The 288,358-nt window shown below is 39.8% G+C and overlaps 1 protein-coding gene across 1 annotated transcript; it reads right to left on the bottom strand.

The window, feature by feature from the left end:
• Nucleotides 1-59,778: 59,778 nt before the first annotated feature.
• Nucleotides 59,779-221,789, bottom strand: ANKFN1 (ankyrin repeat and fibronectin type III domain containing 1). The gene is made up of 17 exons (XM_008011401.3): nt 221,588-221,789; nt 218,450-218,660; nt 199,347-199,541; nt 197,450-197,563; nt 143,334-143,431; nt 140,872-140,962; nt 134,605-134,712; nt 126,798-126,897; nt 126,368-126,500; nt 125,776-125,892; nt 117,204-117,419; nt 106,082-106,248; nt 102,814-102,964; nt 101,084-101,252; nt 84,957-85,123; nt 78,171-78,387; nt 59,779-66,899 (listed from the first exon to the last, which is right to left on the bottom strand). The coding sequence occupies exons 1-17, from the start codon at nt 221,771-221,773 to the stop codon at nt 66,103-66,105; spliced, it is 3,237 nt and encodes a 1,078-aa protein (XP_008009592.3). The 5' UTR covers nt 221,774-221,789; the 3' UTR covers nt 59,779-66,102.
• Nucleotides 221,790-288,358: the final 66,569 nt, after the last annotated feature.

Raw genomic sequence — 288,358 nt, forward strand, 5'->3', positions numbered from 1 at the left:
CAACATGCCAGCTCAGGGCAATGGAGCCCATGGAGCTGTGCACAGGGCTGAACCCAAGAGAGAAATGTAACATAATCAGAGCAGGGGGTCCGCCTGGGGAAGCTAGAGCTTTGCCCACTTCCACAGCCTCCTACCCCACCACCACTCCCAGTCCCGTGGAGGAAACAGGAACTACAGTTCCTGAGAGGATGTTCCCAAAGTCATCCTTGCTTTGTCGGACCTCAAATTTCAGTCTCCCATCCTACGTCTATAGTCCTTTTTACATGACCTCCTTCACTGTTTAGGGAAACTACCATTTCTGCCCATGCATTGAATACAAGCTGGGTCCCATTATTATGTCTATTTGATGTAAGAGGAAACTGAGGCTGACAAAGATTCAGTAACTTGCTCAGTGTCACCTAGTTCCTAAGAGGTGGTGCTGGGATTGAAACTAACTCTAAATCTCAAGGCTGTGCTCCTTAGGCTGGGCACAGTGGGATGATTTGTAATCCCAGCAATTTGGGAGGCTTGCTGGAGCCCAGGAGTTTGAGACCAGTCTGAGCAACATGGAGAGACTCTGTCCCTACCAAAAAAAAATTAGCTGGGTGTCATGGCACACGTATGTAGTCCTAGCTACTGGGGATGCTGAAGTGGGAGGGTCCCTTGAGCCCGGGAGGTCAAGGCTGCAGTGAGCCATCACGGTGCCATTGCACTCTAGCCTACACAACAAAGGGAGACTCCATCTCAAAAATAAAAAATAAAATAGTCTGTGATCCTAATCCTCACATGAATCTTCGGAAAAACCTTTTTATTATTTATTTATTTATGAGACAGTCTTGCTCTGTCACCCAGGCTGGAGTGCAATGGCGTAATCTTGGCTCACTGCAACCTCAGCTTCCCAGGTTCAAGCGATTCTCCTGCCTCAGCCTCCCAAGTAGGTGGGTATTACAGGCGCCCATCACCATGCCTAGCAAATTTTTTTTGTATTTTTAGTGGAGATGGGGTTTCACCATTCTGGCCAAGCTGAACTCCTGACCTCAGGTGATCTGCCGGCCTCAGCCTGCCAAAGTGCTGGAATTACAAGCATGAGTCACTGCACCCGACCTGTTATTTATTTATTTATCTTTATTTTTCAAGAAAAAAATTAATGTCAGATTAGGAGAAAGGAAGAAAACTGCATGTTGTGCAACTCATCAACTTGAAGGAAATAAAGAAGTATAACATAAAGAAACCAGAATCAAATGCAATAATCTTCCTTTCATTGTGTTTCTTTTTTGTCATTCTTATTACTAAACATAACTATTATACAAATGAATAATAGTAAACTTGTGGTAAGTACTAATTGCTTAATGAAGTTTGAGAGATGCATGGTTCACGATTTCAAGAAGCTTGTAGCCTAGCAAAAGTAATCCCCATAATTAAAGCTAGCACTTACTGAACATTTACTATGTAATAAATGTTCAACCCATGTTAATTAATTCAAGATGAATTAAATTCTTATTTAGTCTTCAAAACAATTCTATGTAGTAGGAACTGTTATTATTCCCATTTTACTGACAAGGAAACAGAATTACAGAGTTTTAGTAACTTACCTAGTATCATAGAGGTCTATCTCAACTCTGAGGCTACACTCTTACCCATAGACAGTAAAAGGAAATGAAGCAATATAGGATAATATATATCTTGATTATCTCAATACCAACCTAAATTCATGACTTTAGTTCAATGACAAACAGAGAAAACGCTAGCTTGGTAGGAAAACCTTTTTAATCTAGAATCAGTGCTCACTTGGAAGCTTTGAAGCTCTTAGTAAAGTGGGACTTGCTGGTCTTAGGACACTGGTGATACTTTAAAGAGAAAAGTCAACATGCCTGAAATCAGCACTTGAGAGCTGAAAGGACCTGAGAGTGATGTTTAGTGGAAAGTCTCTCCAACTGAGGATCTAGGGCTCCTGGATTTTGGAGAACCTGCTCTCAGGAGTATAATGGGATTAGATATTTGAGACATATCTGGCTCAAGCCCTGCCATTTTGACAGCTCAGGAAGGTGAGAGGCCAAAGGTCACACAGTTGGTTATGGCCGATGAAGTCTTAGCCAGGACTCTATCTTTGTCCAGGACTATTTCTGTTAACTAGCATTTTCTGACACTGGATTTATAGGTTTACTCACACAGCTTGATGGAAATCCCTTAAGGGCAGGGACTGATTCTTGGGTCTTTAATAGATATTTGGAGAGTGAATGTGTAAAAGCAATCTAGGAGTAGTTACAGGTACGTAAACACTTGATATGCTAATTACAGACCAGTGTTACTTGCACTCAGGGGTATTGATATTTGGCCACAGATCAGTCTTCTAATGTCAATTGCTTAAATCAAGTAAAATCACCTTCCTTTGTATACCCTGAGTTCTTCTCAATTCATTCTACATTCAATAATATTTTATAGAGTACCTAATATAGGCAAGGCACTATTCCAGCTTATAAACAAAATAGACTAATTCCTCACTTCCCTCCCTTATTAACTTTCTTTGTAAGATATTGACAGCCATATACACATATACTTTTAATGAGATGGGGTCTTGCTATGTTGCATAGGTTGGTCTTGAACTCCTGGGCTCAAAACTATCCTTCTGCCTGAGCATCCCAAATAGCTGGGATTACGGGTATGCACCACCAAGCGTGGCTGATATGCCACATTGCTATTAAATGGGATTTGGTTTGGTTAGAGTTTGATAGAGAGAAATCCAGTTTATTTTTTCCAACACGGAAACAATGACCCATCTGATGTATTTTGTTGGCTTGTCTTTTCGTATTTTCTCCTATTATGCCTAAATGAATGTTTCTTCCCTTTAAAAATTTTAAAAATCATAAAGTAATACACTAAAAAAGTAAAACAATGCAGGAATATAAAAGTAAAAATATGAAAGTCCCCCTCATCCCTCCCTTGAGTAACCAGTGTTAATGATGTGGTGGTGTATGTTCTTCCCCAATGGTACGTATATATGATAGTCATACAATACACAATATCTACTCATATATAAAGTGGACGGCCATCCCTAGAGGGTACAGGGCTGGGGCGATTCAGTCAGTGGGGCTGGCCAGGATAATTATGCTTGATATGGTTCTGCACTTGTAGGCATTTTTTATAAGCCTCTTAGGACATCATTAAGACCAGAAATTTCAAAATTAAATTTTAATGATATTCAGGAAAGAGTATTCAAAGGCAGCACCTTACAGTTCCTTCTCCTTGCCCCACTTTCCCCGAAAGCCTAGGCCCAGAACAGCCTGCACTTTATTTGAGGCCCAAGGGGTGGGTCCCAATTTGAGTTTTCCTTTTTTTCTTTTTCATCTTCCTTTTTTAAACAGAAATGTTTGATCCTATTATCAATGTTATTTTTTTTTCCAACTTGCTTTATTTTTAACACATTTAACCACATGAGTATTTTTCCATAGGACTGCAAGCAGAGTAGCACACTCTTTGTAACGGTTGCATGCTCTTCCATAGCATGGAGGTATCATGATTATTTATTTATTGATTGAAACGAAAGGTCTCACATATTTATTACTGAACCCAGCCAACCAATGTGTTCATAACAGATTCACAAGAGAAAAAATATATTCCCAATAAAACATGTCCAACTGTCTAGATAGTGACATTTTCAGCTTGATATGATAAGATGGTCATGACTTTGACACAGCATAAATATGTGTGATATCTCATGTGCCATTCCTTATAGACTCAGCTTTCTTCTTCTCCAATGTCTCCTTTTGTACCTGATTTTATTACCAGTTTTCATCCAAATCCACTGGAGAACGAGATGATTCTGCTTTTGTTTCTTGGCCAGGAAGTGTTTAGTCCTGAGAGTTTTGAGAGAAGATATGATGAGAAGTGGAGTCAAGCATACACCACGATGGCGGAGAAAGGAGCATGATTTTTTAAAAAACAGTTTTCCTAATAAGAAGCATTTGGCTCTTTACATTTTTTTTCTTTTTATTGTTATAATAGATAGAGCTGCAGTGGAACAGCTTTGACACATGTCTTCTGCTCACTCATGTGAGTATTTCTTTAAAATAGAGTCTTAGAAGTGAATTGTTGGATCTCAGGGTTTGCGCATTTGTAATTTTGGTACGGCCAATTTCCCTTTAAAAAGTTCCAATTTGCACACTAACCAGAAGAGTGCCCTTTACCTACCCACACTATAGTGGGCATTTTTTGCTATTCATTATGCTAACTCCAGTCGACCATATCCAGTGGAATATGATCAGTTATAGGTCCTCAAGTGAGTAAGAGTGATAAACCAAGACTGTCCTGAGAATTTACATTTGTTAAGTTTCCCTTAAACAACCCTTCCAAGCAGAAGAGGAGCTGAGATAGTAATAAACAAAATAAACAAATAAGACTTCAGAGACTCTTGGGTATTTGTCAAGTTCTGAAGCAAATGGATTACATCATCTGAACTGGTACAAAAAGACATATTCTCCTTGCTGGCCTTAATCCTGTTGAGTTCTACCTGGATTCTGTCCTTGGAGCTCTAGGAAGCCCCTGGGAGTTGGAAGGGTATGGGTCCCTTCAGTTCACAGTTCCCCAAATAGTGAGGGCTGATCCCTAAGCAAGCCTATCTTTTTGAACATAGCACATGGTGATTTTTTACCCATAAGGAGATAGTTCAAAAAAGGTGCCCTTGGCCTTTGACAGGTAGCCTACTTCAGGAGAAAGGGCGCTAGAATTAGAAGGAAGTATTAGAAGACTGGCTTCCAGCTGGTCTTTGCCATTTACTAGCTGTAGCATCTAGAGCTGTAGCACCTGTATTCACTACCTAGAATTCCAAGAACCTCAGGTCCCTAACCAGCTGAACAGGATTTTGTCATATAGTCTTCACACTCCATGGGGTTGCTATGAAGAGAGCATGCCTCAGTGTCCCAGTGTGGTATGGGAAAGTTTTATAAAAAGGTATGTCATTTTGAAAACTGCAGATTTGATGGCTCTTTGGTAGGAGGACTACTGCTTCGATACAGATACAGAGAACAGCTTGGATAGTATTTAAGTCTATGCATAGATATTAACGGACTCTGATATCTGAGTGCTTTGGGAGAAAGGGTCTTGGATTGAGTTTCTAAAACATGTTTCTTTGGGCTTCAGATAAGCTTTTGAGAAATTTGGGGAGTAGCAAGGAGCTCTTGGGAATGCTTTTTTTAAATACTGTGAGACATTTGGAGAGAGGATGACAGAATGGTTTGTAATTGCCCAAGACGGTAAGGTTAACTTTTAGCTGTTGGGCTTGGCACATGGTAGGAGCCTAAGGAATAATGGAGTGAATGCACGAATAGTGCTCATACTTACAACCCAATAGTGTGAGTATTCTCTTTGACCTTGAGTTGGAGATCACATGCCGGTCCCTCACATTTTGCTCACTGCTTTAATGACATGATGCTATGTTATAGCATAGCTATGTTATTAATAGCTGTATTAATACCTGGCATTGTGCTTGACTTATTGGAGGGGCTCAGTTAGTGTTTTCATTTGACTCCCTCTGCCTTCGTGGTCCTGCTCTCTTCATTGCACAGTTCACATAGGTTTCCCATTCCCTTCCCCACCTTTTTTTTTTTTTTTTTTTTTTTTTTTGGGGATATGGGATAATTGTGTATCATTATTGCAGCCAGACACAATGTGTTCCAGTTTCAACTTTGCCATGTGCTTGGTTTTATGACAGTGGATAAAGTACTTAACCTAGCTCTGCCTCAATTTCCCCATCTGTAGAATAGATACTAATCAATGGCTCAGGATTCTTGTGAGGTTTACATAAAATGATGGTGCAGGGTGCTACTCCCAGGTTTACAACCCAACACAGTGAGGCATTTGAGATGGTTATCCTTCACATGATTTTAGTTTTGATGACAACAACAACAACTAACATTTTGGTGTGTAATTGCTTACAAGCCCCTGTAACCACTTTAATCCCATTCTTATAAGATGTCACGAAATTATGTCTCAGAGAGGCGAGACAGCTTCTCCAATGTCCCACAACTAGAAATGGTGGAGCTATATTTCTGCACCAGGCTGAATGCCTAAGGCTAATTCAATGGTGCATTCCTGACTTGGCTCCTAGTCCAGTTTCAGAGACCCATGGGTATTTGTCAAGTTCTGAAGCAAATAGATTGCATCATCTGAGCTAGTATAGGAAGACCTATACTTCTTGCTGGCCTTACTCCTGCTGAGTTCTACCTGGATTCTGTCCTTGGAGCTCTAGGAAGCCCCAGGGGGCTGGAAGGGTATGGGTCCCTTCAGTTCACAGTTCTCAAAATAGTGAGGGCTGATCCCTGAGCAAGCCCATTTTTTTCTGAAGTCTGTGGTGGGACGTGATCTCATGGGGGAGCAGGTCCCCAGGGAAGAGTGAGGTTAAAGAAAGCCAGACTGGGAATGACCTCCGAACACTGGCCTCTCCCTCCTGACCTCCATCCATCACTGCTTCCCTCTCCCGGCGTCTCCAATCTCCTGGGGGATGGCTGTCTCCTCCTTTCTTTTCTCTTCAGCATCAGGGAGGATGACTCAAACACTGCCTAAGGGCACCAAAGGCATCCACAAATTGGTCCCAATCCCAGCTAATGAGGAAGGCAAGAGAGGAGACAGGCAGGCTGGGTCCTGTGGCTTTGGGCTGTGAGAGGAGGGGAGGTGGGGGCAGCCAGCTAGGCCCTCCTCTGACCCCACACAGCCCGGAGGCCTGAGGCCCGAGGCCCCATACCCTGGGCATGCGGATCAGGCTTCTCTGAAATATCTTCTGTTCCAAACCAGTAAATAAACAGATCTGTCTCCAACCTTCCTCCCTCTTTCCATAGTCACACTTACCCACATGAGATCAAGTGGCTGTGGTGGTATAGAGAAGTTAAAAGCACATCTTTCATTCAGAGCCCAGAAGATCTTAGTTTCCATTCCAGCTTGTGGGCCCCAGCATAAGCCACTTGACGTCTCTAAGCTTCAGTCTTCTCATCTGTGGAATGGACCCAGTATTATCTGTTTTGGAGAGCTGTGAAGTAGAGGCTAGTTCAGATACGTGCATTGCCTGGAGCCCAATCCTTCAGGAAGTGATGCCTTTTATTATTTTAAACAACCTCCTTTCCCTGATTCCACCTCTATCTCCCAACACACACATTTAGAGCAGGCAACTACAGCACTGACACAAATCCCAAGACCCATTTTTCAAATCATTGCCTTTCTTTTAAATTGATCCTAATATGACTTCTTGTAATGCTGGGACCCTGCCCTCCCAGGCCAAACTGCAACATCAGCATCACTGATTAAATGCTCTTAGTGTCAAATTGGCGCAGCCCGCTCCCTCGAATGACATGGGTGTGGGGGAAGGGAAATACTAGCCAAATAACGGTCAAGGTTGTTCTGAGGTCTTCCATGCTAACTCTTTCCTTTCCCCATCACTAAGTAATCTCTTCTAATTTAAGGTGGTCTCTTCGGTTGATAAACTCAGCTGACTTCCGTTTTTTTTCACGCCTGGCTTGAAGTCGGAAATTATATTGGTAAGTTTCACTACGGTGGATGTTATTAATGTGCTTAATGGGCACTCAAGGCAGTTTAAAGATCTTAGCCTTTGCACTGTGCCTTTATCCCACCCTGGGGGTAAATAATGGAGATGCTAACACAGTCTGTAAAGGGGAAAGAGCAGAGGTGGCCTGCCTGCTTCACAGGGGCAGGATGCTTTGATGGCCTGTCTGCAGGCGGGTGATGAAATCGGCTTCCCTCATTTTTATATCCCTTTCAAAAGGCCAATTCTCCCAACACAATGCACATTTCCAAGTCGTTTTTAATTTGGCATGAAAATGTCTTCTTTATCCCAGACTAGAGGCAGCGGAGTTAATGGGAAACACACATCTGGGCAGCTGTGCTCTCTCAAGTGAGGAGGTGAGCACTAGGGGCAGGAGTGTGGTGAAGGATTAAAGATAATGGCACTCAGCCCCCATCAACCTACAGTGTTTAATCCATCACACTGGAATTGTAAGTTTTCAGTGCTATCTGTGGCTCCTATGAGTGGCCATAGATTCCTTCCTTTTCCTTCATGGAGGTGAGGTATGGGGTGGTGGGAGTATCAGTTAACTTTTTGGTGGTCTTTAGTTCTTGATCCTAGGTAATGGGGGGCATTCTCCTTGAGTTCTCTACTAACGGAGTCCAAACTGTTTCCTAGATGGCCCCTCCTTTGCTGTAGATATTCCCCTTGCCTGACATGGAGAATGGGCATGAGTGCTAAGATGGGGGCATTTGGCAACAGGATAATGAGGTAGGCTCTGAATACATCCATGCTGGGCTTTCAAGATTCTCCATAGTCTGTTTTCATTCCTTTCTCTGATGAGATTCTTGGTGTTTGAATTTAAATTTAGTGTGCATTTGTATCCAAGACGAGCAGGCAATGGCCCTGATAGACAACTTTATGTTGATAGTGGCCTTGTCCATGAATGCCCTGAGTTCTCTGCATAAACTTGCTCCATCATTATGTTGGTCTCAAGTTTTAGGCATACTTTTACCATATTTCAGTTTGTATATTATTTTTAAAAACTGTTCTTTAAGGCTGACATGGGTAGCCTAAGGAACCTTAGGGTCTATGAATTCGTTGGAATTGTCTATAAAAAATGCGTGTGCTCATGGCTTTCATCAGATTCTTAAAGGAATCTCAAAAGCTAAAATTAGGGTATCATACATCCCCATTTGCTTGAGACAGTCCAGTTTACACCAATTGTCCTGGTGTAATTGTTAATAGCAACTCTTCACTCATAAAAGTGTCTTGGTGTGGATGATAAGTTACAGTCTATCCTCATTCTTTGCAGATTTCCTATTTATGAATTTCCCATTGCTAAAATTTATTTGCAGTCCCAGAATCAACACCCACAATGCTTTTGTGGCCATTCACTGGCCTATGTAGAGTGGCAAAAAATTGAGTTGTCTGATATGTATGTTTCAACTGAGGTCGAACTAGGTGATACTTTATGTTCTTGTTTCAGCGCTCGTATTGTAAACAAGTTTTCCTTTCATGGTCTATCTATTACCATGTTTTTTGGCATTGTCTTTTGTCGGTGATTTTGCTGTTTGAAATGGCCTTCAGACGTAGTGCTGAAGTGCTGTCTAGTGTTTCTAGGCACAGGAAGATGTGATGTGCCTTGCAAAGAAAACAAAAGTGTTAGATAAACTTCATTCAGGCATGAATTATAGTGTTTTTGTCCATGAGGTCAGTGTTAATGAGGCAACAGTATATTAAGCAAGGTGTCCGTATTGGTCAATGTTCTCCAGAGAAATGGAACCAATAGGACAGCAAGCTAACTAGCTAGCTAGCTAGATAGATAGAGGAGATTTAGTATAGGAATTTACTCATGTAGTTATGAAAGCCAAGAAGTCCCGTGATCTGCTGTCTGCAAGCTAGAAACTCAGGAAGCCAGTGGTGTAATTCAGCCTGAGACTGAAGGCCTGAGAATTCAGGGGCCAATGGTGTAAGTCTGAGTCTGCCCTAAACCTAGAGAACCAGGAGTGCTGATGACCAAGGGCAAGAGAAGATGAATGTCTCAGTTCAAGCAGAGAGAGCAAATTCACCATTTTTCAACCATTTTGTTCTATTTAGGCCCTCAATGAATTCAGTGATTCCTATTCACAGTAGCGAGGGAGGTCTTCTGTACTCAGTCTACCAATTTAAAGGCCAATCTTGATTGTGGTGATCATTTCACAATGTACAAATACATCAAAACATCTGTATCTATCTACCTATCTATCTCTCCATCCATCCATCCATCCATCCATCCATCCATCCATCCATCCATCCTTTTAATTTGTCAATTATACTTCAATAAAGCTTGAAAATATTATACACGAACAAGCAAACAAGCTCTAATCTCTTCTGGAAGCACCCTCACAGACACATCTAGATATAACAGTTTACCAGCTATCTGGACATCCCTTAGCTCAGCCAAGTTGACACATAAAGTTAATCTTCAAACGTCTACCACTCGTCAATGTGGCACCTATATGTGTCTCCTTAAACCATACTTAATCTCCAAATAAAGACAGTAACAAGGTCATAATTCCAAGATGATGTAACTGTCCTGCGTACAACTGAAGATGCACTTATCCCTTCCACAGAAGAGGAGGTAAAGTCTTTGAGTGATGTTTATGCTTTTCTCGATACCTTGTGATTTAAGTACTATGTTATAAAATTAACAAGACTTAAATACTGATATAAAGTCAATATGTCTTATGTTATATGATAAGGAAATAAGAGAGGAAAGAAAGCAAAGATGTCGGATACACACACACACACACACACACAAATGTATTCATAACAAAATAAGGTAGAAATACTCCTGGTAATTACAGTTCTTGTTTCTGTAACTGGTCATAGGACTATAGCTGGTAATTGTAACCACCTTCTTCACTACCCATTCTGTATTTTTTTGCCTTTAGCCAGCACTTCAGCTGGTCATAGTTTTGTACCTAGCAAGATGGCCCAAATCTTTATTCCTAAGGGGTCTGGATCATTAGTAGTCCCACTTGGATTGGGTTTTCATTTTCTATTGACCTTTTCACAGGACATAGTAATGCTAAGAGATACCCCGAAGGATTTCCTGTATTCCTTACATTTTCTTACTTCCATTATGGAATAATAGTCCAGTTTCTCTCAGGTAGTTCCAGCCAATCACCCAAGCCAACAGCATAACTACTTTCTTTGCCTATTGACTCAGAGGTATGAGGAGTCCAAAGTGGCCAGGTGACAGACAGTTTCAACTTCAAGTTAAATGGAATCACTGTTGTGTCTCCTGGTGAAAGCATTCCTGTTTCTGGAACTAAGGCCTCTAGGCCAGCAAGGCATAAAAGGTATGGGAACGGGAAGCAAAAATTTTGTTAGGTAGTGACTATGGGTAATAGTGAGTAGTGCTACTCCCATTTTCACCCCTTGATTCTTGGACTCATGAATCCTGGCTATCAATAACAGCACCATATATCAGACACTGATTCAAAGCACAGACAGCTTTCTGAAGAACGTTGTTCCATTCCTGCAAAGTACTACTCTCTACCTGGTTGGCACTGTAAATGAGTCTTCAAAATGTCATTCCTTTGTTCAGTCAAGCCAACTGCTTAAGAATGGTGGGAAAGATGGTAAGACCAGTGAATTCCATGAGCCTAGGCCCATTGCCACACTTCTTTCACTGTGAAGTAAATTCTTTGATCAGAAGCAATGCTGTGTGGAATACTATGACCATGTATAAGGCATTCAGTAAGCCCACGGATGGCAGAAGCATTGCATGCAGAGAAGAAAAAGTCATAACCAGAGTAAGTGTTTATTCTAGTAACGACAAAAAACTGCCTGTTCAATGATGGAAGCAGTCCAATGTAATGAACCAGATGCTGGATAGCTCGCTGATCACTCCAGGAAATAGTGCCATATCTTGGGGTTCCGTGTTAGCCTCTATTTCTGCCAGATTGAACAATCAGTGGTGGCCATAGGCAGGTCAGCCTTTATGAGTAGAAGTGTATGTTGCTGAGCCCATGCATAACATCCATCTCTACCACTATGGCCATTTTGGTCATAAGCCTATTGGGCAATGACAGAGGTGGCTAGTATCACAGAATGGGTCATCCTATCAACTTGATTATTTAAACCCTCTTTTGCTAAGCCCATCCTTTAGTGTGCATTCATGTGGGATACAAATATCCTAATGTTTTTGCTCATTCAGAGAGGTCTATCTACATACCTCTTCCCCCAATTTTTTCATCACCAATTTTTCAATCATGTTTCTTCCAAGTCCCTGACCATACAGCCAAACCAATGGCCATAGTCCATGAATTAGTATATTGTTCCATGTAAGGCCATTTCTCCTTCCAAGTAATGTGCACAAGCAGGTGCACTGGTAGAATTTCCCTTGACCACAGTCCTTGAGGGGTGTCCCAAAGATGGAATGTAGTGCTGCCATATGGCCTGCACAGTATGCAAACACTGCCCAAAAGCTGTCAACCAGCTGTAAACCAGGCCCAAGTCTTTTCTTCCCCAGTCAACTGACTGTAGGGAACTCCTCATGAGGCTGTAGGGTCAGCCTGGTAGAGAGACAGGAGTGTAGTAGGAGCAGGGATCATGAGCATTTGGGCAATTCCTTCATGTAAATTACTCATTCCTTCAAGGCTTTCTCAGGCCTGATCATGTATGTATTACCTCCATTTGATGATGGAGTAGTGCAGTGCACGCTCAACGTTATGATTTTGTGGATTAGCTAACATGCAGTTCATGATGGGCAACTCAGGTTGTATGGTAACTTGGTGGCCCACGGTCAAGTACTCAGTTTCTACTAAGGCTCAGTAGCAGGTCAAGAACTATCTCTTAAAAGGTGAGTAGTAATCTGTAAATAATGGCTGAGCTTTGCTCCAAAATCCTAGAGGCCTGCACTTCAATTCACCAATGAGGGCTTGCTAAAGGCTCCAAACAGCATTCCTCTCTGCCACTGACAGTTTTAAGCACTACTGGATCTGCTGGATCATATACCCACAAGTGTCGGAGCAGTTTGCCCAGCAGCCTGGACCTGTTGCAGGGCCTTCTCTTGTTCTGAGTTCCACTCAAAACTAGAAGCTTTTCAGGTCACTTGTAAATGGGCCAGAGTAACACATCCAAGTGAGGAATATGTTGCCTCCAACATTCAAAGAGGCCCATGAGGCATGCTCTTTCTTGGCTGTAGGAGGGGCCAGATGCAACACCTTATCCTTCACTTTAAAAGGGCTATCTTGACATGCCCCACAAACTGGGCCCCAAGAAATTTCACTGAGGTGAAAGGCCCTGAAGGTTTTTTAGATTTATTTCCTAAACTCTGCTGCAAAAATTTCTTACCAATAAACTAGAGTAGTTGCTACTTCTTGCTCACTAGGTCCAATCAACATAATGTCGTCAATAAAATGGGTCAGTGTGATATCTTGTGGAAGGGAAAGGTGATCAAGATCCCTGAGCATTAAGTTATGTCATAGGGCTGCAGAGCTGATACCCCTGAGATAGAACAGTGAAGGTGTAGTGCTGGCCTTTGCCAGCTGAAAGGAAACTGCTTTTGGTGGTCCTTATAGATAGGGATAGAGAGAAAAGCATTTGCCAGATCAATAACTGCATGCCAGGTAATAGCGGATGTGTTAATTTGCTCAAGGAATAAAACCACATCTGGCACAGCACCTGCAACTGAAGTCACCACTTGGTTAAGCTTACAGTAATCCACTATCTTTCTCCAAGATCTTCTGTCTTCTATACAGGCCAAATAAAAGGGTCAAATGGAGATGTGGGAATCACTATTCCTGCATCTGTCAAGTCCTTGATGTTAGTACTAATCTCTACAGTACTTCCAAGGATGTAGTATTACTTTTGATTTATCATTTTCCTAGGTAGAAGCAGTTTTAACGGCTTCCATTTGGTCATTCCCATCATACTAGTCCTCACTGTAGAGGTCAGGGAACCAATTTGAGGATTCTGTCAGCTGCTAAGTGTGTCTATTTCCATTAAGCATCTGAAACTGTGGATATAACAACAGGATGGATTTTGGGGCCCAATGGACCACTGGACCCACTGTAAGATGAACCTGAGCTAAAACTCCATTAATCACCTGACCTCCATAAACTCCTACTCTAACTGGAGAACCACAGTGATGTTTTGGGTTTCCTGGAATCAGTGTCAGTTCAGAGCCAGTGTCTAGTAACTCCCCAAAGATCTGATCATTTCCTTTCCCCCAATGCACAGTTACCCTGATGAAAGGCTGTGAGCCCATTGCAGGAAGGCTGGGAGTAAGATTAACAGTGTGTGTGTTCAGTGGTGAACTAGGCTTTGACGGGACTCTCCCTTCTCTTCACTCAAGAAGTTTTGTGTTTGTAAACTAGCTCAAGTCTGGGAATTGATTGAGGGGCTGTCACTCTGTTTTTATGGTTTGAGTTACACTTTGGTTCACTTGACCTAGAGCCTTTCTCCTTATATGGATCAAGTAAGAGCACAGTAGGCTTCTTATTTATTTCCCTTCTAGGAACACCATGATGAACCAGCCAACACCATGGATCTGCGTGAGTCAGACTATCCTGATTGTTGCATCTACTCTGCTATCCATGTTGGTAACTATGTCCATCTTGCCTTTGGCAGTTGAGTGCCACACTTGGATCCAATTATTCCGATTGCATTTAGATTTTCCAATTGAGCGGCTACAGTTCCTACTGTAAGGCCTGGTCTTAGAGAATAGTGATCATGAAGCTCTTAAAGGATGCTGGGGCTCCCCTCAGAAATTTATTTCTCAAAGTATTGGTGAAATTTATGTCTTCTGGACTCTCCTGGTGTGGGTAAGCACGTCTTAAATGACAAATCCACTCTAACATTCCAATCTCCCTAATTCTTTGAATCCTTTCCTCTATATTAAACCATAGGAGGCTGGATATTTCCAATTTGCTCTTGGTAGCCCATCTTTTGATCCAGATTTTAGCCAACCAACCAAACTATTAGAACTCTTTCTAACTTCTTGAGCTGCAACATTAAACGCAGAATCACTGCTTGGTGAGTTCATATCAATAAATTCAGCTTCATCTAACTTTGTTTCTGCCACCATTATCCCACACCCTTAATACCCATTCTTGCACATGTTCCCCAGATTTCTGATTGCATAAATTAGAAAACTCTAGTACGGTTATGTGTTGCTTAATGATGGGGACATGTTCTGAGAAATGCATTGTAGGAGAGTTTGTCATTGTGTGAACATCATAGAGTGTATTCACACAAAAGTCTATATAGTACAGCCTATTGCTCCTAGGCTGCACAACTGTACAACATGTTACTGTCCTGAAAACTGTAGGCAATTATCACACAATGTTAAGTACTTGTGTGTCTAAACATAGCTAAACAAAAACTACAGTAAAATATGGTAGAAAAGGCAAAAATAGGGTGCACCTGTATAGGGCCCTTACCATAAGTAGAGCTTGCAGGAGTAGACATGGCTCTGGATGAGTCTGTGAGTGAGTGGTAAATGAACGTGAAGGCCAAGGACATTTGCTATATACTACTATGGACTTTATAAACACTGTAAACTTAGGTTACACTAAATTTATATTTTTTCTTCAATAATAAATTAACTTTAGCTTATTATAACTTTTTTACTTTATAAACTTTTAGTTTTTTTTGTTTTTTAACTTTTTGACCCATTTGTAATAACTTTCTTTCTTTCTTTTTTTTTTTTTTTAGAGGGATTCTTGCCATGTCGCTCAGGCTGGAGTGCAGGGGTGCGATCCCAGCTCACTGAAACCTCTGCCTCCTGGGATCGAGTGCCTCCTACCTCAGCCTCCCCAGTAGCTGGGATTACAGGCACCTGCCACCACACCCAGCTAATTTTTGTATTTTTAGTAGAGACAGGGTTTTGCCACGTTGGCCAGGCTGGTCTTGAACTCCTGACCTTAGGTAATCTACCTGCCTCGGCTTCCCATAGTGCTGGGATTACAGGCGTGAGCCACTGCGCCCAGCCTGTATTAAAGCACAAACATTTTACAACTGTACAAAAATAGTTCTTTCTTTATCTCCTTCTTATATAAGGTCTTTTCTATTTCTAAATTTATATATATTTTTACTTTTTAAGCTTTTAAATTAAAAACTAAGACACATATACACACATTAGCCTAGGGTCAGTATCATCAATATTGCTGTCTTCCACCTCTGCATCTTGTCCCATTGGAAGGCCTTCAGAGTCAATAACACACACGGAGCTGTCATCTATGATAACAATGCCTTCTTCTGGATTACCTCCTGAAAGATCTACCTGAGGTTGTTTTACAGTTAACTATCTTTTTTTGTAAGTAGAAGGAGTACACTCTAAAATAATGATAAAATGTTTAGTATAATAAACACATAAACCAGTAACATAATTGTTTACTATCATTATCAACTATGATGTACTGTACATGATTGTTATATGCTATACTTTTATACAACTGGCAGCAGAGTAGGCTTGTTTACTCCAGCGTCACCACAGACATGTGAGCAATGCATTGCTCTCTGATGTCAAAACATTAAGATAGCAACCTTAAGGTGTCACTAGGTGATAGAAATTCTTCAGCTTTATTATAATCTTATGGGACCACCATTGTATATGTGGTCCGTGGTTGACCAAAATGGTGTGTGGGGCATGACTGTAGTTCCTTTGGAGTGTAGCATACCTCCTCATGGCTCATACTTCATACTTTGCCTTTAGGGGCCTGCTGGGACATGAGTCAGGTTATACGTCTAGAAGAAAAGAAGGGTGATGGGGAAAGGTTCTGAGGAGAGCTAGCATCATCTTGCATGGTAGCTGCCCCAGGAGAGGTTATTACCATTTCCTAAGATAATGCAGGATTAACCCCTCAGATAGAGATAGAAAGACTGTAGCTATTGGGAGTGGACAGACCACTTCCACTGGGGTTGAGGAAAACTCTTGCACTGGCAAAGAAGATTCATTTAGGGACTCAACGTTCCCACGTTCATCAAGGTCTTCCCACATATCCCCATTTCAACTTAAAGGACTCCATTTTTTCCCCCAGTCAATGCCATCAGTTTAACAGTGGACACCCTGTGATGCTGGGAGTTCAACTTGCATTGTGATTCAGCAAATTGCAAGATGAGATTCTGCATTTGATTTTTAGCAATTTCAGCCCTGTGGCTACAGGAGATAAGACTCTCTTTCAGGGCATACCCAGCACTTATGTCGTTTATGCAGTGCTTGAGTTTTGAATTCACATCCCTAAGCTCATACTTTTCTTTCACCACTTTGCCCAGTGACATTAGGAGCAACCAACCAACATCATTATATTTCTTCATTTTCCAAGAATGTTTGAAAGTATCACATATAGAGTTACTAGCACTTTACTTCTTCTTTCGTATGTTTTAAAACTTGGCACTTATTTTATTTGAATAATATATGAGGAATCACAACTGCTTCAAGCTTCAGGCCTTTCTAAATGAGGCCCTCCCTTGCATTCTTAATCTTGAGGAGATTAAAAGCCTCTGAGATCTTATTCTATTTTGTAAGCTATATTATTCTCTTGGAGATAGCAGTCTTATGATCAGAAACTTGAAAGTTTGTCAGACTCTCCTTGGGATAAAGTCTTACTCAGATTCAGATAGTCAGACCCTGATGGCAATGAATTCAATTCTGTCTTGATGGTCTGACTATATAGTAGTATTTTCTTGGAGATAGCAGTCTTATGATCAGAAACTTGAAAGTTTGTCAGACTCTCCTTGGGATAAAGTCTTACTCAGATTCAGATAGTCAGACCCTGATGGCAATGAATTCAATTCTGTCTTGATGGTCTGACTATATAGTAGGGCTGCTTTCAATTTCTCTCTTTTTTCTTGATGGCTTTGTTCCTAAAGAGTTTACTGGTTCATTATAAAGAACACTGCAAAGGATACAGATGAAGAGATGTGTAGGGCAAGGTATAGCAGAAAAGGCATGGAGCTTCCATGCCCTCCCTGGGCATGCTACCCTCCAGGAACCTCCATGTGTTCAGCTGTCTGGAAGCTCTGCACCGTGCTTCTTGTAAATAGGTGATTAGAAGTATCCCATGCAGACTTTTTTGTGTTTCTAAATAATTTACTCCATGGATTATCAGTGCTCATTTTACTATTAGAAACATAGTCATCAGTGTCTTTAAATCCAATCATATTGGAGAGTCCATTTCAGAAGCCCTAGAACCAATTCAGAAAACTTATCCTTAAAATTTTGTTCCTCTAGAACCATTCTCAGTACCAAACAAAATCTGTATTCGTCAGGGTTCTCCAAAGAAATAGAACAAATATTATGTATTGGATAATAGATATATGTTGGAATACATATATATAATATATATATATCTTGTCCTTCAGACAAATCCTATTCTTAATATATGTGTGCATGTGCTCGTGTGTATATAGACATATATATATTTATTTATTTATATTTATAATCCTATAAAGATTTATTATAGGAATTGGATCATGCAGTTATGGAGACTGAGAAGTCCCCTGATCCGCCATCTGCAAGCTGAAGAACGAGGAAACCCAGTGGTGAGTCTGATTCAGGAGGTAGAAGGCCTGAGAATTGGGAATTGGGGGTGGAGTCTTGATCTGAGTCTAAAAGTCTGAAAATCAGGAACACCGATGGCTGACAATAGGAAAAGATGGCTGTCTCAGCTAAAGCAGAGAGAGTAAATTTGCCTTTCCTCTGCCTTTTTGTTCTATTTGAGCCCTCAACCGATTGGATGATGTCCACCCACATTGGTGAGAACAATACTCTTTACTCAGTCTACCAGTTCAAATGCTAATCTCTTCCAGAAATATCCTCACAGACACACCCAGAATTAATATTTTACCAGCTATATGGGCATTTCTTAACCCAGTCAAGTTGACACATAAAATTAACCGTCATGGTGCCTTTAAACAGAAACACACATAAAACAACATTATAAATTGATGGGATGATGGAGATCTTGTGACCAGAGGCTTGCAGGAACCTAATCTTGTATTTTGCAATGATTCAGTACTTGCTAATTCAGGTGACTTTATAGAACATAAAATGTGAATTGATTGTGTTTTGTTACCCTTGTTAAAATTCTTTTTTTGTTTTATGAGACAACCAGATTGTAATCAGTCAGACTTTGTTCCAGAACACTGCTCTGCTTCATGCTAGTTGTGACACCTTGAGTGGTCACTTCCCATGGGCAGATGTCAGATTTCTTCTCAGTAGGATAAGAAGAATGCACTTGGGATTCCCTTTCTTTTTCCCTTAAGTTGTACAGCTTGTTATTGCCTTGGAGAAGTAGATTATCTTGTGTAAGCCTGCTCCAAGTGACAGGTGAAGTTTCCTTCTTGTATCTGGAAGAGACTAGCCTGTCTGTTGAGTCCTCCTGTGATTATGACTGGAGTGGCCACCTCCTAGGGCCTCTTGTTGGGAATACTGATAATTGCACATCCCATCTCTTTCATTGCCTCCCTTCTCTACCACTTCCTTCTTTCATGGACTACCCTTAAATTGAGAGAAGTTTTCAGTCCCAAGGAGCCCAACAAACGGACCTTCCACACTGGCAGCATCCTGACCTATTTTATAGGTACACATTAAAGCCTAGTAGAGAACATCTAAACGATCCAGTATAAAACAAGAAGACAAAGGAGTTGGAAGTTTCATGTACTGAGTGCCCACAAAGAGTTGGGCATTGTACTGTGTACTTTGATAAATTACTCTATTTCCCATAACAACTTTGATAGTTAGATATTATTACGTCCGTTTAAAAACAGATGTGGAAACTGAAGCTAAGAGAGTTAAGAACACTCAGTAAGTAAGTAGCCCTGTGAACAATTCAAACTCAAGTTTTTCTCACTCCAAATCCTATCATTTTCACTTCTTTGTGGTGTTTTCCAATAAAGCCTATTTTGGAGGAGTTTACGGGGGACCTTCAAAGTCACAGGATCTCTGACTCCCTGGGGAACTTTGAGAAAGAAAGCAGATCATCTTGTATTACGGAAACTCCAAGGGGTTCAGTAGTTTCATAGGAACCCTGGATTCCAGTGGCCCATCTTCAGACCTTGGTGTAGGAGCAATAGTGGATCTCCAAATTAGTTGTTTCCCAGACTGGCACCCATGGCCTGTGGGCTGCTGTTTGTGGAAGGTCATTCTCTTAGCTCTGCTTGCTTTTTGCTGCTTTCGAGCACCCTTTTTCAGAACAGGAGCTTGGTTGCAACACTCTCTTTTGCTTGGCTCCAGGACAATTTTTCCACTGTCACCGCCCTGTAGCCTCAGCTGGCACAGAAATTCCAAAATAAATGAACGTGTTGTAAATTGGGAGAAAATATTGTGTCCTTGTGGTGTTGATGTTGATTGCAGTTCAGCGGCTCAGGCAGCGATGACCACAGCTCAAACTGCATATTTCTTTACCCAAACACGCAGAGGGGCTGCCGAGGCCAGGAGGTCTGCAGACACCTCCATTCAGTATGCACTTCAGCTTCTTAGAGGTGCGTTGGGCTGACAAAGTGCCGTTGATCTGCAGCCACCAGCTAGGCCAGGGGCCCAGCCTGTCAAAGCCAGGCTGAGACAAGACGCACCAGTCTTCCCAATGTGGCATTTGGGAACAGAGGCCTGCCGATAACACCTTGGCAGGAGGTGCCCCCTGGAGCAGCGTGGCGCTGGCCTTGGGAATGGCCCTCGGGCTTGCATTTGATTGGGGCTGGCACAGCACAGCTGGTAGCTAACTGAGGCCCTGTGGTGAGAGGCTTCATGAGCCAAGGGTGGGGCCTGGGTTTGCTTGTCAGAGTCTGGCTGTAGGCTCTGAGGGGTCTTGAAAGTTTGGCCACCCAGCATCATTTTGGTAGGGACATGAATAAGAGAGAAACAAAATCTTCTTTGAAGAGGGTTGTGAGCAGGCAGAAGGAGACTGATCTGTTACATGGTATTTTCCCTCACTACTCCAAAGATTGGGACTGAATTTTCCAGGCAGCAATGGGAATTCTTGTACGGGTTACTTTCCCAGAGTGTTTTGGAGAGACATCTATTATTTTTTTTCTGTCCGGCAGCCCCCATACCCTGCTTTAAGACATTGTTCCCACTACCCAATCGTGTGACTCGGTGGTACAGCCAATCAGTCTCTCATGCTCCTGAGTGTAAGGGTGGGACATGGTCATGACCTGCCAATCACAGGACTGCCTTCTGCTGGCGGGAATGGACATTTAACTGCAGCTGGACCCATCAGAATCTTTCTCTGGAACTTTTTTTCTTTTTTTGAGATAGTATCTCTGTCGTCCTGTCTGGAGTGTAGTGGTGCAATGATAGCTCACTGCAGCCTCAAACTGTTGGGTTCAAGCCGTGCTCCTACCTCAGACTCCTGAGTAGCTGAGACTACAGGTGTGCCACCACACCTGGCTAATTTTTAAATTTTTTGTAGAGAGGGGATCGTGCTATGTTGCCCAGACTGGTCTTGAACTCCTGGCCTCAAGTAATCTGCCCATCTTGGTCTCCCAAAGTGCTATGATTACAGCTGCGAGCTACCACACCCGGCCTTTTTTTCTCTTTTTCTTAGGGACTTTGGATTTGAAAGAGAAGGTGGTGCCTTTTATGACAGAGAGCTAGGAGGATATGAATTGGGGATGGCAGGTGGCCATATTTTTTACAATTTGGCGATGACCTATTTGAGGAATAGGAGAGAATAAGGCAATATGCAGAAAAAGCATCAGTACCAAGCAATGGGGAAGAAGGTGAGAGAGGGTCTTGAGGATTGTACTTGAATTCCTGGACCAAGGCATGCCTGGAGCCAGGTTCATCCATGATTTCCCGCTTTGATGGACCCATATAGTCTCCTCATCCTTCTTCTTTAATCCTAAACTAGTCTGAGAGTTCTATCTCAAATAAAGGTCATGGCTTGTGGACCATCCTCAGGCAAATCAAAACCGTGTTTCTGAGGGGGAGAAGACAGAAACTGGGAAAGGAATTATGGACAGTCATTTTATGAAACCCATGCATGATAAATGGTCTGTGGTCCCACCTCTATCCCTTCCTATTAATTTGTTCTGCATACATACATATATTAAATGCCCACTGTGTGCTAAGCTTGTGCCAGGGATGGGGATATTAAAATGAAGAAGGTGAAATCTCTTGCCCTCAAGGATTTCACGGTCCAATTGGAAGAACAAACAAATAAACAGGCAACAATAATACATGGTGATAAAATACAGTACTAGGATTAGACTACAATGCTAGGAAGGAAGACTGGCACCTGGGGAACATGGGAAAAGACAGCTAACTCAGGAGTAAAGGGAGACCAGAGACTTCCAAAAGGAGGCAGCACCTAAGCTGAGTCCTAAGGGAAAACAGCTCCTGGAGATAGAGGTGCAGATGCAGCTGGATGTTCACCAGTAGCTCACCACCCCAAGCACCTTCTGATGGGTTATTATTTCTGCGAATAATGTGGGGATGCTAGAGAGGAGCAGATGGGGTGCCATCCTGAGTTGCACTAAGTAAGTTACAACAGATTTGGTCCCTCTTGAAGTGAAAAATATCCAACAAACTAATTTGGTGAAGAGAAAAGAGAGAAAAGACAAAGGAACATACAGCTATAGAATCAAATTTGGCAAACGTGTATCATGGTTTTTGTATCATCTCTGGTGAGTTCTGAAATCACTGAATGGCCAAACCCCAGGCAGCAAAAACCAAGGGTCACTGGGGGCGAAGGTTAGAACCATTTGCTTATATGAGAGTGGAACTAACCATACAATGAGTTTTAAAAGTAGCTTTATTGTTTATTTTAAATGTTTATTGTTAATTTTTTTTAAATCAGAAAAAACTCTTAAATCACTCAAAATACGGTTACCCAGAGATTTCTACTACTAAGATTTTGCTGAGCTTCACCTAGGTGTTTTTCTAAGGATGAATTTACATAGATTATTCATACACAGAGATATATGGCTATAATTTAATAAAAGTGGGATCATACTGAGTGTCCATTTATATAATATTTTTATTCATTGATGACATGCTGTGTTAATCTTTACATTCCAACAAATACAGAACTACACTATCATTTTTAGTGGCTGCATAATATTCCATCAAATGGAAGTATTGCACATCAAGAAACCCTACTGAACTGCTGATGGACAACCAGAGGGTTCCCAAATTTTCACTTAGTTTTGATAGCAATACTGTGATAAGCCTCTTTGTAAACAAAGGTTATGCCACATTGGGGACCAGCACAGCATTCTTCAGAAGGTCACTTTATCCTGTGTCTCTTCGAGCATTGGAACATATTGATTCTCTGCTGGGCTTGCATGTAGAGATTCTGTTATAGGTCATGTACCTTTAAGCACTAGCTTCATACGCAGCAGGAAGAGATGCTTATTCTATGAGAGGCAGTTTGGAACTGAGAGATCAAGAGATTCGTTGTCTTCCACATCAAGCTTGCCTTGGACTTAGGCTCACTGGGTAAAAGTATTTCAGAATCACACACACTACTTAAATTATTTCTCTTTTTCCCTTTTATTTATTTTTATTATTATTATTTTCAAAACTTTGAGCCTGGGTCTCACTATACTGCTCAGACTCGTCTCCAACTCCTGGGCTCAAGCGATCCTCCTGCCTCAGCCTCTTGAGTAGCTGGGATTACAGGCACATGTCACTGTGCCCAGCCTACTTAAATGATTTCTTTTCCTCTCTATGTTGCTGTCTTATATTTTTACGTTCATATTTGTTAAATGTTCATGTAATGTAATCTTCCTTATCTGCCGCACATCATTTTGCACTTATCCAATTATCTTTTTGGTGTAAATTGCTAGAAGTGAGATTACAGGACAAAGGTCTGCACAGTTTACATGCTGATACATACTGTCCAACAGCCCTCCAGAGATATCGTATCAATTTAGTGATCCCTTTTAACCACGGGGAAACAGTTTTTATGGTCATGCTTGGTTTGGGGGTTTTTCAACATTGCTTCATTGTAGAAAGCCTTCATTTAAAAGCAATCCCTTGGGGCGTTGCTAATGAGAATGACTTGAATTGGGTGGCCCCAATGGACATTTGCATCCAAGGCCTAGGTAAATGACAGAATATCTTTGTGGAAAGGGCTCTGCCATAGATGCTGATGATGTAGAGATGAGCCGTCCCTAATCCTTGGCTTGGAGCTCTTATTCTGGGACTGGGGCTGAAAAGGGTTGGGAAGGAGACCAGAAATTGTGGTAACACATGACTGGCTGGGGAGGCACTGGGGGCTATGACTTATGACCAATCAGGAGCTATGGATGTTCACAGGACATTCAAATGTTCCTACCAGGAAATGATCTTCCCAGGTCACAATGCATGTGCTCTATGCCTTCCTCACCTGCCCTTTTGGCCACTGCCTTTGCAGTCTGTCTGCTATTTCCAGCAGTGGTTTTCACATATTTTTGATCATGCCTTTCATTGGTAAAATAGTTTTGATGAGGTACCCACAATATTTGTATATTTATTGATGTATTGGTGAATAAAATATATAACTAAAAGCTACTGTGCAAATCAATTATGCAATTATGAAATATATTCAGAAGCAAGAAGTTTTAAAGAATGAGATAAAAATGAAATAGTGTTTTAAAAGTCTCCCTAATTGTACTAGCCAAATACATATAAGCAGCTATGCCTTTATAAATTGTAAATGAAAGTGGATTTGTAGCCACCCATTTTTCAAATAGTATTTTATTTTATTTTATTTTATTTTATTTTATTTTAGACAGAGTCTCTCTTTTTTGTCCAGGCTGGAGTGCAGTGGTGTGATCGTGGCTCACTGCAACCTCCGCTTCCCAGGTTCAAGCAATTCTCTTGCTTCAGCCTCTGGAGTAGGTGAGACTACAGGTGTGCATCACCATGCCTGCTAATTTTTGTATTTTTAGTGGAGACAGGTTTTTGCCATGTTGGCCAAGCTGGTCTCGAACTCCCGGTCTTAAGTGATCTGCCCATGATGGCCTCCCAAAGTTCTGATATTACAGGAGTGAGCCACCATGCCCAGCATCAAACAGTCTTAATAATTTGATTTGTTGGACAATTTTCTTATCATATCTGATAATTTAGTTGATGGAGAGCTCACTAGAAGTAGGGAAAGCAGGACTGTCATTTTCCGTATTTTGTTGTCACTTGTGCTTGTGTTATCAGTGTTATCCTTCATCCATGCTTTCTTTGCAAACATTCTTTTAAAAACCATTCGTTGGTTTTGCAATGAGTTTGGTTAAAATTAGGTAATGTAAAACATTAATCTACTTAACTGGCACATGTAAATTGCAATACACATAGAAATGCACTGAAATCAGGGAAACCAGGAAGGGCATTGCTGTCAGTCATCTGTATTTTGGGAGCCCCAGTTAACCCTCAGTACACCTTGCATGCTGTTTGTGCTATGTTTCCTCTGTCATATGGACCAAGGAAGACCACAAGTGACAACTTAGACATTAAATAACGTAAAGTTCAATTTATTTTTAAGATAAAATAAATACACATTGCAATGCTTTCTCTCAGTTCTCGGGATTGTTGTGTGCATCCTCTGGAATGTTAAAACTAACTGTGTTGACTGTTGATTGATATGGTGAAGTAGACAAAAGGTGGCTGCAAATTCTTTGTTCCTCCTCCCATTGAGCAGTGGAATCTCATTTCCTATTTTCTGAATCTGAGCTGGTCTAAGTGACTTGCTTGGCAGAAAGAACAGGGGTGGAGGTGACATTCTGGAATTTCAAAAGCTTGATCATATGAACCTTTGAAGCTTTGGATTGAACCTCTTGAGACACTCTCCGTGCGATCCCTGAGCGGCTGCATAAGAAGTTTGGTTACCCCGCCTGATACTGCAGGCTGAGCCTAGCCTTCTGGCAATCCCAGTACAGATGTTAGAAGTGAGAGTGAAGCTGTCTTCTGTCCATGTACCCAGGTGAATTCTTTGTTGACACCGTGTGTAATGGAATAACCAGCCAGCTGTGTCCTGCCCAAATTCCTGATCCACAAACACGTGAAATATAATAAAATGGTGTTGTTTAAGACACCACATTTAAAGGTGTCTATTTGAAGCTTCTATTTGAAGCAACAGACAGCCTTAACTTGTGGCTTTACCCTTCTAGCTAGATGCATATGTAGTCCCTCTTGACTTTAGTGAGAACTTCCTTTCTAGGCTTATTTTTTTAAATCTCTAAATATACTTCCCAGTAGTATATTTTATTGCCATCTCTGGTAGATGATAAACTGCCATCTCTGGGAGAGAGGGCATCACAAGAAAATGCCAGATCTTTTCAGACTCACAGGGAGGTGTGATTTTTCCTGTCTTATCCATACCTAAGGTTGGATTTGATCTGTAGCCCCTTCTCTGGATCCAACTCTGCTCAGAGATTTTCAGTGCCAGGATGACATGGTTTGGCTCTGTGTCTCCACCCAAATCTCATGTGAAACTGTAATCGCTGATGTTGGAGCAGGGACCTGGTGGAAGACGATTAAATCATGGGGTGGACTTCCCCCTTGCTGTTCTCGTGATAGAGTTCTCATGGGACCTGGTTATTTAAAATGTGTAGCACTTCCTTCATTCTCTCTCTCTCCTGCTGCCATGTGAAGACGTGCCTGCTTCCGTTTCACCTTCCACCATGATGGTAAGTTTCCTGAGGCCTTCCCAGTCATGCTTCCTGTACAGCCTGCAGACCTGTGAGTCAATTAAAACTCTTACCTTCCAGGGTAATTTATGTCTTAGCTATGTCTTTTTAGCAGTATGAGAATGGACTAATACTTCAGGGCTTTACCCCCTCCTTAGCCTACTGACCCTGTGGAAAGGTTTGTCTAAGGTCCTCAGCCAGTGGGGTAGAACCTGCATCCACTCTGGCTTTTCTTACCAGTGCCGTGTCTCATGGGTCTCGCTCTTGCATTGACAGAATTCTCAGAACCTCATTTGAAACTTGACCTTCAGTGCATCTCTGCCCAGGAGCCTAAAAGCTGTGTTCTTGTCTCCTCCCTATAGAGGCCTCCTAATACTTGAGGTAGATCTGGTTTGGGCCAAGGAAGTTTATCAGGCCCAGGTCTTTGGATTGTTTGTCCTTCTTTGAGGGAGTGGAAACTTGTCCCCTAACCTCATAAAAGAGGGACTTCTTGCCAACTCCTCCTTTACCAGGTTCCCTTTCCTCCTTACCACAAAGTCAACCTGCCTGGGCAGGCTTTACTTTCTCCCTGAAATGAAAACTAATTGAAACGTTGTATTGGTTACCTGCTGCCACAGTGATGTTGGTAGCAAGTCACTCCAAAGCTCAGTGCTTTAAAGAATACACATATCTTTACTTTTTTTTTTTTTTGACAGAGTCTCTCTCTGTTGCCCAGGCTGAAGTGTAGTCGTGTGATCTTGGCTCACTGCAACTTCTGCCTCCTGGGTTCAAGAGATTCTTGTGCCTCAGCCTCCTGACTAGCTGGGATTACAGGTGTTTGCCACCACACCCAGCTAACTTTCCTATTTTTAGTAGAGACGGGGTTTCATCATGTTGGCCAGGCGGGTCTTGAACTCCTGGCCTCAAGGGATCTACCAGCCTTGACCTCCCAAAGTGCTGGAATTACAGTCATGAGCCACCATGCCCAGAGAACAATAAATATTTCTTATCTCTCATGAAATCGAGAGTTTGCCAAATGGTCCTTGTGGTCTCAGTTGGGGTCACTTTTGTTCTGTAGTCAGCTGTGGGTCTGGTGGGCGGCTCTGCTGTTCTTGGTTGAGCATTCTCTTATGCTTGGGAGTTGGCTAGCTATAGGCTGGTACAGGAAGCCTTGGTTGGGAAAACTACTCTCCTTATAATCCTCCAGCAGGCTCTTTCAGTTGTATCGTGAGACTATCACCATCTCATGGTAGAAGTAGAAACATGTAAGTGTTTTTGTTTTTGGTTTTGGAGCTGTTTTCCCACATGGCCAAGGCAAGAGACAGAGTAGGAGAGGACTGTGAAGTTACGGGGCAAAAGAGCCATAGGGAGGCCATTAATTGACCATTAATATAATTAACCTAACAATAAGGTCAACTTTATCTTCTTTCAAGTGGTTGCTGAAATGTCACCTGGAACAATATAAAGACAATCATTTGGTGGGAGCTGTAGTCATGAGGAAATGTGAATATTGGCAGATACATAGGGCTGAAGCAAGGAAAGCTGATGAAGAAATGTCCTCACAATGTGCTCACAATCTCTCCCTGATGGTCAAGCTCCTATTAGTGCCTTCCATTGGCCAAACCCAACCTGAAGCCAGCCAGTAGAAGAGCCCAGAAGACATAGGCCAGAAAGGTCAGCCTCCCTGGTCACAGAGGATATAGATGAGGGCAGAGAAATCAAGCAGGTCATTCTTTCTTTAGCCATACCACTGGGACAGAACCAATAAAACCTTCCTCCTAACTCCAAGCTCAGGAACTTTGAGATGGGCTAGTTTCAAACAAAGCCACACTCAGCAAGCCCCCTCTTTCTCTTAATCCTTCTGTCCTTATATTGGCTAGGTACTCTGAGATGCAGATGCCAAGACAGGTTTAGACTTACTGGGAGGAATGACTGTAAGTAACAAAAGGAGAGGAAGCCAGAGGAGATTAGAAGAGCCATTAGACCATGATGCAGGTCTGACACCTTTGAAGGGAGAAGAGAGAGGGTTGGATACATAGAGTCTCAGACAACAACACACTTCTAAAAACGTTTCAGTTAGGCCAAAGGGAAGCCCTTGAACCAAAGTCCATATTAAGAGTCCCATGTTTTGCAGGAACTATATGCCCAAGTATCACTGCCATGCTTACCCTTTGACTGACAGCAGCTGTGAAATGTGTGGTCTGTACACACAGTGCTGCATTTGGAGCTCGGCAGCTGGAGCCATCAGTCAATTATGCACTTGGTAGTAGTAGATCTGAGAGGCAAATTTTCATGTCTTCCACCCTTCTTTCCTCCTTCTCTCTCTTTCTTCCTACTTTTTTTCCTTCAGTTAATATTTTTGGAGTGCTGTTTAAGTTCAGGCTTGGTGCCAAGTACTGGTGATAAATAACAAATAAAACAAACATGATCTTTACCCTTATGGAGCTTACGTTGGTTCTTCTTTATGATTTTTTTTGCTAGGGTTCTGTTGAATGATCTCAATTAAAAGCATTTTTGAGTGGAAAGAGGGAGATTTATCTAGCTCTATGCTCTTTCTCCCCATCCTTTCAACCCACAGAGCCTAGCCAACTGCTTGGTACAACATTCTGAGACCCATATTACCTAAGCCCAAAGCCAGGCCATTCTTATTTGTAAATTTACTTACAGAAAAAGTCATAAAAAAGTGTGAAAATTAAATCACATTTTTTCATAGTTTTAATGTTTGCCCTGCAAGAATTAGGACAAATTCATGGAACTGAACTGATCGTGGGAAATCCAGGGTATATGTTAAATGAAGCAAACAGGTTGACTTAATCAGACTTGTTTGGATGCAAACAGAGAGTCATCTAAGTTACTCATAGGTTTGTCATAAGTTAACATGTGCATGGGAACTCAGGGAAAGCTATTTAGCTGGCCTTGGGAAGATGAAGAAGTCCAGCAGAAACTGGGCCTTACAGAGACAGAAAGTGGAATTGAAGGTCATTTGGATCCTGCTGCTTCCAGGAATGTTGGTCTCAGGAGTGCATGGATCTTGACTCTGATGGGCCACCATTTTGATGACTCATCTCTTCCCCATGGCTTCTCTTCCTACTGACTGATTTCCTCAGCCTCTGTCCTTTATGTTCTTGACCTCATCTTTTATTTTGTAATTTTTGAGACAGAGTCTCACTCTGTTGCCCAGGCTGGAGTGCAGTGGAGTGATCAAGGCTCATTGCTGCCTCGACCTCCCAAGGCTCAGGTAATCATGCTGCCTTAGCCCCCCAAGTACCTGGGACTATGGGCACATGCTACGACACCCAGCTAATTTTTGTCTTTTTAGTAGATGTGGGGTTTTGCCATGTTGACCAGGCTGATCTCTAACTCCTGGACTCAAGTGATCTACCCACCTCTGCCTCCCAGTGTGCTGGGATTATAGGCTTGAGCTACTGTGCCTGGCCTCAACCTCATCATTTCTTTTTTTTCCTTTAGACTGAGTCTCACTCTGTCATCGGGGTTGGAGTGCAATGGTGCAATCTCCGCTCACTGCAACCTCCACATCCCAGGTTCAAGCGATTCTCCTGCCTCAGCCTCCCGAGTAATTGGGATTACAGGCACATGTCATCGTGCCCAGCTAATTTTTTGTATTTTTAGTAGAGATGGGGTTTCACCATGTTGGCCAGGATGGTCTTGATCTCCTGACCTCGTGATCCACCTGTCTTAGCCTCCCAAAGTGCTGGGATTACAGGTGTAGCCACCACACCTGGCCCATCATTTCTGACTCTTATAATTTCACTTTGTTTGTGATGCATCATGGTCCCTCTGGTTTTTTTCTGTCTCATGATCTCTAGCTATCTGTTGCTAAATGCTTTACTCTCCTGGTATTTCTATTGTTCAAATACTAGACAGAAAAAATCTGATTGGCCCAGGTCTTCTTTTATGACAGTCCACCTAATTGGTGCTGGACTGAGGAACCTTGTTCAGAAGTCCGATTGTGGTTCTGATTGAACAGATTACAAAACCGAGACCCAGAGAGGTTAAATGACTTGCCACAGGTCATAGAATTAGCAAACAGCTGGCCCAGGATTCACACCTATATTCTTGACTCCATGTCTATACCGTTTCTTCTTCAGCACCCCACTTCCCTTGTCCTTCAAGACAGACACTTATGCCTGGGTTAGAAACAACTCAAAACACTCACTTCTCTGCCTTCTTTAGCCTGACACACAGGTTTCCCCAGAATCCAGGGAATGCATGTATGTGCCTCTCTTTGTCCTTTACTTATCTCAGAATCCCAGTGACCATCTAGTCCATAAGGATGATGACTGTGTTCTGTCTGCTCCCTTCTTCATGTTATGTTGGCCTCTACCACACACTTTCTTCTGGGGTAGTAAAAATAATTTTGGATTAGAAGGTGTCAGAAGGCCTGAGTTTAAGTCTTGGCTCTGCTATTAATGAGGTGGGTAACCTTGGGCCACATTTTTCTGTTGACAAATGAGAAAGATTTTTAAGTTTCTTGGAGTCTCTATAGTCTATGCCCCAAATAAGGCTTATCTCCACGTCTGAAAGCTGATTGGCTTTGGCCTAGGATCCTGAATCTCTGGTCCTTCCAGGTGGATCAGAGTTTTTTCATAGCCTACTACTGACCACAGCCACCATGTGTAGTTGTTTGGAAAATTTGAGGAGGCTGCGTTGACCTTAAAAATGCCTTGAACTTTGAGTAAATGCTATTTTCCATCTGATTCAGGGCCTTTCACATAGGAGGAATATGATATATAGCTGAGTGGGAGAAAATAATTCTCCATAGTCTGAATTCATTTTCTTCAGCTGTTTCCCAAGACCATGCTTTTGATTCAGCAAAACCCCACAGCTTCACACGTATCATCCTAGTCTGTCTGGAGTCCCAGTCTGCGGATACAGAAGTCTAATCAATGGAGAGTTCATTGTCATCTCTTTCATTCATTAAAAATTGAGTGCCATGGCATAGTTCTTGGTTACTAGGCTTATAACAGTGAGTAAAACAAATAAGACCTTTTCTTTTGGATTTTTGGATTCCAGAGGAGAGATGGCCAATAAATAAGGGATACATATGTGATTCTGACTTCTCAGATGACTCTTCTTTAGAAATCCCATGGGAAGTAAATCAAACAGTGCTAGTATCTTCTTCTTTTTTTTTAAAACTGCCTCTTCTTGTTACGCATAACAAATAAGATCTCATTAAGAATAATTTCTCCAAATATCCCAATGGCTTTGTCATAGTAAAATTTACTTACAAAGAGACCCAGTGAATTGCAGTCCCATCTTAGGAGCTGATGCTATATTGAAGCAGACATACTCTCATGATCACCTGAGAAGCAGCAGGATACAGTCAAACATTCTTGGTTACACAGTCAGTCAGGTTTGTGTTTAAATTCCCATTTCTCCACTTATTAGCAGTGTAACTATGGGAAAGTTACTTAACCTCTCTCAGCATATATGTATCATTTATCAAATAGTTTGGGTTATCATGTGGTTTTACATGAGATAAAAAGTCAAAATACTTGGCACATAGTAGGTGTTCATTAAATGCCCATTTTCAATCTTTTCCCTAAAAGTAAATTAGTGACAAAATGGGTTCTGAACCACACAGTGGAAGAAGGAAACTGTCATAGACATTTTTGAACTAAACTTATTGCTCCATTTATTAGATAATGTTTGCATTTATTACCATTATCATTAAATAATTAATTACTGTTATGTGCCAAGGCTACTAGGCCTGCTAGGTTATGGGAATGAAGTGGCAAGCAGGACACAGTCCTTTTCCCTGTAGAGTTGTTTTAAAATTTTTCTTTGTCTTTGACTTCTTCCTCCCTCCCACCTCTCCTCCACCCACCCTTCTCCCCTCCCCACTTCCTCTCTCCCTCCCTCTCTTCCCTCCTCCCTCCCTCCCTCCCTCCCTCCCGTCCTTCCCTTCCTCTCTCCCTTCCTTTCTTCTTTCCTTGTGTCCACCAGTGGGCCTTTCATGTGGGGTTATATTTTAGAAAGCATGATTAAAATGATGTTTGAAGTTACATGGGAGCTAGTAACTATAGAGATGTAGAAAATGATAGGAAAATAATGGTGAGGAGGGGCAGTTTTGCTTTCTTCACCTTTTTTTATGTATGATGAAGAGCCCATAATCAGGATACTATTATTATAGAGAGTGACTCTTACATAGAAAAGATCCAGGGAGAGTGTTTATTGTATAGGAGCATTAATTGTAACCATGTGGGCCAACAGCCTGTCATGGAAATAATCCTTTTATTTGTGTAGCTCTTCACAGCAATGGGATGTGCCATCCTGGAAGCTGACTTGTGTTACTCTCTGCAGGGATGCAGGCCAGTGACAATTTACAAGTCTATTTTCTAAGGTTGCTCTAAACAACTGGTAACTGAGGTGATGAAGGGGTAGAGGCTTTGCATAAATAGAAAAGCAAATGTATATTTGTCGGCATTGCTCTCTTCTCCTTTGCTTTTCCCTCTTTCCAAAAATAAAGTACATTGTTCCCAGGGAGTGGAATTTGCAGTGGCAGCTGTCTGCCTGGCTGATCCTTCTCAGAGAGCAGAGCTCAAGGAAGTAACTAGGGTTAACTTGAGTTTGTTCTGTCCTCCATAGACACCGGGATTGACGCTGCCAAAATAGCTGCGTTCACAGGGTGTGCCAGACTGAGCTTGAAATGCCCATTGCTTGCACATTTACAAGTGACACACAAGCTCTGTTGGTACCTGGGTCCTTGGGTTCTACACAAGTGTTCCCCATTGGAAAGCCTGCTCCAAAATGGTGCCGTTTGTCAAGAGTGGCATAGCATTCCTTCTGTCCTTCTCCTTCTTCACTCTCTGAAAATCACCTCTCTTGCTCTGACTCAACAACTCAAATGAGGTTTGATTTTGCCTATGCTATTGTTTGTCCACCTGTTAATCTGAGAGGCTGATCAAAATTGTGAAGGAAGACATTAACTTTGTACCATGCTATAAGGCTGGCTTTAAATAAAATTTAGGATTTATAAGATAACAGCTCAGGGTTGCTGATCTAGGTTGTTTGCCCAGGAGAGGAAACAATTTATTCAGGAAAGTTCTGTGGGCAAAGTTCAGGTGCATAGTCAATGTTTCTGATTTGAATCAATTCAACCAACACTTTGTGTAGTTACTGCATCAAGACGTCTGTGTGAAACACTCTAGCCTTTCCTCAAATGGCTGCTTCGGTGTTTTACATTAGTAGAGATATTATGGAGGGATAATGTGCATGTGATCCCAGGAGTATCAATCTTAAGTGGTAGTGGGAGAAAAGATAGCATTGGCACTTGGGAAAAATTGTTCTCAGCTACATTTTGTTAGCAGGCACTAACCAAGTGTGTTAGGGGTTATGGGTAGTGACAGAACATCTGTTCACCCGTCCATCCATCCATCCATCTATCCCATTTAAAAAATTGACTCCCCAGCACTTTGGGAGGCCGAGGCGGGCGGATCACGAAGTGAGGAGATCGAGACCATCCTGGCTAACGCAGTGAAACCCCGTCTCTACTAAAAATACAAAAAATTAGCCAGGCGTGGTGGTGGGCACCTGTAGTCCCAGCTACTCGGGAGGCTGAGGCAGAAGAATGGCGTGAACCTGGGAGGCGGAGCTTGCAGTGAGCCGAGATCGCACCACTGCACTCCAACCTGGGCGACAGAGTGAGACTCTGTCTCAAAAAAAAAAAAAAAAAAAAAAAAAAAAAAAATTGACTCTATGCTTGCTGTTACGGTTAGTGAGAATAAAATATATCTTTACTATAATAAGGGCACTTATTGGATTATATGGTAAACCTCCCCCCTACCCCAAAGACATATATACATCTTAATCCCTGGAATCTGTGAATGAGTCCTTATTTGGAAACAAGACCTTTACATATGTAATTAAGTTAAAGATCTCAAGATGAGATAAGTCTGGATTATCTAGGTGGTCCTAAATCCAATGACAGGTGTTCTCATAAGAGACACACAGAGCAGAGACACACAGAAAGAGACACAGAGAAAAAAGAAAAAGACCATGTGAAGATGAAGACGGAGATTGGAGTTATGCAGCCAGATGCCAAGGATGCCTGAAGCCACCAGAAGCTGGAACAGGCAAGGAAGGATTCTCTTCCAGAGCTTTTAGCAGGTCCTGCTAATCCCTTGATTTTAGACTTCTGACCTCCAGAACTGTGTGAAAATAAATTTCTGTTGTTTTAAGCCACCAAGTTTGTGGTAATTTGTTGCATTAGCTCTAGTAAACAAATACAGGGCATTAGCAAGTAATTTTATTATGGAAATCCATAGTTGGAAGCCAGCTTTTTCCAAGCTTTCACAGGCCTTTAGAATTCATTCATTCACTCCCTCTTGAGGCACACAACTCAGGGCCACTATGTGCCGGGCTCTGTTCTTGGTGCTGAGAAAACAAAGACAGTAAGATACAGCTCAGCCCTCTAAGGAGCTCACAGAGGGAACCAAAGCCGTAACTTAGCCAACAGAGAAAGGCACTTAGAGGTGTGTGCTGTGGGAGCACAAAGTGGGGCTGGGCACTTCAGTATTTTTGCAGGGAGATGATGAATAGCTTATTAAAACAGAGACACATGCTTTATGGTATGGATGTGCTCAAAACTAGGGGAAACCTGCTTTCGCAGAAAGCACTTCTGGGTTGGGTACAGTGGCTAATGCCTATAATCCCACACTTTGGGAGGTTGAGGTAGGCAGATCATCTGAGGTCAGGAGTTCAAGACCCTTCTGGCCACCATGGTGAAACTCCATCTCTACTAAAAATATAACATTAGCCGGGCGTGGTGATGAGGTGTACCTGTAATCCTAGCTATTTGGGAGGCTGAGGCAGGAGAATCACTTGAACTCAGGAGGTGGAAGTTGCAGTGAGTTGAGATCGCACCAGTACACTCCAGCCTGGGTGACAGAGAGAGACTCTGTCTCAAAAAAAAAAAAAAAAAAAAAAAAAAAAAGAAGACATTTCTGTGGGGTGTGAGCAATGATTTCTCTACCCTAACCTTAGGCTCACTTGATAAGGAAAGGCTGTAACTCAAAATTTATGGGGGCCCATGGGGAAGAAAACAAAAGGGTCCTTTCTTGAGTAGGCTGACTATGTGTGGAGTCTATGTGTCAATCTCCCTCTGACATTGCCAGCCCTGGTTTGAAATCCTGATGAGCTGGAGATGGTAAGTGGTGGTGGAAGGGTGGGGTTCAGAGGGTGTGAGAGGGTGGAATGGAGGGAGGGAAATTTGTCTGCACAGAAAAGACATCCCCATCAGGAGCTGGGCCTCAGCTAGATGTAGACTAAAATTTCCCCAAGATGCTGTTTTGTCTTAGAGACTTGTTTAAATACAGTCACTCTTTTATTCACTAATAAAACACTCATTTACCATCATGAGATAAACAAAATGGACTGTGTTAGGGGTCAAGATGGGATGGTCCTGGAAGGCAAGAAAATCATATCAGGAATGATTAGTCATATGAGGCATAAGACAAGACCTTCAGTCTGAGGAGCAATGTAAGGCCAGGCATGTTTAGCCCCAAATGTGAGGGTATAGCCAGATGTGATGATAATGAATATCAATGGTTAGAAAAGGGAGATCAGAGAGGGCCACCATGGCCAGGAAAGGCATTCTGAGGAATGAGTGACTTCAGGTGGAGAGATGGGTAGGATTTATTTATTGTTATTATTTCTTACTTTTTTGAGACAGGATCTTGCTCTGTCACCCAGCTAGGGTGCAGTGGAATGGTCATGGCTCACTGCAGCTTCTACCTCCTGGGCTCAGATGGTCCTCCCACCTGAGTAGCTGGAACCACAAGATTGCACCACCATGTCTGGCTAATTAAAAATTTTTTTTTGTAGAGAGAGAGTCTTGCTATGTTGCCCAGGCTGGTCTTGAACTCCTGGGCTCAAGTGATCCTCCTGCCTCGGCCTCCCAAAGTTCTGGGAGTAGAGACATGAACCACTGCGCTGGTTGACATGGGTAGGATTTAGATGAGAGCAGGTGGAGGTTGATGGGTCTTCCTCCCTCCCTCCCTCCCTTCCTGGAACCCAGGGTAGGAAGAAGATAGCATGCTTAAAATGTCTACTGTCAAAAAAATTGTCATCTGGGGGAAGCAGATGAAACTTGTGTTAGCTGAAACATCAAATTCTGGTAAAAAAATCTTGGGAGACAAGAAACAATATAATATTTTTTAAAGTAGAAAATATAATTTGTTGCCAGATTGTGAAGTCCTTGACTGCCTGCTTAGATGTTCAGATATGATCCTAAAGGCAGTGGAAAGTCATTGCTGTTTCTTTTTTCTTTTTCTTTAAAAAGAATAAAATTTATTTTTTTATCCTAAAAGTAATAATCCTTATCCTGGGAAGTAGAAGGATTATGAAAAAGAAGGAAATATAAATAACCTATAATTTCGCCTTAAATAAATGATTACTGTCAGCATTGTTTCCTGTATATTACTTTTTAAATAGTTGAAGAAATCATATGTGTGTGTATATATATATATATATACTGTTTTATATCCTCTTTTTAATCTTACCATTATAACACAAGCCTTTCCTGATGTTATTTTAGTCTTTCAGCTGCATAGTTTTTAATGTCCACATCTAGGAGATGCACATTAATTTACTTAATCTTTCCCCTATGGTTGAATATTTGATTTACTAGCACTTTTTCATTATAATAAATCATGCTGGGATAATCTTCTTCCATATTTATGATTATTTCCTTTGGCTAGATCCCTAGATGGGGAATCACTGAATCAAAGGGCATGAACATCTTTAAGGTTCTTTGAACGTTCTGCCAAATTGCTTCCTTGGGGGTTGTTGAGCTTTGGAAGTACATGATGAAAGATGAGTCTCATAGCCGAGGACAGGCAGGGCCAGGCCAGAGAGAAAGAGCATTCCAAACATTCTAGCAGGAAGAGACATTCCAGAGTCACCGAAGCCGCAGTCCTGGTGGTGTGTTGTCCTGATATGAAAGCATTGCTGGTGCCCCTGCCATTTATAGAAAGCTGGCTTTGAATTCTTCCCTACAAGGACAGTAGTACTCCAGCCACGATGGTCTTCTGTTCTGCTGTTGGAGCACACCACGCTGACTTCCACCACAGGGCCTTTGCATTTGCTGTGTTCTACTGGGAATACTCAGTCCTCAGATTTTGCCATGCCTCATGCTTTTGTATCATCCTCTGCCTCCAGCCACTTCTATCAAGTTGATTTTATTCATAGCACTTATTTTTCCTGACCTATAGTCAATGTTCAGTAGATATCTATAGAATGATTGAAACCATTCACTCATTCATTTAATCTATGAGTATTTTCTGAGGGCCACTTAAAAATATTCTCATTGCTCTTCAGGTAAAGAACAAAATATTTAGCATAGCCTGTAGAAGGGTTTCCAGAATGAATTTCTACTCAAATTCTCCCGTTTTATTTTTATTTTTTATTTTTTTAGACAGAGTCTCACTTTGTCTTTCAGGATGGAGTGCAGTGGTGTGATCTCGGCTCCCTACAACCTCTGCTTCCTGGGTTCAAGTGAGTCTCCTGCCTCAGCCTCCCGAGTAGCTGGGATTACAGGCACCCACCACCATACCCAGTTGATTTTTGTAGTTTTAGTAGAGACGGGGTTTCACCCTGTTGGCCAGGCTGGTCTTGAACTCCTGACCTCAGGTGATCCGCCCACTTTGGCCTCCCAAAGTGCTGGGATTATAGGCGTGAGCCACTGTGCCCAGCCTCTCCTGTTTTATCTTGTCTCACATCCTGCCTTAGTCTCTGTTCATCAGCTCTACTCTCTTTCTTTATATTGTTGAATGTGTCCTGCTGCTCACTGCCACACGGACTTTGCACATACTGTTCCCTCTGCCTGGAACATACTTCTTGTATTTATCTCATTAACTTCAACTCAATTGTTATATCTCAGAGCAATGGCACTTTCTTGGAAACTTTCCTTGACCCCCCAAACTAGATCAATTTCCTCTATTTCAAAATTTTTGTGGGAGTTAATTTCCAAAGATGATCCCCTATTAACCATACCTTCCAGCATTCAGGCACTTTTGTGGTTCCCCTTCCTTGAATATATTGACCTTTTTTTTTTTTTTTTTGCCAGTAGAATGTGGCAGATATAACACTGTGCGGTTTCTGAGACAGTCTTGAGAAGCCTTGCATCTTCCACTTGGATCTCTTAGAATGCTTGCTCTTGGGATGCCTCCCCTTCTCAGAATCCAGCCACTGTGCTGTGAGAAGCCCACGTTACATGGAGAGGCCATGGGTAGGTGCTGTGGTCAAAAGGCTCAGCTTGAGTTCCAGCCGATAGCCAGTATCGACTGACCACGATGCTGAATTTTCATGTGCCTCCACCTCCAACTGCTATCTGACTGCAACTGCACGACAGAGGCCAAGTCAGAACCACCCAGCTGAGCCCAGTCAGTCTGTAGAACCATAAGACACAAAAACACATGTTTATCTTAAACCACTAGTTTTGAGATTGTTTATTACACAGCAACGGATACCTGAAACGCATTTGCAGCATTATATTCCTTAGGGTACATCACTCCACTCCTTTGTTGTACTCATCACAGCTGTGACTGTGTGTTTCATGCCTAATTATTTAATTAATGATTCTCTAAGGATTCTCTTCTTGCTAATCTATAAGCTGTATGAGGGCAAAGACAATGCGGACCATTTATTTTGCTTTTATTTTGGGGCTTTGTTTTGGCTCATCATTCACAATTGTCACTTCATGGCCACTTAAGAAATGTTTGGGGAGTCTTTTTTTGTGTGTAAGTTTCAGGAGAGGCAGGAATTTGCCTTCCAATAAGAAAGCTGGAAAGTCTTTATGTGTTAGAGAATATCTGACAGACAGGGCACAGCATGTGCCCAGAGCTCAGCCAGTCAGATGCTCCTACCTGGGTTTTAGAATCCGGAACCAGTGATGCAGAGAAGCAGGGAGGGCTGAGGATTCATTCCGGTGGCCCTGGTAGCAGCATCTGGTGTCCAGTAGTGTCAGTCTTGATGCCCTAACTGACACCTCTGAGGTATAACCTTGGCTGTGCTATGGCTGCCCAAATTCCTTTAGTTCCTGCCTATCCATTTTACGAGTTGGTTCTCCAACCTTGCTGGTGATCCTCTGGGCTACTTGATATCCCTTCAGAATTTCATTTATGTTTAAGTTAGCCAGAATTGCTTTCTGTTGTGTATAACTGGTGATGTTGACTAGTTACATAGTGCCCAGCATGTAAGTATTCTTAAAGGAATAAATATGAATGAGTGTCAGGGGCCAAGGTGGATATCAGAGATTCCAGGATAAATAAACCTCTAATTCAGAGATGACTTTTTTTTTTAGATGGAGTCTTGCTCTGTTGCCCAGGCTGGAGTGCAGAGGTGTGATATTGGCTCACTGCAACCTCCACCTCCTGGTTCAAGCAATTCTCGTTACTCAGCCTCCTGAGTAACTGGCATTATAGGCAAGAGCCACCAAACATGGCAAATTTTTGTAGTTTTAGCAGAGATGGGGTTTCACCACGTTGGCTAGGTTGGTCTGGAACTCCTGACCTCAAGTGATCCGCTGACCTCGGCCTCCCAAAGTGCTGGGATTATAGGCGTGAGCCACTGTGCCCACCCAGCCAGAGAAGCCTATGTTTTACTGAGTTATAGATATCCATGTGGAGTAATTAGAGGTAAGTGCTGCAAGAATGATGGGCACAAAATTATGGGGACCAACTATAACTAAGAGAGGAAGGGGGAGGGGATCGCCTTGACTTACGTCAGTGACTGCAATTAGATAAACTGTAAATATTTATTTGTTGAATAAATTGATGAATAAATAAATATGGTATTGAAGTAATTAAATGAAAAGCTTTGTCAATTGTAGAGTACTACATAAATAGAAAGTATTATCCTTAGACTAACACGTTGAATTCTGTATTAGTTATGTTGCAAATATCAGAAAACCCAAGTCAAACTAGCTTAAGTAAAAAGAGAATTGATTGGCTCATATATCAGAAAAGTCCTGGAAGTATAATAATTTCAGGTGCTTGGGTATTGTTACCAATATCTTTTCAGGTTTGATCTTGTCTGCATTGGTGTTATTCTTAGGTTCTGTCTCAGTGGTGGTTCCCAGACATTCAAGATTTCCTGTCTCAGGTCCAGGCTCAGAAGACACAAACAAACAAGAAACTACTTTTGGTTGTTCCAGCCTAAAACCTTGGGTTTGCATTGATTGGACAAGATTGGCCTACTTTGGGTAATATATAAGATGCCTGAATTGGCCAGACCTAGTTCATGAGCCTGAAGCTGTGTTGGAATTCAGCCCTACTGCAACTACTCATGGTTAGGGTCATGGGCACTGCATGCCGTCTACCTGGATTTGTAAATCTCAGTTCTGCCATTTAAGAGCAAATGACATATTTATCTGTAAGTTATCTGAGCCATCTCTCAAATGGGAATAATAATAGTACCTGTATCAAAGAGTTGGTATGAGGATTAAATGAGTTAATTATGCAAACTGCTCAGATCAGTGCCTGGCATGTGGTTAGAGCTTAATGTATGTTAGTTATCATTCTTAGCTATTACTGCATGGACTGAGAATAGTGAAGAGATGGTTTCCAAAGGAAATTCAGGGGACTGTTACCAGAAGACGGTACGAATGAATGCTCGAAAGGCAAAAACAACAAACGTCCTCTATATTTCTCCCCAAGTTCTAACAACCAACTACTGGAGGTGAACAGCCAATAAGCTCTTGCATGAAGCCAACTGGGATTCACAGCTGCCTCTTGGTGTCAGTCTTATTCCCCAAGGCGAAGTTCCAAAGCACAGTCATGCCCACCTGATCAACACCCCAGCAGGGCTGAATGTCTCTTTGGCAATCAACCCTCATTTTTCTAGGCTTCACCTTTGTGGCAGTCTTAGAAAATCCATGGCTTGGCCAGCCTGAGTGCACATTAAACCGTTTCAGAATGTTGGAAGAGGAAGTCTGCATGCTTAATGTGTAATTTAGCTGAAGGAACTGGAACAACTTTCATTTTGGTATGTTCCTCATTTTGCAAATGAACGTTATTTTCATAATGGACCATAATGGCTTGCTCAGAGTTATTCTGGTCTGTCATATTAATATGGATTATGGTGCTTTAATAAGAGTTGACTTTTGAGTCTTTGGTCTGTGCATCCCATATACCAAATCATCAGTCATTATTCTTGTGAATTGATATTTATTTCTTATTTCATTACTTCCATGGGATGAGAAAGAACATGAATAATACATCAACAAGCCCCAAGCACATCAATTGCTTGAAGTGACAAAGGACTGTTTTTTTTTTTTTTTTCATTTGTTTTGACAGGGTCTCACCCTGTCGCCCAGGCTGGAGTGCAATGATCACAGCTGATGGCAGCCTTGACCTCCTGGGCTCAAGTTATCCTCCCACTTCAGCCTCTTGAGTAGTTGGAACTACAATTATGCATCACGCACCTGGCTAAGCTTTTTAAATTTTTTATAGGAATGAATCTCACTACGTTGGCCAGGCTGGTCTTGAACTCCTGGGCTCAAGGAATACTCCCATTTCAGCCTCCTAAAATGCTGGGATTACAGGCATGAGCCACTGCACCTGACCTAGGCCTAGTTTTTAAGTCCTTCCGAAATTCCAGTTGAGGAAGAATTGTGTTCATATTGTCCAATTTTATCTGGAATCTCCGTGTCTTCATCATTCTTCTTGTCTCTGGAGATAGGCTCAAGAGATGATCCAGACTTCTAATTTTGCCTAATTCAATCTGTTTCAAGATGGGGATGCTTATACCATAAATTAACTGGGTAAGAAGGATATTCACAGTCAAGAATTCCTGGAGAGCACGTCTGGCAGAGAACTGGTTTTAAGCTAGGTTTCTGGAAAGAAAACATAAGCCCTTGAAACAATGTCTTCAACGAGTGCTGGAAAATCCACAGACTCCTCTGTGCTAAGAGTCCCACAGTATTGCTTGGAGACACCTGAGTGGCGATTGTGACAATCTACAACTACAAGGTTTCTGTGACATACTTTTTCCTTTGCCTGGCATACAGCAAGATTCAAGGCTTCCTTTGGCCTCTCGGTGTAGCATTTCTTGAGTTCTAGACTCACTGTTAGAGGGTAACCATTAGCTCCTGTCTCTCCCCAGCACCCAATCTCTCCTCTTATTCTGCACTTGGAAATGCATTCCCAAGTTCCATTCATCCCTTGCATGTCCTATTGCTTTCCACCTCAGCCTTACCCTCCTGTAGGGCAACCATTTATTTTACATATTCTAGGCAGACTCAGCATCAAATGTTACATGGCTTTGTTACAACATGTGTCCAGCTCTATATCCATTCTTAGTTTAGAACACATGATCCCATGATTTCCCCCTCATCAGCTCCGTTACTGAACAGTCCTCAAATGCTGCCCCATGGAACAGTAGACAGCACACATTCAGCAGAGCCGGAGAGACTTGGATTCTCATCTCATCTAGACAAACTTGCCAGCTATGCAATTTAGGGCAGGTTATATCACCTCTCTGATCCTCAGTGTCCTCATCTGCAAAATGGTCTTAATCACATACACTGCAGGGGGATTCAGATGAAAATAAATAAAGCTGGGTGTGGTGGTGTGAGCCTATAGTCCTGGCTACTTGGGAGGCTGAGGTGGGAGAATGGTTTGAGCCCAGGAGTTCAAGTGTAGCCTGGGCAACATAGCGAGATTTTATCTCTTTAAAAAACCCTAATTAATTAAATGAGACCATGTCAGTAACACATTTAGCATACTGTTGGGCACACAGCAGACTTGCAGTAAATATCTGCTGTTGTTATGCAGTAAATATCTGCTGTTGTTTATGAAATCATTCAGGAAGATAGGAGGAAGATTTGCTTCATCTGTGGAGGACACTGGTTTCTATCCTTCTCCTTCTTCTCTAAACTTCCTTGGACCCTTCCCTGTCTTTTTCTTTTCCTTCCATCTTCTTCATGCTCTAGTCTCTTCCACCTTTTTCAATCCCACTCACAACTTTGAGATGATGGAAAAAGATAGAGTTGTTTATTTTGAGAGTAAATTCAACATTGACCCTCAGAAAAAACGACCCCTGCAATACGCTCTATTACCACATAAGCGTCACATTTAAACAAAGCCTTTTGGCCTGTACTGAAAATTACTGTCCCACTGGGAAGTATAAACTGGAGGGGCTGCCTGCATGAAGGAGGGACGCATAGCAGCTGGCAGGCCTATGTCCTCAGGAAGGAGGAGCCGAACTCTTTGCTTTATGCATTGATTTCATTTGGAAAACTGTGTTCCCCATTTTCCCTCCAAAGACAGGGAAAACAAGAGCAATCTGTTAAAATGCTGGAAGGTGGGAAAACAACAACTACCATATAATAAAATCAGTGAAATCCCGCTGCCCACTTCAGCTAGCAGCGAGAGAATTCTGTTAGGACTACAGAAAAGGTCCAATGATACAGTCTGAAAATGGCATGTTGTTATGACTTTGCACAAAATATCAAACAAACGAAAATAGTGGAGCAGAGGAACTTCCTTTTGCCTGGATAATAATAATGTTAATGTTGGTAAAAGCAGACATTTATTGAATACTTTTCATGTACCAGGCATTGAACTAGATGGTGACTTGACATGTGTAAACTCATTTACTCTTCACAACCACCTTGTGAGAGATGTGCTGTTTTTATCTGCATTTTCACAAATGAGGAAACTGAGGCAAAGTTCAGTAATTTATCCAAAGTCACACAGTTGATGATTTGAGCCCCAGCATTCTGGTTCTAGAACCCATTCTCTTCACCCACTTCTTATACTGCCTCATTTGGTGGGAGATGCAAGTGAGTGTGCACACACTATATGTGCACACTTGCACACACTATATGTGCACACCTGCACACACCTAGCCAAGGACACTGAGAAAACATCTCTAAAACTGCATGGATCTTTCTCATAGACCTGACACTGTGTTGTCTTGGGTGAAGTATAGTCATTTGCATGCACGTCTTGTCATCCCCTTAGAGATTGCAGAATCCTTGAGGATCTTTCCATTTTAGTGTTCTCTACAGGTCTGAGTACTGCACCTGGCATAGAGCAGGGGCTCAGTAAAGAAATGCTTGTTGAGTTGAGAACAGGTAGGTGCTAAACAAGGCAATGCTGACTCCAGGTGTGAATTAGACATTTCAGAGAAGATTTAGATCCATGAGGGACAGAGAAGCTGCAGAAAGGTATGGGGAAGAGATGGACCTTTAACATTTAGGTAGATAGATGACTGAAAAAAAGGTGCTCATGGTGGGGAAGGCACATGGGAAAAGGATAGATACAGGAAAGAGAATGGCATGGCAGGAGCTAACAGGGAGATCTGGTCAACTACAGTGAGCACTTGAACTTGGTGCAGCTGGTGGTCACCTGGGCTGGCAGAGAGGTTCTTGAGCTAGGACAGTACCTTGAGGAAGGCAACGCTTTCAGGATCCTGGGGAGCCAGTATAGCCCGGTGGTTAAGTGCATGAAGCCCTTGTCCAGGGTTCTTGGGTGTGAGGGACGTTATAGGAAGATACATGTATATTTAAAAAATAAACAAATCTCTGGTTTATTTTTTTAAACATTAATATTTTCCTGGCACTGCTAGTTAGAATTACTTGTCTGGGTGTCTTCAACTCAGCCATTTTCCAGTTATGGGACCTTGAGCAAACCACAAGCCATACATCCCTTTGAGGGTGCTGAGAGGATTAAATGAGATGATATGTGGGCAGTGCGTAACGCAGTAAACAGTGCTGCCCTTATCTGTCTAAAGCCGTAAGTTGAGGGTGCTGAGAGGATTAAATGAGATGATATGTGGGGTGAGTCTGAAGCCACGGGCGAGGAGGAGGAGGAGGAGGAGAAGAAGAAGAAGAAGAAGAAGAAGAAGAAGAAGAAGAAGAAGAAGAAGAAGAAGAAGAAGAAGAAGAAGAAGAAGAAGAAGAAGAAGGAGGAGGAGGAGGAGGAGGAGGAGGAGGAGGAAGGGGAAGGGGAAGGGGAAGGGGAGAAGAAGAATCGCTAAGCAGCAGCTTTATACTCAGGCTTCTTGTTTACATAATGGGGAGGTGAGTGGTGTTACCCTACAATTTCATAGGAGTTTGTGAATTATTTGGGCTTACATGCACTCTGTCTGGCTTCCAGGCCAATGGGCTTTCTCCCACCATATCTTGCCAATGTGGTTCAGGATATGAAGGGAGAGGGAATTTTACTGGAGGAAATATCCCTAGGCTACAAGTTGGGGGACATCAGGTAAGTGCCCTAACTTTTAGGAGGCCTCTTTTAATTCCTTCTGCCTTTTGAGAAACACACAAGCCCCCCCAATCCTACCTCCCAGAGATTCTGCCAAAGGCACCTGTTCTCTTTCCTTCTAAAGAATCGCCATCATCTGTGCATCCCCAGTAACTGAGAAGCTTTGTGCGAAACTTAGTTTTCTGTAGTTTGTTTTACATTTCACTGCCATTTCCAAACAAATTTGTAATGTTGGGTTTTAAAATTTCTAGGACTAGAAGGTAACCTCCACGAAGGCAGGGCCTTTGTCCAGCTTGTTGACTGTTTTATCCTCTTCACTTAGAACAACACCTGGCACAGGGTAGAAGCACAATAAACACTTGTTGAATGAATGAACATACTTTTTCAAATGACGCATTCTCCTTGGGGATTCTGTGTATCCCTGGCACATATCCAGAAGATGACAGCTAGTATTATTAGTGTGGCAATAAACTTGCTCATTTTCCCAGCCCCAGTTCTACAGCTAGACTGTTCATTCCGTACAGGCAGTGTCCTGGGGTCTTTAGAATCTTTTATATCTTATTTCTGAATTTTGTAAGGGGCACGGCACCAGCTAAGTGCTCAGTCAATGCTGAGAGATTGATTTGTTGGTGTTGGTTAAGTGCATGTGTATATGTGCAGGTATGTGTGTGTGCAGGTGTGTGTGTGTATGTGTGTGCGCACAGGTGGATATGGGTGTGGTTTCCATACCAATCTGCCTTCCATGGGCTTGGAGGACGTTTGCTGAAGTTAGTCAGAATGGCTGGGACCCAGGACTCTTGGGTTCTCTTCCGATGATTCACGGGCATTCTGGGGAAGTCTATGAAGCCCTTAAACTGCAGTGAAAGCTGGTATTTAAAAAAAGAGCATGACTTCGTTCCTCGTTCCCTTTTGTACATTTTTCCACTAGCATACAGGCTCCTCCAGGAAATTTTGGATCTTTAGCCATCCTTAGAACAAGTCATTTCATTATTAGTATTTATTTTTGCCTTTTTTTTTTTTTTTTTTGCATTAGCTGTCTACGAATTAGGTATTTGCTTACAACATTTCATTCATTGTTTAACACTCACTTACTCTGTCCCTACTGTGTGGCAGACACTGGCTGACACTACAGAAATGAGACCCATCGCTGCCCCTGATGGGCTCCTGAGGTGGGGTGACTGATGAGGACCTGGGAGCAGGGACCCACTAGAGAGATTGGGAGGGTGGGGCAGGCTGAGGGTCAGGGTTCAGGGACGATTTCCAAAGGCGGGAGAACTCTCTGAATGAGAGCTCACAAGGTGCCAGCAATCATGCTAAGCACGTTATAGACATTATCTCATTCACTCCTCACCACTCTATGAGGTAAGTGCTATTATCCCTGTTTTCGTGTCACTTCGGATGAATTACTTCACCTCTGTAAGTCTTAGTTTCCTCATCTGTAAAATGGGATTTGTAAAACCTCAGAGAGTTATGGTTTAAAATGTACACAAGGTATTTAACATGTTAAGCTGGAGTTACTAGATGGCTCATAAATGTTACCTACTGTTATTATGATGAGTGCATGGGGCCTGTGGAAGGTGAGTGACTTGCCCAAGTTCCCCTAGAAAGTCAGGGTCAGAAGGCAGGTTTAGATTCTGTGCTCTTGGGTGCAGGCCACACCACCTTGTATGTCTGCGTGGAAGTTTAGGAAGGGTTTGGAGAGTTTGTCCTGGATGGAAAGGTGTATTAGTGAAAGATTTTCAGGAGGGGGTGGCCGCCCCACACCTGATCTACTCTACTCCATGATCCCATTCATAGAAGATGTGTTAGTTATCTGGTTAACCTCTAACATGGACATGGCACCTCCTCCCTTGGCTTCTAAACACTATAGCCCTTGAGCTGACGTTTCCTCTTTCTTTGGCATTGTCCAGGAATTATCTACAGTGGAAACCATGAAGCCAGTAGAAGACTAGGGATCCTCGCCATGGAGTTTCTGGGTGGCAAATAACAAAAAGAACTCATTTTTAATGGCGGGGGGTGGGTGGAGAGGAAAAAAATAAAATAGAAATAAAAGCAATCTATTTCTGGCACTGGAGTTGTTCATTGAAATCATTTTTTATCCTCCATACAGAGTCACGACCGAGTTCTTCTTGGAGCCACCTCCCAGGGCAGTTGTAAGGAGCCCTGATAAAGATTTATGTGGTTTGTTTTCTTTCCCCAAACTTTTGAAGATCAACAGAGGAGGTAATGTTTATGGTTGGTTGGTTAACCCTATGGCTCTCTGGGGTCTCCTTCTGCGACCCCTGGGCTGTTTCTCAAGGCAGGAGGCAGCAGGCCTTGGCTGCCACATCTGGGGAACTGGCTGTTTAAAGGCCAGGGTTGGAGAGAGTTTCAGGCCCAATAGTTCTGGAGGCTTTGCTCACCACAACGGCGTCATCCCAGCCGAACGCCCCCACCTCTTCGGAATAGAACCAATTTATCCCACAGGGGAGTGAACGCTTGAAAATCAGCGTCAAGAGGAAAAAAGAGGTTGGGGGTGACGCTTATAAGGTTCGGTTAGCGAGACACGAATATATTTGGCTCTGAACTTGTTAATCCTGCTCAGGTGAAAGCAGAATTGTCCAGGGCTCTTGGGTGTGAGGGACGTTATAGGAAGATATGTATATGTTTAAAAAATAAACAAATCTCTGCTTTATTTTTTTAAACATTAATATTTTCCTGGCACTGCTGGTTAGAATTACTTGTCTGGGTGTCCTGAACTTCATTTCTGAGACCCAGCTGAAAACCCTGGACAGCTGGAGGGAAGCAGACACCTTGGAGAACCGAAATATTTGGTATGCCTTTCAGACCTTATTAAAAAACGAATCCATTTGGTTTTTTTTCACATGTTCCTCTACATCCTAGGATAGCTACTGAGAGAACATTGGAAAAACATGTCTTTTTGGAGTTTAATTGGCCTACAGTTCAGGAAAACATAGCTCTTTGCTTCATGCAGGAAACTCTGATCTTAAAGATCCAAATCTTCTATTGCTGTTCAGGAACTCAGGAGCTAGCAGTGGGAGTCTTTAGAGTTACTCTCCTGAGTAACAGTTATAGGGGTTCCTTTGGGAACTTCCACTAAGAAGAAATGTTAGTTTACCTATCTATTGATTCATTTATTGGTACTCTTTCAGTCAACAAACTGTCCACAAGGTGCTCAGTAAATTTTCAAGTCATAGCTAAGATTTTAGCTGGCCCACAGCAGTCCTATTTAGGGTAATGGGAGCAATTTTAACCTATTATGGCCAAGGAAACTGAGGCAAGGTGAGGTTGAATAACTGGGTTGCACAGCATTTATGACTCTTTTCACTACTCCAGGCTGCTTTTTCCCAGAACCTATGGTGGAACAGTTCTAAACTTGGGAGCCAGAAAGACCTGAGCTCAAATTCCGTGCCTTCTACTTACTTCAGGTAAGGCCTTGGGCAAGTTGCTTAATTTCTTCAAGCCTCAGGCCATGCATCTGTAGAATGGGGATCAAAGCAGCAATAGCAACTTTGCCAGGGTGGTGGTGACAATGAAACCAGAGGAGGTGTTCAGAGTCCTGTATAGATAGGTTCTTCATCGGAGTATGAATATTGTCATTATTAGGTTGAAGATGTTATCTTTTGCTCTCATCCTATGGTCCCAGAGGAGTGCTGCAAGTTGACAGAAAGCCTAACTGGCTTTTCTAAGGGGTAAATCCCATCTCGGGTGCTGTGCTATCTGTGTTGGGAGTGGTGGTCTTGAGAACTGTTAGCTTTGGTTTCTCTACCAGGAGGTAGAAATACTTAACATAACACAGTGACCTAATCAGGGGCATACCAGATGCTATCATCCATAAACAGCCATTTATTCAAGTCAAGCAGGCCCCACATGCCACAGGTAAGCTGGGGAAAGAGAGATTGAATTGTTCAGTCTTGTAGGAGTGGAGGCCGAACAGAAAAGCAACACAACCCTTACTCATAACTTCCAATTGCTGAAATTTTTTTAAGCAGGTTAAACAGGCTTTCCACTGGAAAGGTGTGGAAAAGACCCAAAGCAGGACAATGACAAAATTTTATTTTTTACAGAATCATCTTCCTCCTGGCTTTCTGCAAATTCTCTCATCTCAAACCATTCTGTCCTCATCCCACATTTTAGCATTTGTCACTGCTCCTGTTTCCCACCACTGAAGAAACAGGGAAGGCACAAGTTAGCCTGATTCGACTCCATAAAGACACAGTCTTCCCAAATGAGCAAAATTATTCCCACTTAAAAATATACACAAAATGTTTATGAAATGAGAAGGTAGAGACTCAGAAGTTATAGGAGCTGGCAAAAAGTAAGTAGTGCCCAATGTATGTGAGAGCACCTCTGATGGTTTCCTTTGCAATTGCCATTTAAAATGTGTAGACATGTTCTTACTCCCTCCCTGGAAGGCCCCCCACTCCCCACCCCCAGCCCCAGCTGCACATGCACACAAGAACCCACATATATATGCATGCTTGCTCTGACTGAGGAATCCAGCAAAACATGGGACTGTTCTTTATAGGCCAGGGAGCTTGTTGTTTTAGTCTGTTGTTTTCATTTCTGTGCACCTGCACCCCTTGCCTAAGACCCCCACCACATTGCCTCTGCCTTGGCCAACAACACGGGGATGTGTGTTTCTGAATAAGTCACACATTATGCAATTTGGTTTCCTCAGGAATTTGGTAGAAAAACTCTGGATCCCGGTGAATTGGGCTTAATTGCATCCTTCAGGTCCTGGGCATGTTTCACCTGCCTTAGGTTTACTCTTTGGGATTCCCCAGTCTCCATCAGTTCCCTCCATCCCTCCCTCCCCCCAGGAGCTGCATGCATGATGAAGTTGAGGTCTTTACCTTTAGCAGGGCAATGAACTGGGTATGTGGGTGGTAAGGACAGCCTGGGATGCCCAGCATTCCAGTGGCCAAAGGGTAGGTGGAGGGTGGGCACCAGACTCCAGGTTGATGAAGAGTTATTTCCATGTATTTGACATCCAGCCACCATGGGATCCTGTTTACAAATGCTAAGTAACCCAGTCAATATGGTACAAATTATCAATAGCAGCAGGGGGAATGCTGACTGCTACAGCTTGGGCTTTGAAGAGATTACTGTGCTCTTGGTGCAATCCAGGGCCAACAAGGTCTTAAATCCAATTTCTGCTTGGTAGGTCTCTAAATCATGGCAGAGGTGCCATTGCAAAAACAAAGCAATGGCTTCTCCATGGTGGGAGCAAGCCAGTCTGGCCCCAAATAAGATCCAGAGGAAAATCATGCCAGGGTTGCTTTGCATTGCTATGAAGGTGACCTTACTTTCTTAACCAGAGAGAAGACTGAAGGTTAGGAAATCAATGGTGGCTGGTTGGAATATGAAGAATGAGATGAAAAATAAAGAATTTGGGTTCTAAGCTCATACTCATGCACCCAGTATAGATATCACTTTTACAGTATCCTGAGAATTGGTGGTCCTGTTTCTGGTTGAACACAGGGATCTCACTGCTTCAGTTGTGAGTGGTACCATTTCACTCTTAGACAAAAGTTATCATTTGCAAATATTTTTTCTGTTAAGGTTAAATTGGTTTCCTTCCCAGATGAATCTTTTGGTCATCATATTACTTATCTATTGCCGAATAACAAATTACCCTACAAATTTAGCAGCTTAAAAAAAACAAACATTTATTATCTCACACAGTTTCTGTGGTTCAGGAATTCAGGAGCAGCATAGCTGGTCAGTTTTGGCTAAGAATAGCTCATGAAGTTGAAGTCAACATGTTGGATAGGACTGTAGTCGAATGAGGCTTGATTGGAAGTTGGACAATTGCTTCCAGAATGGTTTGCTCATATGGCTGTTGGCAGGAGACCTCAGTTCCTTACCAGGTGAGCCTCTCCATAGCGCTGTTTGAGTATCCTTAGGACATGGCAGCCGGCTTCCCCCAGAGAAAGTGATCCAAGAGAAAGAGCACAGAGGAATCCACGATGCCCTTCTATGATCTAGTCTTGGAAGTCACACATAATCACTTCTGCCACATTTTAGTCAATAGAAGCGTGTCTGTCACTAAGTCTAACCCACACTCAAGGGAAGGGAAATTAGGCTCCATCTTTTGAAGGGTATCAAAGAATTTCTAAACGTGTTTTTAAACTATCACAGTCAATTCTCCTAAATGATGCTACATAAAATAAATCTATTTAACGATTGTCACAATAATCCTCCAGGTATTTCACTGCAGTTATCATACCTTAACACCTCTGGCTAGACAGCTTCAATTTCTTTGACTATTCTGTGCATGACTTGGTATATATCTCTGTATTATCCTTGTATAGTGTGACAATGAAGCTAAAACCATGGCATCCTGGATTGAACATAAAACTCAAACTATGAATTAAGAGTACTATGTAATTCCTAGAGCTCATTAACACATTCTAAACACAGTGCCTGGCATGTAGTAGGTATTCAACTAATGTTTGCTATTGAAAGAATGAACAAAAGAATGACTATATGAATGGATCTACTTCTGTTAAAATATCTAGAGATTGCACTAGTGGACTTTTAAAAAAAGCAGCTTTTTATACTGTGCTTAATTCGAGCTTGTTAACTAAAATACTTGAATTAATTTTTTTCCCCAATCCTTTGCCCAGCTAAGATTCTGTCATCTTGTTCTTAGATTACTTTAACCAAATACGGAAATTGTCTTTAATCTCTATTAAATGACATCTGCTGGTCAAGACCATTTTGAATAATAGTCTATCATCTAGCATAAGCTATATTTCTTAGATTTATATGGTCTAAAAGTGTACTCTAGGAGTTGTCTATACAAGTCATTGATCAAATATTGCTTCGTCAGGCAACCAATTTATTTCTTCTGTGCAGGTCTGCTCTGCCACCAGGGTTCCTGATTTCCTGCCCCTCTCTCTCACTGGGCTCTGTATGCAATCAGCACTCCAAAAATGACAAACCACCCATAACTAACTTGTTCTAACTGCACTTAAATCCAAGCCATCCTCAACAGATGTGACTCGCTCCCTCAGTAAAGGCCTTTAGAGAGGGAGATTCCACTGCCTCCCACAGTTATCCATTTCCAGAGTCCAACATCTGGAGGTTAGGGAGAAAAGAGTAGGGAGGATGATGTATTGGTACAATAATTGGGGTGGAGAGGATTTATTCTTGTCCTTTTTAGCAGGAACCAAAGTCTTTTTGGGGGTGAGTGGGTGGAGGGAGAAGTGGGAGCGGGAGGATGGTTCACAATCAAAATCTTAACATCCAGCGGAGGTGGCCATTTTAAAAACAATACAGAGAATAAAGAGGGGATGAGTCCCACACAGATGTCAGTGTCTGGGGCCAATTAAGAGAGTTCATTTGGATGAACCCAAAGATGTAAGGGGAGGAATCTGAGTTTTCTTTGCTCAAATTAGACATGGCAAAATTCTGGGCTTAGTTTATTTTCTTTTTGACTTACTTTATTATTGTTTTAAATTACAGAAATAATATCTGCTTTTAAAAATAAAAAGTCAAATAATTCAGGATTGTGGAAAAATGTTAATAATTTCTCCCTTCCTTTTCCTAGCCCAGACTCTGAAGTTAACAACTTATGTTTCTTTTCATATTTATTTCTATGTATGTTTATATATATACACACACATATATACACACATACATACATATATATGTATATATAACATACATATGCATATAATATAACTTAAAACAATTGCTTATAGCAGACTGGATTACAAAAATACATTTTATTCTCCCACCTTCCTTCCTTAGCTTCTTCCTCCCAATCCAGCATAGAGATCTTTCTATGTCAATGTAAATGGCCTTTAGTCATTCTGCATAACAATGCTAAAGATATAGCAGAATTTGTCAATTCTTTTGCTATTTGTGGGCACTCAGGTTGTCTCCAGTTAGTTGTGTCACAACCAGCAACTTTGCAATAAGTATGTTGTACAAATATCCGTATCTACTACTGATTTTCTCTCTATTGGATACATTTCCCAATGTATTGGTTTTACTTGGTAGCAAGTTTTACATTCTTTTATGCTAGTCAATGGTATGATTGACTAGCTACTGTCTTCTTGCCCTTCTCTTTTAATTTGCTAAGTCATTATTCTGTTTTGTTATGCAGTACTTTATTTTTCAAAGTGACTATTTGGCTGAAGTAAAATCCAGGAAAATGCATCTGTTCACTGTTTAGGTGGAGGAGTGAGGTGGGTGAGTTTATTTGGACCCAAGTTTGAGATTGGTCTGTATGTGTTGATGAGTGTATGTATATATATGTGTTTGTGTGTGTTTTAAATGACTCAGCTGAAATGCAAGGACTAACCATATTAAATATCACTCCATGTTGATGGATTTTAATATTGAGGCATGATATAGGATTTAAAGTCAGAAGAACTGCATCTGAATTTTCCGTTTTTTTTCCTACAGAAAAAACTAGATAAAAAATTTTTTTCTACGGAAAAAATATATTTGGCTATATTCTCTTAGAGTTGGTATCTTCATTAAAAAAATGGGCACAATCATACTGCCCACCTTATACATTGCGAGAATTAAGAGCAAGATTATTTTGTAAACCATACAGCCTTTCCCATGTGTTTTAAATTTATTTAATGCTAGCAAAACACTCCAGAGGAAGGTGCTGTTCTTTTCAAACAAGGCAGCCAGGAAGCAAACAAACAAACAAAAACATAAAGTTAGAAAGAGGTCACCAAGACCTTATGTTGAAGGGGTCTTCCAGAGACCCAGGAAGGCAAATTCCAGTGGCATCCAGGGACCACAGAGGGGATGGCCAGGTTGAGTGGAAGGAACCAGAGGCTAAGGAGTAAGAGTGTATTTCAAAACAGTCACACACAAAAGGCTGTTCAAACATTTTCCGCATTTGAAAGTTCTTAAATCACCTGGCTGACCAGGATTACTTTCTTTTGGAGAGCTGTCTGGTTTTGGTAATGGGGCTAAAGATGATTACTGATAGATTGAGGCTGTTTGCTGCAGTTTTGTGCTAAGGAATCCTTGTATACTTTTCAGGTGTTTTCTTCTTTCACTGAGGCAACCAGTTCATTGGTGTGGCCAGGACTGTTCTGGTTTTAAAACTGAAAGTCCAATGTCCTCAATGCTAGGCACATTGGACAGTTGGTCATCTTATGTCTTGATCTTCATATGTGAATAATTAAAATTGTTTAAAGAAAATATGTCGTGATCATGAGAGTTGTCCTCCATCCCTCACTTCCCTAGGGGCTATTCTTGATTCTTTAATTTTGCTTTTGTAGAATATTAATGTTCTGTGAGATGAAAGAAGGAACTTTTCCATTAAAATGGAATAACAGTTATTTTTTCCAATTAACAGAAAAAAATTAAAATGACAGAATTTTCTCAATTTTAAGTCCTCTTCATAATATGATTTACCGTATTATATTATAACATATACTATGATTATATGTTAAATAAGAATTTTATATATAGATATCATGGTATACTATAAAAGACTGTCGCTTTTAATGGGCTTTATGCTATCGAGTAAACTTTAGGGCCATTTTAGGAGAGATTACCTTGATGGAGTGTTAAATAGGAACTCTTTGAAAGACTATAAAGGAAGGGGATCCTGTGTGCCAGTTTTCCCAGGTAGTCCCTGGTAAGCCAGTGTCCCAGAGTTCTGTCCAGGTAGCATCCACTCTCACTGTCAAAAATTTGATTAATAAATTTTATTTTCTCTCCCTTTATAAGGGACCTGGCAGGATGGAATAATCTTTGTTTCTGGCTAACATTTGCCAGTGACACAGCAGGCATTGGTTTGATCACTTTCTATGCATTTTGCTCATTTAACCCTTAAGACCATAAGTAGGCGCTGTCAGAGCTAAAGAACCTAAGTCCCAGAAAGGTTAAGTAACATGCCCATGTTCAAAATGCTATTAAGGGACAGAGTCAGGAGTAGAACCCATGTCTGGCAAACTCCAGAGCCTGTGTGCTTAGCTGATATACTGGTCAGAGATGTTGGACTTGAGTCCTACCTAGCCACCTGAAACCCTCAAGAATTCCAAGATGTAACCTCAAGTGGCCAGCAGGGCTTCCTCCTGGGGAAGCCGTGTTCATTGCTTAGAGAAAATGAAGTGCTTGTACTCATCTGAGTATTTCAGATAATCCGAGGGACACCTTGTCCATCCCTCATGGGTAGGGCTGGCTGTTTACAGGCATGCTGAGTTTTTTTTTTTTTCTTTCGCAATTAGAGTATAACGAATCTGCTAAGACCTTGTCCCACATAGCCCTGCCAGTTGGGTGTTTCGGGGTAGATAAAATGAAGAAGTAGGAGTCCAGCGGCCTGCCCCGGGGTGAGAAAAGGGCATATCTGTCTGTGCCCTAGTAGCCGGCAGCTCTCTCTGTGCCGTGGCCTGTTCTGGGACTGCCAGCCGAAGGAGGCTTGGAATTGCTTAGACCTGCCTCTGTGCCTTTAGCCGTCCGGGTAAAAACATCACCTCTCTGGAGGCCTGTGCTGGAGCACAAACCCACGTATTGTCTGGCCCCTGGCAGGCTGGTCTGTGGAGGGGACACTCTAAGAGCTCTATTTTAATCTTTTGGAGCTGGGCCAAGGTAGGAATTCAGCTGCCAGCCCCAGGCTCCCCACCCCCCTGCTCTCACCCTGCCCCCCACCCCCTTCTCCTGGTTTCATTCGCTCTGACCTCCCATCATGAGAGGTGCTGGTGTTCTTTCTTTCTCCCTTTCTCTTTTTTCAACTACCAGGGCTCTTTCATTGATTTGACCTCCCAAAGTGAGGCAGACCAGGGCTCCTCAGTGGGCTACTCGGGGCTCAGGGCTGGCATGAGGCCAACCCTTGAATCCTGAGATTTACCTCCAGATGTGTGTGCCTCTGTGCTTGTATGGATGTGTGTATTTGTGTTGTGTGTGAGAGATCTGCGTGTATTTGTGTGTTTATGTGTGGTTTTTGTATCTCTGTGACTTTTCTTTCCATGTGAAGAAAATGTATGGATGGAAAAGTTGAGGAGAGGAGATTAGAGGCAAAGAAAAAGGGTGGCCTAAGTCCATAAACCTCCTCCTCTCCCTCTGCCATCAGTGCTTTCCCTGCCCAGAGTCGGATAATTTCAGCTGTCCCTCAACAGGGTCTTCTTATTCCCAAGTTTCTTGGGTCTGTTTTTCTGCGTAGGCCTGAGTCCTGCAGAGAGACCACGTAGTAGAATGGGCATTGGACTCCTATATTAAACTTGAATTCCAGGCTTGGCTGGTTGTGTGATGCTGGGCATGCAATTTTCCTTCCTTTGAGCCTCAGTTTCTCAGTCTGTAAAATGTGGATGATGATGCTACTGCTTTTCACAAGAAGTATAAGGTAGACGATTAAGTGGTACTCAAAAGACGACCCATAAATGTTAGCTCCTTTCCTGCTTACCTATTTCTCCCAGGATCAAGTCCTAAGGCAGCAGTTGGGCCTGGCTCCTGGTCCCAGGGAGGAAGCCCTCAGCTGGTAAGGAGGGGTCATGTTCTTCCTAAAAGGGTGGGAGGGGGAAGAGGGTGTGGTCTTTCTCTCCCACTGGGAATCTCCCATCTTCTCTCACCCCCATCCTTCTGGCTTCTGCCAATGATGTGCATTTTCCCCTCTGCACCGGCCTCCCAAACTGACTCATTACCTCGACAGGGTAGCAACTTCCAAAACAAAACTCTTTCAACCAAGGAAAATATAACTATGGAGAGGAAAACATTTCAATATCAGGCCTCCTGGGACCCAGGGAAATGTACTGAATGTTTGTCAGAGAATGATCATGTCCTGACTTCACAGACTCTGCTGAGGGCAGAGGGAGAACAATGCCTGACACTTGGATCTAGCCAAGCCAAAATGGCCCAAGCAAAGTCCAAGCTGGTGCTCAAGTTGGCCCAGACTTGGAAGAGTCAGATGTGTGTCCAACATTGGGCTGTTAAACAGACCCACTGTGGGCAGATAAACATCCTTCATAAGGTGGGGCCCAGTACCCTGTTCTATACCAGTCTCTCATCTTCCCCTTGACCCCAAAGGAGATGCCCAATTCAGGCTTGCTGTCTGGCAAAGGACCAGCTTGCTTCATGCCTGGGTTCTGGGAAGTGGCTAATAGAGCACATTCCACACTTAATAATAGTGCCCCCTGGAGTTGTGCAATGCCTTGACCCTTTCTGGGACACTCCAGGGAAGTGATCTTACAGCAGTGATCAGGCAAGATCTAAGAGAACAGCTGGTGGGCGGTGCTGGTGTCAGATTAGATGCTGGGGAAGGTCCAAGGGATATTCCAGACCATATTCACTGTGATCCCAGTGGCTGGACAGCAAGGAGAGGGGAACTGAAACAGGTGAAATTGTTTTCTGAGAGAGACGGGGGTCAGGTGAGGCAGAAGACTGACCTAAATCTTTCTGTAATGAAAGATTTCTTGTGGGGCAGGGGAATATTGGGGACACTGAGCATGGATTTCTCACAGTTACTTTCTTTCTTTATAATAGATTCAGTGTCATCTACATAGCTCCCGCAACCTATGCACACCCCAAAAAACAACAATAACACAAAACGCATCCCCAATAAGAAACATTCTGAGAATCCCTTCTTATCTCTGAAAGGTAGTCAATGTGTGTGTTTTAAATTCGTGGAATTTCAAAGCTGAAAAAGAGCTTACACATTTTATAGACATCTTTATTTGTAAGTTCAGAGAGGAAAGACACACCAACTCTCTCGCATGAGGCCCAGGTTCTAGCTCAGAGTCAGGCCCTCTGTGACTGCAAGAAAAAGTGTCTTGGTTGCAGTCACAGAGTGCCTGACTTTGCCTTGGGGGAAAGGGTTTGTGTGCTTTGTTGTCCCGTTTGGCTGCATTTGCCATTGTTATCTGTGTCTGTGTAAATGTCCCCTTGCATGTCTGGCTGTGCAGGGTGTCTTCCACAGAGACAGCTTCCAGTGGCCTTTTACATTTTTTTTCTTTTCTCAAAGGACCTAACTCAATGGCACGTGGCACTCTAGAAAGTCAGGAGTCCTGGGCCCTAGTTTTCACTCTGCTGAGCCTCACTCTTCTTATTTGTAAAGTGGAGAGATACGTTCTCGCCCTGCTAACCTCATAGGGCTACTTGTCAGGCTCAGAAAGGATGGTGCTTGTGAAAAGTATTTTCTAAACATACAGAAGATTGCAGTTATTGAAGCTTGATGAGGAAAATGGTATGTGCAAAAGCAGCCTTACTGGGCACGAGGACGAGACTTTTGCAGGTTTTCTGGGTATGCAGTGGGTGCGGCTGGGCTCAGTGATCTGCATGTCAATCCAGTGGTACCCAATCACTGGGCAAGATATCATGAGACTCAGAAAACTGCTGGCCATCTGGAGGTGCATCTTGCACCATAAGAAAGGACAGGTTTCTTCCCAGACCCTTGGCTTCCATCAGGTGGTCCAGTGCCAGATTGGACGGTACATTCCCACCCAATCAAGGTACTCTGGAGGTGATGCGTGGGGTAAGTGGTGGAAGTTTTCAGGAAATCCTAAAGAAATACTTTCAAGGTATCCTGAGGGGATAAACTGAGCTTCATCTGAGCCATTTTAGAGAGTTGCAGGCTGGTAGGCATGTGAAAAGGTCTTCATGTCCATTCTTTACAGAGGAATTATGCAAAGTGTGGGATTTAACCTGATTTTAAGTGCGCTCTCTACAATTTCTGGTGGTCATCGGTTTATCACTCATTTAACAGATATTTATGTCAGGTACTATAAAATGTGCTGGGGTGGGGTGATGGGTAACAAAGTAGCCAGTTGCTTTTCATTTAGAACATCTGGTCTAGTCTAGTATGGAACTGGTGCCTGAATTCCTGTAGTCAGTATCTAGCACTAGTACTTTCTTTGGCAAAATATCTTAATGCAATGTTTGATAGGACAGGCCATTAGAAGGGGCATCATGTAAAGATGGGAATGCCACATGCTACCTGAAGAGGAAATGCATTTGCATGGTCAAAAAATCATTGCAAAGATCTAACTTGCTTGACATTATAATATCGGTAAGATAATTTCCTTATGAATGTTTTTCTCCTGTCTAGGAGTCACTTTAAATTGATAAGAAACTCTTGGTTCAAACTTGCTTACTTCCCTAAAATGATTTCTTTTTATTGTAGAGAAGAAGGAGTGATTTCTTGTTGGCAGATAGAAACACTGCATATTGCTTGGCGTAACTTATCAAAAGGGTTAGGCATTCCCCGAAGGCATACTCCTTACTTAGCAGGTTACATTTGAAAAGCCTCCTCTTACTCTTTACCTCATTCTGTCCCTACTCCAATACCACCCCAAGAGTGCTCATAGAAGACAGGGGATATTCGAGAAGAATGTCATCTGTTTGGTTTGAAAAAGAGGGTAAACTTTTATGTAGAGAAAGAATTAGGAAAAGAAAGTAATGGTTTGCTTAGAAAGATGACGATTTACAGAGGGAAAACAGCATATTTGGCCAGGACAACAAAACAACCCTCTGAGACTGTCAAGAAAGCTGACCACAAACATGCCAATAAAGAGTTGAGTTCGTCTGTGTGTAAAAGAATTCTGTAAAACAGTGTAAGGCAAATACGTGGTCCAAAGCAGCACATTTCCCATCCTTGGGAATTCAGGGGAAACTTTGTACAGGTTCCTAGGGTGGAAGCAATCTCTTTGTAGTGTTCTCAAACACAGAAGAAATCTCAAATCTCAGCCAGCGGGAGTAGGGGTAGAAGGAGCTTCATGGGTGTGGAAATAGAAGGGTTGGAGAAATTGAGATGGGACAGCGCATGCAGCAATGCACCGAAGACATTTAAACGTGCATGCAGTGGAGGAAGAGGCGAGATTATGATGGCCGAGCTCCTGGGTGCAACTTGGTGAGAGTATTTGCTGTGACGATCTGCGGCTGTATTTTCAATACTTGGCAATAACCAATTATGAAAGAGAAATAACTTGAATGGTACTGATTAATCAAGAGCCAGCTGGTCAGACTTTGCTGATAATTGCCAAAGCAATGCCACAAATGATAATTCTTCCAAAGTTTCAGTGAGGAGATTTTAAAAGCTCAGGCTGAAAAATCTGTGTCTTTCCTGAGACAAGGAAAAGCATTAGGTAAGCCAAGTATTAAGAATTCTATTTATTATTGAATCAACATTTTTCCACACGTAAGACAAATGGGCTTGGAAACTGTCCCTTGAACAGCAAAAAATCTAACGAACAATCAAAAATATTTTTTGACTTCATGCTTGACTTAGATTTCAACAATATTAGGAAAGACATAAAGTATAATTAATGCTTATGAAATAAAATCATTCCCTCTGATAGCTTAGACTTCTTCTGTCAACAATTTTTCTTGAAAATACACTTAGGCAGGTAAGAAATTACCAAAAATACAGGCCATTAGAAAAATTACCTTAATTCTCATTAATCCCTGACCTCTTATAAATTGGTAGGTTGAGGAGGCATACATTTTACCAGTGCTGTTTTTGACTGAGGGTACTGGACATTTACAATATACATTTAGATTGTTCAAATAGTTTTCAAATGTACATACAATAAAATATTTTTGTTTCAAGAGTGGAAGTCACATTTAACACATCATACATGATCATGATTCATCTGCATATTTACAGAGGTTTAAAGCACACAAAATTGTGCAGATAGCGTACTGAAGTCTAAACTTTAACATACACTCAGTTGCATACACAGCAACAAGATACAATAAATTCTGAACAAATAACCAATAATCAGCCAGATTGCTATGTACACATTAGGAAGGAAGCAATTAAATACTGCCAAATAAGAATGTCACTTAAATTACTTTTTCTATGAAACATCTCTCTGACACCACCACACACACACGCACACACATACACGCACACACTGTTTTAAAAAATCACAAACATCAAACTGATGCTTGTGATCACATACATGGGATACCCCGAAACATCTGATTTTCACAAGGCAAGAGGCAACACAGCAACATAGAGTGACTTACAATAATTTGCCAGACTTGGCTTTTGAAAATCAGTCACTGGAGGGTGATTACTGTGAAAGTATATTCAGACTTTCATGTCATGGACTGCAGGAAGAGGAGCAAAGAGCCTTAACTAATAGCTTCATAACTTTTGCCACTAAGTTAAATATTGGCTTTTGCTAAAATAAAAAAAAAAGTATATATCTGTAGGAGAAAGACTCTATGATAATATTTAAAACAACAACAAATCTCCTACTTCCTTTATCACAATGGAATATTTTTCACAGCCCACCTATACAGTTATTAAACAAAACCAATCATCCTTTTGAATAACTGTTTTACAAGGTCATTATTAGTGGAAATAGAATAAATAATTGAAAAAAACAAATATCACTGCTGTGTGCAGATGCGGTGGAAAAAGCAGAGACCAGAAATATGGCAAAATCAGTGCTTCATAAACAGTCAATGGATTTTTCTAAAAATACTTTTTGCTAATGGCAAAGTTCAACACCTCAGAAAAAGTCTGTATTAAGATCTTAGAATAAGTTTCCAAGCGGTACAACATGGTTTCAAATACACTACCCTTGTTGTTTGTAAGGCCGCATTGAAGTTTAGCTTAACAGTCATAAGCCACGTGTTTGAACATCTTATGAGAGGTGACCAGCAAAGAAAACAGTTTTTTTCCTTGCTCACCCTATTACCTATGAAGAGATACCATTGCTTTCCAAATAGCTATTTAAAAAATTTCCTTAAAGATATGACCTTGAAGAAAAAAGTCCAGGTTTGCTTCATTAAATCATCTGGAAAAATATTTAGACTTCATAAAGTGACTATGCAACAATTTGAAATCTCAGAGAGTGTTCTTTGTTAATCTATAGCTACTTTCTCTAATTGGCATGTGATAGCTTAATAAGCACATATACCAAGAGATGCACTCTCTTTGCTGTGGCTCTGCTACATACAAAGTTGAGAGAGCTGTAGAAAAATGTTATCACCTTCCTAACATGTACATTTTCAGAAGTCAGTGAATTCTGTGTCTTGTTGACATAACTAGGCAACTTAAATGCATTGCAGACATACCTAACTTAAGCTGTTAAGTTAGTTCTCCAAGAGAAAGTAAGTACATCTTGGTTGGAGGATGAAGAACCAGAGGAGACCAAGGAGGTATTTTCTGGGATGTCTCCTTGTCTAACAGTTATCTTCAAGGGAAGAGCTCCAAACTCACCAGGGCTCACAGTTGTGTGGCAGGATAACAATGAACGAGGGGCCAGTCCTCCTTTCCACTTGTCTGGCATGATCTCCTGGCAAGGACATGGTAGGTGTTTGCCAGGTGGCTCCTGGACAAGGTTTCTTTAGGGGAGTACAACAAGGCTTCAGTCATTGCTTTTCATAAAGTGCTTTGGGATCCTTCAGGAAAGAGGACTGGCAAAATATTATTACTAACTTGCTTCAATTTTCAAACCAAATGAAACAATTTTCTCCAGTGTAATTATTGCTTCGAACATTAGTGAATGTTCTTTAAAGGGAAGGACTCTCATCTTTAAGTAACTACTTCTTAAAATACTCATTCCCTGGAGTGAATGTTTTTAATTACTGTCTCCCAGGCACCCTTTCCAATTAAGAGGATGTTTTAGCTTTGTTAAGTAGTTGCCAAACATATACATCTATGACTCGCATTTTCCAGATTGTACTCCCTCAAGAGTCTATACAGTGAGAAAAAATCAAAGATGTAGCCCAACATGCACTATGTCTGCCCGGCTGAGGAGACAGGCTCCTGCCTCTTCTAAGAGATTGTTGAGAAGATGTATGGTAAACATATGGTTACATTCTTAGATCAGATTGTGAGCTTTTTGTGGCCCAGGACTATGTTTCACACTTGATTCTTTGGATCTCAATGGGACTTAGAATCGAGATAGACATACGGGAGAACCTCAATCAAGGATTTTTGAGGATTTTCACAAATGATGAAAGCTGATCAAGCATGTTAGAAAAACCCTGGAAAAGAAGACCTGGGACAGTTTCCTTCAGAGGCTCTCATATTGGATTAAAAAACAAAACAAAACAGTGAAAGACAAAGATCCATTGTATCCGAAATTAAACAAAACAAAAACAATAAAATAAAACAAAATATCCTCAGACATTGTAAAGTCTCTGTAAGTAGGAGATCGGCCAAATGAATAAAGGACTGTGAATTAGAGAACACAGTTGACTCTCACAAGAATGTATTAATTTAAACTGGGCTCACAAAATATTGCAAAGTGGAGGTATGGGGAAACCTACCTGAATAATAGCTAATTATGGAAGCTATAAAATACCCACTTTTATTTAGGAATATTGCTAATAAAATGCATTTTCAATTGATTTAAGTATGCCCGTTAAAATGTAACATGCATTATTCTTTTTGTGGGCATGCCTTCTTTCCTCACAGAAGATGAAAAAATAACCTTATGTCACCAATATAAAATAGCAGGTTTAATGCAATTTTGGTCCAGTATGCCAGAAGTTACCGACCAAATGAGGGGTCCGACGGGTGGGTCAGTTTCTGCCTCTGCTGTTTGTTGAATGCCTCCCACCTGATTTAGTCACAAACTTCCTCCTATGCCACTGGAATGATCAGGATGAGGAAATCCCTTGGATTCTTAGTTCTTCACAATCCTAGAATATCATCTCACAAATCATTGAACAGAACAATCCATTTTATAATTAGAAATAAGTAGAAACTGAGTGCAAATGACTTTGCCATTCTTGTTATTAACTAGGCATAATTTGAAATGTTTTTCCCAAATTTACTTTTTAATTAATTAACTGAGATGTGTATTACATGAAGTTGGTATTCCCTGGCAACAAGCAGCTCTGTAATATTGGAAACTTGCTAGGTAAAGGCTGAATTTGAAATCAGAAGTAGGTAGATGATCTACAAAATAGGAGGCACCCTGTAGACAACAATCAAGAGTTAACTAGGTATGGACCAATTCCCAATGGGACGGCCTGGTATAAAGGGAATGATTCTAGTTCTGATCCTATCTCTGAGACTAAACCAGCTCCATGACCTTGAGCAAGTCACTTAACCTTTCTGGGTCTTAATTGCCCTACCTGTAAACCCACGACTTAGATGAATTTTATGGGCCCTTCTAGTTCTAACACTCTCCCTTTCCATGCACATAGAATTCACTTAGACAGAAGAAAATTGCATTTTAAAATCCTCCCAGGCATGAAAAGGGAGCTGTAGTGATTCTGATCAAGATTCTTTGGGGGTTTCATTGAGTATAAAATCTCTTAAAAAAATAAAGTCTGAGCTCTGGGCTTTAGTTTTCTAATGACCATAGGCCATGGGCCAAATCTGTACCTTTGCAGCAGGGTAATTATTTATGTTTAAATCAAATGTTTTTAAAATGGAAGGGATCAGAATAACATTGTGAACAGGGGACTTTGTATGAACTCCCCTGAGGAGGAATGGTAGAACTCTGTGGACAAGGATAGGGCCATAAAGAGCAATATTTAACTGAAATGCCTGTGAAGCAGAAAAGGATCATTTAGAACGTCAGTGAAGTGAATGGGTCTTGGCTCCAGGAGATGAGGAGACTCGTGCCTTTTCTGAATATGCAGTGTGATTTGTCTAATTTGGATTCTTGTGAGAAACTCAGATAGGAGGTAATGAGACCAAAGCAAAATTTCCAGATATTTTTTAGCACATCCTTGGAATGAACCACTGGTAAGGGCTTCTGAGCATACTTTCTCTGATGCCAATTGGGCCAGATGATTTTGGGGCAAATTTGATGTAAGGAGAGGTAGGATGAAAGGGGAAGGCAGCCACCCTAGCCCTGGACAATCTGACTCTTGATCTATGATGTAGGGTGAGTGGATATGCCTGTGGGACTGTGAGGAGCCCATTGCTGACTGGCCATATCTGCAGGGCACTTTATGGTTCAATGGCAATTTCATCACCAAAGAATCTGGAGCTGATCCACTATGATTTTCAGAGAGACAGCCCCCATGGACTTACATCGCTTAACTTAGAATCGTAAAGGAAATGTATTTCTGCCCATGTCTCTCTCCCTCCCCTGTCTTATCTGTAATTCAGGCTTTCACTTCGTTTAGCCATCTCCTTGACCCCTGTAACAATCTATGGTTCATTTTCATGCCTGGATGGGAGCTGAGTATACAGGAAGGGCTACTTTCTGTCCTATTCTGTCTTTGCAAGATAGAGCTGAAAGAGAAGAATTCTCTACTTTTGTTTCTGGTGGTCTCCACACACCACTATGTGAAGAAAAAAAGGCCTGTCAAAGCCTATTTAATCAGGTAAGTACTGATGGATAAACTGGATAAGGTGAGCCCTGAGAACTCTGTACTTTGGAATGACCTAGTTTAGCTCACAGGGAACCAAGGTCAAGCCCACTTGACCCCGGTGCCCTGGAGATACAACCTGGTGTCTTTCCCTCAAACTCTTCTGAAGGTTTGGATGGAGGGAGAAACGATGCTAATCTTATTTTCATTTATGGAACTTCTCTTCATCAATCACAAACTCATGAAAGAACCCTAAACCAGGGGTCAGATTACACAACCAGCTGAAGAACAGAGGGTCTCTCTTTGGGATGGCCAACTTCAGTCATAGGTACCACCAACAGGATGGCATGTTTGAGTCACTGCATGTTGTATTCCATGTTGACACAACTCCTCCCTCATGCCCTTTCTAGGCTGAAGTGGGAATGGCATTGGCAACTCTGGCCTCCACCCCCGACTCTATCCAAAAAAGGAGGACCCTGAACTTGTAACTTTTGGATTTATAACATTCAAAACTCTTGAAAATGAGTGGGGTCACAGTGGGGCAGGATGGGGGTAAGGGTGTAGTGATGGAGAGGTGGACAGCCAGGATAGGCCTCCCTAAAGCATGCTGCTGAGTATTTCTGACACGGGAGAGGCGGTGGGGCCCTCCTGGCTCACATCGGGGCCTGTGGGGCTGGGCAGGGTGCTGCAGCCTCCAGAAGGCGGGCTCAAGCCAGCCCATGGTTTTTCGTCCTGGGCCACCAGGGCCGCTGTGTAAGGCTCCACGTAGAGGGGGTGGACCGAAGGCCTCGCGTCCTGGAGACTGCTGTTCCGCTCCTCAGGAAGACTGGCAGCGTGGGCCAGAGTTAGGCCCCTGGGACCATCAAGGGCAGGGCCGGGCCGCTTGGCCTCCTCGGGGTCCTGGGCCAGACCACAGGCCCGGGACAGGTGCTGTGTGTAAATGCCCTCAGAGAGCGATAGCGACTGGGTCTCGCTGTGCATTCGCAACCAGCGATGATGGCGGCTGAAGCCGCCGTAGTGGGGGTGCTTGCCTGGCTTCCGTTTTCCCAGGAAGCCTAGCGGCGGCCGCGCACCTGACACAGTCTTGGCGTGGTTCTTGGGTGTGAACCCGGTGAGGGTCAGGCTATGGAGGAACTCAGCACATGAGCGATCGGCATTTGGGCCCTCGCCCTGGGGATCCTGGCCGGGCCCCAGTGGGGTTTTCACGTCGTGCACTTGTAGGACGTCAGGGGCGCTGCCGCTTAGGCCAATAAGGGTCTGCTGCGCAATGTCGTGCGATGACAGGTAGACCAGGTCCAGGTCTCGGGGGCTCAGGGCATCGCTGGAGTCATAGTCACTGTCGGTGGGGAGGAAGACTTCTGAGCAGCCTTCTTCATCAGAGCAGGGCTGTGAATCTGCGAAGCCAGAAACTGATGTTAGGAAAAACACAGTCTTAGCTGGAGCCCGCTTCACAGGCATAGGATCAGTGCATTTGACCCCGCCCCTAGAAGGGTCCTGTGCTTCGTTTAATGCCCTGCTGTCACCTCCTGAAATGCTTACACAGTTTGAACAAGGGGCCCCACAATTTTCATTTTGCACAGGGCCCCCACAAATTGTGTAGTGGGCTCTGGTCTTAGCGGGAGGAAAGGAAAGAGAGGAACTCTGACGGGTCCAGCCCAGACAGAGGTAGGGCAACCTTCCCTCATTCCCATCACACACGCTTTTATTATTAGCTGGGCAGCTGTGGAGAGGATGAAACAGGCTAGAAAGCTAAATGTTATTCATTTATTCATTCCTTATTATTTCAGAGGTGAGTTTTGCATTTGACAAAGTAGCGGGAATTTAAAAAGGTGAACGAAGAAGGGGAGATGCCAGTGGTGGCAGTTGGTAAACCTGGCTTCAAATCCTAGCTGCCGTCCACCTCCATATTCTGAAGGACTACCTTGCTCATTAAAAATACAACAGTTAATTGAAGAAAAAGCCCACATTCTAACCCGGTTACAGTTAGTCTGCTGATGGTGGAAAATCAGACATGATTATCCTCGGAATATTGCAAAATTCATGGATAAAGTTTGATTTGTTTGGGAGTCAGTATCAAGGTTTCTTCTATTTTAGGGACTAGAACTAGACGGAATGCTTTTTTTCCTTACTATAGGAGATGATGTGCATACTTGCTCTTAATTGGCAGGGTAAGATGTCAGTTTTGCCTTTTCACTCCTGGTTGTTACCCAGTATCCATTATCCAGTATCCATTATTATTTGTTTAGTTACAAAATCTTAATTTTAATTGGGACACCAATGCACTTATGTAAAAGACCACCTTTTTTCAGCTTCCCCTGCAGCTAAGCATGGCGATATAATGAAGTTCTGACCACCGAAATGGAAATGGAAGTATAGTATGAAACTTCTGGAAGGCTACATATAGGGACCTGGCTTAGCTGGGCCATTACATTCTTTCTCTTTCCTTCCAGTTTACCTGTAACTAGATGTGTTGGATGAGGTCATGGAGCAACCTTGGAGAGAGAAGCCACATGCTAGGATGGTGGGGCTGAAAAATAGAGCTTGTTGCCTGAAGACCATTAAGTCTGCATATCAACCCTGACTTGTCTCCTTTTGAGCTTCTTTCACACAAGACAAAAAGTACCTTGTGTTTTTGACATTCTTATTTGGGTCTTCGGTAATATGAATCCAAACTTTATCTTAACTGTTAGAAACCTAAATATCCACCAAGAGGAGTATGGTTAAATGAACTGTAGTGCATCTGTACTATGGAATATTATCCAGCAGCTACAAAGGATGAGATCAATTTATATGTTCTTTAAATAATGGCTACCAATAAAAGGATTCCCTCTTCTGCCTTTTTGAGTTCTACTGATCTGTTCAAGATTTTCCTCAAACAAAACCTCCATTAGGAAGCATCCCCTAACTGTTGGAGATATTTAATTACTCTTGGGGCAGAGATATTTAATTCATCCATTCATTCACAATGAAGATTCTATATTACTTGAGATCCTGCTCTAATAGAAGCACTGTACTTGGTTCTTGAGTGGAAATAAAATTAATAAGAAATTATATCTGTCTCTAGGGAGTTTACTGTTTTAATGGATGTATAAAGAAAGTATGCATCTGTGAGACTGTGGCAGAACATAGGTTTTATAAGAGAAGTTCAGCAAATAAGTGCAGGTATGTAGGAAAGAGGGATTATATTTTATTGGGACAGGATTGATGAAATACTCTATCATTTCATTTATTTTTCTCCTTTCATTCATTCATCTCTATGTCTATATTAATTTATGTCTTCATACACTTTTAAAAAATGACTGGAGGTAGCTTTTAATAGCAAATATGCAAATGATAAAAGGATTAGAAACAAGAGAGGAAGAAGAAAGAGCACAAGTAGTCCTGTTTTGATATTATATGAGTTGTATAAAATGTTAAAATTGTTGGGGGCTGAGGGAAGGGTGCATGAGACTTCCTGTACATTTCTTTGTAATCTTTGGAGTCTATAATTATTTCAAAAAACCTTTTTAAAAACAGCATTTAATTTTTAAAAAGGTAGGGTGGAACCAGAGGAGGGTACTGAATGCTTAGATAAGGAGTTTGTACCTTATTTTGTAGCCAGTGGGTAGTCATCAAAGAATTTTGAAGAATTGACAAGATGAGAACTATGATTTAGGATAGCAACTAGGATGTAAGATCAACTTGCTGAGGAAGAGATAGCAGGAGGCCAGCTGGGAAGCTGTAGTCCAAGCTATATTTTCCCTCCAAATGTTTATCTTGTTCAGGCTGTGGGGCTAAGCAAGAGCTGTGGTTGTGTGGAAGAAAATAGAAGTCCAGGAAAGTCATTCATGGAGAGATGTTTACGGAACAGTTATTTTGTGCTAGACAGACAGGGTCTCTGCTTTCAAATAGCTTGAAGAGATTGGATTAGACAGTAAGTCAGAAAACACATAAGATTAATTTTGGGTACTGTGAAGTTCTGTGAAGACAATGAAAGTGGATTTTAACTAGAGAGTGACTTAGGAGGAAGATGCTTTTGATAAGGTGGCCAGGGGAGGAAGCATCACTGTACAAAGGGGAGTCTAGGTGAGAACTCAGTGATCAAAGGAACCGGCTATGTGAAAGTTTTAGGAACAAGTGTTCCAGATAACTGGGAGAAGTGAGTATATAGGCCCCAAAGTTATTAGTAGATATCAAACTGTGATTCCTAGGAAGACAGGAAATTAAAGGAGTTAAATTTCAGCCTTGATTTGGGTTGGGTGGTAGAATGGATGGTAAGTTTAATTTGGGACAGGTTGAGCTGAGGGAAAGTCAAAACGTCAAGGAGGGGATGAACTGAGAGCATGTGGGTAGCAAAGCTGAAAGAAGGTATTTGTGAGTGTAGAGAAGAAGAAACTATTGGAGAAAGAATGGTTGAATATATCAGTGGTGAAGTTGATGAGATAATAAAGAGGGGTGATCAATTGTGAGCACCAGTGCTGGCATTGGTGCTTAGTGAGAAAGAAGGAAGGACACATTGCCCTCAGAGATAAGTGGTTAGGAAAGAAGAAACATATTTCCAGGTTAAAAGGAGAGAAATGTATAAAGGCCTGGGCTCAATAACTTTGATATTCTTTAAAAAGCCTTAGTACTTTTTCCAATCTTTAGTGGGAAAAATAGGACACTGCAAGTAACAGGATTTCAAAATTGTTGATTGTTTTTGATGATAGCAGGGGTAGGTGCCTTAGGAGTGAGGAAGAAGAGAAGATAACTGAGTATTTGAAGTTGGACTTGAAATAGGACCCATCCAAAGAATTCATAATTGACTGTAGTTGAACACCCTTCTTCGTTTATCTGATTAGTACGTTCAGCTGTGTGCATGTACGTGTGTGTATCCACAACGGTAATAAACAATACCCGACATTTACTTAGTACTTACTGTGAGCCAGCCATAATGCTAAGAGCTCTAAGTGCTTTATTTTGTTTAACACTTACAGCAATTCTCATTTTGCCGATCAGAATACTGAAGCTTAGGCTTATCAAATTTTCCAATTTGTATTCTTGATAAGTGGTAGAATAGGCAGCCAAATGTAAATCTGTCTCACTACAAAGACTTGCTATGCTGCCATCCACCTTAGCATTTCCATGACTCTGTGTGGAAACTTCCTGAGGAGTGGCACTTAGTTCATCTAATTCACTTTTTGTGGTACACAGAGTTAAATTACTTAAACTCTTAGGGCTTCTTGACATTGCTGCTACTAGAGAAACATACTAGATCTTGTATTAGTTTCCCATGGCTGCTGGAACAAATTACCACATACTGGGTGGCTTAAAACAACAGAAATTTATTCTTTTACAGCTCTGGAAGGCAGAGTTTGAAATCAAGGTGTCAGCAAGGCCACACTCCCTCTGGAGGCTCTAGGGGGAGAATACTTTCTCTTGCCTCTTTCAGTTTCTGGTGGCTGTTAGCATTTCTTGTGAACATGCCACTGCTATCTCTGCTTCTGTCTTCTCATGGCCTCTCTTCTGTGTCTGTGCCTTCTTTTCTGTCTCTCATAAGAGAACTTTTCACTGGGTGTAGGATCCACTCATATAATCCAGGATGATCTCATCACAAGATCTTTAATTACATCTGCAATGACCCTTTTTAAAATAATGTCACATTCACAGGTTATGAACGTTTAGGCATGGACATAGTTTTTGGGGGCCAGGAGAAGACTGATAGTAAAAATTACTAGAACTAGAAGTAACCACCATAGTATGTGACACTTTCAGTCCATAGTCAAGCACTTTGCAAAATCTGTCTGTATTTTGATCTCCCAGCACACGAATAGTGAGAATGTATTGTTGGGAGGAAACTAAGGAGTATATGAAATGTGCCTTAAATGAGCTGACAGTCTAATATTTTAATGGAGTATCATATTTTAAGACCCAATCTCTCAAGGAGAGCCTGTATTGTTTCCCCCAGGTGGAGTTAACTGCTCAGTTCTTTTGCCTCTTAGAGCATTTTATTTATATCTCTGTAACTGCATTTACCAAGTTTTATTATAAATTATCCATTTTCCCATTTGTCTTCCTCATTGGACCATGAACTCTAGGGAGCATGCAGTATGTATGTCTTACTCATCTCTGCTTAGTAAATATTGAGTAAGTCAGTCAACAAAGGAATGGACTAAGGAACAAATCAACCAAAGGGATGTGTAGAATCTTTTGTATTTCCCAGATCATATAGTCTGAACATGGATATATGAGTGGACTATGAGGACCTCCCAACTACACTGTGTCTTAAGCATCATTGTATTATTAACCTCTTGTGCTATAAATGATACATAGAAGACTCTCAGTAAAGCATATTGAGTGGAATTGAAACTGAAACAAATATTGAAATCTGGGAGCATAACGAATAGTGATATTTGACTGTCTCTTAGAAATAATACTAAAAGCAAAGCATCCCGAAAGGATCTAATTTACTTAATCTACCATAGATTCCTGAAAACAATCACCCAGATAATTTTGCTTTATCTTTGCTGATATTTGACGGAAGAGCCAGCCCAAATATAGCAGAAAGAACAATTGTCTTAAAATTAGACAAACCTGGACTGAAGTCCTGTCTTGCTACCTACTGCATGTATGATCTTGAGCAAATCACTTAGCTTCTGTGAACTGATACTATGAATAAGTACTATGAGGAGTCATTTAGTTTGTTAAAGATACTTTAAGCGAGCTGGGTACAGTGGCTTACACCTGTAATCCCAGCACTTTGGGATGCCGAGGCAGGTGGATCACTTGAGGTCAGGAGTTTGAGACCAGCCTGGCCAACATGGTGCAACCCTGTGGTTTACTAAAAAAAAAAAAAAAATCCAAAAATTAGCCAGGTGTGGTGGTGGGCACCTGTAATCCGAGCTACTTGGGAGGCTGAGCATGAGAATCACTTGAACCTGGGAGCCAGAGGTTGCAGTGAGCCAAATTTGTGCCACTGCACTCCAGCCTGGGCAACAGAGTAAATCTCTGACTCAAAAAAAAAAAAAAAAAAAAAAAAGATACTTTAAGTGCCTTAAAAACAGAAGATATTAATATTATTGAAATCTTCTTCACCCTAAATACAGAATAACATATTAATATCATTAAAATATAAACCAGTAATCAGATATATTTCAAGGTGAGAATGCTGTTGATAATAAAGGTGAATAATAATTTCTTGTATGGTATCTTCTGCTGGTGATGATCTAGTCCAGTAGATTTCCTAACCTACATTTTAGAGTGAATTAGTGAGTGATACAACTGATTTACTGTAGCTCCCAGAACATGAGAGATAGGAGATTTCGTTTCAGGAAAGATGGGGAGATGACATTTCAGGAAAGACTACTGACTCAAAGCTTCTCTTGATTTCAAGAGAAGACCTAGTTATAACCATAGTAACCTAGGAAGGAGATGCAAAAGAGCTTGAATATTAAGTGGTAAATATTATCTCCTTGGTTCATGGACCCACACTTGGGAAACACTGCTGTAGTGGGAATCTAAATATTTGACTTGCATGGTGATTGTATTATTTATTAGAAGACTTAGTGGAACCTATTGCTTAGGGTGGGATAACCCCTCCCAGAACAGTCTGGGAAAATCTCCAGGATGCCAGCCAGGGCACTGAGGAGAGTTTCCAAGGACTTAGGCCACTGCTGCTCCCTCCCTTCCTGGAAAAGAATGCAAAGTGCAGCTTCCATCCCCAGATTCAGGCCATATGCTCCATTAACCATTGTAGGCACCTTGCCCAGTTGTTATTTTAATAAACTTGCTTATGCTCCTCCATTTCCCTGAGAGGGCCCACTGGGCAGGCCAGGACTGGTAGAGCCTTGAATTTCCCCTCTGGTTGACCCAGGAGCTGTTTGATGAAAGTTCTGCTCATAGTATTAGTGCTGGCTTAGGAAGCTTGGCTTTCTTGCCATTGTAATGAGTGTTGTAACTCCTGGTTTCTGTGGGTCAGGCCAACAACAGCAGAATAGAGTTGATGTGGATTTTGAGGGCGTTATGGGGAGATGACATTTCAGGAAAGAATAATTGACTTAAAGCTATTGCTTTTTTCTTAAAGGCAGGGGGCATGGCAGGACAGAAAGAAAAGAATAATAATCCATATTTGCCCCAAAATCTATCTTCACAGTTTTAATGTACCACTGTCTAAATATATATATATACACACACACTTCTATATATATATATATACACATACACACTTCTATATATATATACTTCTATATATATATATATATATATATATATATATATATAAAATTTGTGCTTCAGTGAATTTATTTCCACTGTGTCTGAGTAGTCTTTAAATAATTTATAAATGAAGACTTTTACTGAATCTTTCATCAGGCCTTGGGTAGAACCTCTGGGGTTTGTTCACCTTCTGATATCCCAAGAGAAATAATACCTTCAGATTCCTGTTGATTTTTTTTGAGCTATGTATTTTCTGCCATAGTGCTCTTAACATCATCTGGAAAAAGGTTACCAAGATTTACATTTGGAAGATCGGGATAACCTTCAAATGCATCCGAAGGAAACAACACCCCCCTCCCCTCTATTGCCTCACCCATGTGTCACTAGGAGAAACAGCAGTATTGGAAAAAAAAATTGCTGCTGCCTGTGACCACTATACCCACAGAAAAGGAGTGGGAGAGAAAATACCCATGTGATGGACGAAATAATTCCACCCCCTGCCTTGAGCTGCCTTTTCTAGGAGCCAACTTTCCCCCTTGGGTCCTTGAGAGATGCTTAATTTTAATTGACTCACAAGAGTTCTACTTTGTGTTTTGAAAACCACACAGAAATGGGAAGTAAGTGAAAGAGTTCCACTCTCCATCCCCTACTCCTAACAGATATACGCAAACAAATTCAAGATACTCAACAGCCTTAAAACAGAATCTTGGGCTGGCACCAGAGGCTAGGTTTGTGATAGGCTCTATATTTCTAGCAGGCACTGTACAAGTTAGTGAATCCTATACACACAGAACGGAATTGTGCTGCAAACTTTGCCCTGTGGGTAACCCAGCAGGTATGTTCCTCTAAACTGCATTTCTGCCCTTTCATGAATGGCTTTTGAACAATTCAAAGTGGTCACACTTGTGAGAAGGACAGAGAATGCAGTGACAGATTTCATTGCTCTGAAATGCTTCTGCTTTTGTGAGGGGTAGGACACTGAATGTTTCTCCCCAGCTTTCAACAGCACTTCCCCTTCACTGGGTTCCATTTCTCATTTGCAGCTTTCCACATCTTTGTGTTTCATAGCTCATGGAATCTTGGCTTCCAAGAAGTAAATGGACCCAAGAGAGAGTTATATTTTAAGAAACAGAATGATGATCACTCACATTTTAAGTTAATAATAAAATCTGAATGTAATTGGCCAGATGCTCTTAGCAGGGAGTGGTGCAACCCGTCCTCAGGCCAACGTGAGAGTTTGGCACTTCTGTGGCATAGAGAAGGCCACCCTCATACAGCCAGGGAGGAATCCACTAAGGACCCTGTGGCCAAGAGAAGATTAAACACTGGGAAGGTTCTGTGAGCTGAGAAGGCAGACAAGGGCTGCAAAGGTGGAAATAGAAATGAAGAGTTGTTTGTAGAGTTAAACGAACTGTAGGACATCGTAGCATACATAGCTTTCCTGCCTTAAAAAAATGCCCTTTCGACCCTACACTTCTCTAGCTACTACCTTCCCTCCTTCTTCCCTTTTGCAGCCAAGATTTTAAAAGAGTGAAAATTCCTGTCCTACTTCTTTACCTCTCATTTACTCCCTGATTTGCTTCTGTTCAGTTTCTATTTCTTTCCCTTCAAAACCGGCTCTCATCTAGATCACTGATGACTTCCTTGTTGAGAAAAGCAAAACAACTGAAGCTTTTCAGTTTTTGAATTTAACCTTACTCTACACATTTTGATTCTGTGACACTACTCTCTTGTTGTTGTTTTTTTTTTTTTTTTTTTTTTTTTTTTTTTAAATCTTTCTCTGGTTGGTCCTTCTTAGTGTAATATGTCTTGATGCTTCATTCCACAGGGATCCTTCCACAGTCTCCTCTTCTTGTTCTACCTCCTCTTTCTAGGGAATCCCAAGCGTTTTCCTAGCTTCAAACGTCATTCACATGTTAACGAATTCTTAAATCTATATTATTAGCCCAGTTTTCTTTCCTGAGTTCTAGACTCTATGCAGCTTGTTTTCTCCTGAATGTTTCTTTTTGTACGGAATGTTCCAAAGCCAACGCAAATTCAACATGCCCAACCACCCAAGCTTGTTTTTCCTTCTCTCTTACCTTTTTTTGGTAAGTGCCATCATGATACCACGAGGCACCCAAGTCAGAAAACTTGGTGTCTCCTTCATTGATAACTTTCTAAGTTGCCTCCTTGCTTCGATATTTCTCCCTTATGGTCTCTTCATACAGCAACCAGATTTGATTTTAAAGAGTAATTCAGATTATATCAATCCTTGTTTAAAAGTTTCCAATGGCTTTCCATCACAAGCAGGCTACAATCCAGACTTTTTCTATGACCTACAGAACCCTGCCTACTCTGGCTTCTGGCTTCTGTCTTGCTCTCTATCCTACGTCTCACAATCCACCCTTTTGTTCACTGTCTGTCAAAGATCTCAGCCTTCTTTCTATCCCTCACCTACCTCAGGGCCTTTTGCTGTTTTATTGTCTGGAATATTCCAACTCCAGATCTCTGCATTACTAGCTGCTTCTTCTGGGGTTGGTTCAAATGTCATCTTTCCAGATAGGTCTCTGCTGAGCATCATCCCAGTGAATTCAACACACTTCCTGCCTACTCCCACCCCTACTGCTGTTTTGTATTATATGCTGGAATTTTCACGACCTGAAATTATCTTGTTTGTTTATGTTTTCATTGTTTGTCCCTCTTTCTAGAATGTAAGTAAGCTCTACAGGAGCAGATACTTTGCTTTGTTTATCATTGTATCCCTGTTACTTCGGAGAGAGCCTGGCACGTAGAGGGTGACCAGTAAATATATACATTTTTCTAAATAGAAGGAAAAGAATGAACAATGTTCTTAGATCCTGAGTTTCAGCCAAACTGCTTGCAATTCCCTAAACTACAAACAGTTGTATAATCTGCTTTCTCTGACTATAATGCTCTTCTCTTTCCTGTTTTTCTGCTCAACTCCTGCTTATCCTTCATACCAGATTCCGTCACCTCCTCCAGGAAGCTCTTTGATCATAGGAGTTTAATATTTAGTGCCTCTGATAAACTTCATAGCAGGTATGCAATTATCAGGTAATTTTTTGTTAATATATCTGTTTCTCTTATCAGCCAACTTCTGTCAGAGATATTTGATTTGTACCTCTAGGCAAGTGGCGGTCTATAAAAATGCACTCTAGAAACTCTACTTAAATATTTTGTTGAGTTATTTGGTAAGTCACAGACTCCTTTGGTAATGTAAATTAGCTGTCTCCTAAGTTCTTCCACTTGTCAAGTTTTGGCTTAACACATTGGAGTTTTTAAAATACAGGTGCAGGCACAAACTTACTCAGAGAAAAGGCTCAGATTCCCAGTAAAGTATTCTATAATAAAAATAACATTAAACATGATATTGACAATATATTGTGTATTATATACCATGCATCTTTGATATAGATTACCTTATTCACCAGTAACTCTTCAAGGTATAGGCATTATTCTCATTTTACATACATGGAAACTGAGAGTCAGATGCAGTAATCTGTTCAAGCTCATACAGCTAGTAAAACAAACCTGGGATTTGAATCCAGGTCTCTGATTTCTAAGTGCAAGCTCTTTCTGTTACACCATGCCGCCCTCTACGGGACAAGTCCACAAATCAGGCCTATTTATTAAAAATATTATTTTGAAGCTTGCAAAATTGGAGCTCTTACAAACTATAGAATCAAGAAAGATGATTTGAATTGCCATTACTTTAATTGACTAGAAAATGGCACTAGTCTTAGCATGGCTAGGCAAGAGCTTTTTATTGCCTTTACCTAGTATGCTTTCTCTCTACTTATAAGCATAGAGGTATTTTGTAGAAATTTATATTAACCCGGTCAGGTTTTTGCTGTTACACTTAATACCCAAGGGTGGAGAGGTGCCTTGCTAGCTACCTTCTCCAACTTGTTTAAAGTTCATTATATTCATGATGAGGCCAAGCTACTTACATTCACTCAGTTTCAGGATTCTAGTTTGTCCAAGGTTTCTCTCTTTCCCACCTTGCACTCTAGAACATTGTGCTATGTGGATGGGAAGTTTTTCCTGAACTCTCACCCAGGTTGGGGCCTGCTTCCCGCCTCATTCTTGTTAGATGCTGTTTAATAGAGGTTGGGCCTGTTCTCCTTCCTTAGTTTGTCTTGCTCAGATTCCCTTGGCTTGTGTGGCCCTCACCTGGCATCACAGCGGTCCCCATTCTGCATCTTTGAAGCCGTATCCCTGCTTTATATCCTTTTGCATCTTGTAAGTGTGAGCTAGAACTAGAATGACTCTTCCCTGCCCTCAAATGGCATTGATCTTAGGTTACTGCTCTAGTTTCCTATTCCTCTACTGTTCCGATTTTGTTTCCTCTATGCTGTTAGACTCTGACCCCTGAGCAGTGTTTTCAACCACTTTCTGGAACCAATACCTCAGCACGAAAGTCCTTATCAGTGGAGAGAGGACCAAAAGTCCAGGGACTAAACAACAGAACTTCAGATCTCACAGCTTACCACTCACTGCTTTTCTTCTGTGCATCTCTGGGGATGGGGGTGGGGATGGAAGACAGTCTATATGTGATGATGATGTAGAATTGATCTTCTTTAGGTTCTGCTCATCTGAGGGATCTATCAGCTTAGTGATGGGCAAGCCAGAAACTGGTTGTTTGTATCTTGCATACTGTAGAGCATCCATGATCCATCTCATTTCCCGCCAAACTTCATCTATTTGCTTTGGAATAAAATGGTAAAAGACAGTAAGTTATCAAGCAGTGATTAAAAAAGAATACCTTTCCCTGAGAGTCCAAGATGATCCGATCCATTTTCCACAATATTGGTTTTGAGCAAGAGTAAAATATTTTTAACATAGATTTGTTAAGCCAGAAAATACCTCTTTTTTTGGGTAATATTTTGTGTTTTGAATATTTTTTCCAGAGAGGCTCTGTCATTTAGTGAAAATAGTGGAAGACTTGGATGCTAGCTGGGATATATCACTTATTAGCGATATACTAACTCGCAGCAAGTCACTTGAACTTTCTGAGCCTTAGTTGCTTTATTTGTAAAATGTGGCCAAAACATTTTTCCTTTATACCTCCCATGGTTGCTGGGCTGATTAGTTGAAGTGATGAATTTGAAAGTGCTTTGTGATGCTGCAGGGTACATTGCTCACCCATATAAAGGGTTATTATCTCTCAGATTCTAATTAAATATTCCTCATTAAGATATTGTGAAGGCATATGATAAAGCCCAAATTTCAGAATATCTTAAGAAAGAAATGTAGTCATAGTTCTTATATGTGAACTAGAAAAGCAAAGCTGTACTGGAATATTTTTGCTAAGTAGAGATTTTTGGACCTATGTTAGTAGAAAATAATTGACTTTATATATTAGACTTACTACATTCTTACATATAGAGTAAGGGCTTCTAAAGTTCAAAAAGGCCTAAACAGTTTATTCTTAAATAAGTTAAACATCCTTGCATTTCTAGAGTAGTCCATTTTAAGTTGTTCCATTTTGATTTTTGGGTTATCAAAGTCATTTTAATGATATTTTCATTATAAAGTACAATAGTAGTTTCCTTGAAGCCTATTTGCATAAAATTCACTCAGATTTTTGTGTCTCTCTATACATAGATGACAAAAATTTTCCAGATCTTGATAGACATGGGCCATGAGCTTTTTTGTTATTCCATCTCAAGGAGGGGCTGTTGGTTAAACGTATTTTTTCTTATGACCCTGGAATTTGTGGTAGGCTTTCTATTTAAGTTCACTCGATGACTTGGGCAAGCCATTAACTTCTTTGGGCCCATTTACTCAACTGTAAGAAGAGGTAATTAGTCTACATGATGTCCAAGGTCCCTTTCAGCTCTGAAACTTTAGGATTTTTGAGAAACATTTGGAAATTTGGTATTAACTAACTTCCAGATAGAAGGTGTTCATTATATGAGTCATGCAAGGTTAATCTCTCTCTCTGATGGTTGAAGTTTTAAAACTAAAACACTGCCCAGTGTTATATTTTATTTTCCAAATTTCTTCATAGATCTTTAATCTGTACTTAAAACCTACTCATTAAGAATATCCACAAACCTGGTCCTCCCAACAAACACACAGTGGGTCTGAAGTTGTGACATTCAGTCCGCCAAGTTGAGTGAAAAGCTAGCTAGAGTGAACTAGTGAATGGAAGGGTATGGTCTACAGCCGTTTTCCCTTGCTTTCTAGTTCTTGTCAGTCCTGTGGTGACAAGACTCAGCAGAGTATTCAGGGCCAGTGATGAAAGCATGATACTGAGCTTCAGGCTTTTTTAGCTTGGTCAGTTGTGCAGGAAGTTCAGCAGTAGGCAGGCCCATGAGGAGGCACTAAGCCATTTTGAAGGGAGAAATCTAAAGTCTGGGGATAAAGCCAAAGTGGGAATCCCAGATGAGACTCAGATGAATTTTCCCAATGAGATTGTTGTTCTCTCAGCTGGCTTTTACTGGCCCTACCTCATGCAGCATAAACTTGTTGAAAGTTATTTTAATGGCACCGCATGACTGTGGAGAGCTTTTAGAATGCCCGACAAGGACAGGGATTGTGTTTTGGTATTTTTTGCTTTCAGCTTTTCAGAGTAGGTATGCACTCAAAAAATGACTGTTTAATGAATGAATGAATGATCTAATTCTTTAGACCTCTACCCGCAAAGAGAGTTATTATAAGGATTAAGTAAGATAATGTAGATGAGTGTACTTTATCAACTATATATTGTTATAAAATATTCAGTTTTTATAATGACAATCATGATTACTGTAGTGGGCTAAATATGGAACCCCCCCATAATACATCCACATCTTAATCTGCAGAACCTATGAATATTATTTGATATGATACAAAGTAATTACTTTATATGGCGAAAGATACGATTAAGTTAAGGATTTTGAGAGGAGGCATTTATCCTGGACTTTCTATGTGGATCCTAATTCTAACAATAAATGTCCTCATAAGGACATTTTTATAAGAGTGAGGCAGAGGGAGATTTGTCAGACATAAGAGAAGGAGGCAATGTGACTATAGAAAGAGAGATTGAAGTGATGTGGCCAGAAGTCAAAGAATGCCAACAGCCATCAGAAACTGAAGAGACAGACTAGATTCTCCTCTAGAGTCTCCAGAGGGAGTGTGGCCTTGCCAACACTTTAATTTCAAACTTCTGGCCTCCAGAGCTGTGAGGGAATACATTTCTGTTATTTTAAGCCACCCGGTTTATGGGAATTTGTTACAGCAACCCTAGGAGGCTAATATAATTATTAGTAAATAATCTACCTGCTCTATTTGGATAAGATTGTTTCAGCTTTATTGCTGAGGATGAATAGAGGGATTTAGTGTAGAATTTTTTTTAGAAGTATGTAGAAACAATATTTACTTCTTAATTTTTCTCAGTGATGTGAAGAGGTCTTAGCCGAAGGAAAACTTAAAAAACCATATGGGTATAGGGAGGCCTGTGGATTGAGTTTAATGAGACTTAGCTAATTGCTCCAAAAGGAGGCCAATTTTCACCCATTTTACCTTATACTGTTGATCTAAAAGTAACTGACAACATAATCCCCCTGATTTTAAGGTCCAAATTTACCTTCTAAAGACTTGCTGACACATTTTAAAAAAGAAAGACCATGAGTTCCCCAGGTCTGTTGATTAAAAATTCTGTGTCCATTTCTTACCCTGCCCCTTAAAAATTTCAGTTTTCATCTCGTAAATTATATTCCTTTCTCTGTACTCAGGCAAGATAATATTTTTATTAAAATGTAAAGGTGATTGGTTTTCTCACAGCACAGCTACAAGGTGCTCGAGGGGATGATAGATTGGCTATATTTAATGAGCTGTGTTTCTATTACAGCTTAGGAGCATTTGAAGCATTACAGTATATAAATTATAGCCTAATTGCCCTTTAGGCTTTAGCAGCTCAAAGTATGCCAAGCTCCAGGTCTTCACACTTTGACATTTCTGCTGCATGTGCTGTCTATAAAGCCTGTATGCCTTATCTATGATTTTCTACACCTCCCCTGGTCTAGCCCTCCCTCTTTCTGGCTGCACTCCTTGGCTTCTTTTCCTAACTGTATTTACATAGACTCCCTTGCTCTTTACAATGTTTGGTTTGTGTAGTGACTTCAACACTGTCTTAGATCTGGAATCATACAAATGCTGTCATGACTGGCGGTCGCCTCTGCAGGTTATGGTGCGTAGTGGGCTGAGCTGTGAACACCAATGGGTGAGTGGCTACAGCTGGTTTTCATTTTGACAGAGAGAGAGAGAGAGAGAGAGAGAGAGAGAGAGAGAGACCGAGACCACAAAGTCAACATAAAGGGAGAGATGATATTGAATTGTCTCCACTCAGTGAAATTATTCATGTTGGGAGAAGCAAGGTGGTTCACTGAAGGCTACGGGTATAGGGAAATGGTCTTGTTTCACCCTGACCAAGAAGTTATATTTTGAACCCTTTGAGAATTGGCTTTTATCCAAGTCTGCGTGTACCTGGCTGACTAGAAGGGAAGTATGTAGAGAGGGCTCTCAAGTTACCTGCTTTGGGAGACCAGAGCAGGCTAGAACTTTGAAGAATTCCCAGCCTGGCCTGCCTTTATCCAACCCACTTAATGGTGTGATATAAAAGAAAGAGAAAAAGGCAGTGGAGCCCTAGGCTACATGAAAAAGAAAGGAGCAGGAGTAATAGTCAGGGAGTAGGAATGAGGCCAGTGAACTCTGGGAGGAGTTTGAGAACACAATGGACTGAAGAAAGTCAGCCTTCTTGTTGGAGGAACATACTGGATTCAGGGAAGCATAAGTGGAATAAGGCAGAAACAGAACCTAAGGCATGGGTAGAGAAGTGTTCCTCTAAAAATATCTCTGGTTGTTAAGTCGAAAAACGTTAGAGCCAACTAGACCCACAGAAGTCATCTAGTCCAGTTCTTTCATTTTACATATGAGGAAATTGAGGCCCCAGAGATCAAATGAATTGTCCAATACTCCAGAGTTTGTCAGAAGATTTGGGACTAAAAATGTATCCTCCTTGATTTCTTTTTATTTTTTGTTTGTATTTAATAGAGATGGACGCTCACTGTGTTGCCCAGGCTGGTCTTGAACTTCTGGGCTCAAGAGATCCTCCCGTCTCAGCCTCCCAGCCTCCTCTGGGACCAACTTCTGATCTGTTGTTATTCTTACTATGCTCCACTATCCCTTATAGGGGTTCAAAAATAAGCCAGTCTTTCATATTCTCCTCATGCTGCGATCTTCCTTTTCCCTCCCCTTCCCCACCATCTGTGTTCCATTTTTACTGGAAATGAAATCAATGAAGTAAATGTTTTGAATGTTTAAATTCTACATTCTCAGGCCAATGGAGAAAGTAACTTCTCAAAAGTTATTTCTCTATTCTGAGAGGTCACCTAAGATATCTCATTCACAGGATGAGGAAAGTAGGATAAACCTAAAGATTTGTCTGCTCTCCACTTTGCAAGTAAATTACAATATTTTCTTCCTGAGTGTTTCAAACACCTTGAATCTCACATATTCATATTTCAAAGAATTTCTCCTTCTTGTGAATGAATGAATGAATGAATGAATGAATATACAAAGTATTACACATTTACTGTGTACCAGGCATTCTGCCGAGTGTTTTATATGTATTATCTCATTGAATTCTCTCAGTAACATTATGAGGTAGCCTATTATTATCATCCCTATTTTACAGATGAGGAGATTGGGACTGTTGGGACTACAAGAGATTTCTTTGCCCAAAGTTCACAGCATTTGTTCATCTTAAGTCCTCATTACATCTTGTCTGGATAGCTATAATAACTTCTTATTTGGTTTCCCTGCCTTTAGTCTTGTCCTTAAATCCTTATTTGGTGAGCATGACCAGAGTAAATGCTTACAATAAACAACCAGCATGGCTGTACCACTGTATACGGAAAGAGTATCCTTCCCGTATACATAGATTCAAGAGTATGCTCGAATCTACCCTAAACAGAATTGTGAGACCCTGTAACTTAACTTTCTTCAAAACTTTGGGTAGCTCCCTGTTGCCTACAGAATAAAGTACAGATTTCTTAATCATGGCTTTTAATAAAGCCCTTGGGATCTGCTGTCATTGCCATCTTTCATTCTTGCCTGATTTCTACCTCTCATCACTCGATTTATGTCCCAACCAATAGCTTGACTACTTATCATTCCCCAAATACTATTTTTCTGCTCTGTCTGCCTTATCTGTTTATACCTTCTCTTTGAATGCTCTACATTCTATTTCACCTTACTATAATCTAACCTATCCTTGTAGGCCAGGCTAGATATCAATTACATCCTTCACGGGAATGTTTCTGATACAAGGGAAAGTAAATTTTTACTTCCTTGTGTTGACACAGAGCTTATTTGTTTCTTTGTTTTGTTTTGGTATATCTTTTTTTGGCACCTAGCACATTTTACAAGTTATATTTACACACATTTCTTATCTACCTTGATGGATTTTAAACTCCTTAAGATCAGAGACCATGTCTAATTCAACTTTATATCTCGCATACAGTGCCTGACACCTGGTTGTTTAATAAAGGTTTATCAAATTGAACTGAATATGTATTATAGTGATATTTATCATGGGGCTATTGCTATTCTACTCATTTTGTGAATTGAATAACTGATGGACAGAAAGATTGACAGGTTTGGCTAAGGGATTCAGAAGCAATTTCAGGCCAGATCCAAATTCTCTTGACTACTAGTCAGTATCCCTTTTACAAGACCCTAAGGTGTTACCATAGGCTTTCCCAGACAAGACCATGGGAAGGGGAACACATTTTCTGATCTTAACAGCCACATATTAAAGTGTCAATTCTGTGAGAAAGAAGCCCAAAACATAAGGAATTTTAGTTCTAATTGGATCTGGGTTAACATAAACTGGTAGGTCATTTCATTTTCTTTTTCTCTGAGATATTGAGTTAATTAATACAATTTTTCTTTCTATTAGAATTGTCAATGGGCTACAAGGTAAGAATAATATTCTAGTTACTGCTTCTGGGGGGTGATTTTTCTCTCCTGTATGGAAAGCTACCACTATCTACCATGGTGACTGATAACAGTTCTTCGTAATATTGTGATTTATCTGTAACTTTTTCTTAAGACTCTGTTTGAAAATTTATCTCCCTGAGCTCCACATTTTAACCAACTCAATAGGCTACGTAGACATCGTGTTCTTTGAATCAGCCTGGACTGCTGTCCTTTCCCATACTTGGCTGTCGCTTTTTCCACCCTGCCTCTTCTCCCTTCCTTTTACCCCAGAAGAAACACACAATTACCTGAATGAAATCTAAAACTTGCTGGTGTCTTTGTTTGGCAGCTGCAACCTCGCTGTCTGAGATCGCTTCCCTGAGGGACTGTTGGGTATTCAGAGAATCCAGCTCCACAACAGCAGAAAGGCGGCAATACAGACTAATAAATTTCTCTCTGTAGCTGCAAAAATGAACTGGAAAATGGACAAGCAAAATAAAACATGTTAAGATCTGGTATCAAAATAGAGAAATTCATACCTCAGAGAAAACAAGTTGAATGAAAACATGATTTATTAATCCTATCAGTGGAAAATATTAAGCCATAAATAAATTATAAATGTGCTCTTAAGGGGCCAGTTGTCTGGCTTTAGTCAGACAGTATTCCCTTTTAAGGTTTACCAACTCCTAGTAAGGTATGGGGAAGTGGGGTTGGCTAAAGCTGCAGTTATGTGGACGTTTCCCTAAAGTTGGGGCTGAGTGTGTGTGTGTGTGTGCGCGCACACACACATATATACACACACATACTGGGAAAATAAGCTTGCTTATCACTTTAAAGAAAAAAAGCCAAGTAGCAATTTGAAACCTAGTTTTGGGTTTCACATCTGATTTCCAGTACATATCTTGCCTACTCCTTTCCAAGGCCAGAACCCCCAGAAGACAGAAGACATCCTTTTCTCAGTGTCTTTGGTCTGACTGCAAAACTTCCCCAAGGGCCTATTATGATAGGCTTTGATCCTCTTCTGCCTCTCCCCTTCTTGGCCCCTCTGGATGGATGATAAGAGCTGTTGCTGCCTGGACAGACCATTTTTTGCTTTCAGCAGACTTGGTTTTCTTCTCTCAACAGATAATGGGACAGAGACCACAGGAAAGAGTCCAGCCTTCATCTCCATCATTTCCTTTTTTCGGGAGGAACAGAGCAGTGTAGGATTGAGCCTAGTGTAGGCAGCTTGAGATGGTCAGATTTCCTGTACTTCTCTGACCAGCTCTGATCCTATACCGTAACTTCGGATTCTAGTAGGATGAGGAAAACACCCTGTTTCAGACTATCATAGTACTGGTTTCTTCCTGGGCATTGATGAATTTGGAGACTCATTCTTCAAGAACCTCTTTTACTCTGTTTACCTCTGACCTGTACCAGTGTGTTCCATGCTTTGGAAATAGGGCTGTTACAACTCACAAGTCTGTTGAAACATTTTTATTCTGGCTTCTTTAGCGAGGAATTCTAGGAAGAACATCTAATTACAGGTAGTAATTACAGGTAGTAATTAGATGATGATTCCTGAGACCCAGATCTGGCCATTTAGGGAAGCTAAAACCACACTACCTCAAAATGGGGCATTGGTCATCTCTGCACCTCAATGAGGAAGCCCTACTTTTCTGCATATTGAGAGACATTTCTGTGCACCCTACAATTCCCATGTTACCACTGCCTTCTACTTCCTTGCTTTCTTTTTCTCTGGGGATAAATCTTAGGTGAATGCCAGGGCAGTGTGCTCTGTCTTTCCTCCCATGGAAGTAGAAGAGAAGAATGGGGTGAGGGTGTGAGTGGTCCATCCTTACTCCAGTTATGCCTCATTTCAAGGAGGTGTTTCTCAACTTGGGAGGCCTCTGTCTTGGGCTTGATTTTTCTCTGTGGTGTCAGATCCTTCCTTCCCATCTTCTCTCCTCTGTTTAGCACTTTGTTTGCCTGACACAGATAACTGATTTCATATGCCCTCTCAGTAAATGACAAGCTATGGAGCTTCTCCCAAATGATCTAACTCTCATACTATTTCCCTGCTTAAAGACTTCTACAGAGCTCCCTCTGGACCCGAGGATAAAATCCAAACATCTCCCCATAAGGAAAGCTCCCTGCGATCTAGGATTTGAGTATATTTTCAGTCACACCTTCCCTCATGCTGCCACCTTCCAGCCCTAGTTCCTCATCAGTCCTAAGCTTTGGTCAAGCTGAACTTACTACGAGTCCCTTTATACTTCCATGCTTTTAATCATGCCTTTTCCTCCTCCTCACACACCTTTCTTTACTAATACCTCCAGGTCAACTTGTGATACGTAAATGTTTTCTCCTCAGCCAGGTTTTCACTGCCATCTCCCTGCCAGGTGGAACTAGTTTCTCCCTCTTTTGTGCTCCTAGATCACTTGTTTCTAAACATTTCATGACACTATCCTACTACATTGTACCTAGCTGTTTACTTGACTGCCTTGGCATTAGATTGGGATTTCTTTGAGGGCAGGAACTACGCCTCCTATTAATTTTTATGTCATTGAAACCTGGAACATTGTAGCTTGTCAATTAAGGTTTATTGACCAAATGAGTAAATGAAAAAATGCATGAACGGATCTTCGAGCTTTCGCCCGAAGGCTCCTCTTTTCTCCATTGTCTTTCCTTTACTGTGGGCTTGATTTTCCTGTTTGGAAAGGTGTTTCAGGTCTGTGATATTTCCTGGCAGCTCCACAGGAAGGAATCACCACGACTTTTTAGCTTACTCTTGACCCTAGTAGCTCCCTGAATGTGTCTTTATGACTTTCAAGGAGGGATTATGTCCTGTTAGCACTTGACAGATGTCCTCTCTTGGCTGGAAGTGATGAGAGTGAAGTGTCTCACACCCTGCCTTTCTAAACCAAGTGGTAAAAAAAAAACAACTGACTTTTTTCCCCTTTCCAAAATATGACTGGAAAAATAGAGAGAGGCACCGAATAACTTCTTTAAAAGAAACACTATCAGTCTGAGTGAATTCTTACAAGCTAGGGTATCCACAGCTTTCTCTTGTTGTGTCTCCGTGGTGGGAGCCTTGGATCAGTGGGTGGTCTCACAGCACCCACACCGTCCATGCCATGCACCACAAGTGAGTTATGAGGAGGTTTCAACTATAACGCTTCAGTTTCCCCGCTCCTGTGGTTTTTTTTTTTGTTTTTTTTTTTGTTTTTTTTTTTTAAAATCCAGACCCTTTAATGTTACTTTAACATAGTCTTTTGTGGTTTAGCAATGATACATTTGGTAGCCATAACCGAGGCAAGAAAGATAGACTGGAAGCTTCTAATTTTTAAAAATGTGAATCTCGTGCATTTTACGGATAAAATGGTAGAAGGCTACAATAATGTCATTAGCTGGACCACATGATTTGTTAGTAATTCACAGACCAAGACGAATTTTCTGTGGTATTTTTCTCCCTCCTTTTTCTACATAAGATAGTGGCAGACTAAAATAAGGTTGGCATCAACACTAGGAGTATAGTACAGTGGAAAGTACGTGGGCTTAGCTATCTGACAGACCTGGGTTTGAACCATACTTCTGCCACTCACCACCTGTGTGACAGTGGGCATGTGACCTCTGGGAGTCTCAGTTTTCTCATATCTAAGATAGGGATTATAATGCCTACCTAGGATTAAGTAATACAATGTATATAAAGTGCCCAGCATAGCATATGGCACATATCTGATACAAAATAAATGTTTGTCCCTCCACCACACCTTTTCACCACCCGTGAAGAATGAGGCATTTAGTGGTAGTGATTAGAATATTAAAACAGGACTGGGATTAAAATATTCTTCCTAAGGATGTCGAACTCACTAAAATCCTAATCAGTCTGGGCCATGTGGCCTAGTTTGGAAGCCAAGGAGTCAACGAGATAACCTCCTGGGGTCAGTTTAGTTCAATGAGTCTTTGCCAAGGTGTCAGAAAGAACTGAAGCACAAGGTGCACCTCTAAAGATTCCTAGTAGTGAATGAGTTGACAGGTGGAATAAATCATGTAAAATAAATCATGTAAAATGGGTATTAGGAATGAAGGTTGACACTATGCCATTTCTCGCAAGCCTGTGGCCTGAATTCCATTAGGCTCACTGCTTGGATATTCCATAGGTTCCTTGAAACTCATCATTTGTCATACTGACCTCATCATCATTCCCCTGCCCCAAACCTATTTCTCCTTCCTATGGCCCATTTCAGTAGATGGTAACATTATCCGTCTAGGCACTCTTATTCAGACTCTCTGGCTCCTTCATCTTGCTCTTCAGCCACATCAAATCAATCACAAAGTTTCATCATTTTAACTCCTAAATTCCTCATCTCTCTGCTCTCTCTTCTATACCCCCACTGAGGCTGCCTTGGTTTGGGCTCATGGACCCATGAGATATGACCAGGTGGACCCATGAGGTAGTCTCTTAATTTCTTAATTGTCTCATCGTATCCAATGTCAGCCTGATTTATTTGTTTTTTACTCTCCTGCAATCAGTCCTTCATGAGCTGTCAAAATCTAATAAGACCACATCATCCCTTTTCTTAAAATCTTTTCTTTGCTTCCTATTGCCTATGGGATAAAGTTGTACCCCCTTAGTGTTACATAAGTAGCCATGTTACATAAGTAGCCAAAAGATTTTGATCTTTTAAACTTTTAGCTTCATCTTCTGTCACTCTTCCTCAGGTGCCTTAAGCATCCATCACAGTGAGCTACTAAGAGTGTACTTAATCAAGCTGCAGGTCTCTGAGCTTTTGTACATACTGTTCCTTCTGCTCAGAATGATTTTCCTTTTCTGCCCGCCTTTTCTTTCCCATTCTGAATGTCTGTTTATCCTTCAAGATACAGCTCAAGTATTATCTCTGTAAGGAAGAATTAGATGTCTTTCCTTTGAAACTCAACAGCCTGCCTCGTATAGCACTGCTTTCGTTTTATGAAGACTATGGGTAGGGATACCTATATCCTCCAATGGATTTTGAGTTTGTGATGGGCAGATGGTGCCTAATTAATGTCTGTGTGGTTCAGTCCCAGCACAGTACCTGGCATATAGCAGAAGCTCAGTAAATGTTTGTTGAACGAAGGATGTAGCCAAGCACAAGCCGAGCATGAAATATATAATACCAGGCCTCAAACTATTATTTTTTAAAATTCCCTAGTTTTTTTTTTTTGTCTTTCTAGTCCAATTGGTGTAAATCATAAAGCCAAGGAAATCAACAAAAACCAACTTTCCTTGTTATAGGCCTGCTGTCAGTTGTGAGCACCCACAAGGTCAGGGCAGGGTGACCTCCTCTGTGCAGGCTAGGCAAGTCCTCAAGAGGCCACATCACCTGATAGAGTTTCTAACGGCTCATGATGCTGCTTTTACTTCTGTTCCTGGGAACTCTGTAAACAGTGATGCTTGTAGGCCCCCAGAGACATGCTTTATTACTGCAAAAGGGTCCTATCCTGCTCCCACACAAAGGATGGTAGAGTGTCAACCTTCAGGCTATGGAAAGAGAAGTGGGTTTTTGGTGAATCTGCTTCGTCCCAGCTCAATCTTCCTCATCCAGGTCTCACAACATCCTCCAATAGGACAATTTCTCTTGACCCTGCAAGTAATCCTACGAAGGAATAGCCTGTGGGTTTGCTGCAGTCTAGTCCTTATTCTAGGAGACAGAGAACTAAGCTCCTTTATCATTTTGTTTTTGCTAGATCTACGCAGTGCTGGAATAGGCAGAGATGCAGTTTCCATAGCTAGTTAGAAAGTTATTTATGATTCACTTAGGCCACTGGCAGGAACAAGGTCAGTTTGCCAAATCTCAAATTATTTCATGGGGACAGGGATGACTTATACAAGTCAAACTGAAATATAGTGCAACCCTTTATTCTATTATAATTTACATATTCCCATAATTCACACCTTTTTAAGTTTCATTAGAATTCTCATGTGGTTATTAAAATTTTCTGAGTTCTGACTGAATTTCCAAAAACATTTTCTCCTTTCTCAGAAATGCTTAGTATATCTCTTGACCCTTTACTGTGTAACTACCTATGAATGGAATTTCCTACTTATAGAAAAAACAATGCTTAGCATCCTTCTTAGAGAGGCTTAGGTCCACTGTAGCAGGCCCTTGGAAGTTCCCATATAAGGTGTCACTAAATGCTTAGTGGCCAGATGCCTAATGGAGGAAGTAGTTATGATAAACTTCCTCTTGGAAAGCTCTGATTGCTTGGGGATAAGATGGAGTTTGTCATGATTCTTACTGAGACCAAGACCCAGAAATGTTTTTGAAATTGTTGCTGGTGGTGCTCAAGTACAATAATTATTGTATTAGAGCATGTATTAATTTTCTGCTACTGGCAACGTTTCTTCTGGTCCCTAAAAAAAGACTAATAGAATTGTTTATGCCCATGGAACTAAGCCCAACCAAGTGGTCTTTTCTGGAAACTTACATGGTCCTCATTAATCAGTTGGATGACCAATGATATGGCAACAAGGGAGGACTAAGAAGGTGAGAAAGTATGCCTTACTCTAGGAAAAACCATCTTAAAGTCAGGCTTTGATGTATGGCCTATTTTTCATAAATGGAAGATAGTATCTGATGCTCTCATATTGCTTCTAGCAATGTGAAGAGGTAAAACAGGTAAAAAGGACAGGCACAGTTGAATTTGGCTGAATTCCTGTGTTAACCATATCTCTAGTTTTGTATTTATGTATTAATCTCTTTGTCATAGGCAATGCTACTTAAATTGTGGTCCATGGATTGGCAGCTTTAGTATTACCTGAGAACTTACTAGAAATGTAAATTTTCCAGCCTCCTGCTGGGCCTACTGACTCAGCATCTCTGGAGCTGGGCTCCAAGAATTTGTATTTTAACAAACTCTCCAAGTGATTCTTATGCAGGTTAAAATTTGAGAAGCACCGTTCTAGGGCTATCATATCCCAAAGTATATGTTCTACGGATTATTAGTAGGTGCCACGCAAAACATTGCTCTAATCATGGTCAAATGAATTTGGAAAATGCTGGTTTAAACAAAGTTGAGCTTTAAAAAATTTTTTTAAAATTTTTTATTTTTTAGGGGGATGACCACTGGATTTTACAGAGCTTTTCATATGTTATTCTGCCGCTCAAAATCCTTCATTGGATTTCCAACATACTTAAAGTAAAATCTAAATTCCTTATCATGGCCTGTGAGGCCCTGCATGGTCTAACTCCCATGACTCTCTGACCTCATCTCTTATCTTTGTTGCTTTTGCTTACTACACTCCAGATATGCTGATCTCTTAGCCAAGCACACTCTTACTCTAAGGCCTTTGCACTTACTGTTCTCATTGACGGGAAATATTAGGTCTCTGCTCAAATGTTTCTTCTTCAGAGAGGCCTTCCCAGATCACCCAGCTGTATAAAGTGACGCTTACTTCACTCCAGTCCCTTATCCAGATTTATTTTTCTTCATGACCTTCACTTCTCTGATATCTACAATATTATGGTTTATTGATTGGTTTGTTACTTGTCTCTTCCACTAGAATGTAAGCTCTATGAGAAGTTTTTTCATTGTTGATTCTTCAGTGCCTGGAATAGTGCCTGGCACATAGTAGGTTACTCAATGAATATGTATTGATGAATGAATGAAAAACTGAATGAAGAAAAGAAATGGATGCGGTGGGGGCGGAGCAAGATGGCCGAATAGGAACAGCTCCAGTCTCCAACTCCCAGCGCGAGCGACACAGAAGACCCGCGATTTCTGCATTTTCAACTGAGGTACTGGGTTCATCTCACTGGGGAGTGCCAGACGATCAGCTGCTGCAGCCCGACCAGCGAGAGCTGAAGCAGGGCGAGGCATTGCCTCACCTGGAAAGCGCAAGGGGGAAGGGAATCCCTTTTCCTAGCCAGGGGAACTGAGACACACAACACCTGGAAAATCGGGTAACTCCCACCCCAATACTGCGCTTTAAGCAGACAGGCACACCAGGAGATCATATCCCACACCTGGCCGGGAGTGTCCCACACCCACGGAGCCTCCCTCATTGCTAGCACAGCAGTCTGTGATCTACCGGCAAGGCAGCAGCGAGGCTGGGGGAGGGGCGCCCGCCATTGCTGAGGCTTAAGTAGGTAAACAAAGCTGCTGGGAAGCTCGAACTGGGTGGAGCTCACAGCAGCTCAAGGAAACCTGCCTGTCTCTGTAGACTCCACCTCTGGGGACAGGGCACAGTAAATAACAAACGCAGCAGCTCTGCAGACGCAAACGACTCTGTCTGACAGCTTTGAAGAGAGCAGTGGATCTCCCAACACGGAGGTTGAGATCTGAGAAGGGACAGACTCCCTGCTCAAGTGGGTCCCTGACCCCTGAGTAGCCTAACTGGGAGACATCCCCCACTAGGGGCAGTCTGACACCCCACACCTCACAGGGTGGAGTACACCCCTGAGAGGAAGATTCCAAAGCAAGAATCAGACAGGTACACTCGCTGTTCAGAAATATTCTATCTTCTGCAGCCTCTGCTGCTGATACCCAGGCAAACAGGGTCTGGAGTGGACCTCAAGCAATCTCCTACAGCTACAACCTACAGCTGAGGATCCTGACTGTTAGAAGGAAAGCTATCAAACAGGAAGGACACCTACACCAAAACCCCATCAGTACATCACCATCATCAAAGACCAGAGGCAGATAAAACCACAAAGATGGGGAAAAAGCAGGGCAGAAAAGCTGGAAATTCAAAAAATAAGAGCGCATCTCCCCCGGCAAAGGAGCGCAGCTCATCGCCAGCAACGGATCAAAGCTGGACGGAGAATGACTTCGACGAGATGAGAGAAGAAGGCTTCAGTCCATCAAATTTCTCAGAGCTAAAGGAGGAATTACGTACCCAGCGCAAAGAAACTAAAAATCTTGAAAAAAAAGTGGAAGAATTGATGGCTAGAGTAATTAATGCAGAGAAGCTCACAAACGAAATGAAAGAGACGAAAACCATGGCACGAGAAATACGTGACAAATGCACAAGCTTCAGTAACCGTCTCGATCAACTGGAAGAAAGAATGTCAGCGATGGAGGATCAAATGAATGAAATGAAGCGAGAAGAGAAACCAAAAGAAAAAAGAAGAAAAAGAAATGAACAAAGCCTACAAGAAGTATGGGATTATGTAAAAAGACCAAATCTACGTCTGATTGGGGTGCCTGAAAGTGACGGGGAAAATGGAACCAAGTTGGAAAACACTCTTCAGGATATCATCCAGGAGAACTTCCCCAACCTAGTAGGGCAGGCCAACATTCAAATCCAGGAAATACAGAGAACGCCACAAAGATACTCCTCGAGAAGAGCAACTCCAAGACACATAATTGCCAGATTCACCAAAGTTGAAATGAAGGAAAAAATCTTAAGGGCAGCCAGAGAGAAAGGTCGGGTTACCCACAAAGGGAAGCCCATCAGACTAACAGCAGATCTCTCGGCAGAAACTCTTCAAGCCAGAAGAGAGTGGGGGCCAATATTCAACATTCTTAAAGAAAAGAATTTTAAACCCAGAATTTTATATCCAGCCAAACTAAGTTTCATAAGTGAAGGAGAAATAAAATCCTTTACAGATAAGCAAATGCTTAGAGATTTTGTCACCACTAGGCCTGCCTTACAAGAGACCCTGAAGGAAGCACTAAACATGGAAAGGAACAACCGGTACCAGCCATTGCAAAAACATGCCAAAATGTAAAGACCATCAAGGCTAGGAAGAAACTGCATCAACTAACAAGCAAAATAACCAGTTAATATCATAATGGCAGGATCAAGTTCACACATAACAATCTTAACCTTAAATGTAAATGGACTAAATGGTCCAATTAAAAGACACAGACTGGCAAACTGGATAAAGAGTCAAGACCCATCAGTCTGCTGTATTCAGGAGACCCATCTCACACGCAGAGACATACATAGGCTCAAAATAAAGGGATGGAGGAAGATTTACCAAGCAAATGGAGAACACAAAAAAGCGGGGGTTGCAATACTAGTCTCTGATAAAACAGACTTTAAACCATCAAAGATCAAAAGAGACAAAGAAGGACATTACATAATGGTAAAGGGATCAATTCAACAGGAAGAGCTAACTATCCTAAATATATATGCACCCAATACAGGAGCACCCAGATTCATAAAGCAAGTCCTTAGAGACTTACAAAGAGACTTAGACTCCCATACAATAATAATGGGAGACTTCAACACTCCACTGTCAACATTAGACAGATCAACGAGACAGAAAGTTAACAAGGATATCCAGGAATTGAACTCATCTCTGCAGCAAGCAGACCTAATAGACATCTATAGAACTCTCCACCCCAAATCAACAGAATATACATTCTTCTCAGCACCACATCGTACTTACTCCAAAATTGACCACGTAGTCGGAAGTAAAGCACTCCTCAGCAAATGTACAAGAACAGAAATTATAACAAACTGTCTCTCAGACCACAGTGCAATCAAATTAGAACTCAGGACTAAGAAACTCAATCAAAACCGCTCAACTACATGGAAACTGAACAACCTGCTCCTGAATGACTACTGGGTACATAACGAAATGAAGGCAGAAATAAAGATGTTCTTTGAAACCAATGAGAACAAAGATACAACATACCAGAATCTCTGGGACACATTTAAAGCAGTGTGTAGAGGGAAATTTATAGCACTAAATGCCCACAAGAGAAAGCAGGAAAGATCTAAAATTGACACTCTAACATTGCAATTAAAAGAACTAGAGAAGCAAGAGCAAACACATTCGAAAGCTAGCAGAAGGCAAGAAATAACTAAGATCAGAGCAGAACTGAAGGAGATAGAGACACAAAAAACCCTCCAAAAAATCAATGAATCCAGGAGTTGGTTTTTTGAAAAGATCAACAAAATTGACAGACCACTAGCAAGACTAATAAAGAAGAAAAGAGAGAAGAATCAAATCGACGCAATTAAAAATGATAAAGGGGATATCACCACCGACCCCACAGAAATACAAACTACCATCAGAGAATACTATAAACACCTCTACGCAAATAAACTGGAAAATCTAGAAGAAATGGATAATTTCCTGGACACTTACACTCTTCCAAGACTAAACCAGGAAGAAGTTGAATCCCTGAATAGACCAATAGTAGGCTCTGAAATTGAGGCAATAATTAATAGCCTACCAACCAAAAAAAGTCCAGGACCAGATGGATTCACAGCTGAATTCTACCAGAGGTACAAGGAGGAGCTGGTACCATTCCTTCTGAAACTATTCCAATCAATAGAAAAAGAGGGAATCCTCCCTAACTCATTTTATGAGGCCAACATCATCCTGATACCAAAGCCTGGCAGAGACACAACAAAAAAAGAGAATTTTAGACCAATATCCCTGATGAACATCGATGCAAAAATCCTCAATAAAATACTGGCAAACCGGATTCAGCAGCACATCAAAAAGCTTATCCACCATGATCAAGTGGGCTTCATCCCTGGGATGCAAGGCTGGTTCAACATTCGCAAATCAATAAACATAATCCAGCATATAAACAGAACCAAAGACAAGAACCACATCATTATCTCAATAGATGCAGAAAAGGCTTTTGACAAAATTCAACAGCCCTTCATGCTAAAAACGCTCAATAAATTCGGTATTGATGGAACGTATCTCAAAATAATAAGAGCTATTTATGACAAACCCACAGCCAATATCATACTGAATGGGCAAAAACTGGAAAAATTCCCTTTGAAAACTGGCACAAGACAGGGATGCCCTCTCTCACCACTCCTATTCAACATAGTGTTGGAAGTTCTGGCTAGGGCAATCAGGCAAGAGAAAGAAATCAAGGGGATTCAGTTAGGAAAAGAAGAAGTCAAATTGTCCCTGTTTGCAGACGACATGATTGTATATTTAGAAAACCCCATTGTCTCAGCCCAAAATCTCCTTAAGCTGATCAGCAACTTCAGCAAAGTCTCAGGATACAAAATTAATGTGCAAAAATCACAAGCCTTCTTATACACCAGTGACAGTCAAACAGAGAGCCAAATCAGGAATGAACTTCCATTCACAATTGCTTCAAAGAGAATAAAATACCTAGGAATCCAACTTACAAGGGATGTAAAGGACCTCTTCAAGGAGAACTACAAACCACTGCTCAGTGAAATAAAAGAGGACACAAACAAATGGAAGAACATACCATGCTCATGGATAGGAAGAATCAATATCGTGAAAATGGCCATACTGCCCAAGGTAATTTATAGATTCAATGCCATCCCCATCAAGCTACCAATGAGCTTCTTCACAGAATTGGAAAAAACTGCTTTAAAGTTCATATGGAACCAAAAAAGAGCCCGCATCTCCAAGACAATCCTAAGTCAAAAGAACAAAGCTGGAGGCATCACGCTACCTGACTTCAAACTATACTACAAGGCTACAGTAACCAAAACAGCATGGTACTGGTACCAAAACAGAGATATAGACCAATGGAACAGAACAGAGTCCTCAGAAATAATACCACACATCTACAGCCATCTGATCTTTGACAAACCTGAGAGAAACAAGAAATGGGGAAAGGATTCCCTATTTAATAAATGGTGCTGGGAAAACTGGCTAGCCATAAGTAGAAAGCTGAAACTGGATCCTTTCCTTACTCCTTATACGAAAATTAATTCAAGATGGATTAGAGACTTAAATGTTAGACCTAATACCATAAAAATCCTAGAGGAAAACCTAGGTAGTACCATTCAGGACATAGGCATGGGCAAAGACTTCATGTCCAAAACACCAAAAGCAACGGCAGCAAAAGCCAAAATTGACAAATGGGATCTCATCAAACTAAAGAGCTTCTGCACAGCAAAAGAAACTACCATCAGAGTGAGCAGGCAACCTACAGAATGGGAGAAAATTTTTGCAATCTACTCATCTGACAAAGGGCTAATATCCAGAACCTACAAAGAACTCAAACAAATTTACAAGAAAAAAACAAACAACCCCATCCAAAAGTGGGCAAAGGATATGAACAGACATTTCTCAAAAGAAGACATTCATACAGCCAACAGACACATGAAAAAATGCTCATCATCACTGGCCATCAGAGAAATGCAAATCAAAACCACAATGAGATACCATCTCACACCAGTTAGAATGGCGATCATTAAAAATTCAGGAAACAACAGGTGCTGGAGAGGATGTGGAGAAATAGGAACACTTTTACACTGTTGGTGGGAGTGTAAACTAGTTCAACCATTATGGAAAACAGTATGGCGATTCCTCAAGGATCTAGAACTAGATGTACCATATGACCCAGCCATCCCATTACTGGGTATATACCCAAAGGATTATAAATTATGCTGCTATAAGGACACATGCACACGTATGTTTATTGCAGCACTATTCACAATAGCAAAGACTTGGAATCAACCCAAATGTCCATCAGTGACAGATTGGATTAAGAAAATGTGGCACATATACACCATGGAATACTATGCAGCCATAAAAAAGGATGAGTTTGTGTCCTTTGTAGGGACATGGATGCAGCTGGAAACCATCATTCTTAGCAAACTATCACAAGAACAGAAAACCAAACACCGCATGTTCTCACTCGTAGGTGGGAACTGAACAATGAGATCACTTGGACTCGGGAAGGGGAACATCACACACCGGGGCCTATCATGGGGAGGGGGGAGGGGGGAGGGATTGCATTGGGAGTTATACCTGATGTAAATGACGAGTTGATGGGTGCAGCACACCAACATGGCACAAGTATACATATGTAGCAAACCTGCACGTTGTGCACATGTACCCTACAACTTGAAGTTTAATAATAATAAATAAATAAAAAAAAAAACAATAATTAAAAAAAAAAAAAAAAAAAAAAAAAAAAAAAAGAAAAAAAAAAAAAAAAAAAAGAAAAGAAATGGATGCTAACAGACTTCACCAAATTATAGAATGGAGAATAACAACAGTGGGACAAAGGGTGGCTACTCAGGAAGAGTGTGTGAGCCTCACAAGAACAGACTAGAGAGGATATTTGCAAGGCTTGGACCTTCAGGGCCTTAGGAGTCACATGTACTCTAATGATTGATACCAAGTTGTAGACTGTTCCCACCAAAGCCATTGAGGCATGGGGGAATGAATTTCATGTATTTTTTGCCTGTAATCATGGAATAACAATGACTGTTTAACACAGAATGGAATCCTGGTTAGCTCTCCAATGAAATGTTTTCTTTAATTCTTTTCTCTGTCAATTATATATCCCTGGGAAATCGTTCATTTTCATGGCTTCAGCTGTTATTAATAGACACTGGACAGATTTCTGTGTTTAGTATCCAATTTCTCTCCTGCATTTCTACTGCCAGTGAAACATGTCCACTTGGATGTTGACTTCGCACCTTCAGTCTCAACATATTCAAAGCTAAAAGCATCACTTCCTTCTATTTTTCCCCTCTGATTTCCTTACTTCTGATAAAGGCAGCAATAGCCTCATAGTCACTGAAGCTGAAAACAATGAGATTATTCTCTAGACTTCTCTTCTCATTTAAATAGTTACCTACTTTTGGGCAACTTTTTCTTTTTTTTTTTTTTTTAAATATCTGTATTTCTTTCTTTCTTTTTTCTTCTGTTTTTGGTTCCTACCCTAACACTGGATGAATAAAATAATCTTTGAAGTTTTTGACCTCTGCTTCCCATCTATCATAAACAGATTCCCCAGCCTGATGCTGGAGATATTGCTTAATATGGCCCCACCTTGTCTGTACAGATTTATGTCCCACCTTTTCCTCACATTTCTCTGATCTAGCCAAACTGGACCACTTATTCTCTTCCCAATTCTTTCTGAATTCTTCTGTTTTCATGTTTTTGCTCATTCTACTCGCCCCAAAAGAAAGCTTTTCTTTTTGTTTATGTTTATTAACATCCTGTTTGTTCTTCAACATCCCATATCAGATATCCTCCCCTCCAAGAAGGTTTTCTCATATCTTCTTTGAGAAAATGTGCTATCTTCCTTTCAATATTAACACTTCCAATTTCTGGCATATTCTTCCTTGTTTTATAATAATTTGTATTCTTATTTTACTTCTGCCACCATACGAAAGCCCCTTGAGGGAAGAACGTTCATCTTACTCGCCTCTAAATCTCCACAGTGGGCACCCAATAGACACTTATGGAAATACCCTGCCCCAAACAGTGTTGTTATATTACAGACTAAAAATGCTTTTTGGCTGAGGAACTCATTAAATGGTCATATTCACATCTAGGCCTCTTGGGAGTGGTATGGCCAATGTGATTAATTGTGTGACACAGAAAAGGTGTAGAAAGGTTAAGCAATTGCCAGTGTCATACAATAGGGAAACTAGGACTCTCAAGTCCCAGTCTACAAGTCTGATTTGAGTTTCTTGTAAGAATACTCCCTCCTCTAGAAACAATAATTGCTGTTCATCAGCTTTCGGGCATCTGAAGTGCTTGGAGCAAGGGAAACTGAGAGGCTTAAGCAAATCATCCTTGAGGGATAAATTCAGACGCAGATGCCCAGGGCTCAAATGAGACATCAGGCAGCGGCCTTGTCTGCTTTTAAGTCTGGTGACTGGGGAGCAATCCAAAGAGGGTCTGCCTCCATTCCACCCACCCACTCACTCACCCTCCTGCGAATGGTACAATTCATTTGAACTGACTGAACTCTTGCTAATTGCCTCTTACTGGCCTGTTTCAAGATGAAGCATGGGAAGGCGACAAAGCCTCCCTATTCACAATCTCAGTGGGCAGCAGGGGTCTCTGCAAAAGTAGAGAAACTGGAGCCCAGGCTATTCATTTTTGAAAGTCAGGACAAGATCTTCCACCATTCAGAATCCCACATTAAAATCACAATATTGCATCCTGGAAGACCCTGTCCATTTCTCAAATGGTCTGTCAGAAATTTAGAGTCTATTTAATAAGTCAGTGCTACTTAAAATTACAGGCTTTTTTCGCCTCCAAAGTGATACACACTCTACATTTTAATTTCATTATTATTTTTTTCTCTGGTTGGGGGTGTGGGGAGGGTGAGAGAGAAAGGGAGGAAAGGAGAGAGAAAGGAAGTGGGGAGAGAGAGGGAAGGGGAAAGAGAGAGAGAGAGAGACAGAGAGAGAGAAGGGGCAGTGCTTTTCATGCTTTTCATGAAAACATCGGTTTTTATATTTATGTTTTAAGAAAGCAGAAGGGAGGCAAGAAGTCCAGCCTGATAACTGAACTTTCTGTTTAGAATTCCTTCTTCTCCACTGGGCCTTTGCTAGGTTTCAATAATTATTGCTCAGGCACATAGTCTTGGAGCTTTGCTTTTTCTCAGACTTGTACACAGTTCTAGGAAGGGTTGTTGCCAAAGCCATCATGTGATTTATTGACCCTCCACTGGGACAAGGGGGAACAGATATAACTTTGTGATTTTATTATAAGGAGGCTGGGTTAATATTTCTAGGTGAAACAAGCTACTATACCAAGTTCAAACATCTGAAGAGGGAGGTTAAGAAACCCTGAGTGTGGGGTGTAAGGATTATTCTGTCCTGGGGCTGTACAGACGTCGTCTGAGGCAGGGAGCAGGAGAAGAAAGGACACATTGTGACCCATTTCCAACACCTCCTGTGTGTAGAGGCGGAAGTTCCTTGCCTGCAGAGGGACACGCGCGGAGGAAAAATAGGAGAGTTACAACATGGCACTTACATAAACAACACCAAACTGGCATAAAACATCTAACAAAATTACACAACTTCAAGCTTGGAATTTTTATACAACATAAATATTAGGGTTCAGCCCATTTAATAATGCTATATAAAATCAAGATTTAAGGCAGTAATGTTCCACATAAACTCTGAAAACAACATTTATGCTTCTTATAAAAGCAGAAAATGATTGCATTCTGTGGGCTTTTCAAAATGATGACTATAATTACATGAAGCAACAAAAATGGATTGAATTAAAAATCCACTCGCTTCAATTTAAGTTGGTTAAGGGGGAAAAACGTAGTTTCTGGCCAAGGACTGAGAAAATTTTACAAGTATCCAAAAAAAAAAAAAAAAAAAAGTTGTATGCACTCTTAGGCAGTTAGGCAGCCTTCTCCCAACATGTATATGTAGCCCAAGAGTCACCAATGAAATACGAGCTGCTTCAAACCTGCTAAGTCCTAGAAACCCTTTAATAGTATCTACTGTCACAAGTAGAGCTCTTACTTTTTTTTTCTCCTAGTGAACACACAGCCACCCCTAGAATAATCCAGTTGCTTCCCTATTGTCTTTACGGCATCTTGTGCAATTTAGTCTTGATTAGTGTTGGCTGCTTTAGACTTAAAATCAAAAGAGCACCCCAATGGAAGGACATTCTTAGAACTCGAATTTATCCTTCTGCCTCCATGGGTTAGAGGCCAATTCATGGTTCTCTCTTGTATTTAAAAAGAGCCAGTCACTCCTATAATGGTCTCCCAGTTAACAGGCTAAACTTGGTTCACTGTGTGTGTGTGTGTGTGTGTGTGTGTGTGTGTGTGTGTGTGTTTGGGGAGGGAGGCAGGATTGATGAACATAGGCCCCCCCCCGCAAAATTTAATAATGCTACCTCATGTTAACCTATTGGGCAGAGCCTAACAAAGTTTTACTATTTTCCTTTATGCCAACAGTTTTTCTTGAAGTTGCTTATTAGTGGAGGTTAGATTTGTGTATTTTGATTTAGATATGACAATAATTTTGACAGAAAGTTCTCTGGGAAAAAATAGCATGGCATATCCTTGGGACATTGCTGTAGATTATAGCACCATCATCCTTCTATTCTTAGAGAAATCATTTGTACATGTGAGTACACCTTTATTTATTTGTATGTTCTCTTTGCTTTATGCTATCTTGAAGCTTTGAAGCTGAGTCTGGTTGGCTTTCAAGGTAGACTAGTCATTGATTTTTTTTGTTTGTTTTTTTTTGCCAACCAGACCATAGTTCAGTGGGGTCCAGAAACGTGGACGAGGTCCAACACAGAGGAGCTGGAGGAAAGGAGCAGAAGTGCAGCTTGTGTCTACCTGTGGGCATCAATTCAAAACGTGCATGGACATGCAAGGTGGTGTTTAAGTAAAGGAAAATTCACACACACACACACACACACACATACACACACACCCCCCAGACTTAATGTTACAATGCAGTTTCCATGAGCCATAAAAAAAGAAGATAAAAATGGTAAAGTCTAGTACCTGGTGTAGAGGTATATTGATCTGCTGAAGGAGAGCTTTCACTGCCATCTGGAGCTCGTAGAAGAACAATTGCATGGGGCAGTCAGAAGTATGATCCACACTTTCCATAGATTCAGAGCCAGAAAGTTTTTGGATCCATTCCCATTCCTCTCTGTATGTTGAGTCAAGTTAAAATTAGAAATACAACAAAAGTTCAGAACACAGCTCAGAACTTTCTTAGTGTATGTGTCCAGAACCTGGATAACCAATACTCGGTGGTGAAAACTCAGTGTAATTCATGAAATTTGAACGTTTTGCCACCCAAATGGAGCTTAAAATGATCTCTTGCTAATTTCAGCTTAGTTCACCTATGAAACCACATATACCTCAGAACAGCAGGCCCAATTTGTATGAATCAGTTTTCGAGATTGGGATTCTCAAATATTTTGTAATAATTTCCTGACTGTCCTCATTTTTCTTTCTCTGCAGACCCCCTGTAAATTCTAAGATCCTACATTTTACCACAGGGGCATCTGCTGGCTAATTCTGCAGTTTAGTAACCACAGGACTCTGGTCCAACTCAGGCAACAAACCACTTGGCACATTTCAACCCTGGCCTGTTGTAATCATGGAGGATATTTTGGTTTTTCTCCCCTTCCAAAAGTTTGAGGAGAATCACAAACAGGAACACCAGACAATTCCAATAAAAGGAACCAAGGGACGCATATCACTGCTTCTATCCTCCTTACGAACCAGTCATCTGTGTCTTTATTCTGCATGCTCTATAATCCTTCCTAATGAACTTTTCCAAATGTCACACAGAAGGGAAGGGAAAAGAATGGCAGTGGGAGGAAAGCACATCTGGTTTGCCCCCAAAGACTGCTCTTCAAAAGGAGCTTGGAAAGATCAAGGTAAATGCCTCTTGGGTAACATTGTTTCCACAGGTCTTTCAGCACAAGTCTCTAAACACATTCAGTTGGCCCAGTTTCTTCTTCGAACTCTGCAGGGAGCAGCAGTAGGCTCTCAGGAGCAGGCTAGAGAGGAAAGGAAAGCCCTCCTTTCAGGGGATGGAAAGAGAGGAGGTGCTGACATAGGTTCCCACCCTAGTGAAAACTCTCCGAGGCTTTCCCCAAAGGGCTCTACCAACCTGGCCTCCAATCTGTGGGTCAGAACACCAAATTGATTGTGGCATGAGCTTTTCATCAAAAACCACTCTCTTTTAACTAACTACCCTCTTAGAAAAGTTTCTGTTTTCAAGATATCTGTTTCATTTCAAGTCTCACACTGGACAAGACTATGGAAAATTTACCCTTTGTCCAAGTAAGAAAAAAAAAACCCTCAAAATTAAATCCTACTTCAATCTGGGCATACTGTTGGCTTCACAAATAATTGAAATCTTCGAGAACCTGCTTGGGAACTATTTTTTTTTTTCTCCCATCACTGATACGGAACAAAATGAGAGTTTTGTGACTAGCATATGCACTCATAAAACCTAAAGGACAACAAAGCTAAAATAGGGTTTGTAATCAAGGTGGAAAATAAATTACCGGTAGGACTATCGTGAAACACCTACCGCTAATCAGTTTCTGCTAGAAGGATAAAGGAGATGGAACTGACAGAGAAAAGGTTACTGGAATCTTTTGTACAAACGAAAACTGGATCCTTGGCAAGGGAAAATTCACTGGTATAACCACTAGGAGATGGAGTCTAAGCCTTTAAGACACAAATCTAGAAAATGGATGAGTGTAATTATTACTAAGTCAACCCACAAATGAACCATGTAACCTTTTGGGAAGGACTGAGGCCATAACGAATGTTGATTGTGGCAGTGACCACCAGATGGCAGACTTAAAATCCAGGTGTAGTTGGTAAGTGAAAGGAGAGAATATGGTAGTGAGTTCCCTCCTCCTCCTCCTCCTCCTCCTCCTCCTCCTCCTCCTCCTCCTCCTCCTCCTCCTCTTCCTCCTCCTCCTCATTTCCTCCATTGTCATCAAGCAATACTTAAGAAACCTAGTGAGACATTAGAGTTGATAAAGTCTTGCCACTTGAGGGATCACATTTTAAACGACCAAATTAGGGTCTCCTTTGGCTAAGCAAAGCCATGAGTGTAACTGGAATCTAGTTTATACTCTTTGGGAGTGTCTAGTTTATGCCCTTTGAGGTCTGAAGAATTCTGGATAATTTCTTTTTTTTTTTTCTTGTCTATTCCTTCCTTTCCTTTTTTTCTTTTCTTCTCTTTCTTTTTTTATGTTGAGCACAATTCAGTTCATTATAGCAGACTTTCAGAGGCCTGCTATGAGGGTTGTAAAGTTGAGCCAGATTACCAAGATTGGGCAACTTTCCCAAAGCTAACAGGGTAATTCACCAAATGCCAAACTGTACAGTAAGTTTCCAGAAGCTCGGGCCTTGTTACTTCTTTTCTTCCATAGAGAATTATAAGGGTTGTAGAAAACATACAAGGTCCTCAGGCCAGAAAGTTAGAGTTAGGGAGAATGAGGGTGAGGAGATATTTTAAGATAGGGGGAATCATTGGCTCTATAAAATCTATTCCTATAGGCCATATATAAAAACAGAAAACAAAAAGAACATGACTGTTTTAGATTATACAGAAAATATCCTGGAAATAGCAATGTTGAAAGAAAAGGTCAGCTGTTCAGTAACCAATTGAACATCAATGGTTGTACCATGAGTAATGCAGAGAGGAATGTGAAAGGACAGTGTCTTCTTTAATGGGCTCATGCCTTTCACCAACCATCAGGCAAGCTCTCGTAATTCTAGCGTTAAAACTAAACTCTGGCTGGGCACGGTGGCTCACGCCTGTAATCCCAGCACATTGGGAGGCTGAGGCGGGTGGATCACCTGAGGTCAGGAGTTCGAGACCAGCCTGACCAACATGGTGAAACCCCGTCTTTAACTAAAAATACAAAATTAGCTGGGCGTGGTGGCATACACCTGTAATCCCAGCTACTTGGGAAGCTGAGGCGGGAGAATCATTTGAATCAGGGAGGCAGAGGTTGCAGTGAGCTGAGATTGCGCCATTGTACTCCAGCCTGGGTAAAAAGAGTGAAATTCCATCTCAAAAAACAGGAACAACAAAACAAAACACAACAAAACCAACAAACAAAAAAACCCAAAACTAAGCTCTGCCCTGCTCCAGTGTGGCACCTGAGGACACCTCACCGTAAAAACTGCACTGGGAAGTAACACTTCAGTTTCCTTCTGGAACATCAAGTTGGTCATTTGAGCCACTGTTTCATCACAAGGAAAATCTTAACTCCTGATCACTTACCTAGAAATGTTATTGTTTTCACGGATCTTTACGTGGCAGAGAATGTTGGGCAACTTTTGGGTAACGAGAACTTTGATTTGATCCACAGAGCTACAGAGCTTTAGGTAACCCAGATATAATCCAGGAGAGAGACGCTGATGACTCCTTTTGTGATAGGAGAGAATATCCTGTAGAGTAAAAAAAAAAAAAAGAAAACAAGAAAACACCTTGAAGGGCAATCTCAAATCCTTTTCCTTTCTAAGGCAGGCTGGTCATGGATGAAAGGAGTTGTCACTAAGTAATTAGGTGAGAAACCTCAGGTATACCATGAATGCTGGGGAAGTGGTGGCACAGCTACTGTTACCTTCAGGGGAATTCTCCTCTTGGCCAGTAATCAGTTTTTAATATATTCTATATGCTTATTTGCCTAAGATTTCTGTGCCAGCGTAGATGTGTGAGTTGTGTTTGGGAATAGGTGGTGGCGGAGGCAGCTAATAAAGAAAAATAGAGTTGATAATTTCTGTCCTTGAAGATTTTAATGTTTAGCTGTGAGAAATAGATATTTGCAAGTGTAAAAGCTGACAGAACAGTTACGGAAGCTTTGTAATTTCTGGATTGTTAAAATGGAAAAGTCGTTTAAGTAAAACGATTTAAAACAGAATCCAAATTTTACAGTAAGTAGGCTCCTTATCTTGAAAATTAAAAAGGTACTGCCAAGAGGTTTATTGAATTTTATGTTAACATTTAAGTTGTAGCTATAATTATGCACTAATTCTGAGAATGAAGAAAGAGTGAATCAAGCACTGGTTCTTTTTTGGCTTAATTTTTAAAACTAAATTGTATGATAGCTAAAATGCTACTACTTATATTTGACTTTTAAAATGTAACGATGAAGAAGATAATGTTTATAAAAGTATTTGAAGTCTTCACATTTTTTTCCTGGCATCTTTTACAAAATGTTGATATTCAAGTCACACTCTTATGAAATCCTTGTTCGTGTTATGTTTTGCAATCCTTAACTGGTCTACCACTTCTAGATTCTCAGTTATCAGTGACTTTGCATGTTATTTGATTAGATCTCTACATCATCAGCTTCACTGAATTCTGTATCTTTTACAAGATTTTCAATTTTTCCCTGTAATGGATTTTCACTGAATTTGCATTCTATTGTCACATCATAATATTCCAAAAACAGCAGAGACTGAACAAAGCTGTTGATTCAATAGTAAGTGTCAACCAAGTTAAGTACAGGGATGTTTAAATGGAATCTTGTTTTTTATGTGGTCAGTTCTCCAGTGAACTATTTGGGTTGTGACTTTTGATTCTCTATACAACTGCAGGGACTCAGATAATGAATAATTACAAGATTCAGATACCATCCCCCCATATCAGTAGGTACAACTTTTTACATTTAGGCAGTGGGGAGTTGTGACACAAAGTTAGGAGTGGTGAATCAGGTAACTTATTAATATGGTTTGGATTTGTGTCCCCATCCAAATCTCATGTTGAATTGGAGGAGAGGCCTGGTGGGAGGTAATCGGATCATGGGGGTGGGTTTCCCTCTTGCTGTTCTCATGATAGTGAGTTCTCACAAGATCTGATGATTTAAAAGTGTGTGGCACTTCCTGCCTCACTCTCTTTCTCCTACTCTGCCATGGTAAGACGTGCTTGCTTCCCCTTCACCTTCTGCCATGATTGTAAGTTTCCTAAAGCCTCTCAGGCATGCTTCCTGTTAAGCCTGCAGAGCTGTGATTCAATGAAACATCTTCATAAATTATCCAGTCTCAAGTAGTTCTTTATAGCAATGTGAAAATGGACTAATACACTTATGATAGGAGAAAGTTTCCTGTAGGTTAGAGCATATCCTGGTTTTCAAAAAAACAAGGGTTAAATAACTAAGAGAGTAAAGTTCAAGTGCCTTATCACAAAAAAAGTGATAAGTGAGGTGATGGATATGTTAATTAGCTTGATTCAGTCATTCTACATTGTATACATATATCAAAACATCAGTTTGTACCCCACAAATATATTCAAATATAATTCATCAATTAAAAATAATACCAATGAAAATAAATATTTTTTTGAAAGGGTAAGGTAAAGGGAATCAACTCTACCTTTAAATTCAGGGAAGGTGAGAAAACAAACATTGAAATGTCTATAGAATTCTATATGGAATGGAAAAGTATGGGATCTTCCTTGATCATCATACTCTGAAGGAGTGATCTTTCCTCTGTTGAATTAGCCATCTGCAACATCTAACAGATGTTATTATGTATTGTTTCCTCTGTCTCATCCTTTATCAAACACATATTGAGTCCCTATAATGTGTCAGGCACCATGTGAGACATTGGGGTTTCAGGTGAATATGATGTCATCCCTACTTTTGAGGAGGTCAAAAAGGACAAGTTAACAGATAATCACAATATATTGAAATCAGTTTTATAATAGAGGCAATGTTGGCATACAGCAGAAGGAGTACTTATATTTTTCTTCTTTCGTGTTATTTTCTTGAACTGGACTGTGAAATTAATGGTAAGGCTATGTTTTTCATTGCTTTCTGTCCTTAGTACCCAGTACTTTTCTGTACTATGAAATGATGGTAAGGCTATGTTTCTCATTGCTTTGTGTCCTTAGTATGCAGTGCTTTTCTGTATAAAATAGGTATACAACATGTGGAAAATTAGGCCAGATACCTTAAACAGACCATAAGGGAATAGTAGAAGAGGGATAGAATAAGAGTGGTCACAACTGGGAGAAACATCTAATAAGCATGCACAGAAAAGCAAAATGTAAACAATTTTTTAAAAGATCACTTGGCCAAAAAAAACAAACAAACAAAAAAAAAAAACAGGCTAGAAAAAATTTGATCTCATGATCAAGAAGGAATTCTTATTAGTACCAGGACGGATAAGGCTGAACTTTTTAATGTCTTCTATCCTGTCTCTATAGCCTAGATCACAAGTAAGTAGTTGACTACAATAAATTCAGTCAAGGTGGAATTTGGGAAATGAACACTAATCAAAGGGAGAGAAATGGTTAATGAGGAAAGGAAAAATGGAAGTATTCAAATCCACTGAATTTGATGATATGCACCCTAGGGATACTTGCTACACAAGCAGATGTGGCTACAGACTCACAGGTCATTATTTTTGAGAAGTCATGGAGAATTAGAGAAGTCCCTAAAGACCAGAAAAGGACAAATATGGCTGTCTTTGAAACAGGAAGGGGAGAAACATAGAATGACCCTAGTAATTAAAGACCGCCAACTTATTGATCTTTAGGAGAAACGAGAAAGAACCATCAAACAATCAATTTGCAGTCATCCAGGAAATCTGGAGACACTAAAGAGCAGTCAGCATGGTTCTGTGAAGAGCAAACCATACAGATTACCTTAATTTATTATAGCAGTAGAACAGGATTCCAAGACCAGGGAGAAGTCTCCAGTGTAATCTGTTATACTGGATAACATGGGAAAAATAGAATCTGGACCACATTGCTTTTACCAAGCTGAATATCTGAGTGGGAGATTTGTACATAATGGAGATGGTGAATAAATAGTAGACATATTATTGAGTGATGGTCCAGTAGGGATTGGTCCTGAGGACCCGTCTGTTCAGCTTATTTACTGACATTCTGGACAAAGAAATCAAGAATGTGTGCATCAAATTTGTGGGTCCCAAATTTGGTATGGTTTTGCCTTTCTGGAAAATAGTAATAAAGTTCTAAATGACCCTATGCATTGGAAAAATAAGCCTATGATAATTAGGGTTGAAATTTAATAAGAAAATGTGCTTGTAAAGACCTACACCCAAGATTACAAATATAGGATAGGTAAGAGTATCAGAGGAAAACATGTGGGGGTCAGAACTGACCACAAATAGAATGTGAGTTAGAAGTACACTGTGGTTATATAAAAACCAACAGCATTCTGGGATAAAGTAATTCACTCTTTCATTCAATTTTTTAAAAGACTATCATTGAGCATCTACTCCGTGTTTTCTTGCCTTTATGTTGTCATTTTTCCTTCTTTAAAATGTTTTGGAGCCTGAAAAATGTGTGGGAATGGAAAGAAGCTATCTCATCCACACAATCTATGATACGTTAGAAAGGCCATCTGTTTTTTTTTTTTTTTGAGATGGAGTCTCACTCTGTCGCCTAGACTGGAGTGCAGTGGCTTGATCTTCTGTCTCCTGGGTTCAAGCGATTCTCCTGCCTCAGCTTCCCAAGTAGCTGGGATTATAGGCATGTGCCACCATGCCCACCTAATTTTGGTAGTTTTGGTAAAGATGAGGTTTCACCATGTTGCCCAGGCTGGTCTTGAACTCCTGACCTCAGGTGATCTACCCACCTCAGCCTCCCAAAATGCTGGGATTATAGGTGTGAGCCACTGCACCAAGCCTAAAAAGGCCTTCTAATACCAAATTCAATGCCTGTGGTTCTACATATTACCTGATTTGACCTCTAATCTGCTTTTATAACCTCCATTTCCACTATAGACCTTTTGTGTTCCTTATCTCTAGTCAAAATGGATTGTTTTTTTCTTTCCCCATACATGCCCTAATCTCTCTGTTCCGATTGTTTGTTTCACAAATTCACTCATTCTACCAACTTTTACTGAGCACTTACTATGTATCAGTCATTGTGGCTAGGATATTGATGATACCGAGATGAATAAAACACGATCCTTCCCTTCAAGGAACTCACATTTCAGTGTGAGAGAATCATGTAAGCAAGTTTTTCTCACCCAGCATCATAGAGGCCATAAGAAGACTGTGGAAGGTCCATTGTGGGCCTAAGGGAGGGTGAAATCCACTCTTCCAGTTTCTGCCTCATTTCTTTATCATGCTTTCAATTTAATTTAATTCTATCTATTTAATTTCTTCCTTCTTCTCTCCTTCCTTTTGTTCTTTCTCTCTCTCTCTTTTTTTTCCATCTGGTTAACTTAACTACCCTCATGGCTCAGCCAAATGCCACCTCTTCTGCAATACCTTCCCTGATATTTTCAGGCAGAATTAATAGCTGCTTTGTCTGTGTTCCCCATAGTACACCGTTTGTACTGCTATCAGGCTCTAGTTTAATTCTGTCTTGTATTACCTTGATTTGTTTACAAAACTGTCTGTCTTCCTTTGACTGAACTCCTTGAGACTAGGGACCTTGACTTATTCATTTGTTTTTTTCTGTAGCACCTAGAAGAGTGCCTGGCACCCAGTTGACACTGAAAAAAATATTCATTAAATGTGAAGTGAGAAGACCAGAGGAGGTGGGGTCTGGGGCCGGTCTTTCAGGAGAAAATATGCTGTCCTTGCACAGTGACTAGGAAGGGTATATCCACCTTCTCGTCATTGATCAGAGATCCTGAGAGCTTGTTAGAGTAACAATAGGTAGTTGCTTTTTCAATAACTACAGTACTTTTATTTTGTTGGATGGAGTATGAAAGCTCAACCATCCACGATGGTAGAGGTGACAAAATGGTGGCTAGTGGTCTTTGTAGGACCAAGATTATATGGACTGCAAATAATTTAATTTTCTGAATTATTTTCTAAATTATAAAAATAAAAAGACTTTACCGAAATTTTTGGCTTTCAACTTATCTTCAAAACACTGAAAAATTTCAAGCCTGGGACCACATTCTTCCATTGTAATTAGCTGAGGCTGAATCGGAGCTGCTCTCTTTAAAGGGGACAAGATTAATGCAGTCTTTACTTACACTTGTTTCTTTTTATTTTAATTGAGCTATAATTCATATGCCATAAAATTCACCCTGTTCAAGTGTATAATTCAGTGGTTTTAGCATATTCACATGGTTGTGCAACTATCACCAGTGTCTAATGCCAGACCATTTTCATCACTTTAGAAAGAAACCACACATTCATTGGCTGTCATTCCCCTATCTCTCCCCCTGCTGTTCCTGAAACCACTAATCTACTTTCTGTCTGTATGGTTTTGCCTATTCTGGGCATAGCATATAAGTGGAATCATACAACATTTAGCATTTTGTGTCTGGCTTCTTTCACTCGGCATTACATTTTCAAGGTTCATCCATGTCGTAGCATGGATCATATGTTATTCATTTTAATGGCTGAATAGTATTCCATTATATGGATATACCACATTTTGTTTACCCATTCGTCTGTTGTTTGGCATCTAGTTTACTTCTACTGTTTGACTATTGTGAATAATGCTTCTATGAATATTGGTGAACAAGTTTTTACATGAACCCAATTGTTTCCTAAGTCCAGCCCAATTGCCTCATTTCCAGCAATCTTTCTGATTCCTGTAGTTTTTGATCCTTGTGTTTCGAGATGCTTAGGGGTAGAAAGAGTAGGAATGTGCTGGAAAAAAAGCAGAAAAAGGAAGAAGAGGTCCTGGGCACCTAGGGTGTAAGAAGAAGAGACTGAATACCTAGAGGTGACAAGGAATGCCTAAGGGGAAGAAAAGGAAAACAGGGATGAGACGGAACAGAAGACAGACACACTTCACCACAGCTTCCCTACGATCACAAAGGATGCAGAGAAAAGGAGGGGGGAGGGGTGTATAGCAGCATGATGGAATGGGAAGGCCATCAGTCTAGGAGTCAGAAGTTGTGGGTTTGGTCCCTCTTTTGGCTGATATGACCTTGACAAGGTACTTCCTTGAAATTCATGGCTTCTTATGCAAACTGGACACAAAATGACTCACTCATCCTCATTGGGTTTGCAGGAGGATCAAATGATATCATAGAAGTGACAAATGTTAGAAAGCTGAATATATAGTACACATGTGAGAGATTAAGCTTCAGGAAAAAGCTTGCATGTGAGGCTTCCAAGGACTAAAGCGATCCCTGAAGAGAATGGTCGGAGAAACTTAGCATCTGAGAGGGGCCTTTCTGTTGGAAATACTCTCATTGCCGATTAGTTTGCTCAAAGGGACTCTTGTCCACAATAACTCTTTTCCTTCCCAGGCAAGGGTGAGGAGGATTTTTTTGCTCTTTCACAGATAAATGAGAGAGGCCTGTTGTGAAGGCCTAGGATTTGAGAGGGTCAGGAATTTGAGGGAGTTGGACACTGGAGTTTCCCTGGGGTCCTAGGGATTCGTAGATTTTAACAAAATCTGGGCCCAGATTTTGTTAAAGCCCTTATCTGTTTTGAAAACCCCATCATGGATCATTAGTTTTATACAGCTTTTCCTTAGTTGTGATGGAAAGGCAGAAAACATGATAAAATGCCCCACGAGATGATTAGGCCATTACCAGAGGTCTCCGTGGACTGGGTGTGTCTTGAGGGCAGCCTAGCATTGCTTGAAATTTTCTGAGACATGAATGGTGATTATTATTAATAAAAAGTCAAGAAACAACAGATGCTGGCAAGGCTGCAGGGAAATAGGAAAGCTTTTACAGTGTTGGTGGAAATGTAAATTAGTTCAATAATGTGGCAGATGGTGTCGCGATTCCTCAAAGACCTAGAATCAGAAATACTATTTGACCCAGCAATCCCATTACTGGGCATATACCCAAAAGAATATAAAGCATTTTATTATAAAGACACATGCACACATATGTTCACTGCAGCACTATTTACCATTACAAAGACATGGAATCAAGTCAAATGTCCATCAGTGATAGAGTGGATAAAGAAATGTGGTACATATACACCATGGAATACTATGCAGCCATAAAAAGGAACGAGATCATGTCCTTTGCAGGGACATGGATGGAGCTGGAAGCCATTATCCTCAGCAAACTAATGCAGGAACAGAAAACCAAATACTATGTGTTTTCACTTATAAGTGGGAGCTGAACAATGAGAACACATGGGCACAGGGAGGGGAACAACCCACACTGGGGCCTGTTGGTAGGGGCAAGGAGAGGGAGAGCATCACAGCATCAGGAAAAATAGCTAATGTATGCTGGGCTTAATATCTACGTGATGGATTGATAGGTGCAGCAGATCACCATGGCACACCTATGCAACAAACTAGCACATCCTGCACTTGTACCCTGGAACTTAAAATGAAATTAAAACAAAAATGAAAAAAAAATTTCTGAGACATAATAAAAATCACTAATATTTATTGAGCACTACTTTGTGCTACTCTTTTAATCATTTATATACTAACTCACTTATCTTCATTACAACCCTATGAAGTAGGTTTTTTGCAGAGGAGGAACTGTGAGGGATGAGAAGTTAAATAATGCCCTGGACACATAACAAGAAAGGGCGGAGTCGGTATCACACCCAGTCATCCTGATTTCAAAGTGGTGCACAGAATGTGATGTGATGTAGCAGAAAGCAGCCCAGGCTTCCAATGAGAAGGCCTGGTGGTCATCACTCCACTACCCCTGAGAAAAGAGAGTGGTCTGGGGCCTGTTATTTTGGGAATTGCCAGCCTGCTTTGGGTACCACCAAGACCCATCTCTCCCTTTATGTTGAATTGGTGGGGCCAACTCCTGACATAATTAAATCTTAAGTCTAGGAGGGATTGGATACCAGTCCTCGTGTTTTTATTTCCCATTTCCTCTCTAGTTTGAGACTTGTATGGGAAGGAGGGGAGAGAGAAGAAGTAGGGGGAGGAGACGGGACAGTGGGGGTGGGTGGGAATGACATCAGGTGGGAATGTGCCAGTCAGCGGGGGTAAATTTTCCACTTGGATCTATGTGGAAACCCGATCCTGCCTCTATTTTTGGTTTCCTTCTCTAACAACCTTTCACCAGATTGGAATTTTTCTGCACCTGTAACACATTTTTAATGTAATAAGTCTAGGAGAAACCAGGTATTATATCATGCTGAGGCCTGTGCTGTGTTTCTAGGAGCAAAGGTAGCCCAGACCCTAGTTTATCCCTATAGGGGATTAGTGTATTAGTCACCCTGTAAAAGCTCAATTTATTATGATTTTTTAAATGTTTCTTTTAGCACTTGCTTATAAAAGGTGAAGAGGGGAGCCTCAAATGTGTCTGTGTTCCCTGCCCCCACCTGCTTCACACAAGCCCATACTCTCTGTCAATTCCCTATGAACCCAAATTCCACAAAATTAAATCCAGAGGTATTGGCTTTGACCAATTAGCTTACCTTTGCTTCACTGGCCTCTGTCCTGGTTTGGGCCAGTGTGAGTAATGAAAAAATGAGATTATTGTACTTGCCACCCCTTGGCAGGGAATGAAAGTAACTTAAAAACTAAGTTAGCTGTTTAGGGTGACCACAAATGGCTCCTGGGACGGAAGCTCAGATTTGGGTTGTTTCTGTGCAACTGGGTCCTTCCTTCTCCCTTACTCCAGGTTGGCTATCTGTGGATATGCCACTGCTTGCATGGGGCTCAGTGTAGATGTTTCTGCCAGCTTTTCTACCTAACCAAAGCGTCCTATACAATTCATTCCTATCACTGGGTTAAAAAAAAAAAAAACAAGAAACAAAAACAAGGAAAGAAAGAAAAAAAAGAAACAGTTTGAAGCCCACGTTCACAAAAGAATGTGTGAGGCTGAGAGAGCGTGCTGGACTCAGGAGCATACATGGGTTGGTGTCCCAATTCCACCATCCAGGCCAAGGGCTGCATGTAAGCTACCTGGATTTTGAATTTTGGTGGATATCAAGTAAGTCTTTTATCCTTTATTTCATCTCCTGTCCCCCACTCACTAAAATCCTGACTTCTACCTCAGAATGTGATATAATATAGCAGAAAGAAGCCTGCTTCCAATCAGAAGATAGGAACTGAAGCCTCAGCTCTGCCATTTTCTAGCTGTGTGCCAAGGGACAAAATCAAGTTTTGTGGAGACGCAAGTGGATATAGTTTCCGGTGTCTTTTTTAAGGAAAACAACACAAAGTCATGAATGCAAAATTGCTATGGTCCCTGAGAGGACCTGGAAAGGGCTTGTACAAGTGAAGGTTGAAGGACATCAAAGCTTCATTAGCTTCACTAAATTGCCTCTGTGGGTAGCCCTATGTCATTCAACCTGTTTGAGCTCTAGTTCTGTTCTTTTCTTTTCTTTTCTTTTCTCTCTCTCTCTCAACCTCCCTCCCTCCCTCTTTCTATTCTTTTTTCTTTTCTAGATGGAGTCTCACTCTGTCACCCAGGCTGGAGTGCAGTAGTGTGATCTTGGCTCACTGCAACCTCCGCCTCCCAGGTTCAAGCAATTCTGCCTCGGCCTCCTGAGTAGCTGGGATTACAGGCAGCTGCCATCACAACTGGCTAATTACTGTATTTCTAGTAGAGATGGGGTTTCACCATGTTGGCCAGGCTAGTCTTGAACCCCTGACCTCAGGTGACCTGCCTGCCTTGGTCTCCCAAAGTGCTAGGATTACAGGTGTGAGCCACTGCACCCGGCCTCTAGTTATTTCATTCCTAAAATGGACTTAATCATGCCTGTCTGTTCCAAGAGAGTATTGTAAGGAATATGCAGGAGTAAATATGTGTGAGGGTGTTTTTGTACATACACATGCATGTACACATACACACAAATACACATGCACATATATATATACAATTTAGAAATGTATTATTATTATAGTTCGTTCAGATATTGGTTTAATGTTTTGATTACACTATCTAGAGTTTCCCTATCCCCTACGCAATTATTTGTCTCAATGTTTCTTTACTTTTTTTCTTTTCTTTTCTTTTCTTTTTTAAGATGGAGTATTACTCCGTTGCCCAGGCTAGAGGGCAGTGGCATGATCTTGGCTCACTGCAACCCACCCCCCAGGTTCACGTGATTCTCCTGCCTCAGCCTCCCAAGTAGCTGAGATTATAAGCATGCACCAACATACCCAGCTTTTTTTTTTTTTTTTTTTTTTTTGTATTTTTAGTAGAGATGGGGTTTCACCATGTTAGCCAGGCTGGTCTTGAACTACTGACCTCAGGTGATCCACCCACCTCGGTCCCAAAGTGTTGGGATTACAGGCATGAGCCACTGTGCCTGGCCTCAATGTTTCTTATTGGCTCATTGGCCAGGGTATGAAAATGCTTTATTGGGTGTCCACTATTTGTATTGCCGAATGAATTCCAGATCTAGAGAGTGATAAATAAAAAATAAGTTGCATTTGCAACAACATGTCTCTGGACCCTCTCCACTCCATCATTGCATATGTAAATGGCTCTTTCTATATTTCACTAGACCTTCAAAAATTGTGTTTGGAACCCTAAATATACCAGGGAATTAAGAAAAAAACTACGTACCTGGATGGTTATCAGTAAAATGTCTAACGCTGTTGGCTCCTCAGGTGTTGATAGAGACTTTCTCTGGCTTTGCAGCTTTGAGATCTGCATCCATTTGCCATTAAAAAATGAATAAAGCATCTCCACCTCCCTGATGGTGACTATGAGTATGTTTCCGTGTCGATCTTTAATGGGCTCATAGTAAACTCTTCCCAAGTTGTGTGTCCCAAGTAAATTCTGGAAACAAATGGATTACTGGTTGCATAGAGGGTATGATGCTAACAAAGCAGCACAACAACAACAAAAGACACCATGAATAATTATCTGATTGCTGAGAAGCTGTTTGCTCTTTTTTTTTTTTTGCACTTAAACCTAGAATATATGGCATCATAGAAATGTACTTCACAGAAGCTCAAAGAAAATGTCTTTACAAAGACATTTGTAAAGATTGCAGAGCCTGCAAAGATTACAGCAAGACGCACAAAAGTTACGTTTTTTTTAAAAAAAGCAAATTCAGTATCTGTAAATATTTCTTACCCACATAGACGCACCAGTACATAAACCTCAGTTACCAGTGCTTGAAGAGAATCCCAGATGTTTTAAAGAAAAATGTCTGATATTTAAAGTATGCTTCTGTGGAGTTCTCAAGAGATCTGCAGTAAGCTGGTATGAGGTGGGGTTGTTTAAAATGAAGAAGTGAATTGACAATGTAGCACATTGTACAGGTCCCCAAATGACTGCACATTCCCTTCAAGATACTTTCATTGGGAAATTGGCCTGGTTTGACTTATCTGTATTTCAGGGGCTTCTGTTTATTTAAAAACCTGTTAAAATTGCTTATAAACTGGGTCACCTGAGGCAGACAATACTTTTAGGAAGGTAGGAAGGGAAAGATGCCACACACTCAATGTGGAGGGGCTTAGGTTATTCCTAAAATAAACAGGAGTTTTACAAATATGCAGGCTTTGAAGATTTCTAACGTAGAACACTGGAGGAATAAGATAAAATCCCCTCTTGCTTTAAATATCTATGATTTCTAAACATTATAAATCATCTTAGAGCTCCTAGCTGTTACTTTTGTGAGCTCACATAAGTGGTGGTGAGATGCCCTGTTGGCATGAATACAGAAATAGAACTGGGATTTGTAAAACTGATGAGGATGACCTAAAAATGAATGAGCCGGGAAGTCAATATCTACATCTATGAAAACCCTGCAATTTTCCCTCACAGGTAGGGACTGCGTCTGAAACCTTATCTTCCTCACAAAGACCAGACATAGGGCAAGTAAGGAATTTCATAAGTAATTTTTGACATAAAAATTCATTTAGCAAGATGATGATTTTTTTGCAATGGCCTAATCACTCAGTCATATTTTTTCTTTCCAACATTTGACTTCTAAATCATAGAGAAGTGGATGAGGCTTTGAGTCCAGCCCTGTGGGGTACTAATAAGTAGTGTGATGTTGGTAAACTGGCTAGCCAAAAAGAAAAAAAGGAAAGAAAAGAAAAGAAAAGAAAAGAAAGGCCTGATTTGTAGCATATGCCAGTTTCAGTGGTATAAATACTCTTGCTGTAGTGGGATTTCAAACTACCCAGAGTTTGACAACACGCTTTCAAAATCCCTGAATATTTAACAGTTGGCTCTCTTGGGCCAGTACATGTTGGCTCCAGCCTACCATTGCGATTAAGCCTTTACTTATATTTGGTATTGAATTTCAGGGTTGGCTACCATTTATTAACTGTTGGACTTCCGAAAAATTATTTACCCTCTCTGGTCCTGAGTATCATCATCTAAAAGTAAGAGTCTTTACAGCTCAGACAGCTGTTATGCTAATCCTTATCTCAGTGAGTGTTTGAGGGATTAAATCAAGCAACTCACGAAAAAGTAGTTTGCAAACTCTCAAGCTTGATACAATGTAGGGTGGGGGCTTTCTTGACTGCTCTAATTGGAATCCCACCCAGGCTTACATCTACTCCTTTTCAAGACCCATCCCAGATTTCAACTCCTCTGGGAAGACTTTTCCAACTCTCTAAGGTAGACTTTACCATCCCTCTTTTGTCCCTTACTGTTTCCTGTACAAAATTCCATCTTAGCATGTCTCTGGCTTTACTGCATGTATTGGTATATGAGTTCACGTTATGAATTCATAGTTGTTTCATCTCCGTGTCTCTGTGTCCCTTGCACAGTGCCTGCAACATGGAAAGAACTCAGTCACTTTTTGTTGACTTAATTGACATTTTGTATTACCATTAAGAGGCTGGAAAATGTGATTCACTTTGGACCAAAGCTGATGGGTAGACATTGATGATGGTGGTCTTTTCACTTAAACAAAATTATTATCAGTGGTTCACTATCAGCTGTAGATAGATTTTCTAAGGGGTTGAATAAGAAAGCACTAGAAGTCTTCTTGAAATTTTTTATTAACATCAAATTAGGTTAGATAGCTAGCTTTGGGGAGAGCCCAATTTAAAAGTAGAATATTACTGTGAAAATAAATTGCAACTATCTTCCATGAGGGAGAATTCAGGGTTCTTTAGGGCCTAGAGGAAAAATAGACCATGTTAATACAGGTCATAATCAAAGTTAGGTGATCTGGGGCTCCTGATGATCCTACAAGAGCCACCTGATGGCTAATAGGAATGCATCTAGGTTATAAACAGGACAAATCACAGGGCTATCAATAAGCCCTAGGCAAAGGCACACTATTTAGAGGCCTTTATTCAGTTTGGGGTGGCGCAGACATGGGAAGGTGAAGGAAGTCCAGAGTTGGGATAAGGAGGCTTGAAAAGACCAAAATTTTGGGAAAATCTTTGTTCCCCCTTAACAAATGTAAAGAACACAGTATTCATACATTGGCACTTACCTCTTACTCACTAACACTCATTTCTAAAAGCTATGGAGAAGCAAAGTTTAGCAAAACCTGCAGTGTCAGAGTTTTACTGTCTTTGGGGGATAAGTAGTTTAGACACCTTTCAATACAAGAGCAATGTACACTTCTCCCTCTTGGGGCCCTGTGTCATTTTCCTAAGAGAAGGAAGAACAATGTGGGCTCTTGGTCACTTACAGGCTTTCTCATCTTAATTTTTGTTTCCCAAATGCTAAGATACTTATCTCTCCTCCTGCCTAGGTAATTTTAATGAAGAATAGACTTCTTTTTCTTTTTTACCATAATATGAGTAATTTTTTCTCTTTAAAATTTTGCAAATTACTACACAGTAAGATGATGAAGAACTGGAAAGAATGCAGGCTTTGGAGTTATATAAATCTGGATTTGAATCTAGAATCTGCTACTTCCTATCTGTGTAACCTTGGCACAAATGAGCCTTTCTAGGCCCTAGTGTTGTGATCTGTTAAAAGAATACCAATAATAGTACTTTCTCATTAGGTTGCGGTAAAGATTAAATGAGATTAAAGTTTGTAAAGCACTCAACACAGTGCCCGGCACCTAGTCTGTTAAATAAACGCAAGTGGTCACTTCATTATTATTATTTACTATTATATATTAAAGGAGCTCACTAGAGAGCAGAAACCCAGAAAACAAGGTGCAGATTGCACAGTGCTTGATATGCACTGTGATAAAGGTAGGTCTCCTGACTTGGACACAGTGACTAACCCAGTGACTATGAGTGCAGATGAGGGGGAGAAAGGTCATGACTGAGGCCTTTGTGCGCTGTGATAAAATGTCTGAGCCACAACTGGAGGAGTCTAAGTCAGAGAATGCCTTGGTCAGAATCTTTTAGATTGGCTACTCTGGCCAGAGTATGGAGAGTGGATTGGAGGGTGCTCAGATTGGTAGCAGAGGGATGACTTGGGAGGTTTTTGACCTAATTGGAGTATTCAGGCAGTAGTATACAAAACTGGAAAGGAGAGGAGAGTAAAATGAAATGCCCCAGAGGAAAATCAATAGAATTTATTTTTGGTTGATGCCAATCAAACTATGTATAATGCATTTTTACTTTCCTCAGAACACTGTCATTTTATTTTATTTTATTTTATTTTATTTTATTTTATTTTATTTGTGAGACAGAGTTTCGTTCTTGTTGCCCAGGCTGGAGTGCAATGGTATGATCTCAGCTCACCACAACCTCCGCCTCCCGGGTTCAAGCGATTCTCCTGCCTCAGCCTCCTGAGTAGCAGGGATTACAGGCATGCACCACCACATCCAGTTAATTTTGTATTTTTAGTAGAGATGGAGTTTCTCCGTGTTGGTCAGGCTGGTCTTGAACTCCTGACCACAGGTGATCCTCCCGCCTTGGCCTCCCAAAGTGCTGGGATTACAAGCGTGAGCCACATTGTAAAATATTTTAAATTAGTAGAGTGATCTAACTTATTAACTATATGTCAGTCCTCAAATTTCTTTTTCTTTCCCTTCAGAAAAGTTTCTCTGTACCTTACACCTCCCTTCCACCTCTCTTACCTCCCTCCCCAACAAAAGGTGCCTTCAGTATTTCCAGACATTTTCTTTGTAGAGACTAGTAAATAGTTTGGGCAATAGGTCCTACCAAAAAAAGGTGATGAACGCAACTTTTATCATTGAACTAGGCATACAGAAACTTGGAGAGAAGGGCATGCGTACAGTACTCAGGCCTTGATGGGGGCACTGTGAAGGTGACCATTTATTGAAGACTATGAGGCTCTCTGGTCACAGTGCAGGACTGGAGAGCTATCCATCCAGGTGGTAACTATGCTACAAAACATTTCTGTGATCCCTTTTCCCTTTGGCTAAAGTTTCCCTCAAGTGTGAGCACTGGGGTACATGGGTTTGGATTGACAGATATGTTTATTTATCCAACCTGTACTTACTGAGTGTCTACCACACGCCAGGCATTGGGGATATAGTGGTAGCCAAGACAGACACATTTGCTGAACTGAGGAACTCACAGTCCAAGTGGGTCACTAAACAGATAATAATACAAATAATAAACTCTGGGATTCTGATCACTTTCCTGAATGAAGAATACGAGGTGCTATGAGAGTGATTCACTTAATCAAGGGATCAGAGAAAGGCTCTTTAAGGAAGTATAAAAACTAAGCTGAAACCTGGAGGATATGTAGGAATCAGTAAGGCAAAGTGAGGAAAGAAGGGGATTCCAAGCAAAGGAAACAGCTTGAAAACTACCAAAGGATACTGAGAAAGACCAGCAAGTCGGAAGAAAATCAGGAGAATGTGAAACTGTGGAAGCCAAGGGATATGCCAGTCTACACAAGGAGTATGGAACCAAGCGTATAAAATGTTGCTTAGTGAAACTGAAGTCATTGGCAAGACTAGATCCAGGTTTTGTGGGGGCCTGAACCATACAATTTTGAGGCACTCTTTAAGACCAAGAATACAAAACTACAAAAATAAAACTAGGTATAAAAGTGACTCTTTATCTTGAATGATTAAAGAAATCTCCTTCTCTCCAGCAAATATCAGTGTGTTTGGAATTCTGGGTCCCCTTTCCCCCTGAAATTTCTTTAGGTAGTTTACAAGAAATGCTTCCTGACTGCAATCCAGCTTCCCTTCCGTAAAACACTGTGGGCTCCACACTCACAGGGGTCCCACGCTCATAGCTCATGCAAGTGAGGCATCCTGAAGCTCCATTTTGGCAGCATCATCTGCCTCTGATTTCTGGTGCCCTTAAAGACCAGTTTTGTATGCATCACGGTAGCTAAAGTCAGAGAGAGGGTTGAGAACCGATAGGAAATGAAGATGTCAGTGGAGAAAGAGGATGTTGGTAACTCTTCCAAGAAGTTTGAGTGTAAAGAAGAGAATAGTTTGGTAGCGGAAGGGGCATGTGGGGCTATGGGAGGAATTTAGGGGGAGATTTAACTGGAAAGACTTGAGTATTTTAAAATAAAAATGAGAGAGAAGAGATGGAACCCAGAGCACATGTGGAGGAATGAACTTAAGTCAGGAAATGTGAGACTTTATCTTCTGAAATAAAAAGAAAAAAAAAAGAAGGTTCGGTCTGTGCAAGGAGGTTTATAAATTTGGCAGAAAAAATCATTAATTTCCTTTTTTTTCCTTGATGAATTATACAGTGAAATCATCACCTGAAATGTGGAGAGTGTGGGGAAGGAGAAGGGATGTGGGAGAATGAAGAAGGTTTTTATTTTATTTTATTTTATTTTATTTTATTTTTTGAGGCAGGGTCTTACTCTGTCACCCAGGCTGGAGTGCAGCGGCACGATCTCAGCTCACTGCAACTTCTGCCTCCCAGGCTCAAGTAATCCTCCCACATCAGCCTCCTAAGTAGCCAGGACTGCAGACATGCATCACCACGTCCAGCTAATTTTTGTATTTTTGGTAGAGATGGGGTTTTGCCATGTTGCCCAGCTGGTCTGAAACTCCTAAGCTCAAGTGATCCACCTGCCAGCCTCCCAAAGTGCTGGGGAGAAGGTTTTAAAATAGTTGCTTTACAGTGTGAGAAAGCAAATTTAGTAGAGAAAGGAAATTGGACCACTAGGTAACATTACATGTGAGAATTGTAGTCATGAATTTAACAAAACCAGTCAGCCCTTTTTTGTGATTTTTTAATGTGGCAATGTGTAACTACTTTAGACATGTTGGATTCATCCAGGCGTGGGATTTTTCCAAATAAATAATATGAAGGGAAAAAATGGAATATTTTCAAGGAAGTGATTAAGATGGGCTAAGGAATCTAAGCTGGTCAAGGAAGGAAATGACTTCAGAAGTGGGCTGATGCATTATGAAAAGTGGTGAGGTCTATAGATTTGGAAGCTGAGGAAGTACAAAAGTATTGTAATGGGAGTAGTTGAGTAGGGTCACACTGGCCATCATTGCATCACTCAGTGTCTGACTGCACTGACTCGTAACAGCCTGATCCTTCTCATATTGCTGATATGAGATTAAAGTTCTAAGAAACCTCCAATAAACACATAATAAAGAGTCCCCCTTGAAATTCTAAGGTTTTCCAGTCTGTGATCCAGGCATGTCTGGGCTGTATGGTAGGGTGATGGGAGGGTCCACTAAGGAGTCTGAGGCTCTTGGGAATGTATTTTATCCTAAAGAAAGAGTAGCGTGAGGTGCAGTGGCATGGGCCAACTCAAATGAGTCAGTGATGAAAGGACAAGGCACTTTGAATTCAGCAGTCATCATGGTCTGCTCCAAGAACTGCTTCTTGAGTTGGAAGAGAAGATTACGCAATCAAGAGTGAGTTGAGGCCAGCCACGGTGACTCACGCCTGTATTCCCAGCACTTTGGGAGGCCGAGGCGGGTGGATCACCTGAGGTCAGGAGTTCGAGACCAGCCTGGCCCATATGGTAAAACCCTGTCTCTAGTAAAAATACAAAAATTAGCCAGGTGTGGTGGTGGGTGCCTATAATCCTAGCTACTCGGGAGGCTGAGGCAGGAGAATTGCTTCAATCCAGGAGGCAGAGGTTGCAGTGAGCCGAGATCACGCCATTGCACTCCAGCCTGGGCGACAGAGAGAGACTCCACCCCATCCCCCACCCAAAAAAACCCCGAGTGAGTTGAAATGAACAACTCTGTTTGCTAAAATCTCACCGATCATACAAAGCAGCAAGCTACCTGTGTAATAGAATATATCACAGAGGAGCAAAATTTAAATTTCGGAATTAATTGTAATAGCAACAAAATATTGCAGGAAGTTGAATTGTTATTATTGTGAGAGTTCAAGAAATGACATTCCTATAATTGCAGGTGGGGGACAAAGCCATAGAATTTTTTCTTTTGTTATTATGACCCTATTTTTATGCTGTGACCTACATGGCCTGGCCAAGCACAGCTTACATATATTCCTGTTATGCATATTTCTGGGGTTGATGTAACTGCAGATTTGTAGGTAGAAACCCATTACTGATAAAGGCTCAGTGATCTCTTAATGGCCCCAATCCCATGTAGCAGCTATTTTTTTCTGTGCTAAGATCTACAAATTCACTTAATACTAGAAAACAGTAAGACGAAAACTCAGAAAATCTTGGTTAGAATTTAATGCTACTTCTAGGAGGAGCTTTGTAACCTACAAAGATTGGGGCCTTGATCTGATGTGATTAAGAATATGGAAGGATACATAAATTCAGGCTTAAAGATAATCTTTTAAGAGTTGCTTTCTGTTTGTTTGTTTGTTTTTATAAGTAAGCAAAAATGTCTATGCTTTACCAAAATCATCACACCAAGAAACTGCTCAAAATATCTGCTCGTCTCTTTTTTCCATCTCCATATACCCATGAATGCATAGGACACCAGAGCAGCAGCAGTCCTTCAAGTGATCTCATTAAATTTCTCTTATTTTGCAGGTGATGAAACTGGGGCCCAGAGAGGAGAACTGAGTTGGCTGATTAATATCAGATCTAGAACTCAAGTCTCCTTACTCCTTGTTTAATGAGTTACTCCTATACACTGTTCAAGAGAGACTCACTTGGAGGAGATTGCTAAAGGTACAGTTCTGCTACATGAAACCTGCACACCTACAGGGATGCATCTCCAGCTGTTCAAGAAAACTTCATATTCTTAGGGGTCTGAAAGAGAAGGGAGCCCACCTTTCCCTTTCTAGGTGGGACTTGTAACTGAATTTTCCACGTTCAAAATATTTTCCTTAGGGGCCTGGGTTGAAACCTGGTCCCTTACCTGTAGCTGTGCTGTTGCTGAAAGCATCTTCTGCCGAGTTTGCAGCACTGTGGATGAGGATGAGGATATTGGTACGCTTTGTCTCAGCCACCTTATATCTTCCCACATACAAGACAGCTGCAAAAGAAGGCACACAGTCATGTCATCGTCCAAGCCAGTACATGATTTAGGTTGTGGCATCAAAGCAAAGCAGGGAGAAAGAAATCTGACCCCTGATGTTTATTCTCCAGTCCATTTTCAGACACACACGAAACAACTTTTTGATCTCTGTCCAATTGGAAAAAGATCTGAATGCTAATGAAACAGTCAGATCCACATTTTAGTCTTTGCCAAATGATCCCATAACTCAGAACAGTGGAGACACACTGTGATGGGATGCAAGCCTCTTTGCTTTGAAATTGTAGTGTACACGTTACTTTGGTGCTTTTTTTAATATGACATAGGGCATGCTAGGGCTGAAAAGGACCTTTGAGATACTTTATTTCTACCCCAAAACTTTGATCACTGGAGACCCCTCAACTAATGTTTCAGAGATTTGTGTGCAGCAACATTGGTACAAAGTAGAAAAAAATGAAATCAGAACTTAGTATACCTTCGTGAACCACAGAAAATCTGGTGTAATAGAACTGGTATGAGAGTCATCTATTTCAACAATGGGTACTTGGTCTTCATTGGTGACTAAGATATTGTCTTTATAATAAAATATAACGGCTATGTAGAGTCCCCTAAAAAGAAAAAGGAAAATAAAAGTATTGTCCTCAACCATCTTGGAAAAATATTTGTTTTGGACGTGATAAAAGATGAATTTAAAATATACCTAGGAACACACTCCTGCTAAGCATCACAAGTTCACTAGTTACAACTCAGAGAGAAAATTACTGTTTTGCACAAATTCTCAGGAGAAAAGTGAACTTTACTCTTTTGAACACAAAAAAGAAATTTCTACCGAGTTTTCACTCAGAACCAAAACCAGCGCATTCTTGAAAAGTTAAGATTTCCTGAAAAAACTACATAGAACCCACCGTTTTAAGGTCTTCACAAACTTGTTTGAGGAATGGAACAGGTGTTTCAGGCTCCTTGAGACTGACTGCTTGCGGCCTGTGGTTTGTAATTTTGTACTTTCTGGAATGTATTTTAAAAAATACAGTATAAATTCCACTGGGCAGATCAACACTCCCAATTCCGTCTTCCTACCTTCCTGCCTTCCCCTCCCCCATCCCTTTAGTGTCGCTTATCCTCAGGTTCATGTAGGGATTCTGCTCGTTCATGCCTATAAGAAAGAAGCTCTTGTGGCCGGGCGCGGTGGCTCTCACTGGTAATCCCAGCACTTTGGGAGGCCGAGGGGGGCAGATCACGAGGTCAGGAGTTCAAGACCAGCCTGACCAACATGGTGAAACCCTGTCTCTACTAAAAATACACAGATTATCTGGGCGTGGTGGCATGCGTCTGTAATCACAGCTACTCAGGAGGCTGAAGCAGGATAATCGCTTGAACCCAGGAGGCAGAGGTTGCAGTGAGCCGAGATCGCGCCAGTGCACTCCAGCCTGGGCGATAGAGTGAGACTCTGTATCAAAAAAAAAAAAAAAAAAAAAAAAAAAAAAGCTCTTGTATCTTGAGATGCCAGTGGTTAACTCAATGAACAACTCCTCAAAAATGCTGGAGATAAGTAGTATTTATAACTGCAGAGGAGACCAGCTAGGTGTTCTGTTGATACTCTTTGCTTGGAAATTTTTGATTTATTTTAAGGAAGGATAAAAAGACATGTAATCAACTCCTTTGACCTTCTCCCTACTCCCACAATTGCCTTCTAATATTCATACAATTCTCAATGTTGGTAAAGCATTCCCTGTGAGTCTGTATATTCTGTTAATTTTTTTCATTATAAAATTATTATAAGCACATTACAGAAAGTCTGGAGAATAGAAAAAAAAAAGAGCAAAACCCCACCCATATATCCATAGACTGAAATGGATATGATATAGATAGTGGTTATATCTATATAACCACTGCTAGCATTCTGGAACAGTTTTTTTCTTCATTGTGTATGTTGGTTTACAACAATGGGTGTAGGGACGGGTATGATTATCATCCTCATTATTCAGAAGAAGAAACTGAGGCTGAGAAGTGAAATGAATTGCTCAAAAAGTGAGTACCTGGGAAAACAGACATTCAATAATTGGACAAATATTTATTGGGGGCACTACTATGCATCAGACTCTGCAGCTACAGTGGTAAGCAAATAATTCATTGCCTCTGTTCAGGTCTTCTGCTTATAACATGGAGCTTGCCCTAATAAAGGTAGTAGACTTCCTATACTTCCTATAACAGCCTTTGCAAATAATATTGCACGGAGCTGGACTACATAATCACTATTGTAACTCTCATATTCTATGTAATGAAGGGAAGCTGAGGTTGTTGGCATCACCACCAGACTGCTGACAGACATGTCACTGGAGACAAGAATATGGTCCATATGACTGCTGTTAGGCATAGAAGCCTGGGCAGGTGGCCCATGACGGAGGGCCAGTGTGTCTTTGGCTATGATTATATAGGAACAGCTGACTGACACAAGCATTCATGCCAGTTTCAAGCTTGTGTTGGTAATGGTTATTCCTTGCAGAACACAGCAAAATCATTCTTTTTTTCTAACCTGAACATGAGTTTGGCTGCTTGGAAATAATGCTGCTGGGACTTCCAGTTAAATATGCAAGAGTGAACATGTTCATTACATACTGCCCTTTCCCTAAACCTCACTAAAAGCAGAGTAGAAATTAAGAAAAGAAGGAAACAACATAAATTTTAAAAGACAAAGTGATGGGAAAGGAGACAAAAGTAAGTAAATTTCAGTAGCTGGAAAGAAGATGGATAGAAAGATTTAAGACTTGAGACAGATGAAGTCGAAGGCAGCAGTGGAGAAAGTTCAGAAGTGATCTGATTCACTCCATGGTCTCCATGGACTGCTTGAAGTGAGGGGTGAGTGTGAGCTAAACACCAGGAGAATTTGTGGAAGCCTGTTAAAAAAATAGTTAGACTTCTTGATCTCCTCCCCTGTTATATGACTGGACACATACCTCTTCCCCACTCTAGAAGAAAGCTAGTGGCTTGTTCTCTGGAAGTCAACAGACAAACAAAAACCCAAAAGAACAACAACAGGCATCTCTGGAATGGGAGACATCAGGTAGTGTTGAAAATGGGGTGCTGATGATGGTGGTAGTGTACCCCAAATGGGCAGATTTATGCATAAGTTTTTATACATAACATTTCCCTATTGGGCTCTCAGAACACTGGTGTCCAAACTTCTACCTTCCAAGCAGGACACTGGAAGAAACTTCTGTGGAAAATTTGACCAGCCTAAGAGAACCTACCCAGAGATTCTGACATTGGGAATATCCCAATGGAAAGGTGGTGCCAGGTCACCTTACAACGAATCCTGTAAGTAAAGAGCCCTATGCGTGTGCTCAGAGCTTCCCAATGGCTATTGTTTCCCTTCTCTGAAATCTGAGTATTCATTGAAGGATCACCAGGCAGTTGAGAAAAGCATCTAACATGAAATACAAAGGCCAAAAATTAGTGAACAAAAGACGAACTTACACAAAAGAAAGATCATTCTGAGAAAAGAAAATATAAAATGAAACAAAGCCTGCCATTAATATTCTGAGAAGTAAGAGAAGACTTGCATCCTTATAAACAGAGTAAGAGTCTATAAAAAGAACCAGAGGACAAAAGAGAGCATTGGCAATTAAAAACATGTTGTCAAAAGCTGAGAAACCCAATAGAAGGCTTAGCAATTAAAGCTGATGAAATCTCCAAGAAAGTAAGGCAAAAGGATGTAAGGATGGAAAGCAGAAGAAAAAAAAAGAAAAGAAAATTAAAGGACGAATGTAGGAGAACCAAAATCTGAATAACAAGAGTTCTAGTAAGATGGAGGAGAGGAAAATAAGGCAAAGAAATACTTAAAGAAGTAATTTAAGAAAATGTCTCACAATTAAAGGATATAACTTTTCATGTTGAAAGGACTTTCCAGGTGCCCAGTATAACAGACAACAGATGCCTTAGTACATCACTGTGAAATTTTAGAACACTGGAGTCAAAAGAAAACTTAAAACCTTCCAGATAGGGGAAAAAAAGGTTTCATATAGAACCTCTGGAATTAGAATGACATCAGATTTAGTCCTGAAAGCTGGAAAACAACGAAACAATACCTTCAAAATATGAAAAAAAGGATTTCAACCAAGAATTCTATACTCATCCAAAACCTTGAATAAATGTTAAGTAGAATAAATACACCTTTAGATATACAATGTCTCCAAAAATTAGTTCCCAAGCCCCCTTTGAGGATGCTGCTAGGGGGAAAGCTCCACCATGTGATACAGAAAGAAGGAACCCAATACTAGAAGAGTCCTCAATACCGTGGTAAAAGGCAATCCAAGGGTGACAGTTGCACACTAGGCAACCAGTGACCAGTCTAGACTGGAGCAGGACAGAGGACACCATGAATGTTTCCTTAAGAAGAGGCAATAGAAACACCTAAAGCATCTGATTATATTGAGAGAAGACTGATCCAATTTGAGAATAGTTTGGGGATTAATTATTATAGCCATATAGAAAAACAAGCAAATGCACAATAAATGATTATTAACTCAGGGAAAACAAAAAGCTATCCAGGAAAGGAAAATAATCATATAATTTATCATTAAAATGTAAACAGCAAATACTAATCTTACTAAAATTCAATATACGTATATTTGGAGATTGAGAAGATAGGAGCTATGTATGCAAAGAAGGGAGGGGTAGGATAAAAAGAGATGCATCATTACTTTCTTTAGTGAGGTAGTGACTAAAACTGAAAAACATAATTAGAAATATAAGCATGTTATTTAGAGATATGAGGACAATACTAAAATAATTAGCTAAAGGTTAAGAGGTTATCTTTGGGGCGGAAGAAAATGGAAGAAGGAAGAAATTGCTTTTAAGAAAACAATAAAACTGTTTTAAGTGTTTTACTGAAGTCATTCAATCCTTGAACAATGAATGAAAGAGGTATATATAATTATTATCTGCATTTTAGAGATGAGAGACATGAAGCACAGAGCTGTTTAGGCAGTTTGCTCAAGGTCACACAGCCAGCAAAAGTAAAAGTACAGCCCAGATTTGAACTTAGGCAGTCTGACTTCAGAGACACATTTTAGTTATATATAGCTTACATAAAAATGAAGATTAAACTAAAAAAATCAGACTAAAGATAAAAAGAGAAAAATAAGAAATACTACTACCAGCTGGGAAAAGGGCACATGCAAGCATTAAATATTCTAGGTCTGGTCACATGGTAAAATTGTACTTTGGAGCCCTTGTGGCTGAATGGGGCCATGTGACCACCTCTGGCCAATGAGTTTTGGGTGTAATAACATGCAAAAAGTCTTGCCCATATGAGACCTTCAAGAGTTTTTTTCCTCTCTCCTATGGTTGCTGGCAAATATTTCCAGAGAGAGGATGATAACAACACAGAAGGACTCTCACTGATCAGTGGAAAATGTATAGCATGAGGGAGAGAGAAAGGTTTGGGGAATCATTTGGTTACTGTAACATAGTAGGGTTCACCTTGACTGACACATGGTCTAAACTAACTTTTCTCCTAAGAATCTTGCGGTTTCTCTACTGTTCTTCTCTGCTTGGTTTGGAGCTCTGGAGCAACAGTTCATTTTCTGTACTCTGAATGCAGTAGTTCCCTAGCTTGTAAGTGCATGGAGCATAGGAGTTTACTTCATTCATGTTGGCATGTCTAGTGCCAACTATGTGACCTATAAATCACATAGTAGGCAGGGTTTCAGTTAATATTGTTTTGCAACTTGAATAATTGGATAATAATATAAATTCATCCCTATAGGATATTGCTATGATGAACACGATTGCTGTTTTAATATTGTAATTCATTATGTACGTCAGTGTACTCCCCTTGCAAACAATGAAGTTAGCTTAACATCTCCCTTGAATTTTCATCCCAGTGCTAAGCATGCAGATCAGCTTTGGCCAGTTCTTTAGCCAAAATGTAGAAATTAATGTAGATGTCGGTACCTCTTATTTAGGAGTTTAGTAGGAGAAGTGATTTTTATTATTACTCCCATATTTGGAATATGTTGTAGAGTTAGTGAGTCATTAGAGGGTCATTACAGTTCAGTTACCAACTACACTTCAATTCTAGGGAATATCCATAAAGTGCTGAGGATGGAGAGTGGCTCCATTCTCAGTGGGAGAAAAGTAAGCCATAGTTTGCCAGGGAAAGACTGCATCAGGTGAATTTAATGTACCTAATTTACTCTTCATAGCAATCCTGCAAGATAGGTAATATTATTCTGACTTTGCTGATCAAGAGGCTGTGGATCAGAGTGGTGAAATGCTTTTCCCAGTAATGAACAGCTTGTAAGTGGTAGAATTGGAATCTGAAATAATTACTTTTTCTAATTGTAAAGTTGGTAAAAGTTTATGTCCCCAAGAAACCACTTAGTATTTCAATGTATTTGAATATTTTAAATAAAAATTTTGTAATAATAAAAAATAATAAATAATAATTTGGCAATTCTCTGTAAGCAATACATATATTATCCTTCATTTATCCTTCTGCACTTAGGGTCATGTTAAATCATCTTAGATTCATTCTTTGTGTGTGTGTGTGCGAGGCAATTTATTTTGGCATATTATATAAGTCAACATTTCCCAAAATTTGTGCTTTGGAATACCAATACTGTGAAAAAGTTTTACATGGCTAAAGAAGTTTGGAAAATGCTTGTTTAAGCAAACGTGATATATCTCTTTATTAGAGTCTTTAATATTCTAAAGTATATTTTAAATTTCTAAGAGAAGATGTAGAATTCAACATTTCCAAAACTTACGTGACAAGAGAACTTTTTTCAGCTGAGCATATTATTGGACCACTGATCTTTGGAACATACTTTGAGCACTGTTTAAGTGTCCAGAGTACATTTCATATAAAATATATTCTTCTTTGCTGGAAAGTTCTACCTCATGCCTTACTTAAATCTTTCCTGTTACTGTGTGCAGATTTACATTCCTCTGGGGGAAAAGCATGAACATGACAGAAGTTGGATGGAAACTATAGAAACGATTGGGCCATCTAGGCAATCATTTTTTGATTATTAGATAGGAATCCAGTGGTAATAGGGAGAGCATGAATCCTCAGACAATATTAAAAAAACTCTCATTCTCATGAGTAGTTTCAGCTTTTCCCCTTCTGATCAAGACCAAACACACAGTGGCTTATGATTTTCCAAGAATCATCTGTCCACTTGCTTTGTTGCCTTTGCTGTCACACAGGAACCAATGGGCAGGGATGTGATGGAGAGGCAGAAGATGAGAAAGGAGCTTTGGTAACAACTGGCCTGGTTAAATGAGCCCTCAATAACCAAAAACTAAGTAGGCTTCGGTTAGTGTGGAATATACTGAAGGTCCTGGTCTGGGTAAAGACTTCTTAGAGATCTGGGAAGGGAAATCCCACTTGGGTTTCAGAGCTACTCCATGCATATTTACATACCCTAATGAACTCGTCACTAGAAGAATATTATTTTCTTGCAAACACTTGTCCTCATTTCTAGCTAGAGCCTACATTGCTGAAGGACCCTACTGTGATAGCTATGTGGTAATTGGGAACAACCTTTTACTAACGCTCAGTATGGTTTATCTATAGCAAGCTCAAACTCAGTGAGTATCTCTTAGTTTCAATTGTGGATTTTTTTTTCTTTTAAAAAATTGTTATTTTTAGAGACAGAGTCTTGCCCTGTTGCCCAGGCTGGAGCACAGTGGCATGATCATAACTCACTGCAGCCTCGAACTCCTGGGCTCAAGAGATCCTCCACAATAGTGGATTTCTTACCCAGCTGTTCCAGCAGTGCCCTAAATCTACAGAGCACAATGCAGTTAGAGATCTGATGGGGGCATGGAAAATGAAAACTTTATGTAGGCTTTAATTCTCCAAATAAAACTAAGTACCTCTTCCACGAATCGTTACACAGATCAGAAATCTGACCCTGTCCCAATTGAGCAGCCCGAGTAGAAAAGAAGCTTTTAAAGCCTTCTCAGAGATTCTCTGGGTGTAGGTGGTAAAAGTCTAGGGAATATGTGCTCTACTTTCCTGTGAGCAGTGGTGCAGAGGAAGATTAAAATTCAGGAGGAGGTTACAGTTCAGTACCCAGTCCTGATGTAAGGGTGCGGGACAAAAATGAAGCGTATCAGGAAGACTGGACTTAGAACCAGAAAAATCCAGCTTGGAGTCCTGATTCTGTCTTTTCCTGGCACTGTGACCTTGAGGAACACCACTTAGCCTCAGTGGTAATTGCCAAAATGAGGATGAACATGAGATACTGGGTGTGAGATTGCATTGTAAACTATATTATTAATAAATATGGAGGTTTATTATTATTATTGTTATTATAATTGGTTGGGTTCCTATAGGGATACTCAGGGGATTTTCCTTGGAGGCAAAATGTTTTTGGGTGAATATCCCAAAGAGCTAGCCCCACTGAGGAGTCTTGTGAAGGGACAATTCCCAGAGAAGGGAACTCACGGCAGCTGCTGTTTTTCTTGTGCTTGTTTTCAAACCGTTCGGACAGAGGGAGAGGGAAAGGAAGGGAGGGAAGGAGAGAGAAGTCTCTTCTGAAGGGTTAAAGCAAGATAGTGCTGTAAAGTGATTCCAGATGTACAAATATTAATATCTCTCTCCCTGATGAATGAGAAGGTATGACCCAGTTAGGAAACTGCTAAAATTACCGGCGCCACCGAGACCTCAGCTGATGGCCCGGCACAGATTTTTATCCTTACCCCGGCAACTGTAATGCTGATGAAGGGCTCGGACCTGCTGCAGCAGACCTTCCAAAACTTCACTCTGTCCCTTGTGTCTGGGCTCTCTGTCGTCATAGTCTTTCCAGTCTATTGAACAAAAGAAATAAACAGAGTGAAATTTTAAAGCAGGGGAGGCCTCTTGCTTGCCCTGCCTCAGGAGCCGGAGTTTTGCTCATACTACCCACAGACTCCGCGGATGAGTATCCCGCACATGGAGAGCAAGCGGACGAAGCTAAGGATTTGGAAGCTGCCATTGTTCAGAGCTCTGTGCAAAACAGTAATTGTGGTTGGTTTCTTGTGTCGAGCAGTCTTAGGGCAAGAGAAAATGGTAATTGAAGGCCAAAAGAAAACAGGAATTTGGGAGTCCAATCTCACCTCTTCCAACCCCTTCTCCCCTTTTAGCTTTCTATATCCTAACCAGTTCCTCTGCCATCTCTCCACTGAGCACCCCAAGTCTCAACTGGATTTTCACAGTAGGAAAGAAAGGGGTGGGAATGTGCAGACTAGATGAAATCCACAGTCCCAGTGCTTTTATTGTAGGTTTCACACTTTTGGCCAAATTGACATTTCTTTCCAAGGAAAGAGCCCATGTCAGATGCCAAGAAATGGAAATCTACATTTTGCTCTAATGAATGTCTGCTTTGGTTAGCTGGCACAGCAGCCCCTGCACATACTCTGAGCCACCAACCACCCTGTCTGCTCAGTCTCTAAATATACAGTATTAGCTTACAAGGCAAATTTAAATTGCAATACCCACTGAGATTTTTCTCCCCCTTCTGTTTTCATTCCGTTTAGCTATAATGATATCAAGAGTAATAACCCATATGGGACTAATGTCAAGATTGTAATTCTGCTGTCTCCAACTCTTGATTTTTTTTTTTTTTTATTCAGCAGGTCAGTCATTTCAGAGTCCATCCCTTCTTCCTTCTATTTTCTTTCCTCCAGATTTCCTTTCTGGAGGAAAAAACAGAAAGCAGCAACTTAATGTCCTTCTTAGTGGAGATGCTTTCGGCAAAATTGCTAGTCATTCTTCCCAGAAAAGCCAGTTAGTTCATGAGTGTATCTTGGGCTTCAATTCTAGTTGAGCAAGTTTCAAACTCCTTCCCCCACAGATTTATTTTAAAATATGGGGTCTCTTTCAATCAGAAACTTAAGTATATGTCATGACAGTTAAAGTTATGTAAAAGCATTCCATAGTGGTTCATCCAAGGCCCGGGCATATAGCATAGTTAGGAGGACCATGGGTTCTGAAGTCAGGTAAACACAGGTGTGAATCCTGGCTCCTCTAATTCCTAGCTCAGTGTCTGCAGGCAAGTTACTTATACCAACAGGGCCTCTACTTCCTAACATGAAAAAATGAGGATAGTATCTACTTTGCAGGATACTTGTGAGGATTAAATGAGAGATATCTTAGGTATCTGGCACAATGCCTAGTACATGATAGGCATTCTGTAAATATAACTTAAAAGGAAAGGAATTCATGATGGAAGCACCATTTCTTACCCTATCAGATGATTACCTATGAAGAAGGGGGCCTCAGTGATTTTCTGATCCGTCTTCCTTTCCACCCTCCCCCATGTACCTGTCTTTATTTTACTTTTCAGGAGACTGGGACTGATATAACCAATCCAGTTGTATATGACTCAGCTTTTTAGTGGCACAGCCAGGGCAATAATAACATCTCCTGACCCTCAATATATTGCTCATTTCATATACCATGGACATGCTTTTTATTTTTCTATTTTCTCTTGGGAAGGAAGGTCAGAAGCTTGGTTGGTGTTTGTGTGATGTGGCTTAATTGTGGTCAATGCTGGAGACAGGGAATTGGCATAGGTACCTTTTGTAGAGTCTTTGTTCCTTGTGGTCAAGAACCATGACTTAATTTCTCTTTGCCTCAGATTTTTTCTTTGTAAAGTGAGGTTTTTCTTTTCCTTTTCTTCTGAGAAACAGTCTCTCTCTGTCACTCAGGCTGGGGTGCAGTGGCACAATCTTGGCTCACCACAACCTCTGCCTCACAGGTTCGAGTGATTCTCCTGCCTCAGTCTCCCGAGTAGCTAGGACTACAGGTGTGTACCAGCAGGCCCGGCTAATTTTTGTAGCTTTAGTAGAGACAGGGTTTCACCATGTTGGGTAGGCTGGTCGCGAACTTCTGACCTCAAGTGATCCACCTGCTTTGGCTTCCCAAAGTGCTAGGATTACAGGCATGAGCCACCGTGGGCCTGGCCTGTAAAGTGAGGTTTCTGTTTTTGTTTTTTCGTTTTGAGACGGAGTCGCATTCTATTGCCTAGGCTGGAGTGCAGTGGCGCAATCTCGACTCACTGCAACCTCCGCCTCCTGAGTTCAAGCGATTCTCCTGCCTCAGCCTCCCTAGTAGCTGGGACTACAGGCGTGTGCCACCACGCCCGGCTAATTTTTGTATTTTTAGTAGAGACGGGGTTTCACCATGTTGTCCAGACTGCTCTTGAACTCTTACCTCACGCGATCCACCCGCCTCAGCCTCCCAAAGTGCTGGGATTACAGGAGTTTTTAAGTCTCTTTTTAGTTTGTCTGAGGTTTAAGAAAGCAAAGCACCATCTGGGGCACAGAGCAGAGTCATTAAATGTTGGTGAGGTGTTGTGAATAGAAGCATGATGGTGTTCAGTTAGGATAAGATACGAAAGGATTTTTACTGGGAAGTTAAAAAATGTTTGAGGAAATAAACACTCAGTATCCTTTAGATCGTTTTTAGCACCCCCAGAATTGGGGCACAGTGAGAACAAACGTTGCTCTCATAGATTCCCACAGGCCATTAGGAGTTTGTTCTCTTAGTAGGATGAATGCATCTGACGTGCTCATGATCAGATAAGCAAGGTTGTGTGTTTGAGTAAGACTCCTAGGTGGCTGAATTACTACGCGTCCCTGAACATGCTAATGCATTCTAAGGAGTGTGAATGCTGCCATCAATGCGAGGAGAGCTGAAATAGGCCTGTCTCTTTCAGCCCTATTACATCAGAGGCGAGCTCCATCTGATGACTTTATGATACATTAGAAAATTGCTAATGCTACATTGCAGCCCGAGCGAGCACTGGACATAATGCCAAGGTTTTTGGAAAGAATGAGTTTTTCTCATAGATGTTTGGAAGGTTCTGACGACTACATAAAATAGGAGACTTTAGGGATGAGGGAGAAAATTGAAAATATATTAAGAAATCAGGAACCTGACAGGAATAAACTTAGCGTGGTAGGAAAAGAACAGATTGTACCACATAATACAGCTCACTGTTCTGGTAATGAGACACTTCAACTGCAACACAATGCCGAGCTTACATTCACTGGCGATATCGGGATTTTCCTGATCGTAACTCAGACAAGCCTGTCTGGGTCCTTTTCTCTTATTATGTACCATACCATATAACATAAGTCTATAAAAACACATTAAGGCCTTTTGTGAAAATATTAAAAAAAAGTTTTTATAGCCTACTGGAACATATTACCAAATTTCCAATTACCCTGTCATGTTAGAATACATTGTCCTCTAGTAAATATCTGAATACCGATATATGTTACATCACAATGTCATACTCTGTTTATAAATAGGAGTGTTTTTATATTGTTCCTCCCAAGCGATAGGGCATGTCTGCAACAACTATAACCACATGTTAGGATTTCAGTTCTTTGCCAGTTATCCCTACTAAGCAAATGTATCATTTTAGAAAGTGGTGGCTATTTGATATGTTAATTACCAGTTAATAAGTGACTCCTCCCAGTCCTGAACAACTATTGTGGTCATTCTGGAGACAGCACCTCAAATGGGCTGTGACAGATAGTGTCTGAATGGAACGTGCAGCTTATAGAAACTGAACCTCTGAACTTTATCAGCAAATGCATCTATATGGAGATCAGAACTTGCATTTGGAGTGGGGCTCCCCACCCACCTCCTCACTTTCAGGTCAACTGAGACTAGCATTTTTGTGCATTTTCTGTCCCTCGCATAATACACACACACTACTGGCCATCCCCAACATGAGATTGGTTCCTTTTATCTTAATCTTAGAATCCCCAGTTTGTGTTTCTGGCAAATCATTGGTAAAAAGACAACTAGAAATAAATGACTAGAAAGAAAAAGGTGACTAGTCCAAATAAGACTAGAATGAAGAAGTCATCAAATGCCAGGAGAGTCAGGGACCTTAGGGATCTCAGGCATCAGTGGTCCAAGGCCCTGTCTGACCTGGTGTAGTTATCTGAATCCGCCAGAGATGGTAGTCAGGCAGGGATGGCTGGCTCTTAGTCTGCCCGATAGCAGGGCAGTAGTTACTGTAGCCTCGGAGACATGCCAGAGCCTTGACCAATTCAGGCTGGAATCCTGGTTCAGCCATGTACCAGTGTTGTGACTTTTGGAAAGGCAACATCCCTGATCCCCAGTTCAGATGCTGGGCTCTGTGTATATATGCCTCTATGTTTATAGTTCCCTCATCAGTAAAATGAGCCTAATAATAAAAATCACCTCGAGAGGTACGTTAGGAAGATTAAATTAGTTAATTCATATGAGGTACTTAGATTAATGCCCTCCACATAATGAGTCTGATAAAAGTTCTCTCCAATGCTGATAGAGATGCAGATGATAGTGACAATGATGCTTAGTTACAAGACAGAAATAATGATGAAAGATTGCTGCAAGGATTAAGAGATACTGAATGTGAAAGCCCTTTATATACTGCCTGATTCGTGGCTGGTCTTGAGTAAATGGTTGTTATAAAAAAAAATACACAGACATATTTTAAAAAACTAAAAGAGACCATAATCTCATAACCCAAATGTCCACTGATAAATTTGGAGAGTTATTAAGACAACGGACACACCCTATCTAATTATATGCAAACCTACAGTTGAATGTCATGTGAAAAAAAATCCCACATTTTGCATTTTTTTTTTTTTAACATAAAACAAAACTTACACAGTAGGAGTTTTTTTTTTTTTTCTTTTCCCACACAACGAGTGTTTTCCTAAAAGACCATATTTAGTGGTTGTAGTTACGGATATAAAGATAGATATATCATACTTTACTACTAAATTAATATTGGATATGTGTTCTCCCTACCACACATGGTGCTTCGTTTTATGAGTGCATTGCTACACACCATTGTACAGACTGGTTTGCTTGCGTTTATTTTTACTTAGGGTAGAGTCCTAGATGTAGAATTACAGAGTGAAAAGAAACAGATTTTCTTAAGGCAGTTGGTATAACATGGCAAATCGTGTTCCATAAAGGATGTAGCAGTTTGTACTCTCACAAGAAACATATGAGATCACTTTTAACTCTCACATTAATAAAGCATTTTTAAAACATGAAAATACACTTCAGAGCACTGGGTTCATTACACAGAAAAATCTATGGTATGATATGTCTGGAGATATTTATTCTGGCGAATTAAATTTTCTGGTTAATAGAGAATGCTGAAACATACCAGACATAGATTGTTAATTTTCAAAGAATCAGAAGGCCTTTGCTGGGTTTCTCAGTCACCACTACAAATGCCATAGATAATGTTTGTGGGTTTGTAGCAGAATGCTGTTAGTAAGAAAGCTTTTTTTCTGACAGAGTGTCAGATCAGTAAGATTTGTTAGATTTCATTTTCTCATCAGGTCAATATGGATGTGTGCCCTGCGGGTGAGGAAGGGAAGAGGAGAGCTATAATGAATCGTATGTACTCTGGGCTGCCACTCCCACAGTGGCATCTGATCCATCCCCACAAAAGCCCTATGAACGGGTGTGGTTAGACCCGTTCTACAGACATGGAATTGAGTCTCAGAGACTTGGTTTTGTTTTTTTCTTTAGAGGCAGGCTTTCTGTCCGTCCCCCAGGCTGGAGTGCAGTGATGCGATCATAACTCACTATAGCCTCCAACTCTCTGACTCTTAGGCTCAAGAGATCTTCCTGCTTCAACCTCCCTAGTAACTGGGACTACAGGCATGAGCCACCATGCCTGGCTGTTAAACAACTTTTGAAGGCCACACAGTTGATAAGAGGCATAATGAGTATCAAATTCGGCTTTTCTGTTTCCAAATTCCCTCTCCTTTTACTCCATTAAGCTGCTTCCCCAGGAGCATTTCTGCAGGGGAATCATTCATTATGTGGCCCAGATGCTGCCCTGAGAAGGTCTTATTGGTTGCAAGCAGTGGGGGAAGGGAACGGCAATGGCATCCTGAGGATGGAGCTGCAGTTGGAGTCTGTTACCGTGCTGGAGAGAGTTCACAGCCAACACCTACTAGAAGGAGAGGCACATGCCGGCGTCGTGGTCTGAGCAGGTCCCCATCCTTTCATATTGTAAGCCGAGACTTGAACAAAATACTGTTGGCCCTGCAAAGTATTGAAATAATGCATCAGGCATTTTATTTGATCATTTTTACCCTAGACTCTACGGGCATAGAGTTTAATTACTATGTTCGATTAACTCCTTCATCTCTTTGAAGCTCTGTTGCCCATACTTTAGCCTTCTGGTTTTTCTTGATTATTATGTTTATATGTCACAGTAACCATATTTGAAGTTCCCTCTTAATGTCTATGCACTTTCTTCTTTTCAAAATTTAAGTATCATAATGACTTTACCTGACCCCCCTAAAACTATATATAACATTTTAAAAGTCACGTAGTTCTACAAAGTTTACCAAAAATATCAGTTCCCACTCTCACATCATTCTCCTTATTTGCCCCTTCCTATAGGCAATAGCTATCACTTCTTTTAGTGATCAACTTGCTTTAGAAAATGAGTAAGTTATAATAAATATCTTTTCAGAGTAATGCATTAAATACCTGCCTTGTTCTTTTTGTGGCTGCATACATTTCACTGGGAGCCAATATTCGGTATCATGTATTTAACCAGTCCCTGATTGGTGGACATTTAGATGGTTCCCACATTTTGTGCAGGGAAATAACTATGCTGCAATAAACATCCTTCATTCAGCTGCACACACATTTTAAAAAATTAACTCTTTGATATGATTCAATTTCAAAGCCATTGTTAAAACAATGGCTTATATTCTTTAATGGTCTTTTGTGACATTAAGAATTAAGGAATTGTTTTTGTTTGCTGATAATGTTTTAAAATCTTTTGTATAGTTTTTATATTTTATATTTTGCCTTTATATATTTTTCCAGTGAACCCAAAGGGCATTTGAGAAGCCAGCATTTGATGAAACATTGCTTGTAAAAATTGTAAAATGATGTTTGAAGTAGAAAAAAAAAAGCACATCTTTGTAGAGACTTTTCTAGGGATCTTAAAATAGTGACCTTACTATGTTAGGAAGTCCATTTTTTAATGTTGAAAATGGGTTTCTATGCCCCTCAAAGTTATAGAGATTGTGTAAAAGTGTAAATCTACTCCTAGGCTTTTATATGATTACAATAGTGTCTGCGTTTCTATCATTAGATGGTCAAGTGGAAAAACTTAATCCCTATGGAAATTAGTTCAGATATTAGAGAAACTCTTTATGGAGAGTTTTCCATTTTTATCACCATATCACTTTTTCTTTTAAGCAATGAAAATTCCCTAGGGTTCCTTCTGGCCCTCTTCCATCTTGTGAGCCATAGGGTTGGAATCAGTCTTCTGCTGATAGCATCTCTGGGGGCCACCCACTCAGGGGTTTGTTTGCTCTGGTAATCCACAGTTCTGGCCCCTGGTATAGATATGCGATTAGGACTAAACGTCAGGATTCTGTGGTGATTACCCAAGCATCAAAAATTCCATTAGAATAAGCAGGTTTGAACTTGAAGAAATGCAACCTGATGCATTTTTTTTTTTTTTTTTTTTTTAAGGCTGGGCTTTAGGATTATACTTTGTAAGTAACTGTTTTAATCAACCAACCTTTAAGAAAGCAACAACAATAAGAATAAAATTATCCCTCTACTTCCCTCATCTGAAGGTCCTAAGATATTAAATATTTGAATTGGACTGAAAAAGGTTTGATTTTACTTTTAAAATATTTTGAGAAAAAATAATTTTATCTTTTGCATTTTAATTGCTTGAAGAAATACAGGGTTTGCTCCAGTTTGAACTGATTTACAAGGTGTTTTTATTTTTTTGTATTTCATATGCTCATATATTCATAATTCTAAATAATTAACTTTTGAGTTTATATTAAACAAATAAGCGCAATTTGTTCCAGTTTTTCATTCACAATTTAAATTGGTTTAGGTTACTGAGAAACATAGCTCCACCATATATAGTTTCTTTTTTTTGAAAGCATATTTAGACAGACCTTTCTTTTTTTTTTAATCAAGGGAAAAGGATTTCTCTCAGGAAATTATGTGACTGCAATTGATGACTGATCTCAACCGAGGCTGAGGCTGTGGGCATGAGGGTGAGATGAAGCTGTTATTTTTACCATCAGACAGGGAATCAAAATTGGATCTCTTGGAGCCTTTGATCCACTCCCTGCTTCCCCCCAAAAGATTAGACTGTGATCCAGAAAGCAGCAGCTTTCAAGGCTTGTATGAGGCCAGTCTTTTTCTGATCTCCTTAGAACAGAGCAGTTTACAAAATGATTCATGCAGTCTGCTTACTCCTTGGTTAAATTCAGATTATAGATACCAGACATATCATGCTTAATGAGTGGCAGTTGTTGCCAGAGGACTGGGCGTTGGCTGTTGCTTTCAGAATAGGCATTTGCTACTAATATCCCAGCACAAATATCAGTGATAGAGAAATGGAAAGTCTACTGGGGACATTTACCATTGTAAGTCCTGTGATGGTGCATCTCAGAGTCTGCAGATTATCCATGATGATTTCTCCAGCCAAAGGAGAAAAGTCTTTGGACATACTCCATTCCACTGGAAGGAGGAGGGGGGCAGGGAGAGAGAGAAAGAGGGAGAATAAAATTCAGTCACACATCAGGAAGTACCATAGAAACTCTGGCATACAATCCCTTTCAAAAAGGGTTAAGCGTACCCTCCTTTCTTTATATTGGTGTTTCAGACAATGTTCCTTGAAATGTCAATTTAGTTTCCAAGTTCACATTTTTTTTTAAAAGAAGAGCAGAAAAGAATCATAAAACCTTATTAGTTTTTTGAGCCTTGATAAATATAACGTATATTGTGGTACATGTACACTTATGTGATGTTCTTAATGTCAGATGTAAGTTATATTAAATATATTGTTCATGAGGCCATAGCCATATAAACACATTGTGTGTGTGTGCGTTTGTGTGTGTATTTGCATGTGTATATGTAGATACACACACATACTCAGGCACAATACATATAACAGTTTGTTCTATATAGTAGATAACTTATTTACTGCATTTGAGAACCAAAGGATCCACTAGGACATGACCTTCTATTTGCTCTCCAAGTCTGACATCTGCTTCACCATTCTACTGAAAATGCTCTCTTAAGGTCTGAGTGAGATTTTCATTCCAAATAAAGAAGCCTCCTTTCATTATCTCCACATCATTTGACACCTTCTCTTTCTGAAAACATCCTCTTCCCCTAATGCCTTATATACTGCTCCTTTCTCCTTCTCTCCTTCTCCTCCTTGATACCTTCTTCCAAGCCTTTTCATTGGAAAAGGGGTTTGTGGCTAAAGTGTTTAATGTTGTTCTGTCTTGACATCCTCAAGGTGAATGTTTATTCCTGGCTAAATCATGCAAATTCTAACACCCCATTTTACTGTGATAGCATATGCTTTCATCACATTTTCTATCGGTTGACAAAGCCATGGTCAGGAAAGATAAATTGTGCATCATCAGTAAAAAGTATCTTAAGTAATTGCTTATACCTGGTGGGATTTAAGGAAAGCATAAATGAAGCAGGGACTTAAGGGACTTAAATCCCATGGGAAGCAAGGCCTCTGTTTCTAAACTTTGTGATAAGCAACAGATCTTAAGATTTCAATGACATTCTCTACATAACACTTTAATACTTCAAAATCAAACCATCTCCGAAGCCTGCTGTGCCACTCAGAGTCACACAATTCCTCTGCTCTGGATACTCCTGCATGCTCTCCTCTTCTTCAGAATGTTCCTGGGCATCTCGCTTGCTTTCCTCACACTCTTGAAACTGCTGTCCTAAAATTCCTCATGCTTTGATCATCAGCAACAGCCTCTCCTTGGGAAATCTTGCCATGTTTGGCCTTCCTCACTTTGTGCAACCTTTTTCCCCCCTGGTTTTGGTTGCACCTGCCTTTCTACTTCTCTTACCCTTTAACTGCCTCTTTCTAGACTCTTCCTGGTTTTGCCCCTTCTCCTTCTCCCTTTGATGTGATGTTCCTTGGGAGTTTGATGTCTGGCTCTCTTTTCACTCCACATGTTTGTCCTTGGTATTGACTTTATCCACTTTTATGGCTCTAACTATGAGTCTTAAAACCGTGATTCCGGCGGGCGCCTGTAGTCCCAGCTACTCGGGAGGCTGAGGCAGGAGAATGGCGTGAACCCGGAAGGCGGAGCTTGCAGTGAGCTGAGATCTGGCCACTGCACTCCCGCCTGGGCGACAGAGGGAGACTCCGTCTCAAAAAAAAAACAAACAAAACAAACAAACAAACAAAAAAACCGTGATTCTATGTCCAGCCTCCCCCTTGAGCTTGAACTTCCTTCTGTTAATCTCTACTTGAGTACCTCCCATTCCGAGGATCCCCTAAGTACTTTTTTTTTTTACCAAAATATATTTCTTCTCTTATTTCCTCAACTTTAGCTAATGGCACTGTCATGTATCCAGTCACTCAACCAAAAATCTCAGTGCATCCTTGTCTTCTCCTTCCCCTCAATTCTTCAAAATCAGTTCATCACTAAACTAAGTAGTTTCTGGTTCTAAAATGTCTCCTATAAGTTGCTCTCTTCCCCTGATACTGTGATTACCCCAAAGAATGGCTTTATGAATATGACCATCAACTCTGTAATAACTCTTTAATTGATTTTTCTGCTTGTTTCCTCATCCTTACATATAATCCTCTTAGGCTGGAGGACAGTGGCTCATGCCTATAATCCCAACAATTTGGGAGGCCAAGGCAAGAGGATCGCTTGAGTTCAGGAGCTCAAGACCAGCCTGGGCAACAAAATGAGACCCCATCTGTGCAAGAGACACACATATATATAATATATATATAAAATTGCTGAGTGTGGTGGCATGTCCCTACTGTCCCAGCTACTCAGGAGGCTCAGGTGGGAGGATTGCTTAAGCCTGGGGTTCAAGGTTGCAGTGAGTTGTGACTGTACCACTGTACTCATCCTGGGCCACAGAGTGTGATGTCTCAAGAAAAAAAAATCCTTTTACTATATCCTGAATGATAGTTGAAAAAATGAAGCTGTAATGATTCTATTCCTCCACCTAGTATCTTGTCATAGTGTCCAGTTGCTTTGAAATAAAATGAAATCTTAGGAAGGCATTCAAGGACCTTCTTATCTGGTCCCAACTATATATTATTCTTCTAAATTCCTGCCATTTTTCAGAAGAAAGTCTTTGTTCCGTAAGTCTCTGTTACCTGATTATTTTGTGCATTTTCTGCTTCTGTGGCTTTTCCCCATCTTCCAACTTCTGCTTGGTGAAACTCTGCCAATCATTGAGGACCTAGCAAAGTCATCTCTAAATTCATCAGGAATAATTAATCAAATACACCTGTTTTTCTGCTCCCTAAGTCCCTTGTTTCTGTAAAAATGAGATTTATTATAATGCATTATGTTTTATGGTATGTATCTCTTTCTCTTGATCATGAGAAACTTGAGAATACAAAAAGTGTCATAAGTGTCATTCACTTTTTTCCTTTCTAGTACGTGGGTCTGTGCTTGGTGTATTGAGGGTGCTTATTTAATACTTACAAATCAAATGCATGTACATGTACACACACACACACAGACACACACACACACACACCCCTAGAGTAGATTAGTTTTTCCAACACAAAAATAATTTTCTTTCATGTGAATCTTCTCCTTTTCTAGTTTCTTGCCCCTTGAAGCTGTCAGGTACATTATATAATCTAGTTATAATAAAATGATTAAGATTATATATTAACTCAAATCGGATCTATACCTCCTTAAAAATATGTATTCGAAAACACATATTTATGTTTAGATATATGTATATGTATTACATACATGTTTCCATTTTTCAAAATGTTTTATTCCACTTATGAGCTACTAACTCTTGAAGAAGCCAAGTCTCTGAAAGTCAAATTGGGGAAGGTTTGTAATCAGAGAATAATGTTACACCTAATTTAGCTATGGAAGAAAAACGGTATGCTTGAGTAAGTTATTACAAACAGAACAAAACAAAAATGAGTAACAAATTTGCAAAGAAATTTAGGAAGAGCAAAGAATATAGGAAAATTCTGGAAACAAAAATATCTTTGGTTGCCATTGAAACAGACATGATTAGTTGCTGTGGTAGAGCTGTAAGCTGAAGGTTGAGAATCGAGGGCTGTGACTCCAGACTAAGAACTCAAGAGAACTTGCCAAAAGAAGAGCAAGAGATTAGTGGGAATAATACCAGATTATCTGGCAAATGATTAATGAAAAGCTTTTCAGAGATACAGTTTTTAGAATTTCTAAAGAAACCTCAATTTATTTTTGAAACTGCTCATTTACTGAAACATGTTTTACAAGCAAGTTTCAGGTAGAAAAGAGCGTCAGGCTTCTTGCAGAACAAAACATAAACAGAAGCTGGTTGTAAGAAAATGTGGTTCTTCTTTGGGAATTAATAGAGGGTTTTAAACAGTTAGGTCTAATTAGATTTTATAACATATCTGAGTTTCAAATGGGAAGGGGCTAGAGAAAGAGAAGACTCATATCAAAGGCAAACAATTCTCCATATTAGAATGGCCAGTCTATTCTCGGGCAACCAACAGTCTTTTTCCCTTTGTGTATTTCCTTGGGTTGGTGGACTCCTTTTGGCATGAAGCCATAGAAAGAAGAAAGGAATTTCTGGGCATTTAAAGAATGAAGAAGGAAACAGAGTGAGCAGGAGTCACTTTGAGAGCGACTGGGAATTCTTTTTTTTTTTTTTTTTTGAGATGGAGTTTCACTCTTCTTGCCTAGGGTGGAGTGCAATGGCACGACCTCAGCTCACTGCAGCCTCCAACCTCCAACCTCCGCCTCCTGGGTAGAAGTAATTCTCCTGTCTCAGCCTCCCAAGTAGCTCGGATTACAGGCATGCACCACCACACCTGGCTAACTTTTTTGTATTTAGTAGCGACGGGGTTTCACCATGTTAGTCAGGCTGGTTGCGAACTCAAACTCGTGACCTCAGGTGATCAGCCCACCTCGGCCTCCCAAAACGTTGGGATTACAAGTGTGAGCCACTGTGCCCAGCCGCAACTGGGAATTCTAAGAAGGTTAACTCAGTATGGTCTCTTTGGAAAGTTGTATGTAGGTAGTTTACAGACTTACCATTAAACCCTGAGAAAATCACATGTAAGCTGGTTCTAAAACTATAGAAAACTTATAATATTTAAGATCAAGATGAGAGAAACTGTTTCTACTTGGGCCGGAGAAGGAAAAGCAGGGCTTAATTGCACAATGGCTCTTAGCAGTTGAAAATTAGCAAGAAAGGTACTTGATAAAACCTAGGTATTAGTATTCCCTAAAATTTGGCTCTGGCTCAAACTGTGATTCATTGTATTTATATCAAATAACAATGACTATTTTAAATGGGATTCCTTGTTATTTTAATGAAAATTTAATTTTTATCTAGGTTTCAGATATGTAGAGTCATTTGGGCAGGGAAGTTCTACCTGAACACTGCCATTATCTGATGGCAGCTATGTAAATCACAGGCTGAAAGATTAAAAAGAAAAAGAGCCCCTGAAGTCTGGCCCTGTCACCTTGAGATCTATAATGTAATGGGAAATGTCACAGAATTAGTTACAGGACTAGAAAATTCACAACTCGAAAGAGTTAGGGTACCCAAGCAGAAAACACAGTATAAAGCTCAGGGAAATTTCAAGGCTTATGATGTGGATTACATAATACACTGTGTTTTAGCTGAAAACACTCAAGTTGCAGGCCAGGTTTTGGAGAGGTGAAGACTACGCTAATGTAAAGGTATAAAGACAAAACAGTGCAGCAATGTCTAATTAATTTTTATCCAATTGATCCAAAAAAACCTCATAAAACTTGCTGTTGCGCAGATTCTCCCTAAAATCTCAAATGCCTCAAAGCTCAGAATTGTTTTACCCTGTTCACACATCGGGAGGAATATACTGTAAAATTTACATACCTTTTTCTTAATCAAACATCACCCAAATCCTCCACTTAGCCTTATTAGTCACTTGCCCTTAGACCCATCCATAGCTTATGCTGTTTTCTCCTGTGGTATGGCCTCCTCTTCCACAAAAACTTCTATTCCTTTATTCAAATAGTCCTGGTTCAAAGTCCTTTCCTTTTTCTAGTTTTCTCTGGCTTCCCAAGGGAATCACACTTGCCAATTTTCCCTTTGCAATTTTAATGTGTCTCACACATTGCACTTGCTTTATTGTTTTATGTTTTTTGTTTTTCAGTGATCCGTCTCCTCTGTAGTCTACAAGCTCCTTAGGGCAAGGACCATGTCTGATTAATACCACTTTCCAAAGCACCTATCATAGCACCCAGCAGGGTGTAGGTGGCTCAGGAAATGTTGGGTGAACACTTGATTCTTGACTTTGGAATGCTTAAAGTCTACAGTAGACAGGAATTTCATGCTGGTACAGACAGCATAAGAAAACTGTCAGAATGGAGGGAAAAAAGTCAAAAGGAGAATGGCAGTTACTTGTATTGCTCAGTTAGTGGTTGAAATGGAGATTAATTCCTGGCCTCCAGATTCCAAGCATCCTGGACTCTTCACTTGTCCATACTGCTTCTCAGAAACCAAAAAAACTAAAAGTGTATTTCCTATTCCCTATCAGCTCTTTGATGGAACCAAAACAGCATTCTTACTGGCCACATTCACCCTGGCGCCTTAGCTAATGAATGGAATTTGGCTAGACTGCCCAACCCAGCACCAGAGCATTATGAAATCTTCCCCCATCCATCTAATTGTGCAGTTTCTAACCTTTCACGCCATCCATAGCACAAGAAGAAGACAGAGGGAGAGAAGGATGTGCCGAGAAACCCAGACTGAGATCAAATACAGTCATTTCTAGAGATGAGAAGATGTGTCTTGCTGCAGCATGAACCAGCTCAACACTTGTGGGTTTTAAATTAGGAACTGACGTGAAAACTCTAGATCTGGGAATTCTGTTTAGCTCTGGCAAAATATGAGGTCGGAGCTGCTTGCATTTTTTATTTTAAATTCCCTTGGTAGTCTTAGGAACAGGGGCATGCATTACTTTCAAACAAGAATCTTTATTGTTTGCATAGCACACAGTCATCCAGTTAATTAGAAAAACATTTTTTTCCCAAATTAAATTTCCCTAGAAAAACAATGATTTAAATTAAGGGCAAAAGCCTTTTTCGTCTTCTTCTTTTTCTTCTTCTTCTTTTTTTTGACACTAGAAAAACGCAAAGTTGGAATCAGAAGGCTAGATTCATTTATTTATTGGCAGGTTCTGCCATCCACAAAAATAATATGTGTTTCTCTGCATATATCGTGTACTATCCTAGTTATGCTTATCATATGATAGCTCTACATACAGATACAGGTAGGGAGCAGAGGTGTCTAAATGTTCAGGATTTTGAAAAATTCATAAGCACTACAAGTAACCAAGTAACCACAAAAAGTCTCCTCCATAGTCTGAACCATTTGCTTGTTAATTGCTCACCTAATAGTTATTATATTATGGCTCTGGCCTAAGTTTTTTTTTTTTTTTTTAGATGGAGTCTTGCTCTGTCATGCAGGATGGAGTGCAGTGGCACAGTCTTGGCTCACTGCAACCTCTGCCTCTAGGGTTCAAGCAATTCTCCTGTCTCAGCAGAGAAATTTGCTGACCACTGGCTGAGACTTAAGAAAGTGATGGAGAAAACGTTAATAATGCAGACTAAAGATTTCTGTGACTGTTACAGTTGTAAATTGCACAAAAAATTGAGGAAATATTCTTCTAATACTCAAAAACTATTATTTATTTCAACAAAGTTGCTTATGCCATTGATGAATAAGTTCTAAAACAGGTCTTTGTTGCTCTTTGTTTTACTTCCTTAAAGTAAATGAAAATATCAACCAATGTTACATGGGAACTGCACCATTCCATTAACTGCAGCCATCATTTGGCTGCAGATTCAAAAGTTCAACAAAAATAAACAAAAGCATTTTGGTAGAATCAACAGGTGATAAATAATCTACAATACAGAGTATTGTGTATTTTATTATTATTTGTAAATCGTGTGCTACACATTCTGTCAGTAAAATTTACAATAGACATATGCATATATATGTCTGTGTGATGATATGCATATGTATGTAATTATATGCACATATAATCTATCTATCTATCTATATATTTTTCCTCCCCAGGGTATCAGTTGTAAGCATTTACCATCACATCACTTCATAAATGTTAGATGATTGCTGAGGTGGACTTTGGAAGGTGGATGTATCATGATTAGCAGGTATAATGAATGTCTGAGGCATATAGACTGCTTGGGCATAATTTAGGTAACATCCTGATATCAGGAGTCAGGAATGAGGTACTTAAGCCCCTTTAGGACACAAGAGTGGCACAGTGAGGGACTCTGGGGCAGAAGGTCAGTTACCAAGCCGTCACCACCTGGGAGGTCTGTGCAGTGGTCAGGCTCCAGGTCTTGGGCAGTACAAGAGCCCAGGTTCCCTGCATTAGCTCTTGTCTAAGCCAGGGCTGGCCCAGAAACTAGTGAAGGACATAGCCTGCAGGGTGGGCATCTGTGGACCTGACTGAGCAATAGGACAGCAGTCATGGACTGACAAACTAAATGCTGTTCGTACAGATGGCAGGACATACCAGGCCACTACTCTCGATAGCATAAAAGATTACGTGTGAACAGGACTAACCATGCTTCATTATTACTACATTTTATCACTATGTGTAGTAATATTTTATTATACATTATTACAATATTTTATTTCATGTTATCTGGACCTTATGAATAAGCACTTTTAGGACACCGAACCAAAAGTAGGCACACAGGTCATCAACTCAGACAAACTCTTCTACTTTCTCTTCTTCCTTGAAACCCTGCCATATCCTTCAATAAGATGTCCAGATAGATTGTCACTTGGTTAGACTAGTTTTTTTAGGAGAAACTGTCCTGATAATTTTTGGTCATGAAAGAGGTATGAGTTTTTAAAAAACTGTAATTGATGTAACTGAACAATAGCAAGAACTCAAAATCCAATGACAATTGGAGATCAGCAGACTTGGGCTGCTAACCCCACCACACCTCCCTTGAAAAGAGGCAGCCTCTGACAGCGCTTCCATGGGGCAAGAGCTCTCCTGGAGATGTTTCCTGGGATTCTGACATTTTTGTTTTGTTTTGTTTTCAGCAGAGCGATACCCATGTTGCTTGCATGGAGAGAGCTCCAGCAAGCTATTTTACATTCCTAAAGGAACAGAGCAAGGAGAGCACAGGATTAGCTGTCTGATTTATACACACAAAGACCAAGGTATGTAGTCAGTTTACATTCACAGCTTTCTGAGTCCTGTTGGGCCTTCCGGAAATTAAAATCATGAGCCATGGGGGCAAAAGCAAAAACAGTTCAACTTTCTTGCCAGATGCTGAGCCTTCATTTAGAAAGGGGCGCTCTGTTTGGCTTTTCTTTTATTCACCTGCCTCATCCATTGAAAAGATCCCATTTTCCTCCTTATAATGTTAAGTAATGAATTAAACTCCTTGAGGACAGGATCAATGCCAGATTGATCTTTGGACATCCACTCCCACTTTCTCTTGTGGAAGTATAGAATCGGGGCTCAGATTGAGTGGATTTGACTTATGTGTGGACATTGATAAGGGGAGGACAATCTTCATAGTTCCATTTTGCTCCCTGGGAGCTGCAAAATAGGGACATCTTTGCTGAGCATTTAACCTAATTTCTGAACCTTAGTTCACATTATTCCCTGCATTTACCCTGTGCCCAGGGAGGAAAAACCATTTAATGAAAATCCACCAGCTTGTTTTATGGAAAATTTCATCATTATTTCTCACAATAAATAATTTTAACATTTATCCTCACAATTCCTGAAAGATGGGCTAGGTCAGTAATTTAGTAATTCTACCCATTTAACAAGTGGCATAACTAGGAATTAAAGTTAGGTCTGCTTCAACCCAAAACTCCCCTACCATTTCTGGAAGTTCTCGATCTTTCCCCTGGCCTACAAGGCCTGGATGGTCTGGACCTTCTCCATCTACTAGTTTCAGTTCTATCACGCTTACTTGTTTTCTTTCTGTCTCTGGTGTTTAGATCCTCAAACATGCCAGGCTCCTTCCTGTCTCAGGAAACTCATGCATACTGTTCCTTTTGCTGGAAATGCTCTTTCTTCCGACTTCCAATTTCTATTTCATTATCTATTCCTTCCTTTTCCTTCAGCCATCAATGTAAGTGTCAGTTCTACATGGAACCTTTCTCTGATCCCCAAGACAACATTGGGTCCTGGTATATCCTCTCAGAGCACCAAATACTGTTCCTTTGTAACACAGTAATTATTGATTTGTGCAATTATCTATTTAATCCTGGTAAGCTCCATGAGGACAGTGACTATGTCAATTTTATATGGCCCTATAGACCTCAGCAGCTAGCATATGCCATAGCATGCAGAACACCACTAAATACTTTTGGAATTGATGTTAGTGTTTTTAGCAGTTGCCATTAAATTTTATTTTCCTTTACATTTTCAAGGTATACAACATGATGTTGTGATATTCATATACATAGTGAAATGATTATACAGTCAAGCTAATTAACATATTCATCTCTCACATAGTTACCTTTGTGTGTTTGTGTGTGTGTGTGTGCTAAGAGCATCAAAATCTACTCTCTTAGCAAATTTTCCAGTATACAATGCAGTATTACTAACTGAAGTCTAACTTTTTACTGTTTGCTTTACATCTCCCCATTTTCCCTCTCCCCACCCCACTGCCTCTGGTAACTGCTATTCTACCATCTTTTTCTGTTCATGACCTTTTTTAAAAAATTAAAGATTCCACATACAGGAGAAGTCATACACTACTTTTTCTGCATCTGGCTTATTTCACTTAGCATTATGCCCTCCAGGTTCATCTGTATCACAAATGACATTAGATTATTGATCAGCTAGGTTGTAGGGTTATGGAGAGGCATACGACATGATCTCTGATCTCAAGTAGCTTACAGTTTAATATCATGGTCCATTTCTTACAGATGAAAACAGGAGAACCATTATTTTCCCCCATCACAATGACTCTCCCTTCTCTTCTTGTCAAAAACCTATTCAAGTGAAAGACTTGTGGTCCATCAACTTCAGGTCATTCTCTCGGGTCCGCCAGAATAATTTCAACTGTCATTCTTTCTGGCATTAATATACTCTACTTCATATTATAATGATTTATGTGCATGCATTTTCAACTCTACTAGCACACTATATTTCAAATAGGCCTCCTATTAATTTTTTTAAAACTCCATTGCTGTAATTACCCTCATCCAAGCTGGAATTGTTTCACATCCATACTCCCACAACAGTTTTATAGCTGAGCTAGTCTATCTGCCTTTATTCATACCCCCACCAATCCACTGACACCAGAACAATCTTTTCAAAGCATAAATCCTATCACAATACTTTCTAACATAGAAAGCTTGTACGGTTCTCTAATGCACCTGGAATAAAATCTAAACTCCTCAACATAGTCTACAACAGGACCTGGCAAACTGAGATCTGTGGGCCAAATCCAGCCTGCTGCCTGTTTCTGTACAGCCTGTAAGCTAAAAGTGGTTTTTATGTTGAAGAAAAGCAAAATATTTCATAATGTGAAAATTATGCAAAATTTAAATTCAACTCATTGGCTTATGCATTGTCTCAATAGAAGGATTGAATGGTTGGCATAGAGACCATATAACCTGCAAAGCCTAAACTATTTACGATCTGATCCTTTACAGGAAAGTTTGCTAAGCTCTGGCCTACAAGGCATTGTGATCTGGGTCTTGCTTGTTTCTTTGAAAGCCCGTCTTCTACCATTCTATCCATTGTGTTTCATCTGCACTTTCTGTTTCTCCAACTTAGTAAGTGGTTTCTACCAAGTCCATTTATGCCTCTCCCCAACGCACTATCTTATTTTATTTTTTATCACTTATCAGTATCTGAAATTGTTTTGTTTCTTTATTTACTTACTTGTTAACTTAAGAAAATGTGAGATCCATGGGCTTGTCTGTTTTTATCCCACTGTATACAAGAGGATATGTACGTGGCATTTAAAAAAATTGTGTTAAAGGAATATCTTATCTTCCCTGGAACTTCTTCAGTGCAGACTCTGTGTCTAACTCACTTTTGCATCCCTCACAGTGGGCAACATTTGTAGAGTAATAGTTCCAAAAATAGCTATTTAATGAATAAAATGACAGTCACTTCACTTCTCTCTCCCCCTAAGACAAAAAGAAAAAAAAAAAAAAAAAAAAAAGGCACTTGTCAGCTGGGTCCCAAGAAACCATAATGTGTGCAGCATCTTTTTCACCTCATCTACACTCTACTGGTTGAGAGCACATTTTAAGAAGGGGCCATGGGTCAGGTGCAGTGGCTCACATCTGTAATCCCAGCACCCTGGGAGGCTGAGGCGGGCAGATCACTTAAGGTCAGGAGTTCAAGACCAGCCTGACCAATATGGTGAAACCCCATCTCTACTGAAAATACAAAAATTAGCCAGGCATGGTGGCAGACACCTGTAGTCCCAGCTGCTTGGGAGGCTGAGGTATGAGAATCGTTTGAACCTGGGAGGCGGAGGTTGCAGTGAGCGAAGATTGTGCCACTGCACTCCAGCCTAGTTGAAAGAATGAGACACACCATCAAAAACAAACAAACAAACAAAAAAACACAACGAAGAAGAGAAAAGAAAAAGAGGCCATGAATTCCAGTATAGTTCTCAGAGGACAGTTACTATGGGGACATCAAGTGTCCTAGTGAAGGGTATTTCTAGTTGGTACTGAGTTAGGTCAGGTGTCTTCTGATAATGGGAAAGAACCACTGGCAAAGTGTGGGGTTAGTAGTTTTTCCTAAGAAAATTGCTCCAATTATTTTAAAAATAATCACCTTTTAAAATATAGCATATAATTAATGTCACAAAAGGTGAACGGTAAAAAGAAAATCCTGAAACAATCAAAACCGCATTGGTTTATAGGAGTTAACAGTCATCTTTGGAGGATGCTGGGAGACCATCTATTAATATTTACTGGAGCCTTGTGCTTTAGTTATAAATATTTCTTTCTGTTTTTTATTTTTATTTTTATTTTTATTTTATTTTTTGAGATGGAGTTTCACTCTTGTTGCCCAGGCTGGAGTGCAGTGTTGCCATCTTCTCAGCTCACTGCAACCTCTGCCTCCCAGGCCCAAGCAATTCTCCTGCCTCAGCCTTCCGAGTAGCTGGGATTACAGGTGCCTGCCACCATGCGTGGCTAATTTTTTGTATTTTTAGTAGAGATGGGGTTTCATCATGTTGGTCAGGCTGGTCTTGAACTCCTGATCTCAGGTGATCTACCTGCTTTGGGCTCCCAAAGTGCTAGGATTACTAGCGTGAGCCACTGCATGTGGCCATAAATATTTCATTTAATCCGCCTAACGCTCTTATGTGGTAGGTAATATTCTCTTCATTTTATCGATGAGGAAATTGAGACTCAAAACTTTTAAATAACTAGCTCAGATCCACACAGCCCATCAACACAGAAGCTGGATTCGAACCCCTGTCTGTCTCATCTGCCTCCCAAGTCCATATGGGGAGAAAGTAATAAATGGATTAATAGCCATTTTGAGGTCTTTTTGGCTAGAGAAAGCTCCACTATGTAAAGCTCAGATAGTCTGTGAGATATTGCACTTTCACTGACTGAATCTAAGGCAGGGACTCCTGGTTGGTGCCTCTGTCCCCTTTCCCCAAGGGCTAGGGTTGTCTCTAATACTGTGATTTCCTTGTTATGCATTTCAAGAGGGAGACAGGGTTGGGGGCAGTGACCACCAAGCAGAACAAGGGGTTGTACTGAGTCTATGAGTCTCATGAAGGTGTTCTGTATGTTCATATCAGCTACATGTGGCAATGGTGGCCAAGATAAGTACTGAGTAAAAAAATAAATAAATAAACAGCAATGTAAACAGTCACAGAAGACTCATGTACATTGCTGGCCCATAACTGGAGCCTGGTTCGTGTTATGCAGCCTTACTGGTGCCAAGTCTTTCTCCTCCTCCCCGTCTAATAACCTACTCTGAGCACTCTTAGTTCTGGATAAGGTTCATATCTTTTAGTCACCTGTTTCTCTCTCCTCTGGCTAGAGACATGTAAGCCAAGGTGAGAGACAGGATGGAAGACTTGGGAACGAAACAACTCCAAAGTAGCAGCAGGTCCTCAGGACCCAAAGGAATTTGTGGGGAAATAAAGAAAAAAGAAAAAAGCAGACCCCCTTGGGAGGCCAGCCCCAGTCTTCTTCCCTCTGTGTCTCACTAAAAAGAATGTGCTATTTTGGGCTTTTTTCTTCTGTATTTGTTTTCACATTCTCCTGTAAATTACTCAACAAGGTGCCTTACTGATCCTGAAAAATCCAATCTTTAGATTTTCCCATCAAGTCAAGAAGTTTCCACAGCTTCCCAGGGAAACAAAGAGCCTTGTCCTCCATTCCCAGGCTCAGCTTCTGCTTTCGTGATGATCAGACTGGCTGATGTTGAGACATAAATCTCCATAAGGTCACATGGGAGTTATTTTTTGGGGGATTCTCAAATAGCCTTCAGCAGATCAAAGAAACCCCTTTATGTTATAAGCAAGATATATGTATTTTTTTTTTCAGATCCCTGTGAAAGGTTAAACATCTCAACATACATGGCATATCCCGGCAAGGGATATTTGAAGGACCTAGTTACTTTTCTTGGGAAAATGCTGTAGTTATCTCTATTTTGTGTGTTGCCTTTGGTTTCTGCATGTCTACTTGTATGTGATATCTCTAAATTTCACAAAACACATTTAAAATGCATTCACAAAACACAGTTAAAATAGTAGCTTTGACCTAAAATGCATAATGTGGAGTATTTTCCAGCTCATCTGTTTAACTGGTAGATTGACTCATGCATGCCTTTTATTTTGGTCCATGACAGCAGCTGGCACATAGTAGGTATCCAATAAAGATATCTTAAATGAATGAACGCAGTTGTTCAACTAGTAAAGAAGACTGTCACATTGACAGCTGAAAAGGAAGAACAAGATTGCTATTTGGAAATATTCGAAACAGGCCACTCACTGTGGGCAGGAGAATGTGGTTGAAAGAAAGGTACTCTTCAGATTTTGAAAAGTTTTATGTATTCTAAAGTAACCAAGGTGGGACAGGAAAGTCATTGACCAGGATTAAATCTTGGGAGTAAGGTACTTGGCCCATAGACAGGAAAGATAATTATGTGGACTTATGGGAGGGAAATATACATAACAGGTTCTAAATAAATATAATAGAAATTTTTGAATTTTGTATCTTTTGGACAAATACTCAATACCAAGCTAATTGCTGGTACATTCAGGATAAGAAATCAAATCCAACTTTAAATATAGTGTTAATTGGCTGACTGATTTATCAGACTCTAACTGACACCCTTCTAGGGACAAGGAAATGTCCTGGGGATGTAAATATGAATAAAGCCCAAATCTTATCCTACAGACAGTAACAGTACAATGGTGGGGAGGCAGTCAAGTCAATTTAAGATTATAATACAATCTGATGAGAGTAATGATAGAGGCAGGCTCAGATTAGGGTCACCCTAAACAGTCTGGCAGGGAGTGGTTAGGGATAACTCGCTAGACAGGCTGGCTCCTGGCAGACTTCTGAAGGATGTATAGGAAAGAGTGGCTAAAGTCATTCCAGGCAGAGGTTGCTGTGTGTGCAAAGGCATGGAGTCATGGTGTGGTCGGGGAATTTCAAGGCAATTACAAGGAACAGGAGAAGGGGTGAGGTGAGATGGGAGTGTGACTTTAGAGATAAGATGGGACCGGAGACAGGAGCTCAGGTTATGCTAAGAAGTATCAGTATTATTTGAAAGCATTTTGGAGCTCTTGAAAGATCAGGCCTTTATATGATCAGATTTGTGTTTTAGGACAATTACTCTTATATTTTGTAGGAGGAAAATTGGAGAGAGTTAATTCTGTAGTTAGAGAGACCGGAAAGACATTGGTGCTACGATCTATGTGAGATGTGGTACCAGTTCATTGTGGACATTATCTCTACCTTTGTGAGCAGGAGGAAATTTCCTGGCTTTCTGTTACCCACCAAAACCACCTTTTCCTATTCATTGAGCCATCTGTGAGCCAAATTTCTATGTAAACCCAAATATTTGGCATCACAGCATCACAAGCTCTCATAGGAATGCTGAATACTGGAGTTCCACTACTTTTTTTTTTTTTTAAACTAAGAGCTATTAGCAACAGTGTATACTTAAAAATTTCCAAATCAAATATCGTGGTCATATCAAAAACCATGCGCTCTCTCCAGGTGTATGTAACGGGTCTCAGCTTTACTCAAAGTCCAATTGCAAATAGTAATAAAAACATTGGCATCTCATTGCTCACTTAATATTTATGTAGCTGTCACCATCTCAATTCTACACATCTGAAACCTCAGAGTTGGTTGGAGTTGAGGTGAACTGAAATCCCCTTTGACAGTAGGTTTTTTGGGGGATGCTTTCATCCTTAAATGACTTTCAAAACAACACTCAGATAGTGGCAAGAGATCAAAGAAATGCTCTGTTACCACAGGGGCTGCTGAAATTGTTATTTCCCCCCCAAAAGTTTCCCCTTTGCAGAGAATAAAGTAGATCAGCCTTATTAGGGATTGGAGCAAACACTCTGTCAGGAAAAGCAGACCCAAGTCCAGACAGATGTACATTCATACTGTTTCTTCTGCAAGAAATCCAAGAGAGAGATATGGGGGAAGAAGCAACCAAGGAAGTGGAGACTGGGGCTAACTGTCTACTTCTCACTACAAGAGTAACACCTTGCAGTTCCGTAACATTTTTACTTTGAGACACCTTCTTCCACATTTTTCTCCTTTGATTTTCACAACAGCCATGTTATGTATTTTCCTCATTTTAGAGGTGAAGTTAAGGCTTTGCCAGACTGAGAGCACACACTGGGAATGAATGCCAGGGCCAGATTTCGAACCCAGGTCTGTCTGGGTTCAAAATCCAGTGCCACTTTCTCACACAGTTTAATGAAACTTTAGCATGTACTCAAAAGTGAGGAAAACAGCAGTTGTAGAGAAGGAATCATGGAGGTACACAGGTCTGTAAGTTTTCATTTTGAGTAAGTCTGAGGGGCGGTACAGTTCTATGGATCAGTGCAGGCCCATGATGAAGGGTAGAGTTTTATGTCTTTAAAAGTGTCATCCCTTGGTGCACCCACCTGCTACCCTGTAGGGCTCTGGAAAAATCTATAGCATCTATTTTTAGAAGGACTATAACACCAGTTCCTTCAAGCATAAAACTCTGAGACTAAATTCACCTTTATTTAGGTTATTTACCTTCAATTATAGCAATTACTACATTTTAATGACACTTTCCAGTTTAAAAACACTTTTATGTACTCAGGTTTCTATATATAAGCCAATCCATTCCTGAGCATCTTTAAGATTGGTGGATGACAGGGATGTAAACATAAATAAGAAATTATCTTTACCCTAGAATTATCACAGCCCAGCACACCGATGGATAAAGATACAGACAATTACAATAAAAATGTGATGCTCCCTATAACAGGCACACCAGCAAAGTGTTGCTGAAGTGCCAACGACCAACAGAGTTGAGGCAGGGAGGAGGATGGGATAAGGGAAGGTAACATTTGGTCTGGGTTTTGAAGATTGAGTAGGATTTAACTCAATCTTGGGGCATTCCAGGGAGAGAGATTGAGAGCTGAAAAATTCGGGTGCAATCAAGTGAAAAAATGGATGTTCTGCAGAAGAGGAAGAAGAGGAAGGCAAGACGTAGGGGCTGAGGGATGGGTTGATATGCGGAAAGCCTTGTATGCAATGCTGAAGGTTTATGAGCAAGGGAATGAGGTGATCAATTCCTGGTTTAGTTTGATGACCAGTGTTGGTGTAAGGAGGGTCATTGGAGACATTTAAATCTCATAAGCTCTGCTGTTCTTACTCATATTTCAAATCAGCGAGCTGCTGCTTATACTGTTTCAAGGACTTTGCCCACTACTAGCTAGTAGCGGTAGGAATCACCACAACTTAGCTGTACAATCTCTGACTTCAATTCCTATTGACACCACGTGTCTGTGTGATGCATGACTCCAGCCTACTTGCTTTCTGCAGAGTCTTTGGTCTGTAATATTTGGGGTGATCTGCTCAGCTCATTCACTGTCAACACTGCACAAATCACCTAGATTTCCCTTGAAGGATTGCCCTACATGAGAACAGTGACATTTCTACACTTTTTTTTTTAACTTCAATTTAGTTATTAAAAGGAATCTCCTCAGAATAATTGCTGGATGGTGTTGACAAAAGTTTGAATCACATCATCTGACTGCAGTTGTGCTGACAGCAGTCCCTGGAGAACTCTGCTGCTGGGACCAATGGTTGCTTTCACCCTCCTAGGGCAGCACCAGGACTTTGGGAACCCAAACAACTATAGTTACAGACCAAACACGTGGTCTAGCAAAAGCTAGAGTCCAGCCGAGTTAAAAAGAGTTATGCAGCTTTGGCCATCTTCTTTATGAAACAGATTCCTCCATTTTTTTTTTTAGTGGAAAACGCTAAAAAATTTTTAGCACTGGGTCAAGGGTGAAATCAAGAATTTCGGGGCGTCTTAATGGTCACCACAATAGTTTATTTCAAGTTATTTTGAATGGTAAGGGTTTATCAAACATTCATCATCCTCCTCTGAAGGCTTAAAATAAAAAAAAGAAATGAGGATCTTGCGCTTCAAGGTTTTGATTTTCAAAAAGCATCTGCAAACATTGGACACTGATTATTTATCTAAAAATTGTAGTAGCATATTCAGAGAAGTAGTAGTTGAAACGTGTGTGCATGTGTGTGTGTGCTTGCCTGTATGTGTGTGTACATGTGTGTGTGCGTGTGTGTGTGCGTGTGTGCGTGTGTGCACGCGCGTGTGTGTGCGTGTGTGTGTGCGCGCGTGTGTGTGCGCATGTGTGCGCGTGTGTGTGCGCGCGTGTGTGTGTGCGCGTGTGTGTGTGCGTGTGTGTGCGTGTGTGTGTGCGTGTGTGTGCGTGTGTGCACGCGCGTGTGTGTGCGTGTGTGTGTGCGCGCGTGTGTGTGCGCATGTGTGCGCGTGTGTGTGCGCGTGTGTGTGTGTGCGCGTGTGTGTGTGTGTGTGCGCGTGTGTGTGCGTGTGTGTGTGTGTGTGGTGGCAGCGGGGGTGGGGATTTGACTAAATGCTGCCAGGACTGGAGAAAGAAGAAATGAAAGTTTGTTTATTTTAGTATTTACCGTATCAAAATATCTGGTATAAAATATATAGATAACCTTGAGTTTCCCATAACATTAAAAAACAAAAGAAATAGTTTGCCAACTTTGCCACTCCAACTTTAGTATCATAACCATTATTTTAACTATTTGCCATAGACCTCATAAGTAATAATCACAAGATTGGAGTGGCCCACAAGGATGCTGAGACTATTTATTAAGATAATAGAGGTGTAATTTAACTTTTTTGAATGGGAGCTGGAATGACTCTAAGTCAGCAGGTTCTCTAGTGCTCCTTAAATTATATTATATGTATTCATTCCTTCATTCATTTTCCATCCATCTATTCATCTGTGCAGCCACTTATTTGTTCAGTCTAGATGTTGGGAAGAGGTAGAAAGGTACGTCATGCAGGGGAATAACGTGGTGCAATGGCATGAAGGCATGACTGTATATGAGATTATAAATACCAAGGTAACATGAGCTGCTCTGGGGATTGGCCATAGACTGCAGGATAAGTGGTGGGAGATGAAGCTGGAAAGATGTGGAGAACCAGGTTATTAAAAGATTGTCTGTCTATTTAGCACTATGGACCCATGCAGTCATTGCCCCCATGAAGCTGGTTATGCTTAAAGGGAATCCATATACAGAGTAAAATCGAATTATTGAATTTATATTTCTTTTCTTCTTTTTTTTTTTTCTGAGACAGGATCTCTTTCTGTTGCTCAGACTGGAGCACATAGCTCATTGTAACCTATAACTCCTGGGCTAAAGCTATCCTCCATCATGAGTAACTAGGCCTCTTGAGTAGCTAGGCTGTAGTAGTAGATACAACAGGTATGTGCCACCATGGCTGGCTAATTTTTTTTTTTTTTTTTTTTTTTTTTTTTTTTATGTTTTGTGGAGATGAGGCCTTGCTATGTTGCCTCAGGTGGTCTAGAAATCCTAGCCTCAACTGATTCTCCTGTCTTGACCTCCCAAAGTGCGGGGATTACAGGCATGAGTCATCGTATCTGACCCAAATTTATATCTTTTTTTTTTTGAGATGGAGTTTCACTCTTGTTGCCCAGGCTGGAATGCAATGGCAAGATCTCGGCTCACTGCAGCCTCCACCTCCTAGGTTCAAGCAATTCTCCTGCCTCAGCCTCCTGAGTAGCTGGGATTACAGGCGCTTGCCACCACACCCGGGTAGTTTTTTGTATTTTTAGTAGAGATGGGGTTTCGCCATGTTGGTCAGGCTAGTCTCGGACTACAGACCGCAGGTGATCTGCCCGCCTCTGCCTCCCAAAGTGCTGGGATTATAGGTGTGAGCCACTGCACCCGGCCCTAGATTTATATCTTAATATCATGGCCAGGGCCATGGAGAGGAAAGGCCCGTGGGCTGCTCCCATCCACTGACTGGGGGTTAGCCAACTGCCTGGAGATTCTGACCTAATGAGTTGGTTCCCATGGTCCACTCAGTTAAAAATGCAGAGATCTAAGGGCTGAGGTGTGAACCTCTGAAGCCATTAGAAGTAGCAAAAGCTAAGAGTTCTCAGCATGTTACTCTAATCCCTCTGAGATCAGAGTTGAACCAAGCTTCTCTTGTTGAGAATGCTTAACTTCTACAAACTCAAGAAATCTCACCTCAGTTCTACAAATTGCTCAGATCCTGGGCAAGGTGCATTAACCCTTGAAGTTCCTAGCCTAGGCTTCGGACTCTCTGTGGTTTCTTGTATTTTTTTTTTTTTTTTTTTAACTTAGAAAGTAGTATGCTATAGGGGAAATATAATGAACTGGGAGTCAGGAGTCTTGTATTTTTGTCCTGGCTCTGCCAAATAATTTTGTGACCTTGAGAAAGTTCCTTCACCTTTCTGGGTCTCAGTTTCCTCAGTTTTAAAAGAATAAATTGGGCCAAATAATCTCTGCTTTTATTTTGTTATTAAATTCCAGACTCCTGGGGTTTTCTTTTGTTATTATCACGTATATTTTAAAGGGCTTCTAGTGTTTTATTATTTTATTCTAGGTTTTTAAGATCTCATCACACTGCCATCTTAAGCAAAACTCTACGAAAATCAACTTATACATTTTCATTACTCTTTTCATCACTCTGCATTACTCTTACTGTTTTAAAACAAAGAGGCTTCTCTTAAAATCATTTTAATCCCAGTTTAAAAAAACTATTACAGGGTTTTGATTTTCAAGAATTGTATCAGGCAATATGAGCAAAAGATCCATGAGGCCAAATTTTTATCCTCTGATCTCAAAGAACATCAAACCAACACAAACACAACCTTCGCCTTTGTTAATTCCTTACCAAATAACAAAGAATTTATCACCACAGTGTCAAATAGTTTCGATTATTTAAATGTGGAAGAACAAAACATCAGGAAATAAAGGGAGGTCTTATTTACAAGGATGCCTCCAGAAACCATTGAATAATTATGATCAAATAAAATTTACTAAAAATTCCGGGGGAAATTTTGCCAAACAATTTCTATTGGAGAGTAGAAGACTTCTCAAATAAAAGTTGCAAGAAATTAGATTCCCTGCCCCTGACTAGTAAAGCAAACAAAGTATATTCTGATTCAAGAAAACACTCATGTAGAAAAGACGAAGCCTCCCAGAAGTGCTCACCCTCCTGTGTGAACAAAACTCTCTTAAGACCTAACGCCTTGAAGAAAGAAAAGAAAGTGGACTTCAGAGAGTTCTAGTAGGCTCCCAGTTATAACACAGAGCAAAAAAAAAGGAAAGTCTAGAGTGATGTCAGCAACATAATGGAATAGGAAGCTCCTGCTTATCCCTGCTCCCACAGACACAATGAATAAACACCTACATATGTATCAATTCTCTTCAGAGAAAGTGGAATCCAGTTGAAAGACTGCACACTGGGTGACTGAGCAAATATCTGTAACAAAATGGGTAGAAAAAAGGCAGTGCATTCATGCACTAACCCTACCTTGGGCACAGAGCCTTAAACTCGGGAGAAAACTCCAAATCCCAGTTTCTTCCTGAGGGGACAGGGACTTGTACCACACATATAGTATCTGACTATATAGTCCCTGCTGCAGGGCTTGACTCGTAAGTCACTCTGCTTGAGAAACAGCAGGGACAGGGCATCAACGAATTTCCAACAAACACAAAGAACAAAGGGATCTTGAATTTTTGTATTTTAAAAAACTTTTGTGGGTACATAGTACACGTATATATATTAATGGAGTACAAGAGACACCCTGCTATGGGCATGCAATGTGAAATTATCATATCACAGAAAATAGGGTCTCCATTCCCTCAAGTATTTATCCTTTGTGTTACAAATAATCCAATTATACTCTTAGTTATTTTTAAATGTGAAATTAAATTATTAATGACTATAGTCACCCTGTTTGTCTATCAAATATAAGGTCTTATTCATTCCTTCTAACTATTTTTATTTTGTACCCATTAACCACCCCCATTATCCCCTGCAACCTCCCACTACCCTTCCCAGCCTCTGGTAACAATCCTTCTATTCTCTATTTCCGTGGGTTTAATTGTTTTGATTTGTAGCTCCCACAAATAGGTCAGAACATGTGAACTTTGTCTTTCTGTGCCTGACTTATTTCATGTAACCTAATGACCTCCAGCTCCATCCATGTTGTTGCAAATGACAGGATCTCACTCTTTTTTATGGCTGCATAGTACTCCATTGTGTACATGTGCCACATTTTCTTTATCCAATCATCTGTTGAAGGACACTTAGATTGCTTCCCAATCTTGGCTATTGTGAATAGTGTTGTAACAAGCATGGGAGCGCACATACCTCTTTGATATACTGATGTTCTTTCTTTTGTGTATATATCTAGCAGTGGGATTGCTGGGCTCTATGGTAGCTCTATTTTTAGATTTTTTGAGAAATCTCCAAATTGTTCTCCATAGTGGTTGTATGAATTTGCATTCCCACCAACAGTGTACGAGGATTTCCTTTTCTCCACATCCTCACCAGCATTTGTTATTGCCTGTCTTTTGGATGAAAGCCATTTTTACTGGGGTGAGATAATATCTCATGGCAGTTTTGATTTGCATTTCTCTGACGAGCAATGATGTTGAGCGCCTTTTAATATGCCTGTTTTTCATTTGTTCTTTTGAGAAATGCTTATTCATATCTTTTGCCCATTTTAAAATCAGATTATTAGATTTTTTTTTCCTGTAGAGTTGTTTGAGTTCCTTATATATTCTGGTTATTAATCCCTTGTCAGATGGGTAGTTTGCAAACATTTTCTCCCATTCTGTGGGTTGTCTTTTCACTTTGTTGATTGTTTCCTTTGCTTTTTAACTTGATGTAATCCCTTGAGAATATTTGCTTTGGTTGCCTATGCTTGTGGGATATTACTCAAGAAATTTTTACCTAGATCATTGTCGTGGAGATTTTCCTCCAGTGTTATCTTGTAGTAATTTCATAGTTTAGGTCTTAGATTTAAGTCTTTAATCCATCTTGATTTGATTTGTATATGGTGAGAGATAGAGGTCTAGTTTTATTCTTCTGCATAGGAATATCCAGTTTTCCCAGCACCATTTATTGAGGAGACTGTGCTTTCTCCAATGTATGTTCTTGGCTTCTTTGTCGAAAATGAGTTTACTGTAGGTGTATGGATTTGTTTCTGGGTTATCTATTCTGTTCCATTGGTCTATGTGTCTGTTTTTATGCCAGTACCACTCTGTTTTGATTACTATAGCTCTGTAGTATAATTTAAAGTTAGGTAAAGTGATTCCTCCAGTTTTGTTCTTTTTGCTCAGGATAGCTTTGGCTATATGGGGTCTTTTGTGGTTCTATATAAATTTTAGAATTTTTTTTTCTATTTCTATGAAGAATGTCATTGGTATGTTGATAGGGATGGCATTGAATCTATAGATTGCTTTGGGTAGTATGGATATTTTAAGAATATTGATTTTTCCAACCCATGAACATGGGATATGTGTCCTCTTCAATATTGTGTCCTCTGCAATTTCTTTCATCAGTGTTTTATAGCTTTCATTGTAGAGATCTTTCACTTTTTTTGGTTAATCCATAGGTATTTCATTTTATGTGTGGCTATTATAAATGGGGATACATTTTAAATTTCTTTTTCAGATTAGTCACTGATGGCATATAGAAATGCTACTGATTTTTGTATGTTGATTTTTGTATCTTGCAACTTTACTGAATGTATCAGTTCTAACAGTTTTTTTTTTCTGAGTGTAAAGTCTTTAGGTTTTACCAAATATAAGATCGTATCATCTGCAAACAAGGATAGTCTGGCTTCTCCCTTTCCAATTTGATTGTCTTTTATTTCTTTCTCTTGTCTGATTGCGCTAGGTAGGACTTCCAGTACTATGCTGAATAACGGTGGGCATCCTTGTCATGTTCCAGATCTTAGAGGAAAGGCTTTCAGTTTTTCCCCATTCAGTACGATGCTAGCTGTGAGTCTGTTATATGTAGCTCTTATTATGTTGAGGTTTGTTCCTTCTATACCCAATTTTTGAGGTTTTTATTTTTCTTTTTTTGAGACAGGGTATCACTCTGTCACTGAGACCAGAGTGCAGTGGTGCGATCTTGGCTCACTGCCACCTCTGCCTCCCAAGTTCAAGTGATCCTCCCATCTCAGACCTCAGAGTAGCTGGGACCACAGGTGCACATCACCACACCTAGCTAATTTTTTTGTATATTTTGTAAAGATGGTGTGTCGCCATGTTGCCCAGGCTGGTGTCAGACTCTTGGACTCAAGCAATCTGCCCATCTCGGCCTTCCAAATGCTGGGATTAAACGCATGAGCCACCATGCCCAGCCTTTTGAGGATTTTATCACGAAAAGATGTTGAATTTTATCAATGTTTTTCAGCATCAACTGAAATGATCATATGATTTTTGTCGTTCATTTTGATTATATGATGTATTATATTAACTGATTTGCATATGTCAAATCAATTCTTTCTCTGTATTATCTCTCTGCATCCCTGGGATTAAATCCTGCTTGGTCGTGGTGAATGATCTTTTTAATGTATTGTTGAATTCGGTTTGCTAGTATTTTGCTGAGGACTTTTATACCAGTATGCATCAGAAATATTGGCCTGTAGTTTTCTCTTTTTTTGATGTGTCTTCGTCTAATTATAGTATAAGTGTAATACTAGCCTTGTAGAATGAGTTTGGAATAGTTTGAGTATGCATTGTATTTGTTCTCTACAGATTCAATGCAATCTCTTGATTACCTTGAATCTGTAATCAAAGCAAAATAACAAAACTGGATTTCAGAATATATTATAAAGCTATTGTAATCAAAATCGCATAGTATTATCATAAAAACAGACACATCAATCAATGGAACAGAATAGAAAGCCCAGAAATAAACCCATGTATTTACCATCAGTTTATTTTCGACAAAGATGCTAAGAATATACAGTCAAGAAAAGACAATCTCTTCAGTAAATCTCACTGAAGCAGAGTAGAAAGGTGGTTACCAGAGGTTCGCGGAGAGGTGGTGGTGGGGGCTGGAGGTGGACAGATGGGGAAAGGGAAATGCTGACCAAAGGACACAAAGTTTCAGTGAGACTGGAAGAAAAAATTTTAGTGATCTATTGCACTGCTTGGTGATCACAGTTAATTAGTAATACATTATATATTTCAAAATTGCTAAAAGAAAAGATTTTTAAAGTCCTCACCACAAAACAATAAGTTGGTGAGGCGATGGATATGTTAATTAGCTTTACTGACTTTTTCTACAATGTATACATAGATCAAATCATATTATACCCCATAATTATATGCAATTCTTTGTGAATTAAAAATAATAATAATAGGCCAGGCATGGTGGCTCATGCCTGTAAGCCCAGCACTTTGGGAGGCCGAGGTGGGTGGATCATGAGGTCAAGAGATCGACACCATCCTGGCCAATATGGTGAAACCTGGCCAACATGGTGAAACCCTGTCTCTACCAAAAAAATACAAAAATTAGCTAGGCATGGTGGCACGTGCCTGTAATCCCAGTTACTTGGGAGGCTGAGGCAGCAGAATCACTTGAACCTGGGAGGCAGAGGTTGCAGTGAGTCAAGATAGCGCCACTGCACTCCAGCCTGGCGACAGAGCGAGATTCTGTCTCAAAAAAAATACAATAATATAAAATTAAAATAAAGAAAATGAAAACTCTGTCATTTGGGGTCTTACCTCCTAAAATTGGCCTGCCCTTTATTCTGCTTAATAGTACTCTACTTTCAGTTTTTTAAAAAAATTATATATTATATTAAATAATGGTGCATTCATTTTTATGACTCTGAAAACAGAGGCACTGCCTTCCTATTTTAAGAAGGCCAGAAGAGTTAAGTAACTTGTTCAAGGTCACACAGCTAAGCAGAGGAACTGAGAACAAATTCAAATTAATGAAGAAGGTAATTGTGATTGCTTATGTTTAAATAATAGTACCTGTTTTCCCCTTATTAAACTAATGTTTTAGAAAAAAGTTGGGCATAATAAGAGTATTATAATCACGAGGTAGCTGTCTGGGAATAATTTGGCTCAATCAGGAGGAACAAGGGTTATGAAGTCCATTTAAGTCTCCGTTAAAGAGATGCTGATTAACTTCTGTGAGGGCTCTCTTCATCACAGAACAGTCAGCTATCAGGATTAATTTTGATGGCTTTAGAAACAAGCTTTTAAATAAATGAGACTAGTATGAGATGTTCTTCAACTCCAAGTCCCAGAAGTCACATCTGTGTCATTCTTAGGCTCTGAGGCGCCTAGCTGGTCTGCTTTCTTTCTTCACCTTCCAGGGTCTTCTTATGCTTGTTTTATGTACAATGTTAAGTGTTTTGGGTTGCATTTAGCAGGAAGAATGAGGGAAAGTACATCTGCTCCATCTTCCTGTAAGTGCAAACAGTCCCAGGATGAGATTTTAAGATTATTGAAAGCCAGCTGCTTTCCTGGAATCTCATAAGGTGGGGAAACAAATCATAAGACACAGACGTAAAATTAATCTTGACCTGGCACGGTGGCTAACGCCTGTAATCCCAGCACTTTGGGAGGCCGAGGCAGGTGGATCACCTGAGGTCAGGAGTTCGAGACCAGCCTGGCCAATATGATGAAACCCAGTCTTTACTAAAAATACAAAAATTAGCCGGGCATGGTAGCAGGTGTCTTTAATCCCAGCTACTCAGGAGGCTGAGGCAGGAGAATTGCTTGAACCCAGGAGGCGGATGTTGCAGTGACCCGAGATCGCACCATTGCACTCTAGCCTGGGCAACAAGAGCAAAACTCCATCTCAAAAAAAAAAGAAAAAAAAATCTTAAAAGCATTTACCATTTTGTTTTCTAAGTAACATAATCTCATAGCTGCCTCCTAACTATCGTTTTTAATTTTTGTGTTCAAACCCAGTCTAAAGTGAGAGGAAAAACTTGTGTTTTTACATCAATTTAATCATCTGTATAGAATCTGCAAAGCTGATCCTTAAGAAGCTAGTTACCTCTGTAACCAGGAAGGATGCCCACATCACAGACTATGCCAAACTTCTCTCTCTCTTTTTTAGCCTGGCATAGATAATTTTGAAATAGGTAACAGAAATAAAATCTTTCATTAGTCCAATAATCTAACCTTAGTATCTCGGACCCTCTCCTCTCTTTTTCTGCAGTATATGTGAGTTGAATGTAGTTTTTGAGAATGAAGAATCTGATTGCTCTTTCTTCACCACCAGGGTAATGCAGAGTGCATCCCTGGTGGGCCCACATAAGAGCTGCCACCATTTTCACAGGTGTATGTATCCTAATCCACTGCTAGCAATTTATACCTATATTAATTCATGACAGGAACCCAGAGTTAACTAGAGTGTCTTAAAGAAAAGAAATGGAGAAAATATGGTTAACAAACACTCACATAGGAAGATAAAATTTGTATAAACAGATTTGATAATATTCAAAGAGACACCCAGAATATTATAATGGGCCAACTGATTGACCATTACAAATAATTTAAATATTGGCTGAGTGCGGTGGCTCAAGCCTGTAATCTCAGCACTTTGGGAGGCCGAGGTGGGCGGATTGCCTGAGGTCAGGAATTCAAGACCAACCTGGCCAACATGGTGAAACCCCGTCTCTGTTAAAAACACAAAAAGTAGCCAGGCATGGTGGCCTATGCCTGTAATCCCAGCTACTCAGGAGGCTGAGGCAAGAGAATCGCTTGAATTCGGGAGGCGGAGGTTGCAGTGAGCCGAAATCATGCCACTGCACTCTAGCCTGGGTGGCAGAGCGAGACTCTGTAAAAAAAAAAAAAAAAAAAAAAAAAAAAAAAAAAAAAAAAAAAAAACTTAAATATTTAGTTATTTGTGCTCAACACAATTCTCTTCTAGAAAGTTTATATTAAAAACAGTTGTAGTAATTGGCATTATTGAAGAAAGCATCAAGAAATTTTATTGAAACTTATCTCTAAGATCATTCTAGTTCAACTTATTTCTGATACAGAAGTATGTAGCTAAAATGTCCTACAGTTACTGTAGCCAAATAGTCTTTGTGATAGTGTTCTAATCTATTTGCTATTTTATTTTTAATCCTATGGTACTTTGGGAGTTCTGAGATGAGAGTGGTTGGATTCCCTTTAATTCAAGCCTATGATTAAGAGCCCATAATCAAATACAAATAATCTATCGATCATTAGTAAGCTCTACAGAACAATAAAAGCCTGAATGTGTATTAATACTGATGGAGCTCTGATTTGATGTTATGAGCACACACTTCAGAGAACTATGTATTCTGGTTTCACCACTTACAAGTTGTTAGACTTGGGCAACTTCTTAATTTTTTTGAATCTGAATTTCCTCATCTACAAAATGTAGTTAAGAATATATCCTACCTCATAAGATTTTTGAGATTAAATGATATAATACATATAAAACATTTAGCTTGGCACCTGGTAAGAGCTCAGTAAATATTTCCTAGTATTACTGCTACTACTCCTACGTCATTTCTCTCATAAATCAATCTAAGGGATAGCACTTTGTTCAAAATGCTCTGTATGGTAGACTGGTTTTAATCAGATACAGATTTTGTTTACTCTGGTAAAATAATTAAACCTCTTTCTGGGTTCCATGCTAACCTCCAAGTTTGAAAACAGATACTATTAGACACTTTTAGCTTATCAAATGTTTATTTTTGGAACCCCTGAGCTACAGAATTACCCACATTTCCTTCCCCCTTTTCCCCTCCCTATTTATACCTGGCCCCATGCCAGACACTTCTTCGGGCTAATTCCAATCAGCATCCATTACAGATCAATCTAGAAAAGATTGGTTATTTATTGTCAGGTGGATACATGAACCTTGGCAGTTTCAGAAACCAGAGCTAAAGTGATCTTATAAAGTTCTAGGTAGATCAGCATGGTACTGTGCTGGTCCCATGATGACTTTCATCAAATTACCTCTGAAATCCTATGCATTTTCCCACTCAGAACCTCACTCTAACTCTATAACTTATACCAAAGATCACACTGTACCTGCTCCTAGCCTTGTAAGTCTCACAAAAGCCCTTGGCCAAAAGCAATAAAATTTGACCTGACCTAATCCTGGAGTCACAATGGATAATGTGTGTATTTTTCATTCAATAATTTAACGTAGAAATTAACTGCATGTGTCACATATTCCCCATCTGAAAGAGAGAGAGTTTATGGTTCTAATGTTACGCAAAAATTAAGTATGTAAACACTCCTGTCATTTAAGACTCTTCTCTTTCTCAATAGCTTAAATAAGCATTATAAAAGACTCTTTTGGGGAAATTTATTATTTCATTCAGTATGGGAGCCTGCTCCATGAAATTCACCCTCCATGGTCACAGAAATGATAGCAATGGAGATATTTTTTCTTTCTCCCTGAAAGATTTGAAATAATTTGCCCATTTTGGCTTACTGTATTGTTTTCTCCTGTTTGTCAATATAGGCGGAAAAAATACTGTGGAATTTTACAGAAAACTTTGTTCTCTCTGTCCCTTCTTTCAGGCATACTTTTGAATATTTTCTATTCCTGGGTATGGGATGAAAAGAGTCTGTACCTGGCCTCCTCATTCTGACTGCCCTTATGTGATTTTAAAGACTATTCCTTTATGGTAGCCTTCTGTCTGACCTATTTTTTTCCATTGCCTTTTCCTCTCTTGCCTCACTCTGCTTCCTCTGTATCTCATTAACTTTATTTTTATTTTGATCTTTTTATTAAATGTTTTAAACAGATCTACATGGTTAAAAAACCAAAAGGTATAAACAGTTTTAAAGAGATAAGACTCCCTTATTCCTTATCTACCATCTTCCCAGTTATTAGATTTTCCCTCCACCATAGATATTCATTGTTCTTAGTGTCCTATACATCTTCCCAGAGTTTCTTTATGTATATTCAAGCAAATTTGAATATAGATCCTCCTCCCTCAATTTTACACAAAAGGTAGTATATTATATGTATGTTCTTTCAATTTTTTAACAATATACTTTGAGGTCCTTCCACATACAATTCAAAATGAGATCCCACATTCTTTTTTATAGCTGTTTTATATGTATGTGTATGATAATTTATTTAACTAGTTCCTAATTGAAAGATACTCTATATTTTACTCTTATAGACAACATTGATGCAATTTACTTTTAAAAATTCTTATAAACAACTTTTGTGCATATGTTATTTTATACATATCTAGGTATATTTGTAGGATAAATCCCCCTAATTAGAATTACTAGGTCAAAGATTATTTGCATTTATACTGTTGATAGATATTGCCAAACTGCTCTCCATAAGGGTCATAATAATTTACATGTCTGCCAGCATTATATGAAATTGACTGTTTCCTAGAACTTAATCTACAGAGTGTATATTAAACTTCTGAAGTTTTTGATATTCTGAAAGGTGAAAAGTGATACCTCAAGTTAGTTTTAAGTTGCATTTCTTGCATAATGAGAAAGTTTGAACATCTTTTTATATGCTTAGGAGTTGTCTGTGCTTCTCTGTGAACAATCTTTCCCTCATTTTTTCATATATATTCCAAGAGCTATTTATATATTAGAAATATGGATACTACTGATACTCTTTGGAAAGAGCCACCTCTTGGCAGGAGGCCAACCAGCACAAAAATAGTGCGTTAAACCGCCAGAGCTAAGAATCCTCATGGAGTTCATTGCATCGCCCCCCACCACCACCTCCACTGGAACAGGAGTTGGTATCCATGACTGACAGACCCATAGATGGTTCACACCACAGGACTCTGTGCAGACAACCCTCAGTACCAGTCTGGAGCTAGGTAGACTCTCTGGGTTGCTAGACTCAGAAGAGAGACAGCAATCACTGCAGTTCTACTCACAGGAAGACACATCCACAGGAAAAGGGGGAGAGCATTACATCAAGGTAACACCCCATGGAACAAAACAATCTGAACATTAGCCTTCAGCCCTAGACTTTCCCTCTGATAGAGCCTACCTAAATAAGAAGGAACCAGAAAACCAACCCTGGTAATATAACAAAACAAGGCTCTTCTATATCCCCCAAAATCACAGTAGTTCACCAGCAATGGGTCCAAACCAAGAAGAAATCCCTGATTTACCTGAAAAAGAGTTCATGAGGTTAGTTATTAAGCTAATCAGGGAGGCACCAGAGAAAGGTGAAGAGCAATGCAAGAAAATCCAAAAGGCGATACAAGAAGTGAATGGAAAAATATTTAAGGAAATAGATAGCTTAAAGAAAAAACCATTAAAAAGGCAGGAAACTTTGGACACACTTTTAGAAATGCAAAATGCTCTGGAAAGTCTCAGCAATAGAATTGAACAAGCTAAAGAAAGAAACTCGGAGCTCGAAGACAAGGTCTTTAAATTAATTCAATCTAACAAAGAAAAAAGAATAAGAAAATATGAACAAAGCCTCTAAGAAGTCTGGGATTATGTTAAATGACCAAACCTAAGAATAACTGGTGTTCCTGAGGAAGAAGAGAATCCTAAATACTTGGCAAACATACCTGGGGGAATAATCAAGGAAAACTTCCCTAGCTTTGCTAGAGACCTAGACACCCAAATACAATAAGCACAAAGAACACCTGGGAAATTCATCACAAAAAGATAATCACCTAGGCACATTGTCATCAGGTTATCCAAAGTTAAGAAGAAGGAAATAATTTTTTTTTTTTTTTGACAGAAGCCTGCTCTGTCACCAGGCTGGAGTACAGTGGCGCGATCTCGGCTCACTGCAACCTCTGCCTCCTGGGTTCAATTGATTCCACTGCCTCAGCCTCCCAAGTAGCTGGGACTACAGGTGTGCACCACTATGCCTGGCTAATTTTTTGTATTTTAGTAGAGACTGGGTTTCACCATATTGGCCAGGATGGTCTCGATCTCCTGACCTCGTCATCTACCCGCCTCAGCCTCCCAAAGTGCTGCGATTACAGGCGTGAGCCACCATGCCCGGCTGAAGGAAAGAATCTTAAGAGCTGTAAGACAGAAGCATCAGGTAACCTAAAAAGGAAAAACTATTGGATTAGCAGCAGATTTCTCAGCAGAAACCCTACAAGCCAGAAGGAATAGGGGCCCTATCTTCAGGCTTCTCAAGTAAAATAATTATCAACCAAGAATTTTGTATCCAGCAAAACTAAGCATCATATATGAAGGAAAGATACAGTCTTTTTTCAGACAAACATGCCGAGAGAATTCACCATTACTAAGCTACCACTACAGGAACTGCTAAAAGGAGCTCTAAACCTTGAAACAAATCCTGGAAACACATCAAAACAAAAGCTCTTTAAAGCATAACTCACACAGAACCTATAAAACAAAAATACAAGTTAAAAAGAAAAAGCCAAAAAATCAAAGTACACGGGCACCAAAGAGCATGATGAATGCAACAGTACCTCACATTTCAATACTAACATTGAATGTAAATGGCCTAAATGCTCCACTTAAAAGATACAGAATCACAGAATGGATAAGAACTCACCAACTAACTATCTGCTGCCTTCAGGAGACTCACCTAACACATAAGGTAAACTTAAAGTAAAGGGGTGGAAAAAGGTATTTCATGTAAACAGACACCAAAAGCAAGCAGGTGTAGCTATTCTTATCTCAAAGAGGGACATTATATAATGGTAAAAGGCCTTTTCCAACAGGAAAATATCATAATCCTAAACATATATGCACCTAACACTGGAGCTCCCAAATTTATAAAACAATTACTAATAGACCTAAGAAATGAGATAGACAGCAACACAATAATAGTCGGGGACTTAAATACTCAACTGACAGCACTAGATAGGTCATCAAGACAGAAAGTCAATAAAGAAACAATTGATTTAAACTATATCTTGGAACTTAACAGATATATACAGAATGTTTCATCCAACAACTGCAGAATATACATTCTATTCAACAGCGCATGGATTCTTCAAGATAGACCATATTACAGGCCATAAAGTGAGCCTCAATAAATTTAAGAAAATTGAAATAATACCAAGCAGTCTCTCGGACCACAGTGGAATAAAACTGGAAATCAGCTCCAAGAAGAGCCTTCAAAACCATGTAAATACATGGCAAATACATGCATACTGCTCCTTTTGGGTCAAAAACAAAAGTAAGATGGAAATTAAAACAGTCTTTGAACTGAACAACAATAATGACACAACCTACCAAAACTTCTGGGATACAGCAAAGGCAGTGCTTAGAGGAAAGTTCATAGCCCTAAATGCCTACATCAAGAAGACTAAAAGAGCATGAACTGACATTCTAAGGTCACACCTCAAGGAACTAGAGAAACAAGAACAAACCAAACCCAAACCCAGCAGAAAAAAGGAAATAATCAAGATCACAGCAGAACTAAGTGAAATTGAAACAAACAAACAAAAATACAAAAGATAAATGAAACAAAAAGCTGTTTCTTTGAAAAAATAAATAAAATTCACATACTATTAGAGATTAACCAAGAAAAGAAGAGAGAAAATCCAAATAACCCCACTAAGAAACAAAACAGGAGATATGACAACTGACACCAGTGAAATACAAAAGATCATTCAAGGCTACTATGAACACCTTTATGTACACAAACTGGAAAACCTAGAAGAGATGAATAAATTCCTGGAAAAATACAATCCTCCTTGCTTAAATCAGGAAGAATTAGATACCCTGAACAGACCAATAATGAGCAGTGAGATTGAAATGATAATTTAAAAATGACCACCAAAAAGTCCAAGACCACACAGATTCACAGTAGAATTCTACTAGACATTCAAAGAAGAATTGGTACCAATCCTTTTATCACTATTCCACGAGATAGAGAAAGAAGGAACTCTCCCTAATTCATTCTATGAAGCCAGCATCACTCTAATACCCAAACCAGGAAAGGACATAACCAAAAGATTGGTTACACACTACCTGATTTCGGACTATGCTATAAGGCCATAGTCATCAAAACAGTGTGGTACTGGCATAAAAATGGGTACGAAGGCCAATGGAACAGAATAGAGAACCCAGAAATAACGCAAATACTTATAGGCAACCTATTTTTGACAAAGCAAGCAAAAACATAGAGTGGGGAAAGGACACCCTTTTCAACAAATGGTGCTGGGATAATTGGCTAGCCACATGTAGGAGAATGAAACTGGATCCTGGTCTCTCACCTTATAAAAAAAAATCAACTCAAGATGCATTAAAGACTTAAACCTAAGACCTAAAACTGTAAAAATACTAGAAGATTACATTGGAAAAACCCTTCTAGACATTGCTTAGGCAAGGATTTCATGACCAGGAACCCAAAAGCAAATGCAATAAAAACAAAGATAAACACCTGGGACCTAGTTAAACTTTTGCACGAGGTTTTTGCACAGCAAAAGGAACAGTCAGCAGAGTAAACAGACAACCCACAGAGTGGGAGAAAATCTTCACAATCTATACATCTGACAAAGGACTAATATCTAGAATCTACAATGAACTCAAATCAGTAAGAAAAAAAAAACCATCAAAAAGTGGGCTAAGGACACGAATAGACAATTCTCAAATAGACAATTCTCAAAAGATAATATACAAATGGCTAACTAACATATGAAAAAAATGTGCAACATCACTAATGATCAGGGAAATGCAAATCAAAACGACAATGTGATATCACCTCATTCCTGCAAGAATGACCATAAAACCACCTTAATGCTGTAAGAATGGCCATAATCAAAAAATCAAAAAACAGTAGATATTGGTGTGGATGCAGTATCAGGGAACATTTCTACACTGCTGATGAGAATGTAAACTAGCACAGCCACTATGGAAAACAATGTGGAGATTCCTTAAATAACTAAAAGTAGAACTATCATTTGATCCAGCAATCCCACTACTGGGTATCTACCCGGAGGAAAAGAAGTCATTATTCAAAAAAGATACTTGCACATGCACATTTACAGCAGTACAATTCACAATTGCAAAATCATGGAACAAACACAAATGCACATCAATCAACAAGTGGATAAAAAAACTGTGAGATATATCCATATATCTCATATTATATATATATCACATTATGTATATTGCATTATACATTATATATAACTATATATATTTTTTATATATAATATAATATATATATAGTGGAATACTACTCAGCCATAAAAAGGAATGAATTAACAGCATTTCCAGATTTCCAGTGACCTGGATGAGATTGGAGACTATTATTCTAAGTAAAGTAACTCAGAAATGGAAAACCAAACATCATATGTTCTCACTGATAAGTGGGAGCTAAGCTATCAGGATGTAAAGGCATAAGAATGATACAATGGACTTTGGGGACTTGGGGGGAAGAGTGGGAGAGAGGCGAGGGATAAAAGACTACAAATATGGTGCTGTGTATACTGCTCGGGTGATGGGTGCACCAAAATCTCACAAATCACTAAAGAACTTACCCACATAACCGAATACTACCTGCACCCTACCTGTACCCCAATAACTTATGGAAAAATAAAAACCCAAAGCCTAAATAAAGGGTTATGACTTGTGTGTTGAGAGATTTAAACAAAAAAGAAAGCAAAAAGAAATATGAGCCTATGTCCATTGTTATGAATATTTGTCTTATTTACTTTGCTCATAGGTTTTTTTTGTTGAAGTTCTCTTTCAAAAAGTGAGGTTGAGTTTTTTCTTGATATTAAACCATGCTGTGCTATAAATGCCTTTCCTTCTGTAGTTATAAAAGAGTTCTCCCATGTTTTATTCTAGAACTTTTATTATTTTATTTTATATGGAAATCTCTGGTCCCTTTATAATGTACTCTGGAATGATGTGAAAATGAATACAATTTTATTTTACTTTTTAGATGGTAACCCAGTAGCCTTCTTATTGAAATTTATATCTTTTCCTCACTGGTACATGACATTATTTTTATTTTATATAAAATTTCTGTATTTGGAGCTACTTATGAATTTTCCCTTCGAATCCATTGGTCTATTATGTACCAGCAATGGCATTGCTTAATTATTTTACTTTTTAGATGGTAACCCAGTAGGCTTCTTATTGAAATTTATATCTTTTCCTCACTGGTACATGACATCATTTTTATTTTATACAAAATTTCTGTATTTGGAGCTACTTATGAATTTTACCTTTGAATCCATTGGTCTATTATGTACCAGCATGGCATTGCTTAACTATTTTGCCTTTATGATGTGTTCATATTATGACCTTCATGTTAACCTAATAGTGATAGCATTATCTCACATTTATATGGCACATTATAACTTACAAAGCATTATAACTTACATTATCTCATTTGTTCTTCACAGTATCACGTGGGGCAGCTGGGATAGTAATACTCTCCTTATCGGAAGAGATGAAATGTTTTCCAAGATCACAAAGATGTTAGGCGGCAGAGTAATGACTTGTCTCTTAGTTCTGTGTCTTTGCCAATTCATGGGTGTACCTCTCAGGGTATCTCATGTAATCTCTGGGTATCTCTTCACCAGAGAGAGCTTGTTCATTTCCATAGATTAACTCTATGCTATTGAATACTAAATTTATGCAGGATCATCAGCTTTATTTAACTTTTGGATTGAGTAAGGAACTAAATAATGAAATTATGGAGTGCTATAGAAGGAGACCTGAGAGATCACAAATTAACCCAGTTGTTTTAAAGAAAAGGAAACCAAAGCTCAGAGAAGTTATGACCTTTGTACTCAAGGTCATATAGTTAGCAAGGAGGTTGGGCCAAGCCATAACTCAGACACAGTTCTTTACACTTGGTTTAGCAATAAAGAGAAGGAGGAAAACAATGTGTTTTCTTTACTGAGACTAATCATATCCACGTTCATAGGCACTTTCAGGGCCAGAAATGAGAGGTATTAATTCATTCATTTATTCATTCGTTCAGTAATGTATTATGCACCATGTGCCAGCTACTGGGCTACTCATTGGGTTTGTAATGGTGAATTAAATAGGCATAGTCTCTGCTCTCATGGAGAATATAATCTAGAAAAAAACAGATATTAAGCAATTAATATATAAATAAAGATTAAACTACAAAGTGGGAAAAGGACTGTGAGAGAAACTTACATGGTCCCCTGAAAGCATACAACAGGAAGACCTAATTTAGACAGTGGAGTCTGGGAAACCCCTACTGCCACCTCCCCTGGCACTTCATGTTGTCCCACAGGCATCTCTGTGGAGACCCAAATTTCCATAGATGTTTGAAAACCACTGATCTAGTCTTATTCCCTAATGTCTTCACAGGGGAGAACTGAGGTTTAAAGAGGAGATAGGACTTACTCAAAGTCACCTATGTAGTTAGGGCAAAACCAGAACTAGCACAATAGCCTCCTGACTTCAGGCTGGGTCTCTTTCCTCTACATAATTCTGTCTTAGTGAAGACCCTGGTTCTGCTACCAAAGTTTGCAATGACCTCATCCTTCTCAGGTCATGGGCTCACAGGGGATTTTGTCACTTTGGCTTAGTTTATATCATGCCATAGTTAACATACTGTATAGAACAGACAAGTCAAGATTTTGACAAACACTTGCCATTGATGTGAGGCATTTTTTAGAATACAGTTAATCTCATTTTTCTTGAGGGGTTCATCAGTCATTGTCATAAAGAGTCGCAAGAGTGGGATGGACTTTCCTAAACCAAGTGCACATTGTCAGAATGTAAAGCACTTTGTAGAACAGACTAAATCCTTCCTTTGGCAGTGGACAGTTCTTTGGCAGTGAACAGTTTAACCTCCATTCCCTTGATGAATTGTTTCTATCGATCGGTGTAGTCCTTAGCACACACGCCATCAGAAGTGGAAATGGTTGACTAGAAGATCTCCAAACCTATTTATTTAGATGTGGTGAATGTGTTGGCAGCCCATCCTGTTTAGCCTGCTCTCAGCATTCATGGATGTGCTCCCATTTAACATCTGAGGCAGTGGGATTAGTTAGGGGTGATGGATCTTCATCTATTTAGATGCCAACTTTTGTTAAAATGTAAGCTACTTGATCCATTTTTTTGAGTATAAAATTAACTTTATAATTTTATAAAACTATATATAATTTTTCTAACTTTAAAAAATTTTCTTAATTTTCTTTTTCTTTTCTTTGGAGGTGGGGTAGACTGGTAGAATAGGAGAGTTTGATATTATTTCCTACACTACATTTAACTTTCTGCAACTATATGATTTGAAACTAGAAAAATCAAGATGGGGGAAGAAACTATTGGAAACTTCCTTTAAGCTGATGGGTAGTGGAAAAGCTGGTGGGATAGTATAGTCCTTAAGAGTGGAGACTCTGGGATCAATGATTGGGATTAAATTTGATTCTGGCATACACTGGCTGTGGGACCTTCAGCAAGTTCTTCTCTTTGCCTTAGGTTCCTCATTCATTAGGAGAGGATAATAGTAGTACCTACTCCACAGGACTCTGTGAGGTTTAGAAGAAGCAATGCTTATAAAGTCCTGACCCAATGGCTAGCACATGGTATGGACTTGACAAGTATTCATCATTATTTTTAGGTAGGTATAATAATATTATAATAATTATTAAATATATAATCTCAACTTTATTATAAAATGTCAAAAAAAAAATACCAGAAGTTTCTTCAAGGAGTAGATTTCTTTGGGCTATGAAAACAAGAATGATCTTTTCCTGCTCTTTGCAATGTTCAATACCCTTTCTTTCTTTCTTCCTTTCTTCCTTTCTTTCCTTTCTTTCCTTTCTTTCCTTTCTTCTTTCCTTTCCTTCCCTTCCTTCCTTCCTTCCTTCCTTCCTTCCTTCCTTCCTTCCTTCCTTCCTTCCTTCCTTCCTTCCTTCCTTCCTTCCTTCCTTTCTCTCTCTCTCTCTCTCTTTCTTCTTTCTTTCTTTCTTTCTTTCTTTCTTTCTTTCTTTCTTTCTTTCTTTCTTTCTTTCTTTCTTTCTTTCTTTTGGAGACGAAGTCTCGCTCTTTTGCTCAGGATGGAGAGCAGTGGCGCGATCTCAACTCACTGCAACCTCTGCCTCCTGGGCTCAAGTGATCCTCTTTCCTCAACCTCCTGAGTAGCTGGGATTACAGGCATGTGCCACCACACCCAGTTAATTTTTGTATTTTTAGTACAGACAGGGTTTCACCATGTTGGCCAGGCTGGTCTTGAACTTCTGACCTCAAGTGATCTGCCCGCCTCGGCCTCCCAAGTGTTGGGATTACAGGTGTGAGCCACCGTGCCTTGCCCGTGGCCCCTTCTTAAAATGTGCTCTCAAACAGTAGGATGCAGATGAGATGAAAAAGATGCTGCCCACATTATAGTTTCTGGGGGCCCAGCTGACAAGAAGTGTTTTTTTTTTTTTTTTTTTTTTTTTTTTTTTTTTTTCATTTTGTCCCAGGAGAGAGAAGTGATGTCATTTTATTCATTCAATGGCGGTTTTTGGAACAATTACTCTACAGATGTTGGCCACTGTGAGGGATGCAAAACTGAATTAGATGCAGAGTCTGCACTGAAGAAGTTCCAGGGAAGGGAATCATGCTTTCCCCCATCTTCGTTTTCTTTTTTGAGACAGAGTCGTGCTGTGTCGCCAGGCTGGAGTGCAGTGGAGCGATCTTAGCTCACCGCAACCTCCACCTTCCGGGTTCAAGCGATTCTCATGCCTCAGTCTCCCAAGTAGCTGGGATTACAGGCATGCACCACCACGCCTGGTTAATTTTTGTATTTTTAACAGAGATGGGGTTTCTCCGTGTTGACTGGGCTGGTCTCGAACTCCTGACCTCAAGTGATCTGCCTGCCTTGGCCTCCCAAAGTGCTGGGATTACAGTTGTGAGCCACGGTACCCGGCCTACAATATTCTGATTATTATATTGGTTTTTCCATTGGTCCTCTAGAACAATTTGTCTTTTCACCCTGGAATTCTTTATGGACTTTCTCTGTCCCACTCTGTGTCTTTGGGAGGCTGATCCCTATGGACTGCATCACCCAGGGCCCCTGGCCCTCAGGCTGCTAGTTGGGTACAGCCAGTGTCTCCATCTGGCTGTGGTTGTGTCTTTTCACACAACAGCATCTGATTGGTGCTCCTCTCATCCCACCTTTTACCCCACTCCCTTTCAAGTGTAGGGGTGATAACAGCGGCCCGATGTTGTTAGTCCCTAAGTGCTTTAAAATCCCTTGTCCCTTCATGAAATAAACCCTTCATTAAAATTTCCTCAAAATTCAAGATGAGCGTGGCTTCTGTTTTCTGCTGGAACCCTAAATGATATAAGGAGCCTACATTATTTTTCTAATTGGCAAAATTGTATTAAAACAACACAAAGGGCCACCTCCACCTTCCACCCCCCACCTCCCAAAGGGAAGTACTCTTCAGGGACTGGAGCGGCCCCTCAGCTTCCAGACTTGAGGGTGATTATTTTTGTTTCAGTTTTGAGCCTTCTCATGAAATTAGGCTTCAGGCTACAACACCTATTTCTTAGAAAAACACACTTTCTGCTGGAGAGAAATTCTAGAAAGCAGTCGCGGGCTATTGACAAACTATAATGCTGCAAAGGGATCTGGCCAAAAATGATTCAAGAGAAAAATCTCTGGGGGGAGAAGGTGACCTAGAAAGCAGCTCATCATCTGCAGTGCCAGTTGCGTGTCCAGTTGGGTAGTCACAGACAGAGCTCTGCTTGAGTCTGCATGTGCCCTGAGTGGAGACCTGCCTATGTGGCCACTGGAAACTCACCAGCCCCTGAGGCGTATGGGCTCAGCAACTGCCAGGCTCCCACGGGATAAGTGATGCCATTTGTTCAGTCCAGGGGTGCGGATTGTGGGGATGGTGGTAGCTGGGGGGCAGGGGAAACTTGGCACGTCACTGTGCACTGCTCCACTGTTAAATCTCCACTGGCAGGCTGACTTTTCCCCAGGAGGAAGTGTGGAGAGGAATCTCACAGTTGCATGGCAATAAAGAGCTGCCTGGTGGGCCTCCATCTCCGCCAAGAGGCTTCATGGCTCCAGAGTTCCGGAGGGGTGTGTGACAGGGAAGAGGGAGGAATAAGCTGCTCTAATAAGTTGGTGACATAATCACCTTTGCAGAAACTTTCCAGGGGCAAGTGTGTTGAAGACAGTGAGCTTGGAGGAGCCACCATAGTGTGAGATGAAACTGAAGACAAGGGGTGGGGGTCTGAGAAGAGGGCTGTGAACCACAGTACTTACAAAAGAAAGGGATTTGAGGTGAGGCTCACTGAAAGAAGGGTGTTGGACAAAGTCAGTTAGAAAGTCTCCCCTCAACACTTTGGTCAATGACAGGCCTTATTTTCTTTACACTGCAAAGTGAATTCTTATGTTGGTGAGCTTTGTTTACACCACTAACATCCAAGCTCCATAAACAAGGGAACTGTGTTTAGTCTGTTCATTGTTGCATACTCAGAGCCTTGTGCACTACCTGGTATATCATGAACACTTAGTATTTGTTGACTGGTAAAGGAATGGATGCCTAAATATTAGTAAATTCCTACACTGCTTGGCCAGGAACTCCACTATTATGGCAGGAACTGTGCTGTTCTTATTTACTGCTGCATCTATGGTCACTAGAAAAATGCCTGGCACATAGTAGGAACTTCAGCAGTGCTTGTTGAATGATGGGTGAATGAAAGAGTGAATGAATGAATGAGTAAATGACATCTTAACTATATGCTCCCTGTGGGGAGAAATCATGCTTCACTGTGCCCACATTACCTAGCTGAAGGTTTTTTGAATAACAAACAAACAATACCTATTCCTGTGTTTTCCTTTTGCTTTTACACAGAACTTTTGCTTTCATAGTTGTTTCTCATCAAGAGTTTAGTTCAGCTCAACAACTAGCCAGGTACTGTGCACTGACAGTTAATAAGGTGTAATTTCTTTTTGCCCTCAAGTTATCCATAGAGACAGGCATGCAAATAAATGTCATATTGTCTAATGTGTTCAGTGAAAATAGTGTTCGCAGGCCACTGAAGTGTTACAGAGAATGTAAGTGGCTGGTCCTGTATGGGTGGGAGGTGGGGGCCAGTGAGGCATGGCCTGCACAAAGTTTTGAAGAATGTCTAAGGGTTTATTGGGCAGAGAAAAGGTTTGGAGGCAGGAAAGAACATGTCTAAAGACTGAGTTAATGGTGAAATTTCCACTGGACTCTTTCCTGCAGTGACTTTAGGTAGGAAGAGTTTTAGGTGGATTCCTCAGAGGTATCGTATCCAAATGGCCAAAGACTCAGTTCTGTTGGTATCAGAACCACTCAGGCCACAGGACTGAAGGTTTTGTTTAACTGTGGGCCTTACACTTAGGAGAAAGAGTCACCATATCATATGAAGGCCAATGAAAGGAACAGGGGATATTTTATAGCCTAGAACAAAATGACCTAAGGCAGGAGAAAGAGGAAGGTGATAGCAATTTCAAATATTAGAAGAGCTGCTATTCAGACTTCCTGGGTGCTCTTGGAGGTCAGAGCTAAAATCAGTGGAAAGTTATCAGAGAGCTTTTGCGTATGACAGGAGCTGGCACAATGCGAGGCATATAATAGATACACAGTAAATGTTAGAGAAGTTTTCTGAAATATGGTTCCTCTAACTTCTGATGCTAATCCTGATTCTACAATCTGGAACAAAAGGATTGGTAGATAGTCCTGAGACTGAGAAAGCCAGATAGACCCTGAGCCTGATTATTGATCAGACTGTAAATCATCTCAACAGTTGTTTATTTTTGGTTGGTTCTGAAATTTTTCCATACCATGTGAAGTATTTGGAGAAGATTAGGAGTTTCTGTAGTGTGTTTGCTGTGCCCACGGTGTGTTTATTTTATCTGTGACTCAGCCCACCTGATTTTAAAACGAAGGACACAAGACAGAAAGGTTAGAAACTCCCATTCAACAATGGAAAAGCTGCCCTACTGGGAGGTGCATCCCTTGTGTGTAGAGCTATTCACTCCAAGGCTGGAGACGCCTTCTAAGGGACCTGTTGGGGTAGAGCAGAATATGGGAGATGGGGCTAAATGACTGTCTTGCCATCATGAACAGGACACTTCCTTAGGCTTTAAGTGAGTCAGAGACCAATTCATGCATTTGTTTGTTAATTCAGAGACATTTTATCACCCAGGATTTGCTGGTGGTTACTGTATAGGCCCTTGCGCAACATTGCATGGGTTCAACTCCCTGCTCAGCCCTTACTTACTAAGGGACCTTGCACAAATTTCTTAACCTCCTTGTATCTCAGTTTTCTCAACCACGAATTGAGGCAATAATGCCTCCTAAAGATATGCTGTGAGAATTCAGTCAATTCATGTACATAAAGTCGTAAGAACATGGCTTGGCATGTAGGAACCACTTAGTATATATTATTATTACTCCATAAAATGTAAGCTCCATGGAGATGGGGATTTTTGTCTGTTTGTTTATAGCTACATCCCCACTGCCTAGAATATAGTCTGACACATAATAGCTGTCACTAAATTGTTAATGAATAAATACATTAATTAATTGAGTACCCATTGTATATATGGGTACATTCTATGCTAGGAATACAGGGATGAACAAAACATTCTTGCTTACATGAGACTTACAGTCTGGTGGGAGGGATAGATATTAAAAACTTGACCATACGTTCTCAGCCTAGATGAACATTAGCATCACTTAATAGCTCTTTAAAAATATGTATTCTTGGGCCTTCACCCTGCAAAGACTCAGATTTGATTGGTCTTAGAAGGGGCTCTGGCATGGATCCCCAGTGATTCTAACGTTCAGCTTGGTTTGAGAATTCCTGGTCTAAATATTCTGAAGGTTCCACGAAACATTTTCCCCATGAAACATCCAGTGATGGTCAAATTAAATTCTGGAAATATTTTATTATATATATATTAGATGTGAAAGACTCTAAGAAGTTCTATAATAAAGAAATCTGTTTAAACTTAAAAATATACTATATAAATAAACGGATGCTTGCAGCTGTAAATATTACTTTGAAGAAAAGGTGGAGGGCATAATAGCACTTATGATAGGCCTGGTCTATAGTAAATACTTAGAAAATGATTCTCTGAAGACATTTATGTGGCCAACGAACATATGAAAAAAAATCTCAACATCGCTGGGCATTAGAGAAATGCAAATCAAAATCATGATGAGATATCATCTCATGCCAGTTAGAATGGCAATTATTAAAAAGTCAAGAAACAACAGATGCTGGTGAGGATGTGGAGAAATAGGAACACTTTTACACTGTTGGTGGGACTGTAAATTAGTTCAACCATTGTGGAAGACAACGTGGCAATTCCTCAAGGATCTAGAACCAGAAATACCATTTGATCCAGCAATCCCATTACTGCGTGTATACCCAAAAGATTATAAATCGTGCTACTATAAAGATACATGCATACGTATGTTTACTGCAGCACTATTTACAATACCAAAGACTTGGAACCAACCCAAATGCTCATCAATGATAGACTGGATAAAGAAAATGTGGTACATATACACCATGGAATACTATGCAGCCATAATAAAGAATGAGATCATGTCCTTTGCAGGGACATGGATGAAGCTGGAAACCATCATTCTCAGCAAACTATCACAGGAACAGAAAACCAAACACCACTTGTTCTCACTCATAAGTGGGAGTTGAACAATGAGAACACATGGACACAGGGAGGGGAACATCACACACTGGGGTCTGTCAGGGGTGGGGGACAAGGGGAGGGAGAGCAATAGGACAAATACATAATGCATGTGGGGCTTAAAACCTAGACGACGGGCTGACAGGTGCAGCAAACCACCATGACACACGTATACCTATGTAACAAACCTGCATGTTCTGCACATGTACTCCAGAACTTAAAGTAAAATTTTTTTAAAAAAATATTTTAAAAAAAGAAAACACTTCTCTGAAGAAATGTCTTTTAAAAGACACCTGAACAATCAGTGGGCAAGTGAGTAGGAGAGGCAGTGTACCCAGCACAGGGACCATTGTGTGCAAAGGTCCTGATGGGTGGGAACTTATTCAAGAGCAAAAAGAAGGCCAGTGCTTGTGTAACGTAGCAGGTGTGGAAAAGAAATGCAAAAGACATGGTTTCCACCTTCAAGGAACTCACATCTTGGGAAAAAACTCACATATTCCAAAAACTTCTTAATACTCCGTGGGTCTATAATTTTCCAAATATTATAGGAAGAAGAAGAAATCAGTGTCAAGAATAATCCTTCTCCAACTGACATAAAACCTCAGTTTTATATTTGTCTCTAGCTAACTTACACAATTTTTTGAAATACCAGATATACTTCCACAAGTGTTGACTTAAGCTAATGTTAGTCTGAGGTCATGTTTACTGAGCATACAGCCTGAATAAGAAGGAGAAGTGACTTGGAACTTGAATCAAGAGGCCAAACCAACACACTTGCCTACCTATCCCTTTTCTCTCTAAATCCTTTAAAAGGTAAACAAGGTATTTTAAAATGCATCCATTAGCTAGAAAACAAGAAAGGGAGCTATACACACCCTCTTCCCTCTCCCTCATCTCCTCTTGGCAACCACTGATCTGTTCCCTATTTCTGTTATCATTTTAAAAGTGTTCCATGAATGGAATTGTGTAACATGTAGACTTCTGGGATTGCCTTTTTTACTTAGTAGAATTCTCAGAAGATTCATCCAGATTGTTGTATGTATAAATAGTTTGTTTTTTTAATTGCTGAGTTGCATTCCATGGTATGGATATACCACAGTTTAACCATTCACCAATTTAAGGACATCTGGATTATTTCCAATTTGGCTATTAGGCATAAAGTTGCTATAAACATTTGTGTACGGGTTTCTCTATAAATGTAAACTTTTATTTTTCTGGGATAAATGCCAAATGGTAGGATGTATGGTAGTTGCATGTTTAGTTGTTTTTTCTTTTTTTCTCTTTTGTTTGTTTAAGAAATTGCCATTGTTTAAGAAATTGCCAAACAGTTTTCCAGAGGAGTTGTACCATTTTACATTCCCACAATGTATGAGCAATCTAGTTTCTCCAAACCCTTGCCAGCATTTGCTATTGTCACTATGTTTAAACTCTTTGTTACTGTGATAGGCATGTAGTGATAGTTCATTGCAGTTTTAATTTGCATTTCCCTAATGGCAACTCTAATGAGTTATTACTATGTAGTGGAACAGGAGTAAAGAATACGCTGAGAGGGAAAATAGGTACTACTCTTGGGGAAATATGTAATACTCTGAAAGGAACATTTGAGAGGAAATGAGAATATGTTGATTGTAAATAATATAGAAGAGAAAAAAGGTAATTAGAGATATGAAGAAAATACATGGGAAAGAAATATAATCATAGTACACTGCTTGACTTTGCAACATCAAAAATGTGTACACTCATAATGTATAAACATAATTGACAATTAAAACAGAAATATAGCTATATTGAGAGAATAAGGGAGTGCAGAGGAGTGCAATATTATGAGAGTTAAGGGCTTTTCTTTTGTAGCTATAATTGCATACATATTGACAAATCAAGAAACAGCTGACTGGGTGCAGTGACTCATTCCTGTAATCCCAGCACTTTGGGAGGCCAAGGTGAGTGGATCACTAGAGGTCAGAAGTTCGAGACCAGCCTGGCCAACATGGTGAAACCTTGTCTCATTAGCCGGGTGGTGGTAGCATGCACCTATAGTCTCAGCTACTCGGGAGTCTGAGGCATGAGAATCACTTGAACCCAGGAGGTAGAGGGGGCAGTGATGCAGTGAGCCAGGATCACGCCACTGCACTCCAGCCTGGGTGGCAGAATGAGACTCCATCTTAAAAAAAAAAAAGCCATAGAAGCTTATTAATTAGAGGCAACTAATAGAACTAAAAAAAGTTAAAAGTGGCTGACTCTGAGAAGAGGGTAGGAAGAATGAAGTAAACCACTGCCTATTTTTCATTATAAGATTTTCAGCACAAATTAAAAAAAATCCCCTATATCACCTGGGACAAAACGATTAAATGTGTATATTAAAAAAGACAGACTCTTCGATTGAGCATATAAATTAACTATATACCCTTTACAAGAGACAAATGCATTGCAAATGTCCTAGAAAGGAGAACAACAGGGAGAGAAAAGACAGCAGGCAATGGAAACATAGACGAAGCAATGTGAACTACAACTGAAATAGAGATCAAGTCAAACTGTATGAAACAAGACAAATCAAGCAGCTTTTTCAGAGATCAAAGACTAAAGGGACAAATACTTTAAGGAAAAATCAGGGTTCTTAAACAATACACACACACATTCATACTTTATAACCTAAAGAGTTTATACACTCTTTTCAAATATCACATATGGCACATATACAACTGATTCAGTAGTTAGCCACAAGTAACAATGTTAAATTCCCAAAAGGACTGCAGTCCATATTTTTGGATTTTTAAAATATGTGCATAATAAAATTAGACATTAACAATAAAAATACACCAAATAAAATCTGGCTACTTGGAAATTTAAAGTGATTCCTTGAAAAACTCTTGGATTAACATGGAAGTGAAACAAATTACAAATAGTTTACAAATAAATGATACTTACAATACCACATTTTAAACGTTTTGGATATGGACAAAACAGTACTCAGGGGAACATTTATAGCCTTAAACCTATGGATTAGAAAACAAGGAAAATAAAGGAACAAGTAAATTAAGTTTCAAATAAAAGAAGAGCAAAACTAGTAAGGAAATAATAAAGTAAGCCCATAGAAAGTAACAGGAATTGGTAACATTAAAACCCAAAATTAATACAATAGAAAATAAGCAAAAAATAGGTTTTATGAATCAAAAAGCTCTTCAAACAAACCAACAAAATAGTCAAATGTTCAATAATTCTAAAAGAAAAGGCACAAAAGCACAGGCTTTTGAAATATTAAAGGGACTATAATCACAGTGATTTAAACATTATGTTCAACAACACTGTATCAATAATTGTAATCCAGATGAAAATGATGATTTCTAGGAAAAATATAGTAAAATCACGATATAATTTAACATATCTTTCTTAAACAAAATAAAACAAAAACACTTTTACTAAGCTGGTAAGAAAATAAGACCTCTTTAATTTGATAAAGGGTATCCACCAGAAACTTACAGTAGAAGTCATACTTAATGGTAAAATATCATATGAATTTTGCTAAAAGCAGATAAGAGAGACAGATACCAACTCTCACAGCTACTATTCACAATATAGTGGGAACTGAATTCACATTGATGCTTGTCAAAGAACTGAGATCAGAAAAAGAAAAAAAAATTAGAAAGAGACAAATGCATCCTTCTTAAAGACAATATGCAAAGAAAAAAATACTCATGAGATGCAAGACAATCTACTGATAAAAAGATATTAGTAAGAGATTTTAGTAAAGCAGCCAATTAATGTTTTTTTAATTAGCAATACTCTTCTATTGTCCCACAACTAAACGTCCTGAAAAGAGAGTTCATTCATAACAGCCACAAAAACTGTAAAATACAGCTAGCATGAAACTCAGTAGGAAGTATAGAATATCTATGTAAAGAAAATAATTAGACTGTTCCGAATATATACAATTCAACCTGATTAGGAAGACAGCTCATGGATGAGATTCTCCCCAAATTAATTTAGGAATATGATGTAAATCCAACAAATAAGATTTTTTAAAGTGAACTTGACAGGCCAATTCTGAAATTCATTTGTAAGAGACAATGTGTGTGAATAATAAAGACATTTTGCAAAAGATTGTAATGTTGAAGAACTTGCCTTACCAGATGTTAAAATATACTGTAAAATTACGGTATATATGATAGTAACACTGGTATAGACAGATCAATGGGACAGTGTGTGAATCCACAAACAGTCCGTTCTGCTTCTAGTTAACAATACTAGAAAAATATTCTCCAGATCAAAGAGAGACACATATAAGGATTGTAACATTATATAACAGAAAAAATTAAAATAACCAACATCCATCAATAGGAGAATGATTACACCTTTCTATGGAATAGGAATATTATACAACTGTAAGAGAAGTCAAAAACATTTACGTAGATGTGTAATTTATACTGTTGAACTGCAAAAATATCACTGAGTGGAAAAAACTCCAGTTGTAGGATTAGAAAAACAATATAATATTTGCATTACAGCACACAAACAAAACTATAAATCTTTGTACATATCCATGTGCATATATGTATCGAAAAAGAATTTGTAAGGACATACATCAAACTCACAATAGACTTTGAGGTATGAATATGATTGGAAGAAGGGTGAAGGACTTTGACCTTTTTTCTTTCTCTTGAGACGGAGTCTCACTCTATTGCCCAAGCTGGAGCGCAGTGGCACGATCTCGGCTCACTGCAAGTTCCACCTCCCGGGTTCACGCCATTCTCCTGCCTCAGCCTCCCAAGTAGCTGGGATTACAGGCGCCCACCACCACGCCTGGCTAATTTTTTGTGTTTTTTAGTAGAGATGGGGTTTCACCGTGTTAGCCAGGATGGTCTCCATCTCCTGACCTTGTGATCCGCCCACCTCGGCCTTCTAAAGTGCTGGGATTACAGGTGTAGCCACTGCGCCCAGCTTGACCTTTTATATATATACATATATTCCTATACAATATTGTTTGAGGGTTAACATTTTGTTAAATGATGAAAATGCAGAAAAGCTATTCTTGACAATATACATTATTGGAGAAAGGTTTTGAGGTGGTTTACAAGATGGTTGGAGAATAAATTGGCCGGATCCTGACAACTCAGCAACTAGTGAATGAAAGTAGGATGAGTAAGGATGTAGAAGCCTTAGCAGCTTAGAAGAAGTGACTCTTAAGCAGTGTCGCCTTTCATTTTTCATCCTCTCATCCCCACCAGACTTGTTATTTTTCTCCATCATACATTTAGTCACTAACCCTACTTTCATGTTTTCACCCCAACACAAAAAATGTTAATCCACTAAGTTTCATGTCCTCTGGACAACATTTCCTGCTCCTCCTCGTTGCTCTCATCTGCAAACCTTTGGCCTCCTCCCCACCTCTCTTTCCCCAAAGAGGCTAAAGAAAGTTTTAAATACTTTTGCTTTGTGGAATTGTATCACTTCAGTCTAGTAATGAAGGTAGCTACCTCATACCTATGATCAGATTAGTCCTTCAATGAATTAAACATAGAAATAATTATATTCTTTAATGGAATGCATTTATCTTGATAGGTAACTATCCACTCAACTACAAGGTGTAGGAGGAAAAAACAGAAAGGGTAAAAAGAATACATAACACAGCAATGGGCACCCATGCTCTGTAAGGTCAGGGTTTTCTCCAGTCTTGTAGAAAAGATGGTCCAAGTCATCAGGTTATGATCAAGTTCACATTATTATTATTATAAATGATCGACCCTGAGGGTTTTAATGTCCCAATGGTAGACTGTCCTTCCTAGAAGCTGAAATGCCCTCATACACCTCCCTGGAATTTTTTGGCCGCTTCTCCTGAGAAAGAAACTGAAGGTGGTAGTTGGCAGAGATATGGGCCTGGTCTCTGCAGAAGCAGATACACTACGAGCTCCTGAAGGACCCTGGCAGTTTCTGCAAGGAGAGATGCTTTTTACTTTAAAAAAATGTCATCAAATGACGAGCAGTAAAACAATTTGCTATTACAAGTCTTTGTAGGAAGGAACTAGGGTGGTGGTTTCTAATCTGTTAGGGAATGAGGTAGGAAAAGACACGGGCAAGGTTACCACCCAGAACCCGGGTACTGCACACAGGAAATGCAGCAACTACTGCAGCATGTTGTAATTAGCAAACCCCAAGGTGTGGCCACTTCCAGGCCCGATTAAGAAGAAGAAAAAAAACCCAAACAAACTAGAAAATGTTACATCTTGTGGATGGAAAAGAGGTATTGTACTGCACCTCTTTCAGGATGCTTTCCTAACCATCCCCCGACTCTGCAAGGAACAGTAAAATCACTTTTGCAAATGTTTTCTGCCTCAGGCCTGCAGAGAAATGACATAATCTGCAAATGAGAGGCTCAGGCAGATGACCCAAGGCAGTGAGGAGAAAATGTAGAACAAAGTTCTGGCTATTGTCCAAAGCATCAAAGCATCTGAAACAACTACAGGTTTTCCTCTGTCAGCCATAAAAATGGGTGAGATGAGACCAAAAGATGCAAACCTCCTTTGAATCCAAGGAGAAAACACCGAGAAACAGACAGTAGCTCTCCTAGCCCTGTTTTACTGCATTCAGGGGGAAATTCAGAAAAAATCATGTGGGTCTCACTGAAAACTGTTTCCTAGATTTGATGTGGAAATTGATGCCTTTAATCTCCAAGCTGTGATGGCAGTTGGCCTGGTTCAGATCCCCATCGTGTGAAGAAAACTTCAAAAGAGATGCTCTTAAAAAGATGTCTACATATCAGCGAACTCTTATAAAACAATATGTTGATGCATTGAGTGTAAACAAATGAGAAACAGAAGGATTTAGATTTCCTTTCAAATACACCCTAGCTTAAGCATGAAGGAGGAAAACACTGAGTTGTCAAAATAGGCTTGAGGTTTTGCTGAAGCCAGAAATTCTGGAGAATAGTCTGAGATGTTTTTGCCAAACCCTGAATACCGCAGGGGCAAACTTTCCCTCTAACCAATTAGATAATTGTCATTTCATTCTGTAGATTTCCCAATTGTTTCTTCTTTTTCTTTTCTTTCTTTTTTTGCAAATAAAATGATTATCCTGTCTCAGGGTAATTTTGCTAATATTTTCATAGTTAAATAATGATTTCAACCCCTGAATTAAAAACTGCACTGCTGTCCTTGTGGATACAGTAGGCTACCAGCTGTTCTAAATAACCCTTGAGAGTGGTTGGGTTAAGGACTCAATTTATGACCTTATAAATTAACACAAGGAAACCTACTCCATAATGCAACAGACAATTCTATTTATAATGCTTAATTAATCCCCTCCAGTCTCTAACAGAACTCACTTGTGACCTTTCATTTCAACCTCACCCAAATGCAAGTCTCCTGAGATGAGAAGTGTTAATATGTGAATGCGGATAGAATTTGCCAGCATTATGGGTAAGTATTAAATTGCTGACAGTCTGGACACACTGGTTCCTGATAGCTCACTCATCAAAGAAAGAAGGAAATGTCAAGGTGGGCAGCACTGATGAAACTCTTCATCAAAATCCTGAGCTGGAGAGAGATAGAAAGAAAAGAAAATACCCATATCTAACATTGTCTACAAACACTTGCTCTGAATTTCAGTCTTGGCAGAACAGACAACCAAGAGAAGGTATCAGAGCTGTTTCAAAGGATGGCTGTGGGGGGCCATCCTGGGTGGTTTCATTTATCTGCTGTCCTTACTACCCTAAGGCTGGTTTCTCTTAGACTGATACAGAAAATCCAGGGATAATCAATTCAATGCTGCCTTATCTAAAGTGTTACAAACACAGTGGCGTTATCTGGAAAATTCTAAGTACCCAAGAAAGCTACAGGGTGTGCGCAGAGTAAAGTTTGCAGAGGTATGAAGTTCCCCCGAGGGACAGTCCTGAGAAGGAGAAAGGAAGGCATGTGCACTACTTGGACATGTTTGTGGGCAGAGAGAGCCATAGTGACCTGAATGCAAAGAAAGTCTACACTGTAGCCTGGAACCCTGGAATATGTGTGGAGAGTTTTATCCGCTTTTAGGGCTGTTCAGTGTAATTCCATACATCCTTGTGAATCCAGAAAATAGCTTTCCTTTTTTGTTCCTCGTATTCAAGAGTCAGCATAACGTGATGAATCTGGCTCTGTTGTAAGCATTTAGGCAAATTCCTTAACTTCTCATCGCCTCTGTTTTTCCATCTGCAAAGTTGGAATCATAACAATACTTGTCTCATGAGATCATTGTGAGGATTAAATAGAGTTAAAACTTTAAACGACTTTAAATGGTGCCTGGTGCATAGTAGGTGCTATGTAAGCATTAGATGTTATCATCACAATACTTCCGCAGTACCTTTTTCCTCTGGGCTTTCCTTTTCTTTTCCCAGTGCTGCCATCGTAGCCAGGTCAGGCTGTCATGACTTCCTCTTGAATAGGTTTATAATTCGTTCTCTATTCTAAATCTGTATTTCTCTCAATAAATCATACACAGTATTACCACTCCGATCTTTCAAAAGTCTACCTCTGATCCTGTCCCTACCTTATTCAATGGTTCTGCAGAATTCATCACATAAAGTCTAAACTCCCGAGCCTTAATTTCAAGCCTCATTCCATCCTTATCTGTTGATCCTAGTTTCCTTCTTTAATCTTAACATCTTACTGCACCTTCTCATGACCCTACGCTCATTTGGAGCCATGCTATTTTCTATTCCCTCTACTTGTTCCCTTAGTTTGCTCTACCTGTTCTGGTATGTTCTTGTTTTTATACCTGTGTTCATTGTCCTTTCCATTTGGAATTTACTTTCTCCCCAGTATCTTCCAGTCCAAAGTCTATTTATCCTTCATAGCCAGGCCTGAATGCCACCTCCACCCCAGGGGACCCTTACTGATCCCACCATTTTATCTGCCATTTGTTGTTTCCTGACTTCCAATGTACTTTATCTGCATTTCTGAAAAAACCTCAACCCTGTTACCTGGCTTTAGTTCTTATTTGTTTTTTTACCCCTATTTAGTATGTTCCATATCACAACCCCTCAGATCCTTGGATCAAGTCTGATTCTTCAGTGTTTCCTACTCAGACCTGTCCCCAGCCCTATGCTGTGCATAGAGCAGGACCTCTGCAGACATGGATGAAACAGTAATTGAGGGGCTTGAAATGACAGCCTGGTCTTGTGGTTCTTCCTTTCTGTGACATTCTCAGTCACTTGATTGTTCCTTTACATGAGCGCCTATGGAAATACTTCAACTCCAAAAGTCAATGGGATATACACATTCCTATCAGCAGGAAAAACATACACAAAAAATGCACAATTGATTCTCAAACAGCAGATGCTTTTTTAAGAATGAGTGATGAAAACAATGTCTTGGGTCCAGTACCTTTATACCTGGTAACTACAGCTGCATTGACGCTAAGAGGTTCTTGGAAGCTGACAGTGAGTGATGTGCTGCTGGTTACCATGAGACAGACACTGGTTGGCATCTCAGGGGCTCCTGGGACAGAAGGAAAAACACAAGGATCTTAGCATAGCAAATCCTTTTCAAACAACGTTCCTCCCTCTTCAAAGGATACCATGAAATACACACTATGGAAACATTTGTTTGTAGAGCCTAATAGCTTTTGCTTTTGAACATTTTCATTAGATGTCTCAATGGCTTTTATTTGTTGCCATTGGGGTCTTATTTGAGCAATAGAACATTTTCTGAAAAGGTAAATAATACCAGTTAAGCCTTCCTAAAGCATCCTGCAAACATGATAGGAGATTGGGCTGGATCAGTGAAGAGAAGGGCAGGAAGGGATAGCAGGATCCTACATTGTCTGTGGACACCCTTACGTTTTATAAAGTACATCGTTTCACTGGAGGCTTTTTGCAGCCCTGCTAGGTAGGAAGGGCAAGTAACGGCACCCTCACTTTTGGTGTGAGGAAACTGCAGCCTCAAGTGGCCAAATTCCTTGTTCAAGAACACAGTGAAGACAAACAGCCAGGATGACAGCCCCTGGCTTCAGATGCGTACTTCTGGCCTCTTTCCAGTATTGATAGAATTCTAACTCACCTTGCTCTCGGGCTTTCTCCTATTACAAATGAGCAGTATTTTCTGAGAAAAAAATTTATGGGTGGATGTCATGTCCAGTAACCTCAGGTTTTAAAGGACTCCTGATGGCTTTTGGTATTGCTTAACACGTAGAAGGTGTTTTATAATTTAGAAAATTACAAAAATTGACATCAAGTCTGAAAAATATGTCTGTTTCTAGTATTACTTTGTCCTAAATGAGGAACAATAGCAAATGCATTTATTAAAGCAAGTGCTGAATCTCTTTAAACAAACCCACGCACCCTCCAGCCTCGCTGGAGAGTATTGATGTTGAAATCAAACTTTCATTAATGTTGCTAAGTTATTTGCTCCAAGAGAAAGGATTAGGCCTAGATTTGGTACTTAGTGTACAGTAGTACTTAAGAAAACATCATCACTGTCTTTGGTCTTTGTCTACATCACAACTAAGGTTCCTACAGCAGAGGCAGAGAATTTTCAAACTAATGAAATTTCCCTTATATTTAAAATTTCAAGCCTAATTTTTTGTTGTTGCTGTTTAGATAAGATCTCCTTCTAGAATGAGAGTTTAACATTTCACAAGTGTTTAAATTTTATATTTTGCTTTTATATCAGGAGCTACACTCAGCATTACTTTTTAGTGCTAATGAGTATTATCCAAAAAGAAGGCTTTTCTTAAACTAACAAAAAGAATTGGTAAAGAGAATGGAAGTGCAGACAAAAGCATAATTCTTAAGTTGACTGACTGTTCTTTTCGGTTGCCTGTGTTAACTGAAGTTCACTTTATAGCTCTATATAAAAAATGCAGTGGAGAGTTGAAAACAACTTAAACTTGAGCTTGAAGCAGAAACTGGACAAACAGGCAAACGAATATTTTTCCACCTTCTTATCCCAAAATATAGCCACCTAGGGCATCAGACCATCCAGGTCATTAGGCATTAGGGCATAGCGGGTGGAAAGTGCTAGATGAGTGTGACATGGTGGAGAGAGGCCAGAGGCATGAAGCCTCATGGCTGTGGTCAGAGCACCCATCAGGAGCCAGAAACTCAAGCAAGACAAAAGACCCATTGACAGCCTCTCAGAGCCCTTGCTCCACACAGGCTGACAACGGCCATCCATGACCCTGTAGAGCTGAAAAAAAAAAAAAAATCATTAAAAGAAGGCCTGGCTGTCTCAAACTGAAGCTCAGTCTAGTGAAACGTAGACGTTTTCTGCTTATACTCACTGGCATGCTCAAAGCCTGTTTTCATGCGTCTGTAGAGCCGATACCTCCACTCCCAAGCTTTCAGCTGTTTCTCTTTCTCTGTGTTGTCCAGAGTGAATCCTTCATTCTCCACCTGGGCAGACAGTTCACTCACCCGCTCCTGGGCTTCCTGGACCAGTGTGTTGAGGTGCATTGCTCGGCTTTCCAGGCTGACAACTAAAGGGAAAGAAATGGGATTACTTCTTTCTTTCTGGGGAAATGCTGCTTCATTGGAAGGATATATCCCAGTCTACTATGATTTGAGGGAAAAAAAAAAAATGCCTGGGAAAAGTGGGATCTGTGTTTGTTATCAAGTACCTTACTATGATAAGGTCTAATTAGTGACACTTGCGATCAGATTAAGTGGTAAATTCATCACATTAATATATTCCCATTGTTCTCTGGCCCTCGTATAACACGTACTTCAATTAGCTGCTTAACTCAGCTAATTAGAATTCCACCATCAAGTACCCAAAAGGACCACTTCTCATCCAGAGAGTACACATTTGTTGCCATGACCTCCGGAAGGACAAACACGAAGGGGCAAAACTCCGTACGGCCAGGAAGACCCTAGGAAAAGTCATCCATGAGGCAAGTTGCATTCTGATGAAGTTCTGTTTTCTTTTTGGTAGAACCTGATTCAGATTTTCTGCCTTTAACACATTCTTCCCAGCTTATAGACATTTTTGTATGTGTATCTTAGAGGCATAGTTTTATTATTGTTAATCAACGTATTTATTGCTTACAAAGAGTTCCACTACTGCCACAGTTGAGCTAGTGAGTTCTGATGACTGGCTGACTTGAATGTGATCAGAAATTGATCTTTGATTGTGGTATAATGGTAGGAATGATTTCCAGAGATACCAACGCTCAAAAGGATAAGTTCTATAAAGCCCCTCTTGCTGAGAGAGGTTGGAGAGCATGCTATTTCTATTTTACCCAATATGTGATAGTCTTCTTTGGTTTACATCGGATTGTTTAGCCATCTTGCCCTTGTGTTCATGTCAATGAATGGCAAGGAACGTTTCCCTTTCTTGTGGTGAGCAGTGAGGCTGCCTCTTATGATCTCCTCATGGCTGTTATGCACATGAGGGCCTGCCATGATGGTCACTTGGTCACTTCAGAGCCCCTTCTGGTTAAGTGACAAAAGATGGCCTCAGTATGGGAATATGGTAGGGGATAACCAAGTAACCAAGTAAACCAGAATAAAGTCTTGCAGATCTGTTGCTGAAATGTGTTTGACACTCCCTGTGACCAAAACAATATTTCTCTCTGGTGGGTGGGAAAGAAATATAACTATTTCGTTCTTCTAATTAAGGGGGAATATATTGTGAAGATAACTCAAGCGAAAATTTGTTAGGTGTATTTTGAAATGGAAATTAGGTGGTTATATATTCATATTCCCTGTGTTCATAGGCATGTTTGCATTAATTACAGGAAACGAATACTAATTTATTATTGCCTCTGTGCACCATCAGTCTAAATTTATTTACAGATGAGGTCAATGAAAAATGAGTTGAGTCTTTTTTCTTTTTCTTTCTTTCTTCTTTCTTTTTCAAGTTGCTGTTTAGAACACTCAGGACTGTGTTTCGCTGCAGATTTGTCATGGTTAATGAATGTTGCTGTAGCAGTCAATCATGTACTCTAAATACTGTCACACTTTTTTTTAAAAGCCTCAGTCATGAGCCATGACAGAAAAATAAACAAATAAATATAAAGCTAAAAAACTCTTTCACTGAGCAGCTACACTATGCAGAATCCCTGGGGAAGGCTAAAGGAGGCCAGAATAAATGATAATATAAGTGCTGTGGACGTAGGGAAGCAATGATGGGGTATGAACGCAGAGGTTCTGGAGAAAAAAAATACACACACACACGCGGGCGCACACTCCAGTGGAAAAATTGGCAATATTAGTAGCCTCAAGGTGCAATTTCCTGGAGCAGTGAGATTGACAAGTCAGTACTAAATGCTGTTAATTTAACTAACTTCAGATTAATGGTAGAGTCTGCTATGACTGAAGCCCTCAAACACAGTCTCATTATAGCCTTGCTGGGAAGGTCCTAAATATAGGCATTGACAGTTTAAAACAAATTCGTATACATTTGTGTATTTTTAGACATAGGTTAGGCGTCAGAGTTTGTGTCACAGTTTTCAGGTTGATTAATTGACCCAGTAACTGCACTCTCTACCCACTCCCCCCTCCTTCTTCCACTCCAAATTATAGAGAAAATGGGGGAATTGTCCTTGTTAAGTTATCCAGTGAGCTTTTTATTGTATGCCTGATGTTTGAATTGCATGCATGCGTCAACACTTGGGTGATAGACACATGATTTATAAAAATAAATTTTTCTAATACTATGAAATCCCCCCTATTAATTTTTATATCCACAACAGTTATTACTGGTGTGAATTCCAGGTGGCATTTCAGATGGACAGCTTCTCTTGAGCTATGCTTGGCTCCTTCTGACAATTTTTCTGCTTTCCCTAGAGCCACACATTTTGTTTCTGCGTTTCCTTCTAGGCTTTAGATGCAATTTGCGTTATAATGGTAAAGGAATCCCACCTCTTCAAGATAATGCATTTTGCCTCTTCAGAAACTTAAAGACAGAATTTTATAGCTGGGTGAGCCCTGCAAGATTATTTAGATCCCAGTGCACCTCAAACTGGGATATCTAAACTCTAACGTAATATGGTGGTGATGGTGGGTGAAGTAGGGGGAGAAATGATCATCTCTAAAAACACAATAGGAACGAATGTGTCTTCTTGGAGCATCTAATTTTACGTGCAGATTTTGATTAAGCATATTATTTAGAAATTAAATAGGTCTATTATGGAGAAGAATGGAAAGTGTTTTCAAAAATCGAAGATTTTGAAAAAAGGGAAACTTTGTAAAACTCTATCCCTTTTTTCCAGGTTAAGTGCACAGGTGCCCTTGAGACTATCATTTGCATCTGTTGTTAAAGGTAATTGCATGCACAAGTCAGAGAAGGACTGACTGAGCCACTGGTTTCCAACCATTTCAGCAAGAAAACCTTTATTTATTTTTTCCAGTGGATTTTTTTAATAGCCTAATAAAACACCCTCTTTTGAAAGATTTTTTTTTTTTGTCTACCAAACCAGCTGACTTATAAAGTGATCATGTTTCTCCCTATTATTAACGACCTATATAACCATCAATAGAAGCAGCATCTGTTCAGAATGAGATAATCAACCTAACAAACTGGGTTAATAAATTTTAAGCAGAAGCAAGTAAATATGATAATTATATTAGACTGTGTAGTTTATCTTGAGTAATGGTGTGATAGTTAGGCTTTTTGGAAGCTTGAAAATTGTTCTGGGAATCCCATTTCTATTTTTGCCACCCTGGAATGGGGGCATTTTCTTTTCTTTTCTTTTACAATTGAGAAATCATATTTAATAAATCGTTATCAATTTTTTAGAATGTTTCAAGCCTATTCTTTGTTGATAGCCTCCACATTTACATGGTTAAGTCATTGTTGCTGTGTTTCTTACCTATGACATTATTTTTATCTCCTTTCATTTGTGGATCTTAAGATGTTGCAGAAGGTTCATTCCTGTACCCCAATACAGATTCACTTCCTTTAGCTTCCTTTTCTAGCACCAATATGCTTTTAAAAAAATGCACAAACAACAAGCAGTGTTTGTGCCAATTCCTCCAACAGTGGCCAATTCCTCCAATGTCCAGATTAATAACTGTAGCATGTTAAAGAAAGGTGTGTGTAAATAGCTGGAGATGGTGTATGGTCCAGAGTCCAGCATAAAATGTATTTCCTTTCTGAGCATTCCCTCCATTCCCCTAACCCGAATACATGCATTAGAATGTAGCAAAACCCTTTGGAAACTTCTGTTAGCTAACTGCAAACTCATCTGTTGCCACAAGTGCAAAGGGGTAGGATGTGAACCAGTATATCACAAAGCTCTTTAGCCACTTTTGTTGGCGACAGAACACAAAAGGAAAAAATTCCTAAGTATACATATCAGTCTGTCTCTACTTTTTATAAAACTGGAATAAAATGGAAAAGTGCCATTTTTACTAATCATAATTGAATTTTAAATGTCTTTTTGACACAAAAAGGTATATACATGACACAGCTACACAACCTGTTTTCAACTGGACGACAAGTATCATAACCCTGGGGATGCATGGGGTAAAACAAGATTGGTCAGGAAAAGAGAATTGTTCCTACAACTGGTAATCTGACATGATGTCCTATTGGCATTAAAAAAAAAAAAAAGGTAAATTTTCAGTCTATTCAAGTTTGTTTTCATGGTGTTTTATCCCTCTTGATAAAAAAAAAAAAAATCAGACTTTTGTAACTTGTGTATCAGAGTCAGTGGTGTCAGAATATCTATAATGATCAGGTTCATTGTCACTAACATCTGGTGTTACAGAAGTGTAACTACTACCCTCTGGATTTGATGGCAGAATGGGGACATTTTCAACTTCCTTATTTTAAAGATGAAGAAATTGAGACCCAGGGAGATGGGATGACTTATTCAAGATCTTCATCTAAACCTTAAAGAACTCGGTGGATTTTCTCTAAACCAAATAGAATACAAATCAACCTATTATTGATATATTGCAATTTCTTGATTGTTATCTATTTGGTATGAAATTGGTGAACTCAGTTTGACTGGTTGGTTTGATTTAGAAAATAGAAAGGCTATGTCTGTTTTTATCATTCCTGCCCATCCACTTCTCTTTTTCTTGGATTCATTCCCCTTTCACTTCCACCCACAGGACACTTTTCCCTGGAGGCCATACTCCTGATCTCTTTGCAAGGTTTGGTCTTTTCTCTCATTGCAAGTGGTCCCTTCTCCAGCCAAGCAGCTGTCCCTCTGAGCAGCCATGCCAGCACAATGGAGGGTCTGTGACTGTGTGGTAAGCAGTCGGCAGGGGCAAGACCAGTCGGTGGCTCCTGAAACAGGCTCTGTGCTATTGTGGTGTTTAATTATCAACAGCATTTCTACCTCCCAGGGCTTCTGAGTGGATATTTGTTATAAGACCTACCCAGCTAATTAACTACGGGATGGGGTGGGGGGTGGCGCGGGAACTTTGTGTTCAAAGAATACAATTAGAGTTACTGTTTAAATCCCGAGATAAATAATGATCAGGGACTGAAGGGATTTTCTTCACCATTAGAATCTAACCTATGGATTGCCACTTACAGTTTCTTAATTTTGCCCTTGCCTGCAATTGCTAAATTTGGGCCCGGTTGATAATTGCTTAAAGCTTGAAAATACAACGAGTGTAAACTGTAAACTAATTTTAATTTTTAAGGATTTCAGGGAACTATTTATTTGGTTTGCTTGAAAAAGACGGACATATTTATCCATTACTAATGATGTGCCATTTTTCGATTTAGTGACAGCTTTTCCATTATTATTGGTATGTTCCTCTTTTTTAATGATGACAAAATGAGGCAGTAAGACAATCATTTCATCTCAGAGTTAGAAGGAAACCTTCCAACCAACCTCAGATACCTCCCCTTTAGTACCCTTGGTCCTGTATAATTTCCTGCACGAGGAGAACTCACTGTTTACTGAGATGACCTTGTCCATTTTCATACAACTCCGAATTGGAACGTTTCCTTATCCTGAACTGAAATTTGCTTTCCTATCACAGTCATGTGTCACTTACTGACTGGGGTATGTTCTGAGAAATGCATCGTCAGGCAATTTCATTGTTGTGCAAACATTACACAGTGTACTTACACAAACCTGGCAGGTGCAGCCTACCACACATCCAGTCTATATGATATAGCCTAGTGCTTGCTCCTAAGCCACATACCTGTACAGCATGTTGCTGTACTGACTATCGTAGGCAGCTGTAAGACAGTAGTATTTGTTTATCTAAATCTATTACAATATAGAAAAAAGTACACTAAAAATACTAAAACTATGGCATAAAGGATAAAACATGGTAGAGTTATATAGGGCATTTACCCTGAACGGTGCTTACAGGACTGGAGGTTGCGCTGGGTGAGTCAGTGAGTGGGTGGTGAGTGAATGTGAGGACACAGGACATCACTGACACTATTGTAGACTTTATAAACACTATACAATGAAGCTACACTAAATGTAGAAAAAATTCTTTCTTCAATAATAAATTAGCATACTGTCTTTTGCTTTATAAACTTTTAAAAACTTTTTGAGTCTTTTGTAATAACAGCTTAAAACACAAACAGTACCACTATACAGAAATATTTTCTTTATATCCTTATCCTATAAGCTTTTTAAAAATTAAAGAAACAATTTTAAACCATTTTTGTTAAAAATTAAGACTCAAACACACACACTAGCCTACACCTATGCCTAGGGTCAACATTTTCAATATCACGGTTTTCCACTTCCACATCTTATCCCACTGGAAGTTCTTAAGAGGCAGTAACACGCATGGAGCTGTCATCTTTTATGGTAACAATGTCTTCTTCTAGAGTACCTCCTGAAGAACCTGAGGCTGGTTTACAGTTAATCATTTTTTTAATAAGTGGAAGGAGTGCACTCTAAAATAAGGATAAGTATAGTAAATATATAAAACAGTAACATAGTAGTTTAGTGTCATTATCAAGTAGTGTGTCCTGTACATAATTGTATGTGCCATACTTTTATATGACTGGCAGCACAGTAGGTTTGTTTAAACCAGCATCACAATGAACATGTGAATAATGCATTGCACTGTGATGTTATGACAGCTACAACATCATTAGGCAATAGGAATTTTTTAGCTCCCTTATAATTTTATGGGACCACCTCCATATACATAGCTTAGCGTTGACTGAAATATTATGCACATGTGATTGTACTTCCAAACTGCAAGCAACGTGGTAAAAGGGCTTTGGGGTCCTATAGATCAAGCGCTGCCCTTATGGGTGATCCTTACCAGTTACTCTGCTATATTGAGCCCAGGTTTCTCATTTGCAAAACTGGCATTATAATAGCACTTGTCTTATAACTTGTAAAAAACTAATGATAATCTTTACATAGAAGACTCTCTTAGCGGAGGTTTGCTTATTATTATTGCATCCATTGATCTTATATTTTTTAAAAGCACACAAAATAAATCAAAATACTTGTTTTATAAAATAACTCTATGTTCTTCCATCAAAAACCCCTCTTGCCTCAAATAAAATTTTTCCATCCTAGCTACTATTCAGACATATATACTAGTAAGTGATAGCAATTTCAACTCTGTTATTTCAAGGCAGAAAACAAGGTCACTTAGATTTGAACCTTGCATTGTAATGAATATACTCTGGGCAGTTAATAAAATTTATTTTTGCTGATTATAAGTGACAACCTTCTAACAACTTCACCACTGACTTGTTTTAAGGTAGGAATGACAAACAAAGTAATGTAGGGGAATGCTAAAAATTAAATATTTTTAATTTGAAAACTCTTATACCAGAGAAACACAAAACTTGGTTCCAATTTACCCGTCTTAAGATTCAGGACGCAAGACTTATTTTGGCTTCACTGAGGTCTCAAGTTGTTATTACATTTTCAGATTTTCCCAGGGACATTGAGATGTGGTTCCAAAAAGGTTTTTAGAGATCTGGAGATTAAATGTTTCATTTTAATTACTGTGAAACTTTCTTCTCCTACAACTTATTACACCCAGACATGGGGATCTGAAGTGTTCTCTGCAACTTTCCAGCAGAATGTTGACTCACAAAGTCCTTATATAACTTAGATTGTAACTGGTGATATCTTAAGAAGCCAGACCAAATGACACAGAAAGGAATTTTTGGTACTCATCAAACTCAAAGGGGAAAATGGACATCTTCTCTAAAAGCACAACATGCACGACACTTGAGTGGATTATTTGGGAAATTCAAAGGAGATTGCCCCATGACATCACTGGAGGTTCAAGTAATGAAACAAGATAACCATGTCTTCTGCCAATATTTTCAGTGCTGTCCATAGATGTATAGTGTGAGCTGCATCATTTAAAATTTGCTAGTCATGACATAAAAAAGCAAAAAGAAATAGGTGAAATTAATTTTAATAATATATTTTACTTAACTCGATATATCCAAAATGCTACCATTTCAACATGTAATCAATATAAAATTTATTAATTTTATATTTTATGTTATTTTTGGTACTAAGACTTCGAAATCAATGTAATTTTATATTTAGAACACTTATTCATTTGCACTAGACACATTTCTTTTTTAAATTTTATTTTATTATAAATTGATAATAATATCTTATGTATTTATGGGATACAAAGTAATGTTACGATTTGTGAATACAATGTGGAATAGTTAAATCAAGCTAACCAGACATATTCATCACCTCAAATATATATCATTTTTTTTGTGTGTGGTGAGAACATTTGGAATTTACTCTTTTACCAATTTTGAAATGTACAACACACTGTTATTTACTATATTCATGACATAGTGCAATAAATTTAATAAAGCCAATTATTTCTCCTGTCTAACTGAGATTTTGTACACTTTGACTATCATCTCCCCATTGTCCCCAACCCCCTGACTCTGTAACCACCGTTCCACTTTCTGCTTCTATGAGTTCAATCGTTTTAGAGTCCACGAGACTCTAAATAAATGAGAACATGAGATATTTGTCTTTCTGTGTATGGCTTATTTCACTTAGCACCATGTTGTCCAATTCCATCGATTTTGTCACAAATGACATTTCCTTCCTTTTTAAAGGTTGAATAGTATTCAGTTATGTGTATATATATATAATATATAACATTTTAAAAATCCACTCGCCTGTTAATGGATACTTAGGCTGATTTCATAACTTAGCTATTGTGAATAGTGCTGCAGTGAACATGGAAGTGCAGACATCTCTTTGACAAACTGATTTCAAATCTTTTGGGTAAATACCCAGAAGTAGGATGACTAGGTCATATGGTAATTCTATGTTTAGGTTTTTGAGGAACCTCCACTCAGTTTTCATAATGGCTGTGCTACTTTACATCCCCACTAACAGCGTACAAGCGTTTCCTTTTCTCCATATCCTCACCAACACTTATCTTTCATCTTTTTGATAATAGCCAGTCTAACAGGTGTTAGATGATATCTCATTTCTCATTGTGATCTTAATTTGCATCTTCCTGAAGATTAGAGGTACTGATCACTTTTTTCCATAAATCTGTTGGTCATTTGTATGTCTTCTTTTAAGAAACCCTATTCAGGTTCCTTGCTTATTTTTACTTTTATTTTTATTTTTGAGTTGGAGTCTCACTCTGTCGCGAGGCTAGAGTGCTGTGGTACAATCTTGGCCCACTGCAACCTCTGCCTCTCATGTTCAAGCAATTCTCCTGCCTCAGCCTCCTGAGTAGCTGGGATTACAGCCGCCCGCCACCATGCCCAGCTAATTTTTGTATTTTTAGTAGAGACAGAGTTTCATCATGTTGGCCAGGATGGTCTCAGTCTCCTGACCTCATGATCTGCCCGCTTTGGCCTCCCAAAGTGCTGGGATTACAGGCGTGAGCCACTGCACCTGGCCACCTATGTTTAAATTGGTTTATTTATTTTCTTCCTGTTGAATTGAGTTCCTTACATTTTTTGGACATTAATCCCTTACTGGATGTACAGGTTGCAAATATTTTCTCCCAATACACAGGTTGCCTCTTAACACTGTTGTTTCCTTTGCTGTGAAAAAGTTTCTTAGTTTGTTTTAATCCCATTTGCCTACTTTTGCTTTTACTATCTGTGCTTTTGGGATCATACGCAAAAAATCATTGCCTGGACTAATGTCATGTAGTTTCTCCTGTATACTTTCTTCTAGTAGTTTTACAGTTTGTGGCTTTATATTTATGTCTTTACTCCATTTTGAGTTGGTTTTTGTATATGGTATGAGATAAGGGTCCAATTTCATTCTTCTGCATATGGATATCCAGTTTTCCCAACACCATATATTGAAGAGACTATTCTCTTTCCATTGTATGTTTTTGGTACCTTTATTGAAAATCAATTTACCGTCCATTCATGGTTTCATTTCTGGGCTCTCTATTCTGTTCCATTGGTCAATGGAAGAGATATATTTCAAATGTTTGATAGTCATATGTGGCTAGTGGATTCTGTGTTGGACAGTGTAGTTTTAGAACATAAAATTATACAAATTTTAAAAAGTACTTCTATTGGGAAGTGTTTTGGAATACAAACTATATAACTAATGGGTAACATATTTAAATTCTTTACCAGGAACTCTTGGGTCATTTTATTTTGTTTTTGAAAGTTAGGTTGGCTAACAATTTTTAGAAATCATTTACAATTGGCCAGGTAATGCGATAAATGTTTTAATGCTATTATTCCACTTAATTCTCAACAATCTTATATGGGTAATAAGGTAGCCAGCCTCCAGGAGGGCCTGCAGTGACCTATGTCTGCTTGTATTCACACCCTTGTATAGTTCTCACCCACACTGTACCAGTGCTGTTCTGTGAGATCAGCAGAATTCTGCAGAAATGACACTATGTCACTTCTGAGGTTAGGTTATAAACGTCACTGTTGCTTCCACCTTGGCTGGTCTCTCTTTTTCTCTTTCTTAGATCATTTTCTCTGGGGGAAGCCAACTCCCATGTCATAGAGTAGCCATATGGAGAGACCCATATAGCAAGAAATGCGGGGCTCATGCCAGTAGCCACTATGAGTAAGCTCGGAAGTGGGTCCTCTAGCTCAGTCAAGCCTTAAAATGACAGCAATCTCATGGGGTCCCATGAGATGATGACTGAGCCATAACCATCCAGCTAAAGCCATTCCCAGATCTCAGACTCACATGAGACAAACATTTACTATTATTTTTAGTTGCTGTTTGGGGGTAATGATTACACAGCAATATATAATAATACAAGTTAGGTACAATTATTATATCCATTTTACAAATGAAGAAATGACGCCACAGAGAGGGTAAGGAATTTTCCCACAGCTATAAAAGGTCAGTTGTGGGATTTGAAGCCAGAACGTTCTGACCTCAGAAATTTAATTTTTAGCCTTTTCTAAGGGTTTAACTTAAAAGCTGCACCCCAAACAATTCTATTGTTGTTGTGTTTATGTTAAAAATCATGGGGAAAAGTCTGCATACACTCTAAACTGATAACAATGAATATATTTGGGGTTTTGAGGGATGGGAACCTAGATTGTGTGTGCATGTGGGGGTGAGTTGGGTGGGCTATCAAAGATACTTTTTAACTTTATCTATAATCTTTCCATTTCTGACAAGGAGAAGATATTCTATGTTGCATGTATATTTAAAAATTTTTTAAAAAGAAAAAAAAGATGACTATAAAACAACATGGATGAACCTGGAGGACATTATTCTAAGTAAAAAAAGACAGACACAGAAAGACATAATGGATGATCTCACTTAAATCTGGAATTTTAAAAAGTCAAACACATAGTAACAGAGAGGAGAACAGTGGTTGCCATGGGCTGGGGTAGGGAAAATAGGGAGATATTGATCAAAGGGTACAAATTTCTAATTAGAAGATGAACAAGATCTGGGGATCTAATGCACAGCATGGGTGGTGATGGATCTGTGAAGTAATTTGATTATGATAATCTTTATACCACATATGTATATCAACTCATCACATTGTATACCTTGAATATATACAATCTTGTCAATTAAATATTTTAAAGCAAAAAACCAGAAAAATGCAACTATCAACTCAAAGAACAAGTAACAGGAACTTAGGCTTTGGCCACCTGGTGTTTAAATAATTATTTGAAAACATAAAAAAGATCAATGAGCCCAACATTAAGTAAAATCATTCTCTTCCTAAGGGATAATATATTCACCCCCCTCCAAAGAAATAGGCTTGGGATTGATTCAATTAAATTCAGTTGAGTGTCTACTGTTTGCTGGGGATTCAGTAATAAATGAGAGAGGTGCTGTCCTTTGGAATTTATGTTCTATTGCAGAAGAGATGTAAATAAGCAAATAAAAACATTGAGAAAAATCATAAGTGCTATGCACAAAATGACGACAGTGATGTGATGAGAAAATGTCATTTTAGACTTTGGACTTGGTGGCCAGAGAAAGCCTCTCTTGAAGATGTCACATTTAAGCTGAAATGTGAATGTTAAGAAGGATTTGGCCATGTAATGAACAAGATTAAAAGCATTCAAGCATTCCAAATAGGTGGAATAGCCAGTACGAAGGCCCTATGGTAAGATAGCCTGGCAGGTTACAGGAACAGAATGGAGGATGGTGTGGGTGAGGAGTGCGCAGTATAAGATGAGTTTTGAGGAACAGGTTTGTAAGTTAGGGTGAAGATCTATACCCCTATTTTAGTGAAGCAGAAAAAAATATTGAGGGCTCATTCTAGAGACCTGTCTAAGGCTTGTTCTTTACATATTCTTATTGGCTGCAAATCTTTGTCCTTTGAGGGTGGATTTGATTTCAGGAAATCTCTCTAAATAATTTGAAGCCCAGTCTGGCGAACATAGAGGGTGATGACGCTAGGCAATGCTGTTTTGGAACAAAAATCAGGTGTGACTCTCAGCAACGAGTCAGATTTTCTCATAAACTGACTCCGAGGACAATTCCAAAGTGTTCAGAGCAATGGCAGCACTGTTGGGGCAAGTGTGGGGTCTCCCAGGAGGACCATGTGGAAGGATAACATTCGCTTGGATTGTAGACTTTCTAGTGTGTTTGTTTACATAAAACCAGCCTCATTAGTTTATAGTCACACCTCTTAAGACATGGCCTGACCAGTCCCAGCACAAACACGAACCCCTTACTACTGCAGAAATGAGTGGTGCATCCTGACGAGACTGCCAAAATTGTAACATTGGTGTCTGCACCATACTCAAATGACAGCAATTCTGCAGTTGCATTTTATGAAGTAACTGGACACAACAAATTCTGAGTGACACTTTCTAGTTCCACAGGCAGCATTTGAGAGAAAGTGAGAGGGAGGCATTCACCAAGAAATTCAGAGGGAGGGGAGAGGGACTAGAGAGAAGGAGAATGTAGCTAAGGGAAAGGGCAAAAAGACTGAAACTAAGAGGTATTCCACCATTCTTACTGGTCCGTATCATTAAATAGCGTAAAAATAAAAACAACTAGGGCTACATCTACAACCAAATTCTGTAACACTGTCTGGAAAACAATAACAACAATATTAACAACAAAAGATACCCCCAAAGTTTAAGTTACTGGAATACTTGAAGGTTTTTTTCCATACATTCTGTGTATATGCAGGTGTGTGTGTGTGTGTCTGTGTCTGTCTAGGATACACATAATGAATGTATACGTGCACACTAAGACTTGACATCTGTGACTCCCAGTAGCATAAGACAGGGCTGTCACAAAGGCTAAAATTTCAACTGTAGGCCAGGCACGGTGGCTCATGCCTGTAATCCCAGCACTTTGGGAGGCCGAGGCGGGTGGATCACGAGGTCAGGAGATCGAGACCATCCTGGCCAACATGGTGAAACCCCATCGCTACTAGAAATACAAAAAAATTAGTCGGGCGTGGTGGCGGGCACCTGTAGTCCCAGCTACTGGGGAGGCTGAGGCAGGAGAATGGCGTGAACCTGGGGGGCAGAGCTTGCAGTGAGCCGAGATTGCGCCACTGCACCCTAGCCTGGGTGACAGAGTGAGACTCCTCTCAAAAAAAAAAAAAAAAAAAAAAAAAAAAAAAAAAAAAAATTCAACTGTAATTTTCTGAGCATCTACTATGTACTAGGTACTAGAGTCAAAGAATGAAATAAAATCTCTGTGAGTGACCAAATTTGTACGCGATAGGCAAGAGCTAGTTTCTTTATGATTACTATCTACAGGGCCTTAATGGCCATATCAGAAAGGCAAGACTCCCATCGATGATTCAGCAAATTCCTCCCAGAGGCTATTGGTTTGAGGGTGGGGGCAGAATAAGAGTTAGTCAAAAAAAGGGAGGGGTATATGACTGGGGGCTTTTGTATACAAAGACAACAAGTCTTTCTTTGATAGCAGTTGTTCAATTGAGCATGAGTCATAGCGACTGGGATCCTAAGTGTATGAAACAGTCCATGGCATACCAATGGGTGTCCTGTGGTTCCGCTATACATTGGCTTTCCTAGTTGCAGTCCTTTCAGATTCGGTGGCTGTTTTCCTAAGCTCAGCACATCAGTCTGCAAGAAAGTACTTGGGACTGTACTTCAATAATGGCTGATTGTTTTTCTGCAAGGAAAGTATATTATTTTGTGCTGTTTGCATGAAGATAGGAGGAACAGAAAAAAGTCACTGAACAAAGATAGTGGATTCATCTAATGAGTAGGCTGGGGTTCTGCATATATTTAACTTCAGAGCAGTGTGCAAGTTTAGATGATCGCTTCTGGGATTTTTCTATGAGTAAGGAAACACACGTGGTTGAGTTTCAAGCTATGCATACAAAGAACACATCCATGTGGCTCTGGCATCAAGGGGTTAAAGATAGAAGACAGGCCTGACCAATGGTTTAGGAGTTAAGTTCCTAAACCCTCTGTGTCACTGTGATTCCTGTTAAGAAATGGAAAAAACCACTGAGGATGTTCTGAATTGTGTGAGGATACTTAGTTGGCATAGTGAAAAGAATACTGGGCTAGTTTTCAGAAGGGAATACACAGAGAAAGAGAAGAAAGAAAATTAACCTTGTTAGAAACCCTGGACTCTGCACTCTGCTTTGAAATATGTAACTGTCATTAGAAGAGGAGCAGATGGAGAGCCAAAGCAGGGAGGAATTGAGCATCTAACGTGTAACAGTGAGCATGCCAAAGCTTTCTCACAAACACCAAGGCAGTTCATACAGATCTGGGTTTAAATCCTGACTCTACCACCTATTAACTTTGTTGTGTTGGGATAACTACTTGACCTTTAAAATTCCAATTTCTTTATTGATAAAGATGAAGAAAACAACTTCTACCTCACAAGCCAGTTGTGAGGATCAAGGGAGATGATGTAGACAAAAGCATTTTTGTAGGTGTAAAACACTCTAAGAGCTTCAGACCTCATTGTTACTTTTCCTTTCTTATATATCCTGCCTCTTTGGCTTCTGGGGAACAGTTTACGGCAGGTGTTTGTTCAACTGGTTCTGGTTGGCAGACTGGTTTTTCTCCTGGGCTTGCTCAAACTCATGTACAGAAGCATTTCTGCTTCTTTTGTACTTGATATATAAAGTGAATTAAAAATGCCTGAAAACACTATGTTTTTCTATCCTGCCTCTGCCCAACAGGACTGACACTTTAGTGCACAGAATAGAACAAAGAAATACATCATATGACTTTAGCAAACAGTAGAAAGGGAGAGGTGCAGGGGCCTAGAGGCCACAGCCCTCCACATTGGTTATGTGGAAAGGCAGTGAGTTTGTGCAGAAAGATTCCAGGTGTTGGCATCCTACAGATTTGGACTTGAGTCCTTGGCATCCCTATTCATTTGCTGGATGTGTGACCTTGGGACAGTCAGTTAACTTCTCAGAATCACAAGTTCTTATCTTTAAAATGGAGTCAATAACCTTATCCTGCAGGGTTGGTGTGAAAACCAGAGATGTTGCATGTGGAGACTTCATAGGTACACAACCAATATTGCATTGCCATTTTTACACATGTGAGTCTACATGTGGTAGTATCTCTTTGCCTTCTTAGGTAGCCAAGGTGACTTAGGTGTCATGTTTCCTGGAGATTGAAACCTGGGTTTATCTCCCATCATTTGTCCTTTACAACTTTGTGATGGTAACATGGTTATCATCCCAGAGAGAAGGAGGAGGAAAACCAGGGATCTCTTGAACAAATTTGCTTTTGGTTTAACTAGATATTTAGGACTTGAGTTCTTTTATAGAGGTTTAATTATGCACAGGGGGCTTTGGGAGGTAGGGAGTCTTACTGTTTTCACAGAAAAAGCAGAGTTCTTTGTAGTGTCGCAGGTAAGTAAGTAGGACTAATGTTTCATCCAGCCCAGTGCAGGATGGCCATGGCAACATCTGGATGAATGGTCTCCTTGTTCCTGTAGAATGGGGCTCAGTCTGCGTTCTCCACGTTCAGACCCTCTGATTGTCTCTCCACCCTTCCCTCCCTGGATCTTTGGGACAGACGTTGTTGCAGAATAAATCAGAAGGCAGCAAAGATGCCATTTCAATTTCTTCCATCCTCATTTATCATCCTTCCAAATCCTACAGTTCCACTAAAAAGGGGCAGCACTTTGACTATAGAGCTCTTTCGAAGAGCTGAAGTCCTACTGAACCCATATCTTCACTGTCTCTGATATGGATGTGGTGAGCTCAGCATTTTTAAAATAAGAAATTTTCTGATACAAGGATCTGCTTCTGTACCTAGTCTTTGGGTAGTGGAGATTTACGAAATTTAGGAGCAGAGATGTGACCTCTAATTATATATTTGCTGCTTCTCTTTCAGCCTTCTGGGTCTCACCACTTGGAAGTAAGTGAATCAGTATTAGTGAAACTAACAGTTTGATGAGTTTACTTTTTTCTTTTCGGAAACATAAAAACAGTGGCTCACAGCCATTGTGGTCAATGGGTCAGAGAGTTTTCACTAAAGGGAATGTGAGCGCCTACTTCATAATGTTGCTGTGAGGATTAAAGGAGTCAATACATGGAAAGTGCTCAGAAAAGTGCCGACACAGGGTGAGTGCTGCATGATATTATCCCATCCACTCCTGGGTGGGGTCTGCCATTGGCCCCAGTGCAGCTTTCTTCCCTAAGTACTATCAGTGCTACTTCAAAACACATCCAGAAAGAAGCCAGTCACAAAAGACCATATATTATATAATTCTGTGACATGAAATGTCTAGAACCGGTAAATCTATAGAAACAGAAGTTAGGTTCATGGTTGTCAAGAACTGAGAAGAGTTGGGGAGGTTGGGGAGCAATAATAGTTAAATGGTATGATGTTTCTTTTCAGGGCAATGAAGTTCTAAAATTGACAGTGGTGATGGCTGCAAAACTCTGTGCATATACTAAAAACCATTGAATTACATACTTTAAATGGGTAAATTTTATGGTATGTGAGTTGTATCTCAATAAAGCTGTTAAAAATATATCCAGGGCCGGGTGCAGTGGCTCACGTCTGTAATCCCAACACTTTGGGAGGCCAAGGCGAGTGGATCATGAGGTCAGGAGATCAAGACCATCCTGGCTAACACGGTGAAACCTCGTCTCTACTAAAAATACAAAAAATTAGCCGGGTGTGGTGGCAGGGGAGGCTGAGGCAGGAGAATGGTGTGAACCCGGGAGGCGGAGCTTGCAGTGAGCTGAGATTGCGCCACTGCAATCCAGCCTGGCGACAGAATGAGACTCTGTCTCAAAAAAAAAAAAAAATATATATATATATATACACACACACACACACACACACACACACATATATATATGTATCTCCAGAATTCTGATAACTACTCAACATCACTGTGTTGTTAGTCCAAGCATCCAGTCTGTCTCCTGGACCACTAAAATGACCTTGTAACTGGTCTTCTCAATTTCACAATTGCCTCGCCACTGTCTCTTTTCCATAGAGCACTCTAGTGATCTTCTAATGTAAATCAGAATATGTCATTTATCTTCCTAAATTGCTCCACTGCCTTCCCATCGTACTCTCCACAATTCAAGTTGAACACTGACCACGGCCTCAGGGTCCTGCATAATGTGGTCCCTGTGACTACTCCCTCAATCATCATTCTCCCTCTTGCTACTTTGCTTTGGCCCCATTGACTTTTTTTGTTCTTCCCATATGTCAGTCTTATTCCTGCCTTCCTCAGCATCTTTCTATTTGCCATTCACTCTGCGGAGACTCTGACCCCCACGTCTTCTCATAGCTCATTCCTTCACATCATCTAGAATTCAACTCAAATATTACCACATCGGAGAGGCTTTTCTTGCCCAACCCTATTTATGTATTCATTTTTTAATTGACATATTGTAACTGCCCATATTTATGGGGTACAACTTGATGTTTTCATATACATTTATGTTGTATAATCATTAAATTAGGGTATTTAGTGTATCCATCACCTCACGCATTTATCATTTCTTTGTGGTGAGAACATTCAAAACCCTCTCTTCTAGCTACTTTGTAATATACAATACCTAACTGTTAACCATTCCAACATCACCCTGCTGTGCAGTAAACAGCAGACATTCCTCCTACCTAATTGTCAAAATTAAAAATAGAACTACCATGCAATGCAGCAATCCCACTACTGGGTATATATCCAAAGGAAATGAAATCAGTATGTTGAAGAGATATATGCATCCCCATGTTTATTATGGCACTATTCACAATAGCTAAGATGTGGAATCAACTTAAGTGTCTATCAACAGATGAATAGATAAAGAACATGCTGTATAAGCCAAGCAAAGAAAGATAAACATGCCATGATCTCACTTATATGTGGAATTTTTTTAAAAGTTGATATCATAGAAGCAGAAATTACAGTGATTACCGACAACTGAGGGGTCGGGATTGTGAGAGATTGGTCAATGGGTACCAACCCATTTCAGGGCGATGGGTTTAAAATAGTCCCTTCCCTATCAATCTCTAGCCACTCATCCATTTTATGTTTTTTTCATAGCATTCATCACTATTTGAGTTTGTATTTTATCTATTTACTTGCTCATTGGAAGTCTTCCCAACAAGCATGTAATTTCTGTGAGAATAAGGATTTTTGTCTTGTTTGCTGTTACATTCCTAGCACCTAGAACAGTGTCCCACACTCAGTGTTTATTGAATGAATGAATGAATGAAGCCACCGCATTGACTGTGGATACAAAACAGAAACATGCAAATGCTCATTCTTCTATGTATATCTCCTATTCTGTATCCTTACTTGGAGTATCTCACATAATTTAAAGCTCGTGATAAAATTCTTAGAAGTTCTTTGGGGGTTCCTTTTCAATACCACTCAGCACATTCTATTTAGAAAGGAACTTGATGCTTAGACCAATAAGTGCTGTCACTATTTGCATGAAAAGTCCATGAAAACATCCAAGGGCTATCAGAGTCTATGCTTAGTCAATCATTCCTGCTCTGAAAGTCAGCAACGGCTATTTTGGTGGCATAAGGCTGGGATCTGTCTTTACCAGTACATGTGTTTATTCTCAGGTTACTTACAGTGTGGACTTTCTTGGGCCCCTGTCCTCAGAAGAATCCTCGCAATGGGCACATTGTTGGTCATGATGGCAATATCCAGGGGTGTCAAGCCCTCGCTGTTAGGTGTGTTAAGGTCGAGTTCTTCTGGTGTATACTGACACAGGAGGATCTGCACAGCATCCATGTCCTGCTGTTCGACTGCCTCAAACATGGCTTCATTGCCCTGGAAATTCTAGAGAGGAGCAAAGGTAGATTAACACAATTTCTTAAACCAGTGTGTCTTTGTAGCTTAGCTCTTTTGAAGTTTAGAGACTGTTTCAGGGACTGCATGTCCACTTTTAAGTGGTATAACTACAATTTATCTCAAGGTCTCCAAAGTAAACACTCTGTTGGACTTCCCCTCCATCATTTCTAATGGACATTGAATAGATGCACTGAGAGAATACAGGATAGCCTGGCTAGGCTGTAGATAAGAGCAAACCTCAGCTTTCCCCAAACCAGTCTTCTGAAAAGTACTCCAATAGTTCATTTGGCTGGGCGTGGTGGCTCACGCCTGTAATCCCAGAACTCTGGGAGGCCGAGGTGGGCAGATCACTTGAGGCGAGGAGCTTGAAACCTGCCTAGCCAACATAGCAAAACCCCATCTCTACTAAAAATACAAAAATTAGCCGAATGTGGTGTTGGGTGCCTGTAATCCCAGCTACTCCAGAGGCTGAGGCAGGAGAATCACTTGAACCCAGGAGGCAGAGATTGCAGTCAGCTGAGATTGTGCCACTGAACTCCAGTCTGGGCAACAGAGGGAGACTCCATCTCATGGAAAAAAAAATAATTAAGAGATGCTCTATGAAGAAAATAGCATGTGGTCAAATCAATTTGATAAACATTAAATTAAACCAAGTGTACCCCATTATTTCCCTGTAGGCTTCCTCAGGGTCTTTAATACTTTTAACATGTATTTTATTGTATTTGCTTTGACTATTCCTGGAATGGTGTTCTACAGAGCACAGTTTGAGAAATGCTGGCATAGATAATGTTAAGGTAGCCGTTATGGCTAGCTTGTAATTGACAGTACACTTGCTCTGTTTTTCCTCAAACTCACTCCCTCCCTCCCCATCCCAGCCTCTACATTGTCATCTCGTGTCTGGACCATGGCAATGACCTGCCTGCTGCTACTCTTGGGCTCCCCCAGTTCTCGCTCTATACTGATACAAGAATAATCTTCCTAAAATATACATGTTACATGTTACTTCCGTATTTCCAAATATCTACTAGCTCCACGCTGCCTGCAGGCTGATAGTTTCTGAGCCCTGAGATGAGGGGTCCAAGTGTTAGTGTTAGTGTTAGTATTAGGGAGGGTTTCAGTGACTGGATGGCAAATTGGTTTTGGGCCTCATGGGACTAGAGCTGAATATTTATAGAATACAGTTCACTTACAGAAAAAAATCACTTAAGAAAATATGGTTCCTTTGGAAAATTCTTTCAAAGGATTAATAGTAAACAAAAGAGAAGAACTCCGGAATTCTTTTAGGTACATATTTCTTAGCATGTGGGAGAAGACCAACACACGTATTATTTACACATCTATCTGGTATCTTCACCAAGAATTGCTTGGTCTTTAAAGGAGTCGAAATACCACTGGTTTTGACGTGCATAGGGATCACCTGATTAACATGTGGAAGATCTCCAGTGACCAAATGTTCAGGTGGTCAGGTTTTATTTTTAGTCTCATTAAAAATCAATTTTCCCTATCAAAGGCTGCAGGTCAGCTTTAGCTGAGTACATAACACAAAATTGAAATTTGAGGAAAATACAAAGCTATTATGCAAATGCTTGTTTTGACAATGGGGACCCAGGGAATAAAGCTATTTTGGTATGCAGTTTTCTTTGCTGCAAGACAATCTGCTGAATGGTAAAGTGTTTTATCCACAATCTGCTAAACTGAAGAGCCTCTGATGCTTAGGCCCCAATTTAACCACAGCCAAGTCCTCCAAAAAGATGAGTTTGAAATTAGAAAACATATTAGAAAACAAATGAGTTCAAAGTTAAAGTGCTACCCCATCCACAGTCATGTATTTGTTTTTGGCTCTTAGTATTCCTAATTTCTCATGTGCCATATTTACTCTCACTCTTAAGTCATTTCCTCCTCCAAGCTTTTGTTGGCAAACTTTGGCATGCTTCTATCTGGAAAGGCTAGGACTCATTTCTGTTTTAAGAGCAAACAAATGGTGCCATTACTCCCTGCAAAAATCCCCTTGCTGAGCATGTTAATATTATGCTCTCAGCTTTTACTGAGGGCCATTCTAAGAAACTATTATATGTGAATGTCTGTAACATCATCAGTTCCACTATTTATGCCATTCTCTATTACATAACTCACTATGACATCTACAAGGTCCAGAGGACTGAGCAGCAGGTGAATATTCATTTCTCCTGATGGACTGAGACATTTTTAGCCATCAACAGATGGGATGCTATAACCAATTGCGTTTCTTTTTCTACTTTGACTTTCTGGAAACTCAGAGATTAATGTAATGATAAATTTCAGGTACAGGTACTATATTTGCCTAGATTTTTTGATATATCTATTTTTATTCTTATATCCAATATTTTCTTTTCCTAGTTTTGTGTGTGTGTGTGTGTGTGTGTGTGTGTTTTGTGTGTTTTTTTCTTTTTTTTACATTTTTCCTTTACTTTCCTTCCTTCCTCTTCTCTCTCTTTCTTTGTCTATCATATAAAACATGCACATTCTTTGGATTCTATTTTGAATGCCTTTGGAAAGAATGTGTGGTATACATAAGAAATCACTAATAATATTATTATTTGAATGAACACTGGAACTCTCAGAAAGCCCATTTAACCTGAAACTTCATATTTGTCAAGCTGCTAGTTTTTGGGGTTTATTTATTTTTTGGTGTAGTCGTGAAATAAAAATTAAAGGAGAAGAAAAAGAAACAAAAGGAAAGGGAAACAGCTCGCAATCACTCAGGCTTTGTCTAAAAACATTAATACATGCAGTTACTGCCTTACCTGACTATTCCAGCATTTATAAAATTGCAAGCATCAACTTCTGAAATAAATGTGAATCATCTTAGAATATACTTAAACCCAAACATAACTGAATAAATCAAACTGACACAAAAATAAAAATGGTTTCGTTACCACTGAGGTCTTCCTGAGACTCAGCCGATCAGTTCTTGTCCTAAAATAGGCCTCATCGAAGGAAGAGTGGCTCCCCTTCAGTTTCTCAGAGAGGTTCCTGTACAGGCGTTTGGCTGCGTTGGGAGATGAGGGAGCACTATGCTTTTTTGACTGACAGAGATGTAAATTTTGCATTTGTTGGGTCATTTTCACACAACAATTCCTAAGAAGAGGAAAGTCTGATGTTATATCTTTTACACCACAAATTATAAGTTGACATATAATTTTATCATCTCCAGTCAGTATCTGGAATCCAAATACAATATTACAGCTGCTGGGACCTTAGAGATGATCAGACCCCACTTTTTAATGTTTTAAATGAGAAAGCTGAAACCCAGGGGAAGGAAGCAGCTTATTCATGGCCACAGAGCTAATTGGTGGCAGGAATGAAATGACAACCTCCATTTACTATATAAACATATTCATTTACATACAAACATATATATGATTGAACCTCGACTCAAGTCTTTACTTCTCTATTCCAAGTGAGGAAGTGTCTCTCTGTAACCTAGGGGATCTGTTCAATTCCTCTTGGGTATATACAACTGGGAGTTTTCTACTTACATCCCCCTAGATGCTGGCTTCTGTTGGGTATATAAGAAAGTGTGGCTCTGTCTCAGATGGACAGACACAAGTTAACTTCTGCATAGCCCCAATCTCTTGAGGTAGCAGTTAACTTGCATCTGTCCTCTGTCCATCTGAGGTTTGGTGAACTATCCCAGTACTCAGAAGCTGGGGAATTTGTACCCATAGGCCCATCCCTGCTCACCTCAGATACCCTGGATGGGGTCCACCAAAGCACTCACTACTGGCATTCTTCAATTAGTACTTGACTGTCGTTTCAGAAATCTCTAACGAGGTCCCCACCAATGTCACACCTGAAGTCAGTTTCCAGATCAGCCATGCCATTCAAAAGCCACCCACAATGACTTTGGGTGTTGATCTTGAAATTTTGATGCTATCAAGGCTGTGGATTCCTGGCATGTGTATATGTATATGTATTGGATGAACAAAGGAATGAATGAAATAACTAGCCAAGGTAATTCTGTGCAAAGTGTCTCCCTGGTAGAGCCTCTGATGCACCGGGCCTAGCACTCTCTGGAGCATGTCACTGCCTTCTCACCACTCCCCCTCAAATGTTTTAAATTTAATTTTTAAAATTAGTACATAATAAATATATACATTTTGGGGTATATGTGATAATTTAGTACATTTATATAATTTACAAAGATCAAATCAGTGTAAATTCCCATCACTTTAAATATTTAGGAGCCTAGTATATAGGAAGACTCATAGTATCTAATATTTTTGTTGTTGTAGGCATTCAATAGATAATTGAGAATAAATGAGTGCACATACGTGAGTCTATTATATTTAATATACTAGAGCACTACCCAGAAAGTTAATTTCATCTTCATGCCTTTGAACTGGATTCCATGTCTGCTAGCACAAACTAACTTTGATTCACTTTGACTTTAAGAAATGGAGATTCATTTTCATTACATTGTTAAATGTCCTCAGGCTTTTTGTTTGTTTGTTTGTTTTCTTTTTGTTTGATATGCAGCTTTTAAGTTCATGGCTACATGTGCAGGATATGTAGGTTTGTTACATAGGTAAATGTGTGCTATGGTGGTTTGCTGCACAGATTATCCCTTTACTTAGGTATTAAGCCCGGCATTCATTAGCTATTCCTGCTGATGCTCTCCCTCCTCCCAGCCCACAACCTCTGACAGGACCCAGTATGTGTTGTTCCTCACCATGTGTCCATGTGTTCTCATCATTCAGCCCCCACTTAAAAGTGAGAACGTGTAATATTTGGTTTTCTGTTCCTGCATTAGTTTGCTGAGGATAATGGCTTCTAGCTTCATCCATGTCCCTACAAAGAACATATCTCATTTCTTTTTATGGTTACACAGTATTCCACGGTGTATATAAACCATATTTCTTTATGCAGTCTATCATTGATGGGCATTTGGGTTGATTCTGTGTCTTTGCTATTGTGAATAGTGCTGCAGTGAACATATGCATGCATGTATCTTTATAGTAGAATGGTTTGTATTCCTTTGGGTGTATACCCAGTATTGGGATTGCTGGGTCAAATGATATTTCTGCCTTTAGGTATTTGAGAAATCACCATGCTGTCTTCCACAATCGTTGAACTAATTTACACTGCCACCAACAGTGTAAAAGTGTTTTGTTTTCTCCATAATCTGGCCAGAATCTGTTGTTTTTTGACTTTTTAGTAATAGCCATTCTGACTGGTGTGAGATGGTATCTCATTGTGGATTTTATCTAATGATCAGTGATGTTGAGCTTTTTTGCATGTTTATTGGCCACATGTATATTTTCTTTTGAGAAGAGTCTGTTCATGTCTTTTGCCCACTTTTTAATGGGGTTGTTATTTTTTCCTGTAAATTTGTTCAAGTTCCTTGTAGATGCTGGATATTAGACGTTTTCAGATGCATAGTTTGCAAATATTTTGCCCATTCTGTAGGTTGTCTGTTCACTCTGACGATAGTTTCTTTTGCTGAGGCACCTTTTAAGTTTTGTCTGCAATTTCCTTCGAGACAAAAATACTTCCTAGATCCTTTTAAGGTGGTCCTACTTAGTCAATCTTAGTGATGTCCAGGAGGCCCTACCCAGTTTTAGCTAAACCGACATATTTACATTTGGAAGGATGATGCAATGCATTGTCTGTAATGTATATGTAGGTATATGTTTTTATAAATCTTTAATAACCTTCTCAAAAGTAGAAATGGAAAGGGAGGTGATTTGGCATCTTTTTTCTTCCATCTACAAATCCTTTACCTTTGATTCAATAGCAAAGAGAGGGTTTTCTCTAACTTATTTTTTTCCATTCCCACAAAAATTCCAGATTCGTATGCAAGCTGGTTCACATGGGGATTGCCTTAACCTCCTTCTTTCTGCCTTCTGTCTCTAGCTTTTTCCTTCAGCATAAATGCCCCAGTTCAAGCCATCTGTTTTCTCTACATCATTATTGTTCCCAAAATAACTCTACATTCTTTTGTATCTCCCACAATGCCCAGAAGTCCAGTAAATAAATTCTTGTCTATTGATCAAATTCCAGCTACTTGCCCTCTAACTGATGACACCTACCCACATGGCCCCTTTTGTCTTTGCTCATCTCCCATCTGTTCCCTTCAGTCAACATAGGTTGACTTTCTCTGTCTCTCTGACTTCCTTGTCATCCTCCCCCAGCTGTCCCTTCCTTCCAGGCTATTCTGTAGCTGTTTCCACTCTTCTAGCTTCATCTATCATTATGTTTTCTTTTTCTACTCTATATTTAAAATTTTGTCAGATAAGATGGTGAGAAAGACAACTTTCTGTTATTTGTTATTACAAATATGCCCCTCCCAACTAATTGTACTCTTAAATTTTTACCCTTATGGAAAGAGACAAGCATTTGAGAATCAGTGTAGCTTTAGTTTTGGAATTTGGCAGACCCAATTGGAATCTTGATATTGTTACCTACAATCTATGTGACTTTGGGAATCTTATTTAAATTCTATGAGTTTATTTCATCATTTATCAAAAGACATTTATCAAAACTCTTTTTTTCTAGAGTTGTGAAAATTAATCAACAAATGAAAGGTACCTATTGTGTTTTGTGCATAGTATCCACTCAATAAAGAGTAGAAATTATTACGTTAAGTATTTTTCTCAAAATAGAGACACCAAAGTATATCACAACAATTTAAATAGTTTTATTGCTTGTTTTAAATAATGTCTTGAAATTAATTTTATGTACAAGTAGAGACTTCCATATGTTTGTTTATAGTAACATATAATAAAACAGATATAGGAAGTAGAAACTTCAAACTATTAGAGGGAAGGGTAGAATAAAGATTAATCTAAAATAATTTAAAAATTAAAAAATAAAAAACATAATAAACAGAAAATGTAAAATGAAGTCATAAGGTTAATGTCCTAATATTGTCTTTTCATAAATGATGAAATAAAGTCAGGGAATTTAAATAAGGTGCCCAAAGTCACAGAGACTGTAGGTAACAATATCAGAATTTGGGCCTGCCATTCCAGAACCAAAACCATAGGTTGAATATATCTGTGCTCACAACATATTCAAAAGTTAACTTTTCCTAATAAAAGACAAAGACTCTCCGAACAGAATTCCTAAAAAGCCATTTACAAATGGTACACCTAAATAAACATTTCACATAAAGATTGAAAATAAAAAAAAAATATGTCAATGGGAATGGCAGAGAAAGGACCTCCAAAAGTCCTTTTCTCTATAAAAGCAAAGAGAACCATAGAAAAATGGCTAAAATTAACTTTTCCAGGATCTGGGAAGTTAACCAAAGGCTTGCAGCAATCCAGGATGTCTTTATTCAAGAAAAATGGCTGAATTTAGTAAGAACAGCAAGTTTTGTGGCATTCTAACTTGCCCTGTTCCCATATTCTCCAGGTCTGTGGCAGTCTTGGAAACCAACAGTTTACATTCATGGTAAGAGCAGTGACCTGTCCCATCAAGCTACCATTGACTTCCTTGGCAGAATTACAAAAAACTTATTTAAATTTCATCTAGAACCAAAAAAGAGCCCATATAGCCAAGACAATCCTAAGCAAAAGGAGCAAAGCTGGAGGTATCATGCTGTCTGACTTCAAACTATACTACAAGACTACAGTAACCAAAACAGCAAAACATCATGGTACTGGTACCAAAACAGATATATAGAACGATGGAACAGAACAGAGACCTCAGAAATAACACCACACATTCACAACCATCTGATTTTCAACAAACCTGACAAAAACAAGCAATGTGGAAAGGATTCCCTATTTAGTAAACAGTGCTGGGGAAACTGGCCAGCCATATGCAGAAAACAAAAACTGGACCTCTTCATTACATCTTATACAAAAATTAACTCAAGATGGATTAAAGACTTAAATGTGAAACCCAAAACCATAAAACACCCTAGAAGAAAACCTAGGCAATACCATTCAGGACATAGGCATGGGAAAAGACTTCATGACTAAAACACCAAAAGCAATTGCAAAAAAAGCCAAAATTGACAAATGGGAGCTAATCAAACTAAAGAGCCTCTGCACAGTAAAAGAAACTATCATCAGAGTGAAGTGGCAACCTAGAGATTGGGGGAAAATGTTTGCAATCTGCCTCTCTGACAAAGGTCTAATGTCCAGAATCTACAAGGAACTTAAAAAAATTTACAAGACTACCAGAGTTGCTACATCATTAACAAAATGCTTAATTTTCAAGAAAACTATGCGTGAACCATGCACAGAAATAAAAATTATGTTCCATACTGAGGAAATAAAGCAGTCAATAGAAATGATTCCTGCAGAATCCTAAATGCTGGACTTACTACACAAAGACTTTTAAATTAGCTATTTTAAATATGTTCAAAGAACTAAACCATATCCAAAGAAACAAAGAAAATTATGAGAATGATGTCTTGCCAAATAGAAAATACAATAAAGAGATAGAAATTATGAAACAAATCAAGAATCAAATAGAGATTCTAAAATTTAAAAGCACGTTAATTGAAATGAAAAATATACTCAACAGCTGATTTGAGCAGGCAGAGGAAAGAATCAGCAAACATAAACACAGATCAATCGAGATCATCCAGTGTGAGGAGTGAAAAAAATATGAAGAAAAGTGAAGAGTGCAGAGATCCTTGTAACACTGTCAAGTGTACCAACATACAAATAATAGGAGTCCCAGGACAAGAAGAGAGGTATAGAAATGCTATTTGAAGAAATAATGGCCAAAATATCCCCCAATTTAAGTATGCATCCACAGGCTCAATGAATATTAAGTAGAATAAACTCAAAGAGAGCCACACCTAGATACATCATAATCAAACCATTAGAAGCCAAAGACATAGAGAGAATGTTAAAGATAGCAAGAGAGAAAAGACTCATCACATTCAAAGGATCCTCAAAAAGATTAACATTTTCACCAAAAATCATAGGGGCCAAAAGGAAGTGGTATGACGTAATCAAAGTGATGAACAAAAAAGACTGTCAAGAATTTCTCTACCCAACAAAACTACACTTCAAAAATAAAGAGGAAATTAAGATATTGCCAGATAAACAAAAATTTTGATATTATACCCACTCTACAATAAACACAAACAAGACTCCTTCAGGTTGAAATGAAAGGACACTAGATAGTAATGCAAATCCACATGAAGAAAGATAAAGCATTGAGCAATGACACATATAGACTCAAAATAAAGGGATGGAGAAAAAGCTACCAAACAAATGGAAAACAGAAAAAAGCAGAAGTTGCAATCCTAGTCTCTGGCAAAACAGACTTTAAACCAACAAAGAACAACTACCACAACAACAAAAACCAAGAAGGACATTACATAATGGTAAAGGGTTCAATTCAGCAAGAAGGTCTAACTATCCCAAATATACATGCACCCAACACAGGAGCACTCAGATTCATAAAGCAAGTTCTTAGAGACCTTCAAAGAGACTTTGACTTCCACACAGTAACAGTGGGAGACTTTAACACCCCACTGACAATATAAGACAGATCATCAAGACAGAAAATTAACAAAGATGACCTGAACTCAACACTGGAACAAACGGACCTGATAGATATCTGTAGAACTCTCCATATCAAAACAACAGAATATACATTTTTCTAATCGCCACATGGTACTTACTCTAAAATTGGTCACATGATCAGAAGTAAAACACTCCTTAGCAAATGCAGAACTGAAATCATATCAATCTCTTGGACCACGCTGCAATCAAATTAGAACTCAAGACTAAGAGATTCACTCAAAACCATATAATTACATGGAAATTGAATAACATGCTCCTGAATGGCATTTGGGTAAATAATTAAATTAAGGCAGAAATCAAGAAGTTCTTTGAAACTAATGAGAACAAAAATACAATGTACCAGAATCTCTGGGACACAGCTCAGGCAGTGTTAAGACAGAAATTTACAGCACTTAGTGCCCCCATCGAAAAGTTAGATCTCAAGTTAACAACCTAACATCACAACAAAAAAGAACTAGAGAACCAAGAACAAACAAATCCCAAAGCTAGCAGAAGACAAGAAATAACCAAAATCAGAGCTGAACTTAAGGAAGTAGAGACATGGAAAACCATTCAAAAGATCAATTAATCCAGGAGTAAGTTTTTTTGAAAAAAATAATAAAATAGATAAACCATTAGCCAGAATAATAAAGAAGGAAAGAGAGAATATTCAAATAAACACAATCAGAAATGATAAGGGGGATATTACCACTGACCCCACAGAAATAAAAACAACTATCAGAGAATATGATAAACACCTCTATGCACATAAACCAGAAAATTTAGAAGAAATGGATAAATTCCTGGTCACATACACTCTCCCAACACTGAACCAAGAAGAAATTGAATCATTGAAGAGGCCAATAAATGAGTTCTGAAATTGATGCAGTAATAAATAGCCTACCAACCAAAAAAAGCTCAGGGCCAGATGGAGTCACAGCTGAATTCTACCAGATGTACAAAGAAGAGTTGATATCATTCCTACTGAAACTATTCCAAAAAATTGCAAAGGAGGGACTTTTCCCTAACTGATGCTATGAGGCCAGCATCACCCTGATACCAAAACCTGGCAGAGATACAGTAAAAAAGAAAACTTTAGGCCAATATCCTTGATGAACATTGATGCAAAAATCCTCAACAAAATGCTGGTAAACTGAATCCACGAGCACATCAAAAAGCTTATCCATCACGATGAAGTAGGCTTCATCCTTGGGATGCAAAGTTGGTTCAACATATGCAAATCAATAAACGTGATTTATCGCATAAACAGGACGAAAGAAAAAAAGCCGCATGATTATCTCAATAGATGAAAACAAGACTTGATAAAATTCAACATCTCTTCATGTTAACAACTCTCAATAAACTAGGTGCTGAAGGAACATACCTCAAAATAATAAGAGCCATGTATGACAAACCCACAGCCAACATTGTACTGAATGGGCAAAAGCTGGAAACATTCCCCTTGAAAACTGGCATAAGAAAAGGATGCCCTCTCTCACTACTCCTATTCAACATAGCACTGGAAGTTCTGGCCAAGGCAATCAGGCAAGAGAAAGAAAGAAAGGGTATTCAAATAGGAAGACAGGAAGTCAAACTATCCCTGTTTGCAGATGATATGATCTTATATCTAGAAAATCCCACAGTCTCAGCCTAAAATCTTCTTAAACTGATAAACAACTTTAGCAAAGTCTCAGGAGACAAAGTCAATGTGCCAAAACTACTAGCATTCCTGTATACCAACAACAGTCAAGCCAATAGCCAAAACAGAAATCTACTCCCATTCACAACTGTCACAAAAAGAATAAAATACTTAGGAATTCTGCCAACTAGGGAGGTGAAATATCTCTACAAGGAGAACTAAAACCACTGCTCAAATAAATCAGAGATGACACAAACAAATGGAAAAACATTCCATCCTCATGGATAGGAAGAATCAATATCGTGAAAATGGCCATACTGCCCAAAGCAATTTATAGATTTAATGCTATCCCTATTAAACTACCATTCACATTCTTCCCAGAACTAGCAAAAACTATTTTAAAATTCATATGGAACCAAAAAAAGAACCCAAATAGTCAAGACAATCCTAAGCAAAAAGAACAAAGCTGGAGGCAGCACGCTACCCAACTTTGAGCTATAATACAGGGCTACAGTAACCAAAACAGCGTGGTACTGGCACAAGAACAGAGACACAGACCAATGGAAAAGAATAATGAACCCAGAAATGACTGTGCACCTACAACTATCTGATCTTTGACAAAACTGATAAAGACAATAGGGAAAGGATTCTCTATTCAATAAATGGTGCTGGGATAACTGGCTAGACATAAGCAGAAGATTGAAACTGGAACCCTTCCTTACACCATATACAAAAATTAACTCAAGATAGATTAAGGACTTAAATGTAAATTCCAAAACTATTTAAAAAACCCTGGAAGACAACCTAGCTGTGCCATTCAGGACATAGGCATGGGCAAAGATTTCATGATGAAGATGCCAAAAGCATTTGCAACAAAAGCAAAAACTGACAAGTGGGATCTAATTAAACTAAAGAACTTCTGCACAGCAAAAGAAACTATCAGCAAACAGACAACTTACAGTAAAAGAGAAATATTTTGCAAACTATACATCTGACAAAGGTCTAATATCCAGCATCTACAAGGAACTTAAACAAATTTACAAGAAACAAACGACCCCATAAAAAAGTGGGCAAAGGGCATGAACAGACACGTTTTCTTCAAAAGAAGACATACATGCAGCCAACAATCATATGAAAAAAGCTCATCATTACTAATCATTAGAGAAATACAAATCAAAACCACAATGAGATACCATCACACACTAGTCAGAATGGCTACTATTAAAAAGTCAAAAAATAACAGATGCTGGCAAGGTCGTGGAGGAAAAGGAACACTTATACACTGTTCGTGGGGGGTGTAAATTAGTCCAGCCATTGTGGAAAACAGTGTGGTGATTCTTCAGAGATCTAAAGACAGAAATACCATTTGACTCAGCAATCCCAATGCTGTGTATATACCCAAAGAAATATAAACCATTCTATTATAAAGACATACATGCATACGTTCATTGCAGGACTATTCACAGTAGCAAAGACATGGAATCAATCTAAATGTCCATCAATGATAGACTGAATAAGGAATATGTGGTACATATATACCATGGAATACTATGCAGCTATAAAAAGAACAAGATTATGACCTTTGCAGGGACATGGGTGGAGCTGGAGGCCACTATCCTTAGCAAACCAACACAGGAATAGAAAACCAAATGTTGCATATTATCACTTATAAGTGAGAGCTAAATGATAAGAACTCATGGACACATAGAGCGGAACAAGAGATACTGGGGCCTTTCTGAGGGTGAAGGGTAGGAAGAGGGAGAGGATCAGGAAAAACAACTAATGGGTACTAGGCTGAATACCTGCGTGATGAAATAATCTGTACAACAAAACCCGATGACACAAGTTTACCTATGTAACAAACCTGCACTTGTACCCCTGAACTTAAACCAAAGTTAAAAAACAGAAAGCACTGAGAAGGAAATTATACGGACAAATATAAAATACAGTATAAATATAAAGATGGCATAAACTTATCTTTTATTTTTGTATTTTTTCTCCTTTCTGATTTAAATGACAATGAAATGGAAATGAAATCAAGAAAACAATTTAATTTACAATAGCATCAAAAAGATTAAAATACTTAGAAATAAATTTAACAAAAGAAGTAAAAAACTAATTTTCAGAAAATACAAAACGTCATTGAAATAAATTAAGAAAAATATAAACAAATAGAAAGACATTCTTTGTTCATGGATTAGAAGCCTTGATATTGCCCACCCAATGGGAGGCACTGACTGGAAATTGGAGAGTAAGGCAGTGGTATTTACCCCTCTTCATCTGTGGGGTATCCCTTTCAATTCAACTTATTTCCTCTGCATTACAGAAATTGCTTCCTCCTTTTGTCCCTGCAGGCTTTACCATTCCTTACTGGTTTTCACTAACTTGCCCATTCTTTTGTAAGTGTACTTATTAATAACCTCCCCTCTGTTCTTCTGCTTGAATGCACTGTATGATTCTTGCTGGGATCTTGAATAATACATCATATAATCCCTATAACATCCATGAGAGTATCTTGAAATGGATAGCAACAGTACTCTTCGCAACTTTAAACTGAACTGAAAAAAAATACTCAAGGGTTAAATAAATATAAGGTGGGTAAAATAAATACAGAGTCCTTTAAAAAGACTGGACAAGGAAACTGTATCTGTTGTGTTAAATCTGGGATATCACTCTTAAGACAGCATTCCTCATTAGCCATTTTCACTGAAAAACCCACAGGTTGAAGTCTATCATTACATTTTTTCCATTCTTTTTTTAAAATTATACTTTAAGTTCTAGGGTACGTGTGCACAACGTGCAGGTTTATTACATAAGTATATATGTGCCATGTTGGTTTGCTGCACCCATTAACTCATCATTCACATTAAGTACCTCTCCTAATGCTATCCCTCCCCCAGCCCCCCACCCCATGACAGGCCCTGGTGTGTGATGTTCCCCGCCCTGTGTCCAAGTGTTCTCATTGTTCAATTTCCATCTACGAGTGAGAACATGTGGTGTTTGGTTTTCTGTCCTTGTGATACTTTGCTGAGAATGATGGTTTCCAGCTTCATCCATGTCCCTGAACAGGACATGAATTCATGCTTTTTTATGGCTGCATAGTATTCTATGGTGTATATGTGCCACATTTTCTTAATCCAGTCTATCATTGATGGACATTTGGGTTGATTCTGAGTCTTTACTATTGTGAATAGTGCTGCAATAAACATACGTGTGCATATGTCTTTATAGTAGCATGATTTATAATCCTTTGGGTATACACCCAGTAATGGGATTGCTGGGTCAAATGATATTTTTAGTTCTAGATCCTTGAGGAATCGCCACACTGTTTCCACAATGGTTGAACTAGTTTACACTCCCACCAACAGTGGAAAGCATTCCTATTTTTCCACATCCTCTCCAGCATCTGTTGTTTTCTGATTTTTTAATGATCGCCATTCTAACTGGTGTGAGATGGTATCTCACTGTGGTTTTGATTTGCATTTCTCTGATGACCAGTGATAATAAGCATTTTTGCATGTGTCTGTTGGCTGCATAAATGTTTTCTTTTGATAAGTGTCTGTTCACATCCTTTGCCCACTTTTTGATGGTGTTGTTTTTTTCTTGTAAATTTGTTTAAGTTCTTTGTAGATTCTGGATATAAGCCCTTTGTCAGATGGGTAGATTGCAAAAGTTTTCTCCCATTCTGTAGGTTGCCTGTTCACACTGATGGTAGTTTCTTTTGCTGTGCAGAAGCCCTTTAATTTAATTAGATCCCATTTGTCAATTTTGGCTTTTGTTGCCATTGCTATTGGTGATTTAGTCATGAAGTCCTTGCCTGAGCACCCAGATTCATAAAACAAATCCTTAGACACCTACAAAGAGACTTAGACACCCACACAATAATGATGGGAGATTTTAACACCCCACTGTCAATATTAGACAGATCGGTGAGACAGGTTAACAAGGATATCCAGGACTTAAACTCAGCTCTGCACCACGTGGACTTAATAGACATCTACAGAACTCTCCACTCAAAATCAACAGAATATACATTCTTCCAAGCACCACATCACACTTATTCCAAAATTGACCACATAGTTGGAAGTAAAGCACTCCTCAGCAAATGTAAAAGAACAGAAATCACAACAAACTGTCTCTCAGAGCACAGTGCAATCAAATTAGAACTCAGGATTAAGAAACTCACACAAAACCGCACAACTATATGGAAATTAAACAACGTGCTCCTGAATGACTACCGGGTAAATAATTAAAGGAAGGCAGAAATAAAGATGTTCTTTGAAACCAATGAGAACAAAGACACAATGTACTTGAATCTCTGGGACACATTTAAACCAGTGTGTAGAGGGAAATTTATAGCACTAAATGCCCACAAGAGAACGCAGGAAAGATCTAAAATTGACATCCTAACATCACAATTAAAAGAACTAGAGAAGCAAGAGCAAACACATTCAAAAGCTAACAGAAGGCAAGAAATAAATAAGATCAGAGCAGAATTGAAGGAGATAGAGACACAAAAAACCCTTCAAAAAAAAAATCAATGAATCCACGAGCTGGTTTTTTGAAAAGATCAACAAAATTGATAGATCGCTAGCAAGACTAATAAAGAAGAAAAGAGAGAAGAATCAAATAGACGCAATAAAAAATGATAAAGGAGATATCACCACTGATCCCACAGAAATACAAACTACCATCAGAGAATACTATCAACACCTCTATGCAAATAAACTAGAAAATCTAGAAGAAATGGATAAATTCCTGGACACATACACCCTCCCAAGACTAAACCAGGAAGAAGTTGAATCTCTGACTAGACCAATAACAGGCTCTGAAATTGAGGCAATAATCAACAGCCTACCAATAAAAAAAAAAGTCCAGGACCAGATGGATTCACAGCCGAATTCTACCAGAGGTACAAAGAGAAGCTGGTACCATTCCTTCTGAAACAATTCCAATCAATAGAAAAAGAGGGAATCCTCCCTAACTCATTTTATGATGAAGCCAGCATCATCCTGATACCAACACCTGGCAGAGACACAACAAAAAAAGAGAATTTTAGACCAATATACCTGATGAACATCGATGCAAAAATCCTCAATATAATACTGGCAAACCGAATCCAGCAGCACATCAAAAAGCTTATCCACCGCGATCAAGCTGGCTTCATCCCTGGGATGCAAGCCTGGTTCAACATACACAAATCAATAAACATAATCCATCACATAAACAAAACCAATGACAAAACCACATGATTATAGCAATAGATGCAGAAAAGGCCTTTGACAAAATTCAACAGCCCTTCATGCTAAAAACTCTCAATAAACTAGGTATTGATGGAACATATCTCAAAATAATAAGAGCTATTTATGACAAACCCACAGTCAATATCATACTGAATAGGCAAAAACTGGAAGCATTCCCTTTGAAAACTGGCACAAGACAGGGATGCCCTCTCTCACCACTCCTACTCAACATAGGGTTGGAAGTTCTGGCCAGGGCGATCTGGCAAGAGAAAGAAATAAAGCGTATTCAATTAGGAAAAGAGAAAGTTAAAGTGTCCGTTTGCAGATGACATGATTGTATATTTAGAAAACCCCATCATCTCAGCCCAAAATCTCCTTAAGCTGATAAGAAACTTCAGCAAAGTCTCAGGATACAAAATCGATGTGCAAAAATCACAAGCATTCCTATACACAAATAATGGACAAACAGAGAGCCAAATCATGAGTGAACTCCTATTCTCAATTGCTACAAAGAGAATCAAATACCTAGGAATCCAACTTACAAGGGAAGTGAAGGACTTCTTCAAGGAGAACTACAAATCTCTGCTCAACGAAATAAAGGAGGACACAAACAAATGGAAGAACATTCCATGCTCATGGTTAGGAAGAATCAATATCGTGAAAATGGCCATACTGCCCAAGGTAATTTATAGATTCAATGCCATCCCCATCAAGCTACCAATAACTTTCTTCACAGAATTGGAAAAAACTGCTTTAAAGTTCATATGGAACCAAAAAAGAGCCTGCCTTACCAAGACAATTCTAAGCAGAAAGAACAAAGCTGCAGGCATCATGCTACCTGACTTCAAACTATACTACAAGGCTACAGTGACCAAAACAGCATGGTACTTGTATCAAAACAGAGATATAGACCAATGGAACAGAACAGAGGCCTCAGAAATAACACCACACATCTACAACCATCTGATCTTTGACAAACCTGACAAAAACAAGCAATGTGGAAAGAATTCCTTACGTAATAAATGGTATTGTAAAAGCTGGCTAGCCATATGTAGAAAGCTGAAACTGGATCCATTCCTTACACCGTACACAAACATTAATTCCAGATGGATTAAAGACTTAAATGTTAGACCTAAAACCATAAAAATCCTAGAAGAAAATCTAGGCAATCCCATTAAGGACATTTTATTCTATTCTTTATGGTGGTCTTAAGCACAGTATTAAAAGTATGACTCTGATATGAGGTTGATTGAACTTTATGTTTCAGCTTTTTAATTAACTATATGACCTTGAGCAACTTACTTAGCTTTCCTGAACCTCAATTTCCTCATAATTAATATTATTCCTCACGTTAATAGTAATAGTCATGTATTGTCCAAAAAGGGATATCAGAATTTTAAATGAGCAAATACATATACATTGTTTAGTAGCGTGCTGGAAAAAATAGGTGTTCAATAAATATTAGTTATTATCTTTTAACAGGTCTTTTGAGGTATAATTAACATAAAATAAACTGCATGTTTTAAAAAGTACAATTTGATTAGCTTTGACTTAAGTGTTCACTCATGAAACCATTGTCACGATCAAGATAAAGAACATATACATTATTCTCAAAAGTTTCTTTGTGTCTTTTTGTAATCTTTTCCCCACTCTCCTGATTGGTCAAAGGGGGGCTGTTCTCTACAACTTGGCTATAGGACAAGGCTTTAGGAGATATTAGCTAGGAGACTACCTTTTATGGGAACGTTAATTTCTAGTTTTACATTTTCTTTTTCTGCATGCTAATAATGTATCCTAAAATCTCTAATAAATGCCATGTTAAATGTTACAGCCTACCAAACTTTTAAGGAATGATACCAATTCGACACACAACTCTTCCAAAAATTTGGCTTCATTTTCAAGGCTAGTTCCACCCTGATACTAAAACCAGGAAAAAGGCAAGACATGAAAACAAAGGTATGGACCAACGTCTGTCATGAACATGGAGGCAAAAAATTTCAACAAAATGTTAGCAAATTAAATCCAGCAATGTATATTATAAAAAGGATAATGCATCATGACTAGCCAGGGTTCATTCCAAGAAGGCAAGGTTAGTATAACATTTATCTACCCATTAATGTCAACGTAATTTAATACATTAAAAGAGAGGATAAGGAGGAAAAATCATATGATCATCTCTATGGATTCATAAAAAGCATTTGGATTTAATAATATACATTTATTCATGGTAAAAAAATTTTACAGGAATGTAAGGGGACTTCTTCAACCTGATTAAGATAATCTTTTAAAACCTATAACCAATGTCATACTTATTGAGTAAACATTAAGCTCTTCTATCTAAGATCAGAAACAAGGCAAAAATGTCCACTCCTACTTTTTCTACTGTATTGGGCATCCTAGCCAGTGAAGTAGGGCAAGAAAAATAAGTCAAAGACCTATATATTGGAAAGAAAGAAGTGAGATAGTCTTCATTTGCAGACGACATGAAAGTTTACATAGAATAATCTACTAAATCTATAAAAATCTACTCATGAAAAGCCTGGATGCTGAACATGACATGATATTAAATAATTAAATTAGAGCTATATATCTATATACACAATGTGTATGTGTGTATACACACACACACACACACACACACACACACACCCCTTGTTCATGGATTGGAAGAATGGGTATTGTTAAAGTGTCAGTTCTTCCAAACTGACCTATACATTCCATGCAATCTCAATCAAAATCCTAGCAGGCTTTTTATTTTAGTAGAAATTGACAAGCAGATTCTAAAATTTTTATAGAAACGGAAAGGATCTAAAATAGCCAAAATGATTTTGAAAAAGAAGAACAAAGTTGGAAGTTGTGATTTCAAAACTTCCTATGAAGCTACAGTAATAAAGACATATAGGTTTGGATTAAGGATAGCCATAAAGATAATATCATAAAGATAGAAATATACATAAATGAAACAGAATAGAGAGCCTGGAAACAACCTGTACATATATGATCAATTCATTTCTGAAAAAGGTGTCAAGGTAATTCAATAGGAAAAATGATAATCTTTTCAACAAATTGTACTGAAACAATGATATATCCACACAGAACAATTTAAAAACCCTCAATCCCTATTTCACATCATATACAAAAATCAACCTAAAATAGATGATCCTAGACCTAAATGTAAAAGCTAAAACTATAAACTGTTTAGAAGAAAACATAGGAAAAAAATCATACAGTATCCTGGAGCATGCAGGTCCAAAATGAGGAGCAGCCTGTGCAGAGTGGAGCCTCCTCACATTGGCTTCACAACCACCTGTTCCCTGGGCTTTGCTGCTTACATAAGCAGAGAGCCTCGATTGCCACCATCATCCTGTTTCCTAACACTACCAGCTGTCTCAGGTAGGGGGCGTGTTTTGACATGGCCCCCATCATGCTGGATGTGACAGTAGCTGCAGCAGCCCTGACCCATCAAGACCTACGGAGGCCTTAGCTTTGCTTGTGGCTACTCTGAGAGACTGAGTAACACCACTAAAATGGAGAAAATTGGACCGGTGAGACACAGGAGATTTTCAGTAGCCAGTAGATAATTTCCTCTCTATTCCTTGTTGTAGATTGTTCTGAGGGCTACCTGGAAGCCAATACATACAAAAGAACAACAAGATGTGTCTTCTTGTGAAGCGATTGCTATTTCAGTTACAGCCACCTTTGTTTTCCTTTCTTCCTTGACTCACTTCCCTTTTTTCTTCACTCTTGAAGCCCTGAGGTTGTATCTCAATATCCAATATATCATTTGCAATTGGCTTTACCTTAAGTTTTGTTTGTACATACTAAAACAAGATATAACAATAACTCTCTGAGGAAATAGCTACTTTTAATTATATTCTCATTTTACTGAGGCGCAGAGAGGTTAGCTAACCTGTCCAAGATGTTACAGCCAGTAAATGGAGCAGCAGGATTTGAACTCTGGCTCCAAAGTCCACGCTTATAACAACTCTGCTATTATTATTTCTAAGGGACCTTGATCTGGCTGCCTGTCAGCTTCATCTTCCTAGATTTTGATTCTGATGTCAAGACTTCTGACACCTCCAGAGTTCATGTTTCACTGGAGCTTGGTTGTGGGACTTTCTCAGCATATTTGTACTGTGACAAAAGATCTGAGCCAGTCTGGATGAGAAGCAGTCGTAAGACACAGCATATTCAAAATAGGAGTTCTAACCATGTTTGACAGCTGGGTAGACAGATATAGTCAGTGGGAGGGACATTTCTGACTGGGAAAAGATTGCTCTTCTAACTGTGATGTGAACTAGGGGACCTTAAGGCTTCAACCTACCTGTCACTAGGCAGAAAAGGAAGTTAGACTCTTTCCATTCCCCACCTGCTGTTAACATAACAGGTGTGTCTTTTAGTGTGAAAGGGCGGCCAATTCTATTACAGTGATGACACAGAATGGAAGCCACCTTTCTAGTTCCTGTGCCCTTTAATGTATATATATTAAGTGACAAGTTTTGAAAAGTCAGCTGTCACTCCATGGCAAGAGGAACACTATTTTTGATGTATGAAAGCATTTGTTTACGAAGAAGAGGATAGAAAGATGATTAGTATTGATTCTACAATTCATCAAGTACTTATGGATGATCTACTTTGTAACCTGTATCCTGTGATAGACCCAAGGGATTGAAAGTAAGTAAGACAGTATCCCACATAGGGTAACCAACTGTTTTAGTTTGTTCAGGACTGAGAGAGGGTTTCCAGGATGTAGTACTTTCAGAGCTAAAACTGGGACAGTCCTAGGGAAATTGAGATGAGCTGGTTACCCTACCTGTTCCCAAGGAGCTCATAGGCTAGAAAGGTAGTCAGTTATGCAAATGCATAGCTATGAAATAGTGTGGTATGTGAAATTATGGACTAATAATACTAGCTTATATTTCTTGATATGGCTTGACTGTGTCTCCAGCCAAATTTCACCCTGAATTGTAATAATCCCCACATGTCAAGGGCAGGACTAGGTGGAGATAATTGAATCATGGGGGCAGTTTACCCCATACCGTTCTCATGGTAGTGACTAAATCTCATGAGATCTGATGGTTTTTCAAATGGGAGTTCCCCTGCACAAGTGCTCTTGCCTGTTGCCATGTAAGATGTGTCTTTGCTTCTCCTTTGCCTTCTGCTATGATTGTGAGCCCTCCACAGCCATGTGGAACTGCGATTCCATTAAACCTCTTTACTTCATATATTACCCAATCTTACCTTTATACATTTTCTTAATAGCAATGTGAAAACAGACTAATACACTTCTATAACACTTTCTATGAGCCAACTGCTATTTAGAATAATGCATGTCTTAGTCCCTTCAGGCTGCTATAACCAAATACCACAAACTATGTGGCTTATAAACAATACACATTTATTTCTCACAGTTCTGGAGACTGGAAAGTCCAAGACCAAGGCATCCAGAAGATTTGGTGTCTGGTGAGGGCTGACTTTCTGGTTCAAAGACAGAACTCTCTTGCTGTATCTTCACATGGTGGAAGGAACTAGTTAGCTCTCTGGGGATGCGCACTAACTTCAATGATGAGGGGTATGACCTAATACCTTCCTGAAGGCCTCAGTTCCTAATACCACCACCTTGGGGGTTAAGATTTCAACATTTGCCTTTGGGAGAAACATAAGCATTCAGTGTGTTGCAGTGTTATTACATGTATTAACTTTTTGAATCCCATCACAGCCATGTGAAGGAAGGACTATTAGTATCTCCATTTTACACAGCTAGAAATTGAGGCACTACTAAAGGGTAGTAAATCTGGGATTCAAATCTAGGCAGTATGAGTCTAGATTTGAGATCTTAACCTCTAAACACTTCTCTCAAAAAACCTAAGACATAGAAGTAGCACAGAGGGGTGAGGGATGAACTTTCTGGGTGACAGGATGTGGTCATTGGATAAGAGGTGGTGAGAAAATGCGTTAGAGAAGGAGATGCCTGAGAAGGATTCTGAATGATGAATGAGGAATTAACTAGCAGGAAGGGCAAAAGGGGCATTCTAGGAATAATAGTTCAGGTTAGGATATAGAGATGGGAAACATCATGGTGACATTGGTAAGTCAGTGCCAGTGAGGGTCCCCGTGAAATTTTTCTGGGCTCTGACACTTACGGTGGTACATTTCATCAACCATGCCAGGACATTTGGAAAGAAGCCCAAAGAGGTAGCAGGACCAGACCACCAAAGGACTCTTATGCCACGATAAGAATCATAGACTTTAACCTGTACCCAACAGGGCAGCACTGGAGACTTTGAAGTAAAAATTGAGATGTGCTTTTTTAGAGAATTGCTGTGGTAGCAACTAGAGGATTGCTGGAAAGGGGAGGGATGTAGGGACAGTGGCGGGGGACAACCAAATATGAAGCTCTTAAAAAATTATCCCATGAGAGCTGGCGACTTCAACTAAAGCTTGTGGCAATGGGGATGGAGTGGGCTGGACGAATTCAAAAGACGAAGGAAATAAAATGGACTAAATTTTGTTAGTGATCGGATGAAGGGGGTAGAGAGATCAGGAAACCCAGTGATAAATTCTGTGAGCCTTATTAGCTGACTGGGTGAATGATAGGTCACCCTCCCCCCTCCCCACTTTTTATTTTTTTTAAAGGAACATAGGCAGAGAAGTGAGTTTAGAAAGGGAAAAGATAGTGAGTTTGGTTTTCCACAGTGTGACTCTCAAAAGCCTATAGGAAATCTAGATGGTATTGTCTAATCCAGATATTCCATAAAAGAAGGAAATAACTTGCCCAAAGGGTACTTATTTTTCTGATGAAGAGTGAAATAATAATTATAAGTGAAGTTCTTAGAGACAGGTATGAAGCAAATACAAAGCAGAATAATTAATAGAATACTAATTCCACATCCTTTGGGTTGCCTTTGAAGTAGAAAAAATTTAATACACTCATTTATCATAAAGTATCAGTGGCTTACTTTACTATTTCCTCTAGAAATGTTTGAATTTTATAAAAAAGACATCAATACTTAACTGAATCTCTGATGAAAGAATTTCAGGTACCCTAATACAAAGAGATGGGACAAATTTTGGGGGGTAGAAATAAGCCTTCTAGAGCTTCTCAAATCATAGTACATTTGCAGCTGCTAATTCCATATGCATGGGTACAGGAGCAATTTGAGCAGCTGAAAGTTACCATAGTTCTATAATACATGGATAATACCCATACCTGAACTACCCTCTGAAAAAAAAAAACTTCCATGTTTGTTTCAAAACATTGATGATCTTTAGGATCTTGGGGTCATAAGTATAGCAAGTCAGTTATCACTAATCAATATTTTAAAAATCCTATTTATTTACATGACCTATTTATTTGAATTTGAATTTTTTTAACATCACTTCTCAGCTCCTTTCTCCTCTTCTAATTCCCTAAGTGTGATCATGCTTCCTTCAGAGTGTTCTGGATCTCTTAGATGAGGGAAGGGACATGGATCCCCTCATCCTCATATAAACTCTCATCTGTGTATTTCTGATGAATGACCCCTGGATTAAAGTACACGAACAATGATCTTGAATATCTAATGCATCATTTAACAAAAGAACCTAAAGTAGTATCTCATGAGTACATTAATTGAGCTTAGCATGTTTTCTTTGAAACAATTAGGAATAGAAGGAATGGCAAAACAGAGATCCACAGAGGCTAAGGAAATTTCCAAAAGACACATCTTTAATCTGGGAACCAGCACAAATACGCGACTATCCTGACATCTCACCAGTCCTGTAACCAGTAGGCAATTCGGTCTCCTTGCTGTTAGAATGCCATCATTTATGAAATGGCCAAATCGCCTGGGAGAATGACCTTGGCTCTTGTGATTGAGTGGCTTGGAGATCCTTTCCACCAGGCAAAACTTCACCCATCTCTTCAGTTTCCTAACTTTGGTTTTTATTTACAGAAACATGCTGCTCACTGTTCTAACATCATTCATCTTTGTCAGCATCCAAGGCCACAACTTTGTCTGAACAGCCAGTGATATACTGCAGATAGAGTACACCAAAGACATTAAACTCTATATGACACTTATATGGACTCTGAGTTCACCAGAGATGGATTGATGCTGCCATAAAGCCTTGGGGTAGCCAGGCAAACAAAAGACTAAGGAGACTGGTGGGGGCGGGGATGGTGGTAAGGAAAGCAATATCTTTCTACATTCACTTTCTCTCTCTCCTGAGGTTGGCCTATATCTTATTTAGAAAATGAAGAAACCAAGTGAGTATGGGGATTTTTGGAGCCCAGGACAGAAGCAAACTCAGCCTTGATTATCAGTGGAGTTCCTGATGACTCTGACCAGGCCAATGATCAGCACGGGTAACTGGATACTTAGAACATCCCACTTTGAACCCAGTGCACCTCATCAACCATATATCTTTTATGAAATAAAGAAAAGACTTAAATAACATAGATGCAAAAGTAGTGGTGGATCAAGCAAGGGTTTAAACACACGTCCATTGATTCCCTTGGCAGATATCCTCAGTATCACAGTCATAATGTTATTTATGGGCACGCTCACCCAGGACGAACAGAGTGCTAGCATTCCACTCTGCTTGCCCAGTCTGAAAACTGGATTAAAGACAGTAATATATCTGGGTTTGCATTCAGGATTATCAGCACAATGGAACTCATCTTTACCTGACCCAACAGGTGTTTTGTTAGGGACTCAGGAACCTGACTGGAAAATGATTTTACACAACAAAACAGCAATGTATTTTTCATAGCTAATGCTAATCAGTTATGCAAGCACTTAATGTGATTAAGCTTACTGCAAACAAAATGCCCAATTATCAGAAATGGGGCTTCCCTACCCCCTTCCTGTCTCTCCACAGGGACGTGTACGTACAATTGCAGACCACTGTGTGTGTGTGTGCTTGTGTGTATTCTTCATGGACCACCTGCAGCTAATTTTGGAAGATGCAGATTTTTAAGTGTTATTTAAGCCACAGCAACATATACACACAATAAAAATAATCAGTGACTAAGAAAGCTCCATATTCACATGAAGAAACACAACAATAAATTTGACTTACCAGTTTATGCTGTTCGAGGCAGAAGAGGAACAAGTTGTTGGTAATTGTCCAGTGCTTTCATTCAATAAATCACATTGGCTTTGCTTTCTCCTGTGGCTCAGCCTCTGTGCAAAGCAAGCGAACTTCCTTCCTATTCTGCGTAAAGAATGAAATGCGAACAGGATCACTACAGGCGAGAGCCGAAGTCCATGATCACCAAGCTACTCTTAATGCAAAATAAAAGAGCAAATGATGCATAGGGAGAGAAAGGGAGACGTAAACAGCTTGGCTCAGAGGCTAGGTGTATTCTCTAGACTGCAGCCTGGGGAAGGCTTGATTCCTGTAGCTTGTGTGCATGTAGTAAAAGGATACCATGACTTCAGTGTGTGTTTAGCCTATCGTATCTGTGAGGACCATTTGAAACGGCTTACGGAGACATCTAGCTTCATGGCAAACAAGACTGAATCCGAACTGACTGTCACTCAGGGGTGAGCAGAGGGGCAGTCGGTCACTACATCAATGGCAGGGAAAGAAATATTGTCTGGCATCCAAGAGCTCATCCAGCAATCTGTGAGTGCAAATGATCTACAGCCCTTCTGGGGCCAGACACCCCCTTGTTTCCACAGCCGTCTGGGACCAGAAGCACACAGGTGGCCGTCACATCCCTTTACCACAGGGCACCTGTGCAATTCCTTACAAGCCCCTAGCAGGAGCTAGGGGGCATCTTGAGAAAGCTCTAAATCCAGTCAGGGCTGCTGAAGCTGTGCTTGGGTTTTTGTCTGAGCAGGTTCTGAGAAAGTAATCAGCAGACGTGGGACTTAGGGCAGCAAGAGGCTCAGTCTGAGGAAGACGATTCCAGTGCTGCTTCTATGCCAGCCACATATGGGTATACCCGGCTCCTTTCACAGCATTGTGCTTTACATGACTAAGGAAAGACACAAATGGATTTCCTAGAAAGCTGCATATGTAGGCATTTTTAATGGTTCTCACTGAAATAAAATGGCAAATGACCTTCACAGGCTGTTTGTTATGTTGGGGGGTGGGACTTGCTGCTTGATGGCACATATGAATACTGCACACATGCACACACACACACACACAGCAACACATGGCCCTAGCAACAGCATTAAGAATCTTTCTAAAGCTCTGTTCTGATTTCTCTACCAAATGAATGTTTAGCTGCTGTGATGACTTCAGGAGTAATTTTGGACTCTTCTGCTAGGCACTGACTAGTCTGTTATCTATACCTGGAGCCAAATAAACTCTCAAATTTTGAATGAGACTCTGTAGCAAATTAGGAGAAAGTCTCTTGGTCATAAACAAGAGGGTGGAGAGTTAATCTTTGGCCTGGTAAGTGCTTAGAATCCTGGAAATGACATATTGTATTCCCCAAACTCTCCCCGTTTCTAAAGACATTATCTCCCCCCATAGCTTGCTCGCCCCCAACAGGTGGCTGTTCTGCAGCTCCGATCTGAGGCAGGGCTCAGTGACTCATAAAACCTGGGTGGCCAAAGGAAGAGATTGGTTTAGCTTTTAACAATTGTCTTACTTTTTCTTTTCTTATTAAAAAGGCAAAATATCTTTTTTGAACATTTACTATCACTTTCTATCCTTGGATTTATTTGTCCATGGAAGCATTGCTATGAATAATCTAATTTAGTAATATTCATGCCCTTGAGGCTTAGAGGGCTATGTTTTTCATCAAGGATTAAGAAAGAGTCTGGCGTCTCTTGCGCAGCCTAGGCCAAAATGATTGCCAGGTAAAACTCTACCCTTTCATCTAGAAACATTTTGGCTTTAATGCAGACTTACTTGAGTTACATCTGCTGTGGTAAGCTAGGTGACTGAGTAACTCTACTAAGGTTAGGGGGTTGCCTCACAGGGGTCATGAGTTACACGTGCCATACAGAGGACAGTGCTTCTGATAATAGTAGCAACACTTTCTAGAGCAAATACTCAAGTTGAGTCAAAAAGCTCATGTTTAATTCAAAGGAAATTCATTAATTCATCCATCTATTCATTAATCTACTCTTCAGTAGACACTTAATAAGTATTTAGTAGGTTAGATTCATTGTGCTACATACTTTAACGTTACTTAGAGCCTATTGATGAAGTATAAACTCCTTGACGTACCCTAGAAAAATTTCCCATATTCTGGCTCTTCCTATCTCTCTAGCCTAATTTCTCACCACCTTTCTATTTGCATTCCATGCTGTAGTTTTTTTGAATATCTGTTAGTTCCTTGGACATGCTATATTCTTTCTGAATACCAGATCATCAAATATGATGGGTGTTCTTCTGCCTGGATGCTCAGTTCCTTATGTCTGGCTAACTCCTGTACAGCCTTGGAATCTTGGCTTAAATATCAACTCTCAGAGATATTTTTCTAGCCCCTAGGCTGTTAGGGTCCTGTTCTGTGGTCTGAAAGCATGACACCTTATACTCTGCCATCATTATATCCATTATATTTTATTGCATTCATTGTTTAGCATCAGTCATCCCCATTATATTGTCAGAGTTTAAGTGCAAAGTCTCTTATTCTCTGCTGTATGTCCAGGGTTTAGTAGAGTTCATGGCACATAGAAAGCATTCAATAAATATTTGATGTTTTGTTGAAGTGCTTAGCATGTATTTATTGAATGAATACATAAATCACCTCAAGGAATAATGGGAAATGGGGTCTCAGAATTGAAAGGAATCTTAAAGTTCCCTTGGTATGTCTAATCTTTCTTGCCAAGTGACCATCCACAGAAGGCTTGCCTCCTCCAATTAATCCTTCTGGATTAATCTCAGCCCACATTGATCACACTCTTACTTTGTCTCCCACTTTCTAGCACTTTTACAGGATGTTCTTCCTTTTTGTTCTCTGGCTGTTTCCTGGATTTCATCTCATCTCTGCAAACTGGTACTCTGTAACTCTTAGCATAAGCCTGCAATTATCTGATGCTTGATTCACTGAACATCAAACACTTGAACAGGGAGTTAAATGATCAGAGTCTTGTTTTAGGAAGATTTCTCTGGTTCTGAGGGAAGTATAAGTGAGATTAGCCAGACCTAGAGAAGACTCTAATAATGACTACAGCACGAGATGGGATCTAAAGGCAGCTTTGCCCTTTCTTTCCTTCTACTCCTCCCCCATGACTCCACCCTCCATGTCATAATACCAATGTTCTCATTTGGAACACTGAGAATGTTTGTTCCACACTCAGAACTTCCCCTCCACCCAATTCCAACCCCACAGTTATTTAGCTTGCTTAGGGTATTTGCGAATGTGTCTCACTGATTCAATTAAAGGCTCCTTTAAAGGCAGGGATTGTGTTTTATTTTGCATCTTTCTCCATCAGCCACTACACCTCCTGCCCTAGTAAGTGCTCAGTAAAAGTTAAGAAAGAAAATCATTTATTATATGCAGTGTATTAAATGAAGCAATGTGGTTGGTAGGGCGCATTGCTCCCATTCAAAGATGAACAGGGCATCTTTTCAAAGATAAAAGAGATACATTTAGCAAGAGATATGCAACCGATTACAATACAAGGCAGAATTAAGTAAGTACCATAAAAAAGTATGAGCAATGTGCTAAGGGAACATAGAATTATTACTTCTTTCTGTAACGCATAGAAAAGATTCACCGAGAAGGTGGCATTTGAACTGAAACTAGAGGAATGAAGATCTCTCTACAGGTTGAAAAGAAGAAACAGGTTTGGAGTCAAGGCATAGTGTCAAGGCATAGAGTTCCAGGGCTCTTAGGGAATGACAAGTAGTCCAGTGGACTGGAGTGAATAATGTAGGGAAGAGCTGATAGAATTTGTCTCAAAAAGTAAGCAGGAGCTAAACTGGGGAGAGCTTGAACACCATGTTAAACAGTGTGGATGTTATGCCATAGGTGACAGTGATCTGAGCAGGAGAATGCCAGAACAGTTGATTAGGATCCACCTGGCCTGGCCATCATGGATAGCGGTGAGAACCCAGAAGCAGGAAGACACTAATGATATGAAGACCCGTGAAGATGTAAATTAGGAGATGAAAGTCCTATCTTTGGAGATAGAACTTACAGGATTGTCAATAGATTAGGTGGGGGATGGGGAGGATGAGAAAGAGAGACAAGTTGAAGGTGACTTAAAGTTTTAGCCTACATGATGGAGGATGATGATGACATTAATTTATTCTAGTATATACACCTGGAGATGATTATGGCATGCAGGTTATGGTCTGTGCTCTTTTTTTCTAAGACAGAGAAAAGAATAGAAGCTGAGTCCTTGGAGTCATGTCAATGTGCCTAGACATTCATAGAATGCTTTGAAGAACCCATTTAGTACCAGGTAAAGACTTCAGTCCAGGCTGTGACAGAGGAGCTGCCTCTAGCAACATTCAGGGCCATTTCCAGGGGGCACGGGTACAGGGTTTCCATTAAATGTGAGAGTCTGTGGTTTCCCACTGCAGTTGTTTAGCTCATTGGGAAGAACCTGGGTCTGGGAATGGGGAGTTTGAACTTGAGTCCTTGAGCTGCCCCTCACCAGCTTTGTGATCTTGGGCAAGTTACTTTTTACCATTAGGCTTCATGATTCCCACTTGTGAAATGAGAGAGTTGGACCAGTTAAATTCAAAGGTTTCTTTTAGTATACTCTCCTCTGATTTGTGACATATGATGTCTAGAATTTCAGAATACTTACAAAATTAGGCCAAAGCCCACCAATATCAGAAGCCAGTAATGTCCACTTTCCCCTGCAAAATCCTGACCATATTTTGAGAATGTCCATATATCGCTGCAAATGCATGTCTGCCCTGTGGTTAGTTCCATGTGGTTTGTTTGTTAGACGTAAATTTAAATTGATCACTTTTTGATGGCTATTTTCTAACAATTTTTCACTTTTTTTTCAGTGAAGATTTTTTTTTTTCCTTAGGGAGTGCCTTTTCATCAGGATCTCAAAATTAAATTATAAGAAGTGGCCTTCCCTTACTGTGGTCAGCAAAGAGCCTGGCCAGCCTTCTTCCGTTCCCTAATCTCTTGACCTTCCTTAGGGCGCGGCTACTCAATAACGGCTCCAATTCTTTTTTAAAAAATAAAATGTGCTACTTACCGAAAGCTGCTAAAAAGGAGACAAAAAAATAGGAAAAGAAAACTAACACCCCAGGGTGTATCTGAATATGCTTATTATGTGCGAAGTTGTTAGTAATGAATGTGAAACTCTTCCTCCTCCTCCCTCTCAATTTCTAATCCCCAAAGAAAAAAAGAAAAGGGGTGGGGGAGTGCATTGGCTATTCAATCCAAAGCAGACTTTTTTTTTTTTTCTCTATCTCTGTAAAGAAAAGATGCAGACTGCTCACGGGCATGTTAGTTCTTGATTATTTTGTTTTAAGTACCAATTGACCTTTCAGACTAAAAGTAACGGTCCCAAAATATCCTGAGAAAGCCTCTTTCGGAATTTTTCTCTAAGTCTTGAAGACGAGACACATTGCATTCAAAAAGACTCTTCAAAAAGAGATGGCCCATATTCCTGGTAGTGCAATCCGATGACAGAGTGTTTATCTGAACTAATCATGTGGGATTTTCCAGTGCCACATTTATGAGAAACGGGATTCTCTTAAAGGAGGTTACAAACACTTCACTGAAAGCTTTCCAAGAACGGCTTCATCCATCCTCTCAGCAGCCTCTCACCGGGCTGTAGCACCGATGTGATAATCAGAGTCCATGCTTCTGAAAAGCCTTCTTGTCCTGGCTGCCACCCTCCTTTCAGTCATCATTAGAATTCTCAAGCTATGAATCCCCTATTGTCTGTATGAGCCCAGGATCCCCCACACCATGCCGAGGAAGGAATGTGAGCCTCCTGGGTCTGGCTCTAAGTCTCAACCTTATCCAGCAGGTCACAAAGCCCCATTTATATGTAGCTCCAACATTTTATCATAATTCTTTATCTGCTCGGCCCCATATATCCTCTAGGGCAGTCAGGAGACATTTGGTAATGAAGCCCATTTATCCTCATTTTCTCAATTGGCACACTTCAGGTTCTAATATTTATGTTCACACTGTCTTAATTTTGGATGTCAAAGATACTATACTAGACAAGTAGCATTGCCAAAGGATAATTGAACCATGTGGAAGAGTTCACCGGAGTCTGATACATGATGTGGTTTGTCATATTACCAATCATTGCATCAAAATAGTTACTTTTAATAGTTCAGTGGAAAAATAATAATAATAAATGCTGCCATTTATTAAATACCTTCTATGTGCCATGCAATGGTATCACTGAATTCTCACAGCCCACAAAGTAGGATTATCCACTTTTTATCGATGAGGAAACTAAGGTTTAGAGAGATTAATCAGCTTGTTTATGTGCATTTAGGGACTGAGCTGAGACTCAAACCCAGGTCTCTGCAAAATTTGTGATGTTTCCACCTCATTCCTTTGCCAAGAAATAAGAAATAATACATAACATGTATAATAATATAATAAGAAATATAATACTTTTCATTAGTTGCTTTACATTAATGTAACATAATTATTTTTCACCAAAAACATGTCCATAATTATGAAATTCGGGCTGATAAAATGCTTTGGCCGAGAAATGAGATCTGCTCTGATAAGCATTAGCACATCAGGTCAGAGTAGGAATTTGTAGCATAAATTTCACCTATCAATAGGTGGCAGTATTCACCTAAATCTTTTTAAAGATTTAGAAGCACAGGTTGCTTCTTCTTATGACCAATCCCTAGGCCATCTGTATTCTTTGATGCACTAGATTTGGTCATAATGAATAACGTGTGTAATAGGTTGGTGGCTAATTGAACCTCAATCATGCCTTTGTATAGTGATATCTGGACTGTAGTGCAGTTGTGGTAGAGGACTATTATCCATGGCAGAGATGTTGGTATCCCCCTCCATTTACAACACTCATTTTGGCCGTTCCTCTGGAGAAGTCTTTTATTGGTGCTTCAAAGCCGAAGATGATTTTTGTGTCTTGGATTACTTTAAGGATGTTGTGCAGAATTCTCAAACAATTTGAAAATGAAATGGTTAATACTCTAGGATTTGATAATTCATAAATCAATGTTTGTCTAGATTAAAAAAAAAACAAACATTTATCAGACTTCAGGGTTTCAACTTTTCAAAACCTTATGTATACGTACAGCTACCCGTCAAATCATATGAATCTTCACCAGTAGGCACAGAAGCTGGAATCCATAAGGTGACTATTCAATAGACAAGTCAAAATGGTTAGTCAAAATACTGAAGGATAAATGACTACTCAATTTTAGACAGACCCTTCCTCCTCCTCTTACTCCTTTGTCTGTGTTTTTTCTTCCTCCTCATTTTTTTTGTAAAGAAAATCTTAATATTGAAATACCTGTAGTTAAAAGTCACACATTCAGTCGCTATTTTCTACTTGCCAACGGGAGTTCACTTAGGAGAATTTAGCTTTATAAAGTCAAGAAAACAGGTAGATAAAAAGATAAAAGAATAAGCTGAAAGACTCTTTGACCTATCTTTACGCTATCTTCTCCATTTTCATTTGAGATACTTGGGAACAGATCATTATCAATGACGACCAGCAAGCACTTAGAAATTGGATAGATGAGTAGTCCTAACTCTCAGAACTAAGAAGTTGACTCCAATAAGATTCTCAGCAGACCAGATTTTCTTAAAAGAATACAGATTGGCTGGTGGAATAAGGAAGGTGGCCCTGAAGACAGCCTATTCACCTCTCTTTTATGTTCCCAGTGGAATGAATGTCTTTCTCCTCCCTCCTTGTAGTATTTATAACAATGTTAACACTCTCAGCACAGCCTAACTTCATTAGAGTTGCTCGGGGCTCTATGTAGTTCCCTTACTGGATTGAAATCCCCATGAGGGCAGGACCTGGGCCTCACTGATTTTTGAATTTCCTTCTCAGCTCTTGGATTGGGACCCTTTGCATGGTAGATAATTTTCAATACATATAGGTTTAATTGAGCAGAATTAAAGATTACTCAGAGGAATGCATTTTATACTTTTGCCCAGTGTAAAGAAAAAGTGCAGCATCAGTGTTGGATGCTATGCATGCTCATATTTCTAATTTCTCATCTGCTTCTTCCATTTCAGAACAGTATTGGTGATGGTAGACATATCATGCCAAGGCCAGCACCCTCCCCCAGAACCATTAATTATCTATTTTTACATCCTTGGCAAGGCCATCTGATTTTGTAGAAAAATGCCCTGGTTATATGAAGGTTAAATGCAGAGGCAGGCCAAAAAATAAAAATAAAATTTAAAAAAAGGCAGTTACAAGGGACATTAAGTGACCTACTGTGTCATTCCAATCACTAATATTTCCTGCCTTTGTGGTTTGGAGACTCAATCCGCACTAAACAGCTGAACAAGGCAACGCTATTTCCTGGTGGCAGTTATCATTGTTTCCCATATTAGGACAAAGCTAAGCACAAGAGGAGACAGTGTGTATCGTGTCTCACAAGGGAAGAGGAAGCATCTTCAAAAGCTTACAAAATTACATTGAACCCATTTAGGCATATCAGGACATATTGCCAAGCTGGAGAAATGAATTACCCAGCTGAATATCACAGGCATAATGAAATTGTCAACAGCAACAGTGCAGCTGTAGATTGTCTGATTATGTGTTGACTGTGCTGGCCATTCAGGGACACACCAGGAAGGAAATTGTTGTCATATTGTCCACCACATTCCAAGCCCCATCCCAGCCATGGTGATAAACCTGATACCCTGGGGAGTACGTGGAAAATAAAAATAACAACAGCAAGCCAGAAAGAAAGAGCATCGTCTTCTGATGGTCTCTTATGTCTAGCATTGCTGGAGTCTCTCTCCTTCCGTGACTCCAATCTGTCATCTTCTTTTAAAAAACTGACCATGACAAGGAATGCAAGTTTAGATTCTGGCCCTCCAAACAAACATTTCACAATGGGATTTTTAGCCTTTGTTCAATTCAAAATAAGCAGGAGTTCAGCAAAAAAGCTTTAACTACGTGGGTGGGATTTACACCTTTCCTATGAGTCAAAGATGAAGGCAAGGCTGGAGTTTTCCCTTTTGCTGCAGCATCTAAAAAGGTTGATTTGCAATGTTTCTGGACAGCAACTGGAATGTTCTTGAAGATTCTTCTGGCCTTTTTTGTTTGTTTGTTTTAGACACCTTCAGTTTTCTCCTCTAAGTGAGGGGGTCATGCTAGATGACGTTGAAAATCATTTCTAGCTCTAACATGCTATGATATCAAGAAGCCATAAAGCACTTAACACATAGAAGAACTTCTCTGCCACAAAGGAAAAAAAATGCTTTATTTCAACCCAGCTAGTCTTGGTTTGTATTGGAAATATAGACTAATATTTCAGAGTCAATATATGTGATCTCTATTTCCAGAGAGTGCGCTGAAATCTGCTTTAAATGTTATTTATCAGGAATGTTTTCTTTTTTTAAAAGGAACTAATGTAGATTTGCCTCATTCATTAATAGAATTCTATTCTCTATTCAGGTTTTCTTCAGGGAAAACCAACAAGATGTTTCTATTAGTGGGACTGGTGCTTTTTAAATGCTTACAATATAGCACAGGAGCATTTGATCCTTTAATTACCCTAGGTGGCCCCACTCAGTGGGTGGTGATTTGGGTGAGGAATCTGGATAGCTTTAATGGTCAGTCAAGCCATAGAGAAAACTCTCCTCCTTCCACCCTCATTTATTGTTCTCTCCTGAGTGCCAATCAAAATGAGTTTTTTTGTTTTTTTGTCAATTCTTCTAGGAATACTTCTGTTTGGCATTTGAGTCCAGGCTTAAGTTAAATTTTAGGCGCCCAAGACCAAATTTCCAGAAGGGTCCTCACACCCTTGGTTAACTGCTACATAAATAAATCTCTAAAGAAGCCTTCCATATTTTCCAGGTCCTTTTCTCCATTTATTTCACAGCCGAAGTGTTCCTTAGATGTTACTCGTGTGAGTGGCTTGTGACCCAGTCTCCTGCCAAATTGCTCAGCTTTCTACCGCCATAAGAAATACCTCCTCCCTTTGACAAATGGAAAAGCCTCCTTGGTTTATCTCCACAACTTCATGGAATCAGATCCTTAGTATTAAAGAGAGAATTCTTTGTAATTAATCACAGTGAGAATTTGAAATACTAAGAGGAGCAAGGAAGTTAATTCCATTTGCACATTCAAACATAATAATAAAGACCTATAGCTGTGTAATAAGACCCAGCAATTATAAAGGCCATCTGCACTATCAGTTAAACATTGTCTGTAAATGCCACTTTACCCATTAAAATTACTCTCAGCTTAAAATAAAAACTTTGTCCCCTTTCTTCTAAAAACATCAGATGAAGTTTGCTGTACAAATGCCAGGAGCGTCTGACCTAAGGCATACAGCAGCAAAGAGGCATTTAATGAATTGGAGAAGAAAGAAGAACAGAGGAGGGGAAAAAAAAAAAAGAAAGTTGAAGAAGTTGTAGGAATACTTTTAAGAAGGCTTGACTGATTCATCTTGTTAAATTGTAGCCTCATCTCTATTATTCCCACCTCTTCTTCACAGACATTGGTGTGACCCTTCTATTTCTGGCCTAGTTCTTCTGTCTTCAGACTTCCGTCCAACTTCTCTTCTTCATTTTGTCCCAGACTCTGAACTCCTATGAAATCAGATAGAGCAGGGTCTGAATGGGCTGCTGTGGCCACTTTCTAAGGAGTAGAGGAGCTTTCTAAGCTCAGAGGAGCTTTCTCAAGGACTGCATATGCCAAATACTCAATGTCATTCTTCCGCATTGTGAAACCTACTGGATGCACCTTGCAGCACAGCAAATGCATTGAATGGGATTAAAAGGTCAATGGCTTATTCACTTCCTTCACCATTTTGGAGAAAAGTACCAGATTTTGCTCAGAGAGGATTAAAAGGACAGCAACAGGCACCTTCTGTCTGTGCTGCCCTGCTACCTAGCATAGTCTCCGCTTGGTTTGAAAGGGGAGTCACAATGTGTCACCCATTTGTCAGATGCTCAAACTCAGTCTGTCAAGTACAACTATAACCAAGGCTGGTTATCCATTCTTATTGTTCCGTCAGTGATTTATCTTCAGCATCAAAGAAAAGTGGGAGTTTTCTATGACATTTGCAACTTCAAAGTACATTTAATTCTTAAAAAGACAGAGAAAGAGAGAGAGCGAGAGAATGAATCATGCTACATATTCACCATCTCCTCCAGTTATTCTAGTGAGAAAATCAAGCCTCAGGAGCATTTACACTTCATTAACCAAATATTAACTTACTGCAATGTGGCATATGGACAGGAGAAATTGTGGCTATTTTAACTGATTGAATTAAAACCAAATAGGCTGAAAAGAGTTACATGTAGCCCAGTGAAACACATTTGCACCTGAACAAAAAGGGCTTATTTTGAGCTTGGCAGCATTGAGTAGTTGACACTGAGAATACCTGCCTGAGAGGGTGTCAGGTACCAAACAAGAACTCCAGAATTAGAGTGATGGTTTTGAGGACTATTAAAAAAAACATTATGTTGCTTTCAGTTAATGTAAAATCATTCACCTCTTCTTTTGTCTACATCCATACATTTTTTGACGGTGCCTTTATCTAAAATGTCCTGAGGTTCAGGATGCTGTAAAGGTTACTGATGAGGGCAGCCTAAGCTTGAGACCCATTGTAGGAAAAAGTCCAGTATACTGGAAATGAAATACCAGTTAGAGTCAGGAGATATGAGTAAAAGACTTGGGTTTGCTACTTATTCGCTGTGAATCTTTGTAGTCTTTGGCCACTTGACCTGAGTCTTAATTTTCTTATCTGTAAAATGAAATTAATAGTAGTCACACAAAAGGCTAGAATAGACATATTACAATAGAAGATAGACAAATGGTCAATAAGCACGTAAAAAGGTGCTCAATATGATTAGTCCTCAGAGAATTGTAAAATAAAATTAAAATGAGATACTAGTTTACACCCACTAGGATGGCTAAAACCAAGAGTTGGTGAGGCTGTGGAGTTACTATAGTGTATTTAGGTTGCTGATTGGAGTATAAAATGGCATAACTTTGGAGAACTGTTTGACAGTCTTTTACAAAGTTAAATATACTATACCTTATGACTCAGTGCTTCTACTTTTGGGTTCTACCCACAAGAAAGAAAAGTAAATGCTCACGGAAAGAATTACACAAGAATATAGCAGTCTCAGTTAAAACAGCCAACCTGGAAATAGCCCAAATATCATCAATAGAGTAATAGCTAAACAAATTGTGGTATGTTCATTCTATGGACTATTACTCAACAATGAAAAAGTAATAAACTACTGAGACATACGATAATGTGAATGAATCTCAGAAACACCAGATTAAGCAAAAGAAGCTAGACACAATAGAATATTTACTACACAATTACATTTCCATGATGACCAAATACTGAAAAAACTGATCAGCAGTGACAGAAATCAAAACACTGGCTGCCTAGGTAGGACTCGGGTGGTGGGATATTTGATTGGACAGTGGCAGAAGGAAACTTTCAGGCCTGTTGGAAACATTCTGTATCTTGATTTAGGTGTTGGTTAGGGGGGTATATACAATTATTGAAACATAACTAACCAATACACAAAATCTATTCATGGTATTGTATGCAAATTATAATTAATGAATAATGCCTGCCCTAGCTACCTTACAGAGCTATTGGAAGAGCAGATGAGATTTGAAGCAAATGTAAAATGCCATGTAAATCTGAGTTGTTATCATTTGATAGATAAGATCAAACATAGACTAATCTAAGAATGGGCAGGCATATGGAGATGGGTATTACTAAGCTGAGTGCAAGATCCCAGGATGTGGACCCAAGCGGCAGCCCACGGACCAATAGAAAAGGACTGAGAGCCATCCTCTTTTCACCTCAAGGCTCAGATTGCTACTAGCTCATCCAGTGTCTTTATGAGGCTCAGAAAAAGAACCAGTTCCTTCCCCTTACTGTGGCACACTGCTTGAGGAACAGAGCCTGGCTGGGTTTCAGCATTCCCTTTACCTCCTGGACCAGGCTTGTTTGTGCCCTGAACAATCTGCACAGCTTCATATGAGGTCCTCTTTAAGGCCTTTGCGCATACTGTTCCATCTGCCTAAAACATCTGTCCCTGTTTCATGGGACTGGCTCCCTTTCATCTCTCAGGTCTTGGCTTAAATATCATTTCCTCAGAGAGGAAATCTCCTTCCCTCATGTCCATTAATCTTTATGTCAGCACCCTGCTTTTTTTTGTTTGTTTGTTCGTTTGTTTTGTTTTTGAGATGGATTCTCGCTCTGTCACCCAGCCTGGAGAGCAGTGACGTGATCTTGGCTCACTGCAACCTCGCCTACCCGCTTCAAGCAATTCTCCACCTCAGCCTCCCAAATAGCTGGGATTACAGGCACCTGCCACCATGCCTGGCTAATTTTTGTATTTTTAGTAGAGATGGGGTTTCACCATCTTGGCCAGGCTGGTCTTGAACTCCTGACCTCATGATCCACCCGTCTTGGCCTCCCAAAGTGTTGGAATTACAGGTGTTAACCACCGTGCCCAGTCCCCTGTTGTTTTTCTAAAAGCACCAACCATAGTTTGTAACTACTTTCTTTACTTGTTTGGTAATCTCCTCCCTTTTAGACTGTGAGTCGCTTGGGAGCAGAGAATCCATCCCTTGTTCACAATAATACCCCAAGGTGTAGCATAGTGCCTAGCACACAGTAGGGGCCCTACAAATATGTGATGAATAACAAAATCAGATGCACGTTTGGAGAGGTGTGAGGCTGGAAGCTAGTGACCTTTCCAGTAGGTGATCAGGTAGCAAAGGCTGAAAAATTGGAGACCAGCAAAGGAAGGGAGGTCGGTGGAGGACCATGGAGGGCCAGAGATCTGGCAGTTAGGGAAGCTAGGATTAGGAGAGAGGCTCTGAGAAAGTGGGAAGTACCTATGTTAGGGATTCAACTAAAGGAGTGTGAAAGGAGGTGCTGGGAGAATGGGTCAGAGTAAGATCTGCAGAAATAATGCCTAGATGCTAACCCTGAGGTCTCCTGGGATTGGCTTTCTTTTATACTCTGGGTCTAGACTACATAGGCAGCGCTGGGCCACAGACAGCGTCAAATCAAAAGGTCTCTGGGAATTGGCAGCCAGACATATGTGGAAAATAAAGCACCTTCTCACAGAAAAGTATCATTTAATTTTAAGCAAACCAGAGCCAAGCTGGGAGTGGGCAGAAGCACAGAACACAGGTCTACTGTCAGGTAGGTGGAGGATGGCTTCCAGTAACCACATGGTAACCCTCAGCATGTGGAGGGGCAGACCTACTACGGTCAGACCAACACCGGGTGGTGGGGGTGAAGGAAGATAATGTCCAATGGGAATAGAATATTTAGGAATGACTCTTGCTTTTTAGAACCAAGTTTTCAGGTGAACTATAGACCTGAAAAGGAGATTGCAAAGAGTTCTAGATTCTGTGATCAGAGAGTGATCACAAAATAACAACACTGATATCACAAAATAATGGGACTACAAGTTGAGTATCCCTTCTCTGAAATGCATGGGACCAGCAGTGTTTCAGATTTTGGATTTTTTCTTGGAGTTTAGAATATTTGCATATACATAATGAGATACCTTGGGGATATGACCCAAGTCTAAATACAAAATTCACTTATATTTCATACACACTTAATACAAATAGCCTGAAGGTAATTTTATACAACATTTTTTGCTAATTTTGTGCATGAAGTAAAGCTTGTGTACACTGAACAAACAGAAGGCAAAAGCATCACTATCACAGCCACCCATGTGGACAATCTGTGGTTGTTTGGCATCACTGCCATTCCTGCTTCTGAATTTATATGCTACCAACAAGCAATCATGTTTGCATACGTTTTCACATATAAATACTTAACAGTAAAAAAAAAATGACATGCATTAATACAGTGAAAAGATAATGTACTCAGGGTAGGTTGTAGTGTCACATTGGCACTGAAAAGTTTTGGAGTTTGGAACATTTGGGATTTTGGATTTTTGGATTAGGTATGCTCAATCTGTAGTTGATGAGTACCTTAGGCTCACCAATTCTTTTGAACCCCTAGCAACCCTGTGATGGGAAGTATCATTAGAAGCATCTGAATTTACAGAGGAGAAAAGTGAGGCCCAAATCTCATGGCTAGAAGGTGGCAGAACCAATACTTTGTAAAAAGAATCACCTTCACATGAACTGTGAGTGATGGATAAAATAAATATGATACACACACACACACACACACACACACACGAGAGAGAGAGAGAGCAAGAGGGAGAGGGAGAGAGAGAGAGAGATAGAGAGAAATATTATGTAGCCCTAAAAGGGGGAAGTTCTATTATCTGTGACAACATGGATAAACCTGGAGGACATTATGCTAAATGAAATAAGAAATAAACCAGGCACAAGAAGAGAAATACTTCACGATGTCGCTCTAGCGTAGCATCTAAAAAAGGTGAATTCAGAAGCAGAGAGTAGAATGGTGGTTGTCAGGATCTGGGACCAGGGGGAGGAAATGGGGAGACACTGGTCAACGGTTACACAATTTCAGTTATACAGGTTGATTAAGTTCTGGAGATCTAATATACAGCATGGTGACTATAGTTAATAATACTGAATTGTATACTTGAAATTTGCTAATAGAGTAGATCTTCAATGTTCATACACACACACACACACACACACACAAAGTAACTGTGAGGTGATGGACATATCAATTAGCTTGCTAGTGATAATCATTTCACAATATATATCAGAACATGGAATTGTACACCTTAACTATATGCAATTTTTAATTTTCCAAAGCACAGCAGTCCCTCCTAATTTGTGGTTTTGCTTTCTGTGGTTTCAGTTACCCATGGTCAACTGCAGTCTGGAAATATTAAATGGGGAATTCCAGAAATAAACAACCATAAACTTTAAATTGTACACCATTTTGGATAGCATGATGAAATCTTGCACCACCCCAGTGTCCTGCCCAGGACGCGAATCATCCCTTTGTCCATCGTATCCATGTGGTATACACTACATGCCCCAAGTCATTGATTTCATCTGCTCCTGATCCCTAACTATTGACACCATCATGGCTCCAGGACCATGTGAAGCAGATAATCCTCTTTATGATGTATCATCAGAAAGTCAGTAGTAGTCTAGTGCTACATCACAAGGTCTGTGCTAGTCACCTCACTTCATCTCATCCTGTAGGCATTGTCTCATCTCACATCATCACAAGAAGAAAGGTGAATGGAGTGCAATAAGATATTTTGAGAGAGACAGAACACATTTACATAACCTTTACTACAGAATATTGTTAAAAGTATTCTATTTTATTATTAGTTATTGTTGTTAATAGCTTACTGTGCCTCATTCATAAAGTAAACTTTATCATAGGTATGTATGTATAAGAAAAACATAGTGTCTATAGTGTTCAGTATCATCCAGGATTTTAGGCATCTGCTGGGGGTTTTGGAATGTAGCCCCTGTGGGTGAAAGGGCACTATTGTACCAAAAGAAAGCCAAAAGAGATTTCAAAAGATTCCTCCACTCTATGAATCAAAAAAGAGCAGAAATCTATGATATTGATAATAGAAAAACAACAGAGAAAATCAATGAAACAGAGAAAATGTCTTTAAAAAGATAAAATTGGCACCTCTATTAACTGTTGAAGAACAAGAAAGAAGATACAATTTATCAATATCAGGAATTAAGTGGGGATGTCATTACCAATTTTACAGATATTAAAAGGATAATAAGGGACTACAATAAATAATTTTATAACTATAAATTTGATACCTGTAATGAAATGGACCACTTTCTTAAAAAACAGACCATCACAACTCACCCAATATGAAATTGATGATTTTAACTGTCTTTTAACCATTAAGGAAATTAAAGAATTAACACAAATGTTATACAATCTCTTCCAACCCAAAAGAGGAGGGAACACATAATATTTTATCTTGTAAACCTAATATTATCTTGGTAACAAAACTGGACAAAGACAGTGCCAAAAAAGAAAATATTCCTCACCAATGTAGATGCAAAAAATCATTAACCAATATTAGCAAATAGAATTCAGAAACATATAAAAAGAATTATATACTGTGACGAAGTGGTGTTTTGGTGTTTATTCAATGGATGCGAGGCTTATTCAATATTTGAACACCAATCAATGTAATTCACCATATTAATAGATAAGAGGTGCAAACTCACATAATCGTATCAATTGATGAAGAAAAAGCATTAAACAAAATTCAACATTCATTCATTCATGATCATAACGCTCAGAAAATATCAATAGAATGAACATCCTCAGCTTGATAAAGAACATCTACCAAAAATTCAACAGCTAACATAACAGTAAATGGTAAAAGACAATGCTTCCTCCTAAGATCAAGAATAAGTCATGCCTACTCTCATCACTCTTATGTATCATAATTTTGTGAGTTCTAGTCAGTAATAGAAAGCAAGAAAACACAATAAAAGGCATTTTATTGAAATGCTAACTAGAAAAAAAATATTGGCTAGAAAAAAATAAAACCATTCCTAGAATTGTGCAGATGAAATGATCGTCTATAGAAAATCCGCACAAATCTACAAAAAGACCACTAGAACTAATAAATGAGTTCAGGAAGGTCACAAGATAAGAGATGAACATACAAAAATCAATTGTATTTATGTATACTAGCAATGACTACATGGATGCAATTTAAAAGTGCAACACCGTTTACTATTGCTCAAAAAAATTAAAATCTTAAGTGTAAATCTAACAAAACACATATAGGACTTGTATGCTGAAAACTACAAAATGCTGATGAAAAAAAATCAAAATCTTAATCAATGGAAAGACATACTGTGTTCATGGATTAGAAGATTCAACATAGGGCCGGGTGCGGTGGCTCACCCCTGTAATCCCAGCACTTTGGGAGGTCAAGGTGGGTGGATCACAAGATCAGGAGATCGAGACCATCCTGGCTAACACAGTGAAACTCTATCTCTACTGAAAATACAAAAAATTAGCCGGGTGTGGCGGTGGGCGCCTGTAGTCCCAGCTACTCGGGAGGCTGAGGCAGGAGAATGGTGTGAACCCGGGAGGTGGAGCTTGCAGTGAGCCAAGATCGCACCACTGCACTCCAGCCTGGGCGACAGAGTGAGACTCTGTGTCAAAAAAAAAAAAAAAAAAAAGAAAAAAGAAAAAAGAAAAAAAGAAGATTCAACATAGTAAAGGTGTCCATCCTCCCCAAGTTGGCATATACATTTAATACAATACCTCTTAAACTCTCAGCAAGAGGGTTTTTAGATATGGAAAAGATTTTTCTAAAATATAGTTGAAAAGGCAAATGAACTAGAATAGCTAAAACAATTTTGAAAGACAAAAATAAGTTGGGAGGAATAAGGTTACTCTGTTTCAAGACTTACTGTATATCTACAGGAATCAAGAATGTCTGATGTTGGCAGAGAGATAGACACATAGATTAACGAAACAGAACAGAGAACTCAGAAATGAACCCATACAAATATGCCAACTGAATTCTGACAAAGGTGAAAAATCATCCATCATAGAAAAGACAGTATCCTAACAAGGGATGCTGGTGCAAGTGAACAACCAGAGGCAAAAAAACCAAGCCAAAAAAACAACCCTCAACTTAAGCCTTACATCTCATACATGAAATTTAGTTCAAGATGAATTACAAATTTAAATACAAAATGTAAAGTGATGCCACTTGTAGAAAAAACACAGAAAAACATCTTCATGATCTAGTACTGGGAAGAGTTTTAAAACGGCACCAAAAGCACATCCATAAAATTAAAAAATGACAAATTGAACTTTAACAAAATGAACTTACATTTTGTGAAAGATCCCGTTCAGCGGCTAAAAAGACAAGCTACAGAGTGAGCAAAAATATTTTCAAGGCATATATCTGACAAAGAACAAGTATCTAGAATACATAAAGATTTCTCAAAATTCAACAATATAAACCAAATATTCCAATAAGAAAATGGGCAAAAGACATGAAGAGATATTTCACTAAAGAGGATATATAGGTGGCAAAAATGAAATTAGCATTTGAAATAAACATGTGAAATTATATTCAACACCATAAGAAAAGCTGCAGAGTGAGAAAAAATATTTTCAAGCTATATGATATGGTTTGGCTGTGCCTCCACTCAAATTTCATCTTGAATTGTAGTTCCCATAATCACCGTGTGTCATGGGAGGGAGCTGGCAGGAGGTAATTTAATCATGGGGGTGATTACCCTCAGGCTGTTCTCATGATAGTGAGTGAGTTCTCACAAGATCTGATGGTTTTATAAGGGGCGTTTCCTCTTTTGCTTGGCACTTCTTGGTGCTGCCATGTGAAGAAGGATGTGTTTGCTTCCCCTTCCACCATGACTGTACGTTTCCTGAGGCCTCCCAAGCCCTGAGGAACTATGAGTCAATTAAACTTCTTTCCTTTATAAATTACCTAGTTTCAGGTATGTCCTTATAGCAGTGTGAGAATGGACTAATACACCATACATCTGACAAAGAACAAGTATCCAGAATATATAAAGAATTTTCAAACCTCAAGAATAAAAACCAAATATTCTAATGAGGAAATGGCCAAAAGACATGAAGAGATATTTCACTGAAGAGGTTATATAGATGGCAAAAATGCAACAAGCATTTTAAATAAATATGTAAAATTATACTCAACACCATTAGCCATTGAATAAGCTTGTGAAATTATATTCACTATCATTAGCTATTAGGGGAATGCAAATTAAACCACAATCGCAACAAACCTATCAGAATTATTAAAATAAAAAAAAGACAACACCAAATGTTTGTGAGGTTGTGAAGAAACTGGATCACTCATACATTGAGTAAGAATGTGAAACTGTATAACCATTCTGGAAAACAGTTTGGGAGATTATTTTTTAAACTAAGCATGTAATTAACATATATTCCAGCAACTGCACTACTAGGCATTTATCCCAGAGAAATAAGGACTTTGGTTTGCACAAAAATCTGTACACAAATGTTTATAAAAGCCTTATTCATATTAGCCAAAAGCTGGAAACAACTCAGTTGTCCTTCAACAGATGAATGGTTAAAATAAACTGTTATTTACATCAATTCCACAGAATATTACCTAGCAATAAACAAGAACAAAATGTTGACACACACAACCACCTTGATGAATTATCCTGAGTGAAAAAAGGCCAACATTAAAATGTTACATACTATATTATTTCATTTATATAACATTTTTGAAATGTAAAATTATAGAAATAGAGAACAGATTAGTGGTTGTCAAGAGTTAAGGAGGGGGTAGGGACAGGAAGGAAGTGGGTGTGGTCATAAAATGGCAAGTTAAAGGATCTTTGTTGTGATGGGAATGTTCTGTTTCTTGACAATATCAATATTCTGGTTGTGGTATTGTTATCATTGGATGGAAGATGTTACCATTAGAAGAACCTGGGTAAAGAGTACATGGAATCTGGATGGGTGCGGTGGCTCACGCCTGTAATCCCAGCACTTTGGGAGGCCAAGGCAGGCGGATCATGAGGTCAGGAAATCGAGACCATCCTGGCCAACATGGTGAAACCCTCTCTACTAAAAATACAAATAAAATAAAATAAAATAAAATTAGCTGGGCGTGGTGGTGCACACTTGTAGTCCCAGCTACTCGGGAGGCTGAGGTAGGAGAATTGCTTAAACCTGGGACGTAGAGGTCACAGTGAGGCAAGATTGTGCCACTGCACTCCAGCCTGGCTAACAGAGTGAGACTCCATCTCAATAATAATAATAATAATAATAATAATAACAACAACAACAATAATTTTTAAAAAGTACATGGAATCTCCCTCTATTATTTTTCTCAACAGCATGTGTGTAGAGCTACAGTTATCTCAAAATAAGAAGTTTAATTAGAAAGTTGATCTACTATGAAAATAGACTACTTTAATAGTCTGGTTTAACCTTCTTTAATATGCCTCCCATTAGTGGTTCCTTGGCATAAAAGCTAAAATGAGCATTGTGGAGTGGTTCTGGTGTTACTATGGCTTTGTCAGCTTGGGTGGCAACAATTTGGTATTGAGCAGCAGATGAATTTTGTACATACTATTTACTCCAGTGGCCTGGAGGTATGCTACCAGATTTACCACTGTTTAACCAGAATCTAGTGCAGCACTTTGCACATGCCTGTACTCCCACCCCCAACACCAACAAATCAATAGGTATTTACTGAATGTACTAACAGATAAAAGGACACTTTCATGACTCTGCTAACTGTACTGCCTCAGAGTTGGACTGTGTTGATTTTACCTCAAGTCTAATGGAATTGTCAGCTTTTAGATTCCCTCGTGATGAAGTCCAAAGGAAAGATAAAATTACTTGTCTGAAAATTTGGTATCCAACTTACTGAGAAATCAACAACACCCCTTGGTGGAAGCCAAAGGAAGTGGCCTTGTATAGTAGACAGAGCATGAGTTACATATTATCCTATAATTATCCATCACTGAATGTGCAATAACATATAAACAGGCAGCATACATTTCATTACAGTAGTGCCTCTACTAACCAAAAGTTGAAATCAGTCAAACTATTTAATGGACTTTAAACCATGACAATTCTTATAATAGAATACCATGCACTGATTTAAAGGGATCTGGTAGGTGTGTATTACTGACACAGAAAGATATTCACAAAGAATTTTAAAAAGCAAGTTCTAGAACAGTTCTTGTTTTTGTGTAAAAAATTTGTATGTAAGTCTCTTGGTTTGGTAGTTTATACATAGAAAAAATAGAAATACATACTCTGTTCTATTAACATGGTTATCTTGTGGGGGTAGGATTATGAGGAACTTTTAACTCTGTTCCCTATCTCTTTAAGTTTGAATGGGTTTCTATTAATATCAAGAACTTTTGTTGTAATTAGACAAATACGTTTTTCTTTTTTCTTTCTTCTTTTCTCTTTCTTTTTTATTTTATTTATTTATTTATTTATTTATGTAATTTAATTTTATTTTTTTTTAGAGGCAAGGTCTCACTCTGTTATCTAGGCTGGAGTGCAGTGATGTGATTATGGCTCACTGCAGCTTTAAACTCCTGGGCTCAAGCAATCCTCCCATCTCAGCGTCATGATTAACTGGGACTGCCACCATGCCTGGCTAAGTTTTTAATTTTTTGTAGAGATGAGGTCTTGCTATATTGCCCAGACTGTTCTCAAACTCCTGGTCTCAAGTGATCCTCCTGCCTCAGGCTCCCAAAGCAACGGGATCACCGGCATTTTTCTTTTAATGAAAGAGTATGGGCTTTCGAGGTTAACAGACTTGTGTTTGAATTCCAGCATTTTTGTTAACTATGTGAATTTGGACAAGTTACTTGGTCTCCCCAGTAAGTAATTTTAGGAGCCTCAGTTTCCTCATCTGTAAAATAGGGAGAATAATACTTACTATAAAGTTCTATAGATTCAGTGAGGTAATATATGATCCAGGACCAGGCTTAAAGTAATTAATCTATAAAGTAAATTCCTGCCAAGGAATTCCTTTTTCAATTGCCAAGACTGTTGAAGAGTGGTAGATTTCTGATCATTGCACTTGCCTACAACATCTCAATCACGTAAAACCTTGATATCCACCTGGCCCTGTGGACTCACTGAATTTCTAAGACAGCTACCTCATGTCAGTTGTTTTCTATTCTCATCCAAGATCCAAAGTCAATGTCATATGCAGTCTCAGTGCCCTGGTTTGGTGTTCATGTTCTACAGACATACTTATCAATTATTCTTCATTCAGCCATTCAGGTTCAAAATTTCACCATTCTATCTCTACTATAAGCTAATTTACTGATGGAGAGAAGCCCTTCAAAGCTCTGTGTCTTCATCATTCAGTAAATCCAGCTAAATGGGGCTAGGTGTAGAAGCAACCAGGATGTTCTTTGATTGGATTTCTTATTTGCAACTTTGTTTTGGGAGACAAGTGTTCCCCTAGCTTTTGGCCCCTGGGGCAGAGAAAGACTTAGCTTGGGCCATTATACTACAGAGTTCTGATGTTGTGTAGTAAAAATGGGTTGAGATAAGCCAGCCAGATGATTTTAGAGCATTTCAGATTAAACCAAGCCATTATGGTTGATTAGTTCCAAACTATTACATGCCATACAATGTAAGACTCTGTGACCCTAAGTGTCCAGAAAGATTCAGCCCATTATGGCAGTGAGCATGTAGCCAGGAAGGAGACAAATGAAAGATGATTGCCAGCTGAGGGTAGAAGAGGTGACATGGCTAACAGCGTGGAGCTGATGCAGGTCAAACAACTCCAAATATCCTCTCTTATGGCTGAGAGGTGGTACAAACACATGGGACATTTCTGCCTGCACTGTGGATATCTGGGACATTGTGTGAATCCCCTCAGTGACAGGAAACTCACTAACTTTGGAGGAATGCCATCTTCACCAAGCTTTGTGAGAACATTGCCTATGGCTACTAACACAAGCCTGCCAAATTCTGTGTTTTCTCTCTAGGGATGATGTGGAAAAAATAGTTACTATGTTTTGGAATTAGTGGCCACAATTCTCTTAGACTACTTGCATGCATGAGTTTCTAATGCTGAACTTCAGGATTTGACCAAGGTGGAGGGACCCAAATTCTAAGCAACATGGAACAGATCTCTCAGTACAGAAGTACAAATAGGAGAAAGACTCTCAGGCTGGTGGGCAACCAATCAAATATCTGAGGACTCCATCACAGTACACTGCCAATGATTGACATCTGCCTAAGTGTGGAATCTATCTTCCTATCACCCTTAGGAGCAGCAGTGAAAGATGACATTTTCTCAAATGCATTGCTCCTGGAGCTTATCTGTCTGATCCATCAATACTGACCTTGAGACTTTCAGTTCGATTCGTTTTCTTTTAAAAAAAACAACAACAACACAATTTCCTGTGTCTAAGGGAGAGAGGAAAGGCTAAAAAATATCATTATAAAGGCTCCAAAGATTTTTGGGACATCAAATTGCTCTGACAAACCATTTTTATGAGTTAAGTGTAAAGGAAACAGAAACATGCGGATTAAATTTCCCTTAAAATACACATGGGCTTAAAAATTAAGGGGGGAAAGAAGGACTTGGCAACTTGGGTTTCAGGCTTTGCCAAACCCCAACTCCTGAGAAATAACTTGAGATGCTTGACAAACCCAGAAAGCAGCTGGTTTTGCCCTGTGCCTTCATCGAGCGACATCTAGAGTCCTGTGTGATTGGAACCTCTAACTGAAATGTGCTAATTTACAAACTCATGCTCTGATTCTTCAAATTACCCTAAGCATTCCCTGTTTATAAGATTTCTCCCTAAAGGCCTAGTTTTCCTCAGGTTTTCCTTGTACCTAGGCAGAGTCAGAGATCAGCGTTATAATTCACATTTCATGGGTGAAAACACGGAGCTCCACGAGGTCTAAACTAGAGAACTGGTGGCAGGTTTCTCAAGACAGAAAATTGACCATATTCACCCCACACTTGCCTTAAGTACAGAAAATCCTTGGTTCATTAAGTTCTGTGGTGGATTTGCAGACAGATGACAAGTATAAACTTTTTATTGAGCATTGAGAATTCAGAGGGGTGTGTTTAAATTTAACTAATAGCATTCATTCATTCATTCGTTCAGCCAACACACAAATGCTTATGGAGTCTGAATGTACTATTTGAATTGCAATGGAGAATAGAAATAAAAGCTGCTAGCTCTTATTTGGGTTTACCATGTGCCAGTTATTGTACTAGCCCCTTGACATGCAGTATCTCATTTAATGCTCACTTCAACTCTCAGAGGTCTGTGCTACAACTATCTCCATTCTACAGATGAGGAGGGTGACATAGAGGAATTTGATAAATTTCCTAAGATTGGTCAGAAAGAACAGATCTGTGATTCAAAGCCCAGATTGACATTAGAGACACCTGGATGCTGCCTTCTAGAAGCTTGGGAGTCCTCTGGGCAAGCTAAGTCATATTCAAATGTAAATATAATAAAGAGGGATAAATATCCCAAAGACATTCAGAACGTACAGGGATTACTTTCTGCTAAGATTGGGAAGGCTTTATGTAGGAGGCAGCTTTTGCAAAGAATTTTAAAGGATGGGTACAACCTGAATACCAGGGGAGGGGTCAGAGTCCTTCCGGCTGGGGAGACCATCCAAGGGTGGGGGAGAGGATATTAAAGAGAGAAGCCCAGGGAACGCTGGAAGGTACTGGAGAGATGTAGGGAGACCTCACCACATGCAGATTTGACCTAGGCAAATGCACTTGTGTACTATCAGCCACCAAAACAAAAAACAAATCCTCCAATGTAATTTAAATAGCTCAGGCAATTTCATCTGCTATTGCCCAGAAAATGAGTATAAGATAGAAGGAGTCTGTTATTTCCTCATTTGGGTTCTGACTGAGACTCTCTTGTGGTGTGAGCATCTCACAGTGCTAAAGTAATTAAAGGTGTACATTTTTGCACAACACAGCCTCTGCCACGTTGGCTGGGACTCAGAAGAAGTCTATTCCAAGACTATTCCAGTCTACGCTGGTATCACCGAGATGGGGTAAATGTGATCATATGTGATATTGGCTGTATTTTCTGATTTTAGAACTTAACTCTCCTGTATAAATGCAGATCCACTATATCTGCTTACTTTGGAAATGAACTCATGAAAGAAGGGTTAAGTTGTTAAAAATGCTTTGAGAAGATGCAGCAAAAAACAAATAAATTCAAAGAAACTGTACATTGTGTGTGAAAATATATGTAAAAGTTAAAATTGTTACTAATGGGTGAAAATATATTATTCTGTCTATATATAAAGAAATATTGTGCTTAATGAAAAAACAACTATTTGCTTGTTTCTGACAAAAAAAGCAAACAGATCTTTGATGAAAATGTTGTTTATAAATAATAGCAGGGGGCTTTAAGACTTGGGGGTGGGAAAGTCAGTAAATAAGCAGCGAAGCTGAGAAAATTCATCAAAGAAAATACAGGGAAGTTGATTTGTAAGAAAAAGAAATTGAAGAACACTGAGGATGCATGAATGGTTAAATCTTCAAGACAATCTTAATATGGTATGAGTTGACATGATACATGTGTAGCAGAAATACATAACTATTCTTTTGACTTTTTTCTCTAAATATAAAAGCAAAATATACTCATTTTTTTAAAAAAGTAGAATATACAGAAAAAAATCTCACAAAAGATAAACAGGAAAAAGCAAAAATCATCCATAATTCTATAATAGAGAGAACTACTATATCTTTTGGTGCATTTTCTTCCATATGTATATGTTTTCCATTGATTTGGGCTCTGTATCAATTGCTTTCAAAATTTAACACACATCAATTCACTTGGCTATTAAAACACACAATTGCTCACCCTTGGAGTCTCTGACTCAGTAGGTCCAAGGTAGGGCCTGAGCATTGGCATTTTTGACAAGTTTCCAAGTTTCCAGATGCTGCTGCTGCTAGTCCATGGACCACACTCTGAGATCCACTGCTCTACAAGGTTTTGGTTCTTGCTGTTTTCTCTGTATATTGCAGTAGGAGCATTTCCCCCCAAGCCATTAAAAGTACATAAAAGTATATTTTCTAATGGTTGCATAACGTTTTATTACATGATTTATTAACTATCCCCCAGTGTTGAACAGTCTTTCCATACCCATTAACTGGAGGTTTCATATTTCTTTACGAAAATAATTCTAAGATGACTGAGATATACCTCTAGCCTTGAGACAGAAGCACACCTAAGGTTGTGAGGCACTAGGAGACGTCTTATGGTTACTTTGCATTTTAGAGGATCAGATCACAACACTCACACCACCAATAGGAAGGCTCCTGATTAAATAATTTTAGATGTGCAGCAAGGACCTCATAAGCTGAGGAAAGCTGCATCTCCCATGAGGTTGCTACCGGTGACTTCTACAATGGACTAGGTGGTTCTTTTGAAGGAGATAATCAAAATGAGTCTCAGAGACTGCTGTTTTGACGTACAACCAGCTGAAATAGTAACAATCTTGTTCCAGAAGCTGGATAAACCTATGGTTCCAAAGAGACCTTGGAAGCTTTTGGTGAGCAGACTCACCACAAACAGAATCACGAGTAGATTGCTCTCGTCCTCCTGCCCTTTTCTCATCCTCAGCAATGAGCAACAGAAACAGTTAAACCGCCAGCAGCTCCCAAACAGTGGTTTCCGCCCTTAGCGACTGCCAGCCCCTGCAGGCTCACCACACATAGCCTCAGAGGTCTGGCTCTGAAGTTCCTCTCTGCCCAGACGCCGTAACAATAAGGAGAAAGGAAAACTGCGGCCACCACAGAGCTTCAGAGGCCAGTGATCCGAGGCAACCTCCATTCTTACCCCATGGCCTGTGCCTTTCTTCTCATCCATTACCTTTCCCCAAAAGTGCACAAATATCAATGACTCTGTTTCTCATTCATTGTCTCACACTCTCCCTGAAGAAAAATTCCAGAGATCCAATGAATCTACATTTCACAGGAAGTATTCTCTGGATACTCTGGTACTATTCACCATGGGTGAGCCCAGTAAAATAATAGTAACAAGGAGACCAAGTATTGCTTGATCAGTGATATTTACCAAGCATGCGATGTGTGGGTATTATCTAATTTAATCCTCATATGAGCCCGGGAGCTCAGCACTATCAGTCTTCCCATATTACCAATATAGAAAGAGGACTGCAGAGGTTAAACTACTTGCCCAATGCCACTCGGCAGTGGACTTAAGTCTGTCTGACTCCAAAGCTCATGCTCTTCACAGTTGTTTTTTTTTTTTGGTTGTTTGTTTGTTTGTTTTGTTTTTTCTTTTGAGATGGAGTCTCACTCTGTCTCCCAGGCTGGAGTGCAGTGGTGTGATCGCAGCTCACTGCAACCTCCGACTCCTGGGTTCAAGTGATTCTCCTGCCTCAGCCTCCTGAGTAGCTGGGATTACAGGCACGTGCCACCATGCGTGGCTCATTTTTGTATTTTTAGTAGAGACAGGGTTTCACCATGTTGGCCAGGCTGGTCTCAAACTCCTGACCTCAGGTAATCTGCCTGCCTCGGCTTCCCAAAGTGCTAGAATTATAAGTGTGAGCCACCTCACCTGGCCCACAGCCATTTTAATCAGCTTCTTTTACAAAGATATCTAGTATTTAATCTTCTGTTCATCAGGCTCATTTAAACGTCAAAGGCCAAATATTTCACTTTTTTTTGGAGAATCTTAAATGGTAGAGCCGATTCTTAATAATCTAGTTTAACTTAGTCAATAGAATGTTCTCTGATTTCTTAGACGGCTGGTTCACACCGTGCCCCTCACCTCCGTGCTCAGATCACAGGGAGCATGTGGAGGTTGGTGTAGAAGGGACTTAGAGTTATCACATCAAACAGCTAGAGGTTTCAATAAAAGCTACTACCTTAATTAAAAAAAAAAAAAAACCCTGAATTTAAAAAATCCATAATTTGGTACATATATAGCCATAATTTTATGTATTTAATACACTTGTATCCATAGTGGTTTGAATGTGCCCCCCAAAAAGCATGTGTTGGAAAATTAATCCCCAATGCAACAGTGTTAAGAGGTGGGACCTTCAGGAGAAAGTTGGCCCATGAGGGCTCCACCCCCATGAATCCTTAAAGTTCTTATCTTAGGAGTAGGTTCATTATAAAGGACGAGTTTGGCCCCCCTCTTCTCTCTCTCATTCTCTCTTTCCCCTTTCACCATGTGGTGCATTCTGCAAGATGGCCCTTGCCAGAAGCTGGCACCTTGATCTTGTACTTCCCAGTCTCTAGAGCTGTGAGAAAAAATTCCTGTTTATTATAAATTAACCAATCTGTGGTATTCTGTTATAGCAGCACAAAACTGACTAAGACAGTAACTGAACACACACACACACACACACACACGGCTTTTTTTTTTTAATATCATGGTGGACCCCAGGTTTCTTAATGAAGAGTAGAATAGTGGTTTTCATGTGTCAACATGCATCAGAATCATCTGGAGGGGTTGTTAAAAACTGCTGGGCCCCACCCCAGAGTATCTGCTTCAAGAGTCCTGGGTGAGACCCAAGCAGCTGTTTTCCAGGTGATACTGATACAGGTATTACTGGTCTTGGGATCACCTTTGAGAATGATAGAAGTAGAGGATATACCAAGGCTTGACTCTGTGGAAAAACGAGACTCTGTCACAATATTTTAAAGGAAATTGCCTTTCTTCCTTGAATTCACACTGCACTGTCTTTTAGCTGAAATGAGTGGTGATATAACTAGAAAGGATGACCATCTCAAGAATTGGGCCCACTTCAAACCGAGTCTTTCTTATGACATGGGGTTTCCCAAAGGAATGGTTGTAGCCCTTAACTCCCAGGGGTGGTCATTAACAGATTAAAGCCAGAGGAAACCCAGTGTTTTCCAATAGGCTGGCTTAACACAGTCTTCTCTTTGTCAATAATGGGAAAAGATATTGGCTTCTTTGTTACCTGATGTAATTTCAGAGATGGTCACAAACAAACTCAGTCATTTTCTGTAGCTGTCACAGAAATTGGACTTTCCTCCTGCTGCCAGAAATATCATGGTCTCTTGCTAGGACGAAGATTGCTTCCCAAATTTGCCCATCAAAATGCCCTGTGAAAGTTCTTCCAGGACTCAATGGCTCAGGCCTTGTTCTGTATGCATTGATTCGGGAAGTTTCTTTGTGCACGGAGTAGAGAAAGTTTAGAATTAGTATTTAGTAATATTTTCATCTAAATTAATGGGTTGAGTTCTGTGGCAGAAAGTTTCTGCTATTTCTGCCAGACTTGGGCTGTCCCTGAATGACACAAACAAGCAGGTCAGACCCTTGTCCCAGTTTGAAATTCTTTGTGTCTTGAACTATTTTGGTAAAGTAGAATGGCATCCAAAGTGCTGTACTAGGCTACACATTCTATATTATCAAACAATCAAATTCTCAAACCTCTGCTCCCTCTGCCCAGGATGGAGAAAACCAGTCCAATTTCCAAGGCTTGCAGTCTGAGAGAGAAGCAGAGAGCTAGAAAATGTAAGTCTGTTTTCTTCTTTGATAAGCTTCCTTGGCAAAGTCCAATGACCTGAATTATGGTGTGGCCTGTGGCCTAAGAATCTTGAAGTTGGCTCCTCGCTTCCCCCGCCTCTAGCCTCTCCTCAGGCAGTGGTGCCTGGCCCATAGTGCTGTGGATCTGTCACTTGGTTTCCAGTGGCAATCATGCATCTCTTCTTGATTACCGGCTACTGGAGGGAAATAGGGCCACAGATAACCCTAAACAGAGCTAAACAAGAAGCCAATTCTAGTGTTTGGCTTGAGAAGGCATTATTTGGTTTCTTTATATAGCTATTTTGTCCTTCTAGCTGATGGCAAAACAAATTTTTGTTCCCTGAGTACATAAGGTCTCATGGTGATGGAGGTGAACCAACAATTTGCTAATCAGGGAAGAAAACAAAGCCTGAAATTTAACAAAGAGATGACTGAATATGCCTCTAAAGGATTCCTCCTTTGCGGAGAGCACCTGCCAGGTGGCTAAACTACACGGTGAAAATGTTTATGCCTAGGTTATTAAGAAGGAAGCTTGTGAGGGCCTGCATTCCAGATCTGTTCCCTAGATCCCTGGAGAAGGGATAGAGGTTCTGGGACTGTAAGAGATAATTAGGGCCCAGCTCTCACCCTCAAGGAGCCCAAGGAACAACAAATGGCCTAATACTTGGTCATTAATTTAGTGAATATTTATTGAAGACTTAGTATGTGCCAGGGAGATTGTTTTGGCAATCAAATCTCAGAGTAGGAAGAGTCTCTTAATTTGGGGTCAGCAATCTCCTGGGTAGCATCTGTTCTGGGCTGTCCTTGGTGGGTCATCACCTGACCTCCAACCACATCTCACCTTTGTGAGGCAGCTTATCCCGCTGTCCCACAGTCACCATCACTTAAAGGTTCACTTTGTACTGTCCTGAATCTGGGATCTGCCTTCTTATGTCTTACCCTGTACGAAACCAGTGCATATTTGCAAGAATACGTTGGAATAACTCAATAACCTTACTCACTCATCTGAAGTCTACCCTCCGCTCCCTTTAAAATGACCACAAACATGAACACACACAAAACCTGAAAAGTTGTTGTGTTTGTTTTTGCTTCTGTGCTTGGTGGTGATGGTGGCATTTGTGTGATACAATGAATTAAAAACAAGATGGGGGAGAAGATTAGGATAAATATTTGTGTCCCTGTGCCTAACACGGTGCCTGGCATGCAGTAGACCTTCAGCAACGATTTGTCAAAATGAATAAGCAAATGAACGAATGAATGACCAGATGAATGAATAAAATATGAATTACTAACTAGACCATAAATTTTTAATGTTATGAACTTTGTCTCATATATCTTCATATACCCAGTACCTAAGACAGTACTTGGCCCATTTATAGGGGTTCAAAAATAAGTAATTTCTGAATGAATAAGTGAAGTCAGAAAATTGATAACCATTGGCATATAAGTAGGCATGAAATAAATGTTGTCTGAACAAATGAATGAATGAACATGCAAGGCAAGGAAAGATGCTTCACTGGGGATCGTTATTAGATTTCAGTTGGAAAGACATTGTAATTATAATGGGTAGGTGAACAAAGTATGACTCTTTAGTAGGGTTATGGTTGCTTTTTCAGCATGAGAAACTTTTTCCTATTGTTGACTCAGTAGCCCAGGCAGTCAGGCTTCATCCTGTGCTCTTTTCTAGCATGCTAGTTTTTGCCAGGTGAGATGGCAGTGTTTTTTTTCCCCCCAAATCAAACTGCTTTGCTTAGAGATGCTATATTTGCTTGATCACTTCCCAGTTGCTTAAGGGAATGTGGGATTTTAACTAGAAATGGTTACAGATGCTAACACAGAAGTTTTCTGGTTTGGTATTGGAGAAAAGAAAAATATGGAGGATATGAGCAACGCATACTGATGTCTGTGCCCCTGTCCTCCTAGGACCACCTGGAGACCCATCACGACACAAGAAAAGAGTGGACATTCCATTTCTTCCAAGAGATTTCTTCTTGAATCTGGAACACTCTTGGTAGAGCAAGTTTATCTCCCCCAGGCACGGTCCTTAGCTTTTCAGAGTCACACTCTCTGAAGAGGAGATCGTATTTTTCTTTTAATCTCATCACTTCTGGCTGCTGGAAGGCAGCCCTAAGATGGTATAGGATTAAGAGCACTAAAATCTGATTTGACTTTCCTCCTGCAATTGTTAGATCCTTAACCTCTGAGTCAGTTTGGCTATACTCCCCAGGAAACCAAGTTTTACTTTGTCCTAGCAAAAATCTGACTCAGCTTCCGCCTCTTTGGAAGGCATCGTGATTTCCATGCCAGTGATGAAAAGGAAAACCAGGGAGGTACAAATGATGCCCACTACTTAGCAACAGGCATTCTCACAACCTCCTCCTTCTGAGATGCCACCTGATTGGCTCTCCTATGCTCTACTAAAACGAAGAACAAAATACTAGCAGCAGTATTTGGGGGATACGAAAGGTGCAGCTCTAAAGGTAGTAAAAATTTGTCATAAACTTTAGGAGAATTACATGTAGCCTAGTGGATTAAGTACCTTCCTCTCTAAGCTAACTAATTACTGGTTCTTTGTTAAACTAGGGTCATTTGACAATTTATTTGTGAGGCAAGTATTTGGTGCTAAAAAGATACTTTAGAGAAATAAGTGAATAGGCTAGGGAAGCTCAACAGATGCCCTGAACCATGTGTCAGAAGCCATCACCCTCCCTTGCTTCAGAAGGATCCCCGAAGAATTTCTGGATGGCCCACAGAAAGAGCCAGTAGCATCCTAGGTGGCTGGGCCATCTGCAGCAAAGAACTACAGGCCAAATTCACAAGAGAAGCAAAGGGTACTCAAGGCCACTGTTAGAGGCAGCTGGCCAGTGTTCAGGTCTGCCCAGCTAAATGAAACCAGTTAAATTAGCTGGGATAAATCATAATCATCATCATAATAAATAAATAATAATAAATAAATAATACCATAAGACCCCTAAATGTGTGGCTATTAGACATCTGGGTATCAGAAGGTCAGTTCTGTGCAGTAGGATAGCACATGTCTATTGACATAGGCTTGATCTGGATTAATTTGCCCTACTTGGACGTTACTTGTCATCATAAGCAGGTATCTCCCAGTCATATGAGTGTCTTCTGTTACAAGAATGAATCCACTCAAAATAGACAATCCTATATGTTTAGTCAATAATGAGTTAAAATACCATCCCAGGCAAGGAATTTAGGGAGATATAAAAAAGATTCTGAAGAGACATAGTCCTAGAATCAAATACACACAGATTTTTGAAATGATCCAGTGACATTCTCCTGTGGATGTTTTGCCCCCGCAGAAATTATTAACAGCTTCCACAGGGGTCTATCTATTCCGATCATTTGTCAGGATGGAACGGGCTGACTGATCCAGACTCTTCTTTTCAAACTAGAAATAATACATAATACTTTTAAGAGTTGAGGGGCATGGTTTTGAGATATTGCCTTTCTTTGCCTCTCTAAATTAGGATGGAAGTATTTAAATCCTCATTTATTAAGTCATTGTTCTCTAAGCATTCCAGTCCCTCATGGCTTGGAGGCTGGAGACAGGCACTCATGAAAGCTTGTCTTCATGTCGTTAATTTTCAGAGGAGGGGAGGAAATGAGATCAGACACTGTTCCAAGAGTAGTTTTGATATCAGATATTCTTTCAAACATCTGCAAATCAATAAAAATTGAGGTGAGAGGGGTCACTAAGAAGCATGGTACAGTGGCTGATGAAACTAGTTACCGTCTATCTGCCTAAACTGGACTGTAAATAGATAATTTAATACTTTCACTTTCAATTTCTGAGATATCCTTATTTACAGTACCAAATAGACTCAACTCTTCACTGGACTCTTAGAATATTTAGTTTGCGTGTTTCCCTAAGTAGAAAGGATGGTGGGTGAGAATGCCCTTGGGTTTGGCTGCAACTCAAATGTGCCAGTTTAACATTATTCAAAATGTTAAGAGAAGGTTAAAATCACTACATCAAGGCATACATAAATTTAATCTAAAGAGATAGGTTATATGTAGGTCCTATATCAATATTTCCTTGGGCTCTTCTGGCTTAAGAACCTATACAATTCTATTATCTTACAGTTACACACATGATATTCTTATTTCATAGCCGGAAAAAATGAGTCACAGAAAAGCAAAGAGATTCCCTACGAGTTGTTTAAGTTTCTGTTGAAATTACTGGGTGAATGGTAAAGTTGGTGTTGTAATTCTAGAGGGTTCTTGGTCCTGCCTGAAGTCCTTGTTAGAACAAGAGAGTTGAAGAGAACAAAGAGAAACAGATTGAGCAGGAGGAAGAAGGTAAAAAGGGAGCAAGGAATGGGCAGAGGAAAACAGAATTGGAGAGAAAAGGGAAAGGGGAAAATGAGAAGGGTGGAAGGGAAGAGAAAATAAAATACCCAGTCATGGCAGTGAAAGACGTAATGATCTGGGAGTTTGCATCCCAGCCCTACAACTAACTAGCAGCATGATTAAACTGTCTGAATCTCAGTTTTCTTATCTGTGAAATGGGACTAACTATATCTGCCTTGTTTTTTTTCACAGGGCTTGCCAGACCACAGGAGACCAAGTATATGAAAGAGCTTTGGAAAACACAAAGTGCCGTTCAACTCCTTAAGGCAGCACTATGGCAGAAACAGTTACTCCATATTAGGGATTTGGGATTTTGGTTACCCTGGAGGGTCCCTTAAGACGTTTTGAACTCCTCATTGCTATTGAGTGAAGAGTGCCACACATTACAACGGGGCCAATGTGGGCTTCCTTTATAAACAGTGAGGATTCCAAAGCAATCCCGAAGGGAGGAGGGTAAGCTGCCCTGAAGCATGGGCTCCAGGCGCCAGGAGAAACGGAGCTGTCTCCCTGCTTTTGGATGCCAAGACATCAACACTTAAAGCAGCCACAGGGCAAGTTTGATTCTGAACCAGCAAAGTAGAGAAAGAACTCAATTGAGATGCCCTGCCCTGTAGGCAAGCTTCCTGCTGACGTGAATGAGAACTTCACACTGGTAAGGAGCTGAGGACTGGCTCGTAAATTTTAAGTATCCCTTGAGTTTTCTTATGAGCGAATCTGCTGTCCTTTTGGCCTTGGAAGCAGAATTAGAGGCCTTATAGTCAGGCCTAAGTGATGGGCAGAAAAAAAATGGAAAACTATTTCTGAACGCCAGCAAAATGGCTCTTTCTGAGTCTACAAAGCAACTTCTAGGACTCTGAAGTGAGGCTCTCCCCTACCCTCATGGCATAACTCTCAGGAACTATAAACACTGATGAATTTGGCCCCTTCACTTGCCTCTCATTAATGGCAAATATCAGACTGCCTATGCCAGTAGAACATTCAAGAACATTTTCTTGAAACAATGAGAGAAAAATGCAGGGCCTTTCAATGACTCTGGGTCCACCGTCACAGAAATGGATACATACACAGTTACATTTAAATGGCATCTGAGGGTAACTTGCTGAAGGCCTCCCAGTTGTGTTAACCTTGTGCTCTGCCCAGCCATCAAAGCTTGGCCCACTCAAAGATCATTATGTAGCACCCATTCCCACACTGTGTAACAAAGCAAACCTTCCCAGCCCCAGCAGCCTCTATATTCAGCCTTTTGAGCTGGAGATTGAATATTAGCCTATATCCCATTCAGTAATGTCTGTTTAGAGGAGTTTGAGAATTGGTTGCCCTTTTCAAGGTTTCATTTACAAACTTATGAAAAAGAACAATATTTTGCTATGAAAAAAGATCTAAGATGATTGGCTTGCCGTGTGATTTGAGGATGGGTCCCACCTACACCTAGATGCAGAATATCTTTTGTTTGTCATGGCCCAGATCAGCATTTACTTCTTCAAGATCTTTTTAAGAAAACCTGGCTCTAAATGTAGTATGTCAGCTGTTAGATCACACACCATTATCAAAATTAACTTCTTAGGTGCTGTTTGGTGGTCAAAGATGTGTTAGGCACCATCCTATGCACTTCACGAATATCATTTCATCTCATGGCAGGAACTAAACGCATGAGGTAGGCTGTATTGCCTTCATTCCAAGGATAAGAAAACTGAAAGTCAGGGAAGTGAAACTCTTTGTCCAAAGCCACAATGCTGTAGAACCAGGACTCGAAGCCAGGCTTGTCTGATCCGAAGTCTGGGCTCAGACTACAGTACTGTGCTGCTTTTCCGTTCGTTGAGGTTGGTTGGTAATAGAAAGAAACCCAATGCCACATGTCACTGATTGCACTGAGTCCCAGCTCTGTGACTTTGAGTAAATTATGTACCTTTCTGTATGTCCTTTCTTACCTGTAAAATGAGAGAATAAGGCCTCCCTTATCTGCTTCACAGAGTTGTGAAGACCAAATGCAAAGATTCTTGCAACTGTAACACGCCTCACAACTACAAGGGATTAAAGTATTTCTGATTAGAGAAGCCTCACCCCCGTGTCACAATATCAGGGAACTCATCCTAGAAAAGTTTTGATAGAAGGAGGTAACAAGAATGGTGACCCTTTGCCTATGGTTGGCAGGGTTCTTGAAAGGGGTGGCTGATTATATTTCCCAAATATATACATAATACACATATATGTATACATACATGTGTACGTTTCTATGTGCTTTTATATGTGTGTGTGTGTGTGTATATGCCATACCATATGATCATCTTACAAAAAGGAATGTAAAGGTGGTGGTCTAATGTTCTTTGCTCTTGAATCTTGGCAGTGGGTTGCAACCTTCATGATCAATGTAATATGGTGGAAGTCATGCTATGTGACTTGAGAGTTGATTCTACGTCATTTAAAGGATCCAGCCTCCATCTGGCTTAGAATACCTGCCCTTGAAATCCTGCTGCCATGTTGTAAGGAAGCCCCAATCACATGGAGAGGCCATGTATGGGTGTGTTCTAGGCAACAGACACAATGAGGCCCTCAGCTGACAGCCAGCATCAACCTCCAGACATGTGAGCAAATGAATTTTCAGGTTATTCCAGATATTTGATATCTTCAACCTTCGAATCTTCCAGCTGAGGCCCCAGGCATCATGAAACAGAGACAGACTATCCCCAGTATGTCTGAACTAAATTCCTGATTCACAGAAACGATGAGGGATAATAAATGACTATCATTGTTTTAAGTCACTAAGTTCAGAGTCGTTTGTTATGCAGCAATAGATACCTAATGTAGGGAAACACTAAAAATAGGGTCAGACATCCTCCCAGGGGAGCTTTCCATTTTTGATGTTTGAGATGATGCTGGGAGTAGGAGATGTTGAGTCTAGGCCAATTTGGAATTATAGACTTGAAGGATGAACCAGCTGCAGGCCACTAGAAAATAGCTAACCAAGCAGGCAGAGCAGGATACTGGATAGGGTAACTTTTCCACACTGAAAGGCTTTATACATTTTTTTTGAAAGTGAAAAGGAGTATAATTAAAATAGAGTCACTCTGGGACTCTGGGACAACAGGTATAGATGGAGATGTCCTGGGTAAACCAACATTTGTGTTACAAAGACTAGGTCAACACTGGGGAGATCAGTAGGAGGTCATCATCATCATCATCATCATCATCATCATCTGACAGGCTGCCCAACCACAGCAGGGGGAAATCAGGGAAGAGGATTATTTGGAAAGGAAGAGGAATCTCTTCCATTTAGACTATTTGGGGAATTGAGGAAGAGGAATATTGGGAGGAAATCGAGGAAGAGGACTATCTGGGCAGCAAAGTCTGTGTTTGCAACAGTTATAGAGTCACAAGTTGTGGTGAAGAAGCAGGAGTTGAGTTATACGTGGGGAGAGAGGAGCCCAGTTTTAATGACAGAAAAGCTAAGAAGGAAAACACGTCAGCATTATACTGCTCCAACACTGAGCAGTATCTTAATTGAGAGGGTGAATTTCATCTACATCCATTCTCTTTTGAGAAAAACTCCTTAACGAGAAGTGGAATAAGGAGAAAAAAAGGCATAAAGGAGTCATCTGGAGAATTTGTTATGTATGGAAAGCAGGCAGGCACATAAGAAAAGGAGCAGGTGGGCACCTGTAGTCCCAGCTACTCAGGAGGCTGAGGCAGGAGAATGACGTGAACCAGGGAGGCGGAGCTTGCAATGATTACGCCACTGCACTCCAGCCTGGGCGACAGAGAGAGACTCCGTCTCAAAAAAAAAAAAAAAAAAAAAAAAAAAAAAAAAAAAAAAAAAAAAAGAAAAGGAAAGAAAAGGAGTAGAAGGAAGTTCTAGAGGGAAGATATTTTTGGGCAGACTTGGGCTAAGGTGCTGGTAGCTGTAGATTCTTAAATATGTAAGGATGGTATGCCACCTCCAGCCCAGCAGTTCTAGGGAATAAGTCTTTAGGAGCTTGTCCAGTGTCTGCCTCATACTCTTCAGAGACTGGGAATTTGCCTGCAAGGGAAAGACCACACACAGTCCCCAACCACACCCCTGCTGTCACCCTAAATGACATTGTTGTGGTTCAATTAAAATTTTGTGAGAGAGGAACAGATTACAAGAACATTGTAGTTGTAGATTTCTCCATGAAGTGATTTACTGAAGTACTCAAAGATTCCTTTCTGTCAAAAAAACACTGTAATATTTATATGGTCACAGAAGAAGTAAGATCTTGACTTGTGCTGTATATTTTTCATAGCTCATTCCAGGTAATTTGGGTCTTTCTGACATGGTTCTGACAATTATGGCAATTGTTTCTCCTCTGGGGAGTTGGGGAGAATTTTCCTGCTCTTCTTCATTCATCTCACTAAGGCTGTGCTCAATGAACTAATAAAGCTTCTCTTTAGGGCTGCCTAGGAATTTCCTGTTTGTTCCTGGACCTCTTGCACTTCTATACATCGACACTCCTAAACTCCAGTTCTTATGCCAGATTTGAATTTTCTCACCTGTTTTGTGGAGTGGACATTTTGTGCCATTGCATGGTGCAGTGGCCTTCAAATGTTTCTGACCATGACTCAGTAAATGCATATACTGCATATGTAAAACTGAAACAAAATTTCACAAAATGTTATTGACGTCACATAGGACCCTGCTCTGTACTCTAATGGTTTCCATCACATATTGTTTTGAGCTGTGCTTTCTTATGCCAGGTGATTCTATTAGATTAAGTGAAATTCAATCACTATAAATTGGAAATCATTAACCCTGACTGGAAACATTTTAGACTTAAGAATTGACTATGTGTTTACTTGTGAAGAAAAAGGAAAAAAAAAAAGGAAATATCATAGGAGTATTTTCATCTCCTACTTTTAAAGACTACTTTAAAAGGTGAATTACAATTGGAAATTTTATACTTCTCAGTATCCTAGGAATGGAATTTGTAACAGTTAAGTCTGTTGCTGAAATTTTACAAGCCAATTTTCCCACAGGAATTTCTCAGAGGAAATTTGAGTATGTTATATGTATGAAAATAGGACACAGCCTATAGTGGGATTTCAGGAAAATCAATCTCTTCTCTCATACATGAACATGAGTGTTTGCCTGTGAGTGTGCGTACATGCACACCACACACATTTTCCAAATCTCTATGAAACTCTTGTGAAATACCAGGATACAGAGCATTTAATTTATCAGTCAGATGTGTCTCTGAAAGTGTATTACTAGGTGAGGAAACACACAAACTCTAACCTAGTCAGTCTTTTGAGTCTTTTGAAAGTGGTAAATAATATCAGATTATTTTCTATTTTTAAAGTGGCTGGGTTGTGGTGGTTAAAAAAGAATAAAAAGAATAAATAAGATTAAAAAAATTATTTCCATAGGTTTTGGGGGGAACAGGTGGTATTTGGTCACATGAGTAAGTTCTTTAGTGGTGATTTGTGAGATTTTGGTGCACCCATCACCTAAGCAGTATACACTGAACCTAATTTGTAGTCTTTTATCCCTCACTCCCCTCCCACCCTTTCCCCTGAGGTCTCCCAAGTCCATTGTATCATTCTTATGCCTTTGCATCCTCATAGCTTAGCTCCCACTTAACAGTGAGAACACATGATGTTTGGTTTTCCATTCCTGAGCTACTTCCCTCAGAATAATATTCTCCAGTTCCATCCAGGTTGCTGTGAATGCCATTAATTCATTCCTTTTTATGGCTGAGTAGTATTCCATCATATATATATCTCTCTCACAGTTTCTTTATCCATTTGTTGACTGATGGGCATTTTGGCTGGTTCCATATTTTTGCAATTGCAAATTGTGCCACTATAAACATATGTGTGCAAATATCTTTTTCATATAATGACTTTTTTTCCTCTGGGTAAACGCCCAGCTGTGAGATTGCTGGATCAAATGGTAGTTCTACTTTGAGTTCTTTAAAGATCTCCACACTGTTTTCCATAGTGGTTGTATTAGTTTACATTCCCACTAGCAGTGTAGAAGTTCTCCCTTTTCACTGCATCCACACCAACATCTGTTAATTTTTTATTTTTTTCATTATAGACATTCTTTCAGGAGTAAGGTGATACCGCATTGTGGTTTTGATTTGCATTTCCCTGATCATTAGTGATGTTGAACTTTTTTTTATGTTTGTTGGCATTTGTGTATCTTCTTTTGATAATTATCTATTCATGCCCTTAGCCCACTTTTTGATAGGATTGTCTGTTTTTTTTCTTGCTAATTTGTTTGAATTCCTTGTAGATTCTGGATATTAGTCCTTTGTATAGATATATAGATTGAGAATATTTTCTCCCTCTCTGGAGATTGTCTGTTTAGTCTGCTGAGTGTTCCTTTTTCTGTGCAGAAACTCTTTAGTTTAATTAAGTTCCACCTATTTATCTTTGTTTTGGTTGCATTTACTTTCAGGTTCTTGGTCATGAAATCCTTGCCTAAGCCAATGTCTAGAAGGTTTTTCCAATGTTATCTTCTAGAATTTGTATAGCTTTGGGTCTTGGATTTAAGTCCTTGATCCATCTTGAGTTGATTTTTGTATAAGGTGGGAGATGAGAATCCAGTTTCAACCTCCTGCATGTGGCTTGCTAATTATCGCAGCACTATTTGTTGAATAGGGTGTCCTTTTTCCACTTTATGTTTTTGTTTGCTTTGATCTAGTCATCTAATATGAGGAAAGAGTTCCCTGAAGAAGTAAAAATCTCTGTAAAGAGAAAGGTGAAAAGGGGCCGGTACTTAGCCCAGGTGTTGATACTTAACCCAGGTGTTAGGTGCCTGCTAACACATCAAATATATTACTTCATTAAAGCATTATGATAACAGTGTGAGCTCAGTATTCATTCATTTAGCCACATAATCTATGCTACATATGTGGCATCTACTTACCTATTATGTTTTAGGTCTTGGGATTAATAGTAAGCAAAGCCCTCAATGAGCTTACACTCTGTAAAGAGATTATGCTTAAATGCTTTGCAGGAGAGGCTCCTTGTGTTATAGATAAGAATATCTAATTAGTGGATCTGAACTGAGCTTGGGGCTTCCCTGGAAGAATGACTTTGAGGGCAGAGAGAGTGTGTAGAGAACACTCAAGGCTGATTACTTAGCCTGAGCAGCATCCCTGAACAATATTCAAAGCTCCTAAAGAAGCTGGTGTTGTCAGAGTAAGCCTGCCATGCTCTACAAGTTTGTCCAGAATAGTCCTTTATGCTTGAAGCTGGGTATGGTTAAAAGAAGAGGGGAGAAGAGGTTTTTCTCCTGGGTATCTGTACTTGTTGTTCAGCAGGGACACTGGTGTTGGGAGCTGTCATGCAAACAAATGCTTCTCCCTGTGCTTTACAGAAGGTGTGGTGTGTCTGTGTGTGAAACATGGAGGTAGGTGCGGGTTGGGGGAGGCTTTGTTCCTAGATAATTTATTAATTGAGATTTTGTTATATCACATTTAAATCAGTTTTACCCTTTAGCTTCATAGACATATTTTCATATTGTTGTACGGTTATTAATAGAATTTGGTCTATGGAATGTGATTTCTGGACATAGGCCCTAGCAAAGATTTCATGATGAATACGCCAAAAGCAACTGCAGCATAAACAAAAACTGACAAATGGGACCTAATTGAACTGAAGAGCTTCTGCATAGCAAACTAAACTATCAATAGAGTAAACAGGCAACCTACAGAATTGGAGAAAATATTTGCAAACTATTCATCCAACAAAGGTCAAATGTCCAGAATCTATAAGGAACTTAAATTAACAAGCAAAAAAACAACCCCATTAAAAAGCGGGCAAAGGACATGAACAGACACTTTTCAAAAGAATACACGCACATGGCCAACAAGCATATAGAAAAATGCTCAACGTCACTCATCATTAGAGAAATGCAAATCAAAACCACAATGTGATACCATCTTACACCAGTCAGAATGGCTATTAATAAAAAGTCAAAAATAATAGATACTGGCAAGGTTGCTGAGAAAAGGGAACATTTACATTGCTAATGTGAATGTAAATTAGTTCACCATTGTGGAAGGTAGTTTGGAGGTTTCTCAAAGAACTTAAAACATAACTACCATTTGACCCAGAAATCCCATTATTAGGTATATATCCAAAGGAATATAAATACTTCTACCATAAAGACACATGAAAGTGTATGTTCATTGCAGCCTTACTGACAATAGCAAGCACATGGAATCAACCTAGATGCCCATCAGTGGTGGACTGAATAAAGAAAATATTGTACATATACACCATGGAATTATTTGCAGCGATTAAAAGAACGAGATCATGTCCTTTGCAGCAATATGATGGAGCTGGAGGTCATTGTACTAAGTGAATTGAGGGAGGAATAGAAAACCAAATACTGCATGTTCTCACTTATAAGTGGGAGCTGAACACTGGGTACACATGGACACATGTATACTTAAGGATGGAGGGTGGAAAGAGGGAGGGGATTGAAAAACTACCTATTGGGTACCATGCTTATTACCTGGGTGATGAAATAATCTATACACCAAACTCCCTTGACATGCACTTTACCTATATAACAAACCTGCACATGTACCCCTGAACCTAAAATAAAAGTTAAAAAACAAAATAAAATCATATAGGGTAGCAGTTCCTTTCCATCTGCTACCATACCTAAGGGAAAAAAAGGATGTGATTTCCAGTATGACATTTCTTATGCTTTTATTTTTTTAACTTCAATTTAAAGGTATTTTGCTAAAATTGCCAAGAATAGCAATTCATAAAGTGAATGTGCCAACACTTTGTCAAAGCTTAAAGTTTAGGTACAGACAAGTACAGATCATTCCTAGTACCAGGCCTTCAAAAAATATTCCTAGTTACAGTGGGTTAAAGGGTGCTGCATTCATTTTCTAAGTTATAAAATAAACTCATTTTGTTGGATGTAATCACTTCAAATATGCAGATGAAAACTGGAAACTCAGAGCTATATCATTGTTTAGCACCAGTTCACTACTGCATCATCTCAAACTCATCTTTGTCTCGAGAGACTTCAAAAATTAAAACACTTTATAGTACTTATATAACACTATAGTTTATGAAAATGGTTTTTGAAATTTTAATTTTTGGTGTACGCTTACATACGATATTTTAAGTCTGATGAGTTTTAACAAATGTTTTGATAAATGTATATACCTACGTAACCCACACCCCAATCAAGATAGGACATTTGTAGCACACCAGCGAGGTCTAGTCTATTTCACACCCTCTTCCCTCCAATACACACACACACACACACACACACACACACACACAGCAACTGTTCTTCTGATTTTTATTATTATATAAATGCACTCATACTGTATGCATACTTTGGTGTCTAGTTTCTTTCACTCAGCATGTTTTTGAAATTCATCCATGCTGTTGTTTGTATTAGTAGTTTATTGCTTTATATTATTGAGTACTAATATACCAAAATTCATTTCTCCTTATATCTGTTGATAAATATTTGGGTTGCTTTCAGTGTGGGACTATGATGAATAAGACTCCAATAAACATTCATATGCAGGTCTTTGAATGGACATATGTTTTCCTTTATCTTAGGTAAATAGTTAAGAGTAGAATTGCTGGGTTATAAGGTAAGTATATGTTTAATTTTATAATCAATTACCAAATAGTTTTCCAATGTAATGATTCCATTTTATACTCCCATGAACAATGTATGTGAATTCTAGTTGTCTACATCCTTACCAACATTTGGTATTGTCAGTATTTTTAGCCATTAAATTAGTGTGGGGGTATTTCATTGTGATGTTAATTTGCATTTCCTTGATGTCTAATGAGTTTCAGCACTTAAAAAATGTGCTGCTAATTATTTTTATATCTTCTGTGAAGT

This window comes from Chlorocebus sabaeus, chromosome 16, assembly GCF_047675955.1.
Source record: "Chlorocebus sabaeus isolate Y175 chromosome 16, mChlSab1.0.hap1, whole genome shotgun sequence".
In the NCBI taxonomy this organism is placed as follows: Eukaryota; Metazoa; Chordata; class Mammalia; order Primates; family Cercopithecidae; genus Chlorocebus; species Chlorocebus sabaeus.

Coding starts and splice junctions, on each gene's coding strand:
- ANKFN1 (XM_008011401.3), bottom strand. CDS start 221,773: ATGACCCAACAAATGCAAAATTTACATCTCTGTCAGTCAAAAAAGCAT. Junction 126,898..134,604: donor TCAGCATTACAGTTGCCGGG/GTAAGGATAAAA, acceptor AATACATTCCAG/AAAGTACAAAATTACAAACC. Junction 101,253..102,813: donor TCAATATACCTCTACACCAG/GTACTAGACTTT, acceptor GTCCCTCTGCAG/GCAAGGAACTTCCGCCTCTA.